This window comes from Natator depressus, chromosome 10, assembly GCF_965152275.1.
Source record: "Natator depressus isolate rNatDep1 chromosome 10, rNatDep2.hap1, whole genome shotgun sequence".
Lineage (NCBI taxonomy): Eukaryota > Metazoa > Chordata > Testudines > Cheloniidae > Natator > Natator depressus.
The window spans coordinates 37,962,340-38,178,460 of NC_134243.1; the positions used below are offsets into that span (position 1 = coordinate 37,962,340).

Sequence of the window (216,121 nt, forward strand, 5' to 3'; positions counted from 1 at the left end):
AGGAGTACTGCCTACACTGTTCTATTCTTCTGTCCCCAGATCGTGTTGGAAAATCAACAAAGGGGGTTGTCCTATTTAAAATCAATTAATCTTCCTCCTTGGTCAAATGTTACCAAACTAGACAACTACCAGTATTTATTCCTACCTACATGCCTCCAGCTTTCATCCAGACCACACCACACGATCCATTGTCTACAGCCAAGCTCTACGATACAACCGCATTTGCTCCAACCCCTCAGACAGAGACAAACACCTACAAGATCTCTATCAAGCATTCTTACAACTACAATACCCACCTGCTGAAGTGAAGAAACAGACTGACAGAGCCAGAAGAGTACCCAGAAGTCACCTACTACAGGACAGGCCCAACAAAGAAAATAACAGAACGCCACTAGCCATCACCTTCAGCCCCCAACTAAAACCTCTCCAACACATCATCAAGGATCTACAACCTATCCTGAAGGACGACCCAACACTCTCACAGATCTTGGGAGACAGGCCAGTCCTTGCTTACAGACAGCCCCCCAACCTGAAGCAAATACTCACCAGCAACCACACAACAGAACCACTAACCCAGGAACCTATCCTTGCAACAAAGCCCGTTGCCAACTGTGTCCACATATCTATTCAGGGGACACCATCATAGGGCCTAATCACATCAGCCACACCATCATAGGCTCGTTCACCTGCACATCTACCAATGTGATATATGCCATCACGTGCCAGCAATGCCCCTCTGCCATGTACATTGGTCAAACTAGACAGTCTCTACGTAAAAGAATAAATGGACACAAATCAGACGTCAAGAATTATAGCATTCAAAAACCAGTTGGAGAACACTTCAATCTCTCTGGTCACTCGATTACAGACCTAAAAGTGGCAATACTTCCACAAAAAAACTTCAAAACCAGACTCCAGCGAGAGACTGCTGAATTGGAATTAATTTGCAAACTGGATACAATTAACTTAGGCTTGGATAGAGACTGGGAGTGGATGGGTCATTACACAAAGTAAAACTATTTCCCCATGTTTATCCCCCTCCCCCCCCCCCCCACTGTTCCTCAGACGTTCTTGTCAACTGCTGGAAATGGCCCGCCTTGATTATCACTACAAAAGGTTCCACCCCCCCTGCTCTCCTGCTGGTAATAGCTCACCTTAAGTGATCACTCTGGTTACAGTGTGTATGGTAACACCCATTGTTTCATGTTCTCTATGTATATATACATCTCCCCACTGTATTTTCCACTGAATGCATCCGATGAAGTGAGCTGTAGCTCACGAAAGCTTATGCTCAAAGAAATTTGTTAGTCTCTAAGGTGCCACAAGTACTCCTTTTCTTTTTTCATAAATATATAGAGTGCAACATCACAGGCAGCCCTTTGCACCGAAACCCTAGAGAAACCCGTCTTCCCAAAGTGGCACGCCACGGAGAAGACCGACCCAGATCAAGCCCAGACATCCAGCTTCATGACGAAAATGCAGGGAAGGGCTGGGGGAATGGAGACTTCTCAGGAGGGAAGGGTCAGCCCTCCCCCCAACCAAGATCCCAGTGCCAGGATGGAGGGATGCCTTTAACTCAGGCCGAGTTCTAACTGAGGAAGAAAGGAATTTCTTCCTAGAGGCAAAGTGCTTGGAGACGGGAGAGGAGAGAGAGGCAAAGTGCTTGGAAATGAAGCGCCTGGAGGTAGAAGCAGAGATGAAACACTTGGAAGTGGATGCAAAGTGCTCATAGGTGGAAGCGGAGAAGAGGAGAGAGGCAAAGCATTTGGAAACAAAGCATTTGGAGTTGGAAGTGGAAAGAGAGGCGAAGTGCTTGGAGGTGGAAATGGAGCTGAAGCACTTAGAGCTGGAAAAGGCTAAGATGGATCAACCAGTTAGCCATATCGGTGGTCCTCCACATACTGCTCCCCATTCCAAGAAATTTCCCACATACAAGGTAGGCAATGATACAGAGGTCTTCTTAGAAAATGTTGAAAGGGCCTGCCTTGGGTACAACATCCTTACAGACCAGTATATGGTGGAGCTGAGGCCACAACTCAGTGGACCCTTAGCAGAGGTGGCAGCTGAAATGCCTAAAGAACACACAAACAAGTATGAACTTTTTAAAGAAAAGGCCAGAATTAGGATGGGGCTGACACCTGAGCAGGCCCGTCGGCGGTTCAGAGCCTGAAGGTGGAAACCAGACATGGCATTTTCCCAACACGCCTACCACACTGTGAAAAATTGGGATGCCTGGATATCAGGAGCAAGTGTGAAGACTCTGGAAGATCTGTCTCGCCTCCTGCAAATGGAACAGTTCTTACAGGGTGTTCCTGAGGAAATAGAAAGGTACATCCTAGAATGGAAGCCTAAAACTGTAATTGAGGCGGGGGAGATCGAAGCCAAATGGGTGAAGATGGCAGAGGAGAAGAAAGCTACAAGCAGTTGCTGCGGATAGCAGAAGGGGCAACCCGAGACAACACCCCACGATCAAAGTCAGCCCAAGGCCCCACCTCGCAAGGAGGAGCCCTCCACACAGCCAGGGAAACCCCAGATGCCCTCTTGTCCCACGACCCCACTCTCCAACCACCCACCTCGCCCCTGCCCACAGTCAGCTGGGCGATGCTTTGAATGTAATGAGCTGGGGCAAGTGAAGGCCAACTGCCCCAAGAGCACCAGCCGACTGCAACTCATCACCCCAGGGTCCCAATGAGAGTCTTCAGGCCCAGATGCCTCGCAAATACCGCCAGAGCGAAGGGATACTGTGAGTGTGGGTCAGAGGAAGATTACTGCATGGAGAGACACTGGAGCACAGATGTCAGCTCGCCACCAATCCCTGGTGGACCCCAAATTCATCCACCCAGAGGCCCAGATGACAGTGCAACACTTTAAGGCCAACTCTTTTAACTTCCCTTCAGCCAAGTTCCCTTCAGTCCAGTAGAGGGGCTGGTCAGGAATATGGACTTTGCAGTCTATGACGATTATCCCATTCCCATGCTACTGGGAGAAGACATAGACAACCACGTAAGGCTAACAAAAAGGGTGGGGCTGGACACCTGCAGCCAGGCTAAACAGGCCTCCACACTTAACTCCATTCCTGAGCCTCCTACAGGGACACAGGCAGAGGTGGTGAAACCAGATCCCAGACCAAAGTCTATGGCAGCAGTTGTAGATCCAGTTCCTGGGACCTACCCAGAACCAGCCCAAGAATCGGAACTGGTAGAGTAGTCAGCACCAGAGCCCATGCTTACAACCCCACCAGAGACAGAGGAGCCAGCACCAAAGGGTGCCACAGAGCCTGCACCTGCAGCAGCAGCTAAACCAGAGCAAGAAGCTCAACTGGAGCCTGAAGTATGACCTAGTGCACAAGTGGAAAGCGGTTCACAATCGACGGAGACAATCCCATCACCTGCATCACTTCCAGTGGGATCAAGCCCAAGTCCACAACCCAGCAAGAAACTAATCTCTCCAGCATCAAGGGAGCAATTCCAGGCAGAGCAGGAAGTGGATGAAAGGCTCAAGGGAGCTTGGATGGCAGCATGGAGAGACCCACCACCTCTCAGCTTTTCCAAAAGGTCCAGGTTTGTTGAAGAACGAGGACTCATATACAAGGAAACCCTTTCTGGTGGGCACAAGGAGGACTGGCATCCTCACAGACAGTTCCAACTAAGTATAGGGAAAAGTTCTTGAGCTTAGCCCACAATCACCCTAGAGGCCATGCTGGGGTGAACAGGACCAAAGACTGTTTGGGGAAGTCATTTCACTGGGAGGGAATGGGCAAGGATGTTCCTACCTTATGTCCAGTCTTGTGAGGTGTGCCAGAGGGTGGGAAAGCCCCAAGACCAGGTCAAGACCCCTCTCCAGCCACTCCCCATCATTGAGGTTCCATTTCAGCATGTAGCTGTGGATATTCTGGGTCCTTTCCTTAAGAAGACACCCAGAGGAAAGCTATACATACTGACCTTCATGGATTTTGTCACCCAATGGCCAGAAGCAGTAGCTCTAAGCAACATCAGGGCTAAAGGCGTGAGCCAGGAATTGGCAGACATTTTTGCCAGGGTAGGTTGGCCCTCCAACATCCATCAGATTCAGGAACTAACTTCCTGGCAGGGATCATGAAACGTCTTTGTGAAACTCATGGGGTGAGCCACTTGGTTGCCACCCCTTACCACCATCAAACAAATGGCCTAGTGGAGAAGTTTAATGGAACTTTGGGGGCCATGCTATGTAAATTTGTGAATGAGCACTTCAGTGATTGGGACCTAGTGTTGCAGCAGTTGCTCTTTGCCTACAGGGCTGTACCACATCCCGGTTTGGAGTTTTCACCCTTTGACCTTGGTTATGGCCTCGAAGTTAAGGGGCCATTACACCTGGGGAAGCAGCAATGGGAGGGGGTTACATCTTCTCCAGGAACTAACATTTTGGACTTTGTAACCAGCCTGCAAAACACCCGAAAGGACTCTCTAGCCCTTGCTTGAAAAAACCTACAGGATGCTCAACAAGAGCAAAAGGCTTGGTATGAAAAACATGCCAGAGAGCATTCCTTCGAAGTAGGTGACCAAGTCATGATCCTGAAAGCGCTCCAGGCCAATAAGATGGAAGCATTGTGAGAGGGGCCATTTATGGTCCGAAAGTGCCTGGGAGCTGTTAATTACCTCATAGCATGCCCAGACCCTACCCTAAAACCTAAAGTATACCATGTTAATTCTCTAAAGCCCTTTTATTCACGAGAAATCAAGGTTCTCCAGTTTACAGCCTAGGAGAGAGATGACGCTGAGTGGCCTGAAGGAGTCTACTATGAAGGAAAACGCAAAGGTGGTGTAGAAGAGGTGAGCCTTTGCATAACCCTTGGGCGTAAGCAGCAACACTAGCCTATGAGGATATCCGATGCGTGGTAATACTGGATTTAGCTCTCACAGTTCATGTCATCAGTAGAAAGTCAAGAGTCATTATCTAGTAACTATTTTACACAATGCATAAATAACCTTCAAATTCACTGTGTCAAGATATTATTGAGGACAGAATGTTAGTGGGAGTTAGAAAAAGATTATGGATTTATAATCCAACTGCACAAAAACATTGTTAAAAACAGTTAAGGTTTCTTAAAGGCAAAATCCAGCCACATAAACCCTCAAAAAGCAAGGAAATGATCAGTAAAAGGCAACTTATTTACAACATTTTGACACCAATTCAGCATATTAATAAGTCTCACTGACAGTCTCTGCCCCTCCATCTGGAACTCCTTTCCACCTCCAGCGGATAAAACCACACACTACACAAAATATGTTAATCTCACTTGAACTGTAATGTAAAACCTTAACTGTCACCTAATAAGAATGTTCACAGTAACATTCATTAATATTAAAAAGCACAAGGAATATAAAACCTCATGCTTCAGGGCAGAAGCCAAACAGCAGCTGCCTGGAGTCAGGAAGATACTTCCTCCATGAGCAGATTATTTTCTATAGCATTGGTACTATGATGCTATAATTCTCTTTAGAAGTGATATAACTCCTTTGATTTAGTGGAATTGCATCCAGGATGAACTTGTCCTATTTAAAATCAATTAATCTTCCTCCTTGGTCAAATGTTACCAAACTAGACAACTACCAGTATTTATTCCTTTATACATAGAAAGCCTCCAATATTCCCACCCCCTTCAAAAAATCTAAATAAACATCATAGGACCACTAAAACACATGCCGTGCCATTTCAGTGCTCAGTCTCCCTGCTCTTGCTATCACCTCTCTTCTGCTTGTATGTTTTCTGTTTACACTGTCTAGCTAGATTGGAAGGTCTCTGGGAGAGGGATCTCATCTTCATATCTATCTGTAATGCACGTAGCTCACTATTGTCGCTATACAAAAATTTCCGCAGGTGGCTAGCCAGCGAAGGGGAGATGAGGTTCAGCCCCACCTGTGACAGGATCAGCTCACTTCCCTAGGTGGAGAAAATGGAGGAGGTCGTGTTACTCAGTTAGGCCTGGAGTATATAAAACAGAGGCCTGTGGAGAGCCAGAGGGGGCTTTGGGGCTGGGCTGACGTTTCCCCCAGCTTGGGGAAGAGGTGGAGGGAAATGACTGCAAAGAGCAAGAAAAGTCCTGCAGGCTGGGACTGACTCATGGAGGAGAGGGCATGCTGGATGGATCAGAGGAAGGCTGGGAAGGCTAAGTGCTTTTGAGGTAGGGCAGTAGCTTGTCAAGGAGAGATGGAAAATTTAGTGGATGATACTGAAGCTAGTCTAGAAAATGTAGAAGGGGATGGCAAGGAGGAAGAATGGTCACAGGTTAGGAAAAAGAAAAGGGTGGATTGCGTGATTCAGAAGGATCAGCAAGTAGGAGATAGGAAACTTTGTAATTGTGAAATCACTGGTTCAGGATATAAAGATAGAGGATGTTAACCTCCTAAAGTAGCAGAGTGGTTAAAAAAGTGCGCTCGCGATATAGTGAGAGCTAGGAAACTACAAGGTGGTGATTTGTTAGTGGAATGTAAAAAAAAAAAGTGGGGAAACTACTTAAGACTAAGGTTCTATGAAAACGGAAAGTAAGCTGTCAACTCCCCAAGTTTCTGCTGGAAACAAAAGGATAGTGTATGGTGTTCTTATTAAAATGACTGGAGATGAAATCAAGCAAGATATAGGAGATACGGTGATTATGCTAAGTAGTTAATTAGCTGGAGAGGAGGTGGGAGGTTAATAAAAAGAGCATTTAAAATATTAAATAAAAGAAAAATATAAAAGGTTAAAACACATGGCAAAAAGGGAATTTTATAAAGCAGAGACTGTTTAGTAAGCACATGGTAAAAAATATAAAGGGAGGTTAATAGAAAAGCATTTAAAATATTAAATATAAGGATAGGTTAAGAAAAGAGCATTTAAAAGAGTTAAATAAAAGAGAAACATATAAAGATAGGTTAAAAGAGAGAACAGGGCAGGAAAAAGGAAAAGAAAGCCCCTTTGCAAAGGACAAAGATTGGCAGCACGTGGTTGAGTCAGAGAGAGAGAGAGAGATCTTACCCTTGCGACTGTTCCTGCGGAAAGAGGGAGCTCCCAAGGCTCACTACCCCTCAGCCTAGTTACCTCCGTCTTTGGATCAGACCAATCAGGTGCTGTTCTACAGTTGTGTCGTAGAATAAATTTTCCTGAACCACTCCTACAGTCCCAAGATTTTTAAACAAGAGCGATCTCCCTCCCCTCCCCTCACTACCCCCTCTCTCATTTAACTGCTTTATTCTTATCTAAAAAAACAGACCCCAAGCATCTTTCCCACCATGTAGCACTTTTACACGGGTGCTTTAATAAAGGTTAAAACCATAAGCCCTTAGTAACAAACAGTTTTTAAAAGTTTTTCCCTATGCTTTTGGTGAGGACAATTTGAAGCTGCAGCAAAAGCAGCTTTGTTAGCCTGTGAATTAGAGATAAAAAAGGCTGTTAGATGTCCAGAACAAAGAGATATGAAGTTTGTTTCTTTTTAAACTTTTGAACAAAAGCAAGTAAAAGTTATATTAAGTTTTGTAAAGTAATAAAGCTCTATTTTATAATCACTTGAAAAGACAAGCCTATTTGAGGAAACAGCCCTTTATTTTACATTTTTACATGTGTTTCAATAAAAAATTAGCAGGCAGAAACACCCCAGAGTTAAAACCACAGAACCTTAGTAACAGCTAGTTTATATTCCCCTTATTCTGTAATCCAGTGGATCAGAGAGAAGTTTATTTTCCTCTCCATTTTTTAACAAATCCATGTGAAAGTTATATTAAGCTTATATTTACTTAAACATTTTAATTTTTGTTGCATTATCAGACTGGTTTTGGTCTTAAATGTTTGCAGACCATGGACTGAGACATAGATACATGCTTCTGTGTTTGTTTTGTGTTTAGAAGCTGTATTTAAAATAATGCTTTATAAAAACAAAAAGTATTTTTGTGTACTTTGTGTTTATAAGAAGAAAAAAAGCATTGTAGGGGTTTTTATTAATAAGTTTAATGGGCATTTTTAAATGAGCAAGTTTGCTTTAAAAATCTGTTTAGTTACTATTAAACAAAGCCAGGGCCATAAAATTAAAGGAAACAGAGGTGTAGATTTCAAAGCCTCCTGGTTACAGAAATGTTAATGGGCATATCACTACTTACATAGTCTTTTTATTAACAGTTTAATTAAACTTACTATATAAAATAAGAACTTTTTACAATTAAAGTTCAAAGAAGCTAAGTTATGTAGTAACATGCCTCCCTCCTTTTTTCCCAGGAAAAAAAAACAAAAAACCCCCAAAAAACGAGTAAAGGACCCCTGGTCAATTCTTATCTTTAAAAAAAAAAGGACCTCTCCCCCCGCCCATGACAAAAGCTGGCCAACACATAATATGAAAGGTTTCAGAGTAGCAGCCGTGTTAGTCTGTATTCGCAAAAAGAAAAGGAGTACTTGTGGCACCTTAGAAACTAACCAATTTATTTGAGCATAACCTTTCGTGAGCTACAGCTCATGAAAGCTTATGCTCAAAGTGGTTAGTCTCTAAGATGCCACAAGTACTCCTTTTCTTTTTACATAATATGAACAATTTTAAAATGCCCTTAACAATGTGTTTTTTAAAGTAATGCCTAAAAAACCCATCTTTTCTAACTTATTAAAAATGTAAAATAAAAAGATAACCAAACTCAACCCTCATTGCCTGTAAATTGTGCAGAAAGCTTTAAAAGTCAGGGTCCAGTTACAACCCTTCCCAACTGTGACTTTTTAAAAAAGGGTTAGAACATAATATGAAAAATTTCAAAAAAATCCACAGTAAACCACAAAAGGCTTATGTAGTTTCTTTATATATTGGTTTGATTAAAGGAAACAAATGTGTAGGTTTTAAAAGCCACAGCAACCTAAAAAGGCACCTTTTTAACAGTGTAAAATAAGAAGGAAAAAAACATTTTAGGGCTTTTAGTAATATGTTTAACAGGGGTTATTTTTGAATCAGCAAGCTTATTTTAAAAAGCTGTTTAGTTACCAATAAACAAAAGCCAAGGCCATGAAATTTAATTAAAAGAAACAGGTTGCAGCTTTTAAAGACTTCTGGTTACAGAGATATTAATGAACACTTACATTTTATTTTTATTAACTGTTTAAATACACTTAATATATAAAATAAGAACATTTTTACAATTAAAGTTTAGAGAAGCTAAAGTATGTAGCAACATGCCCCTCTCCTTTTTTCCCTAGAAAAAAAATGACCCTTACAGACCCTGGTTTTTCAAAGAAATGCCTTTTTTTAATTTTATTTTTTGGGGGGCCCCATGCCCTTTTTTTTCAACAGGTTTAGGCCTATAAACAGAGACAGAAAACTGGACAATGCTGTCAAAGAAATATTGCTGATGCAAGACTTCTGCTGTCATGGGGAGCAACGACATGGTAAGAAAAATTACTATTGTGTGTGTGCCTCCACAGTTTTATGCATGTGTTGTGTTTAGTTAAAAGTTAATTGTTTCTTTTAAACAGGACCATACCTTTTCCCTTGACATACCAGATTCTGCACTAAAAGTTTTAAATTGTGGTAAGCTGATTAATATGCTACACAGTTATGGTTTATTTTTAAAAGAAATGGTTTTAAGGATTTTATTACTTTTTTAATTTAGAACAAGATGGACGTCAAAATCAATGGTATGAGCTGTTTTTTTAATGTGTCTGAAATAACGGTTATTGGAATTAGTGAAATAACGGTTATTGGAATTAGTGAACATTTTTTCCCCCTAGGGGTTGTGCATTAACATGTGTATTGGGGCTATGTTTGTTACTATTAGTAAAAAAGAAGTTGCCTTTTCCCCAAAGATTTTACTGTAATAAAAAAAAAGGGGGGGGGGTTTGCTGGTGGCTGTTGAGGGTTTGGGAGCCGCATGGTGCTCCTGTGCTGTAAGCGGGAAAAGCACTTTTTTTTTTTTACATTGTATTTGAACACACAGTTTTTCAGCACCATTTCTATAAAAAGTGTTTCAGGATCACGGGATGGGTTATGTGTAAAAGCTTTTGAAATATATATATGGGGGATATATTTGTTGCTGTTAGTAAAAAGAACATATGGGATTATGTGTTTAAAAACATTTTGTTTATGTGTATTGGCAGATTTATCAAATGTTATCCCACAAGAAGAAATGCTAAAGGGGATCTCGCTTAAAGGGGCCAAGAAATTTCCCTCTGAATCAGTTACAGTTTGGAACAAGGGAATCTGTCCCCCTGATTTTGAACAGCACTGCACATCCAAAACCTTCATTACACAGAGCCAACTACCTTTAAAGAGGGAAAAGAAATTTCCCTCTGAGGCAGCTGCAATTTCCAGTGTTGGAAGCAAGGGTATCAGACCTGCCCCCCCAATTTTGAACAGCCTGCACATCTAAAACCTTCATTACACAGAGCCTACCATCCTTAAAAAGGGCCAAGAAATCTTCCCCTGAAGCAGTGACAGTTTCCAGGGGTGGGGAAAAGGGGATCAGACCCCCCGATTTTGAACAGCCCTGCACCTCCAGAGCCAAGAAATCTACCTCTGCAGCTTCCAGGGACATTGGTAAGCGATGCAAAGGGGTCAAAGCCCCTAGTTCTGAGCAACCCTATGCCATCACAGCCCAGAAGGAATCAGCTTTAAAAAGGGTAAAGGCAAACAACCCTGTAGCAGCAACAGTGTCCAGGGGTGGGCTTGAGCAGGGTCAAGGGGTCAGCCCCCCTGATTCTGGTCGCTGAAGAACTGTTGCTACAAATAACAACCTACCTGCAGGTCTTGCTGCATCAGTTGTTGTTTGTAATAAGCTGTTTAGTGTTTGTACATCTCTTAAGCGTTTAATAGATAAAAAGTTTTCGAAGCTAATTCTTGAGGTGTTTCAAAAGCAACATTCTCCAGAAGAAAGGGTGGTTTTAGACCAAAAGGTAACAGATACACGTGCACTGTCTGAAAAGGTGGAAAGCGTTTTGAAGGGAGAAGGGAGAGTGTGACTAAACATGATACCTAACAACGTAAAGAGGGGTTGGGGAAAAAAGTGGAAGAAATCTAAAAGATTGAGGAGGCTTTTGGCCAAGAAACTTTAAAAAGTCAGAGCTTTTTTATGAAAATGACCCCCAACCAAGAAAGGGAAATAGAGATAGACCCCCAAACCCCCTCTTCTGAAGGTACAGATTCTCCTGCTCCTAATACACCTCCTCAGGTGTATTTGGAACATGTGAGACACTGGATAAGACCCTGAAGAGAGTTTAACACTTATGAATATTTTCAAGAATTTTGTTTTGCTAATTTGGACAGAGTAATGGGGTTCACAGAGGCCATGGTGGCTGTTGACACCGCTATTCAAAATTTGCTAGATTATATTAATAATCAGGTGGGGCCTGAAGATTTTGTTCAGCTATGCTTAGATGCCCTGGGGATAAATCACCTGCTCTTTTCTCTACAGAGGTCTTGGGAAGATTTAAACACTGTTGATTTTTTTAAATAACGTCGTTACGGTGTTGCAGAGTAACGCAGAGATCGTGGGTTCCGGAACTCTAAGACTGGTTGTTATGATTATTAGAAGCAGGGCTGGTGAAGTTGGCTCTGTAAGACCCTTAAAGACTATCACGTATAGTAGAATCATCGAAAAAAAAGAAAACATTTAATTGATTTAAATAACCAGGGTGACAACCTGTGTTTTGCCGGTAGCATGCTGGGTCTCTTATCAAATGAAAAACTGACAGATGCCCAACTATTAGAGCGCACCAGACATCTCCATCAGGAGCTGGGGCTTTCAGACCAAAAAATGATTAGCTTTACAGATGTGAGCTCTTTTGAAGAGCGTTTAGGGGTGACTATTACAATCATGTATCATGAAAATGGGAATTGCCGCTTTTTTCCAACAGCTGGTGTACATCACCGCAAAACTGTTTTTGTTGTGTTACATGACAAACATTATTATGGCATCCTAAATATTAAAGCCTTTCTAGGAGCAGCATATTTGTGCAACTACTGTCATGCCACATACAGCCACAAACACCAGCACTCCTGTAAAAACCACTGCCGTATGTGTAATAGTGCAGAATGCATTGAAGTGGCCAATGGGAAAAAAAGAGATGCCCCGGTTGTAAGCTATTTTGCAAGTCCGAGGCCTGTTTAGAAAGGCACAGCGCTCTGGCAAAAGACGGTAAAGTTGACTGTAAAAACAGAAGTCTTTGCGATAAGTGCGACTTCTACAAAGTTAAAAATCACAGGTGTAAAAGCAAAAAGTGTCCCCAGTGTTATCAGAAGACCGATATCATAGATGGTCACGAGTGTAATATATGTAATATCTGGTCTCCAGAAGAGCAGAAGGATTATGTGTTTTATGATTTTGAATGCATGCAAGAAATGGGGGTACACATGCCAAATTATGTTTATGCCTTGCACTTAGATTAAAAAAACAGCTGGGAATTTAAGGGGGAAGAATGCATCAGTGAATTTGTTCGAACCTTTGTAGACAAGCGTTTTAAGGGATACACTTTTATCGCTCATAATGCTAAAGGTTACGATCGTTATTTCATGCTTAGAAAATTGATTAAAGAAAAAATGGCTGTCAGCCCCGTAACGCAAGGCGGAAAACTAATGTGCGTAATGGTGGTGAACTTAGACATCAGATTTATAGATTCTTTAAATTTTCTTCCCATGAAACTCAGCAAGTTACCCAAAGCTATGGGGTCTGAGGAAGTCAAGGGGTACTTTCTGCACTTTTTTAACACTGCTAAAATCAGGACTATGTGGGGTCTATGCCCGGGATAGAGTACTTTGGAGTAGAATACATGATGCCTGAAGAAAAAATAAAAGGAGGACTTGTGGCACCTTAGAGACTAACCAATTTATTTGAGCATGAGCTTTCGTGAGCTACAGCTCACTTCATCGGATGCATACTGTGGAAATTGCAGAAGACATTATATACACAGACACCATGAAACAATACCTGCTCCCACCCCACACTCCTGCTGGTAATAGCTTATCTAAAGTGATCATCAAGTTGGGCCATTTCCAGCAAAATCCAGGTTTTCTCACCCTCCGCCCCCCCACAGACAAACTCACTCTCTTGCTGGTAATAGCCCATCCAAAGTGACCACTCTCTTCACAATGTGTATGATAATCAAGGTGGGCCATTTCCTGCAGAAATCCAGGTTCTCTCACCCCCTCACCCTCCTCCAAAAACCACACACACAAACTCACTCTCCTGCTGGTAATAGCCTATCCAAAGTGACCACTCTCCTTACAACCTGCATGAAAATCAAGGTGGGCCATTTCCAGCACAAATACAGGTTTTCTCACTCCCCCACCCCCATACACACACAAACTCACTCTCCTGCTGGTAATAGCTCATCCAAAGTGACCACTCTCCCTACAATGTGCATGCTAATAAAGGTGGGCCATTTCCAGCACAAATCCAGGTTTTCTCACCTCGCCCCTCCCCCCCACAAACTCACTCTCCTGCTGGCAATAGCTCATCCAAACTGCCCACTCTCCCCACAATGTGCATGACAATCAAGGTGGGCCACTTCCAGCATAAATCCAGAACGTCGGGAGGGGGGGGGGGGAAACAAGGGGAAATAGGCTACCTTGCATAATGACTTAGCCACTCCCACTCTCTATTTAAGCCTAAATTAATAGTATCCAATTTGCAAATGAATTCCAATTCAGCAGTTTCTCGCTGGACTCTGGATTTGAAGTTTTTTTGTTGTAAGATAGCGACCTTCATGTCTCTGATTGCGTGACCAGAGAGATTGAAGTGTTCTCCGACTGGTTTTTGAATGTTATAATTCTTGACATCTGATTTGTGTCCATTTATTCTTTTACGTAGAGACTGTCCAGTTTGACCAATGTACATGGCAGAGGGGCATTGCTGGCACATGATGGCATATATCACATTGGTGGATGTGCAGGTGAACGAGCCTCTGATAGTGTGGCTGATGTTATTAGGCCCTGTGATGGTGTCCCCTGAATAGATATGTGGGCACAGTTGGCAACGGGCTTTGTTACAAGGATAGGTTCCTGGGTTAGTGGTTCTGTTGTGTGGTATGTGGTTGTTGGTGAGTATTCGCTTCAGGTTGGGGGGTTATCTGTAGGCAAGAACTGGCCTGTCTCCCAAGATTTGTGAGAGTGTTGGGTCATCCTTCAGGATAGCTTGTAGATCCTTAATAATGCGTTGGAGGGGTTTTAGTTGGGGGCTGAAGGTGACGGCTAGTGGCGTTCTGTTATTTTCTTTGTTAGGCCTGTCCTGTAGTAGGTGACTTCTGGGAACTCTTCTGGCTCTATCAATCTGTTTCTTCACTTCCGCAGGTGGGTATTGTAGTTGTAAGAATGCTTGATAGAGATCTTGTAGGTGTTTGTCTCTGTCTGAGGGGTTGGAGCAAATGCGGTTGTATCACAGAGCTTGGCTGTAGACGATGGATCGTGTGGTGTGGTCAGGGTGAAAGCTGGAGGCATGTAGGTAGGAATAGCGGTCAGTAGGTTTCCGGTATAGGGTGGTGTTTATGTGACCATTGTTTATTAGCACTGTAGTGTCCAGGAAGTGGATCTCTTGTGTGGACTGGACCAGGCTGAGGTTGATGGTGGGATGGAAATGGTTGAAATCATGGTGGAATTCCTCAAGAGCTTCTTTTCCATGGGTCCAGATGATGAAGATGTCATCAATATAACGCAAGTAGAGTAGGGGCATTAGGGGACGAGAGCTGAGGAAGCGTTGTTCTAAATCAGCCATAAAAATGTTGGCATACTGTGGGGCCATGCGGGTACCCATAGCAGTGCCGCTGATCTGAAGGTATACCCAACACTCTCACAAATCTTGGGAGACAGGCCAGTCCTTGCCTACAGACAGCCCCCCAACCTGAAGCGAATACTCACCAACAACCACATACCACACAACAGAACCACTAACCCAGGAACCTATCCTTGTAACAAAGCCCGTTGCCAACTGTGCCCACATATCTATTCAGGGGACACCATCACAGGGCCTAATAACATCAGCCACACTATCAGAGGCTCGTTCACCTGCACATCCACCAATGTGATATATGCCATCATGTGCCAGCAATGCCCCTCTGCCATGTACATTGGTCAAACTGGACAGTCTCTACGTAAAAGAATAAATGGACACAAATCAGATGTCAAGAATTATAACATTCATAAACCAGTCGGAGAACACTTCAATCGCTCTGGTCACGCAATCAGAGACATGAAGGTCGCTATCTTACAACAAAAAAACTTCAAATCCAGAGTCCAGCGAGAAACTGCTGAATTGGAATTCATTTGCAAATTGGATACTATTAATTTAGGCTTAAGTAGAGACTGGGAGTGGCTAAGTCATTATGCAAGGTAGCCTATTTCCCCTTGTTCCCCCCCCCCCCCCCGACGTTCTGGTTAAACTTGGATTTATGCTGGAAGTGGCCCACCTTGATTGTCATGCACATTGTGGGGAGAGTGGTCAGTTTGGATGAGCTATTGCCAGCAGGAGAGTGAGTTTGTGTGGGGCGGGGGGGGGGGCGGGGTGAGAAAACCTGTATTTGTGCTGGAAATGGCCCACCTTGATTTTCATGCAGGTTGTAAGGAGAGTGGTCACTTTGGATAGGCTATTACCAGCAGGAGAGTGAGTTTGTGTGTGTGGTTTTTGGAGGGGGGTGAGGGGGTGAGAGAACCTGGATTTCTGCAGGAAATGGCCCACCTTGATTATCATACACATTGTGAAGAGAGTGGTCACTTTGGATGGGCTATTACCAGCAAGAGAGTGAGTTTGTCTGTGGGGGGGCGGAGGGTGAGAAAACCTGGATTTGTGCTGGAAATGGCCCAACTTGATGATCACTTTAGATAAGCTATTACCAGCAGGAGTGTGGGGTGGGAGCAGGTATTGTTTCATGGTGTCTGTGTATATAATGTCTTCTGCAATTTCCACAGTATGCATCCGATGAAGTGAGCTGTAGCTCACGAAAGCTCATGCTCAAATAAATTGGTTAGTCTCTAAGGTGCCACAAGTCCTCCTTTTCTTTTTGCGAATACAGACTAACACGGCTGTTACTTTGAAACCTGAAGAAAAAATGGAATTTCTGAACTGGTACCAACACAATCGCCAGAAAGAACTGCGCTATTATTGTAAAAAAGATGTTGACATTTTCGAGAGGCTTGCGACTGGTTCAGAAAACTCATAAAAATGACAAAAAAGCAGATTGTTAAAATCCCAGGACAGGAAGACGAGGAGGTGGCCACTAAGTGTATAGACCTCTTTCAGTACCTTACATTAACCTTGATTTGCATGGCCATGTACCGGTTTAATTTTTTAAAACTGCGAACCACAGCCCTTTTGCCATTAGACAATTACCACAAATAGCAGAAGAGATATTCCACGCCGGCCATTCAATGGTTGTTGTATGTAGCTCACACAGAGAACATTTACATCCAACATGCTTTGCAGGGTGGGGAGTTTAAAGTGGGGTCCTATTTTTTGGACGGTTACGCCGACATAGCAGGTAAACCTACGGCCTTTGAATTTAACCGTTGTTTTTTTCACGGCTGCCCCATCTGCTATAGTGAAAATGATTACAATCCTTCGCTTAATGCGATCTCTGGACAACTGTACAACCGAACCATGATTAAGGCTGAATGTCTAAAAAGACAGGGGTTTGAGGTAAGGACTGTATAGGAACATGAATGGAAGGCTATGCATTATTTTTAATACAGCTTCTAAACACAAAACAAACACAGAAGCATGTATCTGTGTCTCAGTCCGTGGTCTGCAAACATTTAAGACCAAAACCAGTCTGATAATGCAACAAAAATTAAAATTGTTTAAGTAAATATAAGCTTAATATAACTTTCACATGCATTTGTTACAAACTACAAGGAGCAGATTCACTACTATGATTTTACCAGCCTCTACCCTTTTGTTAACAAGACTAAACAATACCCTGTGGGGCACCCCCTTTTTTTGTATGAGGGTTTTGGGGATATCAGACAGTACTTTGGCATCGCCAAGGTTAAAGTGTACCCTCCAAGAGGCCTGTATTTCCCCGTATTACCATACAGGGTCGGTGGTAAACTAATGTTCCCCCTGTGTGCCCTTTGTGCAGAAACAAGACAAAAGGACCCCTGCATGCACAGTCAGGAGAAGCAGGCTTTAACAGGGACTTGGTGCACAATAGAGTTGGCAGAGGCTTTAGACAACGGGTACAGGATCGCTGAGATTTATGAAGTCTGGCACTTTAACTGCTCTTAAGATGCTCTGTTTCCAGACTACATTAAAACGCACCTGAGACAGAAACAAGAGGCCTAGGGCTTCCCTCACTGGTGTACGGACAAGTTGAAAAAAAAAAAACAGTACGTTAAAGAGTACCGTGAAAGAGAAGGCTTGTGTCTGCGTCTAAACAAGATTAAGGTAAACTCCGCAAATCTCAAAGCTGTTTTTAAACTCCTTGTGGGGAAAATTTGGTCAGAGAACAAATTTGACTAACACCAGTATAGTGGCGGACACCGACGAGCTCTTCAAGTACGTCTTTGTACCTTGTTACGATGTGTCATTGTGAGAGTTTATCGACGATGACACAGCCGTGGTGTCTTGGAAGTATGAAAAAGAACACCGCACCCATTCCAGCAACACTAATGTGTTTATAGCATGCTTTACCACCGCTTATGCCAGTCTAGAGCTCTACCGTCTGTTAAATCTCTTACAGGAGCGGTGTCTTTACCACGATATGGATTCTGTGATTTTTGTGAGTAAAGAAGGGGCATGGAGCTACCTCTAGGGGATTATTTAGGGGATCTGACCAGCAAAATACCACCAGATTAACACATCGCGGAGTTTGTGTCCACTGGGCCTAAAACATATGGGTACAAACTGTCTAGTGGTAAGATCTGTATGAACGTAAAAGGAATCATGCTCAACTCAGGGAATAGCAAGAAAATTAATTTTGAAAGCTTAAAAGAACTTGTCTGGGATTACCCCGCGGGAGAGGTCCCAAAGGAATTGTGGTACAGCAGCCAGGGAACCTTAGGGGTAAAAAAGCACTGGTTGATAGACATGCGAACTCTGGGGGGGGAAAAACAGAAAGTCGTTTACGACAAAAGAGCCCTCGAGGTGGATTTTAAAACCTTGCCATATGGGTATTGATTAGTATGAAAAGCCACATTCAGTTTGTTCACCGCTTTTCCTGTTTGCTTTGTGGTCTTTCAAATTCTGGAAAATCATTTTTTATAAAGCAATTGTTAGAAAATGACAATAAGATGTTATCGTGGATGCCTGAAAATATTGTGTGGTGTTATAGCTGTTGGTAACCATTGTATAAAGAGTTGTTGCAAAAATTTCCATGTATTACGTTTTTGGAAGGTTTACCTGATACTTTTAATGATGAACAGTTATTTCCTAGTAATAAAGTGAATATGGTTATTATAGACGATCTAATGGAGTCTGCTTCTGAAAGCGGTGAAATCAAAAAAGGCTTTACAAAATACGTGCACCACAGGAACCTAAGCATTATGTACATTGTGCGAAACATGTTTTGTCAGGAAGAAAAAAAGCCGAACGATTAATTTAAATACTAAGTATATGGTTCTTTTAAAAAACCCACACGAGAAACTGCAAATCACCACTCTGGCTCGGCAAATGTACCCTAGTAAAACACAATTATTTTTGGAGGCTTTTGAGGACTCTACCAAAAATCCCTATGGATACCTGCTGGTGGATTTGAATGCTTCAACGCTTGAAGTCTTCAGGTTAAGAACAGGCCTTTTCCCCCCAGACTGGCCCTGTGTATACACCTTTAAAAAAACCCCACAAAATAGTTATTTTTATCAAACTCCCATTTTAAAAAAGAGCATCCCCCTGTCTAGCTGCGTGCAGAGAAACCTGGCTCTTTTACGATTCCTCATCAAAGCCAAACCTCAGCAAAGGAAAGCTATCCTCTGATCAGTTTCTGACGATCTGGTAGCGGCCATCTCAGAAATAGCGCTCAACACTTTAAAAGGAAATGGTCCTCTAAAACCCTGAAAAATAAGCATATTAAAAAGCTGAGCGATAAAAGGCTATCCCTCAAAAGAAAAAAGCTAACTGTAAAACAGGCTGGGGGCTTGATTGGTCCTTTGTTGAGCTTTGCACTCTTTCTACTGTCAGTCCTTTTAATTAACAGATAATGGAACACGCTGAAAAATTGTACCTCGTTCCTAGCCATCAGTTTGAACAAATAAAACATGCCTCTAGTGGTGAAGAAAATATCAGAACCACAACCACTCACCAATTGGATTCAGAGATGAAAGACATTCTTCAAAGATCTGGTTTATCTGACTACAAGAAGGCTAAACTTTATGAGGGGTCCTGCAAAGATACCTGGTATTGGCCAAGCATGGTGAAATGGAAAAGACTACAATAAACCTCATTCTCCCCAAGCAAGAACAAGAGGAAATTCGACCTCCTGAAGTCAAGGAGGGGGGTACATCGGACTTTCTCGTTCGGGAGGTAATGGAGGGGTTAAATCCTCACTATAAGAAAAAATCTGAAATATTGTTAAATAAACTCACACTGCGTAAAGATGTTTTTTCTTGGGTCGATAATGGAAGTTTTGTGTACTGGGGGGAAGCAATTGAGGGGTCTCACATGCTCGATTTAGCCAGGGGGGTAACCAGCTCTTATTCTTTCGCTAACAATAGGACTCCGAAAGGGTGGAATGTTTTTATGAAAGCCTTGGTGGAGCTGAACGTGCCTAAGTCCATTGTAGGGCATGTTACCAATAAAGAGTTTTTAGAACATCTAAAAACCGGTCTAGAGCCTGCCAAGACCATAAGTAGCATCAACCCTTTAAAAAATGTACCTGCTAGAAAACGAAAAATTGAATGGTTAATGGTGTAAAATAAAAGACGTAAACAAAATTCAATGTGTGCTTTATTGATGCACATCTTTAAACTCAAGACAAGACAAACATGTCTGGACAAGTTGAAACATGTAACCCTTCTGCCCATCAGAGTTGGCAGCAACAAGGGCCGGGTTCAGTATAAAACCGGCTTGAGCCCCCACTCAGTGACCTGGGACAATTACATACCACCCCCCTGGGTGCCTCCAAGAGGCAATACTTCCCCTCTAGGAAGGACAGAGTCTGAGTGCAGCAAAAGCCTTTTAACAAAGGAGGGAAACAATGCAGAATTATGTTGGGGAAACACCACAAACAGAATTCATAACACCAACTATAAGCAAAAGACCCACCCCCAAGTAAGTTTGGCAGTGTCCTTTTCCCCTCAGGGTCTTAAGTCCAGCAACCCAATAGTCACCCCCCCCGTTCCCCAGTTTCTGTCCTTGGTCAGTGCAGCCCCCCAGAGTTCAGAAGTTCATCTGCAGAGTTTACCTCTCAGCCTGGGTGGAAGTGGAGGGAGGTATGGGGGGCATCTTACATGCTCCGCTGCTCGGGTCGACGGCCAAGTACCACCCCTCTCCATGGGGTTCTGCTGCAGTGTTCACCACCAGCCATGCCTCTCTGTCAGCTGCCCTGCTATCCGCTCCACTCCGCTCTCCTGCTGTCCACTCCTCTCCACCAGCCACCCTCTCCGTGCTAGTTGTCCTGCTGTCCGCTCACCAACTTGTCTTCAGGTCCCTCCATAACACAGCTCTCAGCAACTTCAGCTCTTTAGTGATTTCAACTCTCAGTAGTTTTTAACAGGTAGTAGGGAGCGCCTCAGTGCTGGTGCACCACTAGCCCAAAGTACAGTGAATGCTTAGAGCTAGGTGACAGTGATTTCAGCTCTGCAGAATATAACAAGACTCCTAATGGAGCCAAAATTAGCTCTCATTATTACACCGTGAAGAGAGACAAGATCAAAATAGTGTTTGGAGCCTCAGAAGGGGCCCACACTACCAGGTACACATACCTGGAACCCATGTCCCTTGCCTAGCGAGTGCTACTTCGTGGAGGGCGAGTCCCTCCGTCATAAAATGCCAAGTACAGTTCTAATGTCCTTGATTCACATAATCAGGATAACAACCCTTTATTACTCCTGCCCCAATAACAGAGAGACTGGAGATCCCACAGCAGCCAAAGTGACCATTTGGGCAAGCAGTCCATCATGCTAGGCAGGGTGGGTGTGCCCATGCAAACGAGAGTGCCAATGCAAATGAGATCAGCCCCTGAAGTCCTTTTTCACAGCTCACCACCAGATGTCAGGGTAGAGCTCATTCTAACTCTGCTTACACATGTTTGGGACAAGTCTGGGCATGGCTGGTCTCTTCCCTTTTACAAACCGCAAACCACAAGGTGGTCATTTTCTGGTAAATCATTGGCGTACAATTTTAAAATGCGATAAAAAGATAAACCCCTACTACATTGCTTAAAAAAAAAATACAATGTTAACCGCAGGTTATAGCTAGAGGGTCCTGTAGTTGTCTCTGATGAAACACAACGTTACTAGAGTTACAGTTTAAAAAAGTCATAATAGATTTAGAAAAAAGTTACTGTCTAGGGGAAATCTGAAGGAGTCAAAGAACTCACCAGCCCCCTGTTTTGGTAAATAGAGAGCCAGCCAGTGTTCCCTGGGTAAGTCATGGGGGGTGCTTGTTAACAATAAGCCCCAACGGTCTTCCAGACACAAAACCCTTCGGGAGCAAGTCACTAGGAAAAACATCTAAAAAAGAAGCGTTCTTTGATAAAATACACCTTAGCTGCCCAGTATTCATAATCACATATAATCAAACGGGACATTTCTTCTATGGTTCACTTCGAGCATATTATCAAAAACCCCATACACTATCATGTTAACTGTAGCCATTGCAAATTGAATTTCCACTTTCAGGTTTCCAGTTTTAATCAGAGAATAAGGATTGGCGCCCTCCTGGTCTGGGGGTCAGATCGAAGATGTACAGTGTATAGCTCTGGGCAAATTCACCATGGTCAATCAGGAGCGACCAGTCTTTTAAATATTTCCCAGTCACCTGCCTGAGCTGCATTTACTCCCTCCACAGTTTCCATTCTCAGAATTGGTTTGTAGGGGTTTTGCCGGCACCTGTTTGCCATCCACATACAAGGCCACAAAATTAATGTTATGTTTAAAGTTAAAAGGGTTTTTAACATAGCTGCTGCTGAAGGCTTCGTTATCTATAAAACTGATTATGAGCTGCTTGGGTAACTGTCACAAAAAGAGGTTTTCCTGGTTACTGACACGACTGCCGGCCGGAATGCTAAACACCTTTATGCCCATCCTGTCTACCAGGTACTTAGCGTTGGCGGTCACTAGAGCTTCAGCGTGCACCAAATGGACCCCCGGGGTCTCTATCATCCATTTTACAAACAGGATGCTGTAATAATGTGAACTTTATAATTCTGGTTGGCATTCCTCCTCGTGAGGCAAAAAACATCTTTGCTAATTTTAATTTTCAAGTCCACGCCGTTCAGCAATAGTTTTTTTTTGAAAAAAGAAATTGCTGTGTAGAGGCCCCAACAAATCCAGCTTCCTGCTGCCGGCCATTAGTCTGGCCCTGCGCATAAACCCCTGTTACCCACCCCCACCAAAACAGTGCTTTCGTTGGCCCCTGCCGTGTCTTTATGAAACCCTCCTGTCGAAAACTGCATAGCGAGGGTGTCATGGCTGTAGTTCAGAATCAGCTCTATCAAGGCTCTGTAAGGGTAACAATTGTTCCTCTGACTGATAAGACGGTTGCCTAAAGTGACATCCAGCTGGTTAAAAAGGGTGGCGATGGGGTAGTTTGTTAGGGCAACACTGGCATTGTTGTCAATGTCTGACCCATCTTCTTTTACCAGCTTGCAGCACATGTACAGCTGTGTGTTGTTAAGGTCTAAGTGTCCTGAAACACAAAATGCTAGAGGGGCATTCACCGTTAAAGCGGACAAAGGAAGCACCGCTACATAAAAGCTGTTCTCGTTACTGGTTTGTGTTGGGGCTATTTGAAATAAATCCAGTTCTAATTTGGTGCATTTGTCAGCGCCACGATGAATAAAAGCCATTTTAAAATATATCCCTTTTACCCTGGGTGACGCTCTGCTACCTCTTCTTAGAGCGCCTTTTAGATTTATGACTGAGGCGTCTTCTGGCAGCTTTTTTTTCTTAAGAGCCTAGGAGGCGCTTGAAATGGCTGGTGCGACACTGTTCTTTTTCTCCTCATCACCACTAAAGGGTTTTTAACGTTTTAAAATATCCTGTGGCATGTGCACTCCTATTTTTGTTTATAACGGCGCTAAACATGTGGTTCACTATGTCTCTTGTTATATTTTTTGTGTCTGTTTTCATGTGGGGTTTAATAATTTCAAAATCCCTTTTCAAAAGTGGCTTTTCTAAAAAGATCGTGGAATATCCCTCCTAAACCAGCTCCGTACATGATGCGTAATCCTTTATATCCCGGTAAGCCATAACAAGCCTCGGCCTTGTAGTAGTTCCTATACAAAAAGGGATCCCGGTAGTTTTTATAGTCACCATTCTTCAACCTGGGGCGCAAATGTAGTTTAACAATCACCTTCCCAAAACTAAATGAAATGTGTTTATTCTGGTCCATCATTATTTCAATAGTGTGAAAAAGTTACTCCTCTACCTTGGTAGGTCTTGCGCTTATTGGCGGATTTCCTCGCCTTGGAGCTTCATGGCAGCCCTCAACTTGGCCGTTTTTCTGACCCACAGTCCAGGTCGACTCCTCCTGTGTCTGACCAGGAGTTGGGAGGATTTGGGGGAACTCGGGCCCGCCCTCTACTCCAGGTTCCAGCCCAGGGCCCTGTGGAATGCAGCTGTCTAGAGTGCCTCCTGGAACAGCTGTGCCACAGCTACAACTCCCTGGGCTACTTCCCCATGGCCTCCTCCCAACACCTTCTTTATCCTGACCATAGGACCTCCCTCCTGGTGTCTGATAATGCTTGTACACCTCAGTCCTCCAACAGTCCGCGTTCTCACTCTCAGCTTCTAGTGCCTCTTGCTCTCAGCTCCTCACATGCACACCACAAACTGAAGTGAGCTCCTTTTTAAACCCAGGTGCCCTGATTAGCCTGTCTTAATTGATTCTAACAGCTTCTTGATTGGCTGCAGGTGTTCTAATCAGCCTGTCTGTCTTAATTGTCTCCAGAAGGTTCCTGATTGTTCTGGAATCTTCCCTGTTACCTTACCCAGGGAAAAGGGATCTACTTAGCCTGGGGCTAAAATATCTGCCTTCTATTACTCTCCTATAGCCATCTGGCCCGACCCTGTCACATATCCCCCCCTCTGCTCAACACTACGGGGTTGGGCAACTTGGGACATCAGGCAGTGTACTCGTGACAAGCCTCTGCATTGCCATGGTGGCTTCCAGCCCGGTGTTGTGTGGTGAATTGGAAAGGTTGTAGGGACAGGAACCATCTGGTCACTGCAGGGTCATTGTGGTTAGAATAGGAGGTCATGGCAACCAAATCCGCCTGCCATTGCGCGTCCACATCAGGCACAACCATTTCATTCCTTTTAAATTTAATCCTAGCCAGTTTTTGTAAAGTGTAAGCATCTTGATCCTCAAGCTAAGGTGCAACCTGCTTTCTGCTCAAAGTTTTATGGTGCCTTTTAATGCACTGAAATAAGGGTGTTACACCTCCAAAACTCCCAACTTCTCCAGGAGAGTAATAAATTTTCTTTAGCAACCTCACCGTCTAATCCGTCTTACTTTAAAACAAATCATAAAATATCAGGGTTGGAAGGGACCTCAGGAGGTCATCTAGTCCAACCCCCTACTCAAAGCAAGACCAATCCCCAACTAAATCATCCCAGCCAGGGATTTATCAAGCCTGACCTTAAAAACCTCAAAAGGAAGGCGATTCCACCACCTCCCCAGGTAATGCAATCCAGTGTTTCACCACTCTCCTAGTGAAAAAGTTTTTCCTAATATCCAACCTAAACCTCCCCCACTGCAACTTGAGACCGTTACTCCTCGTTCGGTCATCTGCTACCACTGAGAACAGTCTAGAGCCATCCTCTTTGGAACCCCATTTCAGGTAGTTGAAAGCAGCTATCAAATCCCCCCTCATTCTTCTCTTCCGCAGACTAAACAATCCCAGTTCCCTCAGCCTCTCCTCATGAGTCATGTGTTCCAGTCCCCTAATCATTTTTATTGCCCTCCGCTGGGCGCTTTCCAATTTTTCCACATCCTTCTTGTAGTGTGGGGCCCAAAACTGGACACAGTACTCCAGATGAGGCCTCACCAATGTTCAATAGAGGAGAACGATCACGTCCCTCGATCTGCTGGCAATACCCCTAATTATACAGCCCAAAATTCCTTAACCTTCTTTGCAGCAAGGGCACACTGTTGACGCATATCCAGTTTCTCATCCACTGTAACCCCTAGGTCCTTTTCTGCAGAACAGCTGCCTAGCCATTCAGTCCCTAGTCTGTAGCGGTGCATGGGATTCTTCCTTCCTAAGTGCAGGACTCATCAGATTTCTTTTGGCCCAATCCTCTAATTTGTCTAGGGCCCTCTGTATCCTATCCCTACCCTCCAGCATATCTGCCATTCCTCCCAGTTTAGTGCCATCTGCAAACTTGCTGAGGGTGCAGTCCACGCCATCCTCCAGATCTTTAATGAAGATATTGAACAAAACCGGCCGCAGGACTGACCCTTGGAGACTCCACTTGATACCGGCTGCCAAGTACACATGGAGCCATTGATCACTACCCATTGAGCCCGACACTCTTGCTAGCTTTCTATCCACCTTATAGTCCATTCATCCATTCATCCAGCCCGTACTTCTTTAACTTGCTGGCAAGAATACTGTGAGAGACTATATCAAAAGCTTTACTAAAAAGGAATAACATGTCCACTGCTTTCCCCTGATCCACAGAGCCAGTTATCTCATCATAGTAGGCAATCAGTTGGTCAGGCATGACTTGCCCCTTGGTGAATACATGTTGACTATTCCTGATCATCTTCCTCTCCTCCAAGTGCTTCAAAATGGATTCCTTGAGGACATGCTCCATGATTTTTCTGGGGACAGCGGTGAGGCTGTAGTTCCCTGGATTTTCTTTCTTTTTTTTTTAAAAGATGGGTACTATGTTTCCCTTTTTCCAATCATCTGGGACCTCCCCCGATCACCACGAGTTTACAAACATAGTGGCCAATGGCTCTGCAATCACATCAGCCAACTTCCTCGGCACCCTCGGATGAAAAGCCACGTTCAGTTTGTTCACCCCTTTTCCTGTTTGCTTTCTGGTCCTTCAAATTCTGGAAAATCATTTTTATAAGGCAGTTGTTAGAAAATGACAATAAGGTGTTATCGGGCTTGGCTGAAAATTTTGTGTGGTGTTAGAGCTGTTGGTAACCATTGTATAGAGTTGCTGCAAAAATATCCATGCATTAAGGTTTTGGAAGGTTTACCTAATACTTTTTATGATGAACATTTATTTCCTAGTAAAAAAAGTGAGTATGTTTATTACAGATGATCTAGTGGTGTCTGCTTGTCAAAGTGGCGAAACTGAAAAAGCCTTTACGAAATACGTACACCACAGAAACCTAAGTATTCTGTGCAAAACCTGTTCTGTCAGACCAAAAACCGCCGATTAATTTCAATAGTAAGTGTACAGTTCTTGTTTAACCCTCCCCGCGATAAACTGCACTGTAGCCCAGGAAATATACCCTGGTAAAACATAATTCTTTTTGGAGGCTTTCGAGGACGCTACTAAAAAACCCTATAGGTATCTGCTGGTGGCTTTAAACGCTTCAGCGCGTGAAGCCTTCAGTTTAAGAACAGGCCTTTCCCCCCTCCCCCAGTCTGGCCGTCTGTATATTCCTTAAAAAAAACCATAAAAACTTATTTTTAATCAAACTTCCATTTTAAAAAAGAGCATCCCCCCGACAAACATGTCTAGCTACGTGCAGCGAAACCTGGCTCTTTTAAGATTTCTCATCAAAGCCAAGCCCCAGCAAAAGAAGGCTCTTCTCTGCTCAGCTTCTGATGACCTAGTAGCGGCCATCTCAGAAATAGCGCTCAACACTTTAAAAGGAAACGTTCCTCTGAAACCCCGACAAATAAGCGTCCTAAAAAGAAAACGGGGGATTATTAAAAAGCTGACTGATAAAAGAAAAAAGTTAATTGTAAAACAGGCCAGGGCTTTATCGGACCTTTGTTGAGCTTTGCATTCACTTTACTGTCAGGCTGTCCCCTTCAGCCCCCAACTAAAACCTCTCCAGCGCATCATCATTCTGAAAAATGATCCCTCACTCTCACAGATCTTGGGAGACAGAACGGTCCTCGCTTACAGACAGCCCCCTAACCTGAAGCAAATACTCACCAGCAACTACACAACAAAAACACTAACCCAGGAACCTATCCTTGGAACAAAGCCCGATGCCAACTCTGTCTACATATTTATTCTAGGACCTAATCACATTAGCCACGCCATCAGGGGCCCATTCACCTGCACATCTACCACTGTGATATATGCCATCATGTGCCAGCAATGACCCTCTGCTATGTACATTGGCCAAACTGGACAGTCTCTACGCAAAAGAATAAAGGGACAAAAATCTGACATCAGGAATCATAACATTCAAAAACCGGTAGGAGAACACTTCAACCTCTCTGGCCACTCAGTAAAAAAATTAAGGGTGGCAATTTTGCAAAAGAAAAGCTTCAAAAACAGACTCCAACGAGAAACTGCTGAGCTTGAATTAATATGCAAACTAGATACCATTAACCTGGGTAGGTCATTACACATATTGAATCTATTTTCCCATATTAAGTATCCTCACACCTTCTTGTCAACTGTCTAAATGGGCCATCTTGATTATAACTAGAAAAGTTTTTTTCTCCGTCTGATCATAGATCATCTTAATTAATTAGCCTCTTATAGTTTCTATAGCAACTTCCACCTTCTCTGTATGCATCCGATGAAGTGAACTGTAGCCCACAAAAGCTTATGCTCTAATAAATTTGTTAGTCTCTAAGGTGCCACAAGTACTCCTTTTCTTTTTGCTGAAAAATTGTACCTCGTTCCCAGCCATCAGTTATAACTACTAAAGCGTGCTTCTAGAGATGAAAGAAATATCAGAACCACAACCACTCGCCAATTGGCTTCAGAGATAAAAGACATTCTTCAAAGATCCGGTTTATCCGACTACGAAAAGGCTAAACTTTACGAGAGGGTCCTGCAAAGATACCTGGTATTGGCCAAGTATGGTGAAATGAAAAAGCCTAAAATAAACCTCTTTCTACCCGGGCAAGAGCAAGAGCAAAAGGAAATTCGACCTCCTGAAGTCCAGGAGGGGGGGGGTCATCGGACTTTGTCGCTCAGGAGGTATTGTAGGGGATAAATCCACGCTATAAGAAAAAAGGTGAAATATTGTTAAATAAACCCAAACAGCGTAAAGATGTTTTTTCTTGGGCAAATAATGGCAGTAGTGTGTACTGGGAGAAGCGATTGAGGGGTCACATGCTCGATTTAGTCGGGGGGGATAACCAACTCTTATTCTTTTGGTAACAAGAGGTGTCCTAAAAGGTGGAATGTTGTTATGAAAGCCTTTGCGGAGCTGAACGTGCCTACTTCCGTTGTAGGACTTGTTACCAATAAAGAGTTTTTAGAACCTCTGAAAACGGGGCTAATGCCTATCAAGGCCGTAAGTAGCATCACGCCTTTTAAAAAGTCCTTGTTAAAAACCGAAAAATCGAATGGTTAATGGTGTAAAATAAAAGAAGTAAACAAAATTCAACGTGTGCTTATTGATGTGCCTCGTTAAACTCACGACAAGATAAGACAAACACGTTTGGACATGTTGAAACATGTTTGGAACAAGTCTGGTCATGCCTGGCCTTTTCCCAGCAGGTCATTGTTTCGTAAATCATTGGTGTACAATTTTAAAATGCGATCAAAAGATAAACCCCTACTACGTTGTTTAAAAAAAAAAATACAGTGATAATCGCGTTACAACTAGAGGGTCCTGTAGTTGTCTCTGATGAAACACAATGTTATTAGAGTTAAGGTTTAAAAAAATCATGATAGATTTAGGAAAAAAGTTACTGTCTGGGGGAAATCTGTAGGAGTAAAAAACTAGCCAGGTCCCTGTTTTGGCAAATAGAGGGTCAGCCAGTGTTCCCAGGTAAGTCGTGGGGCTGCTTGCGTGTTAACAATAAGCCCCAAAGGTCTTCTGGACACAAAACCGTTCGGGAGCAAGTCGCTTGGAAAAACATCTAAAAAGAAGCGTCCTTTCATAAAACACGCCTTAGCTGCATGGTGTTCATAATCACATATAGTCAAACAGGACGTTTCTTCTATGGTTCACTTCGAGCACGTTATTGCAGGCACCTGTTCGCCATCCACATACAAGGCCACAAAATTAATGTTATAATGTCTAAAGTTAAAAGGGTATTTAACGTAGCTGTCGCTGAAGGCATCGTTATCTATAAAACCGAGTACGAACTGCTTTGCTGACTGGCCCAAAAAGAGGTTTTCCTGATTACTGACTAACCGGACTGCTAAACATCTTTATGCCCACCCTGTGCTCTGGGTCCTTAGCACTGGCTGTCATTAGAGCTTCAGCGTGCCCCAAATGGACCCCTGGGGTCACTTTCACCCATTTAGAAACAGGGATGCTGAAATATTGTAAACGTACACCTTTTCAACCCTGGCTTCAGATAGCATTAGCCTTGTTTTAACCTCTGATCCTCTGTGCTAACCTAAGGATTTCCCAACAGTTGACTAATAAACTAATAAACCCTATTCTATAGTCGCTGGGCAGAGCTCACCTTGAAAAACAGGCGAGGTAGAGCCCAGAGGCCAGTCTTAGAGGTGTTGAGGCCAGGTGGAAAAGTGTGACCGCCTTGAGGGGTTAATACCAAGAGCCTTTTTAAAGCCCAAGGCAGAGCCCAGACATACTGACACTCACATAAATGGAAGCAATGTGATGCTGTGAGCCCCGAGAGACTGGGGGACAGAAACACCTGCATCCTATTCCCGTCTCTGCCACTGACTCTGAGTAGTATTGGCCAGATGGAGTCTGGCCTTTTCACATTGCTCAGGCAGAGAGGTTCTCAGCCTATTTACCATTATTTACCATTTACCAATGTCCACTATTACCTGTATGGCCCTGAGGATGTCACACAGGACAGACCTGTGTACTGAGTGGGCCGCAAGCAGTCCATGGGCCACGGGATGAGAACTACTCTGGCAGAGTAATAATTTCAAAATCCCTTTTCAAAAGTGGCTTTTCTAAAAAGATTGTGGAATATCCCTCCTAAACCAGCCCCGTACATGACCGGTAATCCTTGATATCCCGGTAAGGCATAACCAGCCTGGGCCTTGTAGTAGTTCCTATACAAAAAGGGATCCCCGTAGTTTTTTATAGTCACCATTCTTCAACTTTCCTGGGGCGCAAATGTAGTTTAACAATCACCTTCCCAAAACTAAATGAAATGTGTTTATTCTGATCCATCTTTATTTCAATAGTAATGGTACCGATGTGCTACTTACTCATGGGGACGTAATGCGGTTTGTCATACGTGATGGTAATAAATTCCTTGTTGCTACTGCGGATGAGAACGCAGCGCAACAACAGCACGTAGTAGTCCCCCACTAACTGATGTTCCCCTATGTCCGTGTACGCGTTGTGACAGGGTCAGGCCAGATGGCTACAGGAGAGTGACAGAAGGCAGATATATTAGTCTCAGGTGAAGTAGGTCCCTTTTCCCTGGATAAGGTAACAGGGAAGGTTCCAGAATAATCAGGAAATTTCAGGCAGACAGGCTGATTAGAACACCTGCAGCCAATCAAGAAGCCAGAATCAATTGAGACAGGCAGGCTAATCAGGGCACCTGGGTTTAAAAAGGAGCTCACTTCAGTTTGTGGTGTGTGTGCGAGGAGCTGGGAGCAAGAGGCACAAGAAGCTGAGAGTGAGAAGGTGTACTACTGGAAGACTGAGAAGTACAGGCATTATCAGACATCAGGAGGAAGGTCCTGTGATGAGAATAAAGAAGGTGTTGGGAGGAGGCCATGGGGAAGTAGCCCAGGGAGTTGTAGCTGTCACGCAGCTGTTACAGGAGCCCCTGTAGACAGCTGCAATCCACAGGGCCCTGGGCTGGAACCCAGAGTAGAGGGTGGGCCCGGGTTCCCCCCATCCCTCCACCCCCCAACTCCCTACTTGATACTGGAGGAGTTGACCTGGACTGTGGGTTCCACCAGAGGGGAAGGTCTCTGGCCTGTTCCCCGATCCACTAGGTGGATCAGCAGAGACTGTAGGGATTGTTTTTCTTCCTTTTCCCCATGCTGGCCAGTGATGAGGCTAACTGAGTGAACGGCATATTTGAGCCGCGAAAGTGGCCAAACTGAGGACTGCCGTGAACCTCTGAGACGAGCAAATCAGCCAATAAGCGCAGGACCCACCAAGGCAGGGGAGGAACTTTGTCACAACTGGTGTCAGCAGTGGGATGTGGTGTGCACAGCGTGGTGGAAGAAGGAGGGTGTTTGAAAAAGAAAAAACAAAAAAAAGGGGGAGCGGGTTCATTTTTTTTTCACCACAATGGAAGACATAGTGCGGGCACTGATACAAGCCACGGCCGCCCAGCAGGAGGCTACCCGTGTCCAGGCAGTTGCCCAACAGGAGGCAGTGCAGCTGCAGCAGGAGACCAATCGCCTGTTGATGGACCAGGCCACTCAAGACCGTACTGTGTTGCGGGAACTGGTAAATCAAGTGAAGGCCCTTACGGAGATGAACTGCAGCCATGATGGGACGCGGATCATAAGGGCCAGCAATTGTCTGCAGAAAATTATGAGGAAGGATGACATAGAGACATATCTCCTGGCCTTTGAGAGGACAGCCCTATGGGAGGCCTGGCCTCGAGATCAGTGGTCTGGCATCCTCGCCCCATTCCTGTGTGGGGAGGCCCAGAAGGCCTACTATGATCTGCCTGAAGAAGCTGCAGCAGACTATCCCCAGCTGAAAGCAGAGATCCTGGCCAGATCTGGGGTAATGACCGCAGTGAGGGCCCAGCGGTATCATGAGTGGAGGTACCAGGAAAACAAAACCCCGGGGTCCCAATTGTACGACCTCATCCATTTCACACGAAAGTGTTGCGAACTGAGTCCCGGAGTCCAGAAGAGATACTAGAGGTTCTGGTCATCAACATGAGGGGACTACTGCCAGACCTTCGCGCATGGGTAAGCCAGAACGAACCCTCCACCTATGACGAGGTTGTCACGCTGGTAGAGAGGCAAAGGACAGCAAGGGAGCTGACCCAACCAATTAAGGAAGAGGCACCCCGGATTAAACTAGCAGCACCAAGCCCTAGAGCTCAGGTGACTGGGCCATCAGAAGAGCCCAGGCGGAAAAAGAGAGGGGCTGAAGGCCCACCAGAAGCCACAAAGAGTCGGAGCACTGAGGGGGAAGAGGATCATGATGTTAGAAGGCCCAAACCAAGAGACTGGGGAATGCCTAAGTCTCCATACAGATGTTATGCCTGTGGGGAGTGGGGACACATAGCTGCACAGTATCCCAGTGGCGAGGAGCCTATGCAGTGTAACCTGGGGAACTGGGCAGACCCATGCTCCCTAATCCACCTTGTGGGGGTCTCACTAACCCCACATATGTACACCAGACCAGTGAAGATAAATGGGGTAGAGACCATGGCACTGGCTGATTCAGGGAGTGCTATCATGCTTATCTCAGGGAAGCTCGTGAAGCATTGTCAGCTGCTGCAGGCTAAATGTATGGGGATAACATGCGTCCATGGAACAGTTAGTTACTACCCCACTATCCCAGTAAAAACTGAAATCCAGGGGAACACTTCTGAGGTAGCAGCAGGTGTAGTCCCAAACTCCCATACCCGGTGCTCATAGGAAGGGACTTCCCAGGGTTTGGAGACTTACTCCCAGTAGGGGGATTGGAGAGAGGGGGGGATCCGGAAATTAGTGAGGCATCCACAGTACACTGTCAACCCCCAAGGTTCTCTGAAATATCTCCAGATTTGTTCTCCCCTCCCAGACTGGGTAGAAAGACAAAAAGGGAAAGAAGGGCAGCTAAGGCCTTGGGAACTCAAATACTGATCCAAAGCCAGAGGATCACTCTCGTAGGTAGGCGGACCCAAGCAGCTGAACAGGAGGCTGCCCAGGAGGGAGAAGCAGCCGAGTCTGACCCCCACCCTAATGCCTCTGAACCAGTCAAGGCAACAGAGACTGGCCCCGTAGAACTCAGGCACATTAGCCCCAGGAGAGGAAATTTTGGACAGGACCAGGCTGAAGACCCAAGGTACGACAACATTAGGAAGGAGGTGATAGAAATAGATGGGGTTCCTGTGGAAGGGACTTCATAATGAAGAAGGATCTCTTATACCGGATTGCACCAGTACAGGGACAGAAGGTACAGCAGATCCTAGTACCTCAAAAACACCAGAATGCTGTATTAAGTCTTGCCCATAGTCATCTTTTTGGGGGGCATTTGGGGGTAGAGAAGACCCTGGCACTGGTCCTATGATGGTTCTTCTGGCCTGGAGTACATGAAGAAGTGCGGAAGTACTGTGCATCCTGCCCAGAATGTCAGCTGCACAGTCCCCGTCCCCACTTGAGGGCATCTTTGTACCCCTTCCCATCATAGAGGTCCCCTCGAGTGAATAGCCATGGACCTGGTGGGACCCCTGGAGAAGACAGCGCAGGGCCACCAATACATACTTGTAATTTTGGACTATGCTACTCGCAACCCAGAAGCTGTCCCCCTGCGGAACATGGCCTCTAAAATGATAGCTAAAGAGCTGGTGGGGATCTTTGCCTGAGTGGGGCTACCAAAGGAGATATTAACAGACCAAGGAACCCCGTTTATGTTGAAGCTAAAGAAGGATCTCTGTACACTACTCTGTATACATACCCTGAGGACTTCGGTCTATCATCCACAGACCGATGGGTTGGTAGAAAGGTTTAACCGAACCGTCAAGGCTATAATAAGGAAGGTGGTAAGTCGGGATGGGAAGTATTTGGACACCCTACCTTATGTTCACCATCCGGGAGGTACCTCAGGCCTCAACTGGGTTTTCCCCCTTTGAGTTATTATACGGGCGCCACTCCCGTGGCATACTAAATATCGCAAAAGAAATCTGGGAAGAGGAACCCAATGAGGGAAGAAATATAATTGACCATGTGTTGCAGATGCGAGACCGGATAGTCCGGGTCACCCCTACTGTACGGGAACATTTGGAAAGGCACAGGAGGCCCAGCGAATCCACTACAATCACCAGGCAAAAGTCCGACAGCTCCAACCAGGGGATTAGGTGATGGTGTTGGTACCCACGGCAGAAAGCAAGCTTCTGGCTCAATGGCAGGGGTTGTTGAACCTGTGGGGGAAGTAACCTACAAGGTGCGGCAGCCAGGATGCCGAAAACAAGAACAGATTTATCACATTAACCTCTTGAAACCTTGGCACCAGCGAGAGGCATGTGTAGTAGCCCAAGAGGCCCCGATCCAGGGAAATAACCTACATGAACAGATCAGGATATCCCCTGATCTGACACCGAACCAGAATAAGGAGGTAACTGAGATGATCAACCGGTACCAGGACATGTTTTCAACCAAACCAGGCCAGACCACTGAATCATATCACCACATTGTCACAGACCCTGGGGCAAAGGTAACTTTAAGGCCCTACCGGGTCCCTGCGGCAAAAAGGGAGGAGATCAAGGCAGAGGTAAAAAGGATGTTGGAACTGGGAGCCATAGAAGAGTCCCACAGTCAACGGTCGAGCCCGATTGTGTTGGTGCCCAAACCCGATGGCACCACTAGGTTTTGTAATGACTTTCGCCAGCTGAACGAGACATCCAAATTTGATGCATACTCCATACCCCGTATTGATGAGTTAGTTGACTGCCTGGGCAATGCCCGATTTTTGACCACCCTTGATTTAACAAAGGGATACTGGCAGATTCCCCTTGCCAAAGATGCAAAAGAAAGGACGGCATTCTCGACACCAGAGGGTCTGTTTCAATATACTGTTCTTCCTTTTGGACTGCATGGGGCACATGCCACCTTCCAGCGTCTTATGCACAAGCTCCTGTGGCCCCATACCAGTTATGTAGCTGCATACCTGGATGATGTAGTTATCCATACCCCTGACTGGGAGACCCACTTGGAAAAGGTGGAAGCAGTCCTGCACATGCTAAGACGGGCTGGCCTTACAGCCAATCCAGTCAAGTGTGCTATAGGGCTAGCTGAGGCTAAATACCTTGGCTACATTGTAGGAAGGGGCATGGTCAAGCCCCAACTGAACAAACTGGAAGCTATCCAAAATTGGCCCCGGCCAAATCGGAAAAAGCAAGTCCGGGCATTCCTGGGGGTGGTGGGGTACTACCGGCGATTTATTCCCCATTTCGCTACCAGAGCGAGTCCCCTGACAGACCTGATAAAAGCCAGGAGTCCGGACATAGTGAAGTGGACTGGCGCTGCGGAGAAAGCATTCATGGATCTACGGATAGCTCTCTGCAGTAACGCCGTGCTTATAGCCCCAGACTTCAAAAAAGAGTTCATTTTACAAACAGATGCATCTGAAGTAGGATTGGGAGCTGTCCTATTGCAGATGGTCAGAGACGAAGAACACCCAATCCTCTACCTCAGCAGGAAACTCCTCCCGAGAGAGCAGAAGTATGCCATGGTTGAGAGAGAGTGCCTTGCTGTGAAATGGGCCATGGAAACACTACGTTATTACCTTCTGGTACGACAGTTTACCCTTGTGACTGACCAGGCACCCCTCCAGTAGATGCAGCGAAATAAAGAGAAGAACACAAGGGTGACCAGATGGTTTCTGTTCCTACAACCTTTCCAATTCGCCATACAACACCAGGCTGGAAGCCACCATGGCAATGCAGATGGTTTGGCACGGGTACACTGCCTGACGTCCCAAGTTGCCCAACCCCGTGGTGTTGAGCAGAGGGTGGGGATTTGTGACAGGGGAGGCCAGATGGCTACAGGAGAGTGACAGAAGGCAGATATATTAGCCCCAGGTTAAGTAGATCCCTTTTCCCCGGGTAAGGTAACAGGGAAGGTTCCAGAACAATCAGGAAATTTCTGGAAACAATTAAGGCAGACAGGCTGATTAGAACATCTGCAGCCAATCAAGAAGCTGCCAGAATCAATTAAGACAGGCAGGCTAATTAGGGCACCTGGGTTTAAAAAGGAGCTCACTTCAGTTTGTGGTATGCATGCGAGGAGCTGGGAGCAAGAGGCGCAAGAAGCTGAGAGTGAGAAGGTGTACTACTGGAAGACTGAGAAGTACAGGCATTATCAGACATCAGGAGGAAGGTCCTGTGGTGAGAATAAAGGTGTTGGGAGGAGGCCATGGGGAAGTAGCCCAGGGAGTTGTAGCTGTCACGCAGCTGTTACAGGAGCCCCTGTAGACAGCTGCAATCCACAGGGCCCTGGGCTGGAACCCGGAGTAGAGGCGGGCCCGGGTTCCCCCCATCCCTACTTGATACTGGAGGAGTTGACCTGGACTGTAGGTTCCACCAGAGGGGAAGGTCTCTGGCCTGTTCACCGATCCACTAGGTGGATCAGCAGAGACTGTGAGGATTGTTCTTCCTTTTCCCCATGCTGGCCAGTGATGAGGCTAACTGAGTGAATGGCATATTTGAGCCACAAAAGTGGCCAAACTGAGGGCTGCCGTGAACCTCTGAGGCGAGCAAATCAGCCAATAAGCACAGGACCCACCAAGGCAGAGGAGGAACTTTGTCACAACATATAAAGAGTTAAACCCTCCCATGATGTCTGCAGGGTGTGGTGCTATCTTACATGGATGATTCGGAATTGTTCCCAATATTGCTGCCAATTCTCCCTGTGCGGGAAAAAAGGTAGTTTTCATTGTTTGCTTTTAACCGAACTCTTCTAGTCACCGAGCTGTAAATGATGCTGACCTTTGGTTTTTCGGAATCTTTGTCGATGTTCTTGTTGATGTTCTCTATTAAATGCTGAATGCTTGAATAATAGCCAGTGTCTATGTTGTAGGATCGAATTTCTTTTTTCGATGCTAACACAAACAGTGTATCGTGAAAGATTGTGTTCCACGAGTGACAATAATGTATTTCCGATAAAGCGACATCCCAGTAACCTACACAAATTTGAAGGCTTGGCCAGTTGTATCGTAAAATTGGAACTAGTATTTTAAGGAAAAGCCCCCGCAGAGGCGTTGCTACGTTAAGTAATGTAAAAACCCCATTCAGTCATTCCTCCCTCCCCCTTTATTAGCGGTCTTGAACTTGAGATGCTTTAACCCAACTATTAAATTTTTCAGGCCATCCTCTCCATTTCACCAAAAAATACTCATTCCTTCCCTGGCCTTTCTTCGCTAGAATCTTTTCTATCCTGTAAACACGGTCCTGGTTAGGGTTTACTTTTTACTTCGGGGTAAAAAGAGCCTGCAACTTCCTCTTCTCCATAATCTTGTAATGTGTACACACACCTCTGTCCTTGTAATAAAACCCCAGACACGATAAATATTTCATCAGTAAAGGTTTGCTGATATAACATTTCAAAAGTACCCTTCGTTTTAGATACCCTTACGTGATTCCCCTTTCTTAAAAATCACTCGCGGCGCCTTTATTTTAAAACTATTCCCGTAGATGGTTTTCCATACGCTCAGCACATTAGCGTGTGTCACGTCGATCGGGCGTCCTCTGATAGTTCTGTGATAACTTCTGTTGTAACCATCGATGAAAGCCTGCAGCACATTGATGTATCGAAAGGTGCTACAGGCAGTAAAATACCTCCACATCTTTGATTTTAAAGTTCTGTTAAACCTCTCCATGACCCCAACGTTGACTTCATTATTGGTAACAAAATGGTATAGCCCATGTTGCTTAAATAAAGTCTTTAAAGCTTTGTTTAAAAACTCTTTTCCTCGATCTGTTTGTAATTTTTGAGGCATGTGGCCTTGTCTAAAAATAGCTTTAAACGCCTTTGCCACCTCTTCCCCTGTCATATTCTTTAGGGATACCGCCCAGGCATATTTAGACAAAATATCTATCATCATTAAAATATTCTTACGACCATCATTGTGGTTAGAATAGGAGGTCATGGCAACCAAATCCGCCTGCCATTGCGCGTCCACATCAGGCACAACCATTTCATTTCTTTTAAATTTAATCCTAGCCGGTTTATGTAAAAGTGTAAGCATCTTGAGCCGCAAGCTAAGCTGCAACCTGCTTTCTGCTCAAAGTTTTACAGTGCCTTTTAGTGGCCTGAAATAAGTGTGTTACACCCCCAAAACTCCCAACTTCTCCAGGAGAGTAATACATTTTCTTTAGCAACCTCACCGTCTAACCCGTCTTACTTTAAAACATATCATAAAATATCAGGGTTGGAAGGGACCTCAAGAGGTCATCTAGTCCAACCCCCTTCTCAAAGCAGGATCAATCCCCAAATAAATCATCCCAGCCAGGGATTTATCAAGCCTGAGCTTAAAAACCTCTAAGGAAGGAGATTCCACCACCTCCCTAGGTAACCCATTCCAGTGCTTCACCACCCTCCTAGTGAAAAAGTTTTTCCTAATATCCAACCTAAACCTCCCCCACTGCAACTTGAGACCATGACTCCTTGTTCTGTCATCTGCTACCACTGAGAACAGTCTAGATCCATCCTCTTTGAAACCCCATTTCAAGTAGTTGAAAGCAGCTATCAAATCCCCCCCTCATTTTTCTCTTTCACAGACTAAACAATCCCAGTTCCCTCAGCCTCTCCTCATAAGTCATGTGTTCCAGACCCCTAATCATTTGTGTTGCCCTTCACTGGACTCTTTCCAATTTTTCCACATCCTTCTTGTAGTGTGGGGCCCAAAACTGGACACAGTACTCCAGACGAGGCCTCACCAATGTCAAATAGAGGGGAACGATCACGTCCCTCGATCTGCTGGCAATGCCCCTACTTATACACCCCAAAATGCCGTTAGCCTTCTTGGCAACAAGGGCACACTGTTGACTCATATCCAGCTTCTCGTCCACTGTAACCCCTAGGTTTCTACCCACTTTGTAGTGCATCCATCCAGCCCATACTTCTTTAACTTGCTGACAAGAATACTGTGGGAGACAGTGCCAAAAGCTTTGCTAAAGTCAAGGAATAACACGTCCACTGTTTTCCCTTCATCTACAGAGCCAGTTATCTCATCATAGAAGGCAATTAGGTTAGTCAGGCATGACTTTCCCTTGGTGAATCCATGCTGACTGTTTCTGATCACTTTCCTTTCGTCTAAGTGCTTCAGAATTGATTCCTATATAATTATATAGGATCTGGGCCACATTCAGTTTAGAAGAAATACATCTAATCTGGTGAAATACTTCTGAGCAACCCCAAAAGATACACGGGTGACTAAGTGGATTGGGAGCATCTACTGCACAGGCTGTAGAATTTCAAAAAGCTGTTTTTTCAAGCCGTTAGCCTTCTGTTTTTTCAAGCCATTAGCCTTCTGTTTTTTTCAAGCAGCGGTAAATGGCTTTTACTACAACGGCCCTAATAATCTTGGCCATAACGTCATCTTCGCAGCTCTGGTGGTCATCCTTCTTACTTTTTACAGTCTTTTTTTTTAAATCTTGCTTCATGCAAGAACAGCAGGTGCATATCACGGTTATTCTTCTCAAAGGACGTCTCTCTTTATCCTCTTCATCCTCTGAGGACGTCTGTCAAAAGCAGAGAAAAGATATGTTTTAAATTCTTTGTTGCAATCATTTAAAAATAAAAAGGCAAGCAATTTACTCATGCTACCTCAATCATACCCTCATCTGATTCTGAATCATCATCATCATCCCTGGCTGTCGCACTGTCGGGCACCGTGTCAGGTCCCTGTTATTAAACACAAACATACAGCCATGTTTAACCGCCCCCCCCCATTATATATATATATATCTTTCAAGATGCTCTAAGTTGTTTTTATCTCATCATGTTCTTTTGGTTCTACATTTGACGACTGCTCACTACACACCCTGGCTGTGTCATTTGTTTCTGAATCACCACAGGCAGGAGTTCCATCAGTAATCGTTTCAGCAACCTATTATTAAGCACAACCGTATAGTAGCATTTAACCACCACCTTACATAGATATATTTCTTTTCTTTCAAATAATTTAAGCTGCTTTTACCTCATCATGCTCTTCTGGCTCTGCATCTGTTGGCCACTCATTACACACCAGAGAGGTGATCCTGTACGGCCCTGACTTGGTTATCTTGGATATAAACTGTTCAGGAAGGACAGGCAGGGCAGAAAAGGTGGGGGAGTTGCATTGGATGTAAGAGAGCAGTATGACTGCTCAGAGCTCCAGTATGAAACTGCAGAAAAACCTGAGAGTCTCTGGATTAAGTTTAGAAGTGTGAGCAACAAGGGTGATGTCGTGGAGGGAGTCTGCTATAGACCACCAGACCAGGGAGATGAGGTGGACGAGGCTTTCTTCATGCAACTAATGGAAGTTACTAGATCACAGGCCCCGGTTCTCATGGGAGACTTCAATCACGGCAATCGGGGGAGGTCCTGGATGACTGGAAAAAGGATAATGTAGTGCCCATCTTTAAAAAAGGGAAGAAGGAGGATCTGGGGAACTACAGGCCAGTCAGCCTCTCCTCAGTCCCTGGAAAAATCATGGCGCAGGTCCTCAAGGAATCAATTCTGAAGCACTTAGAGGAGAGGAAAGTGATCAGGAACAGTCAGCATGGATTCACCAAGGGCAAGTCATGCCTGACTAATCTAATTGCCTTCTATGATGAGATAACTACCTCTGTGGATGAGGGGAAAGCAGTGGACGTGTTGTTCCTTGACTTTAGCAAAGCTTTTGATACGGTCTCCCACAGTATTCTTGCCAGCAAGTTAAAGAAGTATGGGCTGGATGAATGGATGAATGGACTATAAGGTGGATAGAAAGCTAGCTACAGTGTCGGGCTCAACGGGTAGTGATCAATGGCTCCATGTCTAGTTGGCAGCCGGTATCAAGCGGAGGGCCTCAAAGGGTCAGTCCTGGGGCCGGTTTTGTTCAATATCTTCATTAATGATCTGGAGGATGGCGTGGATTGCACCCTCAGCAAGTTTGCAGATGACACTAAACTGGGAGGAGAGGTAGATACGCTGGAGGGTAGGGATAGGATACAGAGGGACCTAGACAAATTAGAGGATTGGGCCAAAAGAAATTTGATGAGGTTCAACAAGGACAAGTGCAGATTCCTGCACTTAGGGCAGAAGAATCCCATACACCGCTACAGACCAGGGACCGAATGGCTAGGCAGCAGTTCTGCAGTAAAGGACCTAGGGGTTACACTGGACGAGAAGCTGGATATGAGTCAACAGTGTGCCCTTGTTGCCAAGAAGGCTAACGGCATTTTGGGCTGTATAAGTAGAGGCATTGCCAGCAGATCGAGGGATGTGATCGTTCTCCTCTATTCGACATTGGTGAGGCCTCATCTGGAGTACTGTGTCCAGTTTTGGGCCCCACACTACAAGAAGGATGTGGACTAATTGGAAAGCATCTAGCGGAGGGCAGCAAAAATGATTAGGGGTCTGGAACACATGACTTATGAGGAGAGGCTGAGGGAACTGGGATTGTTTAGTCTACAGAAGAGAAGAATGAGGGGGGATTTGATAGCTGCTTTCAACTACCTGAAATGGGGTTTCAAAGAGGATGGATCTAGACTGTTCTCAGTGGTAGCAGATGACAGAACAAGGAGTCATGGTCTCAAGTTGCAGTGGGGGAGGTTTAGGTTGGATATTAGGAAAAACTTTTTCACTAGGAGGGTGGTGAACCACTGGAATGCATTACCTAGGGAGGTGGTGGAATCTCCTTCCTTTGAGGGTTTTAATGTCAGGCTTGATAAAGCCCTGGCTGGGATGATTTATTTGGGCATTGGTCCTGCTTTGAGCAGGGGGTTGGACTCGATGACCTCCTGAGATCCCTTCCAACCCTGATATTCTATGATTCTATGATCTGTCCAAAAAACAAAAAAAATTATTTTTAAGCGTATAAATGTAATATTTTTTTCACAACTGGTAAAGCTTTCACTTGCTTTTACTGTAACAATGTTGCCATCTTTCCATGACTCAGGGTTTATCGTTTGGTTCTCAACATCACTATCCTCTGACAGTGCCTTGGTTGCCATGTCCTCGTACACAGACTCTTCTTCCATTCCTACCTATAAAAAACAAAAATATTTAACCATAAATATTTATAAAACATCTGTAATTTTTCATCAGTTTGTTATAGAAAGGCCTTACCTCCACCTTTGAGTATGCTTCCTCCAAAGCCATTAACAAATTTTTTCTCACACTATCCTTTTCCTCTTTTACAACTGGCAGTGAGTCCGTAAAGGCTTCTTGTTTCTTCAGTTCAATTTCAGGATGAAATGCGGGGTTCGGCAATGGGTCTGCCTCTTTAGCAAAATAAGTGTAAATGGGTCTTCTCTATTGATCATGAGCTGTGGCACCCACAGGCAATTCTGGCTTCTTGGCATCTGTAGGCATCTTGTAAAAGGACATGGCTCTTGTGTCTAGGCTACCAATTTTAAAAGCGCTGTTCACAAAAATGACATGGGTTTATACACACGGTCAAATGCTCATTGGCTAGAGTTTTTCAAATAATCCACCCCACAATAGTCCGTTTCTGAAGGGCTTTAAAGGTTTTAAAATCTTGGTATGAAAGGATTGGTTCAAAAAGTGCATTCTGTGACGTAGCTGTAAAACAGCTATGGATTGATCCACTGAAAGGCGGGGCTAGCTCCCAAGGTTCGATGCACAGAACAGTTATCATTTCACTACCAACAGTCACTGGGGTAGGATGTTTCGCTCTGCATCTGTTCAGTAACACAGCCTCTCTTATTGCTTTTTTTTTGATTCACTAAAAATCTTTTTTCTTTGCCCTGTGCTTATTTTTTCCTCTCTTTCTATTATTTAAAAATGATCTCTCCTTACTAAACCTAACCAAACAATCTTTCTTCTCTTTAATAATCTTTCTTTCCTTTTTCCCTCTAAACCTAACAAAAGCTTTCTTTTTTAATCTTTAAGTTCTCTCACTCTATTCTTTCAACCTTTTGCTCTAAACAATCAACCAAATGTATCAAAGCACAAGAATGCAACATTCCCCCTATTCAAACATAAAAAATTATTTTTTTTTTCAAAATGGCTGATGTCACCAAACCTTGACACCAATGGAAACAGGAACAGAGGGCAGGACGTGTGGAAACCTGTCAAAAATACATGGTGATGAATACTATTGAGGTATATACTACTTGTGTGTCAAGACCAGTTTTCCTGAGCTACTTCCTACTAAAGTCTCTTTAGTTTGGGGCATGGCCCCACTAGTCCAGTTGCCTTGCAGTTGGGGCTTATCTGGAGGCTCCCCTTGGCAGGGGAAGATTTACTTGCTTCCACTGGCCGTGCTGGCTGGCAGGTCACCAATCTCTTCGGGCAGACAAACAGAGAGCTCCTGCCTCCTCATTAGTCAGCTCCCAGGTGAGCCCAGCTCTCTTCTTTTCTCCCCCCTCCAGGCCTGGCATTGGCTGCAGATATAGCAGGGCAGGGCTAGCTGAACCCAAAGGTTTTCTTTAACACCTGCCATGCCAGGTGGCAGTTTCTCTGCTCCCTCACACATTCCCTCCCATGACTCCATTTGGGGTCTGTCACCCCCCATCCCCAACTGCTCTCCACCATCCCATGAAAAGAAGTCCACATTCAGATGAGCTCTCCTAGCCCAGAGCTGGATGCAGAAGAAGGGCTGGAGGCAAAAGTACCATCTTATGATTCAGGGGGTTGTGTTTTTCATGGCATGTAGCCAATGGAGAGGGGCAAGGTCAGTGACTAGGGTGAAGTGTGTGCCCAGAACTTAATAATGGAATGAATCCATAGCCCATTTTACCGCTAAGGCTTCTTTCTCGATTAGGAAGTAGGCCTTCTGCTTCAGGTACAGCTTCTGGCTAATGTATAGTATGAGGTGTTCGTTACCTCCTACTACTTGCCATAGAACGGCTCCTAGGCCTACATCTGAGGTGTTCGTCTGTAACAAGAACTCCTTGGTGAAGTCAGGGCTGTACAAGATGAGTTCCTGACTGAGCTGGGCTTTCAGAGTTTGAAAAGCCTCCTCACAGGCTCTTTTTCACTGGATCCTTTTGGGACTCTCATTCGTGAGGAGATCAGAAAGAGGAGCCATAATGGAGGAGAACTCTGGAATAAAGTGGTGGTAGTACCCAGCCAGTCCTAGAAATCAGCATACTTGTTTCTTTGAGGGGGGAGGCACAGCTGGAGGACCTGAACCTTGCTAATCAAGGGTTGGACTGTGCCCTTTCCCAATGTGTACCTGAGGTAGGTGGTCTCATCCTTACCAAGGTGACATTAAGTGGGGTTTGCTGTCAGGCTGGCCTCTTCGAGGGACTGTAGCATCACGGTCACGTTTCAAGTGGTTCTGCCAGTCGTGACTATAAATCACCATGTTGTCTAGGGATGCAGCTGAACACCAGCTATGGGGGTGGAGAACTTGGTCCACTAGTTGCTGTAATGTGGCCGGGGGGCCCACGCAAACTGAAGGGCATGGTCTTGAATTGGAAGAGACCAAAGAGGGTAGAGAAAGGTGTCTTTTCCCTGGAGTTGGGTGTGAGGGGGTTCTGCCAATATCCTTTTGTTAAGTCCAGAGTGCTGATGTACTCTGCCTTTCCTAGCAGGTCAAGCAGCTCATCAACGCGTGGCATCGGGTACGCATTGAACTTTGATACTGCGTTGACCTTGTGGAAGACAATGCAAAAGTGGGTGGTTCCATCAGGTTTAGGGATCAAAAATACATGGCTTTTCCAGTCACTGAAAGACTCCTTGATCATCCCCAATGCTAGCATTGAGTGGAGTTCCTGTTTCATGGTCTCTCTTAGTTTCTGGGGAAGGGGCTGAGGGTTTTCCCTGACCTTAACTCCTGGTTCCGTCTGAATATGATGGGTTATCAGGTGAATCTGCCCTGGTTGGGTCGAGAAAACAGAAGAGAAGGCAGTGATCAGTTGCTGCACCTGATTTCTCTGCTCTGGGGTAAGATTGTTCCCAACCTTGTTGTAATTGGTAATTTAGGTAAAATATCTTGCATATTTGTTAGAATGTGGCGAACTGAAAAGAGTAAAGTAGGTAAAAATGAACTAACTTATATCATTTAAACTTATTTACACAGAATATATTTCTCTTCTTTAGAAGGGCCACTCTGTTCTGTAACTTAATGCATAATTCCAGACCTGGAATGACTGTTTGCCTTGATAAAACTTCCTTCTGATGTCCAGAATATTGATGTGAAGAACTGGGTTTGAATTTCAGCGGGGATAAAATGTGAAGACCAAAATATGAGACTGGAGCTTCAGTAAGGCTACCTTATTCTTTAACATAAGATAACAGGATCCCAGCATATAATACTGTTACCAGATTTGGCCGTTACTTTGGGGTATGCTCATTTATTAGGGTTACTCTTCTGGGTGGGGGAGGTCTGTAATTCTATCAATGTACGGCTTGTGTTATTGTGTTATCATACGGAGCTGTATTTCTCCCTGCTGCAAGTTCCCTCCCAATGGAGCTACCCTGCAGGACCTAGGTTCCCCAGGGCTGGGTTCTTCCAGCCCCAGAATCACATACACACACACACACACACACACACACACACACACACACACAGAGCGTGTCGGAGAGGACCAGGTTAATCAGCACTCCCAAGCTGACCCCTTATATGACCCTGGACTCAGTAGGCTGGATCAAGCAGCATTTCCGAGCTGTCACCCTCGTAGCTCATGGGCCCCGCACCGGAACAGAGCACGCCTGAGCAGGCTGGGTCAAGCAGCACTTCCAAGCTGCCACCCTCATATGTCCCAGGTTCAGCATGTCCCTCTCCCTACTTTCACGTTACAATTGTTCTGGTAGTAACCCACTTGATGAGCAAACCCCACAGGATTTTTGGGCGCTGCAGGGGTCTTTAGCTTAGGTATGAGGAGTGTTGCTGCAGAGCGAATGAGGAAGCCAAAGAACACCCACGAGGGGGAGAGAGAGAGAAGCAACCAGCTTAACCAAGAAAGTTATTTATTGCCAGGTAATAACCATAGGGGAGCCAAACAAACGAAACAGTTATAATATTAAATCTAACTTAAATTTGATTATAAAAGTCAGGTTTAGAAAACTGTAACTGATCACACAAGTTGGGCTCAGAAGGCTATACCGAGAGAGAGAGAGAGCTGGGTTCTCACCAGTCCGTGAAGCTTGAATCAATTGGGGGTCCCAGGCAGTGATGGTAGCTGAGGGTCCGGAGTGCTGGAGACAGGCAGAGCCCCCAGCACGATCAGCCAGGAGAAGATGAAGTCCCAATGCAACTGATGCAGATTTTGGATTCAGGCATCAGAACACTTACTTGAGCATGGGTAGGGGTTTTTATAGGGAAACAACAATGGTTCACGGGAGAACACTAGATTTATTTATGAATAAACTGATGGCTCAAGGGAGTATACCAAAGTTGTTTTGTTCAGGCTAGACAATAAGATCTGATCATTCCTGGCTATGGACGGTGTTCCTTGGAGGGAGTTCACAATGCAATTAGGGAGCTTCACTATTTTGGATACCAATAAAGGATTTATTACTAGAATTGGTCTGATAACTACTGAGCTGCGTGTATGCAGGTGTGGGTTCATTAACATCTGGAGCAGAGATCCCCCATCATGCAGCGCTTCCCTGCTGTTCTGGTCCCAGAGTTCCATGCAGTTCTTGCCTTGGAATCTCTGTTTTCCATGCCTCCCTGTCCCATCTTCAATGCAAATGAGACTAGGGGAGTTTCCTTAATCCTGTCACCCTTGTCTCAGGGATTTAGGTGTGTCTCCAGCTGCCTTTTCATTGCTTTTTGTAAGTCTTTCTTCTGATTGGTTTTGGTTCAAGCAGAGGCTGGGGGGCAGGGAAGGTCTTTCGTGAGTCAGACAGGCTGGGTACTGTGCCCTGGTTCGCCACGAACACAGAGCTGATGTAGTTTACCATGATAACAGGATCCCAGCATATAGTACAGCTTTGCTGTTCAGGTCAAGATGCTGCATTGGGTCCATCTCAATCAAATGGTTAGGGTGCCTTCATGGTGGGGATCTCTCATTTTGTAGCCCTTAGTCGCACCTTTGCAGCAAACATGCAGGTTACTACTCCAGCTTGTGCATTTTGTGTGCAGTCCTTGAGTTTAGATAACTCTTCAATGTACCCCTGAGGCAAGAAACCCACCAAGCCTTGAATATCTAGTTTCAGGTAGACTTCAGTGTATCCTGTGGGTTGTATTACAAGACTGGACTCTGCTGGCACCTAGACATTTGAGGGGGCACGGGCGGTTGTGCAAATGACATAAATGCAAAGATAATGTCTGTCTAGTAGAGATTAAACTCATCCAGTCTGCTGAGATTGGGGACAGAGACCCTGGTTTTGCTATATGCTATACAGTACCTAGTATACTAAATAGTGAGTCCTTAAATCGAGAACCATGTAAGTATTTAATTTACTACAATAACCTTCCCCCGCCCCCCTTGAAGCTTTATAATTAACAAACCCTTTTGTTTATTCCCTTTTGGGGTCCCTTTTGGTTAACTCCTTAAACAGATGGGGCCCGTTTCATTAGTAAAAACTACCCCAGGATCATTGTTGTTACCAGGATTACTGCAGGTCTTCTTGCATAGAAGGGGTGGAGTAGGGGGTTTTGGAGGGAGAGTGAGGATGGAGCTGAGTTTACTTTTAACCTTTCAGTGTATGATTATGTTGCCTTCCTTATGGGTAGCCTCGGCCGGAGAGGCCTGGTTCCCTCCCCCGTGTGTGGAGCTGGCGCTGACACAGCACGTAGGAGGCGGCGCTGGGAGTGCCCATTGGCGCAGGGAGAGGAGGACGGGCAGAGCCCGGCGGCAGCCTTAGCCTCAACATCCAAGGGGAAGCGGAGGCAGGCTCGGCGGCGGCGCTCTCCCTAGAGCCCGGCAGGCCGACGGGCAGCAGGATGCTGGAGATCCAGCTGGACGATGGCGGCGTGGGGGGGTACCCGGGGGACGATTACTGCTCGGGCTCGGTGATGTCGGAGCGGGTGTCGGGCCTAGCCAACAGCATCTACCGCGAGTTCGAGCGGCTCATCCGCTGCTACGACGAGGAGGTGGTGAAGGAGCTGATGCCGCTGGTGGTGACTGTGCTGGAGAACCTGGACTCGGTGCTCACCGACAACCAGGAGCATGAGGTGGAGCTGGAGCTGCTGCGGGAGGACAACGAGCAGCTGCTCACGCAGTACGAGCGCGAGAAGGCGCTGCGCAAGCAGGCAGAGGAGGTGAGCCTGGGCCGCTGCTTGACCAGCGCCTGCGGGCCGGGCCGGGCCGCGCCGGCCATCCATGGGGAGCGGGGGCGGGCTCTGCGCCAGCCGCTGCGCGATGCCTCCAGGGATCGGGCTGGGAGAGGCCTGCGCCACCCTAGCCAGGGAGCCCGCACCGCTGGATCCCCCCTCCTTTATCCTCGGCACCCGGCCATCTCCGGGGGCCAGCCAGGCCCCCTCCGAGACAGCAACCAGGGTCTCTCTCATCCCCGGCGCGGCCACGACCTCCTTTCCCAAGGACCCCCGGGTACCCTGAATTCTTTACCCCACAGCTGGGGGCTGACTCAGCCAGTATGCTCCTCCCACCCTAGGACTCCCTTTCCGGCTCCAGTGCAGCTGGGATGGGAGAAGAGGGGTGGGTGCCAGCTGCTTTCCGAGGAGCACAGTGCCATGGCCGAAAAGCATCTGGCTTGTTCGGGTACCAGTAGCAAAGTGTCATTGCTGCATCTAGCGTGGGAACTCTCGTTTGTAAACATTAGAAGAGGAGCCAAGAGCTCAAGTTGCTTGTTGTAGGGGCAGTGCTGTGTCTGCCAACTGTAAATGAGTGCGGAGATGGAAGTGGAGCTCCATGGATTTTAGCTGTAGCTCAGGAAAGCTTATGCTCAAATAAATTTGTTAGTCTCTAAGGTGCCACAAGTACTTCTTGCCTGAGCCACTCAAAGGGATTGACAGCTCTGAGCTTTGGTTTAGGGTGAGGTAACTTGATCATTTGGTTGTATTGTCAGTCTTTTAACTGTAGGCTTGTTGTTGAGTCATATCGGGTGAGTCCTACATTGTAGGGGGCAGAAATGTTCTGTGGATTGGCCATAGGCAAGGCAGGAGTAAATCTTTTCTCTTATATCGGCAGGCTCTGGTTTCTATCTCCCTTAAGTCAAATGTAGACGGTCAAAGTGTTTTCATTCCAGTCTCTAATAGTGATTCCACCCCCCCCCCCCCACACACACACACACATCACACTAGCATGCAATATGGACAAACTTGGGGATGAAGGCAGGACAGGGAAAAGCAATGGTGATTGTAAGGAAGTTTGACATGCAGTGGGAAGACCTAATAATTCTGGAATATCTTTCTACAAGAACACCTTGTTCTACAGCTAGGGTGCTATCAAAGTGTGGCATACATCATGTATTTTTAAGTGTTGTCTCTTAGCTGTGATTAGATATACTCTTGAATGCATTGTTCCAGAGCCATAAATGTTCTTGACAGCTGTGATCTTACATTCCCTGCAAACATATCCTGGAGACTTTTACCTTAATTTTTAAAGTGAGATAAGATCAATCAGAAAATCGTCTTTTCCTTTGTCCCTGAATCTAGGATTGTATTGTGTGAGTAGGCAGGATCCATTGAAGATCAGTATGAAAGTAAACGAAGTCGAGAGGTCAGCATTTGGTGAAGCTTCGCTATTAAAATAATTGTTGCCAACTTAAAAGCAAGAAAGAGGAGAATAAACTAACAAAGTAACTGGGGTTCTGTGAATTTGAAGAATGTAGTTTTAAAAAATAACAAAATAAACCACTTGGAACCTATGCTGCTAATATTTGTTTCTGATGAGAACAAAGAAATTTAAAAAATCAGTTTACTTTTTATACTTCACTCAATTTGGTTCAACAGTGGTAGTCCGTGTCACTTCATTAGGCTAGTGCACTAGCAGGCTACACAGTGATGTAATGTTTGGAAATGCTTTTAAATCTAAACAATAAGCTGTTCATTTGGAATAAAAACAACCTTCTCAAGATATTGGTCTCTAATTCTGTGAATTTATTTTTTACCAGACCTACACTTTGGGCCTTAATAACATGCCTTCTGCAACCCAAAATGTAAGGTTTGCTGGCTGCCAGTTCCACTCTTATCTTAAAAAGAAAAGGAGTACTTGTGGCACCTTAGAGACTAACACATTTATTTGAAAATAAGCTGCTACTCTGAAACTCTTATCTTAGTCATGTCTAGAGCAGTGCAATTAAGTTGATGGGGAACAGCCTGGAAGTGGCTCATGAGAGACACAATCACCTGGCTGAAAGAGGAGCAAAATTCCTTGATCACTAAGACCCAAGAGGAGCCTGGGAGGGAAAGAATAGCTCAGTTCCACACCTCCCTCTTGCTGCCTGTGCTCCTGCCACTACTAATTCCAAGAGCGGCTCCTCCGCTTTTACAGCTCATCCAAGCACTCTGTGGAGCCTTTTCAAAATAGCAATCTCTGAACTGTAGGGAATGAAATCCATCCAGTTGCATCAGCCCTTCCCTCCCCCCGCCTCCTCCCCCCCCCCGCAACAGTCAAATGATTGTCCCTTAATTAACCCAGGATCATGTTGATTTATTTTTTACCATTTTGGACCAACTTCTGTTGGTGAGAGAGACAAACTTTCACACCACACAGATTTGGTCCAATAAAAGTTATTACCTCATCCACCTTGTGTCTCTAATATCCTGAGACCAACATGGCTACAACACTGCATACAAAGATATACTAGATCATTCATGTTATTTCACTTTTAATCTTTTTAAACTATGTCCCCCACTTAATTTTACAGTTTGGTATGAACTTTAAGTATCTCATGCTCAAGGAAAATGTGTGCATTAGTATCAAAATTATATCATTATGGAGTTACTTCATCCTAGGGTGACCAGACAGCAAATGTGAAAAATTGTGACGGGGTGGGGGGTAATAGGAGCCTATATAAGAAAAAGACCCCAAAATCGGGACTTTCCCTATAAAATTGGGACATCTGGTCACCCTACTTCATCCTGCTTTCAGAGATTTAGAGTGTTGGCCAAATTCGTTGGCCGTAAGTCTTCTCCCTAGAAAAGTGATTGGAGCTGAGGGCTTGGAAAACAAGAATGTTTCCTAACATGTTTAAAGAAGAGAGGGAATCATAACTTCATCTTTTCCTTGCACCGCTGGTTAAAGCCTCTTGAACTCCATAGAACAGAACTCAGACTGGCACATATCAATGATAGGTCTCACTTTCCAGTGAAAAGCTTTTATGCTCTGCTCTCTTGACTGAAGTTCAAGGTCTATAAGCAGCATCCACTGGAAAATTGCCACCAAAAAAATCCATTTTGATTTTAAATGAGCAATCTCAGCAATTGTGACTTCTTATTTCTGAACAGTAAAGTTCGCTTCTTGCCTAATCAAACTTTCAAGCTGCTACATTTGAAAGGTTTTGTTTGCATTAGCTAAATAAGGATTAGTTTAATCCTTTGCTTTTAACTTTAGGAGTCAGGCTTGAAATACCTGCTGAAAACTCAGCTATTTGTATTTTGCATTACATGCCCTTTAACTCACTACCAGAAACATGTGTTCGCCAAGCCATCGGAGTCTCAAAGATTTCTTCTACTTTCAAAGCCCCTGTCCGATCTGACACTGGAGCTGGTGAGGACCGCTCTAGAGTGGGCCTGTGATGTGACATTTTCCTTTCTATTAGCCCTAGAACCTGTTAACAAGTTGATTTTAAAATATAGCCTGCTGGAAGCTACTATCTTTGAGACCTCCTCTTGACTTCTTGTGTGTGTTTCTGTGCTCTGATCCCCTCAGCTTTTTTAAGGGTCTAGAATGGCGATTGACTGGGCCTTTGCAGGGGTTGCCACTAATATGTGGAACTCACTGCCCTTAAGCATCTGGCCACCATTCCTTCCTAGTTCCCACAGCCAATAAAAATATTACTTTTCAGGCATGTGTTTTTGTAATTTTAGGTAGCCACCATTTAGGATTTCCCTGATCCTCCTCTTTAAAAAAAACAAAAACCTTTTGACAATTGACTATTTTGTTCTTGTGTGATGATTTATGATATCTCAGTTGTTTATTTCTAAATGTTTGTGGGGAAAAATATAAATGTATCATTAAATCCTGTTGGAGACTGGCCAGTGGTTACTTTAGGCCAGCTTTTCAAAGATATTTAGGTGCCTTAAGATACAAATAGGCTCCTAGTGCAATTTTCAGAAGGGCCTAAGCAAGTTGGCAGCTTTTGAAAGTCCCACTACGCTCCTATCAACATTTGTAGGTGCCCAAATACCTTTTGAAATATGGCTCTACCTGCCCTGTTGAGGAACACTTTTATACACTGTCTCCCCTATCCCCACACTCTAATTTTCTTGTAAGGTATCTAGGAGACAGTAAAAAAGTTTGTCTATTAGATTGTAGCTATGGTGTGTACTCAAAGATCTGTTTCTCTCCCTTGTGACTTTTTTTTCTTAATTGTCTTGGTTTTTTCTGTCTCAGTGATGTGAATCTCACAGTCTAGGAAAGAACTTACTCTTGCCCCATCCTGCAATCTGACCTCAGAAATAGTTGCTTGATGTAAATTTCTGCAGATTGGTGGTGATCTCATACCACAAAAGACAAAAAACATTCTAGCAGACTCTATATAAAAAGAGACTCGGCCCATCATACTATACTAATAACTAAGTGCCATTCCCTTTATATTCTTCAGACCCCTATTCACCCGCTCCTGTTGGTTGCAGACATTGACATGAGTGAAGATGAATAGGAGAGATGGGTGCATTGAATTTCACCCACAGAATGAGCAGCACAATCTCTGTGTTTATGTTGTCTTTTGAGTTCTTTTGTTAAACATTATTATTTTTAATCTTTTTAGTCTTGAAACAGGATGGCTACTGATCCTGGAAATGTCTTGGAAAACACTGAGAAATTTCTCTGAGACTAGATTTTTTTTTTCCCCTGCTGAATGTACAAATGTTAAATTTCTGAGTTACGACACTTTCCATCTGTCTTGTTATAGACTTCAAACGTAAGCAGATTTTGTGACCTGCCCTTTCAACTAATCAGAAATAAAAAGGAGTATGACTGAGTGGCTATAATGGGATGATCTAAAAAATTCCAAGCGTTGGTCAGGTATTTAACATAGTATCTTCTTATCTGTCCCTCTAGTCAGAACTGTATTTGGTTTAGAGCTCACTAGGTTATCACAAGTTATGATTAAAATTCAATACTGGATGTAATAAAAAAACCAAGTTTCCTGGAAATCCTGCAATTTCAAATTCAGACCTCAATAAATATTCAGTGGAGGTAAAATGTTTCATTTTCCCCTTTCATCTGACTTATGTTGTGGGCAAGTAAGAGGAGTAACTATTCCCTTTAGCAATAACAAACATAGAGTCAATAGTGTGATTGATACCAACATCAGGGGACTGGAACACATGGCTTATGAGGAGAGGCTGAGGGAACTGGGATTGTTTAGTCTGCAGAAGAGAAGAATGAGGGGGGATTTGATAGCTGCTTTCAACTACCTGAAAGGGGGTTCCAAAGAGGATGGCTCTAGATTGTTCTCAGTGGTAGCAGATGACAGAACAAGGAGTAATGGTCTCAAGTTGCTGTGGGGGAGGTTTAGGTTGGATATTGGGAAAAACTTTTTCACTAGGAGGGTGGTGAAGCACTGGAATGTATTACCTAGGGAGATGGTTGAATCTTCTTCTTTTGAGGTTTTTAAGGTCAGGCTTGACAAAGCCCTGGCTGGGATGATTTAGTTGGGGATTGGTCTTTGAGCAGGGGGTTGGACTAGATGACCTCCTGAGGTCCCTTCCAACCCTGATATTCTATGATCAGATTGTGTATTGCGTTAATGTCAGTTACTTTTTGCTTTTTTTCTTCTTTATCCATGGTAAAAACAAAGCAATCAAATTAATTCCTCTTCTCCCTCAAAAGATGCAGTGATATTACTCAGCTCAAAGTAAATAAAGTAAGGTATGCCCTCCCGCCCTGTGAGGACAGGTGTGGGGGCTGGTTACTGGCTTAAGGCGTGTCTGAAGAAGCAGCTTTAAATTGCTTCCTTTCCTTCTTTCTCTTCTGTCAGCTTGAGGTAAATGAAGAGATCATCTAAAGCAGCTTGGGAGCAACATATTACCCTCTCCAACTCTCCATTATGTGTTTCAGATACCTGACTTGATTTTATTTATATCCTTGTTTGTGCACTGTCTGATCAGAGAGGACAAAATTAGCAGAACTTGGATGAGGTTTATGTGTGGGACAGAAATAGGGACTTAAATTGAGTTTGGCAACAGTGTAATGTCTTGTTAAACACAGAACACCCTGGTTTGCTCTCTGGGCCTTGGTCTACCACTGCCTAGGCTGGGCAGTGATAATCTCTCAGAGGCAGAATATTCCACCCTTGTTAGGTGGGGGGCAGAGGGGAGATGTATACCTCCTATCAATCAGGAGCAACTCTTCTGATATACTGAGTAGACTTAGTGAGTGCCAAAGAGTTTTCTAATGGACACAACACACCTGCTCAACGTACAGACAAATACAACTAAAGCTCATACACCAATCTGGCTATTTTTCCTACAGTCTGGGAAGAGAGTACAAATGTCTATTTTTAAGTGTGTGGAAGCTTCACAAATTATGGTAATGAAGGGCCATCTACATGAATCCTAAATACAAATATTTTTAAAGTCAATCTTTTTATTAGTATTTATGATTGTTACAATTACTTAAAAAAATCTGAACTTAGAAATTCAAATAATATGAGGAATTACTTTTATGTAAAAATCAGTTCAAAATGATTGTGTTCCCAGGCATTAATAAACGAAAGCCATAGTCAAGTACCCCTCAACACACACAACTAAATATGACACACTGTAAACCCCAAATATGCTCCACTGACATCTTCTCTTGATGAAATGCAACAATCTGTTCACTACTGAGTGAATTTTCCAAGGTTATCTTTGGAGCATTCCAGATGTAGGAAACAGGGACATATCATTTTTGTGGTTTGGGGAGAGGGACTAGATAATAAGGAAAGGCCAAGAAGGTAAGCAGGCTTTCTAATTCTTTAATCTTTGTCCCATGGTACTTTTGGAAATGAATTTGGCCAAATAAAATTTAAAAAATTATCATAAAAAATGTCTGACAGAGCGTCAACTTGGATGTTGCTTTGGTGAAATTCTTCATTATTTGTATGAACCAGATTATCCTTTTTGTAGAGCCAACCTATGTACCTAGTATGGGAATTCCTTAGTGGCATTCCTCACCTATTCTAGTTTTTAAAATCGGTTCTAAAACAGTTTAATCAAACATTTGAGAAATCTTCTCTGCAAATCCATGGGGAAACATCACCATGAAAACTAGCAACTTTAAGCTGAGATTTTCAAAAGAGCCAAAGGGAGTTAGACACCCAGTTCCCACTGAAGTTCAATGAGCTTTGGCACCAACTCCTTTTGTTTATGATAATAAATACACCAGGGTAATGATAGTTTGCTTTGGGGGGACTGTTTGTGGATTGCTTCTAGCACACTGTAGACCTTAACAATATAATAATAAACAGGCTCCTTTGAAAATCCCAGGCCAAGGGGATTGTGTCAGAGATGACAGGTCCATAGTGTTCCTACTGTAAAGAGCTCTGGCATTGGAATTTCAGAATACTTTAATCTGCAAAAGAAAAACTGCAGCCCTGGAAAAAATCTAAACTTTTCTTTCTGTTGAACTAACAACCAAGTCTTCTGTGTTCTGGCATTGTGATTTGTCAAGCATCGAAACATGTGCAGGCTGCCCTGCAAAAACTAGTAAAGAAATAGTCCTTGCCCCAAAGATCTTACAATATGGTCAATATGTCCCACAAAGTGAAGGTCATAAACAGACCCAAAGAGTTAGTGTGAGTGTGTGTTGGGGCAGAGGGGATGTGCAGAGGAAGGACAAAGTGAAGATCACAGATTACTCGGGAGTCATATTGCATCTTGGTGGTTCTGTTTCCTCCTCCTCCTCCACTCCAAGACGTAGGCCATGTCTACGCTACGGGGACTATAGCAGCAGCATCGCTATTGTAGCAATGCCAGCATAACCCCATACTATAGACACAGTCTAGTGTTATGAAAGGGATTTTTCTGTCATTGTAGGAACACCACCTCCCTGAGTGTTGGGGGTCAGATGGTAGCTAGGTCCATTGATCTAGCTGCATCTACACCAGGGGTTAGGTCAGTGTAGCTACAGTGCTCAGGAGTATGGATTTTTCATACCCTGAATACCTTAGATATATTGACAGAAGTTTTACACATTGACCTGGCCTCAAGATGTAGGGCATGGGGGGCATTGTCTCCCAAAACTGCAAGCCTCAGGCAGGCAGCCTGAGTATGCAACATAATGAGTTCTGCAGAGAAGACAGGACACATGCTGCTACCAGCTTGTGCTTCTGAGACAGGGAGTCAGAATTTTTTTATAAACAGAGTGATTAACAGGTGATTACGATAAGAAAGGGCTGATGAAGTGAGCTGTAGCTCACAAAAGCTTATGCTCAAATAAATTTGTTAGTCTCTAAGGTGCCACAGGTACTCCTTTTCTTTTTCCTAAAGTTAAATGATCTGTTCCAAGCTTGGTGAACTGCAAAAAGTAAGTAGCCTAAATGACAGAAAGTAATTGTTACTACCTCTTGAATACAACAATTGAAACAATTGTAGAAAAATCTACAAAGTTACTAATACGTTTCGTTGAGACGATAACTGATTTTTTTAGACAAAAGAAGTACAATAGATCTAATTTACCTGGATATCAGTAAGGCATTTGATACAGTTCCACAAAAGAAATTATTAGTTAAATTGGAGAAAATGGGGATTAATATGAGAACTGAAAGGTGGATAGGGAACTGGGTAAAGGGGAGACTACAACAGGTAATACTGAAAGGTAAACTGTCAGGCTAGAGCAGTGGTTCTCTGCCCTGGCCCACATGCAGCGCAATTAGCACCCAGTTCAGCTGTATGCTAAAGGCTGCCCGCATGCCAGGTTCACCAGGTTCCTGGCTGCCTGGTGAGGAGGGGTCCGGGCTGCCCCATGTGGTGTGAGTCTGGGGTTGGGGCTGTCCCCATGGGGTTGCGGGTCTGAAGCTCTGGGCTGGCCCCGAAGGGTAGGGGGTCAGGGGCAGCTGCCTGGCCCCATGAGCTCTGGGGCCGGAGCAGCCGTGCGGTGGTGGTCCGGGGTAGGGGCATCTGGCCAGCCCCGCGTGGCAGGGGTCCGGAGTCACAGAATCGTAGAATATCAGGGTTGGAAGGGACCTCAGGAGGTCATCTAGTCCAACCCCCTGCTCAAAGCAGGACCAATCCCCAATTAAATCATCCCAGCCAGGGCTTTGTCAAGCCTGACCTTAAAAACTTCTAAGGAAGGAGATTCTACCACCTCCCTAGGTAACGCATTCCAGTGTTTCACCACCCTCCTAGTGAAAAGGTTTTTCCTAATATCCAACCTAAGCCTCCCCCACTGCAACTTGAGACCATTACTCCTTGTCCTGTCCTCTTCTACCACTGAGAATAGTCTAGAACCATCCTCTCTGGAACCACCTCTCAGGTAGTTGAAAGCAGCTATCAAATCCCCCCTCATTCTTCTCTTCTACAGACTAAACAATCCCAGTTCCCTCAGCCTCTCCTCATAAGTCATGTGTTCCAGACCCCTAATCATTTTTGTTGCCCTTCGCTGGACTCACTCCAATTTATCCACATCCTTCTTGTAGTGTGGGGCCCAAAACTGGACACAGTACTCCAGATGAGGCCTCACCAATGTCGAAGAGAGGGGAACGATCACGTCCCTCAATCTGCTCGCTATGCCCCTACTTATACATCCCAAAATGCCATTGGCCTTCTTGGCAACAAGGGCACACTGCTGACTCATATCCAGCTTCTCGTCCACTGTAACCCCTAGGTCCTTTTCCGCAGAACTGCTGCCTAGCCATTCGGTCCCTAGTCTGTAGCTGTGCATTGGGTTCTTCCGTCCTAAGTGCAGGACCCTGCACTTATCCTTATTGAACCTCATCAGATTTCTTTTGGCCCAATCCTCCAATTTGTCTAGGTCCCTCTGTATCCTATCCCTGCCCTCCAGCGTATCTACCACTCCTCCTAGTTTAGTATCATCCGCAAATTTGCTGAGAGTGCAATCCACACCATCCTCCAGATCATTTATGAAGATCTTGAACAAAACCGGCCCCAGGACCGACCCCTGGAGTCCTAGGCTCCTGGCTGGCCCCGTGGGGTCTAGGGCTCCTGGCCTGCCCCGCAAGCTCCAGCTGCGTGGGGGGGATCCCGGGTGGGCTGGGGTCCGGGGCAGCCGCGCGGTGGAGGGCGTGATTGGGGTCCAGGGTTGGGGCACTGCTGGACAGCCCCGCGGGGTCTGGGGTCCCAGCCCCTGTGGTGCAGGTAACACATTGTGAACTGCATATGCATCCCACAATGTATAATAAGTTGAGAGCTACTGAACTAGAGGGAGGTTATTAGTGGAGTTCCTCAGGGATCAATCTTGGGACTAGTCTTATTTCATATTTTTGTTACTGACCTTGGCACAAAAAGTGGGAGTGTGGTAATAAAATTTGCAGATGACACAAAGTTGGGAGGTATTGCCAATACAGAGGAGGACTGGAATATTGTACAAGAAGATCTGGAGGACCTTGGAAATTGGAGTAATAGAAATGGGATGATATTTAATAGTGCAAAGTGCAAGGTCATGCACTTAGGGACTAACAAGAAGAATTTTTGCTATAATCTGGGGATATAATAGTTGAAAGTGACATAGGAGGAGAAAGAGCAGGGTATATTTGTTGATTAGAGGATGACTATGAGCCATCAATGTGATGTGTCTGTGAAAAAAGACTAATGTGGTCCTGGGGTGCATCAGGCGACGTATTTCCAGTAGAGATAGGGAAGCGTTAGTACACCTCTACCCCGATATAATGCGGTCCGATATAACACGAATTCGGATATAATGCGGTAAAGCAGCGCTCCGGGGAGCAGCCCTTCTCATTATGTCTGAATTAGTGTTAAATTCGTGTTTAAAATCACAAATTCGTGTTACCACAAGCGCTTCCTCTGCGCCCCCCCTTACTTACTGCAGCCCCCCCGCCCCAGCTCACCTCCACTCTGCCTCCTCCCACAAGCACTCTGCTTCTCCCCCCTCCTTCCCTCCCAGGCTTGCCGCGCCAAAGAGCTGATTTGTGGCAAACCTTGGAGGGGGGAGAAGTGGAGCGGTGGCGGCACACTCAGGGGAGGAGGCGGAGCAGAGGTGAGCTGGGGTGGGGGGGTGCGGGGAGGGCTGCAGCAAGTAACTGGGAGGGGGTGGGGGGAGAGGGCGCAGAGGAACTGCACCCTGCTCCAGCTCACCTCCGCTCTGCCTCCTCCCCTGAGTGCGCTGCCGCCGCTCTGCTTCTCCCCCCGCCTCTCTTCTGTCCAGGCTTCCCGTGCCAAACAGCTGATTGGCACGGCAAGCCTGGAAGGAAGGAGGCAGGGAGAAGCGGAGCGGCGGTGGCGCACTCAGGAGAGGAGGCGGAGGCGGAGCAGAGGTGAGCTGGGACGGGGAGTGGGTTCCTCTCTCTACCCCAATATAACGTGGTCTCACCTATAAGACAGTAAATTTTTTTGGTTCCTGAGGACCGCGTTATATCGGGGTAGAGGTGTACTATTATACAAGGCACTGGTGAGACCTCATCTGGAGTACTGTGTGCAGTTCTGATCTCCCATGTTTAAGAAAGATGATTTTAAACTGAAACAGGTGCAGAGAAGGGGTATGAGGATGATCCAAGGATTGGAAAACCTACCTTATGAGAGGAGACTCAACGAACTTGGCTTGTTTGGCCTAACCAAAGAAGGCTGAGGGAGTTATGATTGGTCTCTATGAATACATCAAGGGAGGGAGAAATACCAGGAAGGGAGAGGTGTTATTTAAGTTAAGCACCAATGTGGACCACAGAACAAATGGATATAAACTGGCCATCCACAAGTTTAACTTGAAATTAGGTGAAAGCTTCTCACCATCAGAGGAGTGAAGTTCTGGAGCAGCCTTTCAAGGGGAGCAGTGGGGGCAAAAAACCTAAGTGGCTTCAAGATTGAGCTTGATAAGTTTATGGAGGAGATGGTATGACAGGACTGCCTACAATGATGTGTGGCCCAATGGTGTCTTTCTGTGGCAAAAATCCCCAACAGCTGGAGACAAGACGCTAGATGGGGAGGACTGTGAGTTACGACAGAGAATTCTTGCCCAGGTATCTGGCTGGTGGGTCTTGCCCATATGCTCAGGGTCTAACTGATCACCATATTTTGACTTGGGAAGGAATTTTCTCCTGGGTCAGATTGGCAGAGACCTTGAGGATTTTTCATCTTCCTCTACAGCATGGAGCACGAGTCACTTGCTGGTTTGAACGAGAGTGAATGGTAGATTCTCTGTAACTTGAAGTCTTTAAACCACGTCAGTAACTCAGCCAGAGGTTTGGGGTTTATTACAGGAGTCGGTGGGTGAGGTTCTGTGGCCTGCAATGTGCAGGAGGTCAGACTAGATGATCATGATGATCCCTTCTGACTTTAGTAAGAGTATCTGAGTAAGAATTTACATTACAATTTTAAACCTAACCAGTGGCCCTTAAGTGACTTGCCACAAGATGTCAGAACATGTTAGTATTAGAGCTGAGTGGGTCTAATATTTATTTAATTTTCTTTCTTGATATAGGAACTAGATACAATGCTCCTGTCAGAGATTTCTAAGTTATTATCTGCAAAAAACCTAGAGTTTTCAGTTTTCCAAGTAGACCCTGGAATCATGGTTAAAGTTGCCCCTCCACCCTCCAAAAAATCTGAAATGGCACCCCTGTGGGCAGGCATGGAATTTGCCCCCCCACGCATGGCCCCATTGGCCTGACTGGCGCTGCCCCGCAAATATAAAAGTCAAACTATGCCTATGATTCAGGACTAATCCTGTATGAAGTATAGATGTAAGGTTTATTAAATGCTGTGAAGAGGCTGATACATTAAGGAGTATTTTTTCTTCTTAGCCTCTTCCATGAATCCCCATATTTGAGGTATTTTATTTTTAACCTGATGCTGTCTATCTTCACTTTCCATTTCAGTTATATTAGCTGTTGTTAAACTTAATAGTATCACTAAAGTCCTGTGGGGCTGTTCCTTAGTTAGTAAAATGTCCTCCACTTTCTACTGGGTATAGATGGTGGATTTTCTAATGTTTCTTGTGTTCTCTCAGTTTCAGTTACCTGAATTTGGATTAAAACTCAGTTGCCTAGTTCTGGAGTCATATGATGTTTCTCTGGAAGAGAAGGTGGATGTGTCTGTAATAACAAGGCAAAGCTATGACCCTAAACTCCTGCTCTGTAAGAGCTGATATTGTAGCAGAAATAGATAGCTACACCTGCTGGGAATCTCAGAAGAAAAGCTCTATTGGATTTGATCAGAGTACCTTGCAGTTGCCCAGTAATCTTAGGGTTGTTTCTTGCAAGAGCTGTGCAATTACTGAGCTGTTTTTCTGTTGGACTTGAAATGTTAGGGCACAGTATAACAGTACATGCCACATATTTCTTATATTATAAATTCCTTTTTGCAGAAAAGGGAGATTGAGATGTTTGCTGAAAGGGGTGGAAAAAGGGATTGAGAGAAATAGATAAGGGGAGAAGAGAGTGACTGTCCCAGCAGGCCTCTTCCTGTTCTTTTCTTGTGTAAGCCTTGGAACTCCTCCACTATTATAACCCATGTGGAAAATATGTGGGTGGGTACATTAGTTTTTCACCTTCGGAGTATATCTATAGCAATTAAACACCCATAGCTGGCCCAGGTCCGCTTGTGGGACTCGGGCTATGGGGCTGTAAAATTGCTGTGTAGATGATAGGGCTCAGGCTGGAGTCCGAGCTCTGGGACCCCATGATGGGGGCGGGTCCCAGAGACTGGGCTCCAACCTGAGTTCAAACGTCTACACAGCAATTATTAGCCCTGCAGCCCAAGCCCTGCGAGCCCGAGTCAGCTGACCTGGTCCAGCTGTGGCCATGCTACAGGTCTTTTATTCCAGAGTAGATGTACCCTTGGAGGCCCCAGGTTCATTTCTTCCTGGTGTTAATAGTGAAATGGGCTTGGAGTAACTTTGCCCTTAATCACCATTGTCCTCCTTCAACCCCTTCCCCCCTCTTCCCCCCCAAGCTGAACATACTTGTCACTCTTTGCTCAGGTGAACTCCAGATTGAAGTGCACTGGCAGAGCTGTGTGAGGTGTCAAGACTAGACTAGAAGGGAGCACTGCCGGCCATGATCAAAAAGACGTTGGCGAAGTTCTGAGGGAAAGCTTGCCCCTCGACCTGGTTACGCTATGTCTGGCTCTGGCTAGTGTGGTTGTCCCCTGGCTTTAAGTCATGACCCAGCTAAGCATGTAAGTGTGTTCTTAACTTCAAGCACATCAGCAATTCCATTGACTTCAGTGGGACTATTGATATGCTTGAAATTATGTTTTCAATTAAGATTTGTGTTGGCTCAGGACCTTAATGAAGGCTAAATTCACCCAATATTTAAAAGTTACAATGCAGAACATTAAGGTTGCTACATACCCAGGAAAATGAAATAGATATTCAATTATCACCTCAAGTTTTTAAAATTTACAAGACTATAACGTTGACTGTTGACAGGGCGAATCTTAAAACCATAGCAAATTCTCCAGGTAAGAAATTACCTTTTTATTCCAAGACACTAATTTAACTGACTTACTAGAAGAGTCTGAAGAAAGAGTCTGGGTAGGTCTAATAATTCATGTAGAGTCTGAGGCTCATGTGGGAGTGAGATATGGATGGCTTGACTGCATTATAAGCAACTTTCTTTTAAGCATTTTAAATCTGCAGGAGATTTACATGCACTGTCCTACTGCTCTTGTTTGGTAAAGTAGAAAAATGAGGGGAGCTTGCAGACAGGAGTCTAGAGATCTGAGATACTTGCTCATTTAACTTTGATTTGCAATGAGAAAATAACTGCAGCTAATGTGCAGTCTGACCTTTTGAAGATCTTCAGAAAGGCTGCAAGTGTTTAAAAGCACAGGATTGGGGGTGAAGGAATCTGGATTATTTTTCTGGTTCTGCCACCAACTTTCTTTATGATCTTGGACAAATCAATTAGCCACTTTGTTTTAATTTTCTAATCTGTAAAATATAGATAATGACATGGCTATTTCTCAGGAGAGTTCTGAGGTTTAATTAATATTTTGTAAAAAGCTTTGAAATTCTCATATTGACAGTGCTGTAGGATCATAGAAATGTAGGGCTGCAAAGGGATGGCCCTCTGTGCTGAGGTAGGACCAAATATACCAAGACCATTCCTGACGGGGTTGTCTAACCTGTTCTTAAAAACCACCAATGATGGGGATTCCACAACCTAAGTAACCTGTTTCAGAGCTGAATTATCCTTGTCACAAGCGCTGACTTTCTGATTTCCCTGGCGGCACTCAACCCCTGCCCCGCCCCCACTCTTCCTCTTCCCGTGCCACTCTTCCTGCCCCTTTTGCCCCCTCTCCTGAGTGCGCCCTGCCCTTCCACCTCTTCTTGCCCCTGCTCCTCCTCCTCTCTCCCAGCACCTCCTGCCTGCCCCTGAACAGCTGATCAGCGCTGGGTGGAAGGCACTGAGGGGGAGAGGGGAAGGAGCTGATCGGCAGGGCTGCTGGTGGGTGGGAGGGAGGCGGGGGTGGGGGAGGAGCTGATTGGTGGGTGTTTTTTTTTTTTTTCCCCGTGGGTGCTCCAGTCCCTGAGCACCCACAGAGTCAGCACCTATGATCCTTGTAGTTAGAAAGTGTTTCCTAAATCTACCTGACTACTGTTTGTCCTGCCTTCAGTGGATATGGAGAACAATTGATCACTTTCCTCTTTATAACAATCGTTTGAAGACTGTTATCAGGTCTCCCCTCAGTCTTCTTTTCTCAAGACTAAACATGCCCAGTTTTTTTAATCTTTCTTCATCGGTCATGTTTTCTAAACCTTTCATCATTTGTGTTTCTCTCTTCTAGACACTCTGCAAGTTGAAGTGCAAAGTGTGATCAGATTTACCTTGCTGGTTGCTCTCAGTCAGAATGTTCTTATTTTGCTTTGTTTGTGGTTGGGATTGTAAAGTGATACCATCAACTTAAAAATCACACTTTGAAAATTATTTACCTACAGTTGTATGTGTACTGTCTCTCACACACAGACACACACACACCCCTTGTATTATTATTGTTGTTGTTGTTACCCAGCCGTAGCCCCACACCTGGTGATCTGGTTGCATGGACAAGAAGTCACAGCACTGCAGCTGCACTAGTGCTATTGGCCCTCCCACCTGGACACATCCCCAGCCTTGTTGCGGCCCCGCACCTGGCCAGGGGCCTGGTTGCCTGCCACCACTGCGGCATGGCTGAGTCTCCGTCCCCCACCCCTGCCTCCAGCTTTGGCCCGGGCCATGTCTCTGTTCCTGGCCTGGGGCTGAGGCTATGAGGGGGAGGGCCCGACTGCTCCCTTCCCGGCCCCAGACCCACTCCTGGCCCCAGACCCACCCCCAGCTGTGGCCCCCTTACCCCTGTCCATGTCCCCACCCTCCCTTGCCCCAAGTCGTGTCCCTGCTCCTGTGTCCCCAGCTCCATGGACAGGGGTTAGCAGGGGGCATGACGCCCAAAAGTTTGGGGACTGCTGCGCTAACGGATCTTCTAAGCAGGTCCTTCTCATCTCGCCACAAGTGGTCACTCCACTGAGAGATGGTGGTCAGTGTGATCTTCCAGAGGTGGGGGACTCCCCAGGTGGACCTGTTTGCGTTCAGGCAGAACAGGAAGCGTCACCAGTTCTGCTCTATTTGTGGGCTTACCAGAGGTTCCCTATCCGATGCCTTCTTACTTCAGTGGATAGGGACACTACTATATTCCTTTCTGCTGGTACCACTGGTTCACAAAGTCCTCTTGAAGATCCAGTGGACAGGGCAAAGGTAATCCTGATAGCTCCAGCGTGGCCACGCCTCACTGGTTTGGCATGCTGTTAGAGCTTCCGCTCTGGCCAGACTTACTCTCATAGAACCCCGGCCATCTGCTGCACCCGAACCTAGTGTCCCTGCACCTAATGGTGTGGCTGCTGCATGGCTTAATTTGGAGGAACAAGCATGTTCAGCGCAAGTTCAACAAGTCCTGATCAGTATCAGAAAGCCCTCCACCAGGGCGACCTACCTAGCCAAATGGAAGTGCTTTACATATTTGGCCTCGGACCAGAACCTTTTCTCCTTCTTTCTTGGACTACCTGCTACATCTCAAGCACCAAGGCCTGGCCCTCTTGTCAATTAAAGTTCACTTAGCGGCTATCTCAGCCTTCCATCCTCCGGTCCAGGGTAAATCCGTCTTCTCTCATGACATGACAGTCAGGTTCCTAAAAGTTCTGGAGAGACTTATCCTCAAGTTTGTGACCCTATCGACCTTGGGACCTGAACCTGGTGCTGTCAAAGCTCCTGGGTCCCCCCCCCCTTTCAAGCCGTTAGCTTCTGTTTGCTGCTGCTCCTCTCATGGAAGGTCTCTTTCCTGATGGCAATTACTTCAGCCTGAGGAGTCTCTGAACTTAGAGCCGAACTCCGCTGTACGGTGTTCTACAAGAACAAGGTCTAGCTGCAGCCCCACCCAGCCTTCTTACCAAAGGTAGTGTCACAGTTCCACACTAATCAGGACATATTTCTTCTGGTGTTCTTTCCAAAATGTCACAAATCCAGCAAGGAGCGCAGGTTGCATACTCTAGATGTTAGGCAGGCCCTGGCCTTCTACATTGAAAGAACCAAACCCTTCCATAAGTCGACGCAGCTCTTCATTGCAGTGGCGGAGAGGATAAAAGGTTGGCCGGTTTCTTCTCAGAATCTCCTGCATCAGGTTCTGCTATGAACAAGCAAAAGTGTCACTGTCGGCAATTGTAACCACCCATTCCACCAGAGCACAGGCCTCATCTGCAACATTCTTCACGCAGATGCCGATTCAAGACATCTGCAGAGCCGCTACTTGGTCCTCAGTCCATACCTTCATGTCCCATTATGCCATCACCCAGCATGCGCAGCATGCCAGCTTCAGCAGAGCAGTGTTGCAATCAGCACGTCTGTGAACTCCAAGTCCACCTCCATGGGATACTGCTTGTGAGTCACCTAGCATGGAATGGACATGAGCAAGCACTCGAAGAACAAAAAATGGTTACCTACCTTTCGCAACGGTTGTTCTTCAAGATGTGTTGCTCACGTCCATTCCATGACCCATCCTCCTTCCCTGCTTCGGAGTTGACGGCAAGAAAGATCTGAAAGGGCGCAGATCCGGCAGCGCCTCATACCGGCGCATGAGTGCGGCACTCCAGGGGGCACCAGAACCGGCCCTATGGATACACTAAGGCAAAAATCTCAGGCAGCTGTGCATGTGAGTGTGCATGCACCTAGCATGGACGACAGTTACGAAAAGTAGGTAACTGTTTGTTTGTTTTTATGCCTACCATTAGGGTAGGTGCTTCCAACCACAGTTTGAGAATTGCTGCGCTAGTATATTGAGCTCGTACTCAAGTTTTCACAGTGAACATTTTCGTAGCGCTTTAAGTTGCAGGGTTTAAGAGAGGTGGAAGCTTTTATTACTTGTGTGAATTACAGAGGGTTTATTTCGGTTTGTTGTACACTGACACACAGTGGTTGCTAATGGTTACATGCATTTTAGAAGTGTTAGATACTGAGCAAAGTTTAGCCACACTGGCAATAAATTGACATCTCGCTGTCAACAGATCAGGCTGGACTCAGTAAACCCCAAAGATGGAATGATCCTATTCCTTTCTATCTCTCCAGCCCTTCATCTGTTACTTCAGAAAAACACAACCAAGCATGAATTAAACTGGTATAGTTTGTAGCAAAGTGGTGAATACCCAATTGGGTATGATTCCAGTTAATCCAAAGGTGTTTGGGTTTTTGAACCGCCCCCCCCAAGAAGTACAAATATTGTAAAGCGTGCTAGTGGTGCCAAGCTGTGCCCTCTTGTGATCCCACATGCTGGGGCGTTGATATGGATTCAGCATCCAACAGATTCTGATAGTGAATGTTTAGTTGGAAACATTCCCAGAAAAGTGAATTTCTCCCATCCCTAATGTGACACCCTGGCACCCCAGTATTCACCAATGTCATGTAATTAGGATATGTTTTGCACAAAGTGTGCCTTGTGAGGTATCATTCTAAAAGTCTTGATCTTCTAGACATTAATATCTTGTTGGATTGTATGTGCTATCACTGTATGTGAAGTTATGAAGTTTGGCTACGTATGTGTTACTGAAACATGTTGTGAGGTTGAAAACACCCACAAGCAGCCTTTCAAGTACAACAGTAAAAAGGCCAAACAAGGTTAATGGCTTAGTGAGGAAATGCTCACAAGCACAAGGATTACCCCAGGAACTGTGTACAACAGAAACCTCTCAGAGATAGCATTACACAATGGGAACTGTTTGACCCAGGTCACAGCAAAAAAACTTCCCAGCAAGTGGGAAGAAGATAAAAGGGGAGAAATGACATCATGATGGGACCTCACTCTCCCTACAACAACACACCTGGAAACACCTGAGGAACAAGGACTGAACTGTGAGAGGTGATGGTACCAGGCTAGAGGGATTTCTAGCCTGTGTATGAAATCTGGAAAACCCACACTACAGAGCCAAAGCAGCTTGTGTTGTGCCTTAAGAATCTGCCAGCCTTTTTTATCACTCCGGATATCAGCAGCAAATTCTCATCGTATCTCTTCAGTATATTAAGCTTAGATTGTGTTTTTGTTTATTTGCTAGGTAATCTGCTTTGATCTGTTTGCTATCCCTTATAATCACTTAATCTATCCTTTTGTAGTTAATAAACTTATTTTATGTTTTAATGTAAACCAGTAAGCTTTGCCTGGAGTGCTTGGGGAAAATCTCTGCTTGGTTACCACAAGTGTGCATTGTTTTCTTCACATTGAGGGAGAGGCAGACTGGGTATTAAACCCCAATACTGGCCAGATTTGACCAGAGCAGGATGGTACTGATCTGGGGTCCTGGGCTGGGAAGCTGGGTGTGTCCCTACCTGTGTGAATTCTGGTGAAAGTGCAAGCTTGGAGGGCTTTGCAACTTGTCACAGCAGCATAGTGTGAGAAGGAGCCCATGCTAGTGGGTCAGAGGGCTCAGTGGCACTCCAGTTCCACGTAGCACCCTGGGAGGAACCTGTCACATCTGGTAGTTTCTAATACTGTCAGGAGGGTTGATTTGACTGCATAGTTAAATTTCCTGGCATCAAATCCTGTCTTGGAAGATCTTTTGGTTAGGAAGGCATCTCCAAGCCTAGTCTGTTCATCAGATTGGGGTTTTGGAAGAGAGAAGTAGACGGGGATTAAGTGGACTGCACCAGAGCCCCCTTGTAAACTCTAGTGATTATTTAAATGCATGTTCCCAATCACCCCAAAACAGCTTTGCATGTTACTGTGAAATCCAAAACCATTAACTGAATTTAACAGATTTAAATTGCAAATACTTAAAACAAAATATTAAAAAATCACTTCTGCCTTTATTTACCTGCTGAGTGCAGGTTTTTGTATTTTCTTTTCAAGAGTGGAGAGTATATCTGTTTAAATGAGTGCAGGGAATGTTATGTTATGTGCTTTATATTATGGGTGTTAGCTGTCACAGCAGAAACAGTAAGTAGGTCTGAATTTCCTCTGACTGATGTAAATTGAAGTAACTCCATGGAAGTTAATGGAGTAAAAACTATGAGAGAAAAGAATTAGTCCCTAAATCTTGTTCTTATCTTGCAAGGTAAGTGAAAGAGGAAACTGATGTTCATATATTTTGTTGAAAAAGTGTATACAGTTCAGCATTTAAATATGCTTATTTTGTTAATGGCTTGTTAATTTTTGTAAAGCTGTGTAGTTCACCTTTGAACAAGCAGCTGCATCAGTTTTAGTCAATGGAGCATTCTGAATGCTCGTAAAGAGAGAAGCACATTTTCCCCTGCATCAGCTGTTAATAGCAGTTGAAATGGAAATTGTCTCTAAAGCCAGCCTCCTGCTGGTGGCCTCACACAGCTGAAAAATGGCATGATTTGGGTGTTCTCTTTCTGATTGTTAAAGGAAGAAGATGAAAATTAAGTGCATGGTGCTCCAGCACTGCTGGTGTCTCAGATGTCATGATTTGGCTGTACAAGAACCACACTGAGAGGCTGAGCAATGCTGATTTGAATTCCAAATACTATACAATAGACATATACCTGGTGAAAAATTAATTTGTGTTATGACCCCTAAATCGTGAACCCAGGTCTGTAGGATTCATGGGAGTAGCCTCACCCCAAATCTCCACTTGGCAACCTGCTGACAATCACTTACCTGGGATATATGAAGCCCAGCCGCAATGTGAGGCCTCATCCCTGAGGTCCAATTTCCGAAGTCCCAGAATGGCTGACAGACCTGCTGGCTCTACTTAAACCAGCAGCAGGACCAGTAAGCTGTCTGAACTGGGCTCCACCCTGCTCTGGACTGTGTGCCTTGTGCTTCCTGTCCCTGCTCTCCCAGCTTGATTTCCTGGCATCTGAGTTGTGGTTCCTGACCTCCAGCTTGGCTCCTTCCTCTGACTCTGGTTTCTGATCTCCAGTTTGTCGTCTGCTTCTAGCCTCCTGGTATCTTCACCCAGCCAACTCTTGACTACTGTCTCATGACTGCTGACTCTGACTCCAGCTACTAGGTCTGGCTACGCATGACCTGGCCATGACACTATGTGTGACATTAATGTTGAGTGAAATAAGTATGGCTTCTTGTTAAGGGACTGGAACAGCCTTTCATCTTAAAAAAACAAATAAATAAAATACAAAACTCACTCATGTAGGTCTGATTGTGGGTTTGGGTTGGAATAGCTGATGGCAGTACGTTGCTCTGGACTATGTTTATCTCTTGACCTCTCTTTTTCCAGTTAAAACATTGTCAGCCTAACTTCCTGCAGGGCCAGCCTTATCAGCAACTGCTTGTCTAGGGCTTAGACATCAAATAATCTGAGGAGAACCAGACTGCCTGCATGAAAGCAAAGTTTTCCTCTCCTCTTCTTCAATTAACAGTTTTCATGTTGCAGTGACTTCCCTAGGAAAACCACATGGGGTATGATTTGCACTCCCTTCAGAGTTCCAAACTGACTTTATATCACCCAACAAGGGTCACTGTTAGATCTTACTCCTCTCCTCTTCTCGTGAACTGCTAGTGCCACTTCCACAGTGCTTCCGTCTCCCAGCACCATATCAAGAAAGAAGCAGTGACTGAGATTCAATCTCTAGTACTCCATGTATGGTAAAATACTATCTTACCACCCCTGTGCCAGCTCCAGATCGAGGCTGTGTTGTAAGATTTCCCCATATGTGTAACTCCAAAGACTCTACTTGATTTATTGTTGGTGTGATATGATGGTTTATGACTGTATGTGACTATATTTATTCAGTGTCTTTTCATGGCAGATGCCAGCAAAGGAAAGACACTGCGTAAAGGAAAGATGCCAGTGGGCCAAATTACAGGTGCCTTGTAAACACTTTTACAGGGAAAGTTATTTTTTGCCTTAAAATGATTTTGTGCCAGATATTTTTTCCCTTTAAAGCTTCTGTTGTGTCAGTCATTGCTGATTACTGCATTCTAATCCTGGATTATTACAAACCGGTTACATTGTTGAAGTCTGGGGATAGAATCCAGTAGGAAGAAAACAATGACTAATTTTCTATACAATAATTTCATACTCCAGTAGGGTGTGCATTGATTTTACATGTGTGATTGGCAGTTTACAAGAACTCCTGTTCCTGGAACTCCTCATATTTTTGTAAAACAAAATATTCATATTGGTAGTCTAGGCCTCAAATATGACTGACTATAACTAAGGCTAAGATTTTGTCATAGTTTTATTTTTAGTAAAAGTCACAGACAAGAAACAAAAATTCACGGAAGCCGTGACCTGTCCGTGACTTTTGCTGCTGCAGCTCCATGGTTTCCCGCCACTGTGGTGGCTGGGAGCTGTGGGGTTCCCCCTCTGCCCGCAGCAGCTGGAAGCTGCAGGGTGTCCGTATTTCCCAAAGAGAGAATGGGATACCCCCAGCCGCTTGCCTGAGGCCCCTCGTCCCCCCACGAGGCTGTTGCCCACCACTGAAACCCTGAGTAGGGCCCCCTCAGCAGTCTGTCACCTGTCACTGGAACCTTGCCAGGGTCCTGTGGACTGACTGCCAACTCCAGAGTCCTGCAGCCCCTGGGGCTGAAGCAGAGAATGTTACGGAGGTCCCTGGAAGTCACAGATTCCATGACTTCCATGATCTCTATGACATAAACATAGCTTTAACTATAACTCTTGTATACACTGGTGAGAAATATCCTGTAGAGCCTGTTTCATATATGTAACCTCACTTAGGGGTTCTATGAGTGCAGATGGATAAGGCATGGCCCATTGTGTGTAGTGTGTTGCGTTTTGAAACAACTGTAATCTGTGGTTTGAGTGTGTGTGCATTTTTTGTGGGAACAATTTAAAATATTAATAAATAAAAATAACTCCATTAGTTCCCCTGGTGTTTATTTCTGCTTGTATCAGGGATGCTGATGCTTGGAAAAGGCAGTAAATAAACATGCTATATTAGTTTCAGGTTTATTAGAAATGCAAACACTAAATTTAAAGTGTTTACCATGTAGAGAAGGGCACAATTGACAGGGAACGTTTACTGAAGCTTTTAAGAGAGCATGGAACAATTTCAAAGAAAATTTAGACTGGAAGAAAACGACTGGATACTGCCTGGCAAGAATATTATGTTTGCAGTATGTTTTATAATTCAGACCTACATGCTGACCTTTTTTTTTTTTTTTTTTTGGTATAACAGTGTTAATCAGTGAAAAATCCTTTCTTTTAGGGAAACTGAGTTTTATTAACAAGTGCTGTTTTTAAAACTGAAATCCCTGTTCTCTAGAACTGTGTATAGTATTTGTTTTTCTTTTCTTTACTCTTTTTTTAACTACTTTCAAGCTCTCGTTATCAAGCTTCTTTTTAATAATTCTGTCAGTGAAGAATGAATAGATTGGTTTAAGCATCAATACAATTGTTATACCCTTTATCCCCTCCCCTTTTTCTTTTCTTTTCTTTTTTCTTTTCACCTACTCTATAGCTGATAAAGCTGCAATCTGCTAAACTTGCTGAGGCTTGTGTTCTAATATGGTTTCTTATGTTGAAGTGTTAGGAAGAAACCAGATATTTGCCCCAATCCTGCTAACACTTACTTACATGCTTAATTCTACTGCTATGAGGAGCCTCATTTGAAAGCAGTAAAGTTGAGCACATGCATGTTTCTGAGATCAGGACCATTATCTTTCTAGTATTCACTTAAATGTGTCTAGAGCCCTGCTTAAACAGTGTGCCTTGAACTGTTTTTTTAGAAGTCTTAAAAAAAAACAACTACTACTAAAGGTTGTTTTTTGGCTTCCCATTAATGTTTGTAAGAGCCTTGTCAGTAAGGGGGAGAAACTGAGCAAGCAGCTGATCCAAAGCCCATTGAAGTCACTGGATGTTGGATTAGTTCCTAAGGCCCCTTTTGTGCAATTGGATCCATGTGAGGGGGCCCTTCTGCTCTTATGCATGAAGCCTATGTATGCCTCATTTTCCTCTGTACTTACCATTGCTATCCAGTGGGGCAAAAGGGTTAAGTCTGCTCTTGAAGTGGAGCAGGAGATGTGAGGTGTGTATGTTGGAAGTTATTTACTGTCTGGGTTGAATGAATGAGTCATGAAAGAACGAGTTGAAACTGACCCAGATCAGCAGAAGATCCGGAACGACCATGAGACCCCCAATGACTGAACAATGGACACACAAACAGCAGGAAACCCCAGCAGGTGCAATATGTGAACTCAGCTGGAGAACAAAGGAGAAGTGTGTTGAGCAGCTGGAATCAGGACTGCCCAGTGAAGAGACAGCTCATCTTTGGCTGGCAAAGAGAGAGCCAGAGTGGGGGGGCGGGAGCGGCCCTCCTCCCCCCTAAGTTTCATATAGGAGGTGTGCAAGGTCCCAAGTGGAGCTCTTAACTACAGCCAGCAATTAGTGTGAAATATGAGGGCGTGTCATCACTAGCAATGTGAAGCATGTGAAGCATGACAGTGCTTTAACATGGCTGTGTAGTCGCGGCACCAGCGCTTGGAGAGCGCTCTCCCAACGCTCTAAAAAACCCACCTCCCCGAGGGGAGTAGCTAAAAGTGCTGGGAGCATGGCTGGTGCACTGTCTACACTGCCACCTTACAGCACAGAAACTTGCAGCGCTCAGGGGGGTGTTTTTTTCACATCCCTGAGCGAGATAGTTGCAGCGCTGTAAAGTGGCAGTGTAGACAAGGCCTAAGTTCTTCAGAGGAGAGGTGCCCCTGGGGCAGGGAGTCAGTATTTTGTTTACAAACTGAGGCAGGGTCATTAAGATAAGAAAAGGCTGGTGATTAAATTAAAGATCTGGAGGTCTAGCCTGTAAAACAGGAATCCGGGGCTGGGGGGGAGGAGTTTTAGAGTGAAGGCAGGGAACTGAGGCCCTGTCTACACTGGCAAGTTTCTGTGCAATAAAGCAGCTTTCTGTGCTGTAAGTCCTGAGGTGTACACACTGCCAAGCCACTTCGTGCGCAGAAACGGCACAGTAGTAGCGCTTTAAAAACCCACCCTGATGAGAGGCATAGAGCTTTCTGTGCCGGGGGTACAGCGCTGTGGTACTAGTGTAGACACCGTGGCGATTACAGCACTGTGATTGGCCTCCGGGAGGTATCCCACAATGCCTGTTCTCAACTCTCTGGTCATCGGTTTGAACTCTACTGCCCTAGCCACAGGTGACCAACTGTCATCCCTATACCATAAATTCCTTCAGAAATTTGAAAGTCCCCTTCCTGTTTGCTTGGTGATGCATGCAGTGGTCTCAGCACATCTTTCCAGGTGGCCATGCCTGCTCCACACACCAGGCGATCCCCCACTTGGAGCAACACCGAGCTGCTGGACCTCATCAGCATTTTGGGGAGAGGAGGCTGTCCAGTCCCAGCTGCGCTCCAGCCGTAGGAATTATGATACCTACTGACAGATTTCACGATGCATGACAGAAAGGGGCCATGACTGGAACACATTGTAGTGCAGGGTCAAAGTGAAGGATCTGCGGATCGCCTACCACAAGTTGCAGGAGGCAAACCGCCGCTCCAGTGCTGCACCCACGAGCTGCCGGATCTACGAAGAGCTGGACACGCTATTCGGCGGTGACCCCACCTCCACTGTGAAGACCAACGTGGGATACTTTGGTGGCTCGCGTGCCAGCTGAGAGTGGACTGAGCCAGGAGGAGGACATCTTGGATGAGGATGTGGCAGGGAGGGGGACCCAGAGGATGACTCGGAGGCCAGAGATGCGTGTAGCCAGGAGCTCTTTTCTACCCTGGAGGAGGCTAGCCAGTCAGAGCAGTCGGAGATTGGCAAAGTGCAAACGGGAGAGGAGGCCCCTGGTAAGTGGATCTGATTTTGGAAGTCACTGAAATGAGTTGTTGGGGGCAGGAGGGCTGCAGAAAGCAGGCTTGTCTCCCACCACATGCCTAGTCTGAGCAGCAGAATAGGCTGTTTGATTGACTCCCTCACTTCATGGGAATCTCCCTCCGAGATCTGCAGGGAACTCTCTTGGAGATACTGGGCAATCTGCTGCCGCAGGTTCTTTGGCAGAGCTGCTTTGTTTCTTGCCCCATTAATGGTAACTTTCCTGTGCCGTCAGGGCAGAGTGCGGGGGCATTGTTGCACACAGGCAAGCCACATAGGGGCCAGGGCAGAAGCCGCAGGCGTGGAGAAGACCTTCCCTTGATTCCCTGCTCACCCTCGGCAGCGAGATATCTTCCATAATGATCAGATCCTGTGGAAAGTGTGGGGACAGAAATGATTATCAGGCCCCCCCTACAGTGCTGGACCTCCCCAAGAGCCACGTGCCCAGGGCACAGCAGGGTCCAGGAAGAGTGGTTTACCCTGCCCTTGTGGCTGCTCACTATTTTGGGGGTCTTGTGGCTCATGTGTGCTTGCCATGGGTCAGCAAGCTAGTGACAGGTGTGTGAATACTGACTGTGTTTTAAATCACTGAATCAGTGTTGTCTGTGTTGCAAACAATACTGCTTCTGTAAAATGTTGCATTTAAACTTCACAGAGATGACCTTGGGAGCCCAGCCTCCCTCTTTGTTATCGGCAGCTGAACGGCCGCACAGAATTAGAAAGCGGCCAAGAAGAACTAAGGAGGACTATCTGCGTGATGTTATGATGCACTCTGCCACCGAGAAACAGGAATTGAAGGAGTGGCGGGACAGCGAGAAGAGAGACCAAAAGGAGAACACAGCATGCCAGAATGAAGCAACAGAGTGGCTTTTAAAGGTTATGGAGTGCCAAACAGACACGCTGCAGGTAATACTAGCTCTTCAAACCAAGCAGCTCCGTGCCTGCCCTCCCCTGCAGCCGCTGTCGCAAAACTCTTTCCCATGATCTCCGCAGACACCGCCAACACACTCTGATCAACCTTCTGGCTCCAGTCTATACCTGCAGCATTCCACTCCTCTCCCCTCACGGTCCAGCAGTGTGGACTCCCACTGCACTCAACACCCATCCCTCTGCAGTTTGGCCTTGCTGAAGTACAGTACCTGCTGCATTGTATTCCAAAGGAGAGGTTGGATATGATCCATGGACATACACAAATCTTTAGCCGTTCTGGGACCCCTCCTTCCCATCTCCCATCCCCCTCCCTCCTGATGTTTTTTTGTTTGTTTGACTCTCTCCTTCGGTTGTTGTCTTTCAGTAAAAGAATTGTGTTGGTTTGAAAGCAATCTTTATTCTACTAATTGAAAGCAAAAAGAGCACTGCAAAGCAACATACAATTACGTTAAATCCCCTTATTGCATCATGTACACCAATCACCTCTTAGCATTACAGGCACTGCAATCCCGAGCATAGCAACAAATATTAGTGGCTTTCAGCTTCAGAGTGCTGCCTCAAGGCATCTCTGATCCTTATGGCCCCGTGCTGTGCCCCTCTAATAGCCCTCGTCTCTGGCTGTTCAAACTCAGCCTCCAGGTGCTGAGCCTCTGCGGTCCAGCCCTGAGTGAAGCTTTCACCCTTCCCTTCACAAATATTATGGAGCGTACAGCATGCGGCTATAAGCATAGGAATATTATCAACCGCCAGGTCCAGCTTCCCATAGAGGCAGTGCCAGCGGGCTTTTAAATGGCCAAAAGCACATTCAACAGTCATTCTGCACTTGCTCAGCCTGTTGTTGAACCGTTCCTTGCTGCTGTCAAGTTGCCCCTTGTATGGCTTTGTAAGCCATGGCATTAAGGGGTAGGTGGGGTCTTCCAGGATCACAATGGGCATTTCAACTTCCCTATGGTGATCTTCTGGTCCAGGAAGGAAGTCCCTGCTTGCAGTTTCCTGAACAGGCCAGTGTTCCGAAAGATGCGTGCGTCATGCACCTTTCCGGACCAGCCTGCGTTAAGGTCTGTGAAACGCCCACGGTAGACCACAAGCACCTGGAGAACGATTGAGAAATACCCCTTGCAATTAATGTACTCAGTGGCTAGGTGGTCTGGTGCCAGAATTGGAATATGCATGCCATCTATCACCCCTCCGTAGTTAGGGAAGCCCATTTGTGCAAAGCTATCTACAATGTCACACACATTGCCCAGAGTCACAGTCTTTCAGAGCAGGATGCGATTAATGGCCCTGCACACTTCCGTCAACACGAGTCCAATGGTCGACTTTCCCACTCCGAACTGGTTAGCGACTGATCAGTAGCAGTCTGGAGTAGCCAGCTTCCACAGTGCGATCACCACACACTTCTCCAACGGCAGGTCAGCTCTCATTCTTGTGTCCTTGTGCTATAGGGCTGGGGTGAACTCATCACACAGTCCCATGAATGTGGCTTTCCTCATCCGAAAGGTCTGCAGCCACTGCTCGTCATCCCAGATGTGCATGACGATGTGATCCCACCACTCAGTGCTTGTTTCCTGAGTCCAAAAGCGGTGTTCCACTATGCTCAGCATCTCCGTGAATGCCACAAGCAATCTCGTGTCGTAGCTACTATGTGTGGTGAGATCAGTGTCGCACTCCTCTTGCCTTTGTAGTTTAAGGAATAACTCCACTGCCACTCCTGACGTGTTAGAGTGAGCAGCATACTGTTCAACAGTTCAGGATCCATTCCTGCAGCCCGAAGAGGCAGTACACAAACCGTTGAAAGATGGCGCCAAATGCGGACGGAAGCACAGGGATTGCTGGGATGCGAACCAATGCATCATGGGTCATTGGGACAGGATCCAGGATGCCCTATGACCCCCTCCACCTTCCCACAACTCTTAGCGGCAGAAGAGAAAGAGGTGCTCTGTGGGATAGCTGCCCAGAGAGCACTGCTCCGAATACCACTGCAAGTGCTGCAAGTGTGAACACGTTATTGCGCAGGTAGCTGACAGTGTGAACACACAACTGTGGTTTCCCTTCAGTGCTCTCTGAGTGGCGCTGTAACTGACGGTACTGTAACTTTGCCAGTATAGACATGCCCAAAGAAAAAAATACAGCCAAGCCCTCTGAGCCAAGGTTACATTCAGAAAAGGGGGAGATTTGGAGATGTAGATGAAAAGAAGGGGTCAAAACCAGGGAAATAGAGAATTATAGAATGGTATAGAGAAGTTCCCATTCTACCTGTGGCACTTATGTGGCCCCATCACCATAGTATCTGAGTGCCTCACAGGGTCTAACCTATTTCTCTTCATAGCCCCTCGGTGAGGTAGAGCAGCACTGTTCTCCCCATTGTACAGATGGGGCACTGAGGTACAGAGATACTAAAGGCCAGATTTTCAAAGGTATTTAGGCGCTTAGTGGGATTTCAAAAACACCTAGAAGGTTAGGTGCTTTGTAAACCCCACTAGATACCTAGCTGCATCTTTGGATGCCTAAAAACCTTTGAAACTCTGTCCCTAAGGCACTGGCCTGAGGTCATACAGAAAGTCCGTGGTAGGGGTGGCGGGTGGAGAGTAGAACCCAGGTCTTTCAGGGCTAGCTCCCCTTCCAGCAGACCAGCCTATCTCTCTGCTGCATGCTGGGGAAAAAAAAAAAAAAAAAGAGGCCTCTGATTGATAGGAACAAAACCAAGGCAGCCAGTTCTCTGAGACTCCAGCAAACAGTCCTAGGAAGTTGGGATGGATGTCATGGTTGACAGCATGAAAAGTAGCACAGAAGTCAGGAAAGATGGAAAATGAGTCTGACTCATTTAGCATGTGCATAGTCGTCTAGCCAAGCGATGGCATCTTCAGTGGCGTGATGCAGTTCTTCTAGGCCACCGCGGAACCTCGTCGTCAGGCATTCATCGACTCTGTGCGTCATCGTCTGTGCCACAGCTGCACAAAGCGCTGTCATGAAGGCCCCAGCGATACTGGTTGGCTGCACAGAGACCTTGCCTGGTCCAGAACCTGTTCAACAGGGACCATGAGTCAGATGAGAGGAGATCACTTAACTCCTAAGGGGTGGCAGGTGCTGCCCCATGCTGGGTTGTAGAGCAATGACTGCTGTGCAGTTTTACATTTTAACTGAAAACCATTTTGTCATTTTTTGTTCTAAGTCTGATGAAAGGAAGGAATCGGAAAGTGTCGTCGTATAAGTATCAGACATATTTATACCTCAAATTCTTAGGGTTTCAGCTGTATCCAAGCCAATTCCAGAACAAGGAACAGAAACTGCATCCACAGAGTCCATAAAGTCGATGATTATTGTTATGATTTGTATTATTCACTGGGCATCATCTGTGGTGCTCAGCACTATTCAAAATATGCCAGAAAATGTAGTCCCTGAGTCAATGTCTACAAAATGTGTAGCCCTGGATAAGATGGCTCAGATATTTAAGTATGAAGTGTATAGTTACTAAGTACATGTTAATATCTATGAGGGGAGGCACAGATAGCAATAGAAGTTTTACTGGATTAAGGACTAGAAGATTTGACTCTTCAACTTTCTTTCTAGAGGAAGCACTGCCCAGAGCTCCTGTGCCTGTTTGTTTTTCTTTTCTGTGTGCAGTGGCCCTGATATACCTCAGAAGTCTGGGTTTTTTTTCCCCCTCCACGTTAAAAAATAGAATTTTCTTGGTTTAAATATTTAATATTTAAATATTCTCCTGTGAGAACTGCAAGTCAATCACTGTAGTGTTTAAGACCCTTCTGGAAAGTAACTAGCCTTTAAACAAAAGTAAAAGCAGTGTTGGTAACTCTCTCATGATTTTGTCATGAGCTTCATGATAATTGTTTTCCTTAAAGCCCCAGCTCCTGGGGTCAAGTGGATATGTGATTATTTCAGCCTTCATTCTTAAAGAAAAATGAAGTTTCTAGCCCTTGTGGCTGTCGGGAGAGCTTCAAAATGTGCACCCTAACAGCTCTAAAAAGCAGAAGGCAAACTGATGATTTTAAAGCCAATCTCATGATTTTTGGTGAGCCTGATTCATGATTTTTGAGATTTGGGATTAGCAGTACTGTGAAAGTGACTTGAAAGTGTCAGTTTCACTCCTGTTTTAAGGTTAGTTTCTAGTCTATTACTTGTAGTGAGATAACACACCCAGAGCCCCAAACAGGTACAGTGTAAACTCATGGGGCCTTGCCCTAGTTGGATGTTTCCAAAGTTAAAGGATCTATTCCAAGCCTGATGAACTGTAAAAGAGTGATAGAAAGTAATCTAGATTTTTCTACAATTGTTTCAATTCTTGTATTCAAGACTTAGTAACAAAGACTATACCTTAAAATTTTAAACCAAACCAGTGTCCCTTAAGTGACTTGACACAAGACGTGAGTACATGTTAGTATTAGAGATGAGTGGGTCCAATAGTTATTTAATCCTCTTTTTTTTTATATAGGAATTAGATACAGTGCTCCTATTAGCTAATTTCTAAGTTATCTGCAAAAAACCCTAGAGTTTTCAGATGCCTAAGTAGCCCCTGGAATCATGGTTAAAGTCGCCCCTCGCTACCAAAATCTGAAATGGCACCTCTGAGCCTGAGCCAGAGCCAGAAATGTTCAGGCCAGGAGGGGCAATGGCTTAACCTTTGCCTCTCTTTGCTAACCTAAGGACTTTCAGATTCTGTATGCCAGGTGACTAATACATTGTTACCTTGTTTTGAAAAGGCTGCCTGGTGTTGTTGCAGATACTCACTGAGAGCACTGTGCCCTGAAGAGATACAGTAAAAGTCTCCTATGGGAGTCTGGCTTGGCTGGATTCACAGCAGGGAGCCACAGAGAGAGAATCACATTGCAAGGGTGGAATCTTGGCCCTATTGAAGTCAGTGGCAAAACTCCCATTGACTTCACTGGGGCCAGGATTTCATCACGTGTCTTGAATATAGAAAATGTTGAATGATTAGAATATTTATATTCAAGGCTCCATTTCAGTGAGTGATACTTGTTTTGTTTTTTTAATGCATGGTCTTAATACTGTGTTAATTGTTTCTAAGGCTTTGGATAATTAAAAAAAAGACAGTATTCTGCTAAAAATCTGCGTGGGTTAATGTTAGCAGTAGGTAGCTTACCTGCAGTAGGACTTTTCCAGCTTTTGCTGTTCCCCTATTGATTTGTATAATTTAATGTTCTTTTCAGTGTCCCCTTTTAAGAGGCTGTTGTTCAGAGAGGAGCACAGGTGCTGGAAGTGGTTGTTCTTGGCAAACAGGTGGCATTGCTTAGTTGCACTCTGTGATCTGACTGTATTGATAAGCAACGGGATTTTTATCCTGAGTGTGTCATGGATATTAATGCTCTGTATCAAAAGCTGCTGCTTGATACCTCTAAAGAGAACTCGCGTGAACCATGAAGCATTACAGGAGAAGATGGTGTGCTTGGTAAGCAGAAACCACAGTAAGGAATTTTCTTTACTGGGAAAGGCTACAGTTGTAAATACTCTCCTCCCCCAGCCTGCTTGAGTTGTCTGTTTTTCAACCTCTCTCTGTGGACCTGGGATCTTACTCCCTCTCAGCCGTTCAGACTCCATGATGCACAGAGTGAGACCTCAGGTGAGGTAGCCTCTGGAGCAGGGGCAGGCAAACATTTTTGGCCTGAGGGCCACAGTGGGTTTCTGAAATTGTATGGAGGGGCGGGTAGGGGAGGCTGTGCCTCCCCAAACAGCCAGGCATGGCCTGTCCCCCACCCCCTATCTGACCCACCTCTGCTTCTCACCCCCTGACGGTCCCCCCGGGACTCCTGCCCCATCCAAACCCCCCTCCCCTCGGAACTAATCCCCCCCCCGCCCTGTTCCCTGTCCCTGACCACCCCCAGACCTCCCGTCCCTGACTGCCCCCCGCCGCCCCATCTAACCCCTCCTCTCATTCCTGACTGCCCCCCCTGGAATCCCTGCCCCATCAAACCACCCCTTCTCCCAGTCCCTTGACTGCCCCGACACCTATCCACACCCCTGCCTCCTGACCACCAGCCTGAACTCCCCTGCCCTCTATCTACCCCCGCCCCGCTCCCTGCCCCCTTACCGCACTGCCTGGAGCACCAGTGGCTGGCGATGCTACAGCTGTCCCGCCCAGAGCACCAGGGCAGGCAGCTGCGCCACGCGGCTGGAGCCAGCCACGCCACCGTGCAGTACAGAGCACTGGGTCAGGCTACGGCTCTGCAGCTGCACTGCTGCCCGGAGCACTGCGCCAGCGGCGAAGTGAGCTGAGGCTGCAGGGGAGGGGGAACAGCAGGGGAGGGGCTGGACTAGCCTCCCAGGCCAGGAGCTCAGGGGCTGGGCAGGAGGGTCCCGCGGGCTGGATGTGGCCCGTGGGCTGTAGTTTGCCCACCTCTGCTCTAGAGTATCATCATCAAAAAAGCTATTTCAGAGTCTGGCAGAAAAAGCAGCCTTTCAGAGACTGAGTGGGCCAAATTCTGCCACCAGTAACCTGTAGCAGGACAGAGTGCAAACTTTGCGTAAGGCATGTATATGATGCTTTCATCCCCTATGGGTATTAAATACAATCTTAATCTTAAATTGAGTTGTCTCTATTGTTTCATTCCTAAATACAGCAGGAAGCTGTTAAGTACTTAGTGTACAAAGAAAAATATAAACGGTGAGTTGCCAGTTTCTTGTTTCTGTGATTGCTCAGAGATTGCAAAATGCACATGTCTGAATAAAGTGACATAGCCAAGTGCCAGCCTTTCATTAAATATTTGAAAAGAATTAGCATTTTAATCATTCTCCTTGAATTAAACCAAAACATTGGGAATAAGCCAATTAATCCTATTAAAAGTGACCTGCAAAATGGGAATAACATTGGTGTTGTGTCCTCTATTGCTTCCTTGTAGAGGACCCAGAAGGCTCTGAAATACTTTTTAAAAAATCTCTTTGATGGTTTTTTAACATTAAAAATGTAGGTCCTGTCGAGTTTTGGGAGACTCTCTGATGGCGGGAGAGCTAGTAAAATGAGGACATCTCAACAGTCAAGCAATTGACAGTTGAGCAAGTGAGAGGAGGAGGGGATTTAGTCAGACTGTCTAAAACTTTGTTTCTTGTTTGTTTTTGTTTTAAACTATTTAATTTTGTCTAATTGACATTTTGGAGAAAAGAAGCCTTTGTTAAAAATTCAGAGCCCACCATACATCCTCTGAGACACCCAGAAAGTCCTCCAGGAAAACCAGGGACAGCAACGTTTGCATTCCTAATGTTTCTAAAGTAGAAAACCCATCATGGAAGGGAAAAAACAAAAACAAAACAGACCTAATAACAGCAGCCCAAACAAACAAACAGAACTTTTAAAAAAACAATCAGTCCAAAACTTCTCAAGCTCCTTTGTGTATCACAAAGTTAAGGAGGGTGGTTGGGGGGGGGGGAGGGACAAGCCCAATTTTAAAAAACTCTTTAGCAGGTCACTGAGTGCAGGAAAAAACTAGATGTGGCTAAGAGATTCTATGTAAAGTTCAGTTTGTAACAAGTCACTTTTTATATGTCTAATTAACGAGGCAATTACAGGGATGGTCTAGCACATTGGTTCTCAAACTGGGGGGGTGCACTCCCCTGGGGGGCTGTGAAGAAATTCCAAGGGGGGTGCGAGGCTGCCTGGCCCTTCAGCTCCTGGCCGGGGACTAGCCTCCCCGGCCCCTCCCGTCCTGTCCACCCTCCCCCATAGCTACGTGGCAGGCAGCATGGCTTGCCCCTGCCCACCTCCCAGGCTTTCCAATAAGCCTGTCCTGCTGCTCTGAGCGGCCTGGTAAGGGGGTGGGGGTTGGATAAGGGGCAGGAGGTCCGGGGGTGGACAATCAGGGGACAAGGAGCGGTTGGATGGGGCAGGAGGTCCGGGGGTGGACAATCAGGGGACAAGGAGCGGTTGGATGGGGCGGAGGTTCTGGGGGGCGATCAGGAGACAGGGAGCAGGGGGGTTGGATGCGGAGTGGGGTCCCGGGAGGGTGGGGACAAGGAGCAGGGGGGTTGGATGATGGTAAAGGAGAGGTGGGGGGTGTGAGGGTTTCTCGAAAATTAAAAAGGGGGCGTGATGCCGAAAAAGTTTGGGAACCACTTGTCTAGCATGAGAAATGATGTGATTTATAGAGAGACGATCCAGTTCACAGACATCATGATGGTTACAATGTTGTTGCTGAGCCCACTAAAAGTAACAGAAAATGCGCAAGGGACTCTTACAGAGCACATTGCAGGGGAAGTAGACTCTACAGAATAGTGTCTATATAGCCGTATATTTAAAAAAAAAAACCACCCTCAAACAAGTGTAGTGCAACTGAACATTAATTTCCTGGAGTTCCCTGGAGATTCTTGACAATAGGCCTGGTTACCACTTATCACTGTTGGAATGATGATGTGAGTTCAGTGAGTCTGCTGAACTAAAAAGAAAAGGCATGCCATTCTGCATGGAGGCCTAGAGAAGATGGATCAGTTATTTTATTATGTAGACTAGAACATTCATGGTCTATTCTGTAGGGGCATGACACTATTTGAAGTTGTGTGCAGTGTTGTAGCCATGTCAGTCCCAGGATATTAGAGACACAAGACAATGATAAAAGACAAAAATACCACATCACCGGTGGGTGAACACTTTTCACAAGGGTCAGAGACAGAGTGATCGTTATCCATCCATATCCTCAAAGGAAATCTGCACATCACTTTCAAAAGAAAAGCCTGGGAACTTAAATACATAACTTTGCTAGTCACTAAAAATCATGGTCTGAATAGCGACACTGGATTTATGGCTTATTGCAACAAGCTGTAACCCACTAACAACCCCTCCTGCCCACCTTCCTTCCATTCATCTCTATGATTGGAGGGGTATAAACGGGCCACATTACCTTGAAAGGTCCCTTGAAATACATGTAGCCACTCGTGCTAAACAGTCTGTCCCCCCTTGTATTTAGCTGTAACACTCTCAGTATCTTTCCCAGGCCTGAAGAAGAGCTCCATGTAAACTGGAAAGCTTGTTTCTGTCACCAACAGAAGCTGGTCCAATAAAAGATATTACCTCACCCACCTTGTCTCACTATTTTAAATTGTCAGTGTTTGCCACCTATAGGTGCAATGTTGTTTATGCCAGCGTGCAGAGGAAGTGGAATAGAAAAGAACCATAGAATCATAGCATATCAGGGTTGGAAGGGACCTCAGGAGGTCATCTAGCAGAACCCCCTGCTCAAAGCAGGGCCAATCCCCAACTAAATCATCCCAGCCAGGGCTTTGTCAAGCCTGACCTTAAAAACCCTCAAAGGAAGGAGATTCCACCACCTCCCTAGGTAACCTATTCCAGTGCTTCACCACCCTCCTAGTGAAATAGTGTTTCCTAATATCCAACCTAAACCTCCCCCACTGCAACTTGAAAACATTACTCGTTCTGTCATCTGGTACCACTGAGAACAGTCTAGATCCATCCTCTTTGGAACCCCCTTTCAGGTAGTTGAAAGCAGCTTTCTTCTCTTCCACAGACTAAACAATCCCAGTTCCCTCAGCCTCTCCTCATAAGTCATGTGTTCCAGTCCCCTAATCATTTTTGTTGCCCTCTGCTGGACTCTTTCCAGTTTTTCCACATCCTTCTTGAAGTGTGGGGCCCAAAACTGGACACAGTACTCCAGATGAGGCCTTACCAATGCTGAATAAAGGGGAATGATCACGTCCCTCTATCTGCTGGCAATGCTCCTACTTATACAGCCCAAAATGCCGTTAGCCTTCTTGGCAACAAAGGCACACTGTTGACTCATATCCAGCATTTCATCCACTGTAACCCCTAGGTTCTTTACTGCAGAACTGCTGCCTAGCTGCTCGGTCCCTAGTCTGTAGCAGTGCACGGGATTCTTCCATCCTAAGTGCAGGACTCTGCACTTGTCCTTGTTGAACCTCATCAGATTTCCTCTAATTTGTCTAGGTCCCTCTGTATCCTCTCCCTACCTTCCAGCGTATCTACCACCCAGTTTAGTGTCATCTGCAAACTTGCTGAGGGTGCAATCCACGCCATCCTCCAGATCGTTAATGAAGATATTGAACAAAACTGGCCCCAGGACTGACTCTTGGGGCACTCTGCTTGATACCGGCTGCCAACTAGACATGGAGCCATTGATCACTACCCGTTGAGCCCGACAATCTAGCCAGCTTTCTATCCACCTGATAGTCCATTCGTCCAGCCCATACTTCTTTAACTTGCTGGCAAGAATACTGTGGGAGACCATGTCAAAAGCTTTCCTAAAGTCAAGGAATAACACATCCACTGCTTTTCCCTCATCCACAGAGCCAGTTATCTTGTCATAGAAGGCAGTTAGGTTAGTCAGGCATAACTTGCCCTTGGTAAATCCATGCTGACTGTTCCTGATCACTTTCCTCTCCTCTAAGTGCTTCAGAATTGATTCCTTGAGGACCTGCTCCATGATTTTTCCAGGGACTGAGGTGAGGCTGACTGGCCTGTAGTTCCCAGGATCTTCCTTCTTGTCTTTTTTAAAGATGGGCACTACATTAGCCTTTTTCCAGTTGTCCGGGACCTCCCCCGATTGCCATGAGTTTTCAAAGATAATGGCCAGTGGCTCTGCAATCACATCAGCCTACTCCTTTAGCACCCTCGGATGCAGCGCATCTGGCCCCATGGACTTGTGCTTGTCCAGCTTCTCTAAATAATCCTGAACCACTTCTTTCTCCACAGAGGACTGGTCACCTCCTCCCCATGCTGGGCTGCCGAGTGCAGTAGTGTGGGAGCTGACCTTGTTCGTGAAGACAGAGGCAAAAAAAAGCATTGAGTACATTAGCTTTTTCCACATCCTCTGTCACTAGGTTGCCTCCCCCATTCAGTAAGGGGCCCACACTTTCCTTGACTTTCTTCTTGTTGCTAACATACCTGAAGAAACCCTTCTTGTTACTCTTAACATCCCTTGCTAACTGCAACTCCAAGTGTTATTTGGCCTTGCTGATTTCGCTTCTGCATGCCTGAGCAATATTTTTATACTCCTCCCTGGTCATTTGTCCAATCTTCCACTTCTTGTAAGCTTCTTTTTTGTGTTTAAGATCAGCAAGGATTTCACTGTTAAGCCAAGCTGGTCGCCTGCCATATTTACTATTTTTTCTACACATCGGGAAACAGCATACAGACTGTCAAGAGCAGGAGCAGGAGAAGACAGAGTGTGGGGAATACTTCCAGGGCAGTGGGCCTCACTGGTCATGTAGAGTTGTTGTAAGGGCTCTGTGCTGGTCTTCCTCTTAGCTCCCAGGTTAGGAAGTGTTTGGTGGGCAGACCCAGGGTAGGTGAAGGGAGGGAGAGGTCATGGTCAGAGCACAATGTTCCAGCTGTGTTCTCTGCTTCCCATCCTGAGGCTGCTTTGTCTTACACTGGGGGCCAGGCTGGCCACCAGTTGCCCCAGAAAATGGGGAGCACACAGGTGTCTTAAAGCCACCTCTGCCATCTCCCCAATTCTTGCTTTGCAACTCCAAATCAGAGTCTGGAATTCTGAAATGGAATTTAACAGACCATTAGAGCTCATTCCAGACTCACCTTTCAAAACAGACAAAAGCAAATTGGAGGCTGGAAAGCTATTCTGACGGGCTCTGTGTTTGGTATAGGACTTTGTCTTTGGTCTCATATACAAAGAGATTTGAAGGTGTTAGTCCCTTTCCGGAGACCAATGTTCAGTTGAAACAATCCATACAAGCAGACCTGGATAGAGTTGTATCAAGAATTAGGGCTAGTGCCAGCATGGGTCCACTGCATTTGGAGCTAAATTTAATGTCTGTTCCATTCAAACCCTTATGTGTATCTCAGTGGTAATTTTACAATGAGCACTTAACGGAACTCTTAACGTGAAATAAGGTATTTTTCTGCTGTATTTTAATTATTTTATTTTGTATTTGGGAACATGCAATCAGAAGAATCTTTTTCAGTTCTACATTTTATTCAGTAAGCTACGCTGCTATTTCTACTGTCACTACAGTGTTGTTACTTCTAAGATGAGGTATGGGAGCTGAGTAAACTCTAGTCTTTCTCCCTCTTTAAGAGCTACCTACCTACCTAGCTTTGTCTGTTCCTGTCTGCAAGTTCAGAAGTTGTTCCCTTTCCACATTCAGCTTCCCCACCTGCCTCACCTGTCCTTCCAGCTGCTTCTTCCTCAAGGAGTCATTCTTGAAGTCTTTATCAGGAAGTCCTCCACCTCTGGATGTTGCTGTTGCTCTGAGCTAACCATCCACTGCTATAGAGCCCTGCACAGGACCATTTTTTAAAATCCTGCTCCCATCCTGCCCTACAGTACCCGCTCCCACATTGTTTCTTGCATTTTTATCCCGTTCCCGCCTGCAAAAACCTTAGATCCCGCATATCCGCAACAGAGAGAGATTCAGCCATGCTATTAAAAAAAAAGGTCAGATAACACATTATATAACACATTTATGTACACAAACATAATTCAGACAGTTTTTACCATCAAAAGAATAAAACAAATCTTGCTTAAACCACATAAAAATACTTTAACTCCTGTTGTAATAGACATCAAATCTCTTTCTATCCCTCACTTAAATTTAAGTATTAAAACATTTATTTTTTAAAAAAAAGTGTTTTCCAGCAAATTACCGCAGTCTGTTTTTTTTTCCCCACGCAATCCCGCCCACAACAAAGTACATTTCACCTGTTCCTGTATTATGGCAGGTGCTTCTGTGGGACCCTTGGGATCCCGGTCGCTGCAGGGTTCTTCACTACTGTTTCCCCACACAAGTCAGGAGAAGGATGAGGAGGGGTAGAGAAGGAGATCAGGCTTGGAGAAGAAGCTGTTTGTGGTTTGTGCTTCCTGGCAGGGGGAGGCACACTGTCTGCATAGAAATCTTACCCAGCAATTCCCCTTGGCAACTACAGACCATCGCTGCTACATCACCCCTGCAGGCTCTTACTTAACCCAGGAAACCAAAGATGTAAAACCTCTGAGGATTTCTTTGTAACTTAAGGGCTATATTTATTTATAGTCACCTTATTATCCTCTCCTCATTCAAAGTCTACTCTCGTTTAGAAGTAATTGTAAGTGTACAACCACAGGGATCAGAATTTATTATCTAGAATGGAAATTAGCAACAATCAAAATTCAGCATGGCAAAAGGAGGCACCAATACTTTTGAAGTCAGTGGAGTTTCATAGGCTTATGTCAGTGTTTCATTTGGACCTCTGTTTGTAGATTACTGTTCCCTATTTGCAGCTGACATTTCTGGTACAGGTCATAGAATCATAGAAGATTAGGGTTCGAAGAGACCTCAGGAGGTTATCTAGTCCAACCCCCTGCTCAAAGCAGGACCAACACCAGCTAAATTTTCCCAGCCAGGGCTTTGTCAAGCCAGGCCTTAAAAACCTCTAAGGATGGAAATTCCACCACCTCCCTCGGTAACCCATTCCAGTGCTTGTGAAATAGTGTTTCCTAATATCCAACCTAAACCTCCCCCACTGCAACTTGAGACCATTACTCCTTGTTCTGTCATCTGCCACCACTGAGAACAACTGAGCTCCATCCTCTTTGGAACCCCCATTCAGGTAGTTGAAGGCTGCTATCAAATCCTCTGTCACTCTTCTCTTCTGCAGACTAAACAATCCCAGTTCCCTCAGCCTCTCCTCATAAGTCATGTGCTCCAGCCCCCTGGTCATTTTTGTTTTGCTCTGGACTCTCTCCAGTTTGACCACATCCTCTCTGCAGTGGGGGGCCCCAAACTGGACACAATACTCCAGATGTGGCATCGCCACTGCAGAATAGAGGGGAATAATCACTTCCCTCGGTCTGCTGGCAGTGTTCCTACTAATGCAGCCCAATATGCTGTTAGCCTTCTTGGCAACAAGGGCACACTGTTGACTAATATCCAGCTTCTCATCCACTGTAATCCCCAGGCCCTTTTCTGCAGAACTGCTGCCTAGCCAGTCAGTCCCCAGCCTGTAGCAGTGCATGGGATTCTTCCATCCTAAGTGCAGAAATCTGCACTAGTGCTTGTTGAACCTCATCAGATTTCTTTTGGCCCAATTCTCCAATTTGTCTAGGTCACTCCGGACACTATCCCTACCCTCCAGCATATCTACCTCTCCCCCCAGCTTAGTGTCATCCGCAAACTTGCCGAGGGTACAATCCATCCCATCATCCTCCTGGGCCACTGCTGGCTGCCAGCTAGACATCAAGCCATTGATCACTACCCGTTGAGCCCGATGATCTAGCCAACTTTTCTATCCACTGTGACAAAGTTCCTGCTCTACTTTGGTGGGTCTTGTGCTTATTGGCGGATTTGCTCGTCTTGGAGCTTCACGGCAGCCCTCAGCTTGGCCGTTTTTCTGAATTCACAGTCCAGGTTGTCTCCTCCTGTGTCTGACCAGGAGTTGGGAGGATTTGGGGGGAACCCGGGCCCGCCCTCTACTCCGGGTTCCAGCCCAGGGCCCTGTGGAATGCAGCTGTCTAGAGTGCCTCCTGGAACAGCTGTGCGACAGCTACAACTCCCTGGGCTACTTCCCCATGGCCTCCTCCCAACACCTTCTTTATCCTCACCATAGGACCATCCTCCTGGTGTCTGATAATGCTTGTACACCTCAGTCCTCCAACAGTCCACGTTCTCACTCTCCGCTCCTAGTGCCTCTTGCTCCCAGCTCCTCACACGCACACCACAAACTGAAGTGAACTCCTTTTTAAAACCCAGGTGCCCTGATTAGCCTGCCTTAATTGATTCTAGCAGCTTCTTGATTGGCTGCAGCTGTTCTAATCATCCTGTCTTAATTGTCTCCAGAAGGTTCCTGATTGTTCTGCAACCTTCCCTGTTACCTTACCCAGGGAAAAGGGACCTACTTATCCTGGGGCTAATATACCTGCCTTCTATTACTCTCCTATAGCCATCTGGCCTGACCCTGTCACACCACCTTATAGTCCATTCATCCAATCTAAAATTTTTTAACTTGCTGGCAAGAATACTGTGAGAGAACGTATCAAAAGCTTTACTAAAGTCAAGATATATCATGTCCACGGCTTCCCCCACATCCACAGAGCCTGTTATCTCATCATAGAAGGCAATCAGGTTGGTCAGGGATGACTTGCCCTTCGTGAATCCATGTTGACTGTTCCTGATCACCTTCCTCTCCAAGTGCTTCAAAAAGGATTCCTTGAGGACCTGCTCCATGATTTTTCCAGGGACTGAGGTGAGGCTGTAGTTCCCTGGCTTCTCCTTCTTCCCTTTTTTAAAGATGGGCACTATGTTTGCCTTTTTCCAGTCATCCGGGACCTCCCCCGATCGCCACAAGTTTTCAAAGATACTGGCCAATGGCTCTGCAATCACATCAGCCAAATCCCTCAGCACCCTTGGATGCATTAGATCTGGACCCATGGACTTGTGCATGTCCAGCTTTTCTAAATAGTCCTTAACCTGTTCTTTCACCACTGAGGGCTGCTCACCTCTTCCCCATACTGTGCTGCCCAGTGCAGCAGTCTGGGAGCTGACCTTGTCTATGAAGACCAAGGCAAAAAAAGCATTGAGTACTTCAGCTTTTTCATATCATCTGTCACTAGGTTGCCTCCCCCATTCAGTAAGGGTCCCCACTTTCCCTGACCACCTTCTTGTTACTAACATACCTGTAGAAACCCTTTTTGTTACCCTTCAGTTCCCTTGGTAGCTGCAACTCCAATTGTGCTTTCGCCTTCCTGATTATATCCCTGCATGCTCGAGCAATATTTTTATACTCTTCCCTAGTCATCTGTCCAAATTTCCACTTCTTGTGAGCTTCCTTTCTGAGTTTAAGCTCCTCGAAGATTTCACTGTTAAGCCAAGCTGGTCACCTGCCATATTTGCTATTCTTTCTGCACATCGGGATGGTTTGTTTTTGCGCTCTCAATAAGGCTTCTTTAAAATACAGCCAGCTCTCCTGAACTCCTTTCCCCCTCCTATTAGCCTCCCAGATCCTGCCCATCAGTTCCCTCAGGGAGTCAGAGTCTGCTTTTCTGAAGTCCAGGGTTCATGTTCTGCGGCTCTCCTTTCTTCCTTTTGTCAGGAGCTTGAACTTGACCATCTCATGGTCTCTGCTGCCCAGGATTGCCACCCACTTCTACTTCCCCTACCAATTCTTCCCTGTTTGTGAGCAGCAGGTCAAGAGGAGCACGGCCCCTACCTAGTTGGTTCCCCCAGCACTTCTGCCAGGAAGTTGTCCCCAGCACTCTCCAAAAACTTCCTGGATTGTCTGTGCACTGCTGTGTTGCTCTCCCAGCAGATGTCAGGGTGATTGAAGTCCCCCATGAGAGCCAGGGCCTGTGATCTGGAAACTTCTGTTAATTGTCCAAAGAACGCGTCATCTACCTCATCCTCCTGGTCTGGTGGTCTAGAGCAGATGCCCACCATGACCTCACCCTTGTTGTTGTTGCCTCTAAACTTAACCCAAAGACTCTCAGCAGGTTTTTCTCTAGTTTCACCCTGGACCTCTGAGCAATCATACCGCTCTCTTACATACAGTGCAACTCCTGCACCTTTTCATCCCCGCCTGTCCTTCCTGAACAGTTTATACCTATCCATGTCCTCTTTACCTGGTTGAAATACTGTAATCTGCAATACTGACTCTTAAAACATAACCTCCTGTTTTTGTTACTTACATTCTCTCTCGGTTTCCTATTTTTGTTGGGGACAGAAAGGGAGGCAAAATGGGAAACAGTGCACTGTGTGTTTGTTTCTCATCCTGGTCTCCTTCTTTGTTTCTTTGCCTGTACAGAAGTTTATAGAGTTTGAAGATGCACTGGAACAGGAGAAGAAAGACCTGCAAATCCAGGTTGAGCATCTTGAATTTCAGACCCGGCAGCTGGAGCTGAAGGCCAAAAACTATGCAGACCAGAGTAAGTACAGTAATGCAACAAACATGCTTGTATGGTTGGGCTTCCTTGGAAGCTAGGGTATTGCTTTGAAGTTTCTTTGTTTCATGCATCTTATTCAAAGCCTGGAAGTTTGACATTCATAACTCCAGTGCCAACTTTTGAGGAGCCTAAGGGGAGAAATATGTTCAACATTTAAGTTGATAGTAGCTTTATTGTTTCCATTGCATTTAGTATTATAAGAAAATATGGCCAACTGCAGCCTTTGGGGACATTATGGAGCTTCAAAAACTTTGTTTCATGCCTGTTCTGTATATCAATTATCTTACTGTCTACAGCAGCCCTTGGAATCCCACAGCTTCATACTGGAGCAAGTACTAGCTGTTTTAAACAAATTTGTATATTACATGAAGTACTATTGTACACACAGACAGGAATATTCATTCTATTCAGCACAGCTATTTTCTCAGCCATTTAAAGAAATCATAATCTAACACATACCTAGCTAGATTACTTACTAAGTTCTAAGACTCCATTCCTGTTCTGTCCCTGGCAAAAGCATCATACAGACAGACACAGACCCTTTGTTTTTCTCCCTCCTCCCAGCTTTTGAAAGTATCTTGTCTCCTCATTGGTCATTTTGGTCAGGTGCCAGCGAGGTTACCTTTAGCTTCTTAACCCTTTACAGGTGAGAGGATTTTTTCCTCTGGCCAGGAGGGATTTTAAAGGGGTTTACCCTTCCCTTTATATTTATGACATCCCTCTTAAAATGCAAAGAATTGTGTGGGGGATATTTCAGGTATGTGCCCAACCTAACTTCTAATACATTTCCTAGATGGTGTGTGGTAGTGAATTTCTTTTTCCCAATAAACAGGACATTTAAAACCCTTCTTTGCTATCAAACATTTTATTGCATTAGAAAGGACTTCTGATGCCATGATCTTAGATCATATTATTGAAAAGTGGGTGTAGAGGAGCATGTACTGAATATACATCCTATTTTGTTTTGGAGGCAGGAATATGGAACTCTCTTTGTCAACTGTGATTGCATCTACTTGGTAGAAAGTCCAAAGGAGCTTTAAGTGGCAAATCCCAGTATTGTAGTTAACAACAGTTGAGTTGGAGCTTTAAGTTAGTTTCCACTGTAAATACTTTCTGGCTGGATCAACTTTTAAAAAAACAAAACAACTCTTTTTCTCCAATAACGCATCGTGGGCCCCAAACGACATGTGATGGTATTCACTAATCAGCTCTGGCCCTTTGCAGTTGGACACAGCCAGCTGTAATGTGTTTAATATAGAGCATACCACTTATTTCCCTCTTGTCCCTGAATGGGTTCTCCATGCCTTTTCTCATGCACCAAATATTCCACCTCCATTTTTTGTTTTTGTTCTCCTTTCCCTAATGTGCGCAGTTGTGGTGGGCTGGACAAGGCTTCCTCCAGAATTCAGCAATAATGTCCAACACAACTGCTCCTCAGGTAGTCAGAAGAGTCATAAAAGAGCTGTGTGATCCTTGCACTGGGGGTTGAGGACACAGCCTTCAGAAGCTTTGGATCCTCTAGCAGCTCACATACAAAGGATAGAACTAATGCTTAACTTGGATTGGCCTTTGTTTGCTCATTTGTCTACTGGTAGGTGCTGGGCTGGGCCCTGACAGACCCACTTCTAAAATTAGTATTGCATCACTTTGTATGTTCACCTTGAGGGCATTTTGATACCTGTGAAATGAGTTCGGGAGTAATACCACATGCCATACAGACATTATTGTGTTTTTCATTTTGTAACAGGAATGAACTCATATTTACCTATTTTCTGTAATATAAGATACTTCCTTGAGAATTATCTGGTGTTCCTTTTGGGGTCTAACACAAATGCTCTCTGATGGGTGGAATACTTTCTTTTTCCAGTTTCACGGCTGGAGGAACGTGAATCAGAAATGAAGAAAGAGTACAATGCCTTGCACCAACGCCACACAGAGGTAGGTTATCATCTCTAAGTAAGTATCATTCTCTTATTCTACATGTGGGTCTACAAACATATTTTAGAAAAGACTATTTGAATGATTAAAAACAAGAGGTGTCTGTAGCTGCTAAGCCCCCTCCTGCCCCCATGAGGTGAAATGCTCTGTTATCCCATTTCCTCTAAGCTTCAAGAGGCTACCACTGCTGTCTAGTTTCCAAGAAGCTTTTTTTCATTGTTTTTCTGCATATGTTTTGTCACATACCTTCTGCCATTGTACTGGGCTTGAGGTTTGGTATTTATTTGGCCCCACTCACTTTCATATTAGACCCAGACTTACTGCTCATTCATTGTGTCATCAGCTTAAAGAATAGCAATGACAGATATAGTTATGCAAAAAAAAGGGGGTGGGGAGAGAGAGAAATGGGTGCTGGAGGAAGATTAAACAGAAGAGGAACCTGTGTCTCCTTTTCACCGCTGTGTGGCTCATGGGTTTTTCCCTCTTCACAGATGATCCAGACCTATGTGGAACACATTGAACGGTCCAAGATGCAGCAGGTTGGGGGAAATAGTCAAACTGAGGGCGGTCTACCTGGGAGGAGGTAGGGCCATATCCTTCCACTGCAATATATGCCATTCAGGGGCTTATGGACTGTGTGCATGTGTGTGTGAGAGAGCAACCAAAATCTCCCCTGCTAGATCACTGGGAATGGACTGTAGTTGAACCTTGCTATTTTGTTCTAGGCAAGTCTTCAGTGTAGGCACAAAAGTACTTGTACATATTCTGTTTATTTGCAATCCTAGCTCTTGTGTGGGCTTTTGATAAATTACCCTTTTATATTTAGATGACAAGTGCAAAATCTGCACATAGGATGGTCCACAGAAAAAAAGAGTCATGGAGGACATGAGAAACTTGCCTTACCAGTTCAGGAGTACATTGTCACAATCTGATTTCCTCTGTTTCATCCCCCTCCCCCTCCCCCTGCTGTCCCCCCAAAAAAAGATTTCTGTAAAAAGACCATCCCATATGGACTTCTTTTTTTTGCCCAAGGTTTTGATGAACCCAAGATAGTGAGGTTTTTTTGTTCATCTTCCCACATCCAAAGCAGTGAGAGTCAGAAGCCAGCAGTGTGGAATTATTGGTCCTTATTCTCTTCTCACACTAGTTTTAAAGTAGTATAATTACACGGACTTTAATGCAATAACTCATGATTTATACCAGTTAGAGGAGCATCAAATGGATTCTCTGTGCTGATCTTACACTCCAGTAATACTGCCTTCGGAGTGAGGAATGAAGAAAGTGAGTTCCTAAAGAATATGATTTAGTGAAGTAATAGATTACCCAGTACTGCTTGAGGGACATAACCCAAATCCACTCAAGTTGATCACAGACTATCCAGTAACTTGGTGAAGAGAAAAGTATTCTCTTTGTGACTTTAAACTAATGTCAAACTATTTTTTATTAATCATTATATGCCAACAATACACTTAGCATTGTAAAGACATTCCCTGAAGAGTTTATAATCTAAATAGTAGACATACCTAAAACAAGATACACTGGGAGACCTAGAGGGAGTTGCTAGCTGAGTAAGCATTTCCTTCTCTCCTATAGAAGGCATCTGGTGTGGGTTAATGTTTGTGAGTCTCAGGAAAGAAGTCTTCAGGGGAGGGATTTGACTGAGGCAAGAGTGGGGCCCTAACACATTGGGGCTGGCAGATTGGACTGTGCATAGAGAGGACAGGAAAGAAGGCATGGAGATGTTGGGAATGAGAGAAGGAAACTAGAGAGTAAGCAATGCTGGCATTGTTGGCAAAGCAAAGAAGGTGAACTGGACAAGAAATAATGGGCAAGCAGGAATCAATGAGAGAGTTTAATAGAGGAGTAATGTAGTCTGATAGGGATGATGAAGGATGAGGAGAACAAAGCGGTAAATGAGACAGAGGGAAAATATTCTGGAATTATGGATGGGTTCCCTTTTGGATATTTTAGAGCCTTGTAAACTGATGTACGGGCACAGCAAGTGGCAGCAAGTCTCCAACGCTGGGTCGACAGACTTAGGCTCACGCTAACGCACTAAAAATAGCTGTATAGACTTTGCAGATCAGGCTCTGAAGTCCACTCCTGTCCTAGGCTTCAGAGCCCGAGCTCCAGCTTGAGCCACAATGTCTACGAGGCTATTTTTAGCACAGTAATGCAAGTCCATTGACCTGGGCTTGAAAGCTTGCTGCTGTGGGCTGTGTAGATATACCCATTGATGCCAGAGTGCTAGTTGGCTAGAAATGCCTGATGTAGATTGTTGTGCATTGTGCTAAGTGGGAGAAAAATCCCAGCTCCTGGCATAAGGGATTTAAACACCCTGTGTCTGTTATGGCTTCCTTTACTGGACTTCGAACTAATTTAAAACTGGCAGTCTGAGTACAGCCTAAGTGTCAACTCCACATTGTAAATGAGAGTGAGAGACCCTCTGAAGGAGGCATGGTGTGGAGAGCAGCTGTCGGGCATCTGTCGTCAGGATCTTCTGTAAATATGCCAGGATTCTTGCCAGCTCTCCTGCAGCTTTGGCATTCCTTTTCTATCTAACAATTTGTTTTCTGCCAAAACTGCATGGCACAAGCAGAAGGCAAGAAACGTTCCAAGGCTGTGAAGGAATGCGCTGCGTGGCACCTAGCACCAGTTCCCAGTTCTACACTGATGGCATGACAGTGCATGCTGGGATTGGATATGTACTGTTAACATGGATTTATTGTAGCAAATGCAATTGGTAGTACAGCACCATTACAGTGCACAGAATATACAGCACAACCCCAATGCAGGAAGGAAGTGAGGATGCTGAAAGAAAAGGACTCACTTAATAACAAGAAAACAATTACTTGAAACTGTTCCGGGGCTGGACAAAGCCTTTTCAATCCTACTGTAATTTCCCTCCTGCCTGAAAGAGGTGAAATGTGCTACAGGAAGGAGAATATCCATGCTGACATGCACTTATATCATTCTGCTATTTATATTTCCTGGATTTGGAGCTGGTGGAGTTATGTGCAAATGTGATGCAACATGGTCTGAGGTGTGTCATGACTGCAACCTTCCATCTTATTTATGTCCTACGAAGGGCAGCTCAGCCTAAATGAATTTTCATAGTCCAGAGGGTTTAACTACATGGAAGGGGCAAAGATATCAGCGTTAGAGTTTTCCCCTCTCCTTCAGGCTTTCAGTGCTTGAGGCAGGCTGACTCCTACAGCATGCACATGGTTTCTCCCACAGCCTCTCTCAGCTTTTCCATGCATTTCTGACTCATCTCTTCCAGATGGTAGGGAATTAGGCTGAGTGGTTTCTGAACCAGTTCCTCTCTTGGGTTTTGTACTGAAATCCCAAGGATTCAAGGTCTATACAATTGATCTTTCAAACTTATTTTAGTCTTCCATGGATATGAGCTTCCAGTATGAAACATTTATATTTGAAACAACAATTAGTGCCAGTTTCCCACTCTAGCTTGAGGCAGAATCATAGAGTATCTGGGTTGGAAGGGGCCTCAGGAGGTCATCTAGTCCAACCCCCTGCTCAAAGCAGGACCAATCCCCAACTAAATCATCCCAGCCAGGGCTTTGTCCAGCCTGATCTTAAAAACCTCCAATGAAGGGGATTCCACCACCTCCCTAGGTAACGCATTCCAGTTCTTCACCATCCTCCTAGTGAAAAAGTTTTTCCTAATATCCAACCTAAACCGCCCTCACTGCAACTTGAGACCATTACTCCTTGTTCTGTTATCTGCTACCACTGAGAACAGTCTAGATCCATCCTCTTTGGAACCCCCTTTCAGGTAGTTGAAAGCAGCTATCAGATCCCCCCCTCCCCCTCATTCTTCTCTTCCTCAGACTAAACAATCCCAGTTCCCTCAGTCTCTCCTCATAAGTCATGTGTTCCAGTCCCCTAATCATGTTTGTTGCCCTCCGCTGGATTCTTTCCAATTTTTCCACATCTTTCTTGTAGTGTGGGGCCCAAAACTGGACACAGTACTCCAGATGAGGCCTCACCAATGTCAAATAGAGGGGAATGATCACGTTCCTCAAACTACTGGCAATGCCCCTACTTATACAGCCCAAAATGCCGTTAGCCTTCTTGGCAACAAGGGCACACTGACTCATATCCAGCTTCTCGTCCACTGTAACCCCTAGGTCCTTTTCTGCAGAACTGCTGCCTAGCCATTCAGTCCCTAGTCTGTAGCGGTGCATGGGATTCTTCCGTCCTAAGTGCAGGACTCTGCACTTGTCCTTGTTGAACCTCATCAGATTTCTTTTGGCAGAACAGATGATACAGATTCCATCCTTTCAAAATAATGTCTTGTTACAATTTCATCTACCTCACTTAATAACTGCAGCCACTCCTGGTGTATTGGCTAGGATTTGACTGCAGGAATAATGTGTAGCTAGAAGACCCTGGCACTTTAGGGAAAGATTCTTCCCCCATGAGGGATTATTTAGTATGATTTTTATATTCTAATTTGTAAGGCTACCAAAGGTGCTTACAGAATATACAAACACAAGGATAAGCCACAATTATTTCTAAGTGGATGGGGATGTTTTACCCTTTATTTGGTGGGAGTCAGTTGCTCCTTCTGGATGAAATATCTGATATGGTATATCTGCTATAGAGGAATTAAAATGCTCTGTGGTCTCTTGTAAATGGATTAGCTGATGTAAGGGTCACTTGTAGGTTACACTTTCTGCAGAAACTTTAAATTACTCTTGTGTCAGTAGAACAGGAATGAATGATCCCAGAAGATCGTGTTTTGTGCTATGTGCCAATCCTCCTGGCTATTCTCTTGACCCTTGCATAGTTTGAATGCAGCATCCAAGTACAGTAATTCCCCACTTAACGTCCTCTCGCTTAACGTTTTTTCGATCTGACGTCCCTGTCCATTACAGAACATGCCTTTTTAAAGTTGTGCAATGCTCCCCTATAATGTTGTTGGCCGCCTGCTTTGTCCACGGCTGGCAGCCCCCCTACGGCCCCCTCCCCAGTGTCTCCCGCCTGCCGGCAGACTCCACGGATCCCTCCCCTGCCTCCTGAACACCGCAATCCAGCTGATTGCTGCAGGCAGGAGGCAGGGGAGGGAAAGAGGGAGGCTGCGCGCTGTGCCCTTACTCCTCCCCTCAGCTTCCTGAATGCCCCAATCAGCTGATTGCCTTGGGCAGGAGGCAGGGAGAGCAGGGGGAAGGCACTGATCTGCGAGGTCTGCCAGCGGGTGGAAGGTGCTGGGGGGCGGGGCGAGTAGGAGAGCTGATGGGTGGGCTGCCAGCCTGTTTAATACCTGTATTAAATTGATGGTTTAAAATTGTTTAAAATGTATATAATGCCTTTTGTCTAGCAAAAAAAAATTTCCCTGGAACCTAACCTCTCCCCCCATTTACATTAATTCTTATGGGGAAATTGGATTCTCTTAACATTGTTTTGCTTAAAGTAGCATTTTTTAGGAACATAACTGCAACGTTAAGTGAGGAGTTACTGTAGATAATCACAAATTGTATCCACTTCACCTGAAAAGCCTGGAGCTAGAGTAGCATGACAGCCGCAGTAGAGAGGTGGAACAGGTAGGGTGGATGGACTTCAAATGCGAGATAAAATGTATAGAATCTTTTTAAAAAGAATCTTTCTTTTTTAAAGAAACTTCTCACTGCAACTCTTGGCAGATTTTGTTCCCTAGAGTCATGGAGAGAGGGGGCTATTCCCACCTCTCCACAAACTTCCTAATGCCTATTCAAGTACTCATTAGAAATCTGCAAGTATTACACGTTTAAACAGCCAGATCCCAAACCCTTTGAAGTTAATAGAAAGACTGTCATTGACTTCAGTGGACTTTGGAACAGGAGCCTAATAAGTCTTTAATTCACTGTGGAGTTAAAGAACCAATAGCTCATAGACACTCCTGTGGGTGGAGGAGCAGATGCCCCGGTATAAAACTCTCCTTTACATTAGTCTGTTTTTTCCTCTCTTTTATTTCCTGTCCCATGAGAACTGGGAAAGCTTTACAGTATACTTGCATAGCCAAATCATAGAATATCAGGGTTGGAAGGGACCTCAGGAGATCATCTAGTCCAACCCCCAGTTCAAAGCAGGACCAATCCCCAATTTTTTCCCCAGAACCCTAATTGGCCCCCTCAAGGATTGAACTCACAACCCTGGGTTTAGCAGGCCAATGCTCAAACCACTGAGCTAGCCTTCCCCCCAGAGCCTTATGTCACCAGTGTAGTGCTAGGAATTAGATACCTTTGGCTTGATTTCTCTCTCACTTATACTAAAGTAAACAGGAGAAACTCCACAGAAGTCAGTGCATTCTGAAGTGTAAAACCACTGTATGTGACAGCAGAATCAGGCCTTCTGTATTCTGAGTGGTTGTTCCTGCCATTGGCATCTTCCAAAATTAGATAGGGAGTGATGTGAGCATGGCTGCATGATGCAGGTTGAATTAATTCTGCTCACATTTCCCCTTCCCGAAGTCCAAGAAACATTAGTTAAATGTGGCTTTGTGCTGTCACTGTGGAAAGGATGCATGATGGAAAGTTTCAAGAATTGTGACAATCTGTCTGCTCACTGTGGGGAGGGATGAAACTGTCAGCATGAATTTCCTGCTCTGTACTGCACAAGTAGCAGTCTGAGTGCCTCTGAGTGCAGGTGTGTTGCCAGCCTCTTGGGAGGAGAAAATAGGAGAACCATACATCATGTGTCTGTGACCCGTGGCTCCTTCTGAGTTTGTACAAACCATTAATTGAAAGAGGCCTTTTTTCTTCATTCCAAGCTTTGCATTGTGCCCTTGTGTGTGGGGCACTATAGTACACATTCATGTGAGCATATGCATTTATGTTGGGTGTGTTCTGCGTCGGATGAGTATAAATGAGCACATATATTTTGTATGCTTTGCTGCAGTGGTGTGTATTTGTGGGAACCATAAGTGTACATCTCTCACTGCATTCATGGGTGTTTGTATGAGCTCATCTGTGTGCTTTGGTGTGTGGGTGCTGTGACAGGCTCCCCCCAGGGGTCCCACCTGGAACTGGGGTACCACTGGAGCCCCCTGACTTGCCACTCTGGGCTCCCTCTCACACTGTACTGCTGTGACAAGCTGCAAAGCTCTCCAGCCTACACTTTCACCAGCACACATATAGGTAGGGACACACCCAGCTGCAGTTACATGCAGGCTCTCTGACCAGCCCCTGCATAGATAGGCAACAGTTAATACTCCTTAGGGCATTCTGTGACAAAAAATTAAAAGTTCTGGGCACAATATTTTAAAATTCTGCAGGTTTTATTTGCCAATAAATATGGAGGCTCCAGCATGGCAATAGGGAGCACAGGCCACTGGCTGCTCAAAGGTGGGAGATCACCCTGCAGCCCCTTGCCCCCAAGACATGGACTCAGCAGTGAGGCTGCACCTGACCCTGACACAGCACAAGGCCTTGGCCTGCTCCAGAAACATCGCGGGCCCTGCCCCTCTGCACTAGGCACTCCAGGTGTGGGGCAGGCAGGCTCAACCAGGCAAGAATCCAAATGTAGAGGGGCTCAGTATGGGGGGGATCCAGGTGTGGGGTGAGAGGATTCTGTGTGGGGCAATCTGGGTGCAGGCAGCTCAGTGGGGGGGTCTAGGTGTGGAGGGATGTGGATGCGCAGAGGCTCATGGGGGAGGGGGGTGTTCCGGGTTTGCAGTGGGATTCTGCAGGGGCTTCCAGGTGAAGGTGGTTGGGGCTCAGCATTGTGGGTGTGCAGGTCTCAGCAGGGGGGCCTGGGTGCAGGGGGAGTGGGGCTTGGTGGGGTGGGGGTCTGGATGCAGCTAGTTGGAGTCAGTGACATGGAGGTCTGGATGTGGGGGCTTAGGGTGGGACACATCAGGGTGGGGGTTTGAGTGCAGGAAGCTCAGTGGGGGGTGGTCTGGGTGCAGGGGTGGGAGTCCAGAGGCAAGGAGTCTGGCTGCAGGGGGCTCCAGATGCAGGGGTTGAGATTAGGTGGGGTGGGGTTTGGGTATGGAGGGCTAGGGGGTTTCTGGGTGTATGGGGTGAGGCTTGACAGGGGTGTCTGGGTATAGGAGAGCCAGATGTACGGGGGTTGGGCGGATGGGGGAGCAGCTCCACAGATGAGGAGCAATGGGGCAGGAAGCAGGGGAGGCTGCAGATTCTTAAGAGGCAAACTGCACTTGCTTTACAGCTTGGAATCCTCAGCTGTTTCATTCACAGGCTAGAAATCCCTCTAGCCTGGGTCCAGCACTTCCCCCAGTTCAGTCTTTGTTCCTCAGGTGTTTCCAGGAGCCTTCTTGTGTGGGGAGTGAAGAACCCCAGATGATGTCACTCCCTGCCTTATATAGCTTTTGCATATGGTGGGAAACCTTTGTTCCCAAAGCTTGGTTCCCAGTCCAGTCTGTGGCATCCCAAGATGAGTCCAGAGACATGTGGCCTGGTCACATGTCCTTGTAGAGTCCTAGCAGCCATTACTTGGAACCTGTCTGTAGCGTTCTCAGGAAGGCTCACCAGGTGGGAGATAAGCTTCCCCTAAGGTCTGTTATTTTTTCCTAATGGTCCATTGCCCTGAGTAGGTCCTTCCCCACTCACTATCTAGACTGAAAGCATCTTGTCTAGTTGGCATTACCCAGGTGTAACTACATTTGAAATACAGATACCTAGTCAATATTCATAACTTCAGATACAAAAAAGCTACATGCATACAAATAGGATAATCCTATTAAGCAAATCTTAACTTTTCCAGTGACACCTCACATGACTTATCTTGCATAACATACATCATAACTATGTCATAATCGTATCATAATAATATCACTGTGAAGAATACGGTGTGCAGTGTCATAGGTGCATTTTGTGTGATATGCTAGATAGGAGCATATTTGTGTGAGCCCGTACATACACTTGGTATGTTTGCTTGTCACTATGACTGAAGTTTGTATAAGCACAGAATAGTGTGTACATGTATGCATAAGAGATATACGGAGAGAGTGTGTGTGTTTCCACATTGTTTGATTATGAGTGCATGTATGTAATGGGTCTGCTGTATGGCTGCATGCTTATGAGGCTGTAAGTGTCTCCATCACTGCTCAGGTATGTATTTGTGTGAGCACATAAACATACATGTGCTTGCATGACTTTTTGCTCTCTAATGGTTGTTTTTTTGTCTCGCTTCTTGTGTGGTTGCCACTCTGTTTTGGCTGCTATGTTTGTCACTGCAGTCATCGCCAGTCATGGAGGAAAAGGTAAATCCTATTACAGCATTTTTTTTAAAACTGTCACTTTGGAGATTGGGGTTGAGTAACAGCTGTCTGACTGCTGGGAATATAATGTCCTGGCTTGTGTGTCATCACCCCTAGTGGTATATACATTAAGCTGGTTAATATACATGACAGTGCCTTCTATTGGTACATGAGAGAGCCAGTCAAACTGCTGCTTTAGCACATCATGCAGAGGCTTGTGTTTTCAAGAGCAGAAGATTCAGAGGTTGAATCCAAAAACCAAATGAGCCCAGTGTGTTGAGGTGATCAGTGTGTCTGTGTTTACCGTCCTAGACTGTTCTGAGGGGCTTCTGCATTTTCCCAAACCTATAAACCTGTCTTACCACACAGTGGCAAAACATTGACACTATCTGAGTGGGACATATACAGTAGAATCCTGTTTATCTGAACCTACATTATCTGGCTCTCTGTATTAATTGAAATGGGGCTGACAGCTCAAGCCCTGGGCAGTGGGGTTTAGGCTTTCAGTCCCCTGGGTGGTGGGGCTCTTGAAGTCCTGAGACCTGCCATCTGGGGGTGAAGCCCATTCTCCGGATTATCCTGATTTTTGGTGATCTGATCTAACCCTGGTCCCAATTATATCGCATAAATGGGGTTTCACTGTAATGTGTTTCATTCTCAGTACCTCCCAGAATGCACTTCAATTCACTACCTCTGAGTATAGCCTGGAAAATGGAATTCTGTGATCTGAATTTATAAAGGGTGTGTGTGTGTGACTGAGATATCTTTCAGTCTTTTAAACATTGCCAGATAAACAGCCATTTCATTATTCTTTTTAAACTTTCGAACTTTATTGGGAGAGCCTCCTGATTTCCAAGTCTAAGTAACTTAGCTCCTTCTTGAGTAGATGCACCTTTAAACTTCCCTGGGGACTAGGCTGGTGGAAAATCAGACCCAGGATTGGGGAGCTGCTACAAACTCCTTTGTAGTTCACTTTCCCTCCCTAGCTGGGAATCTGGGCCTCTGTTCTTTGTTTAGCATAGACTACTGTGAAGTACTGGGCATGCTTACAATGTTATCTATATAATAAGATGTGGCTTTCAAACACAAATCTCGAGAGTGTCATGTAACGGCTTTATCAGCATGTGTTTGGGAAGGTTGCATTGCTCATGAGTGGCAAAGCTGGTAGTGAGCTATGCAAGCCATCCTAAAGGAGTGCAGATAAAATCTCTTCTATTGCGCCGTCAGGTTTCTAGTGCTACCACTTATTTTGCAGAAAAAAAATATTTTAGAGCCTTATTGGCAGTATTCCCTCTAATTTTTTATGTCTATGTTCAGAATAAATGTTATGTGCGCTAATATGGAGGTGATGTGTGACACATCACTTTCATATTGGTGCTGTCACAACTCAATGGCCCCCTCCCTCAGGGGGTCCCCTGGGGAGGCGGATCAGCATTGCGGGCATCGCAAAGCATTTTGGGAAGGGTTAAAGGTGTAAGTGTGGAGTGGAAGATTCCTTTGTAGGTTGCAAAAGGCCGAAGAGGGAGGGAGGGAGAAAAAAAGGAACAGGTTAACTCGACAATTCAGCTAGGCTTGAAGATAAGGGGCGAAACTGCCACTCAAGGCCAATGCACACACAAACAAGCTCCCTGCTGCTAAACAGCCAAAAGCCTGTGGGAAAGGAGAACTGAACCAAAAAAAACCTGAAAATGGGGTGCAAAACTAGTAAGAATGCGAAGGTCGGAGAATGGGAATGTAACAGTCTTGCGATGCTGAAGCCAATGTGTTTTGGGGAAACCAAGGAAGCCTCAAAAGGCCGGTTTGGACTGGTACAGAGAGCATGGGGGACAAAGGTCCCTGGACGAAATGCCCCCAGAAGAACCCAGGACTTAAAACCCTCCCGAGAGCTGAAGCAAGTCAGAGATCAACAGTGGACCCTGGATGACCCGTGCACGGAACAAAAACTCCCGTCCACCCCCCCCTCTTCTTCTTACATTACACCCAGGCTTGGCCAGCCTCAGATAGTGCGGGTGTGAGTATGAAAGTGGGTTAGGGCTTGGGGCACTAACGCTTTGTTTCTTCCTCTGAGTGATGTGGGGAACCCCCCCAGCGCTTTCCGCTGTTATATTATTATTTTATCAATAAAGCTTTAAAACTCAGTTACTTGGTGTGCTCCGTCATCTCCTCCCCTAACGATCCTGCAGCCTCAGCCTGATCACCTGATGCCTCAGGCAGATTGGTAACAGAATCTGTCACAGTTTTGGTGGAGAACTGCGGAGGGGTGGAGTGCACCAACTGCTTTGCCCTTGGTATTTCATGTTTGCTCTGTCCAGCACTGTTGGTAATACATGTTAAGGATTTTATAATTAAAGGTGAGTCCCACCCTCAGTCGTAGTATGACTGAGAAATGGAGGGAGGTTTGGCATTCCTCTCTCCACCCTGGTCAGCTGGGGAAGGGTGCAGGTGGGTCTACCCCTGGCCGTAGAAGTGCCGGGCAATAGGAGGAGGACTTAAAAACCCTCACTCCACACGAAAGGAATCCTCGGTGCATACACGCTCAGTAGTAGCATGACTGAGCAGAAGAGGAAAACTTAAGGTTTCTCGCTGTGCCCAGGACGGGTTTTGGATTTGGTGTATGGACCCTCAGTCGTAGCATGACCGAGTAATATGGAGGGAGGCTTAGCGTCTCCCCGGGGGGGGGGGGGGGGGTGAGCATTGTAAGCCCCGGTGCCAGTGTGGGCGGCGTAAAATCTCAAGTAATAAAAAGACCTTCAAAGTGGTACTAACAGTTTGTGATAATATGTTCAGGAAACAGAAGGGTACAGCTGCGGACTCGAGAGTCCCGCAGTCGTGGGCGATGGCATCAATGGTGGGGTCCTGGAAGGCTGGGGGACTGGATGCCCATGCCACAGGGGAGGCAGCAAAAAGGGACAGAACCCTTTAGCCTCTTTCAAAGGGGGGTGAGGACATCTGCCAGTTGGAGAGGGCTCTCACCAAAGTGGGATACAATCCCTGGGGTTCTGTGGCAGAGCTCCAAAGAAGTGTGCATACTTGGCAAAATTTGTTAGACCCATATGCCAAGTATAAAAAGCAAAAGGGTAAAAATCTAGGGCCAGCTGTGAAATTAATATGGACTGCGGCGGCCATGTGGTGTGAAATGTTGTTGGGGCAAAAAAAGGAAGAAGGGAAGAGGTGTGTAAACAGCTAGTAAAAACCGAGCAACTAAAAGCGCAGATTACTAACCAGGCAGCAACCCAAGCCTATGCCCAGAATAAGTTGCAGGCCTTAAAACAAAACTTCCAGGCAGAAAAGGTGAAACGCACCCACCTGCAAACACTGGCTAAGCAAGTACCAGTCCCTCAGGGACTCATCAAAGATTTGACCATTCGTACCCAGAATACGCCTCAACAGCAGTGTGTCCACCGTAAAAAGAAAATTAAACAGTTAAAACGCCAATTGGCCATGCATTCTGTCCAGGTGGCAAGCCTCACGGAGTAACCCTTGTAAGTAATATTGTTTAAGGAAAGGGACCAGGAGGGGTGGGGGCTAGTTAAGGAGCCCACCCTCCTTGCTAAATTGGTAGTGAAACAAAGCCTGTGTCCATAAAAAGGGACCGTGCAGTGAGAAAAACAGGATCGGGCCCAAACAAGTGGGCAGGCAACAAATAAAAAATAATTAAAAACAGGTGGAAGCCCTAAGGGCATAATGGCAAAAGTAAGAAAAGAAGTAAGTGCAAACATAGAAAATTCAGACCCCTAAAATAGTATTTGGAATGGTAAAACCTAAGTTAATGAACATGTCATTTTGGAAAATAAGCAAGTAATTTTAAGAAAAAAAAGTAAAAAGTGAACTCTGCAAAGGCTGAAGAAAATTAAGCAGTTAAACGTCGTAACAGTGTTATAAATGTTATAGAAAAAAGATTCTTGTTTTCTTTTCAGCCATTCTAAAAAAAGGGGGAGGGAGGCCCTTTTCCAAAGGAATGTCTGTAAATAATTCAGGCAAAAAAACTATCTAATTAAAATCATTTGACTATAAGCAATTTAGTCAAATTTGCTAAAAAAAAAAAAAAATGTAAGGATGTTCTATTAAAACTTAACTGCCCCAAATGTATAAAGGAAATAAGCAAAGCAGTGTAAAAGAAATGAGCAATGTATATTGTAAAAGGGATTTAAAAAAAAAAAAGCAAACATACCATGCTACTTAATTAAAATCCTCTTTGGGCTCCAAAGGGGCCACAATAGGTTGTATTTTCTTTTTCAAATTTTTGTATGTTTTAAAAGCAAAAGTAAAAAGTAATCAAAACTCTGGTAAAAGTTAATTGTGTCCCTTTTAAGACAAAGCCTTTGAGCTGCTAATGGCTTTAAATCCCAAAAGCAAGCCAAAAAGCGTCTGTGTTAATGCAAATTACCTAACTGATAAAGGTAGAAGCCATTAAAACCTGGCTTGCCTATAAAACAAACACAAAAAAATATGGGGGTAATTCCTCTGTTTTGCCTGCAATCAGCAAAAATGTTTAAAAAAGAAAGAAATATTTTAAGCAATAATCTGCCAGCCCCAAAGGGGTAAAAATATGTTTGTTTGTTTTTTGTCTTTCAAAAACACAAAAAAGCTGATACCAGCTAAAAAGCAACCCAAAATACCATAAATCTACTGTCACAATAAAAATTATGTTTTGTGTTCTGTGTTTTGTCTTGTGTTGTTTGTCTTGTTGCTAGCACTGTTGTGTATCAAATGCTGCAGAAAAACCTCCTCAGGTAGCAAACACCATATTAAAAAAAATTGGTTTTGAAGCAGGGATTATAAATACTGTAGGCCTGAAGGTAATTAAAAATAAATTAAGCTTTCTGTCCCAGCTACAGGACAGCCAAATTAAAAAAAAAAAAAATCATACTGCTATTGCACATGGAATGTACTAAAATACAAATACTTGCTTTGTCCACCTTGGAACACAAAATGTTTTGGGTAATATCAAAAAACACTAAGCTTTCGATACACTTGCTAAAGCAAAGCAAAAGATCACTGTTTAATACTTATCAGTACAAATGAATGCAGTATATTTCTGGCATAGTAAGGTCAGACCTTTTAAGTGGAAAAATTGTTGTTAAAAACACACACCAACAAGCTCTAAAAGCAAAAACATAAAAAGTTAGCCCACTCCTCATATAGCACATAAAATCCTTCTGGCTACCCCAGACTTCGAGCCAATGGGCTGGGGAGGGAGGGAAGCTATTGGACACCAGGGCTTGTACCAAGTGGACTCCTCAAAAGTGGGTGTACTTGTCCTTGCCTGTTGCTCCAAAGCCCTGTAGTAAAGACATTTCACTAAAATCCTGTATGTAAAATAAATTAAATAATAAAACCAAAGTACTGTATAATGGGCAATGTGTACATGTTAATTCCTGGAAAAAAATGTTTTGAAAGAATGAAAATGTTAGCAACCCGCTAGTAAACAAATGTAATGTAAGTACTATGTTTACCAATAACCACATTTACTGTTTGCCACAACCAAAAAAGTCTCAGCTTTGCCCAGTTAAGGGAAAAGCTATGTAAAACTCACAAAGCCATAAAGTCCACTTTAAATTAAATAAAAAGGCCAAGTGTAAGGAAATCATTGTTAAAGACATTCAGGAATGGCAAATTAAAAATACGGTAATGTTGCAAAATCTGGGGAAGGTGGCCCACACTTTAAACGTCAAGTGGGTGGGTCCGTACCCCATTGTGAATCACATCTCCCCGGTAGTGTACCAGCTTCAGCTACCCGGTAAACTAAAATGGGCGCATGCCAATCAGCTCAAAACATATGTATCTCTCTAGATTTCTGTTCATGGCGTTGTGGGCCTCGGTTGTAAACCAGCCACCTGCTTGAACCATCCGGGTTTCCAGCTGTCCATGGAATTATCTGAATAATTATAATGCTGAGGACGGAAAATACCTCCAAAGACTCTCCCTGGCTTGAGCTGCTAATGGGGCCTGAGCCATAGTGTAGCGGAAGGCTGAAGGAAAGGTGCCTTGAAAACAGTGCATAGTCCAAATAAACACAGCAGGGCCACAGCAAAATACCTGGTGGGTGGTCCTGAACCACCCCTGAATCCCATGGGGGCAAACCCTGTTCCTCCCGTGGTGGCCTGAAGTAAAACTGGAATGGAAAGTCCTTTGGCAAGCAATAGCAATTACTGATCTCGAAATGTAATAATAATGTTGTTGTAGCCTCTTAAACCAGGCAAACAACATCCGTAACAAAAGCCAGGAAGGGCTGTAATGGGACACTAATAATTTAGGAAGTTTTTTATCTGTGCCTCAGTTTCCCCAATAGGCGCATTTGTGTTGTTCTCTTTCTTTCCCTCTTGCTTTGTTATCAAAACAAGGCAGTAATAGCAAAAGCCCAGGGATACCCCGAACAGGAGTGGTGGGACCGCTCTTGCTGCTTCAGGCCTGCAAAAGTTGTTAGTGTGATACAATGTAGGTATGGTGGCACATATCTATGGAAGTCCTCGGGTGTCTGACGCTTTTGTCCTCCTTCATGAATTTTACCACTGTTAAAAATTGGCCATGGTGGAAAAAAAAGGTCAGTTTATCCATTGGTGGGGGGTGGCAATTGTGGCTTAGCATCCTGGGAATGTGGCATCACGTATTATCTGGAATTGGGTGGTCCATTGCGACATGTGGGAGGTGGCTCCCCCAATAACATGGCTAAGCGGTATGTGCTGACTACATCTTCTGACTATCAGAACATAGGGATTGCAGAGAGCAACACCTGGCAATTATGGCATATAAAGCCCCCTCAAATAATATATAAAGAAAAGGCAATGCCAGGCCGCTTTTACGAGGTGGGTCAACACCTCTGCTGGGAAGGGGAGGCTTCGGGATATGCCCCCACTAAGGCCCATGTGTTTACCAATAAGGCAAAAAAAATTTCGGTGCATTGGCGCACAGTTATGCAAAGTATGGTCAATATCTCTAACTATGTTGTGTTTAATTTTTCATGAATTACACCCAATGTTTTCCTGCCTTAACGCACACCCAGGAACAACTGACTGTATTCCAAACAGATGCCTCATCCTTTACCATGTTGTAGCATACGTTTAATCTGAAAAAAGCTGCTTTTGCCACAGCCATCCGGCTGGGGCATCTATGCCAACAGGGGGACGTGTTATGCTATGTTACTAATAAAGCCAGAAGCCACTACTGGCTAACGTATGCAATTGTTGCTGCCCTAACCATTTTGTTTGTGCTACATTACTGTTTATATAAAAAACCAACAGTAACCCTAGCCACCGTGTCAAAAAAAAGGGTGAAAACCTAAGTGGTGACCCCTCACAACAAAATGTTGACTTGGGGTCAATGGGGGGAATGTCACAACCCAATGGCCCCCTCCCTCAAGGGGTCTCCTGGGGAGGCAGATCAGCATCGTATGTTGCTAATGCTGTTGCAGGCATCGCAAAGCATTTTGGGAAGGGTTAAAGGTGTAAGTGTGGAGTGAAAGATTCCTTTGCAGGTTGCAAAAGGCCGAAGAGGGAGGGAGAAAAGAAGGAACGGGTTAACTCGACGATTCAGCTAGGCTTGAAGATAAGGGGCGAAACTGCCACTCAAGGCCAATGCACACACAAACAAGCTCCCTGCTGCTAAACAGCCAAAAGCCTGTGGGAAAGGAGAACTGAACCAAAAAAACCTGAAAAGGGGGTGCAAAACTAGTAAAAATGTGAAGGTCAGCAAATGGGAACATAACAGTCTTGCGATGCTGAAGCCAATGTGTTTTGGGGAAACCAAGGAAGCCTCAAAAGGCAGGTTTGGATTGGTACAGAAAGCATGGGCAACAAAGGTCCCTGGACAAAATGCTCCCCCAAAAAACCCAGGACTTAAAACCCTCCCATAAGCTGAAGCAAGTCGGAGATCAACAGCGGACCCTGGACGACCTGTGAATGGAACAAAAACTCCCGTCCACCCCTCCCCCTCTTCTTCTTACATTACACCCAGGCTTGGCCAGCCTCGGGTAGTGCGGGTAAGTATAAAAGTGGGTTAGGGCTTGGGGCACTAAAGCTTGCTTCCTTCCTCTGAGTTCCCCCCCCCACAGTGCTCTCTGCTGTTATTTTATTATTTTATCAATAAAGCTTTAAAACTCAGTTACTTGGTGTGCTCCATCCTCTCCTCCCCTAACAATCCTGCGGCCTCAGCCTGACGCTTCAGGCAAATTGGTAACAAAAATCTGTCACAGTGCACATAACAAAATTCATGTGGTGGTGGGGCAGAGGGGTTTGGAGTGTGGGAGGGGGCTCAGGGTGGGGGCAGAGGGTTTTGGAGGGTGCAGGGGTGTGAGGGCTCTGGGGTGGAGCCGGGGATGAGGGACTCAGGGCTGGGGCAGAGGGTTGGGTGCAGGGGCTGAGGGCTCCAGCTAGGGGTCAAGGCTCTGGAGCAGGGCCGGGGATGAGGGGTCCAGGGTGTGGGAGGGGGCTCAGGGCCGGGGCACAGGGGTTTAGGGTGCAGGCTGCCCCCCAGCCCTCTCTCACCACAGAACCTGGGGCCAGGGGAGAGGTACCTCTCCCCGGGCTCAGCAGCTCCGGCTGGGCTGGGCTGGGCTGAGGGAGGGGCTCCTCTCCTGGCAGCTCCGGTGGGCCTTGGCTGGGGCAGGGAAGGGGCTCCTCTCCCCTGGCTGCAGCAAGTCCAGGGCAGGTCCTCGCTGGGGCCCGGTGGGGAGGGGCGCCTATCCCCTCCACGGCAAGTCCTCACAGGGGTAGAGGCATCTCTCCCTGACGGAGCCCTGAGCCCCTGTGTGGGGCTTAATAGGCAGCTGCACAGCCGTGCAACTTAGAGGGAACTTAGTTTATTGGGGCCTGTTTATTTTTCCCCTGCCACTGTAAAGTGAGCCTCTCTTAGGGCCATGATTCCGCTCTGAGGGAGAGGGAACCTTTAAAACATCTCTAACAGTGACCTGAAATGCTTTTCTCTACCTAAAAAGAGTAACTGTTTTTAAGTATGGGATCTTGGGACCTTCAAGAGTAAAAAGCGCTGTATATCTAAATGCAAAGCTGGGAGTCTCCCCTCAAGTGGTATGAAGGTCCTATTTCTAATCCTGGAACTGACTATTGGGTGTTGGTGTTTCAGGCCAGTATAATGTAGGGGATGGAAATTCCACAGGCTAGTATAATGTTGGGGGTGGAAATTCCACATTCAGGAGAAAAAGTGTTTCTGTGGCAGGTTATTGAGAAACTAAACTAAAATTTGAAGCTGTTTCGGGGATTGGAATGATAGAAGTAGTCTCAGGGGAGTGGATTAGTGGGCAAAATGCAGGTGAGGCAGCCAGAGGTGTGTGATTAATGTAGTTTATCACATGACTATGGCCATCACTAATGTGGTGAGTATGCAAAAGATACTGTATAGATAGAAAACAACTCATCTTTAACTGTACAATATTGGCAAATTGTCTCCAGAACTATAGTGTCTACTAACATTAGAAAGTAGCAGACATTTTAGAATGACTCCTCTTGGGTAACATTTCTAAAAAAAAACCAAATCAATGTACCTAGGGGTCAAGGCTCTGAAGCAGGGCCGGGGATGAGGGGTCCAGGGTGTGGGAGGGGCCTCAGGGCCCTGATATCTGATATCATTTATGTGCTGTCTGTATCAGAGGATTCCTCCATCTGTTATGAACTGTCCATTTGTGAATAATGGGAACCTCAGGCCCAGATTATAATGGAGGTTTTTTGGGAAAAAAGCAGCATCCCAAAATTCTTTGCTAGGCTACTTGGGAAATACCCTTCCAGCCCTCTGCCAATCCCAGATGGGACACAGCGAGCAGCAGCTCCCAACCAGCACAGTTTCCCTGCCTTGTCAGAAGCTGTCATGGCAGCAGAACGGACTGACATATCAGCACAGCATGTTCTGGCTTTCATATGAGCAATGCTGAGAATAGAGCTTGTCAGGGTTCCCGCCCCACTCCAAACTCTGGGGTACAGATGTGGGGACCTGCATGAAAGACCCCCTAAGCTTATTTTTACGAGCTTAAGTTAAAAACTTCCCCAAGGCACAAACCTTTCCTTGTCCTTGGACGGTATTGCTGCCACCACCAAGTGATTTAGACAAAAATTCAGGTAAAGGGTCACTTGGAGTCCCTTGTTCCCAAAATATTCCCCCAAGCCCCTTCACCCCCTTTCCTGGGGAGGCTTGAGAATAATGTGAGTACTGACCAGACCCTTTGTCTCTAGGACACTGAAAAATCAATCAGGTTCTTAAAGGAAGAACTTTATTTAAAGAAAAAGTAAAAGAATCACACCTGCAAAAATCAGGATGGAAGGTAACTTTACAGGGTAATAAAAAGATTTAAAACACAGAGAATTCCCCTCTAGGCTTAGCTTCAAAGTTACAAAAAAACAGGAATAAAACTTCCTCTTAACATAGGGAAAATTCACAAGCTAAAACAAAAGATAATCTAACGCATTTCCTTGCCCTTACCTAAAAGTTTTGTAAACTTAGGTCCTCATTTCAGGTATGTTTTCAGGAGATGTTTTTCCTGCCTGGTCTCTCTCTCTCTCTCTGTCCAGAGAGGGAACAAACAAAGAGAGCACAAACAGTCCCCACCCCCCCCATTTGAAAGTATCTTCTTTCCTTATTGGTCCTGTTGGTCAGCTGCCAACCAGGTTATTTGAGCTTCTTAACCCCTTACAGGTAAGGATTCAGTACAGCTGCTCAGGAGGGATTTTGTGCTACCCTTAGCTGTATGTTTATGACAGAGCTACTGGATGTTTTCTTTTTTTCTCCCCAAGGAAATTAAATCTCTCCAGGCTGCCTGCTCACTCCTTAACCTATTGCGTCAGCTCCTGTGTTAGTGCATTTGCTCAGGTCTCAGGGGCCTCAGGTTCCATTACAATCATTTCATGCAGATCAGAAGTGGAGCAGTTATAATGGTCTCTTGGCTGTGTCCCAGGAGAAATGTTCTCCATGTACAGGAGCAGTGTTCCACAAAATCAGCATGGAGCCTGCCTGAGAAAGGAAGCATGTCTGTATTTGATAGGAAAAGACTGACCCTTTACTCCTGTCCTGTCTTTAATGTATTAAATCCAACAAGCCTGTATGCTTGTTTGGTTTTTTTTTCTGTTAAGTCTTAATATCAGTTTGTTGATCAGTTTGTCTCCTTATCCTGTCCCTAAGCCAAGTACTTCTGTTAATGGGTTGACCACAGCTGGTAGTGTTTTTAAAAAGACACTTGAGGGTCCAGAATAATCAATTCCCGCATGTAGAAGGGTAAATCACACATACCTGTGCCCACTAGGCCCTAGCCCTGGGGAAAGACATGGATCCCAAGGGAGGGAAGATGGCAATATCAACACTGGCCTCCCCTCCTGGGCTCATTCTGCAAGGTGGGTCAGCTTTAATTTGCATCTGGAGCTCCACAGGAGTCCTGCTATTGGAGGCTGATAAGGGCATTTGCTAAATCAGTGCATCCTCTGGCCATTCTCTGTTCCCTGGTCTTTGGGCTGCTCTGGTCATCTGCAGCCATGTGTCCCTGGCAAAAGAGAGCTTGTGGATGCTTTGTTCTGGTGCAACCTCTTCCACTTGCACCCCTTACTATAGCCTTTCTCCGCTGGGGCTCAGCCTCACAGTCTGTGCCAGCAGATGTATATACACATACAGCCCATAAAGCTAGCAAAGCTTCTGCAAACCAACAGGTGGGAAAGATCATTCCAGCCATCTGTCCAAATGAATGATGTATGCTGGAACCTGTCCTGAACTTTCCATAGAGAATATAAGTCATACATTTCATTGATTGGTGAAAACTGCATGTAGTTGCCACTTTCCTGTTTTAACACCTGAAATCATACATTTTGATTATGTATAGTAAAATATCAGAGGCTGGATTGTAATTGGAACAGACTCAGATCTGAGATGAGGAAGACCGAGCGTGAAGTGGGAGGACCACCTCTACTGTTGCCTGTTCCTGGGACCCCATGAAGGACACCCTCTCAGAGCTCAGTGAGGTCAAGGCTCCACTATACTGGGGCAGGAGGAGGAAGCAGGGGACTATATTCTCTGTGGCATATCTCCCTACTGGGCCTTCTGGTTCCCAAGGGGAAATGCTGCTTAAATGGGATGGCTGTGCCCTCAGCCCCCTCTATAAACCCCAACTTTTCCAACCACAGAAGGGGTCAGTTAAGTCAGCCTATGAAGTCTCCGGCCCTTCACCCCTTCCTATGGGTTCTCCACAGGAGGGCTCAATCTGACGCTAGGAAACACTCCCAAAGGGGGTGATTTATAATTGGATTGTTGGCCTGGTAGGTCAACAATTCTTGTATGGCAACCCAACTTTGAGAGTGCCTTTTAATGAAGAGATAAGGGTCATCCGTGTAGCCTAGCAATAGACAACCCAATTTTGAATCACAGAATCAGCTGCTTACTCATTCAGGCTATGGGAGTTGGGAGTCAACTCAGCACTTCAGGGGTGGGAATGGGATTCAGGCCTTGTGTCATGTGAAACATTCATCACTGTGTTGGATGTGTACTTTCTTTACCATAAAGATGCTGTGGTTTTGCTAACAGATTGTTTCCTCTCTCTTTCTTTAGCAGGAAGGAGCGTCCTAACTCTCTGAATGTCTTCCCCCTTGCCGATGGAATGGTACGTGGGCAGATAGGGGCCAAGATCATCCCCACAGTGGACCACTGGCACTTGAGTGACCTCGGCCAGCTGCAGTCCAACTCCAGCTACAAGGTTTTATAGATTGTCACGGAACAAGGGTTTCCCACTGTCAATAGCATCCTACATCTTCATAAAGACAGAGACCACCATGTGTCCATAACCCTTTGCAGCCTCTCCCTTTTGTACATCTGATCCTTTCTTATAACAGAACCCTGGGTAGGATGATAGACCTTCAGATGCTGATAAATTTGACGTAGGGTGGAGGACTGGTTTTGACACAACTCATGTTTTTTGTCACTTTCTGATTTTTGTTTCAGTTCTAATTCCTGCTAGTTAGTGTTTTCTGCTGATGGAGTTTGACCTTGGTTGAGGGAAGTGTGTGTGTGTGTGTGTGTTTGTGTGTGTGTGAGCGAAGTTAAGCACCCCTCTTGCCCACATCCAATGCTGTTTATGAATCATTTGGTGGCAGAAATGATGGAACCAGTCTTCTGCCCCATCATGGGAACTGTGTCTCACTTGGGGCTGGGCATTCTGCTGCTGTGCCATAATCTGCCCTTTCTAGTTGATCTTTGTTTTAATCTTCCTGTCTTTGGGTTCAACCAGACTAGACAAAAAAGGTGCTGCCACCACCACTGATGGTAGCAACACCTAATGCCTACAGTGTATCGAAAATGCTTTGTGTCATTATACAAATCGCTCAGCTGTTATAGAGTGATTGATACAGTGGGTTGCATTGTGCCACTGTGGAGCAAGCCTTTATGTCACCTTCACAGTCTACACTGGTGATCTGCTTGCGTGGACAAGAAATCACAGCACTGCAGCTATACTAGTGCTGCTGGCCCTCCCACCGCCATCCTACAATGCTGTGCTTCTCCTTTCAATAACTGATTTGTGCAACGAGCCCCAGCAACTGTATCCCTAGCATCACCCCCAACATCTTCCCCAAGCTAATGCCCTTTTGCCTAGGGTTCCACAAGATTCTCTTTCCTCGAATCCTTTCCAGCAGGCCTGATAGCATTTGAGGTATTTGTGAAGCTGTGCCTGGAGCATGCTGGTCATTTCCCCCCAATTCCAGTAGGTGACAATAGCTGGTCTCTGCTGGAAAAATGTCAGCTAAAGTACACCAGCTTCTCTGAATGCATTATTTTAAAAAATCTGTTTGAATAAAATACCTTTATAAACACATCCATTTATTAATATTAAACTGGGCAAAACGGAAGCTGTTCTCTTCCTGTAAAATAAAAGTTATAAACCACTAATGCTGTAAATAACACTAAAAATGTTGTGGCGGGGTGATGGGGCAAAGAGAGAAAGAAAATATTATATTTCAGCCTCGTATTTTACCCTGGCCTGTCCATGGCATCCTCATTGGGAGGTGCTTCATCAGCAATTTCCAAACACTTGAGGGAAAAACCGAAGAAGGAACATTGGAATGAAATTGCTTTGATTTTCCAGCTATCCTAACGAGGCCATACTGCCACCAAATGAAAGATGGATCTTAGTTCACATTCAGTGGCACTCCACCACCACTGATTTCCCCTTAGCTCCCTGGGCTACTGGCCTAGCAGTGTGAGGGCATGGTATCTCAGGGCACATGCACAGGTCCTTGGGTAGGACTGAAACAATTCTTGGAACCCAACCAATGCTGTTCCTTCGAACCAGAAACTCGGGATTGGCTGGCATAATGGTATAAAAGTGTGATGGAACACTGACCCTGGAAACTTAACCAAAATGCCCAGAATACCGTTCAGATCTCGTGATAATTTGCAAATTTCCAAAAAGCCCCTGTTCTGGAGAACTGTGCTGGGAACTGAGATAAGAGTCCCACAATGCACTGGTGTGATCAAGGATGGAGGGATGTAGAAATGGCACAAACATTTTTCTATAAACTGATTTGCAGTCTGCCTGTGCTGCACCTCTGCTAGGAGACACAGTCCAACCAATGCTTGCATGCACTCTTTATCCCCATGGCAGTGCATTCCCTAACACTTTCATTTAATCAGTTCTGTGTATCTTTTGCAGGGGAGAGTAGGGAGAAAGATGGAGTTGCATCCATTTTAATAGACTTGATAAGGCTGCTGCTCTGTAGCACAGAGACTAAAAGCTTCTTACCCATAGCTGTCTGCAATTTATCAATAACTCACTCTCTGCATTTCAGGAAATTCAGCAGAAATTTAAATAAAACTATAGAAACCTTGAATTCTGAGTTCAGGCAGTGGAGGTTACTAACTGTATCTTTTTGTAATTTGTTTATGCTTGTATCAGGCAAAGAAATCAATTTATAATGGAAAGAAAATATTGTGCCTTGCTGACAGTGTTCAGCTATGAGCATATCCATCAGGTAACAGTGATAAATGTTCCGTGCTTGTTAAGAAAAGACCAGTTATGGGACACTGGGTTTAAGGAAGGTAGCCTCTTGGGGGTGGGTTATGGAAAATCCTGGATGCATATGTTGTTAAGGTAGATATCCTAAAGCAGAATAATTCATAGCTTGTGGAAGATATAGCATGAGTAAGTGTTGGGTAGTGGAGGATACTAAGTGGGTAATGGGTTCACTGATTGGGATGGAGGTATGCAAACCTCTTAATGGCTCTCCGTTAGGCAGTACTTTCTGCTTGAAGTATTATTTAATAAATGCTCTTGCTTGGCTGTTGAAATGCATTGCAGTGCTGCAAATATTTTATGGTGACTTTACTATGCTTTTCTTTTGTGGTGCTCCAAGTTCTTTCTGTGTTGGGAACATAGCTGATGTTCCACTGCTATCAGGTGCACACTGATAGCTTACCTGCCTGGTCTTTTTTCTTCTAACTCTCTGAGCTGATTTTTCATCTTCAAGAGTCTGATTATTAAATATTTTTACATTTTCATTATTATTATTATTTTGTATTCATTTATTGGGTTTTGCATCTTACTTTTTGTAACTAGATTAGGTTTTGTTTTGCTTTTGTTTTTTTACATTTAACATTTTATATTTTGGAGATTTAGTCCTTAATGCTTTTTGAGTTTGTTTTTGTGTACTGTATTTTCAGTGTTAAAACCATAGAATTGTGGCTACTCATGGTGACATATTACTCCTATGAATTTTGGGCTTTTGCAATGCATTTTGGAGGTCATGGCTACACATCTGAAGTTTAGGAGGCTCACAGGTCTGACTCTAGGTAAGTGGTGGCTATGGAGAGTATCCTTTTGTATGTGAAGGATTATGGAGATCGCCCCCTGGACCGTATGATAGCTAGTCAATGAGGGAGATTTGGTGGTAGAGAGGGGAAGAAGGAATATCTCAGCAGTGTCTAGTAGAGTTCCTGGAAGGTTAAAAGGAATATTTTGGCTTTATCTAAGGGTTTTGAAGTGGATGTTCCCAAAGCAGACTGGTTGGCTGTGGAGAATATTCCATAAGTAAGTGGAAAATTAAGATGCATAACCAGCGGTGTGCGGTAGACCATGGTGGTTATCCCATGAGTATGTTTTGATTGAAGGGAAGCAGCAATGCATGGGGCATGCTTTTGAGACAGATGTGGAATAGGAGTAGCACCCATGGCATTGGTGGTTTAGTGTTTCTGAATGTGGTTTCTCTGAATAAGGACTGAATTGCAGACTGGGCCACGTATCCATTTCAAAGCTATGAGCTCCTTCTAGGCTGTGGTATTGAGAAGGATGATAGGCACAGTGCATGCAGCAACATCCCAGAACTCTGCCAAATGTCTCAGGCTCAGTTTCTGGGGGAGGGTTTTATTTACATTTTACACTGAATAACGGTGCATTTTTAGCCCCTTTGCTTCCAGGCCTTGGGAGTGCACTGGCAGGTGTTTGTCAAAGTAACGTAAGTCCCAATGCATTGGAGTTGTCCATGAAACCCTCTGATTTGATACTTTGCCCTTGCACATTAGAATGGAAGCACCCAGAATAGGAATTTTAAAAAGTTGTGAGCAGTCTAATATTCAAATATAGCAGCCTAAGTAAAATGCCTTTATTTCAAATTTGATGCCCAAATCAGCAAGTAGATTCACAAATGACCATTTAATGCACCAAGATGATGATCTGAACATCCATACAGGAGAAGTGGGTGTGCTATTTAGGCTTACAATCCAAAAAAGTCAAGCAAAAAAAGTGGATAAAATTTGATAGCAACATTGTAAAAAAAACAAACAAATTCAATTTCAGTGTCTGCGCCATAAATAATCAGGAAATGGGTGTGGCACAGGACACTTGGTTTCCTTACTTCAGTATACTGCAGGAATGAGCATGGACAGGGAAACTTCAATGTGTTTCTAATTAAAGTAGTATGTCAATAACAGGTACTTTCTTTTTTTTAAAATAAAGAATGCATGGCTGCCAAGGGTTACATTGCCATTTTTTCCATTATCTTCATTCCCATCCCACTTGTAACTGTTTTGTTGCATCATAAAATCGTAAGGAAGGAGGACTGTAGAACACAGACTTCCAAACAACTGAGGTGCAGACATCACAGTTCCAAGACTGTGAGGCCTAAGGTAGTAGCTAGTTTTAAAGAGTAATTAACAAACTAAGTAGAAGCAGGTTTCAGAGTAAGCTTCCTAGCAACTGCACAGAAGATAAGATGCAAATAAGGATGGCAATAACTATAGTAAGGAAACGGGAGGCGCGGGTATATATCAAATGGCTTTTCTACCCAACTGGAAAACATTGTAGTATGTTGCTCTAGAAGTTCAGGCAATGCTTTAAGTGGCCTCGGGGTGGGAGTGTCTGTCAGTTTGTCTGTCTGTCTGTGTGATTAGAAACCCTGCCAAGAAGACCAGGGAGATCTCATTTGGGTCTGAGGCCAACTAGTCACCGATGAGAAGGTGAACTTGCTGAGTCTGAAACAGTGCTTCCTTAATTGGCAAGCAGGGAGTGCAGCATCAAATGCTGTAGTATTCTTGAAAGCTTCCTGTATTTTTCAGGATGTGGTAGGATGAGGAATGGGACCATAATTTATGTTGAATAGGGACTTGGTTGTGCACATTTCAGGTTGGAAATACATCTCAAGGGTTTATTTATGACATCTTTTGATTTCTGAACTCTTGGTCCTGTCTTTCATCCAGTTGGGGAGAACCACATGTGTTGTCATCCTGGGCCCATGCCTGGCTGTCTTCTACGTGAGCTGATACAGGCATGTAGCTCTCCCCTACTAGTGAAATAAGACCATTTCAGCTTGATTACCACTTTACTTCAGCTGCCTAGTATCAAAAATACTTACCTGTCCCTTCAAATGAAGTGGTAGCATTAGAAATCTATTAAACAAGTTCTGTGCCAATGACCTACTGTAATGATGGATCCAGAGCATCTATGAAGCCGCTTCATAGAAGTCTGTATCACTTTCCAGAAATGATTGTGCTTTCCTTCTTGCACTGGGTATCTTGGAAGACATTGGCCTGATTTTCAGAAGTGCTAAGCACCCATAAATCCCTGTGAAGTCAAAGGGAGCTGCAGCTGTTTTTCACCTTGTGAAAATCAGGTCACATTCCTTTATGAGTAGACCTCATATCTCACATAACTTCTGAAGACCTGAAATGCCATCTGTGTTGGTAATAAAGGAAGAGGGGGATCGGTATTTAGACCAGGTAGGATTTGCTTGCTGAGTTCTGCACAGGAACTTGCTATTCATTTGCAGTGCCAAGCAGGCACAATGAGCTCTGGGTGTTGAGTTTGTGGTACTCATTTCCCATAATTTGCTATAAAGGCATCCATCAATCCAGTAAATAAGAAATTATCTGAAACATATAGACGTGCTTTTTCCTTTCTGTTTTCTCCTTCTTTGCATTGCCATAGTGCCCAAATGATGAAATGTCTGAATCTGGGCAGTCTTCTGCAGCTGCCACTCCAAGCACCACTGGGACAAAGTCCAACACACCAACCTCATCTGTGCCCTCTGCTGCTGTCACACCCTTAAACGAGAGTCTGCAACCCGTCAGTGACTACAGTGGCACAGCCAAAAACAATAAGAGGGCACGGGAAAAGCGGAACAGCAGGAACATGGAAGTGCAGGTCACCCAGGAGATGAGGAATGTCAGCATAGGTACGGCAGGTGTTTTCATCTGTATATATTCTTTGCTAGCCAACCTGTTGCATGCCTACTTTGATTTTACAATGCCCATGTATGTCTTTTATTAAATACCGGAAGAGGTCTGGGGGGACTGAAGGAATAACTAGCTTAGTTCAACTGAAAGACAATGCTCTCTGTTTATTAAGGGTACAGTTGGAAGTAGGGGACTAAAGGAGGGTGATATGCTCATTTATGCTTGATGGTAGGACTATGCTTGCTTTTTGGACAGTAGCATGTTTTGTGGAGGAAAAATAAAAGATTCATTGACATGGATCTAATTTCCAAGTTTATTGCAACTGACTTAGAGGAAATTTCTTCTGTAAAGCTCCCAAATGAGTTCCTGCCAAAGTGAAACCACAAAACAGTAGAAAAATCTTGTGCTGTAGACTTTGACTGAGGATGCCAGTGTTGAAATCCCATTTTGTAATTATATTAGCAGGCTGCTTGCTACCAGGATCACAGTCCCCTGGCTGGCAGAAGGCAATGTAGTTCCTCAAGAAGTACTTACATACTGGGTGCCTAACCAATAAGTTGGTATCTTTTTAGTGATGTAATTTAAGCCAGCATAGTATAATTCTCCGCACTGGGAGACAGACATAGAAGTCTCGGCTCTCTCCACTCTCCATCACTGGCCTGTATGGGTTGGCAGGAACTGTCACAGAATCATAGAAGATTAGGGTGTGACGGGTTCTGTCACAGAGAGCCCCTTAGGACCGTCACCTGACGTGCTGGAATTACCTCTGAGCCCGTTTTTCACTGCCAGCTTGGGTCTCCAGAACCCTGCCTTGTTGAGCCAGACACGCTAGTCTGCTGCAACACAAACCCAGGTCTCGTCCATGCCCCCAAAGCTGCAGACTTTAACCAAAAACTACTCAGCAAGTCACCTATATCCAGCACCCAGACATCCAGTTCCCAATGGGATCCCCAAATAAATCCGTTTTACCCTGTATAAAGCTTATACAGGGTAAACTCATAAATTGTCCACCCTCTATAACACTGAGAGATATGCACAGTTGTTTACTCCCCCAGGTATTAATCACTTATACTTTGGATTTACTAATAAAAGGTTTCAGAGTAGCTGCCGTGTTAGTCTGTATCTGCAAAAAGAAAAGGAGTACTTGTGGCACCTTCGAGACTAACAAATTTATTTGAGCATTATGCAGCCGATGAAGTGAGCTGTAGCTCACGAAAGCTTATGCTCAAATAAATTTGTTAGTCTCTAAGGTGCCACAAGTCCTCCTTTTCTTTTTAATAAACAAAAGTGATTTTATTAAGTATAAAAAGTAGGATTAAGTGGTTTCAAGTAATAACAGACAGAACAAAGTAAGTTACCAAGCAAAATAAAACAAAACGCTCAAGTCTAAGCTTAATACATTTCAGAAACTGAATTCAGGTAAATCTCACCCTCAGATGTTCCCATAAGTTTCTTTAACAGACTCAATGACTCCTGAGTCTGGGCCCAATCCTTTCCCCGGTACAGTTCTTGTTAGTTCCAGCTCAGGTGGTAACTAGGGGTTTTCTCATGACTGCCTCCCCCTTTGTTCTGTTCCACCCCCTTTTATATCTTTGGCACAAAGCAGGAATCCTTTGTCTCTCTCTGGGTTCCCGCCCTTCCTTCTAAATGGAAAAGCACCGGGTTGAAGATGGATTCCAGTACCAGGTGATATGGTCACATGTTCTGTGAGACCCCAAGCCTCCATTCTTTCTGGCCTGACTTACACAAACACAGGAAGGCTTACAAGTAAACAGATCCATTTACAACCAATTGTTCTAGTTAATGGTGGCTTAGGATCCTGATGGCTCCCATTAATGGCCCACACTTTGCATAGTTACAATAGGACTTCAAAGTAATACTTCATATTTCTAGGTTTAGATACAAGAATGATACATTCATACAGATAGGTTGAACACACTCAATAGATTATAAGCTTTGTAATACCTTACAAGAGACCTTTTGCATGAAGCATATTCCAGTTACATTATATTTACACTTATTAGCATATTTCCATAAAACATATGGAGTTCAATGTCACGTAGGGTTGGAAAAGACCTCAGGTCATCTAGTCCAACCCCCTTCTCAAAGCAGGACCAACCCCAACTAAATCATCCCAGCCAAGGCTTTGTCAAGCTGGGCCTTAAAAAACCTCTAAGGAGGTTCAACCACCTCCCTAGGTAACCCATTCCACTGCTTCACCACCCTCCTAGTCAAATAGTTTTTCCTAATATCAAACCTAGACCTTCCCCACTGCAACTTGAGACCATTACTCCGTGTTCTATCATCTGCCACCACTGAGAACCTGCGAACACTGAGAACAGCCGAGCTCCATCCTCTTTGGAACCCCCCCTTCACATAGTTGAAGGCTATCAAATTCCCCCTCACTCTTCTCTTCTGGACACTAAACAAGCCCAGTTCCCTCAGCCTCTCCTCATAAGTCTGTGTCCCAGCCCCCTGATCATTTTCGTTGCCCTCCGCTGGACTCTCTCCAATTTGTCCACATCCTTTCTGTAGTGGGGGGTCCCAAAACTGGACACAGTATTCCAGATGTGACCTCACCATGCCAAAGAGGGGGAATAATCACTTCCCTCAGTCTGCTGGCAATGCTCCTGCTAATGCAGCCCAATATGCCATTAGCCTTCTTGGCTACAAGGGCACACTGTTGACTCATAGCAAGAGAAAGTCAATAGCAAGAGAAAGTTAGTAGTAAACATATGAGGCCATCGCTGGTGTAATTCCAGTGGTGATAATGTATTTAGACTCGGGATAAATCTGTTTTGCAGCATGTCTTCCCTCTGCCCCTGCCATATACATTGCAGTCCACTACAGGAAGCAGCAGAGGGCTGCAGCTCCAACACACTTTAAAATAATTTTCAGTATAGTCACATTTACAATTGCTGCTAGACCTGCTGGGTATTGGTTAAAATGTTTGTACTGGAGAGTCATCATCAATGTAGCCTGGAGGAGTGTCTTCCATTTCCATGAAGGCTAATGGAATTGCACTGGATTGGATTAATTTGATCCACGTGAACTGCTTAGGAGAAAGTACCTGAATGAATGGGCCAGAAAAACCCCAATGAGATGGAAGATTCTTGTCAGTCCCATAATGGATGCATAAAATCTGCTACTTTTTACCATGGACAACTAGACTTTAGAATTTGGGGTAGATGGGGCATGAGCTCCTGAGCTATTATAGAGGAGTGCATGCGACATCAAACCTAATTAAGACTTCAATAGCCTTCTGGGTCCAAAAATCTGCCCTCAGATATGTGGCTACAACTCCATCTGAAGTCAACATATCTGAGGGCAGAATTTGGGGCCTGGATATTAAAGGCATATAGTTTGATACCCAGGGGCTAATTCATCCCTACTATAACTCTGCTGAAGATATTAGAATCTTAGAAATGTAGGACTGGAAGGAACCTCAATAGGTTATCTAGTCCAGTCCCCTGCACTGAGAGAGGGGAGGAATAAGTACCATCTCCACCATCCTTGACAGGTGTTTGTCTAACGTATTCTTAAAAACTTCCAATGATAGAGATTCCACAACCTCCTGAGGTAGTTTGTTCCAGTGCTTAACCACTCTGAGAGGAAGTTTTTCCTAAGGTCTAACCTAAAACTCCCTTGCTGCAATTTCAAACCATTATTTCTTGTCCTGTCCTCAGTAGATAAGGAGAACAATTTATCACTCTCCTGTTTATAACAACAGCCTTTTATGTACATGAACACTGATACATTTCCCTGCCCCCTCTCCCCCGTCTTCTCTTTTCCAGACTGAACCAAATAATTTTTTTCGATCTTTTGTCATAGGTCATGTTTTCTAGACCTTTAATCATTTTTGTTGCTCTTCTCTGAACTTTCTCCAGTTTGTCCACATCTTTCCCAAATTGTGGTACCCACTGGACGCAGTATTCCAGTTGAGGCCTTATCAGTGCAGAGCAGAGTAGAAGAATTACTTCTTGTGTCTTGCTTACTACTCTCCTGCTAATACATCCCTAGAGCAATTCAAGGGAACTGAACACCTTTTTATGGACCATGTTCAAGCTTGATAGCTGAAACTTTTGCCACAGCTGTTATTTCTGCCATGTCCTTAATAAATGTAACATAGGAATCATAGAATCATAGAATCTCAGGGTTGGAAGGGACCTCAGGAGGTCATCTAGTCCAACCCCCTGCTCAAAGCAGGACCAATCCCCAATCAAATCATCCCAGCCAGGGCTTTGTCAAGCCTGACCTTAAAAACTTCCAAGGAAGGAGATTCTACCACCTCCCTAGGTAGCGCATTCCAGTGCTTCACCACCCTCCTAGTGAAAAAGTTTTTCCTAATATCCAACCTAAACCTCCCCCACTGCAACTTGAGACCATTACTCCTTGTCCTGTCTTCTTCTACCACTGAGAATAGTCTAGAACCATCCTCTCTGGAACCACCTCTCAGGTAGTTGAAAGCAGCTATCAAATCCCACCTCATTCTTCTCTTCTGCAGACTAAACAATCCCAGTTCCCTCAGCCTCTCCTCATAAGTCATGTGTTCCAGACCCCTAATCATTTTTGTTGCCCTTCGCTGGACTCTCTCCAATTTATCCACGTCCTTCTTGTAGTGCGGGGCCCAAAACTGGACACAGTACTCCAGATGAGGCCTCACCAATGTCGAATAGAGGGGAACGATCACTCAGTGCTGGGGGCAAATATGGATGACTTGAAATTTCAGTATGGTGTGTTTTTTGCAGCTAGACTTAAAATGTGGGTGATACAAGTGCATCAGAGCAGAATGGAGAAGACAGGTTTCTGAAACTGAGGTCCAGTGTTCCGAAAGGAGTGGAGAGGGGCTGGATTTTCCTTGTAAAATCATAATAATTTTCAATGGTTGGGGAAATCTTCCTCAACTTTTTTAAAAATTAGAAACTTGAGAACCATTGGTATAAGGAGCCCTATTGTGGCAACAGATGCACACCATGTTTTGTTTTAAAACATGATGAATGTTGCCAAGTGTTGCACATTAACAACCTGAAGCAATGAAATAAATACTATAAAGGTATCATGGGTTTTATATACTTCCACACTGAAGCTGTTTAACAGGGTCAATAAACTCCAAATCTGGTGCAGTTGGAATTCTAGTTTACTTTATGAACTAGGGCCTGGATCCTGCAAGACTTTCTGTGTAGGCAGACCCTATTGCCTATGTGGAGTCTGCCTGTATAGAACAACTTCAAGACTGGGTTCTAAAACAGTTTAATCTGTTGCATACTCTATAAGTCATTTGGAGCTTCATCTTTCTTCGTTCATCAAATAATGACTCCAGAACATGCATCATATTAGAAACAGATTAGGTTGCATGTATTTGGTACATTGCTACTTCCACTTCACAATTTCATATAATTAACAGTTAAATCAGATGTATGCATGAGAATTTGTATATTCAAGTTGTTCCTATTTAAAGTGATTCAGTCATGATTTATAACTAATAATTTTTGTTATAGAATAAATTAAATTACTGTATGTTTTTATATCTTTTACAATGTTGCAACATGAGAGGAGGTTTTTACTGAGAGATTAAAAGGACATTATTTGGTGTTGAATCTTTCTTAAGTGATCGTAACTGTGCCCGAAAAAGATGACCTCATTTAAAACAATTTTACCTTTAGAATTCTGGAGTTATTTTTAAAGTTTAATATCCAGAAGTACTTCATTACCCCAGCCCAGTTACCCCACTGGCTAATGGTATTGCCACTGGCATGCTTCCAAGAATCCCCTATTTCTCACACCTGTTCATGATGGTAGATCCCACTTCTATCTTTCCCCAGGAATTTTGGAACACACCTTCCCAGCTGTAGTTTGTGACTCACTAGAAATTCATCTACACTCTAACTTTAACACTTTGCACATGGTACCATAGCAATCTTAAGAGTGCTCCCCATTATCCTTTTTGATACCCAAAGAGCTTAAGACTAGTCAGAGACTACAGTCCCTAGAGTGGAACAACTGTTGGCCTTCTTTTCTTCTGGATCTGTCTCTTATCTGTGTATTATCTTCTGTAGGAATGGGTAGCAGTGATGAGTGGTCTGATGTTCAGGATATCATAGACTCTACGCCAGAGCTGGACATGTGCCAGGACCCCCGACTGGAGCACACTGGAAACAGGTACTTGCTTTTATCTTTTGTAAATATGCTATTTACTCTCCTTCATGTAACTTCGAGGACTGAAGAGAGACTCTGGGTTAAAGAGTTTGTGTAATTTATGCTGCATAGAACTATAATACATGTTAATGCGGTGGAGACACTGGTGTATGAGCAATCATTGGATCCTTGCTTCCTCTGCCTAGTGCATAATGAAGGATCCCTCAGGCACAAAACTCCCTGTTGTTATGGGAAGAACACAAGCTTAAAGTCTGTGTTAGAAATCTCCTCCAGATGATCCACAGTTGGACTGGTTTTAGACAGTACAGTCTGCCGTGCTCCAATGAGAGAAGGGAAGGTGGCATGATAAAAGAGAGAGGACAGACTAACGAGGTATGGGGTTTACGGGCTGAAGTGGTGAGACCTCACCTGGAATACTATGTGCAGTTCTGGTCTCCCATGTTTAAGAAGGATGAATTCAAACTGGAACAGGTACAGAGAAGGGCTACTAGGATGATCCAAGGAATGGAAAACTTGTCTTATGAAAGGAGACTCAAGGAGCTTGGCTTGTTTAGCCTAACTAAAAGAAGGTTGAGGGGAGATATGATTGCTCTCTATAAATATATCAGAGGGATAAATACCGGAGAGGGAGAGGAATTATTTAAGCTCAGCACCAATGTGGACACAAGAACAAATGGATATAAACTGGTCATTGGGAAGTTTAGACTTGAAATTAGACGAAGGCTTCTAACCATCAGAGGAGTGAAGTTTTGGAATAGCCTTCCAAGGGAAGCAGTGGGGGGCAAAAGATCTGTCTGACTTTAAGATTAAACTGGATAAGTTTACGGAGAAGATGGTATGATGGGATAACATGATTTTGGTACTTAAATATTCATGGTAAATAGGCCTAATGGCCTGTGATGAGATAGTTAGATGGGTGGGATCTGAGTTACCCAGGAAAGAATTTTCTGTAGTATCTGGCTGGTGAATCTTGCCCATATGCTCAGGGTTTAGCTGATCGCCATATTTGGGGTCGGGAAGGAATTTTCCTCCAGGGCAGATTGGAAGAGGCCCTGGAGGTTTTTTGCCTTCCTCTGTAGCATGGGGCATGGGTCACTTGCTGGAGGATTCTCTGCCCCTTGAAGTCTTTAAACCACGATTTGAGGACTTCAGTAGCTCAGACATAGGTGAGAGGTTTTTCGCAGGAGTGGGTGGGTGAAATTCTGTGGCCTGCGTTGTGCAGGAGGTCAGACTAGATGATTATAATGGTCCCTTCTGACCTTAATATCTATGAAAAGAGAAAAAGCCAATTGTCTAGTAAACAGTCAGTCCTGAATTACATTTCAAAATCCAGATCCTTCTCAGGTTTCATAGAATATGAGGGTTGGAAGGGACCTCAGGAGGTCATCTAGTCCAACCCCCTGCTCAAAGCAGGAGCTATCCCCAATTTTTTTCCCCAGATCCCTAAATGGCCCCCTCAAGGATTGAACTCTCAACCCTGGGTTTAGCAGGCCAATGCTCAAACCACTGAGCTATCCCTCCCCCCACATATAGGTTTGCCATATATAGGTTGGCACCCGACAATGAGTGACCTTTTTGGTGAAATCCTCTCTTGCTATGGTTTATGCTTGATTAGAACACCAGCTTCCCCTTAAGTGGGGGGTTGCCTGAAGGCCATTCATTTGGTGCATCAGTGCTGCCAGGCATATAATAGCCTAATGTATGTATGGCAAAGAGAGGCAATAAAGGGCAAGTGTTTTATATGCATATGGTGAGTGGTCTTCATTTGGACAAGCACCGTACAGGGGAGGAGGCATGAAGAATTTTGATGATGCAGGAGTGAAGTTTCCTCTTAGGATGGTATGGTCAGAATGTGTGAGAGGCATGTGTAATATTCTGAGAACAACAGCAGGAGGAACCACTGTAGCAGAGCCAGTTGTGTGTGTTGTATGCCATGAGAGTGGCTGATGTTCAGACTGATTATTCTTCATCTCATGAGTAGAGAAGAATCCCAGGGATGCAGCTACAAGGAGAGAGCCCTTTAATCAAGGAAATCTGTGCACCAAGAAGACAGACTGGGGGCTGCCGGCTGGAAGCACAAAGTACACTGGGGTTACTGAGCCTTGGACTTGCTGCTTTATCATGCATAATGCTTCCTAAAGTTTCAGTTATTAAATTGGTCAATCCAGAGGTGGTCCTCTTGCTGCTTTTGCTGCCCACTAGTGAGGATGTCTGTCTCGGAATATGCTGGGCTGCAGCACTGTTATTTATCTCCAATTCTTCAGTGGTATCAAATGCTAGTATAGCCATGGCGGTAAAAAAAAAAAATCCATGTCAAAGAATCATAAAAGATTAGGGTTGGAAGAGACCTCAGGAGGTCATCTAGTCCAACCCCCTGCTCAAAGCAGGACCAACACCAACTAGATCATCCCAGCCAGGGGTTTCTCAAGCCTTAAAAACCTCTAAGGATGGAGATTCCACCACCTCCTTAGGGTAACCCATTCCAGTGCTTCACCACCCTCCTAGTGAAATAGTTTTTCCTAATATCCAACCTAGACCTCCCCCACTGGAACTTGAGACCTTGTTCGGTCATCTGCCACCACTGAGAACAGCCGAGCTCCATCCTCTTTGGAACCCGCTGTGACAGGTCCGGCATCGCAGCGCCCCTTTGTGGCAGGATGGGGTGGAGGGGCCTCACCACTCTTACGTTCCCACACCCGTACTGTAAGGGCATTCCAATGTGGCCCAATGGCCGGTTTCCCTGTACTTGTCCCTTAGTCAGGGTAGTGGGACCTAACGGCTTGAGTCCATGTGTCGCCTTGAGTATCGGGCGGTGTGGCCTGACGGCCAGGGTCCACATAAATCGCTCCCTGCGTTGGAGCAGTGCGGCCCAGCAGCCGGAGTCTATACAATCCCCCTCGCAAGCGGGGTGGTGCGGCCCAGCGGCCGGAGTCCATATAACTCCCTCTCAGGCGGGGAAGTGTATCCCAATGGTCGTGTGTGGGGGGTAAGGGGACCTGGGCCCACCCTCTCCACCGGGTCCTGACCCCAGGCTCTCCTATTGGCAGGGTTTCCCCTCGCGCTTAGCTCAGCAGGGATCCGCCCGCAACACGCCGAGCGTCAGTGCAGCTTTAACACTGCCCGTCTCTAAAATGTCCCTGGGTCACTTCCTATCCGCAATGTCATCTTCTCCACTCTGGGGAGGGGGGTCCTCCGGTCCATCCCCTCCTGCCAAGACCTCTGTCTGGGATGTTGGGTGCCTCCCAGCTTGGTTGGCCCCTGGATCCGGGAGCTTTGGCTGTCCCTCCTCAGGAGCTCCTTCTCCTCCAGTAGTCAGCCCAGACTGAGCACCTTTGCAGGCTTTTATACCTATTCTCCAGTTGGAGCATGCCCAGCAGGGCTTCCAGGGCAGGGCTTCCTCTGCCAGGAAGGAAGGGTTAACCCCTGCGATACCAGTGCAGGGCCACTGTGCCCCGTCACACCCCCCTTCAGGTAGTTGAAGGCTGCTATCAAATCCCCCCTCACTCTTCTCTTCTGCAAACTAAAGAACCCCAGTTCCCTCAACCTCTGCTTGTAAATCATGTGTCCCAGCCCCCTAATCATTTTCATTGTCCTCCACTGGACTCTCTCCAATTTGTCCACATCCTTTCTGTAGTGGGGGGCCCAAAACTGGAAGCATTACTCCAGATGTGGCCTCACCAGTGCCGAATAGAGGGGAATAATCACTATCTGCAGGCAATGCTCCTACTAATGCAGCCCAATATGCAGTTAGCCTTCTTGACAACAAGGGCACACTGCTGACTAATATCCAGCTTCTCGTCCACTGTAATTCCCAGGTCCTTTTCTGCAGAACTGCCACTTAGCCAGTTGGTCCCCAGCCTGTAGCAGTGCATGGGATTCTTCTGTCCTAAGTGCAGAATTCTGCACTTGTCTGTGTTGAATCTCATCAGATTTCTTTTGGCGCAATCCTCCAATTTGTCTAGGTCACTTTGGACCCTATCCCTACCCTCCAGCATATCTACCTGTCCCCCCAGCTTATTGTCATCCGCAAACTTGCTGAGGGTGCAATCCATCCCGTTATCCAGATCATTAATGAAGATGTTGAACAAAACCGGCCCCAGAACTGACCCCTGGGGCCTTCCGCTTGATACCGGCTGCCAACTAGACATCGAGCTGTTGATCACTACCTGTTGAGCCTGATGATCTAGCCAGCTTTCTATCCACCTCATAGTCCATTCATCCAATCCATACTTTTTTAACTTGCTGGCAAGAATACTGTGGGAGACCGTATCAAAAGCTTTGCTAAAGTCAAGATATATCATGTCCACCGCTTTCCCCATATCCACAGAGCCAGTTATCTCATCATAGAAGGCAACCAGGTTGGTTAGGCATGACTTACAACTGGCCAGCAGAGTATGCCTCATCTTGTCAGACACAGCTGACCACAGTGCCTCATGGATTCATGATCTCCAGGCTAGATTACTGAAATTTAGTATACTTAGGAGTGAAGCTGCACAACCTGAGATAAGTTCCAGTGGTACTGAACATTGTTGTCTGTCTGCTTAGCAGAATGCTGTGAACATACCACCCAGCTGCTCCACTTTCTGCATTGATTCCCAGTACAGTAGAATGCAGTTCAAGGTGTTTATTCCAGTATTCAAACCAGTCCATGGGATTGGCTCTGGTTACCTGAAGGTTGCCTCTTCCTCAATGATCATGACCTCCCACACCACCTGTGTTCCATTGGAGCCATGAAACTGTCAGCAAATAAGAGGAAGCTCATGTGTGCAGGAAAGAGAACTTTCACAGGAATCAGACCAAGAATCTGGAACTTGCTCCCAACTGAGGATAAAAAAGACCTTGCTGTTTCCAATACTAAATGTAAGGTTCATCTCTTTGATTACCTTTTCCTAAATAAGTCCTTCATACACTCACACGTATATAGCCATGCATACATGCTCACTAGAAGAACAAATTTCAGAGTAGCAGCCATGTTAGTCTGATTCCGCAAAAAGAAAAGGAGTACTTGTGGCACCTTAGAGACTAACAGAGAACAAACAAATCCCTACAGGTGGGTAGTGGGTGCCTGCCATGTACCTGAACTGATGGAATTGTAGGATTGAATGGGTGGTCTCCAAGATCTACGGTAAAACAAATGAATACTAATCATCAGAGTTAGGAGCTCCAGTTAGTAGGAAACATTCTGGTTTTTATATAATCAGTATAAAACAGTATGATTTTTAAAGGAGTTTCACATTAATCTGTTGATCTGAGCTGGGCCTGCTATGCTGATCTATGGGACACTGGTGGTATATCTTTCATATTTGGAACCCTGAACGATACTTATCCTTGATATGAGGCGTAAGGTATATTTATCCCTTACATAGTAAGTCCATGATCTCAGCCCTATGGTGAATGAATGGAAAGATATCTGTATTTTGATTGCAGTGATCTACTTTGTTCGATAATTCAGGAGAGGAATCTTCTAGCTAAAATATTTCCAAGTAACAAGATTCCTTCTTTTTATTTCCTCCAACAACAGCCCAACACAGGGGATTGTGAACAAAGCTTTCGGCATCAACACAGACTCTCTGTATCATGAACTTTCCACAGCAGGGTCGGAGGTCATTGGGGATGTGGATGAAGGAGCAGATCTGCTAGGTAAAAATATTTATAAAAACCGTGTTCACTCCACTGTAGTTAGGGCTGAGTGACAGCTTTAGAAACAGACAATTTTCTTTCTTCCTTTCAGAATTGTGACTCCTTGTCAATAAAAACAATTTGGGATGGAATTTGGGACAATCTAGGAATGAAATATGTAATAATCATAATAAAACTAACAAAAAGTCATTTTAATAGCTTTGGGCTTTATTTTGTTAGGGCTGTGTTTGTCTGTGTGCATAGGTTAATTTTTGTGTGTGTGATTCTCTTGCACAAACTCCCTGGAAAAACAATTGTGCTTCCTTATCTTTTACCACCCAAAGATAACTTTACAGACACTTGCAACTGAATATGAAGTGACGGTTTTTTTTGAGTGATTTAGATTTGAAAACAGACCACTGTTCTGCAAGAAAGTAACCACTTTTCTAATTTTATAAAAACTTCAAAAATTTTTCTCTTTTTATACAGAAATATTATAGCCTATATTGTATGTTTTACTCTGCTGTAGAGAGTGTGAAAAATAACGCAGTACACCTTTTAGAGCAGGGGTGGGCAAACTTTTTGGCCCGAGGGCCACATTTGGGTGAGGAAATTGCATGCAGGGCCATGAATGTAGGCCTGGGGCAGGGGGTTGGGGTGCAGGAGGGGTGCAAGGTGTGGCAGGGGGCTCAGGGCAGGGGGTTGGGGTGCAGGAGGGGTACGCAATGTGGCGGGGGCTCAGGGCAGGGGGTTGGGGTGCAGGAGTGGTACGGGGTGTGGCGGGGGCTCAGGGCAGGGGGTTGGGGTGCAGGAGGGGTGTGAGGTATGGCAAGAGGCTCAGGGCAGGAGGTTGGGGTGCAGGAAGGGTGCGGGGTGCAGCTGGGGGTTCAGGGCAGGGAGTTGGGATGTAGGAGGGGTGTGGGGTGCAGCAGAGGGCTCAGGGCAGGGGGTTGGGGTACAGGAGGGGTTCAGAAGGGAGCTCAGGGTCGGGGGTTGGGGTGCAGGAGGGGTGTGGGCTCTGGCCCGGCGCCACTTACCTGGAGTGGCTCTGGGGTGGCAGAGGCACGCGCCACTCCCAGAAGTGGCCGGCACTACGTCCCTGCGGACCCTGGAGCGGGGGGGGCAGAGGGCTCTGCACGCTTTCCTCGCCTGTGGGTACCTCCCCCAAAGCTCTCATTGGCCGAGGTTCCCCATTCCCAGCCAATGGGAGCTGCGGGAGGCAGTGCCTGCAGGCGAGGGCGGCGCGCACAGTCCTCTGTCGTTCCCCTCCCGCCCCAGAACGTGGTGCTGGCTGCTTCTGGGAGCAGTGTGGGGCCCGCAGTGCCATGGGGGTGGCAATCCCGCAGGCTGGATCCGGCCCATGGGCCATAGTTTGCCTACCCCTGTGTTAGGGCAATCTTGGAAAGGGCTTGTTGTGTCCTGAAGCCTGGGCACAACACCTGAGGTTCCTGACCAGGACTTTGGAACAGCCAAAGAAGGGAATCTATCCCAGGTTGTAGACTGAGCCCAGTGCCTCCTGGGGTAGAACTTTGGGTGTCTAGGCCCCAGTTCATGAGAGCACTTAAGCACATGATTAAGTCCCACAGAAGTTAATACAGTGCAGATATGATAGACAAAGCCTATAGTTACGTACATCATTCTCAAATCTCAATGTCTTGATTTAAGGAGTTCTCCAGTAACTTGAGACATAAGAGGGCTGTTACAGAATGCCTTGTGTGTTCTGAGTATAAGCAAGAGAGGTATTTGAAAGCATTAAGTGTGTAGGGCGAATATATTTTCTTTCTGGTTGTCTCTTGAGCTTGCTGAAATGACAAAGGCTCATGGCCTATCTCATCATTAGTTCTGAAAGTACAGTATTCACCAAAGTACTTTGGATGTAGATTCAGTCAAGCCAGTTCGTGATCTTGTTGCAAAATTGCAATGGACCATCTCTGCAAAAAATAAAAAGATATTTAAATCACCTTTGACAAGAACAGACTATGAGCCTTGTATCTGAACCCTCTAAGGCCTCAAGGGTGTGTTGCTGCATAGGTGATTGTTTATAGCCTATGTATTGCAGTACCTTTGCAGCATTTAGAACAGCTGCATTGTGCAGCAGCAGCAGATCACAAAAATGCTGGCCAGTGCCTGAGTCCTAAGGCATTTATTGTTTAGATTCTGATGCAGGACTGATGAAGAATTTTGGAGGAGAGCCCAGTTGAAAACAACTCATTGTTACTGAGGCTCTTGGCTTGTATATTATGGGAGGTGGCACCTTGGCAGATATTTATTATAATTATGTTTACCAGCTCTTATGGAAGAATATGTCTGATCAAGGGTGAAGCATGAGTAGTTGTCTGAGTGCTTGATCATATCGATTCCAATTCGGTGTGTGCGCGCCGCATGCATGGCTGTCAGAAAGCTTTTCCCTAGCAGCATCTGTCGGGTCGGCCGTGGAGCCCCCTAGAGTGGCGCCTGCATGGCGCTCAATATATACCCCTGCCGACCCGGCGCTCCCTCAGTTCCTTCTTACCGCCCGTGACAGTCATTGGAACTGTGGCATCTTGCTCTGCAAGTTCTTCACATTTCCCTAGCTCTATAGATAGTTGTTGTTGTTAGCTTGGTTTGTAGTTCTTGTTTTTGGTTTTAGTTCATGTTAGTCAGGTTGGAGGGTTACCCTCCACCCTGACTTTTCTTCTCGGGGCTCCATGCCCAAGTGCCTGGGATTCAAGCCCTGCGAGTCCTGCTCTAAGCCCATGCCAATGGGTAAACCCCATGACTCTTGCCTAAAGTGTCTGGGGGAGGCTCATCAATCTGAAAAGTGCAGGATCTGCAAAGGGTTTCGTCCTCGGACTAAAAAGGAGCGGGACTTTCACTTGAAGCAGCTCCTTATGGAGGCAGCATTTAGTCTCCGGCCTCCTTCGGTGTGACAGGACCTGGCAACGAGCTCTTCGGTAGTGGAGGTGGCACCGCGGTTGGACTCTGACCGAGACCTGCGGCACCGCTGCTCCCCGGCACTGCAGTCAGTGACATCGGCTCGGCACCGCTCCCACTCCCTGGGACAGAAGTGGCACCGGAAGCTGGAGAAGGGTAGCTCTCCTGCACAGAGACCTGCTTCCCTGGAGCCAGCCACTGGGGCACATCCTGGAGGGGAGCGCCCGGGAGCAAAGGCCATAGCATCAGCACCGTCGATTCTGGCCACACGGGGGGAACCACTGAGGCCGGTGCCACTGGACTCCCCAACCTGCAGCGTGGTGGAAGTCCAGCTGCCTTCTACCCCGGACACCTTTGCGGCGGTGAGGGACCTTGTCGCCATGACAGCATCGGGGTCTCCTCTGCTCCACGCCAAGGCCCCAGTGCCCCTGCGGATGGCACCGTCTCAGGGCAAGCAGGCGTTGATCCACCCATGGACTCCATTGGCATCTGTGGTTGAGCTTCCGCACCGTTCCCGTTCTCGGCACCATTCCCGTTCCCGGCACCGGTTGTACTTGCACCAGTCATACTCACGGCACTGCTCGAGCTCGCGTCGGTGCTCCCGATTGTGCCCCTGGTCGCCGTCATGGAGCAGATCCTGGACCCAGCGCCGGTCCTGGCGCCGTTTGTCATCTTGGCCTAGCTCCAGGCAATGGCGCTGATCCATGTCCCAGTACCACTTCAGGTCTTGGCTCAGGTCTTGGCTCAAACATGGCTCCCCAGGTTCACGGCACCGCTCCATGCAGAACTGGAATTAATTTGCAAACTGGACACCATCAAATTAGACCTGAATAAAGACTGGGAGTGGATGGGTCACTACAAAAACTAATTTCCCTCTGCTGATACTCACACCTTCTTGTCAACTGTTTGAAGTGGGCCACCTTGATTGCATTGGCCTCGTTAGCACTACAAAAGTGATTTTCCCTCTCTTGGTATTCACCCCTTCTTGTCAACTGTTGAGAATAGGCCGCTTTCACCTTAATTGATTAGCTCATTAGCACTGACCCCCTACTTGGTAAGGCAACTCCCATCTTTTCATGTGCTGTGTATTTATATCTGCCTACTGTATTTTCCACTCCATGCATCTGATGAAGTGGGTTTTAGCCTATGAAAGCTTATGCCAAAATAAATTTGTTAGTCTCTAAGGTGCCACATTGTTTTTACTTTTTCTATGGAAAGGTTTGTCCTTCCTAGAGATCAACCAGGAGAATGAACCTGTCACCAAGGAAGAATTTCGAAGACCTCCAGGATCACTCTGAAAGCTTCTGATTTTTCATCCTACATACCCAAGTTGTTACACCAAGAAACATATTAAAGCATGCCCTCACCTGCCGTCTTACTGAGGATCATAGGATAGGATTTTTCAGTCACCAGTTTTTTTGTGATTCTGCCCTAGACAATTTTCTGGTTCTGATTAGAACAACAGAACTCCATACAATCATCAGGAGGCCTCTGTGGCTCATCGCTGGAGGATGGATACTGCTTACAGTCTCAAAGCTGTGGTAATGACGCTGGCCATCTAGGTGGGGAGGCTTTTGTGGATTCCCTTACAAGCCTGGGAAATGGGATGAAGTGAGGCCTATCTGTTTCCTGGAAATGATGTTAAACTATTTAGGCCTTCTGTTGGGTTCTGGTCACCTAATCTAAGGGAAGTTTTGAGTTGGATGATATGACGCACACATTGCTAGGACGGGGTGAGGGAAAGGAGGCAGGTAGAAGATTTTAGATGTTATACTTTTATATTTAATCCATCATAAGTTTTAGATGGCTCTGGCTATAAATACTTTCTCAAACTCACGGACAAAAAGGCTAATTTAGTTTACTGTTCCTTCTGCCCTCACACACTCAAAGTTCTAAAGATCTTTGATAAAGCTGCAGTTTAGCCAAGAAGAAGCTAGGGCTTGATTGTAGTAAATCTGTCCATTTTTGTGCTCTTATCTGACAAGTTGTTATCTCTGGGGCACTTATTTTTCCTTCAGCCCGACTACAGCCTGAAGAATCACAGAGAAAATGCATGATGTAGACATGGCTCAAACAGTGGAGAGAGAGCTCAACAGGATCCAGAAATTAAGAAGCACTCTTTCTATTTTTGGACCAGATTCTGAATTCTCACCGTGTAAATCAATGGAAGCCAGTGGAGTTATTTCAGACAGTCACCAGTGTAAATGAGACAGTCAAGCCTTGATTCTCATATATGGAAACCCAAAAATGGGTGCAAAGTCTTCCAAATGTATTTTTTCCCAGGTGGATTAAGATTCTTAATATCTGAAGAATGTCATTTGTGAAGCCTTTAAAACAACAGATGTCTACAGAAGTTATTTTTGTACAATCCTCAGGAAGCATGTCTATCTCCTGGTTGGAGGGATTTCAGTCTGCCTTTCTGGATGTTTGCAAAGCTAGCTTTGGACTATCATCTCTTGACACTCTTTTTTGCAGTTTTGGGGAGAATGGTCTAAATTCATTGGTTAAATCCAGATTTCTCATTGTTTAGTTATAGCTTCATATACATTTGTTCATGTAAGGATGTAGTTCAGAGAGTGGTGTGGAATATAAACAATTATTTACTAGTAATAATTGTTAATTGAATTCCCCTCTTTCCAACTACAACCCTATGAACATTCTTCCTCATTTACTCCTACATGTTCATTTTTTACTCCTATAATCTCACTGTATTTACTGTAGGTACAGTATGTGTGTCTCTCTCTCACACACACACACAAACACCTTTCCTGTTTTCACTGCCCATAAAAATCTGGAAGTGAAGGGTGAGGGACAAAATGGATGCTGGTTATGGGCTATGGGAGGGTCCTTCTTTTCACTGCTAGGTGACCTGGCAGTGTTTACTTTGGCGACCTTGCTTTTCATAAAAGGGGTTTTGTGATGAAGAGAGAGATTCAGCTAATATACTAGTGGTAAGTTATATATTATTTCATCACAGAAGTTGAAGCCAAATAACAAAGCCAGTCCCAGTGTTGGGGTAAAAAGACTGTTTTAAATACTAATGGCTGTCTTTGCAGGTTAAGGCATCCTTTGACTACATCATTGGTACGATGAGATATGGTTGGGAAAGACAAATATATCATTCACTTAGGTGAGGAGGAGGAGTGGGCGGGATGTGTGAACTAGCCTTTGGCCAGCAGTTTTAAATAGAACATATCATAGGAAAACAAAGGTTCATCTAGCATAGGAAGACACAGCCTCATCAGATTTTTGTCTGCAAAACTGACAACCAAGGCATGTGGTTCCAGGTTCATTGTGGGTTATCTTCCCTTGATTTTTTTTTTTTTATGTTCTGTGTGTAGAGTCATGCCATCTGCAGTCATGGCAGGTCCTGTCTTTACTATTTCATGCGTTTTGACATTGAAATGGCTGAATCATTGTTAATTTTTTTAACAAAATTTTGATTTTGTTGGTTTCAGTCACTGATTGATCCTTTTTTCACTTCCTTTTCTCCCCTGTCTCTCTGTGCTTCGCTGGACATGGCCCTTAGGGGAGTTCTCAGGTGTGTATCTCTCCTCTGTTCAGTTTCCTTGTTTTTCCTTATCCTTGTTGAGTTTAGATTGAATGATGTGGTATACACGTGATACTCCCCTGCTGCTGTCCAATCACAGTTGGCTTTGCAGCCTTTGTTCTGCCTTTTTCTTATTTGGTTGGCTTGGACTGCTAGGTCCTGATATAATAGAACATCTCTGCTTTATGCTCACATGCCTGCTATGTCTTGATAAGCTTTTTTTTGGGGGGGGCTGGGGGATGGCTTTCTGTAGGATCGCTCCACTCTCTTAATAGGACCATGGGAACACCCTACTATGTCTTTCCCTCTAGTCTGGGGTGGAAAGTTCCTTTTTGTCAGGGCAGGAGCTGTACCCCAAGTCCAATCCAGGTGGGCACAGAAATCTAGCTTAGGTTCTTCTCCTTACTCTAAATGAATGAAGATTGAGATGGACTTGAAAGTGGCAGAACTTCTGCTCTTTGTTGAAGCTTTGTCCTCCTGGCTAAACATTTTGCAGATGCTGTCTCTGTGCCTGCTTATTACGCTGTTTTTGTAAAGGAAACTCACTGCCTTAGGGCCACATTCTGCCATCAGAAGAAGTCCCTGGAAGCCCTACACTTGGAGAATTTGCTCCTTCTCTTACAGTGCACTTAGGGCCTGATCTAGTTCCCAAGTTGGATTGGGCCTTTACTGCCTATCCAAGGCAGTTGATGTGCAGACACAAATGTCTTTAGAGGCAGCACAGACATGCTGAGTGACTTCATGTCCCATCGACTCCCTGGGAGTTGAGAAAGCCAGTGCCTCTCAGGGTTGGGCCTGCAGAACACTGAGAGAGCTTTGCCAAGGAAAGGGAAAGCAGCATGCTTCTTCCTTTCTTTTGGTCTGGATTTTCTTTATCATTCTCCCATGAAAGACTAAAGCCTAAGATATTTCCCTGGGAAAAACCTCACTGAAGAGAGTGGGCATGTCGAATGTTCCTGTGTAAGGAAATGGGCTTGACCCTATGTATAGAGAGGAAGGGCACCCTGAATATAACTATGATTTCCCCCCATTTTAATTTCCCTCTCCTGATGTCTTTCCCTTGCCCTGTCCATGCTGTCTGGTTAGTTGCCTTTGTTGTTGGGGTGGGAGGCCCAAAGATGCCTCATAACTCAGGGCAAACGATTAAGATGGAAATGGAAATCCTGTGGAGCATATTCTGATATCTCAGGCTTTAAATCCCTGGTAGGCCAAGCTCTAGTGAGCAGGTTATAGACTTGCCCCTACTGAGCATCACAATGTACACCATGCACACGTACATGAGTATGTATCACAGACATCATAGTATGTACCACACACACATACTCATACACACTGATGAGCTGCTCTATTTGCTGTTTACAGTTTGGTACTTAATGGCTGCTTTTTTCTCTTCCTTTCTTCCTCCCCTTTGTCCCCATCTCTTTCTGTTTCCCCTTCTCGTATGGGATGGCTCTCATAGTGCGGGATGATTTCTTTGGTAAGGCAAAGGCCATTTTTAAAATATGTTTTTTCTTACCTCCTTTTGTCCACCCAACATCTCTTCATGCTTCTTGAGTTCTCTTGGTTTTGTTTTTTGTGGTGGTGGTGTCATCTCTTAGACACAGGAGACAATAACTCAGTTTCTGTGGATTTGGGCTTCTCTTTTGTTTCTGGATGTAGTTGATTATCCACTTTGATGCTTCAGACTGTGACTGTCTGTCTGGATATGGAAGATCTATAGTATGGGATGACTCTATAAAATCTCTCTCTCTCTCTCTCTCTTCCTAGGTTTTTCCTCACTTTGATTGTATGCAGGGGTACATGAAAAGATCTCCTTTTAATCCCACCCCAGAGTTCTCTTCATATAGATAGGATTGTCCCTCTGCTAACTTCTCAGAGCTTCCCCACTCTGTGCACTAAGATCAGGTTGTCTTGGAATACCATTCTGCTGCTCTGGGGAAGACTGTGTCCTGTCCTCTATTTCCATAAATAGCCCTCTGTACCATTCCTGGGGTAAGGTGTCCTGTAGTTTCCACTGTGCCACACAGGCAGCTTTGGGGAAGATATCTGTGGCTTGGGCAGTGTGGAGCTTCTAGTTCTGGGGTGATTGGCTCATCCTCTCCGTCACAGCTCCTTTCTGTACTGGAGATGCACAAGTACCCGATAAGTAGCAAGGGAATCAAAATGTGGAAAGGAGTAATCCAAAGAAGGTCCTACACATGAACTCCCATTACCCATTCCTCCCTTCTGCTTCTGGAACATCATTATGCCATTTCTGAAAATGCTACTAGATATCCATTTAATTTAGTTTATTGCTAAAAGCCAGTAGGAGGGGGTGGAAATGTCACTTTTAGGGATGTAAGTAGGGTTTAAAAATAGTAACTGTTTGACCTATTAAAATTCTATCAGTTAAACAGTTAGCCATTAAGGAGTTCTGCCCCACCACGCCCAGGACTCCGCTGCCGGCTGGGGCACAGGGCTCTGCTGCCTCCTCGTGCCCAGGCACAGGGCAGCAGGGGAGTTTAATCATTAACCGAAATCAATAAGACTGATGCTTATCGGTTAACCGGTTAACCTTTTACATCCCTAGTCACTTTATAACCAGAGTCCCATGCCCATAATCGCTGAGCTTCATGGATAGCTCCATACCACATATGTGATCATCTATAGGAGGAAAGAAAGGGGGAATTGCTCATTCCTCTTCCCCCACAACACAAATACATTTCTAGTAGGTTAACACCCAGACTGGAGTGTTTGTCTCCCACTTCTGAGGTGTTTGTAGTGTCCCAGCCCCAGCAACCTGAGAACACGTAGCCTGAAACATCAAAGTGATTCATTTCCTGTCTATTCAGTATTTTTTAAATTTTACTTTTTAAAATGCTGCTTCTTCTCCATCCTTGCTGGGAATTTGCTTTTGCCATCATGAACCCATCCCATCTAATTGTGGGAAGAGGATCTGTGTGTTGAAGTGTTTTTTCTCTAACATCCATTTACTTCAAGTGTGAGTCGTTTATTATTTTCCTGTAAAAGTGAATTAAATAACACCTTGAATAATTTCTCTTGAAAAATATCTATATCTGTTATAAAGGAAGGAATTTTTGTACAGCAAGGTAATATAATGGAGAACTTGAACGCAAGCCATGACAGTTGTGTGAGCTCTTTGTACTTCATCATCTGTAGTGAGAGAATGCTATCCAAGCCTCAGTGTCATGCCATGAGGGGAGGAGGGTTATCTCTATGCTTCTACCCCCTAGAATTGTGTTTAGCCCCCACTGGGGAGGGAGCTGTCTCTATAGCTGTAACCCCAAGAGTCCCTTCCAGCAGGAAACTGTCCTGGATGGGTCGGTCCCCTTTCAGCGTCACTTAAAAGTATTGAACTCAGCCTTCAGTCTTAGGCTCAGATCTTTAAAAATGTGCACGCAAAAGTGCAACCTCCTAGCCCTGTGTGCAAGCTGCATTTGTGCCATGGCAGCACACCTTTTACAATTTGGGCCTGCAATGTTGTGGCTCTGAATTAATCTTAATATCTTTAGAGATGCTTAAATAAAAATAAAGAAACAAGGGGGCGCCCTATGTAAAACCCTGCTAAGATTGCAGTAGTGGGAGGAGGATGGTGCCATGGAGCCTTCATGAGCATGGAGCTGTCTACAAGAACTCTGAAAATAGGTATATTTAAGGACTGGGGATTTGGCTTCTATTCTAAGAAAAGCAAAAATCTTGTGACACCCAGTGATGGGCTGTAAGTTGGACAACACTCTGCATTGCTATAAATCTGTGGACAGTAAGAACCCCTGAACTCCTAGCTTCCCTCCATAGCAGTCACTATAAGGAACGGTTGTAGTATGTCAGGGTTGGAGTGGGAGTCTTAGACCCAGCTTCTCCTAAGCAGCTTTAGTGCAACCATCTCCTTGGCCCACCCCCTCAAGGAAGGTGAGTGGTTTTAAAAAAAAAAAAAAAAGGGTATCCTTTACAGAAAAGACACATGGACACATTTGCTGCTGTTATGTATTATTTCAGCAGGAGGTACTCTGCAGCAGGACACACAGCTGTAAGGCTGCCTAACAAAAGCTATTTCTCCTCCTAAGCATCAGTCAGTTAGCCCAGAATAAGGCTCTGTGTTTCTGGAGGTGGAGATCAAAACTTCCGGGCCTCTATTTTCAGGAATGGGCAAAGAAGTGGGGAATCTGCTGTTGGAGAACTCACAACTTCTGGAGACCAAGTAAGAAACCTTTGCATGTTCTGAACTGCTTATCTGTTTTTATACGCTTTCTGTCATCTTGGAATAGATCTGTCAGAACTCCTGCCTCATTGAGACATGTTGGCATCTGGTTTGGCAACCTTTCTTTGATGGTTTTGGCTCCTTGGAGTTCCTCTTCCTCAAGCCATGTTTGAGGGGCTTTCCTATGCATATTTCTTTTGTACAGTCACTTGACTGAACATTCCACACACATGCTTGTAGGACCTGACCCCTCTTGAAGTCAATGGCAGGCTTTTCATTAACTTCATTGGCAGCTGGAGCAGTCCAGAATGGGCACAGGTGACTGTTAGGAAACTATCATGTTCTGAACTCTTCACTGCAATGTTTGCCTTCTGCAAAACATAATTGCAACTCACAAATATCTTAGAATTCTTTGAATATATCAGCAAAGTGGTGGCTAAAAGAGAACCAGTTGAAATAATTTATTTAGACTTCAAAAAGCCTGTCGACAAGGTCCTGCACAACAGGCTACTAAAAAAGTTAAGTTGTCATGGGGTAAGAGGCAAAGTATTGTCATGGATCAAAAACTGGCTAGAAGACAGGAAACTAATAGTAGGATATTATCATGGCAAAAAGTTAACACCTGGGTGACTCAGGGTTCCGTACTACATTCTTTGTTGTTTAGTATATTTATATGTGATCTGGAAATGGGGATGAGTAGTGAGATAGCAAATTTTGCAGATGTTTAGGTTAGTCAGACCAGAGAGGACTGTGAGGAATTTCAGAGACACCTGAACAAACTAGGTGAATAGGCAGTATGATGACAAACAAATTCAGTGTTGATAAATGCAAAGTAACATGCATTGGAGGGAAAAAATTAAGTTATTCACATACTTGTCAGAGTTGTAAATTAATTGTATCAACACAAGAAGGGGACTTGGCCATCATTATAGACTGGTCAATGAAGACTTCTGTTCAGTGTGCAGCTGTAGTCAGAAAAAGCTAACCAAATGTTAGAATGAATAAGAAATGGGCCGTAGAATAATACAGAAAAAAATATAATGCCATTATATAAGTTGGTGGGATATCCTTTTATAGAATACCTGTGTGCTGTACTGGTCATCCCATCTCAAAATGAATATTACAGGAGGAGACAAATTAGAGGGGACATGATAAAAATATATAGAGCCATGAATGGCATCAAGAAGGTAGATTAGAAACTTCTGTTCTTTCTGTCTTATAACACCAGAACAAAGACAGTCAAAGAAACTGAAAGGAGGGAAATTCAGAGCCAATAAAAGGAAATACTTTTTTAAACAACAAACAATTAGACTGTGGAACTCACTGCCACATTAAATTGTTGAGGCTAAAAATGTAACAATATTCAAAAAATGGATCCGATGGCTATCAAGAATATCCACAGCTATTGTAATGACTGATAACAAAAAAATTGTAGAAAGGATATTAAACCTCATGTTGTGGAGCTTAAGCCAAACTTTATTAGTGACCAAGATGTGACCTAACATGGGGGGCAGATTACACCATGTCTGCCTTTTGTGGTGTGCTCACTTGCTCCCTTGAAGCACCTGGTGCTGGCCAATCGAGACAGGATTTCAGACTAGATAGTCTGATGCAGTCTGGCAATTCCTGTGTTCCTATCTACTCTCTCCCACCACCCCAGCACTTTTCTTTGAGTTCCCACTACACTGAATGCTTTTGTGGCATGTGTGATTTTTTTTGTTCTCAGCTGCCTGTAGGAGGCAGTTTCTGTTCTCAGTGCGTCTCTCTTTACTGTTCCTTTCCCTGCCTTAAAGAAATGCTTTGAATGTTGTGAAGAATGATTTGATTGCTAAGGTGGACCAGCTATCTGGGGAGCAGGAGGTGCTGAAGGGAGAGCTTGAAGCAACAAAGCAGGCCAAAGCCAAGATGGAGAACAGAGTCAAGGAACTGGAGGAGGAGCTTAAAAGGTGAGTGCTGCACCCACTGCCCCAGCTTCCTAATATTTGATTGGTGGAAAGAAAGGCCACAAAAAAATCCTAGCTAATTCATACACCTCTGCTGTCAGCTTAATTCTTTTCCCTCATGGAATTTATTATTGGAATTCAAGGGCACCTCCTGGCTTAAATATGAAAATTTATTTTCTTGCTCTTTAAGTAAAAAAAAATATTTGTATTGATTTTTTTTTAAATTGCATGAGAACTTCTTTGTTAGATTTTAACATTTCTCAGCAGTGATAACAACCCATTGTTCCAGGGCTTGGACACAACTGTCACATGCCCTTATGTTGTGCCAGCACCTTTTTGAAGCTACTGTCTTGTTCTCCAGAATCTCAGCTTTCACTTTCAAAGAATCTCTAGCTGTTATGGTTCAGAAGAAAACTTCAGAAATGTGGCCAGAATGCAACCATAGCAGAGATGTCTATGTGAGAATGCCAAGAGCCTGGAACAATAGCTCTCAGAAGGCTGAACTGCTCCATTCATTTCATTAGAGGGTTATCTCAGATGCTGAGTAATGATATTTAAATGTCAATATTGTTTACTATTTACTCCCTCCTGCTCAGAGTGAGATGGAGAGTCACGGATCTGCACAGTTGACTCTAAGTGACATCTCATTTTGGTGCCATAAGTGGGTGGCATTTGGGAGATACCACCATTTATTATTTTCCCCCAATCAAGTAGGAGCCAACCCCCAGGAACCTAGCAGAGCCTATCATCATAGTTTTCAGAGTAGCAGCTGTGTTAGTCTGTATCCGTAAAAAGAAAAGGAGTACTTGTGGCATATTAGAGGCTAACAAATTTATTAGAGCATAAGCTTTCGTGAGCTACAGCTCACTTCATCGGATGCATACAGTGGAAAATATAGTGGGGAGATTTTATATACACAGAGAACATGAAACAATGGGTGTTACCATACAGACTGTAAGCCCTGGTCTACACTAGGACTTTAGGTTGAATTTAGCAGCATTAAATCGATGTAAACCTGCACCCGTCCACACAATGAAGCCCTTTATTTCGACTTAAAGGGCTCTTAAAATCGATTTCCTTACTCCACCCCTGACAAGTGGATTAGCGCTTAAATCGGCCTTGCCGGGTCGAATTTGGGGTACTGTGGACACAATTCAGGGCAGGGGAAAGCAAGTCACAAAGTTCCATGAAAGTGCCCTTACGCATGCGAAAGTTTCGCAGCCACTGGGAATCGTCCCAGACCCGCAACACTATGCGGTCCCACCAGTCTGTACTTGTTTCCCGAGCCCAGAATCGGCGTTCCACAGCATGAACCTGCCCCATTAGCACCATGATGCATGCATTGGCAGGGCCCATGCTTTCAGAGAAATCTGTGTCCATGTCCTGATCACTCACGTGACCGCGCTGACGTCGCCTCCTCGCCCGGTAGCGCTTTGCCAGGTTCTGGTGCTGCATATACTGCTGGATAATGCGTGTGGTGTTTAATGTGCTCCTAATTGCCAAAGTGAGCTGAGCGGCCTCCATGCTTGCCTTGGTATGGCGTCCGCACAGAAAAAAGGCGCGGAATGATTGTCTGCCGTTGCTCTGACGGAGGGAGAGGCGACTGACGACACGGCTTACAGGGTTGGCTTCAGGGGGCTAAAATCCACAAAGGGGGTGGCTTTACATCAAGGAGTAGTTCAGGCAGGACTTCACGGAGGGTTCCAATAAGAAATGGTGCACCTAAGTTATTGTTCTTATTGGAACAAGGAGGTTAGCCTGGCCTCTGATTGATACATGGCTAGATTTACCTCGCTGCACCTTCTCTGTGAGTGACTGCAGTGTGACCTAGAGGAATGAGTCCCCTAGACAGGAGAGGAGGCAAATGAGTACAAAACAAATCTGGTCTATTTCTTGTTTTGATCCACTCCATCTATCTTTTACATCTTTGGCTGGCAGCAGACGGTGCAGAAGGACATATTGCCTGCCTGCTCACCATAAGACGGTTCAATAGGACTGACTGCCGGACTTAAGAGAATGACCTGGTCAAGTCACTAAAAATTTAGTCCCTGCACCCATGTCTGCCCAGGCGCTCCTGATTGACCTCACACAGGCGACCAGGAGTACCTCGGACATGACGAGGACAGCTACCAGTCGTATTGTACCGTCTGCTGCCACAAGGCAATGGGTTGCTGCTACTGTGTAGCAATGCCGTACCGCGTCTGCCAGCACCCAGGAGACATACGGTGATGGTTACCTGAGCGGGCTCCATGCTTGAGGTGGTATGGCGTCCGCACAGGTAACTCAGGAAAAAAGGCGCGAAACGATTGTCTGCCCTTGCTTTCACGGAGGGAGGGAGGGAGGGAAGGGGGGACTGACGATATGTACCCAGAACCACCCGCGACAATGTTTCAGCCCCATCAGGCATTGGGATCTCAACCCAGAATTCCAATGGGCAGCGGAGACTGCGGGAACTGTGGGATAGCTACCCACAGTGCAACGCTCTGGAAGTCGACTCTAGCCTCGGTACTGTGGAAGCACTCCGCCGAGTTAATGCACTTAATGCACTTCTGTGGGGACACACACACTCGAATATATAAAACTGATTTCTAAAAAACCGACTTCTATAAATTCGACCTTATTCTGTAGTGTAGACATACCCTAACAAGAGTAATCAAGAAAGGTGAGCTATTACCAGCAGGAGAGGGGGGGAGGGGGAGGGGGAACCTTTTGTAGTGATAATCAAGGTGGGCCATTTCCAGCACTTTACAAGAACAGTAGGAGGGGAAATATTCTGCTGCTCTCCTTTCTTCCCTATGTCAGGATCCTGAACTCAACCATCTCATGGTCTCTGCCTCCCAAGTTCCCATCCACTTTTGTTTCCCCTACTAATTCTTCCTGGTTAGTGAGCAGCAGGTCAAGAAGAGCTCTGCCCCTAGTTGGTTCCTCCAGCACTTGCACCAGGAAATTGTCCCCTACACTTTCCAAAATCTTCCTGGATTGTTTGTGCACCACTGTATTGCTCTCCCAGCAGATATCAGGGTGATTGAAGTCTCCCATAAGAACCAGGGCCTGCGACCTAGTAACTTCCGTTAGTTGCCAGAAGAAAGCCTCGTCCACCTCATCCCCCTGGTCCCGTGGTCTGTAGCAGACTCCCACCACGACATCACCCTTGTTGCTCACGCTTCTAAACTTAATCCAGAGACACTCAGGTTTTTCTGCAGTTTCATACCGGAGCTCTGAGCAGTCATACTGCTCTCTAACATCCAATGCAACTCCCCCCCTTTTCTGCCCTGCCTGTCCTTCCTGAACAGTTTATATCCATCCATGACAGTACTCCAGTCATGTGAGTTATCCCACCAAGTCTCTGTTATTCCAGTCACATCATAATTCCTTGACTGTGCCAGGAATTCCAGTTCTCCCTGCTTGTTTCCCAGGCTTCTTGCATTTGTGTACAGGCACTTGAGATAACTGACTTATCGTTCTCCTTTCTTAGTATGAGGCAGGAACCCTCCCTTTCGTGCTCTCCTGTTCCTGCTTCCTCCTGGTATCCCACTTACCTCAGGGCTTTGGTCTCCTTCCCCCGGTGAACCTAGTTTAAAGCCCTCCTCACTAGATTAGCCAGCCTGCTTGCGAAGATGCCCTTCCCTCTCTTCGTTAGGTGGAGCCCGTCTCTGCCTAGCACTCCTCCTTCTTGGAACACCATCCCATGGTCAAAGAATCCAAAGCTTCTCTCCGACATCACCTGCATAGCCATTCGTTGACTTCCACGATTCGACGGTCTCTACCCAGGCCTTTTCCTTTCACATGGAGGATGGACAAGAACACCACTTGCGCCTCAAACTCCTTTATCCTTGTTCCCAGAGCCACGTAGTCTGCAGTGATCCGCTCAAGGTCATTCTTGGCAGTATTATGGGTGCCCACGCGGAGAAGCAGGAAGGTGTAGCGATCCGAGGGCTTGATGAGTCTTGGCAGTCTCTCCGTCACATCGTGAATCCTAGCTCCTGGCAAGCAGCAGACTTCTTGGTTTTCCCGGTCGGGGCGGCAGATAGATGACTCAGCCCCCCTGAGGAGAGAGTCCCCAACCACCACCACCCGCCACCTCCTCTTGGGAGTGGTGGTCGTAGAACCCCCATCCCTAGGACTGTGCATCTCGTGCCTTCCAATCCACGGAGTCTCCTTCTGTTCCCTTCCCTCAGATGTATCATCTGGTCCACTCTCCGCATTAGTACCTGTGGAGAGAACACGGAAATGGTTGCTTACCTGTATCTGCGTTGCTGGTACATGGACGCTCCCTTTTCCTCTTCTGGAGGTCACATGCTGCCAAATTTCTTCACCGTCCTCCTGTCCCTGCTGCGCAGCCTGCTCTGAATCTTCAGAATGTTGTGCCCGTAGAAGCATATCCTGACATCTGTCCAGGAAATCTTCAGTTTCTCTTATGCAATGCAGGGTCGATACTTGTTTCTCCAGACCTTGAACCTTCTCTTCCAATATAGAGATTAGCTTGCACTTTGTACAGACAAAGTCGCTTCTGTCCTGTGGAAGAAAGACGAACATGGCACATCCAGTGCAGGTCACAACAGCTGAACACTCCCCATCCATATTACCTTCCTTCTACAAGCTTCCTTAGGAGTTGTAGTAACTAGTCAGAGAAGCCGGCAAGATGTAAGCCTCAGTGGGCTCTCCCCAGGCAAACTCCCTCTGTTAGCCTCTCTGCTGTTCGCAGCTGACTGGCTTTTTATAACAGTCAGGCCTACTCAAGGCTCACCTGGAACAAAGCAGTCCCAATTCACACTTTTCAACCAACCAATCAAGCACACAGTCAAACTGTCCCCACAACAGACACTCAGATACCCACCAACAGAGCCTCCCTAATGCAGCCCTTAGCGTATCTCCTCTCAGACAGATCCCAGGCAAACTCCCTCTGTTAGCCTCTGTGCTGTTCGCCACTAAGCTGGTTTGCAAGAGGGAAGCTTTCTTTAACAAAAAACCCTGGGGCTGTTTTTCCTATTTAATGGTTGCACAGTGGCTGATTAGGTAAATCCCAATTGTATTGTGATTTCTCAGGGCATACTGCAGACCTCATTGCTTCTCTCAGATGGGAATTGGTTACCAAATACAGAATGTAGACTTGCTTATGCTTATATCTTGTGGAGTGTACGTTGTTTTAAAGGGACACTGTCAGGTTAAATAAATTTGTTTCCATGTCTTACTAGGAATCCTTTAGGTTACTAAAACTTCAGTTCTTTAAAAAAAATCTGACATATTCTTTGCTATTTATACTGGATTTTTGCTTTTTTTTTCATGTCTATTGGCTTGTGCAATGACATTGGATTAGTTAGTTTCATACTTCTTTTGGTCAGTTTCACTTTGGCGCAGCACTTCAGTATTGGGGTTGCAAACCCAGCAGTGGAATGTTTCTTTTTAAATATGAGGTAAGTATATTACGCTTCATGTGAGATGTTCACAAAGTGCACTGGAGTAATGCCCAGTTTCATACATGACACTCCTGGTCATAACTTAGACGTATCTTAGGAGGAAGCAGGGATGGATCCTGCAGAAGTCAATAGGTTCTTGCTCCACAAGTAGACCCATTGATTTCAGTGGAACTGTTCACAGAGTAAGGTACTACTTAGCATGAGTAAGACTGTCAGAATCAGGCCCATGGTGGCTTGTTTGTGCAGGTCACAGTGGGAAAGAGGCTTGGTAAATATATTCTATACTTTCATACTCTTTTATGTATAGTGCTCCAAAGGGTGACTTAGAATCTGTCCAGCAACAGCTACTGACATATTACTTTCTGGTTTGTTTGATTTCTTCTTGTTTTCTAGAGTGAAATCTGAAGTGATCGTTGCCCAACGAGAACCCAAAGAAGAGGTGGAGGATGTAAGCAGCTATCTCTGTACAGAATTGGTATATTACATTATTAAAATGCCTGTGGGGGAAGGGGTTAATATTCTTGTTCTGTATTACTTTGTTATCTGAATTGTAGCTCAAAGTCGCTGAGATACAGATCGCTCTGCCCTTGTTGATGGTGAGGGCAAAGCTGGCCAACCCTAGGTTCTTACTGCTGAACATTGCCAGCAGTCGGGCTCCAGCATGTGATTTCCTCTGTATATGCCTGTTTATGTCAAATCATAGGCTGGCAGGGAGCATCACTTCTCGGTGACTAAGCACATCATGTCCTCAGGGTGCCTGCTGTTCAAAGAGGTAGTTTCAGAGTGTATCAGTACTCTGTTCAGCATTGCTAGAATATTGTCCTCTTCAATGTGTTCCTCCCGTAGCATCTAATTTTCCTCTTTTTATTCAAATTGCAATCAGTTTAACTGGACAGTCTGTGCTGGAGTTCATTATGATATTGCTTACACAGATGAGCTTGTTTGATTATGTTAGTTATGTTGTAGCCTGAAAGGATTTTATGCAGTGTGTCTTGCACTGATCTGAAAACTCTAGCCAGTTCCATAGCAATAACCATTTTAACTTAATGGCTTTACATTCTCCCAATTTTGAGAGAGAAAAATTTTTTTACACTCTGTTTTTTCATAATGTTTTTGAACTATCTAGCATTGGCCATTGCCAGATGCAGGATGCCAGAGGAGGGGGAGCAGCGATCTACTCCGTTCTGGCGAGTCTGATGGTTCTTGGTCATTTCTTTGGGTGTTTTTTGCTAAGGTTAAGAATTTCCAGTTTTTCAACCTAGCCCAGCTGTAGCCAAAAACCAGACAAACCAAGGAATGATAGAAATACCACCTGGAAATGTCACCTCTTATGTCACAGGAAATCTGATCCACCTACTCTCTCCACACTAGCACACAGAAAAGATGTTCTGTTCTTATTGGCTGAAAAGTATTGGGCCAAATTAATCACTAGTGTAATTCCATTGATTTAACTGGAGTTATACCAGAGATTAATTTGGCCTATTGAAAGCTTTGAGTTTGTGGCAGGTTTGCAAATCACTCCTGTGAATGCTGGATGAAGGGTTCTTTTTTGAGCAGAGCTGTGCCAATAGACCTGTGTTTTTAAAAAAATAAAAATAAAAATGCAACTCCCTCTAGATTTTTAAGAGTAATTTACTCTTCATTTACATACTTCCTCTATCTGCCACTCAGATGAGTTAATTTCAAAGAGAAGAAGGTAGGGCTTTAGCTGGCTAGTTTCCACTAGCCCATTTTGGTGTAGTGCTGCACCATCCAAAAGAGCTACATCAGCCTTTTGGGCTGAAATGGGGGTATCAACAATTATAGACAAAACCCAGTGCTGCTTCCTGGTAGCATGTTTACAGCATATTTAAGGTTTCCTGTAGGCAGCCTTTTTCCCCAGCTGTCAGGGGGGGTCTTTGCTGCTTATCATGCATTGCTCTCATTTCCCTTCCCCTGAGGGGAGTGTAGCATGTAAGATCTTTTTCCCTTTTCTGGTCCATATGTAGATCCACCAGCCCACAACAGCCATACTTGCCTCTAATAAAGAAGGCCTACTTATGTTATCCTCCTCAGGGAATCAGACAGAAGGTTGTTGGCAGGGACCGGGGGCTTTGGCCATTTTATAAATGCGGACATTGAGATTCTTCTTTGAGTAGATGCAGATGTGTATTCCATTTAGGTATGTGCGCCCAGCAAACTGAAGCTGGAGCTGGAGACCTTTGCCTAGCAATACCCTTAGAGTACTCATGGTACCTCTCCTGGCTATATGAGGCAGCGCCGCCCTGACCCCCTTCAGTTCCTTCTCACCGCCTTTGTCTGAACTCAGAGCTCTGTGTGGTTGTAGACTCCCACCCTTGCATTTAATCTTAGCCTAGTTGATTGTATATAGTTAGTTAGTGGTAGTTAATAGTCAGTAGATAGTGTCCCCTGGTAATGCGCTCACTGTGGTTTAAACATTGTTCTTCGTGTGGAGGGGTGATTTCCAACAGCGACCTCATGCGGTGCCCGCTTTGTCTCAGCAAGCCACCTTAAAGAGAGTTGTTTGATATGTAAATCATTCAAGAACTGGATTCAGGTGGTGCAGGACCTTTGCCTCAAGCACCTCCTGCTTGAATAGACTGTGCAGCCTGATCTGGTACCAAGGCCTCCTTGGACTGAAGATTACCCTCGGGCTCGGAGAGTGCTGCTGCCTCTCCCAAGAGATGGAGGAGAATCCAGGATGTGACGGAGTGTTTGCCGATACTGATCAAGACCTTGGACCGCTACCCCTTCCTACTCCTCCATGTGGGCACCAGTGATACTGCCAAGAATGATCTTGAGCGGATCACTGCAGACTGCGTGGCTCTGGGAAGAAGGATAAAGGAAGTAGTGTTCTCATCTATCCTCCCTGTTGAAGGAAAAGGCCCAGGTAGGGACCGTCAAATTGTGGAGGTGAATGCGTGGTTAAGCAGGTGGTGTTGGAGAGAGGGCTTTGGATTTTTCGACCATGGGATGTTGTTCCGGGAAGAAGGATTGCTAGGAAGAGATGGGATCCACCTAACGAAGAGAGGGAAGAGCATCTTCGCAGGCAGGTTTGCTAACCTAGTGAGGAGGGCTTTAAACTAGGTTTGCCGGGGGATGGTGACCTAAGCCCAGAGATAGTGGGGGAGTGGGATACCAGGAGGAAACACAAGGAGGAGGGTACAGGACGGGAAGCCTCCTGATTCATACTGAGAAAGTAGGGCAATTGGCTAGTTTTCTTAGGTGCATGTACACAAACGCAAGAAGCCTGGGACGAAGCAGGAAGAATTGAAAGTCTTGGCACAATCAAGGAATGATGATGTGATTGGAATAACAGAGACTTTGTGGGGCAGTTCACATGACTGGAGTACTGTAATGGGTGGGTATAAACTGTTCAGGAAGGACAGGTATGGGAGGAAAGGTGGAGGAGATGCATTGTATGTAAGAGAGCAATATGATTGCTCAGAGCTCCAGTTTGAAACTGGAGAAAAGCCTGTTGAGTGTCTTTGGGTTAAGTTTAGAGGCGAGAGCAACAAGGATGATGTCATGGTGGGCATGTGCTATAGACCACTGGATCAGAAGGATGAGGTAGACGAGGCTTTCTTTGGACAACTAACTGAAGTCTCCAGATCACAGGCCCTGGTTCTACTGGGGGACTTCAATCACCCTGACATCTGCTGGGAAAGCAATACAGCAGTGCACAGACAATCCAAGAAGTTTTTGGAGAGTGTTGGGGATGACTTCCTGGTACAAGTGCTGGAGAAACTGACTAGGGGCCATGCTCCTCCTGACCTGCTGCTTATAAACAGGGAAGAATTGGTAGGGGAAGTAGGAGTGGGTGGCAACCTAGGCAGCAGTGACCATGAGATTGTTGTGTGACAGGGTCAGGCCAGATGGCTATAGGAGAGTGATAGAAGGTACATATATTAGCCCCAGATTAAGCAGGTCCCTTTTTCCTGAGTAAAATAATGGGCTGTTCCAAACAATCAGGAAGTTGCTGGAACCAATTAAGGCAGGATAATTAGGACACCTGGAGACAATTAAGAAGCTACCAGAATCAATTTGGACAGGCAAGCTAATCAGGGCACCTGGTTTAAAAAGGACCTCACTTCAGTTAGTGAGGTGCATGTGAGGAGCTGGGAGCAAGAGGCGCAAGAAGCTGAGAGGTGCGTAGGCATACTGCTGGAGGACTGCGAAATACAAGCGTTACCAGACATCAGGAGGAAGGTCCTGTGGTGTGGATAAAGAAAGTATTGGGAGGAGGCCATGGGGAAGTAGCTCAGGGAGTTGTAGCTGTCACACAAGTGTTACACGAAACACTGTAGACAGCTGTGATCCACAGGGCCCTGGGCTGGAACCCAGAGTAAAGGGCGAGCCCAGGTTCCCCCCATCCCCCTCAACTCCCTATTTGAGACAAGAGGAGGTGACCTGGACTGTGGGTCCCACCAGAGGGGAAGGTCCCTGATCTATCCCCACCAACCCACTAGCTGGGTCAGCAGAGACTGCGGGGATTGTTCTCCTCCCTTTGCCCACGCTGGCCAGTGATGAGATTAGCTGAGTGAATGGCAGGTTTGAGCCACTAGCAAAAATGGCCAAACTGAGGGCTGCTGTAAATCTCTGAGGCGAGCAAATCCGCCAATAAGCACAGGACCCACCAGGGCAGAGGAGGAACTTTGTCACAGTTGAGTTCAGCATCCTGACAAAAGGAAGAAAGGAGAGTAGCAAAATACGGACCCTAGACTTCAGAAAAGCAGACTTTGACTCCCTCAGGGAACTAATGGGCAGGATCTCCTTGGAGGCTAATATGAGGGGGCAAGGAGTCCAGGAGAGCTGGCTGTATTTAAAAGAAGCCTTATTGAGGGCACAGGAACAAACCATCCCGAAGTGCAGAAAGAATAGCAAATATGGCAGGCGACCAGCTTGGCTTAACAGTGAAATCTTCGAGGAGCTTAAACTCAAAAAGGAAGCTCACAAGAAGTGGAAATTTGGACAGATGACTAGGGAGGAGTATAAAAATATTGCTCGAGCATGCAGGGGTGTAATCAGGAAGGCCAACACACGATTGGAGTTGCAGCCAGCAAGGGATGTGAAGGGTAACGAGAAGGGTTTCTACAGGTATGTTAGCAACAAGAAGAAGGTCAGGGAAAGTGTGGGACCCTCACTGAATGAGGGAGGCAACCAAATGAGACGATGTGGAAAAAGCTGAAGCAGTCAGTGCTTTTTTTGCCTCGGTCTTCACAGACAAGGGCAGCTCCCAGACTACTGCACTGGGCAACACAGCATGGGGAGTAGGTGAGCAGCCCTCAGTAGTGAAAGAACAGGCTAAGGACTATTTAGAAAAGCTGGACATGCACAAGTCCATGGGTCCAGGTCTAATGCATCCAAGGATGCTGAGGGACTTGGCTGATGTGATTGCAGAGCCATTGGCCAGTATCTTTGAAAACTTGTGGCGATTGGGGGAGGTCCCGGATGACTGGAAAAAGGCAAACGTGCCCATCTTTAAAAAAGGGAAGAAGGAGAAGCCAGGGAACTACAGCCTCACCTCAGTCCCTGGAAAAATCATGGAGCAGGTCCTCAAGGAATCCATTTTGAAGCACTTGGAGGAGAGGAAGGTGATCAGCAACAGTCAACATGGATTCATCAAGGGCAAGTCATGGCTGACCAACCTGATTGCTTACTATGATGAGATAACTGGCTCTGTGGATATGGGGATGCGTTATATCTTGACTTTAGCAAAGCTTTTGATACGGTAGTCTTGCCAGCAAGTTAAAAAAAGTATAGATTGGATGAATGGACGATAAGGTGGATAGAAAGCTGACTAGATTGTCGGGCTCAATGGGTAGTGATCAATGGCTTGATGTCTAGTCGGCAGCCGGTATCAAGTGGAGTGCCCCAGGGGCGGGTCCTGGGGCCGGTTTTGTTCAACATCTTTATTAATAATCTGGATGATGGGATGGATTGCACCCTCAGCAAGTTCGCAGATGACACTAAGCTGGGGGGAGAGGTAGATACGCTGGAGGGTAGGGATAGGGTCCAGAGTGACCTAGACAAATTAGAGGATTGGGCCAAAAGAAATCTGATGAGGTTCAACAAGGAGAAGTGCAGAGTTCTGCATTTAGGAAGAAAGAATCCCATGCACCGCCACAGGCTGGGGACTGACTGGCTAAGCAGCAGTTCTGCAGAAAAAGACCTGGGGATTACAGTGGACAAGAAGCTGGATATGAGTCAGCAGTGTGCTCTTGTTGCCAAGAAGGCCAATGGCATATTGGGCTGTATTAGTAGGAGCATTGCCAGCTGATCGAGGGAAGTGATTATTCCCCTCTATTTGGCACTGGTGAGGCCACACCTGGAGTATTGCGTCCAGTTTTGGTTTTCCCTCGCCCACTAAAGAAGGGATGTGGACAAATTGTAGAGAGTCCAGTGGAGGGCAATGAAAATGACTTATGAGGAGAGGCTGAGGGAACTGGGCTTTTATAGTCTGCAGAAGAGAGGAGAGAGGGAGCATTCAATAGCAGCTTTCAATTACCTGAAGAGGGGTTCCAAAGATGATGGAGCTAGGCTGTTTTCAGTGGTGGCAGATGACAGAACAAGAAGCAATGATCTCAAGTTGCAGTGGGGGAGGTCAAGGTTGGATATTAGGAAACACTATTTCACTAGGAGGGTGGTGAAGCACTGGAATGGGTTACCTAGGGAGGTGGTGGAATCTCCATCCTTAGAGGTTTTTAAGGCCTGGCTTGACAAAGCCTTGGCTGGGATGATTTAGTTGGTGTTGGTCCTGCTTTGAGCAGGGGATTGGACAAATGACCTCCTGAGGTCCCTCCCAACCCTAATATTCTATGATTTTGTGATTCTCTGTGATCGGTGCTAAGAAAGAGGTCTCATAAGACCAAGCAGAACTGCTCCAGGTCTTGGGGCGACTCCTCTGCCCCAGGGAAAGTGTATACTGGCTCTGGCGCACGGGATGGTGCGGGTACCTCTGACCCTTCCCCGGTTCCAATTGGGAAGGGCAGAAACCTGATACCATTGACTCTGGTTCCAACCTCTGGGTGTCTGTTTAGTCTGGTGCCAGTGAGGTCGATGCCGGTACCGATTAGCCACTGTGTCAACGAATCAGGCTGCAGCAGATCTGCTCTGCCTTTCCATTTTGTCCTCACTGTTGGTTCAGGACTTTGAGGCTCCCTCCTTTAGCAGCCCCTCTAGTGGAGTATGCCGCCGAACCTTCGTGCCCCTCGGGACCACACCTAGATGCTCCCCTCCCCATAATGGGTATGGAGCTGGTACCGGAATCAGTGCAGGGGATGTCAGCACCGGGACGCTCTTCAGCCCCACTGCACTTGATGCTGCAAGTGCTCCCATGGCACCTCTCACTGCCTTCGACATTCGAGCACTCCGATACTGCTGTTTGTGCTGGGACCAACAGTGCCTGTGGCACCGGCATGCTGCATATTAACAGTACTGCTTTCATCGGAGGTGTTGATTCCCACCTTGTTTTGGGCAATGGATTAATTGGACTGCCTATTGGCTTCGTTGGGCATCACTCCGCCCATGTCGCTGAGATCCTAGGCTCTGATTCAGAGTCGGAGTCGTCATCCTCCTGCTCTGCATCACTCAATGAATTCCAGGGGCCACCAATGGACCAGTATGGCTTCCAGGATTGGCGTGTGTCCTGTGGCCAGGATGGAGGTCCCTCACCTGGCTCCTACTGGCTTCCAATGCCCTATCCATATCAGTGGCCTTGGACTCAGTGGGACACTCCTCATTCATGGAGATCCTACTCTTTGTCATGTTCAAAGCCAAAGTCACCTGCCCCGTCGATGGTGGTGGCTTTGGATGAGCCACAGGCCCAGGCAGCAGTGGTCTTCCTCCCTGCGGAGCTACCAGAGACCTCCATTCCGGGTACATCTTCCTGGGAGCAAGAGCCGGTTCTGGCTCAGCTGAGACCTTTGTCCTCGTTGCCAGATGATGCTGTGCTGCCGGGTTCATCCTCCCCTTCTATTCTGGAGGACTGGAAGGTGTACCAGGACCTTTTACTCTGTGTAGCCACATCCCTGGGCATGCAGGTGGAGTTTCTCCAAGAGAACACACACAAACTGGTGGACATTTTAAGCCTGCCATCCCCAGGAGAGTGGCACTCCCGATCAATGATGTGCTCCTTGAGCTGAGGAGAGTCCTGTGGAGTATACCGGAGTCAGTACTGCTGATGGCTAAGTGCATGGAAAAGCACTACTTGGTTCCCATGCAGGGATTTGAGGAGTTTTATTGCCACACAGCCCCAAATTCCCTGGTCGTAATGGTGGTAAACGACAGGACCTAGCAGGGTAGGTTCAAGTTTACCCCCAAGGACAGAGACTCCAAGCTGTGGATTTTCTGGGCAGGAAGATCCATACCTTGTTGTTCCTACAGGTGAGGATCGCCAATCAACAGGTTTTGCTGGGCAAGTCTGATTTTGTCAATTGGTCAGCCAAGGCTAAATTCGAGGACTAGTTGCCTGAGGCCTCATGTGAGAAGTTCCGGGCATTCATTGCGGAAGGCTGTTTGGTGGCCAGAATGTCCCTTCAGTCTGCCCTTGATGGTGCAGACACCTCGGCCAGGGTCATGGCCTCGGCAGTAACTATGAAAGAAGACTTCCTGGCTGCAAAACTCTGGGACCACTCTGGACATCCAGCAAGCCATCGAGGACTTACCCTTTGACCGCCACATCTTGTTCTTGGACAAGACGGATGACACTTTGCACTCCTTCAAGGATTCCATGGCTGCTTTGAGGTCCTTGGGAGTGTACATGCTGTCTGCACAAAGATGCCACTATGGGGTGCAGCAGCAGCAACAGTATTGTCCACAGCATTCCTTTCCCTCTGAAACAGCAGGACTACCCTAGAAAGAGGGATAGAGCCCACAAGAGGAAGCAGTTGGGCTCAGGCTTCAGACAGTCCACATGTCCTCCCTCAGTGCAGGCTTTTGACTCTGTAGTCCAGAGCATTGGTCCAGTCACTACCCCACCCTTTCCATCCCCTTTTACAATGCTTGGGACTTGATTACCTCCAGCAGCTGGGTCCTAGACAGTATCAGATCAGGCTACGCAATCCAGTTCACCTCCATGCCCCCTTCCCACATCCCTTCTGTCCTCTGCAGGGACCTCTCTCACCTCCTCATCAAACAAGTCAGCTCTCTGTTGAAGAAGGGAGTGGTGGAGGAGGTTCTTCCGGAACACCGGGGGCACAGTTTTTACTTCCAGTACTTCCTGATACTGAAATTCAAGGGCAGGATCTCAACCTTTGTGGCCTCAACAAATTCATCAAGTACGTGAGATTCTGCAGGGTCATTCTATTGGCTATCCTCCTGCACGGTCTCAGAACAACTGGTTCACTGCTCTGGACCTTCAGGGCACTTACTTTCATGTGGGAATTCTACTGAACCACAGGAAGTTTCTGCGTTTTGTGATAGAAAAATGCCACTTTCACTATACGGTTCTCCCATTCAGGCTCTCTTCTGGCCCCCGAGTCTTTACCAAATGCATGGTGTTGGTCATGGCATATCTCAGGAGGAAGGGAGTTACCGTACCTTGATGACTGGTTGCTGAAGGGCAGCTCCAGAGAGGAGGTTCTTGCCCACATTGACACCACGTTGGGTTTGCTCAACCGTCTGGGACTCATTTTAAAACACTGCAAAGTCAACCTTGGCTCCCACTCAAAAAATCGAGTTCATCGGGGCCCTGTTAGATTCCATGAGGATGAGGGCATTCTTGCCAACCGAGGCAATTCAACGGCTCTGCCTCAGTGTGCAATCTCAGCCTTCCATGATAGTCCACGTATGTCTGAGCCTATTGGGCCATATGTCCGCTTGCATGCAAGTGGTCCAGTTCACCAGGTTGTGCCTTTGCCTTCTTCAGATGTGGCTCAGGATGGTCTACTGTCCTGCCTTGCATTCTCTAGACAGGTTGCTTCACCTTCCTCCACCAGTCCTGGATTTCTTGCACTGGTGGAAGTACACTTGCAACGTGTTCCAAGGAGTCCCCTTCATGAGGCCCTCCCCGACCAAGTCTGTTGTTACCGACACTTCCCTTCTGGGTTGGGGGACATATCTGGACTCATTGAGGGTGCAGGGCCTCTGGTTGGAACAGGAAACCTCACTCCATATCAATGTGTTGGAACTTTGGGCCATCCACAATGCATATTGTACCTTCTGAGATCACATCAGACACACACTGGTTCACATACTCCCTGACAATACCACCGCAATGTACTATGTGAACAAGCGAGGGTGGGGGGGCATATTCCAGGTTACTCTGCCTGGAGGCGATCAACCTGTGGCAATTTTGTATTGAAGGAGACATCACTCCAGTAGCAACCCATTTGCCAGGGGAGCATAATCGTCTTAATGGACCATCTCAGCAGGGTTTTCTTCCTGAGCCATGAGTGGTCTCTGAAGGAGAGTGGTCTCTGGGCTGTCTTTGCAACATGGGGTATCCCCAGGATCAACCGTTTTTTGACGAGGAAAAACAGGAAATGTTGGCTATTCTGCTCTCGGCGGGGCCTCCACCCAGGCTCCTTCCAACATTTTCCACTGCAGCTGGTGATTGACTCTTCTGTATGCTTTCCACCTATTCCCGTTATTCCTCAGGTCATCCTCAAGTCAAAGGAATTTGGGCCAAGCTCATCCTCGTTGCTCCAGCATGGCTGAGGCAGTGCTGGTTCTCAGATCTCCTTGCTCTGTCAATTCAACCTCCCATACCACCTTCCTCTCCATCCCGACCGGCTTGCTCAGAACCATGGCTGCACCCTCCATCCTGCGATCAGCTCCCTGCACGTCATGGCTAAATTAAGAGGAAAAACAGTGCTTGGATGCTGTCCAACAAGTCCTACTCAACAGTAGGAAATCCTCCAGTAGGACGGCCTACTTAGCTAAATAGAAGTGGTTCTTGGTGGGGTCCTTGGCTTACGGGACCCATCCGGCGGAGACTTCCATCCAGGACATCTTGGAGTACCTGTTACATTTTCAGAAATTGGGCCTGCGCTCAGTTCACTGAGAGTGCACTTGGCAGCAATATCAGCCTTCCATCCCCTGATTCAAGGGAAGTCAGTTTTTTCCAATGCCATGGCGACACTTCATCCTCCAAGGATAAGGTAACCCTGTGACCACAGCCAAAGTTTTTATCCAAGGTGGTCTCTGTTTCATCTGAATCAGGTAGTGTTCCATATTCTGGAGGTCAGGCAATGTCTAGCCTTTTATCTAGACAGGACTAAACGGTTTTGTGTTTCGCCTCGCCTGCTTGTGTCATATGCAGACCGCAAGAAGGGACAAGCAGTCTCTGCAAAGACCATCTCTAAATGAATAAAATCCTGTATCAGGGCTGCGTGTGAGAGAACTTCAGCTGCACCTCCTCAGCGGATATGGCTCATCCAGGAGAGCACAAGCAACATCAATAGTGTTCCTCAGTGACATTTCCATACTGGACATTTGCAGGGCCACCACATGGTCATCCGTACATGCATTTATGGACCACTGTGCTATTACCTCTTCTTCCAGAGCAAGCACAGGCCTCAGAAGAGTGATCCTGTGATCTTTATTTCAGTAGACTCGGAGCCTGGCTCCAGATTGGGGTACTGCTTGTGAGTCACCTAAGCAGAATACATGTCTGCATCTAGTCAAAGAAGAAATGGTTACTTACTGTAATTGTGCTGCTTCAAGGTGTGATGCAGACATGTATTCCATGACCCACCCTCCGTCCCCTCTGCATCGGAGTCTCCTCTCCTGGCATTTCAGTGTGAAGGAATTAAGGGAGGTCAGGGCAGTGCTGCCTCATATAGCCAGGGCAGGAGCCACAGCCGTGAGCGCCACTCCTCTACGGGTACTGCTAGGCAAAAGGCTCTGGCTTTGGTGTGCTGGGTGTAAGTGGAATACACGTCTGCATCACATCTTGAAGAACCAGTTACAGTCAGTAACCTTTTCTTATTGGGAGTTGGCAGAGAGGAACTAACCAGCTTGAGCCCTGCGCTTGGGACTTGCTGAACATCTTACCTGAACAATCTCCATATGGCAGGAAATTCTGCTGAGCCACACAGAAATTCTCTTGTTTTTCAAATGTCAGTAATTGCATGCGCCTTGCATTTCCAGTGACTAATTTTTTCTAACTTCACAGGTAACCACTAAGAACATTGGAATTTTAGATTTTGAGGGTTGAACCACTTAGTTTATTTCAGTCTGTAAAAGCCTAGTGCTGGGGAGCTCTTTGAGTGCAGGGACTATGTGCCCATGTCTCTCCCAGGTCTGTGTCTAGTGAATCATGAGCAACATTCTATCCTCCCCTTACAAATGGCTTTTCCTTCCTGGTCCTGGTAGCTGAGTACACCTTCTAACCCAAAATGCTTGTTGTGCCCCATCCTAACCTTTAGCCTTTAGCACTGGTTAGCTGGGGAATTACTGAACGTGGGAATTTTGACCATGTCCTTTTCCCCATGCTGCACAGTGGTTAGTGGGAGGAAGTGCCTCCTTGGCATCCTCCCCAGAGAATCAGCCAGACTCTGAGAGAGAGAGCAGGTGAGTGCAGTAATGCCAGGTGACCAGGGAAAGCGTTTTCCTTGGTGATCTGTAGCAGCAGTTCCCCCTACCCCACCATTTTCTCTTCTTAGTGAAAATGAGCAGGATGCCTCCCATCTCTTCCCCCTCCATTATGAACAAATGCTGTTACATGGTGCTCCCAGCTTTTTGTCCCCAAACTGCTGCTGGAGCCACTTGGCTACAGTTAGAGCCTCAAGTGGGAGGGGAAACGTTAAACAAGATAGGCAGACAACCGACAATTATGTCTTTCATCTCCTAAATTCCTCTTTACTAACCTCAACCCCCTTCCATTTCTTGTTGGCTGAAGCAGTGCTCCTCCCCCCTGCAGGACAACATTCCCATAGCCCAGCGCCGCCGCTTTACCCGTGTAGAGATGGCCCGTGTCCTGATGGAGCGCAACCAGTACAAAGAGAGGCTAATGGAGCTACAGGAAGCTGTCAGGTGGACAGAGATGATCAGGTGAGGCTGGGAGTTCCTGTATAAGAGGGTTAGGGCACAATCTGGTCACATGTTTGTCCTGTAGGTCAGACCTTACAATTTGTGGGGCCCAAATAAAGAAATTAGGTTGTGAATTGCTGAAGGTTCTCAGAACATAGCGAGGTCTCTGATGCTTAAAACCTGCTCTTTTGGTTCCTGTAGCTGGGGCTCAGAATGAGTGTGTGAGTTGTCAAAGATACATGGAGGCCCTGAGTGGTTTTGTTTAGGATTGGTCCTGCTGGCTAAGGTGAATGTTGCAGAGTTCCCTGTATGTGCCTTATAACATGGGAAATGAGGAGTAAAGATGGCCCCTAATGGTTTCAGAGTAGCAGCCGTGTTAGTCTCTATCCGCAAAAAGAACAGGAGTACTTGTGGCATCTTAGAGACTAACAGATTTATTTGAGCATAAGCTTTTGTGGGCTACAGCCGACTTCAACGGATGCATGCAGTGGAAAATACAGTAGAACGATTTTATATACACAGGGAGCATGAAACAATGGGTGTTACCATACACACTATAACGAGAGTGATCAGTTAAGGTGAGCTGTTACCAGCAGGAGAGAAAAAAAGCCTTTTGTAGTGATAATCAAGATGGGCCATTTCCAGCAGTTGACAAGAACGTGTGAGGAACAGTGGGGTGGGGGGGGATAAACATGGGGAAATAATTTTACTTTGTGTAATGACACATCCACTCCCAGTCTATATTCAAGCCTAATGTAATGGTGTCCAATTTGCAAATTAATTCCAATTCAGCAGTCTCTCGTGGGAGTCTGTTTTTGAAGTTTTTTTGTTGTAATATTGCGACTTTTAGGTCTGTAATTGAGTGACCAGAGAGATTGAAGTGTTCTCCGACTGGTTTTTCAATGTTATAATTCTTGACATCTGATTTGTGTCCATTTATTCTTTTACGTAGAGACTGTCCGGTTTGGCCAATGTACATGACAGAGGGGCATTGCTGGCACATGATGGCATATATCACATTGGTAGATGCACAGGTGAACGAGCCTCTGATAGTGGCTGATGTGATTAGGCCCTGTGATGGTGTCCCCTGAATAGATATGTGGACACAGTTGGCAACAGGCTTTGTTGCAAGGATAGGTTCCTGGGTTAGTGTTTTTGTTGTGTGGTGTGTGGTTGCTGGTGAGTATTTGCTTCAGGTTGGGGGGCTGTCTGTAGCAAGGACTGGCCTGTCTCCCAATATCGGTGAGAGTGATGGGTCGTCCTTCAGGATAGGTTGTAGATCCTTGATGATGCACTGGAGAGGTTTTAGTTGGGGGCTGAAGGTGATGGCTAGTGGTGTTCTTTTACTTTCTTTGTTGGGCCTGTCCCATAGTAGGTGACTTCTGGGTACTCTTCTGGCTCTGTCAGTCAGTTTCTTCACTTCAGCAGGTGGGTACTGTAGTTGTAAGAATGCTTGATAGAGATCCTGTAGGTGTTTGTCTCTGTCTACATGCCTCCAGTTTTCATCCAGACCACACCACACGATCCATTGTCTACAGCCAAGCTCTACGATACAACCGCATTTGCTCCAACCCCTCAGACAGAGACAAACACCTAAAAGATCTCTATCAAGCATTCTTACAACTACAATACCCACCTGCGGAAGTGAAGAAACAGATTGATAGAGCCAGAAGAGTTCCCAGAAGTCACCTACTACAGGACAGGCCTAACAAAGAAAATAACAGAACGCCACTAGCCGTCACCTTCAGCCCCCAACTAAAACCCCTCCAACGCATTATTAAGGATCTACAACCTATCCTGAAGGATGACCCAACACTCTCACAGATCTTGGGAGACAGGCCAGTCCTTGCTTACAGACAGCCCCCCAACCTGAAGCAAATACTCACCAGCAACTACACACCACACAACAAAAACACTAACCCAGGAACCTATCCTTGCAACAAAGCCCGTTGCCAACTGTGTCCACATATCTATTCAGGGGACACCATCACAGGGCTTAATCACATCAGCCACACCATCAGAGGCTCGTTCACCTGCGCATCTACCAACGTGATATATGCCATCACGTGCCAGCAGTGCCCGTCTGCCATGTACATTGGCCAAACCAGACAGTCTCTACGTAAAAGAATAAATGGACACAAATCAGACGTCAAGAATTATAACATTCAAAAACCAGTCGGAGAACACTTCAATCTCTCTGGTCACTTGATTACAGACCTAGAAGTCTCAATATTACAACAAAAAAACTTCAAAAACAGACTTCAACGAGAGACTGCTGAATTGGAATTAATTTGCAAACTGGACACCATTACATTAGGCTTGAATATAGACTGGGAGTGGATGTGTCATTACACAAACTATTCCCCCCCCCCCCACACACACACACTGTTCCTCGCACGTTCTTGTCAACTGCTGGAAATGGCCCATCTTGATTATCACTACGAAAGGTTTTTTTTCTCTCCTGCTGGTAATAGCTCACCTTACCTGATCACTCTCGTTACAGTGTGTTTGGTAACACCCATTGTTTCATGTTCTCTGTGTATATAAAATCGTCCTACTGTATTTTCCACTGCATGCATCCAATGAAGTGGGCTGTAGCCCACGAAAGCTTATGCTCAAAAAATTTGTTAGTCTCTAAGGTGCCACAAGTCCTCCTGTTCTTTTTTCCCTAATTTAATGAATCTCTGTGACTGCAGCTAAAAATGAAAAATAATATCTGAGCCCTCAGTTACCAGGGGCTGACTGTGGCCCTGGTAGTGATTTGAGCTGATACCACTAATACCACTTTAAATTGACAGCATTTGTTTCCACATCATACACACATAGAGACACAATCTACTCCAGTCTCCTTTCATTACTCAAGACGGCTGTACCTCAGCTCCTTTTGTTCATGTCGTCCTTTGAATCATGTTGCCAGAAGAAATTCTTGAATGGAGGACTCCAAGTCTGCCTCCTCCCCTCTTTGCCCCTGGAGCCAACCAGCTGCCCTGAAGCTGGGTAAAAAGGGAAACATCTCCTTGGTATGATGCTGAAATTAATGGTTGTCTGAAACATTTGTCCTCAGAGCTTCCCGGGAGCACCCATCTGTCCAGGAGAAGAAGAAGTCCACTATTTGGCAATTGTAAGTTACTGGATGGTCTGTGAAGACTTAAAAGAGGATAGTGTTGCTGTTACTATTTTAGGCACCAGCCTGATAGCACGAGAAGCAGAATCGAAGTAGAGGTGAGCTAGAAATGTAAGCTGTTATCTGAACCACTATACCCCAAAAACCTCATTGGTCCAGGTAAAATGGAAATCAAATCTAAACTACATATGGCTTTTGTTTTACAAATCCTGTGGAGATTACTTACATCTGAGACTGGAGAGGTGTAATGGACTCTCTCACATGTACTCACAATCAGTTTACAGCAAGGGACAGTAATCATAATATAACTGATTCAGAACAGGGTAGCCTCCACTGGTGAAAACAAACACAGACACAAGCCCATCTGTAGTGCTAAGGATCACTGCACTCAAACCTGGGCAATTCCATGGAAGGATTTTCAGGACTCCTGTTCTTGTGCTTGTTTCTTCCGTATCTTGAATCTGTGTTGCAGATTGTCCTTCTGCTCTTCTCATTCCTTATTTGTTGGCTTCTCTCCATTCCCAGCTTTAGTCGCCTGTTCAGCTCTTCCTCCAGTCCCCCACCTGCGAAGAGGAACTACCCATCGATGAACATCCACTATAAGTCTCCAACAGCAGCTGGGTTCAGTCAACGCCGCAGCCATACCATGTGCCAGATCTCTTCTGGCAGCCGCACCCTTGAATTCTTCCCTGAAGAGTGAGTCACCTGCTATGTGCTAAGCCAGATCCCTCTGCAGATCAGCCAAGTGGCAACCAAATTGTTTTAAAATGGGCTTTTTCTCAGAGGACTGTGGCTTAAATGGTACATTAATCAGTTTAATGAAGAAGATGGATCCCCTGCCTGTGTTACCTTTTAAGGACAGTGTTTAATTCTGTACTTAGCTGTGGAATCTCGCCAGGCTCTTGTGTATATCCACCTGACCTTTCACCCCTCACTTCTCCCTGGGGCAGGCTCAGCAGATTAGCAGTATGCGCTCTATCTTCCCAAATGTGTTTTTGGTTTTATCTTGTGCTCCGTAGGCCATGATGAGATTTCATCTAGATGAGCCAGGAGCAAAGTGACCCTGCTGTGATTCAGTTGCCCACCAGGTCTGGATCAAGTCCTGAACACTATTGGCTGCACTGGCTATGTGGGAGGATGAAGAAGGGCTTTGGTAGAGATACTGAGGACTCCACCAGCAGCCTCTTTCCTCTGTCCCCTCCAGGGCTCAACTGTAGACTCCTGGGTGCTTTCTCAGCAGCACTGCCCAGGCTACAGTATTTGATTTTAACACTTACAGTGCTGGAAGAGGGCCACTCAGCTGTTGCTGCTGCAGAATTGCCCCCTCCCCCTTTGTGCCACTGCTACAGTGGACTTTTAATTCTTTGTTTATATTGCATGTGGTCTGTGATTTTCAGCTTTTAGTTTTTGAGGAGTTGTGTTTTGTGGAAGGAGTTTGGATTATGTGACAGTAGAATGCTCTTCCCTATGCAGCTTTGCAAGGGAGTTGTTGGAAGGGCACTGGATCAGGAATGGAAGAGGTTTTCTCTAGACTGTGAAGTTCTAGACCTTTTGCACACTGTTCAATTTCTCTTTCACACACTTTATCCAGCAATTGGCCTGCGACATCTGCTCTGTTGGGTGGACTGTATCCTGGTCTTAATGACTGAACCATGTTAATGAAGTGTGGGTTCTCATACTGTGGACCGCAGAGTAGGTCATGACCCCATTTTAATGGGATCGCCAGGTCCAGCATTAGACTTGTTGGAACCTGGGGCTGAAGCTGAAGCCCAAGTTTCACCCTCACCTGGGATGGCGGGGCTCGGGCAACAGCCCCCTCTCCCCACATCCAAGATGGCAGGGCTCAGGCTGTGCATCCCCTACCCCCTCTACCCCCCCGCCCCCGAGGTCATATACCGACTTAGTTGTCAGAATGGGGTTAGCAGTGCAATGATGTTTGAGAACCTGTCACGGGGCGCAGACTCACCGGCAGCACCTCCTGCTGGTTGTCTCAGGGAATTAGTGTTCCAGCCTCCAGAGCACCCTCTTCAGGCCAGTGTCTCGCCTTGCTGCTGGCTCCCGTGTCCCCCCCAGGACCCCGGTGCCCCTTTCACTGGGTGCTGCCCCCTGGCAGTACCCCACAGTTCTGGGTCTCCCCCTCCCAGGGGAACCCCCCACCCACTGGAGTCAGTGGAATTTCCCAGATTTACATCTGTGTGATTAAGTGATTTATTTAGAAAACTTTTCAGATGAGTTTTACAGCTATATCAGAAAATGAATGATTGTTTGGTTATTTCATTTACCAAAGGTAATTGAAGCAGATATTGATGAAGTCATTGGGAAATAAACTATCTCCAATTCAACAGGTTAATCATTAATATTTGGAGGATTTTTTGCCATGCTGTATTACCAGAGAGACATTTAAATTGTTTTAGTTAACTAAAACAACAACGTTATGTATTGAAGAAAAAAATCCAGAACAGCAAACATATAATATTTTAACAAAACAAACATATGAATTTTTTATTTAAACATTCAAGTTTTTTTAAATCAGGTTTGTTTTTGTTCACATTATTTTTAACTAAAATAGTTAAATGAAATATTTAAAAAATAAAATTAAATCGACTGTGTCAGTCAGGTCAACATGAGAAACTTAAAATATTGGCTTCTCCAGCTAACTCAGTCGTCTTCACCTTCATTTTCCTGTTTGTTCATAATCTGGAAAAGAAAAACAAGCTTTTCTGCTATTTCAGGTCCCAAATGATTTCTCAATTTGGAATGAATAGGCCAAAGGAAGAAAATATTCTTTTTTACACTGGCAGAAGAAGCTACTGCTATTAAAAGTGAGATTATCACTTCAACAGTCTCTGAATCCAAGTGCTTAAGTGACTTCCACCAGTTCACTGGTGTGACTTTCTTTAAACATCATCAGCAAACATATATTTCTTGAATGGTTCACCCTTAGCTCTGAAGTTTATTATAATTGGCATTATGGAGGGATGATTGCTGGATGTCCATGTCATAGCCAACTCCTCTTCTTCAGCAGTTAAGGTTTGACCCCATTACCAAATATTGAGAATATTTGCAAGAAAATGAGCTGGAGATAGTGCTTGTCCAGTTAGTTTTTTTAATGCTTGTAACTGAACTCTGTCATTGCATATTTCTCTTTTTAAGATCTCACTCGGTTCCTTCCAAATTTCAGCAGCGTCATCAATAAAACAGCTGTTTCCCTGCATTTTGTTCAAGGCTACAGAAATAGGCTTCAGGGTAATCAGCATGTGTTCAACATTTCTCTTAAGCCCAATGTTGAGAACTTTGGCTGTGACAGTGCCAGCTATTTTTTCACGATTTTGTTCACAAACTGTCATCAGATTAGGCCAATTCTTGATATAGTGCTCAAAACAGTCCACTTCTGAGTTCCATCGCATGCCTTGTGGGAGAGTTAGCTGGATTCCTCCCACTTTTTTCAGAGCAGCTGCTGCAAAGTGGTTGTTATGGAAGTATTTTGCCATTTCAACAACATTAGCCTTTATTTCTGGAACACTGAAGCCTTTGGCTAGGAGGTGCATCAAATGAGCACTGCAACCGTGTGTTATTAGCTTTGGACTCTCTTCACTCTCTTCTAAATAATTTCTTCTCATCTTGGATTCATTTGCAGCATTGTCTGTGACCAAGCTGTGTACTAGACATTTGATTTTTTTTTCACAGTTTGTTATAGCTTTTACTACTACATCTTGTAAGTATTCTGCTGTGTGTGCATTTCCTGATATATCAATTGTTTCTGTAAGGAAGACATTCCCTTCTTCTGTTGTCACACAAGCACATATAACAGGATCATTGTGGACATTGCTCCACCCATCAAGACTCAGGTTAACAATTTTACCCTCTAGACCTTTTGCACAATACTCAGTTTCTCTTTCATATACTTTATCCAGCAATTGGCCTGCGACATCTGCTCTGTTGGGTGGACTGTATCCTGGTCTTAATGACTGAACCATGTTAATGAAGTGTGGGTTCTCAATCATATCATAGAATATCAGGGTTGGAAGGGACCTCAGGAGGTCATCTAGTCCAACCCCCTGCTCAAAGCAGGACCAATCCCCAATTAAATCATCCCAGCCAGGGCTTTGTCAAGCCTGACCTTAAAAACTTCTAAGGAAGGAGATTCTACCACCTCCCTAGGTAACGCATTCCAGTGTTTCACCACCCTTCTAGTGAAAAAGTTTTTCCTAATATCCAACCTAAACCTCCCCCACTGCAACTTGAGACCATTACTCCTTGTCCTGTCATCTTCTACCACTGAGAATAGTCTAGAACCATCCTCTCTGGAACCACCTCTCAGGTAGTTGAAAGCAGCTATCAAATCCCCCCTCATTCTTCTCTTCTGCAGACTAAACAATCCCAGTTCCCTCAGCCTCTCCTCATAAGTCATGTGTTCCAGACCCCTAATCATTTTTGTTGCCCTTCGCTGGACTCTCTCCAATTTTTTCACATCCTTCTTGTAGTGTGGGGCCCAAAACTGGACACAGTACTCCAGATGAGGCCTCACCAATGTCGAATAGAGGGGAACGATCACGTCCCTCGATCTGCTGGCTATGCCCCTACTTATACATCCCAAAATGCCATTGGCCTTCTTGGCAACAACGGCACACTGTTGACTCATATCCAGCTTCTCTTCCACTGTAACCCCTAGGTCCTTTTCCGCAGAACTGCTGCCTAGCCATTCGGTCCCTAGTCTGTAGCAGTGCATTGGATTCTTCCATCCTGAGTGCAGGACCCTGCACTTATCCTTGTTGAACCTCATCAGATTTCTTTTGGCCCAATCCTCCAATTGGTCTAGGTCCCTCTGTATCCTATCCCTACCTGCCACCATATCTACCACTCCTCCTAGTTTAGTATCATCCGCAAATTTGCTGAGAGTGCAATCCACACCATCCTCCAGATCATTTATGAAGATACTGAACAAAACCGGCCCCAGGACCAACCCCTGGGGCACTCCACTTGATACCGGCTGCCATCTAGGCATGGAGCCATTGATCACTACCCGTTGAGCCCGACAATCTAGCCAACTTTCTACCCACCTTATAGTGCATTCATCCAGCCCATACTTCTTTAACTTGCTGACAAGAATACTGTGGGAGACCGTGTCAAAAGCTTTGCTAAAGTCAAGAAACAATACATCCACTGCTTTCCCTTCATCCACAGAACCAGTAATCTCGTCATAGAAGGCAATTAGATTAGTCAGGCATGACCTTCTCTTGGTGAATCCAGGCTGACTGTTCCTGATCACTTTCCTCTCATGTAAGTGCTTCAGGATTGATTCCTTGAGGACCTGCTCCATGATATGGAAAGGAGAGTTTGTAGCATTAACAAACTGGGCAATTTTTTAATCAATTAACTCTTTTTGTAATCTGCTGGTTCTTATCACAAACTTATCTATGGTTGTTTCTGGATGATGGAGGTTTTTTTTCTTTTTGCTGCAGGTGATATACTGTGGCTATGTGACATACATGATGTGCCTGAAACACTATCATTGGCAGAGAACTCTGAAACTATAGAAAATGTGGTGATCTTGAAGGAGGATAATCTTCAGACCAAATAAGTCAATGCAGTTAGTTAATTATTATTACCGTACTGCTCCTTTAGTATTATTCATTGCATTCACTGACACTCAGTACTACTTTAAAGGTGAAATTGTAAAAGGAAAATCTGCCTATTTCAGCTATTTATTTTTTATCACAACTGCATCTAAAATGATAGTACCATAGAGTAACAACTATAATTTTTGCTCAAACATGAGAATTCAAAAATAGTCCAGAAGGAAGACAGGCAGTCCTTAAGGAAGAAGTATGAAATAAAAAAGTTTACCAACTTGAAGATCCTGCATGTTCAGACATGTTCCTTTCATCATCTTCAACACAGCTTCCTCCTGAGAAGGAACACTTTTCATGATGTTGTTTCTTTCGGGCAACCAGGCCTTGCATTTCTTTGTTGCACTGTTTGCATTTTGTACGCATGCCTGTCGTACCCCCAAGTAGAGGAGTATTTCATTATTTAATTAAAATATTCCCAAACTGGATCTCTTTTACAGCCTGCTGCCATCGTAGGTTTTCCTTTCTAGTGAGAGAATGGTATGGTAGATCTCAAATCAATGAAGGCTACACTCAGAAAGACCTCAAGGTTTCTGGAATATGCTGCTCAAACAGTTTCACTTGTGTTTCTACTGCCTGTCCCTCCCTTCTCACATTTATCTCCAGACTTCTTCTTCTTGTCCAGATCTATTCCGCCCCCAACAATCTTCTATTCATTGAACTTTTGGAAACTTTGCACTTTTACAGAGAGGTAAGGGATTGACTCTGTGTACACAAATTTGCAGAGGGACACTAGGGTTGAGGTCTGTTATTTCTCACCTCAATATAGTATTTATTTATTTATTTAAAAACATTTTTGCTGTTAACAAGCATGTTCTCTCTGGAGACACAAATCCACAATTTGAGAACTGCAAAACTAAGCATCTCCGATGGTATCTTCTAGACTGAGCACTAAATCCCATTGGGTAGATAGAAAGATTAACCTGAATAGTCTAAACAGAAGCCCCTGGAATCCGATAAGATTGGGTCCCTAATCCATGAACTCTCGGAACTCATTTACAAAACTTTTCTTAAACATTACATGAATATATTGTCTCATACTATAGAATTAGAATTTATAATCCCTATTCCATGATGAGATATCTTTGAGCTATAATGTATCTTAATTAAAACGATCTTTAGATCTGATTTTTTTTATTTTTATTTTTTTTAATCGTTGATTTTTATCCACTCTGGTGACCGCCACAACCTGATTCCTCACATCAGGTGGGACTGGGAGCATCATGGAGGTGATGTTCTTGGCTTCTGAACTGGGGATGAAGACATGTCACTTCTGCACCCAGGGCCAGATTTACACCTCACGCACCCCTAGGCACAGCATCTTCAATGCCCCCCCTGCCTACAGCTGTCCTTCGTGTTTTCCATAAGAAATGAAACAAAAAAAAATATAAACACAGCCTCTCCAGAAAGGCATGAGATCCACCAGCATGCATGGTGCTCCCAGCCTGAGGTGGGGAGCAACCCACCCACCCTGCTCCAGCCCCACAGGCGGGGCAGCCACCAACCCGTGCCAGGAGCCTGGCTGCCCACAGGGGAGCTGTATGTATTACATTTTTTAACTTTTAACCCACTTTTGACTTTTAGGCGCTCCTAGGCATGTGCCTACTGTGCCTAATGGGAAATCCAGCCTTGCTTTGCACCCTCTACTTGCTGGCCACTTGTTCTGCAGTTTCAAAGGAGCTGCTCACCTTCTCAGCAAGCCAACAGAGAGGGTTTTAAGATGTGGAAAAGATTAAACAGTTGATGATTGGAATGAAAGAAGGAATATCTTCCAACTGAGGTCATGGGGTCAGTAAAATGCAAAGGAACCTAAGCTGATAATCTTAGGGTCTCCCATGAATGTTTGTCCCCAAGAAAGCTGATTCTCCATCTCTGAAGGATTCTAGGTGTGTTCCCAAGGACCTGTCCTACCACAATGGGTGAGATGGAAGGGAGCTAGAGATTAGGGCTTCCCTGGGTCCACCTCTCAACAGGACTTTTATCTTTCTTGTTTCCTGCTCCTCCTTTTCTCCTTGTCAAAGACACTCTTTTATTTCCTGCTTTGTATTCTTTGACCTCTGACTGTTTGTCTTCTGCCTTCCATGGCAACGCTTCCTTGACCCTCTGCCTCTGTTTTTAATCATAGATTGAGAAGTAACACTGTTGCTTCTCTCCTCAGTGACTGTACGTCATCCACACGTCGCGAACAGAAGCGCGAGCAGTACCGCCAGGTCCGAGAGCATGTGCGGAATGATGACGGTCGATTACAGGCCTGTGGGTGGAGCCTTCCTGCCAAGTACAAGCAGGTAGGAACCATTTGCTGCAAGGCTGAGGGGGAAGAACAGGTGATTACAATCCCAAATGAAACCAGTAGAAACCTAACTCCCCCTATTGGTAAACACACTTTTTATTGGTACAGCATTTGAATTAAAGATACTGTAGACACATGCGGTCTGTCTGGTGGGCTTGGGTCAAATTCATCCTTTCTATATGCCCTCTGCAGTCATTGGAGGGGAAGTTCTCTTGCATGGAAGTTTCTGAAAGAACTCCGTCTGGAAGCAGCAATAATTCTTCCTCCACCAGAGCCCATTCTTATTTTTATTTACTTTATTTTTTTCAATTTAGTCCATACACAGGCTCTGAGCACCCTGCCAATTATTTAAAATTACAAACCCAGTCAGCTCTCCGGTCTGCCCAGCAGCAAGATCAAATACCATCACCCCAATATGTTGGCCTACACCGCAACCCACCTACCTCTCATCAAAGGTCAGGTGATGGAAATGGGGGCTGCAATGTGCCCTGAAAGTTGACAAATCCCCAGGCTGCTTTGGAGCTGGGTGGGAGGGCATTCCAGTGTCCTGGGGCCCTTACAGAATGCTCTGGCGCCACCTGCTCTCGTTAAATCAAGGGGGAATATACCAGTAGTGTCTGTGCTGACCATATGTCACATTCTGGGGGGCAATCTAGACCAGTGAGGTGTTGTGTCATTGCTTGCCCTGTAACTCTTAAGTGCTTCAAAAGGCTCTGCTCTGTGGTGCTCTTGTCTGGATGTTTCTAGCCAGCGGACAAGCCTGCACTGAGTTTCTGTGATTCCAGCAGCCATGCTCCGGTTACACCTGGCAAGATGACCCCAACACAATTCCAAACTTTTCCAAAACCGTGTGCTCTGCAATGTCCAGCCCTCTCTTGGACCATTCAGAGAGATTTAAGGTTTGTTTGTTCCTTTAAAGATACAATATCCAACAGCTTGCCACATTAACTAGAGTTCACGTTCACTTTAATTCAAACACAGCAATGGGTTGGGTTAGATTAAAAGTAAAACAAGTTTATTAACAATACAAGATTGGATTTTAAGTGAGTTCAAGTATAAAGGAAAAGGAGTACTTGTGGCACCTTAGAGACTAACCAATTTATTTGAGCATGAGCTTTCGTGAGCTACAGCTCACTTCATTGGATGCATACTGTGGAAACTGCAGAAGACATTATATACACAGAGACCATGAAACAATACCTCCTCCCACCCCACTCTCCTGCTGGTAATAGCTTATCTAAAGTGATCATCAAGTTGGGCCATTTCCAGCACAAATCCAGGTTTTCTCACCCTCCGCGCCGCCCCCCCACCCCCACAAACTCACTCTCCTGCTGGTAATAGCTCATCCAAAGTGACCACTCGCTTTACAATGTGTATGATAATCAAGGTGGGCCATTTCCAGCACAAATCCAGGTTTTCTCACCCCCCCCACCCCCCTCCAAAAACCACACACACAAACTCACTCTCCTGCTGGTAATAGCTTATCCAAAGTGACCACTCTCCTTACAATGTGTATGAAAATCAAGGTGGGCCATTTCCAGCACAAATCACCCCCCCCCCAAAACACACACACACAAACTCACTCTCCTGCTGGTAATAGCTTATCCAAAGTGACCACTCTCCCTACAATGTGCATGATAATCAAGGTGGGCCATTTCCACCACAAATCCACGTTTTCCCCAACTAAAACCCCTCCAACACATTATTAAGGATCTACAACCTATCCTGAAGGATGACCCAACACTCTCACAAATCTTGGGAGTCAAGCCAGTCCTTGCCTACAGACAGCCCCCCAACCTGAAGCAAATACTCACCAACAACCACATACCACACAACAGAACCACTAACCCAGGAACCTATCCTTGCAACAAAGCCCGTTGCCAACTGTGCCCACATATCTATTCAGGGGACACCATCACAGGGCCTAATAACATCAGCCACACTATCAGAGGCTCGTTCACCTGCACATCCACCAATGTGATATATGCCATCATGTGCCAGCAATGCCCCTCTGCCATGTACATTGGTCAAACTGGACAGTCTCTACGTAAAAGAATAAATGGACACAAATCAGATGTCAAGAATTATAACATTCATAAACCAGTCGGAGAACACTTCAGTCTCTCTGGTCACGCAATCACAGACATTAAGGTCGCTATCTTACAACAAAAAAACTTCAAATCCAGACTCCAGTGAAAAACTGCTGAATTGGAATTCATTTGCAAATTGGATACTATTAATTTAGGCTTAAATAGAGACTGGGAGTGGCTAAGTCATTATGCAAGGTAGCCTATTTCCCCTTGTTTTTTCCTCCCCCCCCCCGACGTTCTGGTTAAACTTGGATTTATGCTGGAAATGGCCCACCTTGATTATCATACACATTGTAAGGAGAGTGGTCAGTTTGGATGAGCTATTGCCAGCAGGAGAGTGAGTTTGTGTGTGTGGGGGGGGGGGGTGAGAAAACCTGGATTTGTGCTGGAAATGGCCCACCTTGATTATCATGCACATTGTAGGGAGAGTGGTCACTTTGGATGAGCTATTACCAGCAGGAGAGTGAGTTTGTATGTGTATGGGGGTGGGGGGGTGAGAAAACCTGGATTTGTGCTGGAAATGGCCCACCTTGATTATCATGCACATTGTAGGGAGAGTGGTCACTTTGGATAAGCTATTACCAGCAGGAGAGTGAGTTTGTGTGTGTGTGTTTTTTTTTTTTTGGGGGGGGGGGTGATTTGTGCTGGAAATGGCCCACCTTGATTTTCATACACATTGTAAGGAGAGTGGTCACTTTGGATAAGCTATTACCAGCAGGAGAGTGAGTTTGTGTGTGTGGTTTTTGGAGGGGGGTGGGGGGGTGAGAAAACCTGGATTTGTGCTGGAAATGGCCCACCTTGATTATCATACACATTGTAAAGAGAGTGGTCACTTTGCATGGGCTATTACCAGCAGGAGAGTGAGTTTGTGTGGGCGGGGGCGGAGGGTGAGAAAACCTGGATTTGTGCTGGAAATGGCCCAACTTGATGATCACTTTAGATAAGCTATTACCAGCAGGAGAGTGGGGTGGGAGGAGGTATTGTTTCATGGTCTCTGTGTATATAATGTCTTCTGCAGTTTCCACAGTATGCATCCAATGAAGTGAGCTGTAGCTCACGAAAGCTCATGCTCAGATAAATTGGTTAGTCTCTAAGGTGCCACAAGTACTCCTTTTCTTTTTGCGAATACAGACTAACACGGCTGTTACTCTGAAACCTGTCAAGTATAAAGGGTAGAGTTAGAAATGGTTGCAAGCAAATGCCAGTGAAAAATGCCATCTAGCGGCTAAGGCTTAATAAAACAATCTGCAGCCTTTATTCAGGCCTTTATTCTTATCAGTCTACCTTCCAGCAAGATGGCTGACCACTCCTCTGGTCAAGATCTCCCACAAAGTTCAAAGTACTCAATTCCTTAGTCGTCTCAGGTGAAAAATAACTGCGGGTTCTTTCCCCCTTTTTTTTTATAGCCTAGTGAATTTTTCTGAAGGTTACCCACCAAAGTAAAGTTCATTAAGCTATTAGGAAGGCAACATGGAGTCTGGTGGTGGAGGAAGCTCTATGCTTTTTTCTTCCCTCCCCTCCCGCAGTGTTTGGTACAATGCAAATTATTCTGTTTCCTACAATCTCCTCCCCCTGCTGTCTTGATGGTCCTGTTTATCTTCTATGTTGTTTGCATTCCCATTATCTCTTAATGTACATTGAATGTCATTCAGCCACCTAGAAGGCATCTCCCTTTGTCTAGAGTGGAATAACTTTAGCCCTGCCTGGGAGGACACACAATTTCCAATATGTTTGTAATTTTGAGTTTGTGTTCATAGAATCATAGCATATAAGGGTTGGAAGGGACCTCAGGAGATCATCTAGTCCAACCCCTGCTTAAAGCAGGACCAATCCCCAACTAAATCATCCCAGCCAGGGCTTTGTCAAGCCTGACCTTAAAAACCTCTAAGGAAGGAGAATTCACCACCTCCCTAGGTAACCCATTCCAGTGCTTCACCACCCTCCTAGTGAAAAAGTTTTTCCTAATATCCAATCTAAACCTCCCCCACTGCAACTTGAGACCATGACTCCTTGTTCTGTCATCTGCTACCACTGAGAACAGTCTAGATCCGTCCTCTTTGGAACCCCCTTTCAGGTAGTTGAAAGCAGCTATCAAATCCTCCCTCATTCTTCTCTTCTGCAGAATAAATAATCCCAGTTCCCTCAGCCTCTCCTTATAAGTCATGTATTCCAGCCCCCTAATCATTTTTGTTGCCCTCCGCTGGACTCTTCCAATTTTTCCACATCCTTCTTGTAGTGTGGGGCCCAAAACTGGACACAGTACTCCAGATGAGGCCTCACCAATGCTGAACAGAGGGGAACGATCACATCCCTCGATCTGCTGGCAGTGTTTCTACTGGTGTTCCGTACTTACACCAAACAGTAATATTAATGATCAGTGATTTCTATTGATAGCTTACATGACACTTTTTGGGTACAATTTATGACCTTAGTGAGTTGGAGTACACTTAACTAGTCATGCCAGCTGTAACTCACTCACTACCAGATACAGTGAGCCCCTGGCCCTCTTGCATTGGAATGCTGTTAGTGTGACACTATAACTCTGGCAGTGTATCATGGTGAGAGAGGTGGTCTCACAGGTATACTGGTTCCAGGCCATTTGAGGCTTCATTCCATACAAGGTGTACGATGAAGCATACACAGGCATTGGCAGTGAGTAACTGCAAGGTCTTTCTAAGGCTAAAGTTTTTTGTTACACCTTTATGGCTATAGGTCTATTGTTATAGCTGGCTTATAATCATATCACACTCTTGTACTGTCTTTCTCTGTCTCCTCTTCCTCCACAGCTGAGTCCCAATGGTGGCCAGGAAGACACCCGCATGAAAAATGTCCCTGTGCCTGTGTACTGTCGCCCTCTAGTGGAGAAGGACCCCACCATGAAGGTAAACCATTCAGCTATAGACTGTTTTACATACCATTGTGACTGTGAGTGGTGCACGTCCCCGGGTATGGATTATGGTCAAATTAATTACTGGTACAATTTTTAGGTTGTTTGAAATTTTTGACATGGCCCAATTGTTCAAAGTTTCTGTTAAATCTGAAGACTTCTACTCCTGCTTTGCCTTTGGAATGGCTTATTTCTAATGCATATAGGACAACAGTACATCTGTTTCTAAGGCTATATTTCACAGCAAATTTTGGTTGCCAGGAGACATTACCGTGGTTCTTTCCTAGGTTCTTTGCTTGTTTTTATGCATGACTTACACAGGATCAGCAACCACCTGAGTTTATAAAGCTCCCCTTACAAAGAAGCCTTAGAGCATTGTACAGTAAACGGATATAAAAAAATCAGCAAGAGCAGTTGAAGGCAGCTATGAACATATTTCTTTAACCTCCATCACTGATTAGAAATCGCCAATCTGAACCAAATTTAGCTTTGGTGTTTGTAACTCAATAGACTTCTCTGGAATTGTCTGCTTATGCCAGGCCTGAATCTATGACACTCTGAGTATCTTTCCCAAACTTGAAGAAGAGCTCTGTGGAGCTCAAAAGCTTGTCTCTGTCACCAGCAGATGTTGGTCCAGTAAAAGATACACCTCTACCCCGATACAATGCGGTCCGATATAACGCGAATTTGCATATAACTCCGTAAAGCAGTGCTCTGGGGAGCGGGGCTGCTTTACCTCGTTATATCCGAATTCATGTTACTGCAAGCGGTTCCTCTGCACCCCCCCCTTACTTGCTGTAACCCCTCCACCCCAGCTCGCCTCCGCCTCCTCCCACGAGCATGCCACCTCTCCGTTTCTCCTCCCTCCCAGGCTTGCCGCGCCAATCAGCTGATTCGCAGCAAGCCTGGGAGGGAGGGAGGAATGGGAGGAGAAGCAGAGCGGCAGCGGCGCGCTCAGGGGCGTAGGCGGAGTGGAGGTGAGCTGGGGCGGAGGGCGCAGGGAGGGCCGCAGCAAGTAACCGAGGGGTGGGGGGCAGGGTGCAGAGGAACTGCTCCCCACCCCAGCTCACTTCCCCTCCACCTCCGCCTCCTCCCCTGACCGCACCACTGCCGCTCCACTTCTCCCCCCCTTCCTCCCTCCAAGGCTTGCTGCAAATCAGCTGATTGGCGTGGCAAGCCTGGGAGGGAGGAGAAGCGGAGCAGCGGTGTGCTCGTGGGAGGAGGCGGAGCAGAGGTGAGCTGGGGCGGGGAGAGGTTCCTCTTCCTACCCTGATACAACACGGTCTCACCTATAAGACGGTAAGCTTTTTTGGTTCCCGAGGACCGTGTTATATCGGGGTACAGGTGTATTCTCTCCCCCACCTTGTCTCTCATATTCAGAGTTGATTTTCAGACTGCAGTTGGATATTAAATGGTAAAAGAATTCTTACATTGCTGGCTGTTTGTGGTCTGAGATTCTCAGCATAGCCTGACCTATGGGGATGCTTCTGTTTGGTCTGTTTTTCCCCAGAGATTGTTGATTGTCCCAGTGTTTGGGGATAGGATTCCATCCCCAACATTCTCATAAAAACAATGTAGCTTACAGTGGATTAGGTAGTTTCTAGCACAGGAGAAGATGCAAGTCACTTCAAACTTGCAGGAAACCTGCTTCTCAGGGCCCAATCCTACATTTGTTATGCATGCTTAACCCAAATCGAAGACAAATCTGTTTTTTGTCTGCATACATACTGCAGAGTCATGCCCTAACAGCCCTGTTTCCAGTTGTGGACTCTGTTAGTACTGCCTGTTCTGGTTATTGACGTGTAAAGGAAACATTCTGCTTCTCCACCTAGGAGAGTCTGGGGACTCTTTTCACTGCAATGCTGTGGACCTTTCACCAGCTTGATTTTAGGTCACACACAGAGTTTATTATTTTCTTTCTCTTTTAATATCTGCTAATCATATTTGCTAAATTGTCTCTTTGGAAATGCAGTGGCTTCTACTAGACAACAGATTTCCTCTTTCCTTTCTCCCCTAAATTGACTGTGGTTTCTGGTAGAAATCAACCTAAATTTTTGTAGGTGTTGGGTATGTGCATGGAATGCTCTGCAGGGGTACTTGAACTGAGTAAGGTTCTGGTCCCCAAATAGTTCTTAGTCTCTTTAGATTTCTGCTTTGATCATTTAGTTGTGGTGTGCAGCTGGAGTCAACCTGATGGGGTGGAAGCCCTTTGAACAGGATTCTGGGAATGGACAGAAGTCAGATCCTGGACGTGATCCTCTCACCTGTGACCGGGAGGTGGAAGGAGAAAACACCAAGAGTAACCACACATCTCCAGAAAAGAAAAAGGTCAGAAAAGGGACCCTCTGATTCTCTCCCCCTCTTTCTGTCCCTGCCCCCCTTATTTGGCACACTCATCATCATAGTATTAGAACTATGTCTCTCATGTACTGGCTGTTTGCATAGTCTTTCCTCCTGTTACCATTGGTTTAATATCTATGCAGCATTGTCCAGTGATAAGAGCAGGTGCTATTCCCAGCTCCACCAATGACTCTGATCTTGGATAAGTCACATACCCTGGCCAAGCCTCCATTTTCCCCTTTGTAAAGTGCTTGGAGATCTACAGATACAAGGTGCTTTATTAGAATAAAAGGATCATTTGATGCCGAATGACAATGCAGTCTTTCATAAAAAGTATCAGGATTCAGGCAGGAACAGGATGTATTGAGAATCATGGTATTGGAGCTTGGGTGCAAGATGGCTAATGCTGCTTCTGTAATACAGAAGCCTTGCTGTCCAGCCGTCAAGCAGACAGATGAAGTAATGGCAGGCAACACAATGGCTCATTTCATTCAGCTTTCCATATGGCAAAATGTTAGCAGCTATGAGGATGGAAAGGGCTAAAGCCAGTGATGACTGACTTGTAACCGATAACTAGTGAAAGTGCAGTAGAGCTGTAGGTTGCTCTGTAAATCTTTGCAAGGTTGTGGCTACTCTTGGCTTCCATGTCTTCCCACAGTAGGATGGCTGCTAATCCTCTGGGAAGGAGGATAATACTGCAATAGATTTCTAATAACTGGTGGGTTTCACCCTCAAGCCCATCTGCTTCCCAGCTGTATTTTGAGCTAAGAAGTGGGTTATTGCTAGGTGTGTTGGTGAGCTCATTCCTGGCCTGTTTTACCATAGCAAGAGAGGTTTTATTGGAATGAGCTGCTGCTTCTGAACTTCCCATTCTAGAAAGCAACTTTTTTCACCGAACATAAACCCAGTAAGATACTGAAACCAATGTTACAACAGTTTGAAGCCACCTAGAGGGAATGCATGGCTCTTCTATGATTTATGTCTGGGGAACTGTGATGAATTTTAAAAATGGATTGGTTGTGCTAAGTAGTAGCATAGTAGACAGAACCTTCCATGCTTAGGTTGATAGTTCAAGTACAGCCGAGGTTGACAGTAACTAAATGTTGTTACTATCTGACTGCTGTTTGGTGGCCTCTATGAAGTGAGTTCCCAGTGTCACTAATTGTAAGTCTCAGAGGCGAGGCTTAGGACCAAACTCCCCACTTGCCCCATAGGTGGTCTCTGCAGGCCTGGGCTGAGGTATGCTGGGGCAGCAGCATAGTGGAAGTTTGCATTGTGGCTGCCTATTTTTGTGTATCTTCAGATGCTAACAAGAGGTGTTCGCTCTCCAGAGCTGGAAGGCTGGTCTCTTCAATACAAATGTTGTCAAAGATTGATTGGTTAGCTGGAGTCTCAGGAGTGCTGATTCTCTCCCTTCATTTTTATCTCCTGCAGGTAAAGGAGCTGCACGAGATGGATGCCACATCCAGCCGAGTCTGGATTCTCACGAGTACCCTCTCTACAAGTAAAGTCGTGATCATTGATGCCAACCAGCCTGGCACAGTGGTGGATCAGTTTACTGTCTGCAATGCCCACGTACTCTGCATTTCCAGCATCCCTGGTAAGTGAGAAAAGGCATCTTTCAAGCTTGAACAGATTCATCAACTCCTCAGATTTGTCGCAAATGATGCTTAGTTGTTCCATAGCTAACAAGTGGGAGCTGCTGTGACCAGTTCAGCAACTGTGTCCACAGATGGTCACCCATAACCTGCCTTCATGTAGGACCAGACTGTGGAGACTTTACTTACATTGATGAGCACTTATTCATGTAAGTAGTTCCTTTGACTTCCAGAAGTCTACTCATGTAAGCAAGTGTTCACCAGGCTGAGTAAGAGCTCCACAAACCTGGCCTTGATATGGAGGCTGGGCAGGGCACTCTCCAAGGGGCTGTGGTGTCTTCATGAGACTGGTAAACTCACCATCAGAATGTTACATCTCCATGGATATCTCAGAAATGCTGCTAAGCCAAAATAGGGTAGAGTGGCTATTACACTTACGGAAGAGTCTCTTCCTTTCCCTTCAGCGGCTAGTGACAGTGACTATCCTCCAGGCGAGATCTTTCTGGAGGGAGACGTGAATCCAGAAGAGTCATCTGGAACAGATGGAGTCCTTGCAGGAATCACTCTGGTGGGTTGTGCAACCCGGTGCAACGTGCCACGCAGTAACTGTTCTTCTCGTGGAGACACCCCCGTGCTGGATAAGGGACAGAGTGAGTCTCAGGACTAAGGTCTCATGATAATCTGGTTTTCACCCTGTAGCCACATCCTTCTTCATCTGAGTACTCCCCTTCCTGGCCTGAAGTCCTTGGAGATCCCCAAGAAGTCTTGCAAGTCTAGTCTAAGTCATAAACACCCTGGCCATCCCCTTTTGTTTATACCTTTGAGACCTTCTATTTAGAATCCAGAGTGTTCCTTTCCTCTTCCTATGAATGATCCACATCACGCTGTACAGTACTGGGGTTAACAGAGTGGAATCTTTTCGACAGATGACATGTCCTTGATCTCTCACTTTTGCTGCTATTCTTAGCATTTTCCTTTCCCAACCCATGTCTTTCTATAAACTCACTAATTCACTGAGGTGAGCAAAGATGTCAGTGTGGGAACGGGAGTAAAAATACTCTGATCAGATCCTCAGTGGAACGGGCTGCCATAGAGGGTTTCTGACACCCTACCAGACATAGACCACACCTCACCTTAAAATACTCTGACTCCTCTCCTTCAGAATAGAGATCTCTCTTGAGTACTCTCCTCATCTATACGCAATCTATAATCTTGGGGAATCTATAATAGCAGACACAAAAGCTGTCTGGCTTGCAAGAATAATCATAAAACCAGAAGCTTTTTTATATATATAGTTCCCTCTTTCTTGTTTCCCATCCACCTTACAGCATTTTCCCCTTCCCTAGGTGAGGTGGCTGCAGTCAGCAATGGGAAGATCTATCAGTCCCAGTCCACGGAAGAGGCAACAGAAGCTACAGAGGTACCAGAGAGTGGTGCAAATGAAACAGAACCAGCTCAAGTCCGGCCTGGTCCACTTACAGAGCATATCTTTACAGAGCCAGATCCAGCTCAGGCACGTGTTAGACAGAACAGGTAGGCTGGATGCATGGAGTGTGCTCTTTGTCTTATACTTAGATATAAGCTCCTTGGGGCAGGGACCGTCTTTTTGTCCTGTGTTTGTACAGTGCCTACCACAGTAGGGATCTGATCCACAATAAGGAGTCCTCGGTGCAATGGTAATACAAAAAATAATAACAATAATACAGTTGTGTACCATCAATCTTTGCCTGCATCAGCTGTTCGTGATGAGTAAAATGAGGTGGCCAGTCTGTTTTTTTGGGCAGATTCAAACTCTCGTCACTTTCATGCCAAACCAATATCACAGATGGGATAACAGGGTAGAGAAGAAATAAAATGAAACAAACATGGTTCAGCTAACAGTCGTGGTTCGGCTGCCCGCTACTCCCTTCCTCCTTGTCCGCCCGCAGGCCTCCTCACCCCTCTCCCACCTGCCGCTCACCTCCCTGTTCGCCTCCTCACCCCACTCGCCTCCCTGTCTCCTACCTCACCTCCCTGCCCATCTACTCATGATTTTATCGAAGCATGGGGCCCCCCAAAGCACGGGGCCCGAGGTGGCTGCCCTGATTCGCCATACCCAAGGGATGGCTCTGGCCCCAGATGTGACCTGTAATGAACTTGTGAGGTCTGTTTTGTCTCTGCAGTGAGAACGGGCAGCAAAAGACAGAGTCGAGCACAACACTGCCAGAGCAGGAAGTGAACGGTGATGCTGCTGGAACAGGCACCAGTGCTGCACCCACGATGTGGCTTGGAGCACAGAATGGCTGGTAGGTTCACTGCCATTTTACGGAACCCTATATGTCACCCACATTCATAAAACCCCATAGATCTAGATATCATTGCCTTTAATGAGTGCATCCTTGCTGCACTAGCTGTTCTGAGTCCCCAGTTCATCTTAGGCAGAGCAACTCACCCACACTTTGCAAATTCCTTTGATGCTAGAGTAAAAGACTCAACCCCTACCCCACAGTTCAGCCTTTGTAGGTTTATTGGCCTTCCTGCTAACCATCGTTGTCTGCTCCTTTCTCCCAGGCTGTATGTGCACTCGGCAGTGTCCAACTGGAAGAAATGTCTGCATTCAATAAAGCTGAAGGATTCTGTGCTGAGCCTGGTGTAAGTTGGTGTACTGAGCTGGGAACTCTAAACCAGGGAATTTGTTATTTTTCTTGTCATTAGTTGGTTCTTTGCCTGGCCATCTTTTCATCACCCTGGTAGTGTTCTGTAAATCAGTAAAGGTCTGTGGGGAAGGGGTCTCAACCCACTTCCTGCTCACTGAACCATTTAAGCTTCAGAGGATATTTCTATACTGCACACTAAGCCCAGGTCTTAGGGACCCAGGCTTACAGATTCAGCGTTTCCAAGCCCATGCTTGAGCATTCACAATGCATTTTAAATCTGGGTTTATAGTTGCTGGATCTGGTTCTCTCAGCTGTGCTAATGCATCCATTCTGCACTACAAAGACCTTCTGATTTGGGTCTCTGGCTAGACACACTGAAATATGACGGGGCTTGGACCTGAGTCATGCAGGACTTGGGCTCTGACCCACCCCCATAGCAGGGTCCTAGAACCCAGGTCCTGAGTGCTTGCTAACCTGAGTTAGGCTGATTTGTGTGTAGATGGAAGTGGGGCTTGGACTCTAACCTGAGTCAGAGCCCAGGCTTAGTGTGCAGTGTAGACATATCCACACTGAGCTACCTTCTTTCCCAGTTGCAGGCTTGTACCGAATATTGGAAATAAGTAAGCAGGGGTGGGGGGAACAATAGCTCAATTCTCCTCTCACTCACTCTAGTGTAAATTAGAAATCAGTGGAGTTACATTATTGTAAAGCCAGTGAAAAGAAGAGGGGAAACTCAGCAGGGCATTGGTGAGCCCCCGGCTAGTTTAATAATGAAGGCATTAGTGCTACCAATAGAATAAAGAAGCTATGTGTGTGACTCTCACATGATGAATGTTGCCTGCAAGTGCTGGATTTAGCAGGAATAATGGCATGACCATATGTGTGATTTGTCTAGATACAGGAAATGATTTATAACCAAGAGAGTGGGAGAAGGAATCTCTCATTCGCCAAACCAAGCAGACCATTAAAACATCCGAATCCAGCAGCATTTCCTGTTATTGCCACCTTTTCATGAGCGTTTTCTTCTCTATTATTTCAGGCATGTGAAAGGACGAGTTCTTGTTGCCCTGGCAGATGGAACATTAGCCATATTCCACCGAGGAGAAGGTAAGGATCAAAGCAGCAAAGATGAACTAGCCTGCTTCAAAACAGAAGCAGAGTCTCTGGAAATGAATTAAGCATTTCAGTGCTTCCTTCTGATTCAAGATGGCAGGGTGCCAGATTGCTGGGGAATTAATATTTTCTTAAAATATATGGCTACTATAAAAGTATTACCCTCTTCCTAATCATTACAGCTCCTCTTACTTCTGGGTTGTAATTCTTTATCCTGCTAGCTGCAGGCTGATTTTGCATCCCTAGAGATCATCTCTGTTACACTGCAACTCCCAGCTGCATTCACACCTGAGAACTTCAGAGCAGTTTCCAGTTGTGACCAAAGTTCCCAGAGCAAGACTTCTTTCTCAGTTACTCCTTGAATTCTCTGAGTGTAATCAGAGCAGTGGAGTCAGTACAACACACTAAAGTGGACAGGCTGCTGTTTGCATGGAAACCAATTCTGATTCAACCTCTGTTATGGTTGGTTAGGTAATGTGAACTTGGAGTTTAGGTCTGATCATTCATACATTCAGAACATTCATTTTAAAGATACAATAATCCTTCCTGACCTAGAAGTCATATGTCTTCAGAAGAAGCCTGATTGCTCTAGTAGTTGGAGCATAGGTCTAGGAGGTGAGAGATCTGGGTTCTGTCCCTGGCTGTGAGTGATTTTGGGCAAATCATTTAACTATGCCTCAGCTTCTCTGTTTGTAAAATGGGGAGAATGATGCCCCTTACAGAGAAGAGTGATTCATTCGAACAAGCTTTGAGATAGTTCCATTGGATTTGCTTCCCCCGACCCCCCGCCACCACTTTTTTTTGCTGTAGCTCATTAAAAAGCTTAGGGGAGTCTATTCACCTTCTCACAATAAGAATGGAGGTTTAAATCAGCCAGATTTTGGGAGTTTTAGCACCCAACCCCACATGCACTGTCATGTGCTTAGTGTGCACGAGGCTCTGACCCCAAGTAGTAGTATCAATCTGTGGCCTGTTAACAGATCTAAGGAAAATGACCTTTGGTGTGCGTGTCCTATAATCCATGATCCTCCACTGCCAATCTAACAGGAGTTCACACACAATGATATGTACATTCAGAATCTCCACATTCTATTTTGATATAATAAACAACCTGTGATTCATTGTGTTGCTTATTATGTGAGTTTTCCTGTAGAAATTCTTTTCATTTTTGGCAGCACAAAGATTTCTGTAGTCTTCAGGTTATGACAGTTATGTATCAGGATTTCTCTCCTGTGTTTTATCTTGTTCTAATGGTATGAATTGTATTTCTGAATAATTTATTCTTGAGGGTTCTTGGCCAGTCTTGTGCTCCTCCATGAATACTCAGAAAGCTAAGAATATTGATTACCTATGGCTGCATTTTAAATAACTAACACAGCTTTCATTTACAGGAAAGTATGAGACAGTCCCAGAATTAAATGGAAAAGAAAATGAGTGTTGTGCATAACATTTGATGAAGTATACAACACCCCTTCTAATGTCTTTGCTTCTCCCTAGATGGTCAATGGGATCTCAGCAACTATCACCTGATGGACCTGGGTCACACCCACCATTCCATCCGCTGCATGGCTGTTGTGTATGATAGAGTCTGGTGTGGCTATAAGAACAAAGTCCATGTCATCCAGCCCAAGACAATGCAGATTGAGGTGAGGAGGCTGTGTGTGTGTGCATGCGCATGTGTGTATGTGAAAGTGAGAGTAAAGATAAGTTGCTGGCTCCCGGTGTATTTGTTTTTCTAGCTGCTCTTCTGCAGGGGAGTGAGGGAATGCAGAGCCTTTGTATCCTCGTTGCTGATCCATGTTGGTAGGGGAAGAACTGTAACTAGAGGTCATGTTACTCTGGAAATCTGCCAGAATAGCACTCTTGACACACTCCCTCATTCCTCCCCGTATGGAATCTTCAGATCACATCTCAGTTTAGCACTTCCTCTCATTTAACTGATGAGGCTGGACTGGGCGTCTGTACCCGGCCCTAGTGTGTATCACTTGGTAGGAAGTCAGACTCGTGCTTGGCCGCAGGCAGTATATAACTGCAAAATGGGCAGGTGTGGGCAGCAAGCTGTGGGGGTTCCACTTATTGAAGAGCAAGATGCTAGTTTAAAACCCATCTTGTTGAAATTGTGATTCGTTATAATGTAACAGTGTAACAGGAGTAACAATGTCTGTAGGATGCAACTGCTATAAAAGGGGGACGAATACAAACAGTAAATCCACAACCACTAAATTCACCTCACTCACCACCAGCAAGATCCTCATCCTTGTGCTTTTAAAAACTTGACTGAGAAGTGCTGGGAGATTCCTTTTGCATTGTTTGAAAAGTACCCTGAATAAGGCAAAATGGTTTCATTTCATTTCACTCTTTGGCATGAGCCATTTCATTAATGTCCTAGTTCCAAAGCAGTCTACTAGAATATCTAAGACTGTAACAATTCTCTCTAGGGAGAGGAAACCAGAGGAACAGGCTGGCCAATCACACAGTTGATCTGAGGAGCTTCTGCATACTGTAGTGGAGGTTTCAGAGCTATCTCCTTAGTTTATGCCTCTGCCCCAGGAGTCTTGAAAGCCAACAAGTGCCCCCAGCCCAGGTATGAACTCACGCTGCTCCCCCTATGTGGCCTTTCAGAAATCCTTCGATGCCCACCCACGCCGGGAGAGTCAGGTCCGGCAGCTGGCATGGATTGGAGATGGGGTGTGGGTTTCCATCCGCCTGGACTCCACACTGAGGCTGTATCATGCCCACACCCATCAGCACCTCCAGGATGTGGACATAGAGCCTTATGTCAGCAAGATGCTAGGTGAGAAGGCAGTGCCAGTCAGGAAATGGCCTGTTTGTTATTCTTGTGGGCACGGAGCATCAGTGTTTGTTAGGCAGCATTGCTCCAAGTGATACTGTCTTCACTGATTCTGCAATTCTTGTTCATGCTTGGCAGGCACTGGAAAGCTGGGCTTCTCGTTTGTGCGAATCACAGCCCTGCTTATCGCTGGCAACCGCCTCTGGGTTGGGACAGGGAATGGTGTCGTCATCTCCATCCCACTGACTGAGAGTAGGTGATGTTCATCAGACATTCTTCTGTGTTTTCTTGATGTTCGCAACGCCTTTATTTGCTAATTGCGCTAGGAAGGAGTGGCTCTGGCTGACTAATGTATCTCCACCCTGATCCTGTGCATTTTGGTGCCACAATTGGAATTCTGGTCACAGCAGTGTTCAGGGAGAAAGGAGGGAGACTGGCAATGAAGATAGCTTAGTTTGGTTTTGCACCATGTTACAGAAATGCATGCCTCAGTCTAGAGCATTCTAGGACATCGTTATGGACAGCTCAGTGAAGACCTCATCTCAGTGTGCTGCTGCAGTCAAAAAAGCTAACAAGATGTTAGAATGCATAAGGAACAGGCTGTAGAATAATGCAGAAAAATGTACAACGCCATTATATAAATTTGTGGGACATCCTCCTCAAGAATATTTTGTGCATTACTGATCATCCCATCTCAAAATGGATATTACAGAATTAGAGAGGGTTCGGAGATGGGCGATATTTGTTCAATATCTTCATAAATGATCTGGAGGATGGTGTGGATTGCACTCTCAGCAAATTTGCGGATGATACTAAACTGGGAGGAGTGGTAGATACGCTGGAGGGCAGAGATAGGATACAGAGGGACCTAGACAAATTGGAGGATTGGGCCAAAAGAAACCTGATGAGGTTCAACAAGGATAAGTGCAGGGTCCTGCACTTAGGACGGAAGAACCCAATGCACAGCTACAGACTAGGGACCGAATGGCTAGGCAGCAGTTCTGCGGAAAAGGACCTAGGGGTTACAGTGGACGAGAAGCTGGATATGAGTCAGCAGTGTGCCCTTGTTGCCAAGAAGGCCAATGGCATTTTGGGATGTATAAGTAGGGGCATAGCGAGCAGATCGAGGGACGTGATCGTTCCCCTCTATTCGACATTGGTGAGGCCTCATCTGGAGTACTGTGTCCAGTTTTGGGCCCCACACTACAAGAAGGATGTGGATAAATTGGAGAGAGTCCAGCGAAGGTTAACAAAAATGATTAGGGGTCTGGAACACATGACTTATGAGGAGAGGCTGAGGGAACTGGGATTGTTTAGTCTACAGAAGAGAAGAATGAGGGGGGATTTGATAGCTGCTTTCAACTACCTGAAATGGGGTTTCAAAGAGGATGGATCTAGACTGTTCTCAGTGGTAGCAGATGACAGAACAAGGAGTCATGGTCTCAAGTTGCAGTGGGGGAGGTTTAGGTTGGATATTAGGAAAAACTTTTTCACTAGGAGGGTGGCGAAACACTGGAATGCGTTACCTAGGGAGGTGGTAGAATCTCCTTCCTTGGAAGTTTTTAAGGTCAGGCTTGACAAAGCCTTGGCTGGGATGATTTGATTGGGGATTGGTCCTGCTTTGAGCAGGGGGTTGAACTAGATGACCTCCTGAGGTCCCCTCCAACCCTGATATTCTATGATTCTATGACAGGAATGATAAAGAATGGCATGGTGAATAATATGGAGGATATTATAATACTGTGTTCTAGAGTGGCTTGGTTTGTGGATTGATCTTTCTAATGAGGTAACCTCCATTCAACTTGGAAGGACTGAGAGAAATAGGCAAACCCTATAGAATTAGGGAAAGTGTGAAATGTCATCTGCAGTGTTCACATGTAGTGATGTTGTTTGAGGTTCCTCATTTTGCCTAATCTGACTGGGGAGCCCTGGATCTGGTCTGACACCATCCTAGTTATAGAATTAAGAATTCACTAGAAGTTAATTTGCCCCATGTAAAGATCAAATAGACATTTTGTTGCTGGCCCTTGCAGTCCAGTTGAAGCTGTTTCCTCCTCTGAGGAGCAGATGTTGGCTCCATCTATACACAGGCTGCTGTTGAGCACATAGGCGCCGACTCCATGGGTGCTCAGGGGCTGGAGTACCCACTGGGAAAAATTGGTGGGTGCTCTGCACCCACCAGCAGCCAAGCTCCCCGCCCCCCAGCTCATCTCACTTCTGCCTCCTTTCCGGAGCGCGCCGCATCTCCACTTCTCCTCCCAGCACTTGTTGCCGCCAACAGCTGTTTCGTGGCATAAGCTCTGGGAGGGAGGAGGGAGAAGCGGGAACGCGGCACGCTCTGGGGAGGAGGTGGGGAAGAGGTGGGGCCGGGGCAGGGATTTAGGGAAGGGGTTGGAATAGGGGCAGGGAGGGGACGGATTTGGGGCGGGGACTTTGGGGAAGGGGTTGGAGTGGGGGCAGGGCAGGGGCAGGAGGGGGCAGGGCAGGGGTGGAGTCGGGGCGGTGCCGGGGCGGGTCAAGCACTCACCGGCACCAGCAGAAGCCGGTGCCTGTGGTTGAGCATGATTTTAAAGTGGCTGGCAACTGTTGACTGATTCTGAAAACATTTCATGATGGTGTAGATAGCTGAACTTCTCCCACTACAGCATCTCCCAAGGCTGAGGATGCAGAAAGTTCATTACATCTAATCAGAGACTTAGTCCAGTAAAAATCAGTATCTTAAGCCAACTCTATCCAGTAAAATGAGGAGACCCAGCAAGTGCTAACAGGCAAAACTCTAGATCTGGGGAGGAAGGGGCACTAGTTTAAACATTCAGTAATGCTACTCTTTGCCTGCCAATCCACATCTAACTCACTTTCCATTGTGGAAAGTTTTCTCCTAAGTGGACTTGAACGTACTGGAATTTGCAGTCAGAATAGCAGGGCTCCCTCTTCTTCCCGTGGTGCTGGCAGATAAAGAAATGCTAGATAGAGCATGTCTGTTTGTTTTATAGAAGGAGCAGCAAATCCACTGTAGTCCTACTGGACTGGAATTGTCCACTCCTGCCGCTGTTGACACCAATAGCACTGACACTAGTCATCAATGAATTAGTCATTAAATCCAACTCTCTGTGATTGTAACCTCAGAATCCCAGTTCTGAGCCCATATCGTAAGGCCTGTCCCTTCTTGGGGATGCTGTCATAACTGTGAGTTCAAGTCAATTCACATTGTAAGCAAATTCCACTAGTCTCTGATACTTGTGTAGAAATGTGATTTTTGAAAATGCAGTAAGATTTCACTATGAAGCTGAATTTTTCTCTCCCCTCCCTGATGCTGCAGCGTGTTCTTTTTAGTTAAGAAAGAGAAGAGCAAGAGCAGTGTTTTCTTACAAAGCGACTCTGAATTGATAGCATCCATTGGTGCCTTCTGTAGGTTTAAAAGTTTATGTTTCTCCTTCCTGCAGTTTCTCCCAATAATTGCCTTTTTCTTCTCTTCTCATCTGCCTGTTTGTTCCCATGTCCCTCTGTTTTTCCACTTCTTGCCTGTGCCTAGCCGTAGTCCTCCACCGAGGCCAACTCCTTGGGCTCCGGGGTAAGTCCAACACCACCTACCTTCCTTCTAGATTTCAGATGTCATTCCTTGTCTACCCATCGACCTTTCCAGTCATTTTCTCACCCCTTCGTTCATCCATTTATCTGTTCACTTCTCTCATTTTAAGTTGCAATAACTGAGAAGAGACCAGAGATAATATAAATAGCCTCATTCTCCTGGGGCTGAGAACATTTGAACCCTTCTTGGCAGCCATCCCATTTGTTTTATTGTAAAATTGAGTACTTTAATCTCTCCAATTAGTTTCATTGTTTGGGTGGCTCAGCTTAACCAAACTGTTCACTTTGTAACCCTAGCAGTAGGGATCTGCTTAGCCAGATGTTCCCAGGCAGACAAGGATAGACTGTCCACTCAGTCTTGCAAGATTTTCTCTGAGCACCTTCATTTTCCAAAACAGTTATGGCCTTTGCCACTGTGGGACCTCATAGCCAGAAATAATTGAGCAGGACTTTTAAAAGCATTAAAAATCATTTGAATGTATGCAAGTTAAGCCAGTGATCTTGAAAAAATCAGAAGTTCATGGTTCAAGGCTTAAGATGACCATCTGCAGGGGTCAGGAAGGAATCTTTTTCTCCCAGAAGCATAGCACAATTACCCAGGATCACTCTTCCCTTTGAAGCATTAGATACTGGCCATTGCTAGAGACAGACTATTGGGCTAGAAGGATTAATTGCCTGATATGACTGGTCCTATGTAACAATTAAATGATGCCAGCCAGTGTTCCCTCTAATTTTTTATGCCCATGTGCGGAATAAGGACTTCTCCCCTCCCCCTCCGCCCCCCCCAGTTCTCTTGCCGCAGCAGCTTGGGTGTAGAGGCACCTCTCCCTGGCTGCAGCAGCTCCGGCAGGCCTGGGCCAGGCCGAGGGAGGGGCTCAGTTCCGTGTTGGGGCTGGAGGAGGGGTGCCTCTGCCGCGGCAGGTTCAGGGCAGGTCCATGCTGGGGTCGTCGGGGAGGGGCACCTCTCCCCGCAGCGGCAGTTCTGTGCTGGGGCTGATGGGGAGGGGCGCCTCTTTCCGCCATGACAGGTCTGCGCTGGGGCCAGTGGGATGGGGCTCCTCTCCCGCTGCGGCCCTGAGCCCCTGCGTGGAGCTTAATAGGCGGCCGCGCAGCTTAGAGGGAACTTAGATGCCAGCCAATTGTACCTGCTCATAGCAAACCAAATCACAAAGATGCAGAAAGCCCTTACTGTTATGGTCTCTCTTTTTGACCAGCATTTATTCTTCCCTCCAGATATATTTGAGCCTGCTAGCTGTACATCTGCTCTGATTTCAGGATTATTTCTGCATCATTTAATAACTGAAATAGAACTCAGCCCAAAATATATAACTCTATTGAAACAATAGGTCCCTGTGGTAGCAGGATCGAAATAGCAACCACCTTATGATAGAATCGTAGGACAGTAAGGGACCTTGAGAGGTCATTTAGTCCAGTCCCCTGCACGCATGGTAGGACTAAGTATTATGTTTTAGTTCTTCCAAGTGACTGATCACAAATGGAAGCTTTGGATTCACTACAGTGTCCCTCTTAAGATTAAACTAGCTAGGGTCATAAAGGGTAACAAGAAAACACTTTACAAATACATTAGAAGCAAGAGGAAGACCAAGAACAGGGTAGGACCATTACTCAATGAGGAGGAAAAGACAATAACAGAAAATGCAGCAATGGCTGAAGTGTTAAATGCCTTTTTTGTTTCTGCTTTCACCAAAAAGGTTAGCAGTGATTGGACGACTAACATAGTGAACATCAGTGTAAATGGGCTAAGATCTGAGGCTACAATAGGGAAATAACAAGTTAATAATTACTTGGACAACTTAGAAGTCTTCAAGTCAGCAGGGGCTGATGAAATACTTCCTAGAATACTTAAAGGACTGTCTGAAGAGATCTCTGAGCCATTAGCAATTATCTTTGAGAACTCATGGAGGACTGGACAGATCCCAGAGGACTAGAAAAGTGCAAATATAGTACCTGTCTATAAAAAGGGGACTAAGGACAACCCAGAGAATTATAGACCAGTCAGCTTTACTTTTGTACCCAGAAAGATAATGGAGCAAATAATCAAACGATCAATTTGTAAGCACCTAGAAGGTAATAAGGCGATAAGTAAGAGGCAACATGGATTTGTCAAGAACACATCATGTCAAACCAACCTGATAACCTTCTTTAATAGGGTTAAAGCCTTGTGGATGGGGCAAGCAGTAGATGTGATATATCTTGACTTGAATAAATCTTTTGACACTGTCTCACATGACCTGTCTCATAGGGAAATATAGCCTAGATGAACTGCTATAAGGTGGGTGCACAACTGGTTGGAAAATGGTACTCTGTACATTGAGAGTAGTTATCAGTGGTTCACAGTCAAGCTGGAAGGGCATATTGAGTGGTGTCCCGCAGGGATCTGTCCTGGTCCAGTTCTATTGAATATCTTCATAAATGATTTGCATAATGGCATAGAGAGTACACTTACAAGGTTTGTGGACAATACCAAACTGGGAGTGGTTGCAAGTACAAGATTAGAAATTAAAATGATTTTGACAAACTGGAAAAATGGTCTGAAATAAACAGAATGAAATTCAGTAAGGACAGATGCAAAGTACTCCCACATATAAAATGGTAAATGATTGTCTAGGAAGGAGAACTGCAGAAAGGGATCTGGGGGTCATAGTGGATCACAAATGAAATATGAGTCAACAGTGTAACACAAAAAAAGCAAACATCATTCTGGGATGTATTAGCAGGACACAAGAAGTCAGTCTTCTGCTCTACTCGGCACTGATAAGGCCTCAGCTGGAGTATTGTGTCCAGTTCTGGGCACCACATTTCAGGAAAGATGTGAACAAATTGGAGAAAGTCCAAAGGAGAGCAACAAAATTGATTAAAGGTTTAGAAAACATGACCTGTGAGGAAAGATTGAAAAAACTTGGTTTGTTTAGTTTGGAGAAGAGAAGACTGTGGGGGGGCATGAGAACAGTCTTCAAGCACAGAAAAAGTTGTTACAGAGAGAAGGGTGATAGATTGTTCTCTTTAACCGCTGACAACAGGACAAGAAGCAATGGGCTCAAATTGCAGCGAGGGTGTGTAACTTTGCCTCCGTGGGTCACAACTGAGAATATCAAATTCAGGACAAACTGCTGAGAAATATGGCAGACACACCCCAAAACTGGTGGTTATTCTCCCATAGGATACACCAAACCAGCAACAAACGTAAACTTCTGTTTCATCACACTGGCTAACAAGAAGTCAGAAAAGCAGTCTCCTTAGGCATGCCAATCCTTATATCACCACCAAAAACACTAGACTTAATGATGAGTGGTTCTTTAAAAGCAATTTAATCAAACAAAAGGGTACTTCTGATCCCAAAGGACCAGCCACGTACCCAGGTGAACATACAACAGAGATCTTACCCAATATCACGCTGTTGCCAATCCTTTAGTAACTAAAATCTAAAGGTTTATTTATAAAAAGAAAGAAAGGTGTCACGGAGTCACTGGGCGATGCTCTGGAACTACTCTGAGGCCAGTCAGGACTCTGGGGAAGCCGCCTCCTCTCTCTGAGCACACTGTCACCAGGGCAAGAAGCTTACACAGCTTCATCTTTTCTGGGTCTGACCTCAGAGCATTCAGCATCCCTTTCCACACCGTGCGCTTTCCGCAGTGAGTCCACCCATGTGGGGCTCCTGGGGAAGCCAGAGAGCCCTGCATTCCAACTCTGCAGTCAGATGTGACTCTCAGCCAGCGAAAACAGAAGGTTTATTAGTCGACAGGAACACAGCGTAGAACAGAACTTGTTATCACAGAAATCAGTGACTTTCAGCCAAGTCCATCTTGGGGGAATCCTGGGCCAGATGCCCTGGACTCCCCCTCTTCCAGTCCCCCACAGCAGACTGCCCAGCTTCCAGTGACCCGAGCCCCGACATGCCCGTTGCTCCTCCTCCTGGTCTGTCCTGCTTCCCGGGCAAAAGGTATCACCTGGTCACATCCCCCTCTTGGTTTGGCCATGGCCTACATGCAGACAGCTGGGCAGCCTCACCTGCCCCGAGGGCCTCAGCGAAAATCACACACCCAATTTCCATCGCCTAAGCATTGGTGCAGTACACAGGGAAACTGAGGCATGTGCAGTATTAGTATAGGACAGTAAGACTCACATGCAACATAAAATGAATAAACCCCACTTTGTCACAAAAGGTGAGAGTTAAAATTGGTTAAAGGAATCAAATATATACAATAATTGCAAAGTTCTTGGATCAGGCTTGTAGCAGTGATGGAATAAACTGCTGGCTTGTTAAGTCTCTGGTTGCCTCCAAGTCATTGGAAGGTCCTCAGTCCATTAATTAGAATGCTCCCATTAAGTTCATAGTCCAGAGGTTTGAACAGGAAAGAGGCAAAATGGAGATGTTTCCAGGGCCTTTTATAGCTTCTTCCAATTGAAGGGAAACCCATTGTTCTCACTGTGGAAAATTACAGGTAACAAGACGGTGTTTTGGAGTCACATGGGCAAGTCACATGTCCATGCATGCTTTGCTTAGTCACAGCAGAAGCCATTACCTATACTCCAGATAGAACATTCACAGGAAAGTCCATTAAGTGTAGATAGGCATCTCCCTTGTCCATTGTGAGTTAAGTCCCCCTTGATGAGCCATTTAACTCAAATAGTCCTTCACAAGGTGCTGGCTAAACACCTTGTTGGAGTTTCCACTTGAGCAAACATTTGACATACAGGTACATAGTTAATATTTATAACTTCAGATACAAAAATGATACATGCATACACAGCATAATCATATTCAGCAAATCATACCCTTTCTGTTGACACCTTATTTGACACATTTTGCATAACATTTTTTGCAATTATATAACAGTCGTAGCAACAATGATCTACAGGGTCATATTTGAATCGGATAACATCACAGGGAGATTTAGATTAGACATTAGGAAAAACTTCCTAACTGTCAGGGTGGTTAAGCACTGGAATAACTTGCCTAGGGAGGTTGTGGAGTCTCTGTCATTGGAGATGTTAGACAAAGAGCAGGTTAGACAAATGCCTATTGGGGTGGTCTAGATAATACTTAGTCCTGTGTCAATGCAGGGAACTGGACTAGATAACATATTGAGGTCCCTTCCGGTCCTGTATTTCTAAAATTTCTACTGGCCTAGGTGTGCGTGCGGGGGAAGGAGTCTCCCTCCTTGAGTAATGAGTTCTAGTCTGTTTTCACTGGTGAAAGGAGGAGTTCGTTTCTTCAGAGCCTGATCCTCCAAGGTGTTGAGCATCCTTAGCTCTCATTGAAGTCCATGGGAGGCAAGGATGGTCAGAATCTCTGAGGAGTTCTTGAGTGGCCAGATAGTTGAACTCAAGGTATGAGGTCTTAGGCTGGTGGCAGAATTCTCCTCGGATTAGGAAAGGAACTCTGCTCCATTTGACTCGACAAGCCCAAATGCTATTGGGATTGAGAGTGCCTTCCCTAATGCTGCAGAGGCTGTATTGCCAGCCTGAGCACTGACAGATTAGCATGAGTCCTTGACTTGACTTTCAAACTGAGCAACTTCACCAACCTGGGAAACAGCCACTACTTTCCAGGTGCATGAAGGCCAAGAATCCTAACCCTTTCATCAGGACAGCAAACTGTGCCCATCTACATACCATGACTGGTCACTGGGGCAGAAGGCTGATGCTCTGACTCTGCAGACACTGACTCAGCCAGCCTGAGTTCAGAAGAATGGATACTGTAGCTCTAGAAGGCCTTTATTGAGATGCCCTGGACATCCTTACTCCAGCATGTGTAGGGCTGGGATTACTCTTCCAACCAACCCCCAGAGAGGAGCATTTCCCTATTACCCGTTCTATAAGAAGCACAGTTTATTAGCAACAGTGGATATGACTGTGCCTCTTTGCCAGTAGAGAGAGAGGGCCTAGATAATCTAGTAGGGTCTCCTCCATGATGCACGAATGATGGCATTAAAGAGGACATTTAATGGGCGTCTGCACCTTTAAAGCTTTTCCTACGTGACTCATGGTTTGTGTTTTTCTTACATACTTCTCACTCTGACTGATGGTCCATAAATGGGAACAAAGCTACTATTTGGGGTTTTTCTCCTCCCTGTCTTCAGCCAATAAGACCTCCCCAACATCAGGAGAGGGAAATCGCCCTGGCGGAATCATTCACGTGTACGGTGATGACAGCAGTGACAAATCTGCCAGCAGTTTCATCCCCTACTGCTCCATGGCTCAGGCACAACTCTGTTTCCATGGCCACCGTGATGCAGTCAAGTTCTTTGTCTCTGTTCCTGGTAAGGTGACCAAGGCACTTCCTCATGAGGATTCTTGCATTTACATTCTTCTATTTGGCCATCTTATCCCCTAAGACGTCTGTGGGCTTTGCCCCTCCAGGGGAGGCTGAGCTGCCCACTATAGAATGCTGTGGATGACACTGCACCTTTTGTAGCTCTGTAGGGATCAGTTATCCCTTTTAAGGTCCTTTGGTTTTTGTGTCTGAGTTGGAATAAAATCCAGTTTTGCAGCAGCAGGGACTGGATTGGCAGGGCAATCACCTAAATTTGTGTCCTTTAGCTGAGCATTCTGGGAGTGTGGCAGAGGTGCTGACAGGAGACCCTGTGCTCTTTCAGGTAACGTTCTCGCAACCCTGAATGGGAGTGTGTTAGACAGCCCTTCTGAGAACCCCAGCACAGCAGCCACTGAGACTGAGGGGCAGAAACTGAAAAATGTCCTGGTGCTGAGTGGAGGAGAAGGGTACATCGATTTCCGGATTGGTGAGCTCCTACTTTTGGGAAGGGGTGAGGTGGAAATGGTTGTGGGTAATACATGGACCAATGGGATTAGAGATGAAACTGTGTTGTTACGTAGTGAGTTCAGAAAATGATTTCCACTTGTCATGTCTCCTGCTTTAGAGGAAGCACTTGGGCATTTTCCTCTACTGTTACCCACACTTTTCCAGGGCACGTGGTTGGCTTGACCCAATCTGTCCCAACTGGCTGTCTCTACCCCTGTCCCCAGATCAATCCCCATAGACAGTCATCAGAAAAATACTACAGCATTTTCTACTAACAGCCCAAGTGCTGCAGCCTTTGAACTGTTGTGTTTTGGAGCATACCTGTTGTTGTAAGGATGGGCTCCTCCAGGAAAAGGGGGGACTGGTCAGTACATGAAATCAGAGATATTGGAGGGCCATGTTTTTGTCTCTTTATAAAGATCTGTTTTTTCCCCTCCTAACCAGTCTTTCTGTGTACAAGTGTCCCATCATTACACCTGTCCTCGGGCCGTGAAAGAAGAGCTCAGTTAATGGTGCCCATGATTTTTTCTAAGTAACATGAGCCTTTTGTGAGGGGCAATAATGCTTTGGATCTCCCTTCCCGCTCATCTTTACTGTTTGTATTCTCTCTGCAGGGGATGGAGAAGATGATGAGACAGAGGAGAATGCTGAAGATACTGCCCAAGTGAAGCCAGTGCTTTCCAAGGCTGAGAGGAGCCATATTATCGTCTGGCAAGTCTCATACATCCCTGAATGAGATTCTCTCCTTTCCTGCCAACATATCTCTCCCTCCTCCCGTCTGAATGCCAAGATGTACATACAGAACACCTGCATTACACCTACTGCTGGAAACTGAACCCCAGACAACTGCAACAGCTCCTGCATTGGATGGTGACCCCCATTCTAACCTCTGAACTTGTAGCTTTCATTTTGGGCCTGTGTGCTTTGAGTGGTTGGATTACTGTTCTCCTTCTGAAGCTGGTGTCTACAAGGGGGGAAAAAAGGCAGAGAATCTTCAGAGTGAAGCCCGGAGTTGGGAATTGTGCAAATAACTCTCTCCAAGAAGTATGAGACAGAAGCCTGTCTTGGAAGGTTTAGCTCAGGTTGTCAGGAAGGTTGCCTCACTGCCACCTGCATGAGAAGCAGTGCATCACCCTCATGTCCTCCAATGCAACGAGGCTAATGAATCACAACAGCCCAAAGAAAATCTTTATCCAGTTCACCAGGTGGAATTCTCATCCCATCCCCTCTGCATAGATTGTCCCCAAGCACTGAATCTTATCCCAGGATCTGAGAGCAGGCAGCACCAGGTTAAACCAGAAGTCTACAGAGAAGAGAGAACAGAGGTTTCAGGAAGCACTTCAGCTATTTGGCCATAGAGGGCCAACGGTCTCATGAAAAGGGGTAGAGTGTGGAACACATGCTAAAAACAGAAAGCCCTCCCTACTCTGCTACTATTTTTTGGCCAGTTGGTAACATTAAGTAGTGCTGAGTGAGCGTGAAATCAGGGAGGACTGTTTGCTTGGTAGAGTCAGAGGCAAAAAAGGGTGTTTGGTGTCAGGCCAGAGAGTGCTTGGACACTGCTGCCATGAAAGTTTGCTGGGATCTGGTTGATTAGCAGAAGGAAGAGCCAGCACTATTTTGTCTATGTGGTATTTTTTGGAAGGGGAGGTAAAAATGCTTTGTTTCATTATTTTTACAAGCCTTAAAAATTTCAAGAGACAAGCTGTTGTTTAGTGATAGTTGGTTTTAAAGAGTAGCCGGTGACATGGCTTCTGTGTTAACCCAGCAAGGTTTTATTGACTCATGAAGATGCATTCCCATCCTGGTGCTGATTTTCTGCAGGGAGAAATGCTCTGCTCTCAAAACAGAAGAGTGCTGGGGAAAAGAAAAGGCAGGATGTTGATTTTGTCTCACTTTCTCCCAATACGTAACAGCAACCCAGTGAGAATGCAAGTTCAGGTGTGTGTATCCTAAGCCATGGCACTCAGATAGGAGGGCGCTTTGGGGTTAGCACATCGCTACGGCGGGATTTGTGTTTCATGGTTGCTCTCCTGCAGTTAAATCAGTCTATAAAAAGCTGGAAAGGGGACCTTAGCTCCATCCTATGCACATATCTCAAGTTTTTTTACCTCACTCCTGCTTCTGACCCATTGGTTAAAAGCCCTGATGCCACAGTTTGCCTCCTGGCTCCTCACTGTTCTGGCCTTTTAAATCCTTGAGCACATGTGCACTGCCTCACTTGCTGGTTTTCTGGCTCAGTCAGTGTCTTTGTACTCTAGGATCCCAGATGACCTAGTGTACCCATGTCTATCTGCAGAACTTATCTCCCCCCGTTACTGTAATATCTGAGTGCCTCACAATGTGTAATGGATTTATCCCTCACATCAACCCTGTGAGGGAGGGAAGGGTTTTGCAGGTAGGGATCTGAAGAACAGAAAGACTGACTTGCTCAAGGTCACACAGAAAGTCTGTGGCAGAGCTGGTCTTCTGAATCCCTAGCTAGTGTCAACTCCCCTGTGTGGATGCTGCTGGTATGAACTAAAGGGTTCCTAGTTGCATTAATGTAATCCTGTTTCAGGACTATTCGTTAATGTGAACTTTTACTTCACGACTGCAGCATCCACACAGGGGAGTTAGTGCACTGCTATTGTTACCCCCATAGTCCAAAATGCAGGGCAGTGAAGACAAATCCCTACTTTCTCTTTAGCAGTAGCAATGCTGCCATTGCTTTCGGGGTTTGGATTGTGCATGCGCAGCTGAGAGATAAATATTAGCCACACATCAGAGTGCTGGGAAGGCAACAGCACGTATCTAGAGAACAGAGGCCCCAACAGCCTATTTAGGGGAAGACAGAGGCTTGGCGGTGCATTGCATTGGCTACGATCAGTGTTATATTACATAGGCACTCGTACTACTCTCTGAAGACAGAGATCAGGAGAGGATTTGAATCAAGTCCTCCAGCTGTGTACCTCTGTAAAGGGATTCCAGAGAGGCCTGTTTGACCGTGTGACATTTCTGAATGAGTCAGGCTTTCATTCTGCTGTGGCATATTCCAGAATTGCTTTCTGGTAAGATAAGTCACTTAGGGCTTTAGACAGCAGATAATTCACAACTTTTGATAATTAGTGTAAATTAAATTTCAGTATTTGAGCTGATTTTTAAAAAAATGTAATTGACCCCAATTATTTAGTTTAATGAAATATACCACGTGATAATTATGAAACATAGTATGAGATTTTTACCTGTTACAGTTTATGTTCTATATCTGTTTTATCAAAGTGACAGTATTTGGTCCTCTGTCTCCCACTGAAATTTCATGGCTACTTAAGAAAATAGGTTCCAGATCTCCTTATCTCAGCAGGTTCATTTGCAGTTTGAAGCAGATTTTCTTTCAAGAGAAGCACACTTTCAAAAAGGGGCCAGTGACAGCTAAGTGAAGAGCCACTGCTGTCATGTTCCTATCATCCTCATTCGGTGACTACAGAGCAGCAAGGTGAAAGCTGATTGGCTTAAATACACTTCCCTATCATATCTCCACTGTGATGTATGTAAAGTACCTTGTATGTTATAAAAGGATTTTAAAAAGTGTCTTAAGGCCTGTAAACTCCGCTGTTTGGTCTGAAGATGGCATTCTGTAAAGAGACTGCTGTATGAATACTTTCCCATGCTTTGTCCCTTATGCTATCAAACAAGTGAACCATATCTGTTCTGTATGTAATAAATGTGTTAACATCAGCAATGGAAACGTGTATTCATTGCGTGTACAGATATTGGGATTTCTGATCAGGCTGTGGCAGTGGGTTGATTATTGTAATGGTTGCTCAGGCAGTATCTCAAATTCTCAAACTTTAACATTATACTACATGTCATTCAATGAGTCAGATTGCAGGATGCTAGTTTTGCAATCCCCACAACTTCAGAGCTGGTGCGCTGCAGCAGTAGCTTCCTTGCAATTTCATAAGTGCTGTGCCAAAGGTGTGGAACACGCAGCTGTTATGGTGCAAGTGTCAGCACATAGAGTGATTCAAACCACAAACGTTGTCATGAGGAGACACAGTGACAGAGGGGCCTGACACTTAACAATTGTTAACTTTAAATGGAGTACATGTTAATGGAATTCTCTTCCCATATGGGAAGAGTCTTGGCAAAAATCAACTGTCTATGCAGGCACTCCTCCATGAAACTGGGTGCATCATGCTTGCTTGTTCAGTTGTTTGAAAAGACACTTATTTGTATAAGTTAATAGCTCCATCCTGAAATCTGAGGGACTTGGGTGCCCTAATGGAGAAAAAGGCAATAAAATAGGAAACTAGATAAAAGTCCTGTGAACAAGGCTATGAATACATGATTTGCCAACTATACAGTATCAGCCATTAAAATTAATGGCATCAAATGCTCCCTTGTAATTAGCCTGCTAAATGACTTGTGTCTTTACAAATGGTGGCTACTTCATTATAAGCAGTGTCTTGGGTCTTGTGACAAAATGGCCAATGTTGGTATGGTGGGTCCCGTGCTTTTCTTGGCCGGGTGGGGGCTGGGACGCTACCCCTTGCCCCTGCTCTTGGGGCACAGAGGCTCCCGCTAGTGGCCTGGGAAGGTGGTAGAGGAGGGAAGCAGGGAAAAGGTCTGGGTTTGCACCTCACTCTGAGCCCTAGCCCCTCTCAACCTCTGCAGGTTTCTTACCCTCTTCCCCCTTGGGTAGGGTTACCCTCGGTCCTTGATGCTGGAGCAGGGTCTCCCTCTGGTCTTTCAATTCTTAACAACACACTTCCAAACTCCAGTCCTCTCTCCTTCCTCGCTCCACACTGTCTACCTGAAGCAGGGGGTTTTTATTAGGTTCCTGACAGGGCCTTAATTAGCCTCGGGCTTCTATATCTCCCCTCTACCAGTCTCCCACTTCTCCCTGGCCCTGCTGTATCACAGTCTCTAGAGCATCAAAGCAAAATACCAACTGCCAGCACATATCAGTGTCACGGTAATGGTCCTCACTTGGGGTCTGGTTGGGGAGGATGGCCTAGTGGTCATGGCCACAACCCCTGAGTGCCAAGGGGATTGTCGGGAGGGGAGCCCAGGCCCTCCCACTCCACCGGGCTCCCACCCAGGGCCCTTTGGGCTACCAGTAGTCTGGCAACCAAGGCTGCCCTTCCTGGGCCTCTTCCTCTTGTTCCCACCCTGCAGTCAGCTTAGTCCAAGGCTTTCCCCTGGTGGGGAAGTCCAAATCAAAATAAATCAAGGGGGATTTCCAAGGTCCACAGGATCCTTCCCTCTCTGGTTGTCTCTGAGGTGGATCCTCCCTTCCCTTAGGGACGGTCCCTTTGGGCAACTGTGTCAGAGTCGGTTAGGCTTCCCTCTTCTGTGTGCTGCTGGAGCTGTAGGTTGTAAGTCTGTTCACCTCCAGCTCTGCCCCCAAATGAGCTAATTGCCTGCCTTTTAATTCTTCCAGCAGCTGGAGCATTTGCTGGAGGTGTGGCAAGGCGGGGATGGCTGAGCCCAAAATAATCCCTTAACCCCTTGTTGCCCAGTGTGGGGTTTGTACACCCCATCACATGAAAGAAAATGTAAGACACTCAGCACATGGAGTTTTAAGATTGAGTTAAGTATAACAATCAAATCAGTTCCCTGAACTCCCCCATTCTGAGCTTAACCCCACATCACCCCAGCAGTTTGAATAAGCTCCCTAGCCAGCCACAGTCCTCTCAGTTGTGTACAGCTTTGTCCCTCTGGTGAAATAACTAAGGAAAGGGCAGGATGTTTTCAAATTTTATTACAAAAAAAGCAAATGGACAACCATTATAAAAGCCAGTTATATATTTATAGATGTAAACAATGAGAGCTGCAGCTGAAGGGGCTGGAGATAAGCAGCATGCTTTAACCCAGCAGCATAGTGCCATATAGGTACCATGGAAAGGATCTTTGTTCACCAGTCAGTGCTTCAAAACAGCTTTGTTTATCTTAAAATGGTCATTGGTAATATGCCCTCACACAACCCCTTTGCACTGGCATTGCAGTCAGCATGCCAGCTAGAGAGCCTGGTTGAGTTTATTGCCTCCGCTCACATGGCGTGGGACGCATTCCCAACAGCTGTGGAACTAACTGCTGACTGAATACACAGGTTTTTATGAATGGAGGAAAACAAATTAAAAGAAAGAGCACATCCCATCAGCTGGTGTGCTTGCACTCAAAGGGCTGCCAAGCCTGTCTCAAAAGATGAGGACCAATCCCCAATTAAATCATCCCAGCCAGGGCTTTGTCAAGCCTGACCTTAAAAACTTCCAAGGAAGGAGATTCTACCACCTCCCTAGGTAACGCATTCCAGTGTTTCACCACCCTCCTAGTGAAAAAGTTTTTCCTAATATCCAACCTAAACCTCTCCCACTGCAACTTGAGACCATGACTCCTTGTCCTGTCTTCTTCTACCACTGAGAATAGTCTAGAACCATCCTCTCTGGAACCACCTCTCAGGTAGTTGAAAGCAGCTATCAAATCCCACCTCATTCTTCTCTTCTGCAGACTAAACAATCCCAGTTCCCTCAGCCTCTCCTCATAAGTCATGTGTTCCAGACCCCTAATCATTTTTGTTGCCCTTCGCTGGACTCTCTCCAATTTATCCACATCCTTCTTGTAGTGTGGGGCCCAAAACTGGACACAGTACTCCAGATGAGGCCTCACCAATGTCGAATAGAGGGGAACGATCACGTCCCTCGATCTGCTCGCTATGCCCCTACTTATACATCCCAAAATGCCATTGGCCTTCTTGGCAACAAGGACACACTGCTGACTCATATCCAGCTTCTCGTCCACTGTAACCCCTAGGTCCTTTTCCGCAGAACTGCTGCCTAGCCATTCGGTCCCTAGTCTGTAGCTGTGCATTGGGTTCGTCCATCCTAAGTGCAGGACTCTGCACTTATCCTTGTTGAACCTCATCAGATTTCTTTTGGCCCAATCCTCCAATTTGTCTAGGTCCCTCTGTATCCTATCCCTGCCCTCCAGCGTATCTACCACTCCTCCCAGTTTAGTATCATCCGCAAATTTGCTGAGAGTGCAATCCACACCATCCTCCAGATCATTTATGAAGATATTGAACAAAACCGGCCCCAGGACCGACTTCTGGGGCACTCCACTTGACACCAGCTGCCAACTAGACATGGAGCCATTGATCATTACAAGTTGAGCCTGACAATCTAGCCAACTTTCTACCCACCTTCTAGTGCATTCACCCAGCCCATACTTCTTTAACTTGCTGACAAGAATACTGTGGGAGACCGTGTCAAAAGCTTTGCTAAAGTCAAGAAACAATACATCCACTGCTTTCCCTTCATCCACAGAACCAGTAATCTCATCATAGAAGGCGATTAGAGTAGTCAGGCATGACCTACCCTTGGTGAATCCATGCTGACTGTTCCTGATCACTTTCCTCTCATGTAAGTGCTTCAGGATTGATTCTTTGAGGACCTGCTCCATGATTTTTCCACTTTTGAAAATCCCAGTAGGTGCCCCTTTTATTTTTTTATGCGCTTTTTTAATGCGCTTTTGAATTTTTGATTTTTGCGCTTTTTGATTTTTATGCGCTTTTGAAAATCCCAGTAGGTGCCCCTCTTCACCTTTAAACACCCTAGCTAGCTTTTAAAATTGGCCCTGTATCCTGGAAAGCAGCGACTCTGAAAAGACTTGGGGAGTCATGGTGCAATGCTGTGGCTAAGAGTTCTTGCATTACTAAACTACTCCTTACAGTTAATTTAGAACCCTGTAAAGTGTATCAGCCCAAGAAAGGGACCTGGGCACCATGATGGGACAGCTCAGTGAAAACCTCTGCTCAATGCGTAGCTCAACACTACTATAATGCCTTTATATAAATCAGTGGTGCAACCTCAGCTGGAAAACTGTGTGCAGTACTGGTCACCCCATCTCAAAAAGGATATTGTAGAGCTAGAGAGGGCTCAGAGAAGGGCAGCAAGAATGATGAAGGGCCTGGAGAAACTAAGCAGAAGAGTAATTAAAAAGAATAGGACTTTAGAAAGGAGCTCAATAAGAGGGGGCCATGATAAAAATACATCAGATAACTAACAGAATCAAGGAGATAGAATAGAAACTTCTATTCTCCCTGTCTCATAACAAGAACCAGGCACAATCAATGAAACAAACCCAATAAAAGGAAATATTTTTTGTAACAATCTGTAAATAAAACTGCAGAACTCCCTGCCACATGCAGTTGCTGAGGCCAAGAACTTAAGATCCAAAAATGAGATGACTATATGGATATCAAGACTATCCAGTTGCCATAATTAATTACTATAAAATGTTGTGGAAGTAACATTAAACCATGTGCTTCAAGGCTTAAGCCAAACTCTATTAGAGATCAGGATGTCTAGTTGGCAGGTGGTATCAAGCCAAGTGTCCCAGGGGTCAGTCCTGGGGCTGGTTTTGTTCAACATCTTTATTTATTGACCTTCCTGTCAACTGTCTATAATGGGCCACTCTCTTACCACTTCAAAAGTTATTTCTCCTTCCTTGGTATCCTGCTGTTCTTCTTGGAGTAGTGTCCCTATGGGTGCTCCATTTTAGGTGTCTGTGTGCCCCTGCACCTCTAATCGGAGATTTTTGGTAGCAGTGTCCCGTTGAGCCCGCACTGCACTGGCGAACCCCTCTCTTCCTTCTCTACCGCCTTTGGCCTCTGACAGAAGGAGCAGTTGTCCCTTCCTTATCTGTGTCATTAGCATAAGTAGTGTTTGTTTTTGTTACCTTTGTTCTCCCTTAAAGTACTCAGGCTAGTGTTTTTTGTTTTATTTTATTCCTTTGGTTTAAAAAGAAAAGAGAAAAAGGAAAAAACTTCACTTTCCTTCCCTGTCTGGGGGCATTCTCCCCTCCCCCCCCCCGCTCCCCAGGCATCTAGTAGACTCATAATTATTTCTTTTTCAGTTTAAAAAAAACAAAAGTAAAGATAATGTTCTTTGGCATATTTCTCCCTGCTAGAGGGGCTTGACTGGCTCTCTCTGCTCCAAGCGGTGCCTCTCCCGCCAGGAGTCATTTCCTGTAATGGCCAGACACTCACTGCCTGGGAGACCCTCACAGAAGTGCTTTAGCTGCCACACCTAAAACTGCAGCCTCACAGAAGCTGGGAGCTGAAGTAAAAATTCCTCCCTATAAAGAAAACACTTCAGTCTGCAGGGGACTCCGGTGGGTGTTGACCCCAGATCATCCCCGGAGCCTTCACTTCAAAAGGGGTCCAGTGGTGAAGAGGAGGAGAGAGAAAGAAGAAGCCACCAACAGACTCCCCCTGGAAAGGCTCCTCCGAGCAACTGGCCAGCCAGAGGGGTGTTCCCCAGTTCAGCAATCTGGCCATCTCGGTAGGATAATACCAGCAGAGGAACCTCCTGCTGTGAGCTCAGCTGCTGCTGGGGTTTGGCAGGGAAGCTCTGGAAGCTGAAACCTGAGAAGGGGTTTCCTGCTGTGAGCGCTGCCCTGCTCTGAGCTCTGCTCTGCTCTGAGCTCTGCTCGCCTTACTGACAAGGGGCTTCTGTAAGCTCTGTGCTGCTCTGTTCTGCTCTGGGCAACTACTGCCGAGAGGGCACAGTTACCATACCATCTCTAAAAGAGCGACACAGAGAAGCCCTGCTGTCAGCTCTGCTTCCGCACCGAGATACCAGAGGCTTCCACTGTCATGCTCTGAGGCAATAGTATCCCTAAGGAGAGGGGACAGTTACCATACCATCTCTAAAAGAGCAGCATCGAGAAACCCTTTGGTACCAGATGCAACAAAACTCCCATCTAGGAAGTGTTCTGCACTTTCCCAACCATTGATACCGACTACAGACACTCCTCTGGGGTTCTGGATGAGCCCATGGTAACACAGATACTCTGGAGACCTGTGGCCTCAGTACCCAGGAAGAGACAATTACTATACCGTCTCTAAAAAAGTGGCACCAATGAACTTTTTGTACTGGGCAAAACTCATTTAGGGAGTGCTCTGCCCAACTATTGGTACTGACAACGTACCATGGACCTTCCTCTGTGGTACCAAATGAACCCATGGTACTGCATGAGCTCTGGTACCCTGGAGACCTGATGATTGGGGAAGGAAACACAATCGCCATTACTTGGTACCAGGACCCTGGTATCGAGTACGTCCCGGCACCCAGAATTGCTCTTAGCACTGGGCTGTATACTGCCAATACCCCAGTCAGCGGCACCCTTACCAACTGACGAATCTGACACTGGCCAGGAGAAGATCATTCCCTGGCCTCTCAAGGTGGCCCACCACCATACTACAAGGGTGTAACAAGGCTGGTTCTGGTGGGACCCAACTGAGAGTGTTAAAGCAGGGCAGTTACAGCCCAAGGCTGGGGTTTCTATGCCCACTAAGACAAACCAAACCAGCCAAACAGAGAAGACTTTGGTTTTACCCCACTGGCTAACCACAAGTCACACAAGCAATTCCCTTAGACACTCTAGTTTCCCAGTATCACCACCAGTGCCACTCGTTATGGGGATGAATGGTTATGAAAACCAATACCCCAGTAAAAGAGAGAAGGTTCCCTCGATCCCAAAGGACCAAGCCCCAGACCCAGGTCAATATACAAATCAGATCTTGCCCACAAATCATGCTGATCCAATCCTTTAGAATCTAAAGGTTTATTCATAAAAGGAAAAAGATATAGATGAGAGCTAGAATTGATTAAATGGAATCAATTACATACAGTAATGGCAAAGTTCTTGGTTCAGCCTTGCAGCAGTGATGGAATAAACTGCAGGTTCAAATCAAGTCTCTGGAGTACATCCACAGCTGGGATGGGTCATTCAGTCCTTGGTTCAAAGCTTCAGTGCAGCAAAGTTCCTCCAGAGGTAAGAAGCAGGATTGAAGACAAGATGGAGGAGCTGCAGCAGCTTTCTATATTCTCCTGCCATGTGGTCGGTCTTTCTTTGTCCCAAGGACAAGCTGTCCATCACATGGCCTGGAAAAACCTCAGTTCTGTCCATAGGCAGGTCCTTGCTGAGTCACGAGGCACGTCTACCTTCTCTCAGTGGGTCACTTGTATAGCTGATGGTCCTTAATGGGCCATCAAGCAGGCTAGGCAGAGCTTACACCACCTTGGCTGGTTGTCACCCAGAAGCATAGCATAAATTTGGAATACACACAGTATAGAGCCAATACTTATATCTTTAAATACAAAAATGATACATGCAAACAGATAGCATAATCCTAACCAGCAAACCATAACCTTATTTGACCCCCTTTATACAAGATTTGGTGCCACTACAGGACCTTGGTTGCAACAATGTTATATACGGTCCCAGTTCAAGTCAATAACATCACAAAGGGTCATCCCCAATTCCATCACGCCAACTGCCCATGCCTGCCTTCCTGCCTCTCCCTCCCAAGGCCATATTGTAACTCTTCGGGTATATACACACACATGGTGTGACCGTCTCTCAGGAAGAGTCCACCAGATGGTTTGCTACAGCCTGGCACCTGAGCCAGGACAGGAGAGAGCTTTTTCAGAACAGGGAAGAAGGGGGAAGGGGAAAAACAAACAAAAAAACCACACCTGAAAAGGAAGCAACCTCTTCAGCACACTTTTTCCTCATCTCTCCCAGATGAGACTGTGCTGCCCACCCCTCATCACTAGATGAAGATTTAAGAACTTTCTGGATCTTACCAAGAGGGTGGCAGACGAGCTGCAGATTCCCTTAAAGGAGGAATCACAAGTTGGTGGAAATTCTGCACGCTACCTTCTCATCTAGAACTGTCCTCCCAATTAATGAGCTGATTCTAGATCCTACCAAAATGATCTGGCAGAGCCAGCCTCCATCGCACCAACCAGCAACAGAGTGTAAACAAAAACAACCCTACATCTCTACCCAAAGAGGCAGACTTTGTTTTCAACATCCGCAACCCAACTCCATCACAGTGGATGTGGTTAATGCATGAAGCAAGCAACATAATGCCAAGCCAACTCCATATGATCAGGCTTTGCAAGATGGCGTATTCATCAACAACATTACTGTTTAGAGTCATAAATTACCAAACTGTCATGGCCAGAACAATTTTGTTAATCTTGGGGAAACCCAGGATGTTTCTGAAACATTACTGGAAACGCAAAAAGAACAGATTCAGACCATTCTTAGAGAAGGTCAGTTAATAGCCAGACCGGTCCTAGAGACATTACTGGATGTAGCTGTTACAGCTGTCCGCCCAGTCTCCATGACAGTGGTACTGAGGTGGGTTGTGGGGTTTTTTTTTTTTTTTGTTCGCTACACCTCTCTACATTGCCCAAAGAGCTACAGACTTCCAATTTGAAGGGCCAAACTCTTTGCGGAGAAGACAGATTTTCTCTCCACATCCTGAAGGATTCTCGGACCGCACTACACTCCTTAGGAATCTACACGGTGGAACAGAAGATATACCTCTCAACCACACCACAGATCACAATCTTCTCAATACTCACCATCTCTGTGCTGTTATGAACCACAGTGTAAGAGGCCCAGGGCTCAAAAGTGAGAACTGTCTGCACCCCAGTCCATAACCTCTCAAACCGCCTCTTATAAGCACTTTGAGCTGGTCGGGGGCCTGAACAATGATACCTTACAGCATCAGCTGCTATCTATACACCTGTCACGCCACTCAGAAGTCACCTTACCTTGCTTCACAGCAGTTAGGACCAGCTCTAGAGCAAAGAGTGATTTCTAGCCCTGAACTTACAGGGTGCCTACTTCCATATCTCTATACAACCATCGGACAGGAGATTCCTACTGCTTACCTTTGGGGCAGGATCATTATAGGTACAGACTGCTCCACGCAGAGTAGTCTCCAAGGTTCATTTCACTGTAGTGGCATACTAACCCCGGTACAGTGACTGGACTTTATCAGCACCAACCTGATGCAGTACAAGCGAGAGCGCTCCTCTCACTACCCACATTTATCACCCTGGGACACGTCTCCCTAACATGCTGGGGAGCTCACCTACACAACAACAAGGTTCAGGACAAATGACCTTCCACAGAAATGACCTTCCATATCACTCTTTTGGGATTAGGGGCTGTCAAGAGTGCCTGTGCACAAACTCTGCCTTTCATCAAAAACAACACACAAAGGTTATGATGGACTTAATGTGACCTGTATGTTTTGTATAAACTGCCAAGGAGCTGCCAGATCTCCCTCCCTCTGCAAGACAGCATTCAAACTTTGGAATTGATGCACCCATCATAATGTGCTCATCTCAGCTGTCTTGTCTACAAGGGATACAGAACGGGATAACCAACAGTCTCAGTTGGAATTTTCTCATGACAATGAGTGTATACTGAATTCACAGATGCTTCAAGATATAGCCACCCTTTGGGGAAACATTCACTGGCAGTTGCCCTCATCTTCCCAGCAGACAGGGCCCACTTGTATGTCTTTTCCCGGTTTCCTATCCTATCCAAGATTCTGCTGAAAATTCAACAAAACAAAGCGAGAGTTATTGTGATTGCCCCTCTTGTCTTTGACAAGTCTGGCTCCCTTACCTGATGCAGATGGCAATATGCCCTCCTGTTCCTCTGACGTCAGCCCATTCCTCACCCGCTCTCTCAAAACAATGGGCTGACCCTTCACCCCAACCCATGGGTCCTCCGCCTCTAGGCTTGGATCTTTCTTTGTTCCAAGGCTTAGAAGCAGAATGCTCTGACAAGCTGAAACACATGTTCCACCACAACCACAAGTTGACCACTCCACATACCTATCTACAAAATGGAAATGACTCCAAGTTTGTACCATTCCAAACGGACAGACCCAACTTCATCTTTCCTCCCTCTGATTTTGCACTACATTTTAAACTCTCACTCAGCTCCTTTTAAGGTACATCTCATGGCAAAAATGGCTTCCCACTTGGAGTTTGCTCAACCACTAATGTGTAGACTCTTTAAGGGCATTGGGACTCTCTTCCCCCATGTGACACCACCCGCTCCAGCCTGAGACTTTAATCTAGTTCTCAGGGCTTGGACTAGACCTCTCTCCGAGTCCAGGGCAACTTGTTCTCTCTTACACCTGTCCATGATGACAGCATTTCTAATTGCTATCACCTCAGCTAGACACATAGGAGAAATAGCGGCCCTGATGGCACACCCATCATTCATGGCCTTTGTCTTTAAATTAAATAAACAAACAACCACTCTAAGGCCATATCCCAAGTTTTTCCCTACTTTTTCTGCACTTTCCATATGAATCAACAGATCCATCTCCCTGTTTTTTCCCAAAACCACATTGTGACAACTGGGAGACAATTGTGCATATGCTAGATATTAGAAGGACATTCGCATTCTACTTGGACAGGACTAAGGACTTCTTCCTTTTGTCCACAGAAAGATCCAAAAGCTCTGATATTTCCTCAAAGACTATCCAAATGGGTCTCTAGTTGCATTAATCACTTAGCAAGGGCGCAACTTGCTTCTGTCCATACGCACTCCATGAGATCAGTTCCTACCTCAATCACAATCCAT

General features: G+C 45.5%; 1 protein-coding gene across 30 annotated transcripts; it reads left to right on the forward strand.

The window, feature by feature from the left end:
• The first annotated feature begins 47,710 nt into the window (after positions 1–47,710).
• MAPK8IP3 (mitogen-activated protein kinase 8 interacting protein 3) lies at positions 47,711–205,384 on the forward strand. Of its 30 annotated transcripts, none has more exons than XM_074965792.1 (33): positions 47,711–48,158; positions 92,087–92,207; positions 94,093–94,163; positions 94,655–94,746; positions 103,366–103,389; positions 115,918–116,062; positions 121,778–122,024; positions 128,082–128,184; positions 133,703–133,821; positions 140,243–140,254; positions 141,723–141,740; positions 144,404–144,461; positions 146,255–146,407; positions 152,215–152,296; positions 164,666–164,817; positions 167,861–167,917; positions 168,446–168,616; positions 175,676–175,835; positions 180,717–180,812; positions 182,984–183,145; positions 184,592–184,757; positions 185,220–185,405; positions 186,102–186,288; positions 186,918–187,040; positions 187,306–187,386; positions 188,431–188,498; positions 190,002–190,150; positions 191,127–191,298; positions 191,434–191,547; positions 194,828–194,866; positions 200,988–201,167; positions 201,504–201,647; positions 202,282–205,384. In XM_074965792.1, exons 1-33 carry the CDS (start codon positions 47,841–47,843, stop codon positions 202,401–202,403), a joined length of 4,092 nt encoding a protein of 1,363 aa, XP_074821893.1. In that variant the 5' UTR covers positions 47,711–47,840; the 3' UTR covers positions 202,404–205,384. The 30 variants fall into 30 exon arrangements, with proteins under 30 accessions (XP_074821893.1, XP_074821904.1, XP_074821895.1 ...); XM_074965803.1 differs by having other exon boundaries at positions 175,709–175,835; XM_074965794.1 differs by having other exon boundaries at positions 164,669–164,817.
• The last annotated feature ends 10,737 nt before the right edge of the window (positions 205,385–216,121 follow it).

Bases quoted from the DNA above. Each gene is read 5' to 3' on its own strand.
- MAPK8IP3 (XM_074965792.1), top strand. From the start codon at position 47,841: ATGCTGGAGATCCAGCTGGACGATGGCGGCGTGGGGGGGTACCCGGGG. The intron at 175,836-180,716 runs GTAGGAACCATT...CTTCCTCCACAG, and splicing joins TTCCTGCCAAGTACAAGCAG to CTGAGTCCCAATGGTGGCCA. The intron at 194,867-200,987 runs GTAAGTCCAACA...CCCTGTCTTCAG, and splicing joins CCAACTCCTTGGGCTCCGGG to CCAATAAGACCTCCCCAACA.